Below are 204,398 nucleotides of genomic sequence, written 5' to 3' on the forward strand. Positions count from 1 at the left end.
ATCCAGTAAAGTGTCCTGTACACAAAACCCTCCATTCATGGTGCTTTCAGAACAAAGGAAAAGAGGTAACGACACCTGTCAGATGGAAACCCTTGGAGAGTCCTGGTAGAAACACAGGAAGGCATGTACCTCCCAAAGGATGTGGAATAGGAACTGAGCCATAATAATTAGACACAAATCAAAAGGGTGACCCCAAAGGGCACCCCTTGAGGTCATTTGGGTGCACACACATAACCTTTCTTCCTTTGAGTTCCCGCAGAAACTTGAGCCTCTGTTGGGGGGTTCTTATGTATAAAATGACATGCTGTGCCCCCACTCTAGCTAGATAAGAACTGAATCCCCAAGTAGGGACTGTCATTTTTCTTTTTCTCCCTGCCGAGATGGAGTCTTGCTCTGTTGCCCAGGCTGGAGTGCAATGGTGCAATCTTGGCTCACTGCAACCTCCGCCTCCTGGGTTCAAGCGGTTCTCCTGCCTCAGCCTCCAGAGTAGCTGGGATGACAGGCAGGCACCACCACCCCTAGCTAATTTTTGTATTTTTAGTAGAGACGAGGTTTCACTATGTTGGCCAGGCTGATCTTGAACTCTTGACCTCGTGATCCGCCCACCTCGGCTTCCCAAAGTGCTGGGATTACAGGCATGAGCCACCGCATCCAGTCCGGGGACTGCCATCTTAAGGCCCTCCTCCTGGGGTAGGCGCTGGGTGGGAGTGGGCCTGCCCCCTCCTCCCTGACTCCGTCTCTTGCCAGGATCCTGCCACCTAGCAGTGAGGAGCACTTGCTGTTTGCCAGCACTGTGGGAATGCATTGTCTCATTTCATCATACAACCACCCTGTTAGGTGCCTTTGTCCTTACTTCACAGAAGAGAAAGCTGAGGCTTAGAAGGAGTCAGTGAGTTCAAAGTCACTATCAAAGGATGGAGCTGAGATTTGGATTCAGGTCTGTTTGACTCTAAAGCCTGTTCTTTTAACTACTGCACAGATACCTCTGACTAGGAGCATGTTATGGCTGTTTCCTCCATTTTATTCACTCATTTAACATTATGAGCCTGGCACAGGGCATGGTGTGAGTCTTGAGCTGGATGAGTCTGAGTTCAAAACAGGCATCTGGAGAGGTTTAACTCAAGTAAATGGAAACAGGACCAGTAGTTGCCCAGTAGTAACCCCAAGGGAGAGAGCTGCAGAGAACCCAGTTTGGTCAGCCCTGTCCTCTGCTCTTCATGAGACATCCTGGCTCCTGAGTGGTCCTTAAGCTGCTGGGTCTCTCCCTGACCCCAGAATCCAAGGCCCGCTGAGGAAATACGAGGACAGCCCCACTGCAGCCAGCTTCTGGTTTGCCTGCCCTGCCCTAGGAGCGGGCCTTGGGTGAGATAAGAGGATGCACAGCCCCTGGGAGGAGCCTGAGCTGCCTGCAGGAAATCACCCCTTCCCTGGGGGCAGGAGGGGAATGAATGACTCAGGGCCAACTGGTGGGAGTTCTGTTTTTGTGGCCAGGATGGGTTGTAGGGAGGTTCCTCGGGTGAAGTACTCACTGGGTTCGCCTTTCCCAGCTGCCTCCTAATGAGGCTTTTCCTCTGGCATTTTCCATTCTATCCCTGGAAACAAGTTTGTGCTGCTGGGCTGGTCTTTTGCTCCAAGCCCCACCCAACCCAGGCCATCTCCTGTGAGAATATGGCTGTTGAGTGAAGCTGTGAGAACTGAGGCTGGAACAGGTGCAGGCAGACGAGGCTGAGCATTTAGGACTGTGCTCTGGACCTGCAGTTTGCTGACTTGCTTGTATTGGGGTTCTGGGTCTTCAGTGCTACAGTGGGAATGGGGAGACCTTCTGTTGGGGCAGGATATCTTTGGGGCCCACAACCTGGAACGTGGTGTGTGATTGATATATTTGTGGTGAATTTGGAAGTGTACTATACCCAAATCTGGCCCTTTCTACTGCCAGAGAAGCGGCATAGTACTGTGGCTAAGAGAGGGACTCTGGAGCCAGAATATCCAGGTTTAAATGTCAGCTCTTGGCCAGGTGCAGTGGCTCATGCCTGTAATCCCAGGACTTTTAGAGGCTCGAGGCAGGAGGGTCGCTCGAGCCCAGGAGTTTGAGACCAGCCTGGGTAACATAGGGAGACCCTCTCTCTACAAAAAAATTAAAAAAAAAATTAGCTGAGCATGGTGGTGCATGCCTGTAGTCCCATCTACTTGGGAGGCTGAGACAGGAGGATTGCTTGAGCCCAGGAGGTTGAGGCTGCAGTGAGCTATGATCGAATCACTGCACTCCAGCCTGGGAGACCAAGCGAGATCCTGTCTCAAAACAAGAACAACAGATTCAGCTCTGCCCCTTACTAGCTATCAGATTTTAGCCAAGTTACTAGCCTCTCTGGTCCTGTTCTCTGTAACATGACAATAATAATGGTACCTACTAATAGGGTTGTTGAAGACAGAATGAATTAATACATGCAAAATGCTTGGAATGGTGCCGGGTAATTAAGTACTATGTAAATATTAGCTGTTTTTATTCCTTTAGTGACTGGTATCACCACCCACCCATCATATGAACAGAAGCTTGGCAGTGATCCTAGACTCTTCTTTCAGTCCCGTATTCAACCCCTGTCTATTCTTTCTTCATGTTATTTCTTCCAGTTTGCTACCACCACACCATCATTTCACCCACACTACTATATATAGTGGTCTTTCACTGATCTCCTTGCCTTCACTTAAAAAAAATACCCAGCTTGGCCAGGCGCAGTGGCTCATGCCTGTAATCCCAGCACTTTGGGAGGCCGAGGTGGGCAGATCACAAGGTCAGGAGATCAAGACCATCCTAGCTAACATGGTGAAACCCTGTCTCTACTAAAAAAAAAAAAAAAAAAAAAAAAAAATTAGCCAGGCGTGGTGGTGGGCGCCTGAAGTCCCAGCTACTTGGGAGGCTGAGGCAGAATGGTGTGAACCCAGGAGGCAGAGCTTGCAGTGAGCCAAGATCACGCCACTGCACTCACTCCAGCCTGGATGACAAAGCAAGACTCCATCTCAAAAAAACAAACGAACAAACAGACAAAAAACAACCCAGCTTTATTGAGATATAATTCACACACCATACAACTCACCCATGTAAAGTGTACAAATCAGTGGTTTTTAGTATATTCACAGATACGTGCAACCACAGTCAAGTTTAGATCATTTTTATCACCTCAAAAAGAAATCCTGTACCTTTTTCACTCATCCTCATATCTCCCCAACTTCCTTCTAGTCCTAAGCAACCACTAATCTACTTTCTACCTCTATAGATTTGCCTAGTATGGAAATTTCATATAAATGGAATACGACTACCATATGTTGTCTTTTGTGACTGGCTTCTTTCACTTAGCATGGTATTTTCAATGTTCATTTACAATATAGCATGCATTAGTATTTCATTCACCACCCCCCACTCTTTGTTTTTTTGAGACTGGGTCTCACTCCATTGCCTAGGCTGGAGTACAGTGGCACGATCACAGCTCACTGAAGCCTTGACTTCCCAGGCTCAGGTGATCCACTCACCTGAGCTTCCCGAGTAGCTGAGACTACAGGCATGCACCACAACTCCTGGAAAATTTTTGTATTTTTTGTAGAGACAGGGTTTTGCCATGTTTCTCAGGCTGGTCTTGACCTCCTGGGCATAAGTGATCTGCCTGCCTCAGCCTCCTAAAGTGCTGGGGTTACAGGAACAAGCCATCATGCCCAGCCTTCATTCCCTTTTCTTGGCTGAATAATATTCCACTGTATGGATATACCACATACCATTTATCCATTCATCAGATGATGGACATTTGAGTTGTTTCTACTCTTTGGCTATTATGAATAATATTGCTATAAACATCCATATATGTGTGCACATACATTCTCATTTCTCTTGGTATATATGCCTAAGAGTGGAATTTCTGGGTCTTCTGAGAACTTTATGTGTAGAGTTTCCACATGTTTAAGGAACTGCCAGACTGGTTTCCAAAGAGGCTGCACAATTCTACATTCCCACCAACAGTGTATGATGGTTCATTTTCTTCCTTGCCAACACTTGTTATATTTTTGATTATAGCCATCTTAGTATGTATGAAGTAGTATCTCACACTGGTTTTGATTTGCATTTCCTGATGACTCATCCTGTTGAACATCTTTTCATGTGCTTATTGGCCATTTGTTTATCTTCTTTGGAGAAATGTCTATTCAGAGCCTTTGTCCATTAAAAGATACTGGGTTATCTGTCACTTTACTATTGAGTTATAAGACTTCTTTGTATTAATATATTCTAGATACAAGTCTCTTATAGGATATGTGACTTGCAAGTATTTTCTTCTATTCTGTGGTTTTCACCTTCCTGATAGTGTCCTTTGATGCACAAAAGTTTTCAATTTTGATGAATTCTAACTTATGTATTTTTGATTTTGTTACCCATACCTTTGCTGTCATATCTAAAAATCCACTGCCAAATCTGAGGTAATTATGATTTACTTCTATGCTTTCTTTAAGGGCTTTATAATTTTGGTTCTAATATTTAGGTATTTGACCCACTTTGAGTTAATTTTTGTATGTGGTGTTTGGGTAGGAGTCCAAATTCATTCTTTTGCATGTGGCTATCCAGTTGTCCCAGCACCATTTGTTGAAGACTATTCTTTCCCCATTAAATGGCCTTGGCACCTCTGTTGAAAATCAGTTGACCATACTGGATTCTCAATTCTGTTCGATTGATCTCATATGTCTCTCCTTATGCCAGTACCACACCGTCTTGATTTTTGTTGCTTTGTAGTAACTTTTGAAATCTGGCAATGTGAGTCCTCCAACTTAATTCCTCTGTTTCAGGATTGTTTTGGCTATTTTGGCTGGGTCTCTTGCAATGCCATACGAATTTAAAATGTTTGCCAATTTCGGCTGGGCGTGATGGCTCACACCTGTAATCCCGGCCGAGGCAGGTGGATCACGAGGTCAGGAGATCGAGACCATCCTGGCTAACATGGTGAAACCCCATCTCTATTAAAAAAAATACAAAAAATTAGCCAGCGTGGTGGCAGGTGCCTGTAGTCCCAGCTACTTGGGAGGCTGTGGCAGAAAAATGGCGTGAACCCGGGAGATGGAGCTTGCAGTGAGCTGAGATCATGCCACTACACTCCAGCCTGGGCAACAGAGCGAGACTCCATCTCAAAAAAAAAAAAAGTTTGCCAATTTCTTTTCTTTTTTTTTTTTTTTTGAGACAGAGTCTCACTCTGTCGCCAGGCTAGCGTGCAGTGGCACAACCTAGGCTCACCGCAACCTCCGCCTCCCAGGTTCAAGCCACACCCCTGCCTCAGCCTCCTAAGTAGCTGGGACCACAGGCACCTGTCACCACGCCCAGCTAATTTTTGTATTTTTAGTTGAGATGGAGTTTCACCATGTTGGCCAGGATGGTCTTGATCTCTTGACCTCATGATCCACCTACCTCGGCCTCCCAAAGTGCTGGAATTACAGGCATGAGCCACCGCGCCCAGTCAATGTTTGCCAATTTCTACAAAGAAGCCAGCTGAGATTCTGATAGGGACTGCATTGAATCTATAGCCCAATTTGGGAAGTATTATCATCTTACCAATATTAAGCCTTCCAATTCATGGACATGAGATGCTTCATTTTCTGTTTATTTAGATTTTTAATTTCTTTCAATGATGTTTTATAGTTTTCAGAGTATAAGTATTTGATAATTTTATTATTCTCTTTAAGGCAATCATAAATGGAATTGTTTTATTTTCATTTTTAGATTGTTTATTGCAAGTATATAGAAGAAAGTTGCTTTTTTCATTTTGATCTTGTATCTTGCAACTGTTCTGAACTCATTTATTCGTTTTTTAGTGGATTCCTTAGGATTTTCTATATATACTATCATGTTATCTGCAAATAGAGTTTTATTTCTTCCTTTCCAGTCTGGATGTTGTTTATTTCTTTTTCTTGCTCAACTGTTCTGGCTAGGACCTCCAGTATGATGTTGAAAAAAAGTGAGGAGAGCACGTATCCTTGTCTTATTCCTGATCTTAGGGAGAAAGCATTCAGTCTTTTACTATTAAATATGATGCTAACTGTATTTTTTTTGGTAAACATCTTTTACCAGATTAACAAAGATTCCATTTACAATTTGTTAAAGCTTTTTTTTTTTTAATCACAAAGGGTGTTATATTTTGTCACATGCTTTTTCTGTGTCTGCTGAAATGATCATGTAGTTTTTGTTTTTTAGTCTATTGATATAGTGTATGGATTTTCAGATGTTAAACCAACCTTGCATTCTTGGGATAAATTCCACTTTATTATGATGTATAATCTTTTTTTTATGTTTCTGGATTCTTCCTACTAGTGTTTTGTTGAGAATTTTTGCATCCATATTCATAAGAGATATTGGTCTGTAGTTTTCTTTTCTTGTGCAATCTTTGTCTGTTCTGGGTATCAGGGTAATACTGGCCTCACAGAATAAATTGGGAAGCCTTCTCTCGTTTTTTATTTTTTGGAAAAGTTTGTATAGAGTTTTTGTATTTATTCTTTAAATGTTTGGTAAAATTCACCATTGAAGCATTTGGGCCTGGGCTTTTTCTTTGTGGGTTGTTTTTTTTTTTAAATTATTATTATTAATTCAATCTCTTTATTTGTTTAAGTCTATTTAGATTGGTGAATTCCTTCTGGAGTCAGTTTCAGTAGTTTGTGTATTTTTAGGAATTTATTCATCTCATCTAAGGTTTCTAATTTATAGCCATGCTCCTCACCTTTACTGTTTTTCCTATATAATCTGTTCTCCACAGGGTAGCCAGAGTGACTTTAAAAAAATGCAAATCTCATTATGACTCACCCCTGCTTATAGCTCTTCTGTGGCTCCTCTGCTCTTAGGATAAAGATTCATATCCTATAAGGCTCAGCATAGCCTGGCATCCGTCACCTCTCTGGGTTCATTACCCTGTTTTCCCTTTGCTCCAGCCACAGAGAACTATTTGCAGCTCCTGAACATGCCACATATCACAGGTGTTGTTTCCTGTGCCAGGGTCTCTTCTTTTGGTGAAACCCTGCTTCCTCTTCATGGTCCAGATTAAAACATCACTTTCTCTGGGAAACTGTTCTGACTCCAGTTCCTGTTTAAGCCTTCCCCAGCTTCCCCCGCTCTCTTAGAGCACACACCGCTGTATTTTGTTGCTTGTTAACATAGCTGTCACTTCACAGAGGCATCCTTGTTTACATATTGGTCTCCATCAAAGACAATGGTTTAATCTCCACAGCCTGGACCTGGCAATATCCCTGCAGTGAATGTGGATCTGAAATGAAGTTTTATTCTAGCAGTTCCCATCTCCCTCATCCTACGTAGCCTCCCATTTAAATTCATCCTCCTCCAACCATCCAAGTATTTTCAGAATACAGATCCTAATCATTACCTCCCTGCAGCTTCCTGCATTTGTATATAATGATATCAGCTGACACTGTGTACTTACTATGGCCCAGGCCCAGTGCTGTGAAAGATGGGCCTGTGTGGTCTCATTTAACACAAACAACGAGGTAGCTATTACTAACTCCATTAATTAGATGAGAAAACTGAAGCTCAGAGACTTGACCAAGGCCACACAGATGATAAGTGACATAGCAGGGACTTGAACACAGGTCGGTGTGATCCTAGAACCTGTGCTCTTCATCACAGTGCCACACCATGTTATGCCTTCTTTGATGTCTTCTGATTCACTGAAAAAATGTGTAAAACACAATCAATCTTGTTTCTTAAGGACCAATAGGAGAGAAATCTAAGGCCAGCCATGAGCAATCCAAACAGTAGGCAAGCCCAGAGGCTGCACAGCATGGAGTAGTGTGGGACTCACTTTCAGGACCAGGAGAGAAGCACCTCTCACAGCACTATGAGACCCTGAAGATGGCAAAGGAATCCTACCATGGCTGGCTGAAGTTGGGAGTGGCCTCTGCCCTCCTCCTTTTGGGCTCATACATTGGGCAGTGAAGTGGCTACCAAGCCAGGGAAGGCTGCCTGGAGGCATGAGGAAAAGAAGAAGGCACCTAAGGAAACTCTAGACAGGCCAGGATCCGTCTGGCGCTGAGATGCCAGGCAGAGTTGAGGCTGGCTATAGGTGATCCTGCCATGGACTATTTGGACAGAGCAAAGAATCCTAGGCTGGCTGCTACCTAGAGATCCACAGGGAGACACGTTAGTGATGGAAGCTGGAGAGCAGGGAAGGGACCAGGGGAAAACTGGCCTTCTGATCAGGACAGAGGTAGGGGCTGGTGGTGTTTGTGTAAAATGGGTCTTCCAGAGCACCTCCTATCCTGGACAGGCAACCTCAACAGAGGGTTGAGGCCTCAGACAGTGTTTCTTTTCCTAGAAAGCCCAGTTTCTGTCTCTTTTTTTTTTGAGACGGAGTCTCGCTCTGTCGCCCAGGCTGGAGTGCAGTGGTGCGATCTTGGCTCACTGCAAGCTCCGCCTCCCAGGTTCAGGCCATTCTCCTGCCTCAGCCTCCCGAGTAGCTGGGACTACAGATGCCCGCCACCACTTCCAGCTAATTTTTTGCATTTTTAGTAGAGACGGGGTTTCACCATGTTCGCCAGGATGGTCTCGAGCTCCTGACCTCATGATCCGCCCGCCTCGGCCTCCCAAAGTGCTGGGATTACAGGAGTGAGCCACCACGCCCAGCCAGTTTCTGTCTCTTGGGTTTAACTACGCCCCTCACCCCAAGATTGACCAGCAGTAAAAGGTAGACATTGAATGGAGCTTATTAGAACATTTATTTTTTTCTGAATGACAGGCCGGGAGTGGGAGTAGCTGAACAGGGCATGTTAGTGGTGTGAGTGCTGGCTTAAGCGAAGGAGCTGGAGTGGGGGTTTGTGTTGGGGGAGCAGCGGGATGGGAAACACACCTGTGGGGCAGCTGAACTAGAAAGAAGGATGCCCAGGATAGCTATGAGACACCTACAAAGCATGGGAACCCAGTTCCCCTAAGCCCACCCCATCCCCAGATCCCTTTTTTTCTCCCTTAAGTTAAAAAAATTCCTTGAGGCAGCTTAAGTCAGAGGCTGTAAGGGTCAGACTGGTCACAGGTTAGACAGCAGAGTTTGCTCCGGCCAGCAGAGCCACATTCTGGCTGGATGGCAGCTCAGGCCTCCTCAGCTGTGGCATCAATGCCCGCGTAAGTGAAGTTCTCAAACAGCGACATGTTCACATAGGCCTGGGGGCAGAGCAAGCTTTAGTGGGGGCCAGGAATGGGGGTGCATCTGGCCTCAAGCTCCTGGACTTCCATGTGGTGGGGGCATTTGAACTGACACTGATTTGTTCTGGAGACCTAAGATGGCCCCATGGCCAAGAGTGGCCTTTACCAGCCCAGGGCAGTGAAGGCATCAGGCCACAGCTGGGGCCTCAGGTGAGAGGCTCTCAATGCCATTGTGAGAGGAGGGTTTTTACATGCACTCTTTCAATGAATTCTTGGCTTATGCATTCATTCATTCAGTAACTTATCTGTTCAAAAGCCATTTTAGACGACTCATCCATTTATATGGTTATTTGATCATTCCTTCATTCTTAAGATGGTTATTTAATCATTAATTTACTTGAAGAACTCTTCATATTTACTAATTTTGATATATTTTTCATTATATTTATTTGATAATTCACTTATTCACATGGTTAGTAGATTCAGTTATTGAATTACATGTTCATATGATTATTGTATCATCTATCCACTAATTCCATTCATTCATTCATACAGTTACTGTATCACTCATTCACCCATCCATCCATCTGGTTAGTGACCATTCATGCACTCTGCTCTGGCTCTGGCAGGTGGGGAGAGGTGTCCCAGATGAGGATGGGCTGATGGCCTCAGCAGAGGACAGGCAAGCAGTCTGGGACTTGGGGCTTAAGGGAGGGATTTGTTGTTGGGGCTAAGCAGTGGCCTTGGAAGAGTTTTGGAAGGGCCTGGTGTCTAAACCAGTGAGGGCTGGAAAGGCAGGCTGCATCCTGGGGCCCAGCCTAGCCGTGGTGACAGCCCCCACTGAGGGAGTTTGGGCAGGCAGTGTGGTTGGGACAGGGGTCATGGCACCTCTGAGAGGGCACTCTGGAGCACTCTGTGAGCCCAGCCCGCCACCTCAGCCCCAGTCTCCTCACCTTCCTGGCTTCCAGCATGCGGCCTAGCTGTAGCGCAATCTGGGCAAAGGGGGGTCGCTCATAGGGACGGTCCCGCCAGCACTGACGCATCAGCTCGTACCTGCGAGGGGGCATTGCTGAGATAAGGAGTCAGGCCAGCTGGGGTGATGGGGTCACAGGGATCAAAGCTGAGGTCACTCATCACAGAGATAGGATCATGGAGCTCAAGGATGGGGTGACTCACACTTCATCGTCACAGTTTCGAGGCTGCTCCATGCGGTAGCCCTGGGGCAGCTTTTCATAGAGCTCGGCACAGGTCATGCCACAGTAGGGTGTACCTCCTGCAGGAGGGGACAAAGTGCTCTCGGTCCAGGGCTCCACGTGGGGTAAGGTGGGGCACTCTGGGGGACGGGGATCAGGAACTCACCAAGGCTCACTATCTCCCAGAGAAGGACTCCAAAGGACCAGCTGAAATAAGAAGGATGCACTTAGTTACCTTCTAGGCCCTGGCCCCTAGCAGTTTAGCTTCTACCTGCCCAAGATGTGCAGCGCCTCCCAGCCCCACTGTATGTGTCTACTCTGTAAGTATCTGGCCTTGGCCAGCTGTTGTCTCTGTGCCAATGAAGCTCCTTCATACTGCCCCCATCCCTGGGCTCAGCACAATTAGAGCTCTTTTTTTTTTTTTTTTGAGACAGGGTCTCACTGTCACCCAGGCTGGAGTGCAGTGGCTTACTGCAGCCTCAACCTCCCAGAATCAGGTGGTCCTCCCACCTCAGTCTCCCTTGTAGCTGGTGTGTGCCACCATGCTCAGCTAATGTTTTGTATTTTTATTTATTTATTTATTTATTTATTTATTTATTTATTTTTTGAGACAGAGTCTCGCTCTGTCGCCTAGGCTGGAGTGCAGTGGAGAGATCTTGGCTCACTGCAAGCTCTGCCTCCCGGGTTCACGCCATTCTCCTGCCTCAGCCTCCCAAGTAGCTGGGACTACAGGTGCCCGCCACCATGCCCGGCTAATTTCTTTTTGTATTTTTAGTAGAGATGGGGTTTCACTGTGTTAGCCAGGATGGTCTCAATCTCCTGACCTTGTGATCTGCCCGCCTCGGCCTCCCAAAGTGCTGGGATTACAGGCGTGAGCCACCACGCCCGGCCATGTTTTGTATTTTTAGTAGAGACAGGGTCTTGCCATCTTGCCCAGGCTGGTCTCAAACTCCTGGTCTCCAGTGATTTGCCTGCCTGGCCTCCCAAAGTGCTGGGATTACACATGTGGGCCACCACAGCCAGCCGAGCTAACATTTTTATTGAGCACTTACTGTGGTCCAGGGACTGGTCATTTAACAGACATGTTAATTCATTTAACCCTCACACCAACCCTATGATACAGGTTCTATTAGTCTTGCCATTTTACAGATGAAGACACTGAGGCACTGAGAGGTTAGCTAGATTGCCCAAGGCCATACAGCTAGTTAGCGGCAGAGCAAGCGTTCAAACTCAGGCAGTCTGGCTCCAAAGCTCTTACTCTTGACTGCATCTCACACTTTAACAGCCTCTGTGTAGTGTGCATCAGCCCTGAGACCAGGGGAGAGAGTTCAAAGGGGTGGAGGGAATCTAGGGAGTGTTGGGGCAGAAGCAGGAAGTAGGCATGTAGTGGTCAGAGGAGTGATCAGTGTGGTAAGCAGTGAGCCATGCAGGCAAGGCCAAAGGGCTTGGGGCAAGGGGTAGGTTCAGATCAAGATGGACATCCCTGGAGAGACAGGAGGAGTGTGCCAAGAGGGCTGTCTGCAGGGGAGGGGGCACAGAGAGGGAGTCTTGGGGGTCATGCTCTGGTAAGATCCTCAGGTGGGCATGACCTTGCCCTTCAGGGAGGAAGATGAGAGCAATTCCTGAGTGGCCTCTCCACCTACCTCAGGAAGCATCCGCCAGCATTCCCAAACCTCTCCAAGGCATCCCCCGTCACTTACACAAACATAATCCGAAACTACCTTTACCCCAGTCCTATTCCTGAAACACCTTCCAAGACTCCTTCCAGCAAGCCCCACCTTGGCTGGGTACTTTATACCCAAGACACACCTGTGTCACACCTGGAACACAGCCCAGGTCATGCCTTAGACCACCTATGACATTTCTGAGATATGTCTAGGTCAGGCCTGGGTGATTCTTGGGGGCCAAGCCCTCCTGTGCCCTCTCATCTCACACTCACACATCACTCTTGGTGGTATAGACACTGTAGTTCAGGGACTCAATGGCCATCCAGCGCACAGGGAGACGCCCCTAGGAGAGAATGGGTTTGAGGGGCTGAGTGTGGAGGAAGGGCCTGTTTGAGGCTCCTGTGGGGCAGGGCCAGGCACAAGCCCTAAGGGTGAGGGTTGAATGAGACTCACCATCGTCTTCTTCACATAAACCTCCTCTCCCCGAGAAAGGCCGAAGTCTGCAATCTTGGAGGCCAGGTTCTCTCCGACCAGCACATTCCGGGCAGCCAGGTCCCTGTGGATGAACTGTAGGCAGGGTCAGAAGTCAGGAGAGACTGGGGATGAGGGAGCCCAGGACAGTCAGGCCAGTAAGGAGTCAGTCTTCGTGGGTACCCTTGTTACCTTCAATACCCCATACTCCTACCCTCCTGGCTGCAATCTCGTCAGCTGACTCATATCTGAGAAAGATCAGTGTTGGCTCTCACCCGCTCGTTCCTGGGCCCTGGCCAAGTTCAGGCTGGATCCCTTTTCCTGAGACAGTGGTGGCCATACTGCACCTTCTCCTCTTTCCATGCTTCTCCCCCTCCCTCTTCCCATCCCCTGGGTTCCAGTTTCTCTCCCTTAGCCCTCCAGCTTCCCGAGAGACCTCTCTCCACCAGCCCCTCCCTCTGCACTGGCCCCTTTCCCTGCCCCTCTGTTTTCAAACATACTCAAAACTTTACTATCTTTAAAATGCTGGACAGGTGCAGTGGCTCATGCCTGTAATCCCAGCACTTTGGGAGGCTGAGGCGGGTGGATCACTCGAGGACAGGAGTTCGAGACCAGCCTGGCCAGCATGGTGAAACCTCGTCTCTACTAAAAATACAAAAATTAGCTGGGTGTGGTGGTGCATGCCTGTAATCCCAGCTACTCAGGAGGCTGAGGCAGGAGAATTGCTTGAACCCAGGAGGCAGAGGTTGTAGTGAGCCGAAATCGCACCACTGCACTCCAGCCTGGGCAAAAAAGTGAGACTCAGTCTCAAAAAAAAAAAAGATAAAATGCCTTCCCTCAGTCTCACATTCCCCTGGACGGTCATCCCCCTGTCCTTTCATTCAGGCCTGAGTTGACTTGGGCTTGGATCTCTGCCCTTCCCCCTCTCCGGCAGATCACACCAGGCCCATTGCCATTAGGCACCATCTGTGGGGTGACAGCTCACACACAGATGCTGTCTCCAGCCTGGGCCTCTCTCCTGAGTTCCAGGCTAGCATCTAGACCTGCTCACTCAACACCTGCACCCTCCATACTGGAAGTCCCCACCTCCTCCAGACCTGCCCCTTGGCCCTGCCTCCTCGCTGTGCTTGCACCCACCCACCCACTTGGGCCAGGAACCTCAATCCCCACATACAATCAGGGCCGGCTGACTTCTTCCCCTGACACCGGCCCAGTGGCTTCCCCCTCTGGCCTCCACCCGCCCCCACTCACACACACCTGCTTCTCACTCAGGTACTGCATGCCATTGGCCGCATCACTGGCGAAACGCAGCAGCTGCCGGGAGCTGAGGGTAGAGGCTGTCCCATGCTCTCGAGCAAAAGCTGGGTCAGTCTCTAGGACCCGGCTTTTCCGCAGAAAATCTAGCAGGTTCCCGTAGGGGGCATATTCAATAGCGATATACAAGTAACCTGAGAGGCAAAGAGACAAGACAGTGGTGATTTAGACACAGGCAACCTAGGGTGGGAGCAGGCACCCGATGGTAACAGACAGGGATGAAGGAGGATCAAGGGTGATGCACAGGTCACCAGCAGCCCCTGGCAAGCTACTCATGTGGTGGAGGTGATGGCTGAGGATGGGGGTTTGGAAGAAGGGGTAGGTGATGAGCTGGGGGCTCACCTCGGTTCTTACAGGCCCCCAGGAGGTTGATGATGTTGGGGTGATGCCCCAATTTGCACAGAACTTCCAGTTCTCCCGCAAAGTCACGATGGTCATTTTCAGAGGCATACTCTGTGTAAAGAATCCAATATTACTTTTGCCAGAAATAACTCTGGAGAGAGGGCTGGCAAGGGCTGGGGTCAATTGCTGGAGGAAGCCAGGTGGGGCCTGGGATTTGTGGGACAAAGGAGAGCATCAGGGCTGGGCCAGGGGTCGCCTCAGTGGACCTTTCAGCATTTTGATGGCTGCGTTCATCTTCAGCCCGTCCTTCTTGATCATGGCCCGGATGACCTGGCCGAAGTTCCCCTCCCCGATGAGGTCCTCAAAGGTGATGTCCTCCCACTCCAGCACTGGGTAGCTCAGGGGCTCGGGCTGCAGTTTTGGCCGCCGGGTAAGTGTCAAGGTCCCTGAGCTGAACTGCAGGATGGTCTCCTCGCCCTTCACAGGATGAGACAACAGGGTAGACGGTCCACGCAAGAGTCAAAGGGGGCAGAAGGAGGCACAGACAGGCACACGAGGAGGTTTCAGCGTCAGACAAGTGGGCAGAGACCCAGATGGAGGGCACCCTGGTGGTCAGGGTTACCTCGAGCTTTTGGGCACAAGCAATCCTCCCACCTCAGCCTCCCGAGTAGTTGGGCCCGCAGGTGCATACCTCCACACCCATCTAATTTTCATATCTTCTTTTATTGTAGAGATGGGGTTTTGCCATGTTGCCCAGGCTGGGGGGATATATCTTGATATGTAGTATGACACCATGTATGTTAAAGACTGCTTTCCCACCTCCTGCCCTCGACATCTGTACCCATTACCCTCCCCCACCACAGCAGTGAGGGCTTTCTGTGTGCACTGACCTCAGAGGAAGAGCCAACACAGCTTGGAACAAAGAAGCCAATTGAATCTCTGAATGGATTTTTTTTTTTTTTGAGATGGAGTCTCACTCACTCTGTCATCCAGGCTGGAGTGCAGTGGCGTGATATTGGCTCACTGCAACCTCTGCCATCCGGGTTCAAGCAGTTCTCCTGCCTCAGCCTCCCTAGTAGCTGGGATTACAGGCTCCTGCCACTGTGCCTGGCTAATTTTTGTAGCTTTAGTAGAGATGGGGTTTCACCAACTGGGCAGGCTGGTCTTGAACTCCTGACCTCATGATCCACCCGCCTCAGCCTCCCAAAGTGCTGGGATTACAGGCATGAGCCACCACGCCCAGCCTCTGAATGGATTTTTTTAAAGGCATAGCAGAGACACTAGGCTTTCTATCACAAGGATCAGCCCTTGAGAGAGAAGAGGGTTTTCTTTCTTTTTTTATTTTTTATTTGAAATGCCAAAGCTTAGCTCTAAATATCAAGAGTCCAGGCCTGGAAGGCCAAGGACAGAGTTCAGATCCTAAGTGACGACAATGAAGAAGCCCTCAGAGGAGACAGGACCTGCGGATGGGTGGCTAGAATGTGACAGGATAAAGTGACAGTGGGTCCCCTCCCACACCCCACCTCTAAGCAGGGGCCTGAGGGACAGAAGGGTGTGGGCTACAGGAGGACAGACAACTCAGGCAGGATTACAGGGAAGCCAGGAGGAGTGGAGGTTTGTGCTTCCTCTTTCAAGGAGCGATGGGTGAGGTTGCAGGCCAGCACAATTCTAGAGTGGTAGAAACAGTTGTCTAAGTGGGAAGGGGTTGTGGCAGTGGTCTGAGGGCCACAGAATATGCCTCCTTCCATAAGGTATAAGGAAGCCCCTACAGTTCTTTAGTTCTGTTTTTTTTTCTTTTTTAATTTTTTGAGACAGGGTCTTGCTCTATTGCCCAGGCTGGAGTGCAGTGGCAACATCTCGGCTCACTGCAACCTCTGCCTCCTGGGTTTAAGCGATTCTCCTGCCTCAGCCTCCCGAGTAGCTGGGATCACAGGCATGCACCACCATGCCTGGCTAATTTTTGTATTTTTAGTAGAGACAAGGTTTCACCATGTTGGCCAGGCTGGTCTCAAACTCCTGACCTCAGGCGATCCACCCGCCTCAGCCTCCCAAAATGCTAGGATTACAGGTGCAAGTCACTGTGCCCAGCCCCTTTCTTAAGTCTCCAAAAGGAGGCCCTGGGATTTGCAAGAATGAAGGTTAGGATGAGGAGCTCACAGCATGACTGGCCTACTGGCAGGTGGCCACAGCAGGGCTAAGGACATCAGCCAAAGATGTGTGCAGACAGAGGCTGGCTCCCGAGCCCAGGAAGGCCTGCAAGGACAAAGGCCAGCATGAACCCCAAGTGCCCTTCCATTTGATCACCTTGCTCTCTAGGCCTAGATAACCGCTGGGGAGAAATAAAAGAGGGGAGAGGAAAATCTCCAATTGACGGAGCCCAAAACTGGAATGTCCATTGTGAAATATGGTCATCACGGAATTCTTTTGAAATGGGAATATTAAATATTTCACCACTAATATAAATGGGCTCATGAGCTGAGTTCAGTTTTAGAGAAATAAAGAAAATTATATTTTGTACCCTTGAACATTGTTGAGTGTAATCTTATACCTGCAACATAAACACACGCACACACACACAAGGTGTACAAGGTCTTGTGTGTACACAGGTAGAAACATAAACACGGGCTGCGAGCATGCACCCGGGGGCGGGGCAGGTCACTGACCGAGCCTGACTGGTAGGTGAAGGTGCGTCTCCGATGCAGGCAGCTTCTGCGGATGCACACCAGGGTTAAAAGGGCGGCCAGGATGGTGAGGCAGGTGGCAGACACGGAGCCCACCACCGCCAGGATCAGCTGCTGATCCAGGCCCTCTTCAGCTGCCCGGCTCTCTTGGACTGGGCCCTCAGCCTGCAGCCCTGGACACAGTGAGAGGGGCAGATTGTGGGGACACCTGGGTCAGGGAACCCAGAGGCCACCATGGGGTTACACAGAGGGAGAGGTGAAAGATCCCAGTGCCAGGACTGTCAGGAAATCACTTGGGCCACATGAAGGAAGGGATGAGGGGTGTCAGAGGGGCGACATGATTTTCCCAGCCCTGGGACAGTGGATCATGAGAAGGGAAGGCTGAGTCCCCAGGACCGGGGCTGGCTCTTTGTCAGGAGGGGCCTGGGATGCCCTAGCTCCACAGTAGGGGGTGATGTGGAAGGAGAGCGTGCTGAGCTCTCCCCGCTCAGAGCCCGGGGGGTCCTGTGGGCCCTGCCCTCTCACCGTTACCCAGGGTGGACTCTTCTACTGTGTTGCTCCAGTCCCCGAGCCCCTGAATGCTGGCCCGCACGCGGAAGAGGTAGCGCGTGCTGGCGTTGAGGCCACGGATGATGGTGCTTGTCTCCTCAGGCCTGTCCACGTCTATCCACAGTGGGTCTCCTGCACCCCCAGCCACCTGCACCTCCACAATGTACTTGGATATCGGCCCAGGCAGAGCCTCCGGGTGCTGCCATGTCAGCTGGATCTCGGAGTCTGAGAGGGCCTGGGCGTGGAGGTGTCGGGGGGCTGGAGGCCCTGGGGAGATGGTGGGGGGAAGGCAAGGCTCAGATAGGACCGGGCTATGTAGCTGTGGAGCTGGACACATCTGCTCTAGCTGTGCTCCCTCCTCTGTGGGTCCAAGCACAGGAGCCACCCTGCCAACTTCCTCCTCCCCACCAGACTGAATTCCTCTCCATTCCCCCAGGCCACTTTCACCCTCAAGCTTCTGCTTCTCCTTGTACTTCTTGTATCCCAAGTCCTCTCCACATCCGCCCATGCCCTGTGTTCCCCAAGTCTCATGCCCTCCCATGACCCTGGTTCTCGCCATGAACCCTGACCTCCCCATGCTCTCCCCACATGCTCCTGGTGATCTGTGTCCTCCTGGTACCCTGGATCTTCCCCAAGTCCCATGTCCCTGCTGGGGTCACGTCTGCCTAATACCCTATGTGTGTCCTGTGTCCTCTCCATGTCCATTAATCTCCTACAGCCTCCCGTGTCTCCTAGGTCTCATGTGTCCCTGTGTCCCACGTCCTCCCCCAACCCCCAGCTATCCTTGTGCCTTGCACATACCACTGGGGGGCAGAAGCACATGTGCAGGGGGCGAGGCCGGGCCCAGGAGGGTGCAGTGGTAGAGCTGCACATCCAGCTGGTAGTGGGTGCCAGGCGTGAGTCCCGTCAGGAGGGCGGTGCGGGCCTGGGGGGATGAGACATTCTCCCGCCGCTCCTGCCCCCGTGCCCCGTCCCACAGGCGCAGCAGGAAACCGTCGCCCACCAGTGGCCCGGGCACCAAGGGCAAGGACCAGCTCACTCGCAGCCGGTCAGGGCCTTCCACATGCCAGCCCTCCAACCACGGCTGCAACAAAGGCTCTGGGGCCAGAGGTCAGGGGTCAGAACTGTCCAGTAGGTACTTGGGGCTGGACAGGACAATGATCCCCAGTGAACAAGGAAGACCAGTGAACAAGGAAGAACAACCTCCAGTGGGAAAGGCAGGGGTCCCTGGGGTCGACAGGAAAGTAACCCTTGGGGGGACAGGAAGGGATGACTCTTGGCCTCTCACCAGGACAGTCTGTGGTCATGAGGGTGGGAGGCCCCCAGGCCCCCTCTCCTCCTTCCCCTGGCCGGCTCAGCTGCACACGAACACTGTATCCTGTCTTTGGCCTCAGGTTCATTAACGTCACGTTCTCACTGGGGTCCACTGGGCATGGGGTGTAAAGCACACATTATTCAGCCCCCACCTCTTCTAGAAGCTGCCATGCTCCCTTCAGCCCCCTTGCACCATTTGCCCTCCCTCTCCTGCTCACTGTATCCCTTCACTATTACCCAACACCTCTGTCCTGCCCCAGCTCTCTCCCTACTCACCCACAATGGTCGACCAGTCCATGGTACTGTCCTGGGGCCGGTAGTGCAGGCGGACAGTGGAGATGGGTCCATCCCCAGAGAACGAGACCAGAGGGGAGACCACAAGCTGGCGGCTCTGCTTGGTCAGGAGCCGAGGTGCAGCCAGGGGCACGGGGGGCACTGCCAGGAGACTCAGGGTAAGGCATGGGCACACAGCCTATCCAGTCCACTTCTGCATCTTTGTTTCGAGCTGGGGACCCTCTGGGCTTGAGGGACACCAAGTTCAACAGATGACCATAGTGGCCAGGGCCCAGGGAGGACAGAGTTCAGGCCCCTGGGTAGCTTGGGGCACAAGGATTAAGCAATAAAGGCATTAGGGTGTCCCAAAAGATGGTAGATGAGGAAGTGACATGGCCAGACATGGTTTGGGGGTGCACTCTTCCCATGCAGTGTGGGGGTAGACAGAAGGGGCCGAAACCCAGGTCGGGGAGACTACCTGGGCATCATCCTGCTCTCTGCCCCTGCCCTCATTCACCACTCTCTTATTAAAAAAAAAATGGCACTGGCACTGAAGCACCTGCTCCCCGCCACATGCTTCATAGCATGACCTCTAATTCTCACAGCCACCTTTCTGTCAGGGCTCATTACCCTGCATTATGAAAACACTGAGACTCAGAGACACCGAATAACTTGCCTAAGGACACACAACTAGGAGGAGATACAGCCATGTGTTGAACTAGGTCTGTCTGCGCAGGCCGCCTCAGATCTATCCATTCTACTCCAAAACAGCCTTCTTGTTCCTGCTCCACTTCCTCACCCCATGATCGCTGCTCCTATTCTGGCCTCAACTTTTTCTCTCCAGATTATTGCATTAGTGCTTTTAACAGGTTCCCTTGACTCTTACAAATGTTTACCAGATTGGCTTTTTGAGAGGAAAGGAAGGAAGGAAAGAGGGAGGGAGCGAGGGAGGAAAAGGATGCCGCGCTGTAAGCTGAGGGAGTGTCAGGCAGCAATGAGCATGTCAGGAGGGCGGTGCTGATTTGCGGGGAGATGAAGGTCCATTTTGGGTGCGGAGAAGCCCTTGGTGCCTTTGGCTCACGCAGGGGATTAGATGTCCAGGAAGTGGCTGGATATAAAATGGGCCTCTGAATCATACAGCAGCTACTTTCCACACCAACTTCAAAACCAGACTTTCAGAGAAGATGCCCCACTTCATGGAGTCCCCACCAAATGATCTGGAGTCAGAAGAGGGGTCCTGGCTGCAGATCATATGTGAGAGCTGCCAGAGAACTATCAAAATCTAGTGACTAGGTGACATTTTAAATAATAACAATAATTATCGACATACATTGAGCACACACCCTGTATCGGGCACTGTGCTAAATGCTTAAATACATCATCTAATTTAATCTTCGTAACAACCCCATCAAGTGCTAACTATCCCCATTTCACAAAGAGAGAAACAAAGTAAGAGAGGTTAGGTAGTTTGCTTAAGGTGATGGGGCAAGGAATTTGTGGAGAGAGGATTCAAGCCCAGGTTGTCGGGCTCCTAAGCCTGGGCACAGTGAGAAGAGAAAGGCGGAAGGTGAGGCTTGATGGCAGAGAGGCATGCATAGTCACGGGATGGGGAGATGGCGAGGACCTGGGAGGCAGAGTGTGGCAACGAGAAAGCAGAAGGTGAGAGAGGGGGCTTACATGGGGTGGCAGGAGCAGAGGGACAGCAGGGTCAGGGGGTGGCAGGGGTGTGAATGGTTAAGACTTAGGGTGCTGGAGAAGCTGGAGAAGGCGAAGGAGGCCTTAGAGCAGGTGGGGGTGCTCTGGTCTGAGTAATCTTGGGCACTGGGAGGTCCCTCCTTATTTACCTGGAAGATTTCTAGGCATGCACCACTTCTAGGAAGCCAAGCTGGTCACCCTCTGAGCTCCACAGCCCCATATGCTCCCCTGGGCTAGCACCGAGTGTCTGTGGGGTGACTCAGAGACGGGAGGCAGCATCCCAGAGCAGAGTTAAAGGTATACTTGTCTGTGTGTGGTGGTTGGTGGGGGACAGCATGGCTGGGCAGGAGGAAGGGCGGGGCTGGAGAGTGTCCCCAGTTTCTGGGGCACGGGATGTCCTTTCCAGATGGGTCTAAGCTATACTCCAGCCTTGACACTGCCCAGCCCGGACCTCTGGTTGACCACAACCCCCCTTTTTGTCTGGTGCTAGGCTATGACCTTAGATGTCCTTGTCCTTCCTGCTAGTATCTCCAGCCTGAGCAGCATCATCTAGAGCCTACTCTGCTCACCGTCCATCCCCTGTGGACCTAGGACATCACTGACCTTTCACATTGACCTTGAAGCGCCGGCTGTCTTGGCCGCCAGATGTGGACACACGGCACTCCCAGAACCCACTGTCCGCAAGAACCAAGCGGGGCACCTCGAACTCAGCTGTGGTCTTCTCTGGCTCCACAATGGCCTTGGTGGACTAAAAGAGATGGGGGAAGGGGACAGGTCACAGGGAATGAGCACCTCTGTGGCAGGCACCCAGGTGTCCGTCTGGACTGATGGCAGGACAGAGGCCCAGTGGCAGCCCCTCACCAATCAGCCTGACCTCGTGTGAGCAATGGTCAGGCCAATGGGTGGGCCCTGCAGAAAGTTCTGAGGGACTAGGGGGTCTTAGGGATCAGCTGTGAAGCAGGCGGCCTGCGGGGCTGGTGGGTTGGGGTGATTGGGGCTGACCAGGAGCACAGTGCCGTCTGGCTTGCGTAGCTCTATGCTGCCCCGCACTGGGAAGGGGTTCCCTGCAGCTGCACAGTTGATCCGGGGCATCGTCTCTAAGTTGAACTCCAGTTCTGAGGCCATGTTGAGGATCTGGGGGATCCGGTCTGGGGAGAAAGGACACTCATCCTGGAGCTCCCACAGGGGCAGACAAGTGACCACCAAAGCGCCCCTCATCCGTGTTCTGTTTCTCAGTGGAGGTATCTACCCAGTCCCTCCAGCCTGAAAACCAGCAAAGGCCCGCATGACTCCTCCAGCGTCCCAGCCCCACATCCCATCAGCTGCAAAGTCTACTTCCTAACCACCTCCCCACTTCCCGATACCGTCTAATACCTGCCAGCAGGCCCCTCACCATCCTCCCAGCCAGCACACTAGCTCAGGCCTCATCATTTCTGGTCCCTAGGTACAGAGTCCTCAAGGGTCTCCTGCTCCCGCTCCCTGGCCAGCAGCTAGGGGTCCTTTCTCCAACACAGATCTGACTACCTTGTTCCTTTTTAACAATTCCCTCTTGCCCCATCATATGAAGTGCAAACTCTTTGGCCTTCATTCAAAGGCCCCATGATTTGACCTCTTCTGACCATTTCCCCAATCCCCCACTCCACTGTCCTGGTACCCAAACCTGAGTCCCCAATCCCTGGGTCCCCTACCCCACTGTCCTGGCACCCAAACCTGAGTCCCCAATCCCTGGGTCCCCTACTCCACTGTCCTGGCACCCAAACCTGAGTCCCCAATCCCTGGGTCTTTGCTCTTGTTCTTTCCTCAGTTATCTCTCTTTTGTCCTTCATATCTAATCTCAGATCACACCTGCTTCCAGACCCTTCTCTGACCTGCTCAGTCTGCCCAGGGGCATCCTCTGGGCTCCCACATTCTCTGGGCTGCTGCCCTTTCCGCTATGGCTGGCTGGCAGTGAGCTCCCTGATGGACTGGCTCCCTGCTGGACTGACTCCCTACCAGACTGACTCCCTGCCAGAGCTCCCTGTCCACCAGACTCTAAGCTCCCTGAGGGCAGGACTTGGACCCTCGTAGGGAAAGGAGGGACTAGTCTCTTCCACCAGGGAGATGTGTTTGGTAAAGGCCGACTTATCTTGGGGGGCTCTCAGAGGTCATAGTGCTTATACCTGACTTCTCACAGTGCACTCCATGCCACCCAGAGGGGCAGACACAACCACTGAACCGGTCACAAGTGCCACCATTCTGACACTGGCACTGGAGTCGGCAATCAGCCCCAAAATGACCAGGGGCACAAGCTGGGAATAGAGGAGGTATGATTAGAGGGGCACGGGACAGGGGGCAATGAGGGCACAGATGAGGGCGCAGATGGGGCACAGGTTATACAACAGGCTGAGGGTAGAAGGACTGGTCAAGTGAGCAGGAGGGCTTGCTGCGTAAGTCAGAGGCAGAGTGGAGGGTCCGGGTCAAGCTCCTGGCCAGCTGTCTTGGTCAGGGACCATGAGGGTAGGTTAGGCATACCTTCTTGGCACTGGCTTCCTCTCCAGCCAGATCCACAAGAGCAGCCATAGGGGTCTGGGAGGCAGAAGGTGAGGCCCCGGCAGCCTGATATGCCTGGGCACTGCTCCTGGCAGCTCTGCCCAAAACGGCCCTCTCTGCAGGCTAGAAAGAGAGTGTGTGGGGTGTATGGGCCTCTGTGGGCCCCTGGGCCCAGGACCTGCCTGTCGCCCTCACCCTCCAAGCTCCACCCACATGGTTCTAGGGTCTTCTCCCAGTCAGGGATCCTCTCCTGCCTGGGTCCTAGCTCCCCTCCTCCTTACCCTGTTCACAGCGGGTGCCAGTGAAGCCAGGGGGGCATACACATTCACCGTCATGGTCGTGGCAGACACCTCCATGTAGGCAACCTGGGCACTCCTTGGTACAGCCTGGCCCCCAGCGCCCAGCCCCACAACCTGGAGGAAGGTGTCTTCAGCAGCTGACCCTCACCCACCTGACCACTGAGGACTGGAGATCCAGGGGCTCCAGGGGACCCACAGGAAGTACCCATAGGGCTCCCAGCCTCCCACCCTACCCACAACCTCTGCCCTCTGCCTCTGACCCCGCACGATGAGCCGAAAGAAGGCGCTGCCCAGGGGGCTGGCTTCCAGGTAAGTGGCACTGTAGATGCCGCTCGATGGTGGCTGCACATTTGGGAGCTGCAGCAGGAACCGCCCATCCTGGGCTTCATGCCAGTCCAGGGTGTAGAAGTAGGATCCTGGGGGACATGAATGGGTCAGGGGCCTCAGCACTACATGAGGGCTGTGTCACCTCTCTCTGTCCACCTCTGCTCAGCTCACATCAATGGGCCCCATGCACAGTGATGAGACCTGGGGCCGGCACCACGAGAGCCTACGCCCACGCCAGAAAGCTCAGAAGTGCCCTCTTCTTCATGCTCCATCAACCACCCAGTAAATCACCAGGTCCTGCTCAGTCCATCTCCTCCTCATCCCCTAACCCAGTCCGCTTCTCCCCACACCCACTGCCACTGCCCTGGTCCTAGCCTCCAGGGGCCTCACAAGGCTCCTCTGCCTCCAGCGTCACCCTTCCTTGTCCCTCCTCCATCCAGCAGCCAGGGTGATTTTTTACAACAGACTCCTCTCTAACTCCTCTGCTGAAACTCTCCTGGTTCTCCAGTGACCTCAGGACAAAAATCCAGCTCCTTAGACATCATTTTCACCAACTTGGCCGTGGCCAAGCCATCCAGCCCCATTCGTCTTCACACCCTTCTTGACTCCTAACATTCCTGAATTCCTGAATGGATTGTTTCTCTTCTAGAAACACCCTTGTGTTTCAGACCCTACTGCTCTTCTCAGTCCCTCCTCCTGGAATGCCCTTCCTTCCTTTTCTGCCTTCTTTGTCTTCCCACTTCTCCTCTGAGCACAATTCAAGTGCCATCTACTCTAGGGTCTCTCCCCTGAGCCTCTCCCTCTTAGAAGAGTGCCCCAGTCGCTGCCCCACCCGCTTCTTGCCTCTTTGCTCAGGGCTGAACAGAGAGCCTAGAGACCCAGGTCTGCCTGTGCCTCTTCACATCTCCTGTCAATTCACGGGGTCCAGAGCTCAGGAGGCAGCCCCCTTGGCCAAAGGGAAGGGTCTTCCTCCCTCAGGAGCCCAGGTATGCAAGAGTCAGCCAAGGGGTTGTGAATCTGAGGACTGAGGCAGGAATCTTGGGGCCACATAGGAAAACAGCTTCCTTCTATGGGGTGGCCAAAGGGTCAGGGTGGAGGACAGGCCTGGGACTGAGATCCCACGGGTCTACCCAGGCCTCAGCATGAGGCTGTCTTGGGCATCAAGGATCTGGGCTGGACAGATCTTTGGGAGAGGCTAGACTCTGCCCTGCCTGTGTTGGGCATGATGTTACCAGTTCTCTTCTTCCTCAGGGGGACTGATGCGGTCCGCCAGGTGGGCTATGTGACAGCACCTGCTAACTCCCAGGGGAGAGATGAGGGTTTAACATCGTGCTCATTTGGGGCTAAGAGGGAAGGGGCAGCTGACCACAGGCTCCTGGCCCTCTGTGTACAGTAGGAGGGCAGCTCAGAACTACAGATAAGATGGGTGCAGGCACATCCCATGGGACCTGGTCCACTACAGAGGAGAGGCCCTGGAGGTCGGGTGTGTCAGGGGCCAAAGCTGAGGGTTCCATGGGTGATGAAAGTGTTGGGGCCTCCGAACGATGGGTCTACCCTCCCCACCAGTTCAAATGCCCCTCTTACCGTTGCTCTTCCAGATCACGTCTGTCTGCTTCTCCTTGTGCACACGTGCAGAAAGTACAGCGGTGTCACCTTTGTTCACAGTGTGTGTGACCTTGTCTGGAAGTAGGTGGGCTGTGGGGTGGAAGGTGGGTCAGCGGCCTGGTTTTCCCCGCGCCATCCCCCCGCCTGCCAGACTCACCTCCAGGGCTGTTGTGCACGTAGATGACGCGCGTGCGCCGCGCCCCAGCACCGCCCATGCAGGAGAAGACGCCCACGAGGTCCGAGGGCTTGGAGAAGCCGCGAAGCGTGACCTGGTGCGAACCGTTGCGCGCCAGGCGCAGGGGTGGCCCGGGCGGGGTGCGCACGATACGGTCGTCCTTCTCCAGCAGCAGGGGCGGGCCCCAGGCGTCCGAGCCCCTCCCCGCCCCGGCCTCCCCAGACACGCAAGTCAGGAAGAAGCGCTGGGGGTCCGTGAGCCGCAGGTTGGCCAGCAGCGTCAGGTCCACCGCCGCGCCTGGGGCCAGGACACCAGTGACTCTATTGTAGTCCCAGCCAACCCTAGTGCCCCAGAGCCCCCAGCCCCAGCCCTCTGGTCTTACTGATCCACCGTCCACTCAGAAGAGGGTCTCCAACCTTCACCCCTCTTCCTTCCCCTGCCCGGTTCTTCAGACCCCACAGGCCTCACTTTATCAGGCATTCCCATCCCCCTCCTTTCCCCTTCCATGCGCACTGGCCTCTTTCCCTCAAGTCTCTTCATTCTAAAAGAACAAAAACAAAACCACGAATCCTTCTCTGGCCGTGTCCCCTCCCTTCTCCTGCCAGATGGCTTCCCTTTCGCCCCAGCTTTCGGAAAGAATGATCTATGCTCCCTGTCTCCGTTTCCTCACTTTATTTCTATCAGTCCTGTTTCCCCACTCGTCTCTAAAACTGCCCTGCAAAGGTTGCTGTGAGCCACTTCTCCCTGCCTCCACCACGAGAGTGCAGGCCAGGAGAGCCAGCCAGAACAGAAGTGTCCCGTGGGTCCCCCTCTCTGTCACTATGGAGATCTGGAAATGTCTGGTGGGCTGGGATTTGAGGTGGGAGAGGCTGAGTTTTGCAGCCAGAAGGTTGTGGCGCAGAAATGGAGCTAGGGCTGGGTGCGGTGGCTCACACCTGGAATCCCAGCACTTAAGGAGGCAGAGGTGGGAGGATCCTTTGAGCACAGGAGTTTGAGATCAGCCAGGGCAACATAGCAAGACCCCATTCTCCAGAAAAAGAAAAACAAAAAGAAATGGAGCTAAGCTTGGGCCTGGGCCCAGAGCCAGGGAGGGCAGCCCCAGGGCAAGGCCTGGAGCCCAGACAGACACAGACACGAGGTGGATCTTGGTCTTTGGTTGCCTTCCAAAGAGCTCACACCCTAGTTGGAGGAACAGGCATGAACACAGCTGCCAAATGTAGGGCGCTGTGCTTTTGAGCACAGAGAAGGGACCCCTGATCCAGCCTGGGGGAGCTCAGGGAGATGAAGAGATGCTTCCTGGGAGGTACAGTTGGAGCAGGGCACATTGGCGTGAGGACAATGCGGAGGGAGAGAAGTCAGGGGCAGGGAGAGGGCATCCTAGACAGAGGGAACAGCCTGGACAAAGGCCTGCAGTGGCAATATTATGGCAGGTGGAGGGGGCTCTCCAGGTTCGTGTGACTGGAGTACAAAATGTGAGGCTGAGGCAGGAGAGATCAGGTGGAGTCACAGTCCAGGCTGGACGGTGGAGAGCCTGCGAGCCTGCCTTAGCTGCAGGACCCAGGACCCCTCCACCAGCCAAGCCCTTCCTTCTCTGTCTCTGCTAGCTGACCGTCAAGCAGTTCATTAGTTTAAATGCCACCTAGCTTATCAGTGTTTGAAAGGCTACCATGAGCAAACGAAGCTGGCATTTACTGACCGCCCACCACATACCAAGTCCCCATTTTCCACTGGATCCTCACAACCAGTGAAGTGGATATTCTTTCCAGTTACAGAGGAGGATCATGGTAATTATTCTACTGGCTTCTTTGAGCAAGCTCGCCCACTCCCCCGGTTTTAACCATCACCTCTGAGTCAGTAACTCGGGAACGGTCTTTCAGCTTGGACCTGCATTTCCATCAGCTTTTCCCAAACCTGCTCCTCTCCAGTGCTCCCTGACTCACTGGACAGCACCCGCCACTTGAGACACAAATTATGGAGTCATCTCTACCCCCATTGTCATAATAATGAATGTTTATTGGCTGCCAGTTATGCACCAGGCACTTTACTGATGTTGTTTCATTTTACCATCCCAGCTATCCTGGGAGATGGATGTTATTATCCCTGTTTTATAGCCAGGAAAGGGAGGCTCAGAGAAGTTAAGTAACTTGCCCAAGGTCATACAATTAGTGAGTGGCAGGGCCAGGTTGTCTGATTCTAAAGTCCACATCTCTGAGCACTGTGCTGCCTGCCCCATCAGTCATAGAATTCTGCACATTGTTTCCTGAACGCTTCTTGACTTCATCCCCACCCCCCCAGCCTGCCTTTGTTCAGCCCTCATCCTTACTCACCTAGACCATCCCAACAGCCACAGCCCCTCCTTCTGCAACTCATCCTCCACAGTGATCTAAGACCAAACCTGACCTTGTGACTTTCTTGCCTGTGACCTCCCATGGCTCCCTATTGCCCTCAGGATAATGTTCGTGCTCCTAAGCCCCGTGATGCTCCCACGCTATCCCTCCTGTTGTGTTCCTAACAGGCACCTTCTCTCCCATGCACCTCCATGCCTCTGAGACTTGCATTTTTTATGTTCTGGCTGCCTGGAATGAAGACCACCCCTCTTAGTGAAATCTTCCTTGATTCCCTTTTTGTCTCCTACCTGAGGCAGTGTAAGCTGAACTCCTCCTCAGTGCTCCTCTAGAGCTCCTGTGTCTGTCCCTGTTTAGCCCTCTTCCCCTGTCCTGTGTTCTGCACTCGACCATGAACCACTCAAAGGCAGCCTCTGTGTTCTAATCCTCTGACCAGCAGACTGAAGGAATCAGCTGCCACCTACTCAGAAATCCTTACCAAGCACAGTGCACTGTGCCAACTGCTCTGCATCATTTTCTCATTTAAACCCCATAACAACCATACGAGGCTGGCATCATTTAATCTCATTGTACAGACTAGGTGTTGCCAGCCTCTCAACTAATGGCCCAGCACTTAGCACAACTCCTGGAATATTGTTGGTGCTCAATAAATGTTTGTCCAGTGAACAATTGAATGAATCCAACACAATTACCCTATGAACACCCCCTGAAAATGGCCCTCCACAGATCCTCAGATCCAACACAGTCGGCAGCTACTCCTCACTCCTCCCCTGATCCCAGGTTGCAGTGATTTCTGGCACTTGCCTGTGTTTTCCTGGCCTTGATCTCACTTTCTAGCGGATCAAAGTGATGGCAGTGATGATAGGGCTTGTTTTCCAAAGTTTTTTGTTGTGGTGAAATGCATATAAAATAAATTTTACCATCTTTTTTTTTTTTTTAGATGAGTCTTGCTCTGTCGCCCAGGCTGGAGTGCAGTGGCACGATCTCAGCTCACTGCAACCTCTGCCTCCCAGATTCAAGCGATTCTCTTGCCTCAGCCTCCCAAGTAGCTGGGATTACAGGCTCCTGCCACCACGCCCGACCAATTTTTGTATTTTTAGTAGAGATGGGGTTTCACCATGTTTGCCAGGCTGGTCTCGATCTCCTGACCCCGTGATCCACCCGCTCGGCCTCCCAAAGTGCCGGGATTACAGGCATGAGCCACCACACCCGGCAAATTTTGCCATCTTAACCATTTGTAAGCAGCATATAACCCAATGTGATTAAATACATTCCTAGTGTTGTCCCACCATCACCACCATCCATCCTTTTTTTTTTTGAAAAAGACAAAAGTTTAAACAAAATGGAGATGGGGTCTCACTATGTTGACCAGTCTGGTCTTGAACTCCTGGCCTCAATTGATCCTCCCATCTCAGCCATCCAAAGTGCTGGGATTACAGGTATGAGCCACCGCACCTGGCCCCATCTTTATAACTCTTTTAATCTTGTAAAACCGAGTAAAAATCTTGTAAAAACTCTGTACCTTTTAAACAAAACTCCCCATTTCTTCCTCCCTGCAGCCCATGGCAACCACCATCCTACTTTTTGTCTCTACGATGAAATAGGGTTTCTTGGGTAGAAATCAGGGCCTCGGGGCCTAGAAATGGGGTGAGGGACTCAGGGGAGACTTACCCACATGAGAAGCCAAGAAGAGGATGGGGAGCAAGAAAGGGGGCACCCGCCAGACCATACTCCAGAGGCCGACCCAGGCCAGCCAGGACGAGCTGGGCCTGGGGTCAGATGCTGTGGGCCTGACTGCTCAGCCTGTGTTGGTCAGTGTGGGTTGGTGCTGGGGAGGAAGAGGAAATGAGGTGGCTTGGGTGGGAGGGGTGGCAGGGTAGGGGGTGGGAGGACTTATTCTGCCTTTGAGCCTCTAGGCCCCCCAGTCTGGCCCCTACAAGGCTGGGGATGGGTGTGGCCTGGGAGGAGTCACTTGAGGTGGGGGGAAGGTTATGGTAAGGGCAGACCTGGGGACAGTTGGACTGATTTTTCCCATCCCCTGTCTCCCTCCAATCCTCAGTCTTGCTGGCACAAAGGAGGCAGGAGGCAGGAAAGGGAGGAAGCCAGTGGCTTCCGCCTATTGAGGAGGGGGGTGGGGTGGGGGACATTGTTCTGGGGTCTCCCCTCCCCCCAGCACAAACACACAATACGGCCCACATGAGTCCTCATGTGTGTGCCCCAGGACACAGACAGTTACATGGGTTTCCTAGAGAGCAGCTCACATACGAAACACAAAGGACCTCTGTGGGCCTGAGAAGCACATACACTCAAAGGAACACAGGGCTCCGGCAACAAAGAGCCTTCGAGTCTACCTTGTGTACCTCTCTCATTGTACAGACGGGAAAACTGAGGCTTGCTGTGCTTGAGGGCACCCTGAGGCTGTGGCAAGGCTGGGACTTGAACTTCTGACTTAGTCCTTGCTTTCTTGGTGCCAATCGCTCCACAAGGGCTCACATTAAGCAGTCCCGGGGAGCATACAGGAGTTATCGGTTGCATAGATAGTCCTCAGCTTAAGCTGCTAATGAAAGCTTCAGCTTATTGTCTGCCAGGTGTCATTCATTTTGCAGCAAACCCCTGCCTATCCCTGGGCACTGGGGCAGCAGAAGTCTGCCCAGGGAGGTACACTCACTCTTGACGGCTGACAACAACCTGGGAGCAGTCCCACTGCCTTGGCAAAGTCTCTAAAGCCCCATGGATCTTGCCTCTGCTTCCCTCCCAGACTCACCTCTCCCTGCCCTGGCACCTGTTGCTCCACCTCTTGCCACCACTGGCAGTTCCCAGAACGGAACAAGTCCTGTAGGTACACAATGCCCACGAGGAGGCCCTTCAGGGAGCAGAGGGAGCAACCGTCGGATGGGCAGTCTTGCTGGTTAAATCGATGACCCCTCTGACCCAGAATGGAATGGTTGGTATGGATGAGACTTGGTGTCAGTTTAGGTGACTTAGGTCTGGAAGTACAAACCCTCCCCCTGGGCCTGGGACATCTTCCCAGAGTGTGTTCTGGGTGAAGGCTTCACTCTCCTCTGAATGCACCGGGCTCACATTCACTTTTCTCAGGAGGCTGGGTCCCTGCGGCTTGGTTGAGCTGGTTTAGGCCCAGGGCTCTTCTGAAGTGCCCTGAAAAGTCCCAGGAGACGCTTTGACTCCTGGAGTAGCATAGAAAAGGATCGGGAAAGACCTCCCCACCGATGTGTGACCCACAGAGACTCCCATTCCTGGGCCTGAGGCTGGGAGGAGCTTTCTCTGGACAAGGCTTTGGGTGGGATGGGAGTAGGAGCAGGGGGAGAGTGGTGGATGCCTTAGACTTCAGCTCATCCTGGTGCCAGACCTTTGAATCTGGAACGAAAAAGGAGCTGGAAAGTGCTGGGACTGTTTGTGTGGCAGGATTCACTTTTGTGGAACTTTTCCTTTGGTTCTTGGAAGACCTGGGGGGCCTGATGTCATTTTGCAAATGTGTGGAGAGCACTTAGGCAGCATTCATTCTTGTTGGAAGTGACACAGATATTGGCACAGGTATTTGCTTTGAATGGAAAAGTTTGAGACTGCAGGATGCTGGCACATGCAAAGACTCTGAGGCCATCTGCCCTCCCCACTCTCAACTGGGAAACAAAAACTGGTAATAATGATCTGTACATAAATAAAATGTTAATGGAGTTTGTACACAAGAATTTGTATCATAAAACAATATCCTACAAGTGTAAAAGTATTTTTACATGTGTTGAGATTATGCTGCAAGTAATTTAAATAGCATCAGTTTACAAACAATATGTCCCAAATGAAATATTACTGCACAAACAAATTTTGAGTGGGTTGTGTATACATCTGCTGTTGCAGATGTATGAGAAGACTTAAGCCATAATGCACATCTTGAAGTCTCAGTCACTGGAAAGTTATAGGCCAAAAATAATGCAAATATGAAGTTCTACACGTTGGAGGGTTAACCTCCAAACCCAAAACAAACTGAATTGATAATGATAGAGTTAAACTCAAGGTAATTTATTTTTTAACAGCCGGGCTCAGTGGCTCACACCTGTAATCCCAGCACTTTGGGAGGCCGAGGCGGGCATATCACTTGAGGCCAGGAGTTCGAGACCAGCCTGACCAATGTGGTGAAACCCCGTCTCTACCAAAAATACAAAAATTAGCCGGGCGTGGTGGCACTTGCCTGTAATCCCAGCTACTCAGAAGGCTGAGGTAAGAGAATCACCTGAACCCAGGAGGTGGAAGTTGCAGTGGAGCCGAGATCGCGCCACTGCACTCCAGCCTGGGTGACAGAGCTAGACTCCCTCTCAAAAATAAAAATAAAAATAAAAAAACTCTTCCTCACTACCATACTCACCTATCAGTCTGGCAGAAGTCTGGGAGTTTTATAACACACTGTCTTGGCAAGGTTGTGGGGAAATAGGCATGCTCTATACAGGCATGTTGATGTAACTCTGATGGAGGGCAGCTTGGGAATATCTGTCAAATTCATGAACACATGTATCCTTGACTCACAATTGCATTCTTGGGAATTTATCCTGCAGATATACTCCCACAGTACAAAATGTCATGGTTATTAATTGTAGCGTTATATGTAATGGCAGAAGATTAGGACCAATTCCTGTGTCAATCAATGGGGAAATGGTTAAATAAATTTTGATGTAGCTATACAGTAAAATATAACAGCTGTGAAATTAGTTGAAGAAACTCTCCAAGTCTATGTACTGGTTTTTAAAAGCTCTCTAAGACATACTAATTAGTAAGTGATAAAAAGAAGGTACAGAAGTGTATATTGTATGTTAGCGTTTGCCTAAAAAAGAAAAAAATAGGAATATATATTCATACTGCATGTACAGGTTGAGTATCCCTTATCCAAAATGCTAGGGACAAGAAGTGTTCAGATTTCAGATTTTCTGAATTTTGGGATATTTTCATATACATAATGAAATATCTTGGGGATAAGACCCAAGTCTAAATATGAAATTCATTTATGTTTCATGCATACCTTATACACATAGCCTGAAGGTAATTTTAAACAATATTTCATATGATATATATGACCCATCACATGAGGTCAGGTGTGGATTTTTCACTTGTGGCATCACAAAGTGTTCAAAAAGTTTCAAATTTGGGAGCATTTCGGATTTCACATTTTTGGATTGGGGTGCTCAACCTGTATTTGCACAGGGTGAATATCTGTTGTGGTATTAAGTTCCACTTTGGAGGGAGTGCTCATTTGGAAACCATTCAAAGAATTTTTAAAAATTTTTTCTGTTATGTTAGTAAAGGTCCATCCCCTGTGGCCACCCCAGCGGGTTGGACTCACTATTCTCCAAGTGACCGTCATGATCAAGAGGGACAGGAAAGCCTGACTCTCCAAGTTCCACTCATTTCCCTTAACAGGTGGCTCAGACAACAAACTGCTTTATGCCCCTTAGAACATTCATTTGGGTCTTTTGTGTGGCTTCTTACAATGCCCTTAGGGTTTTAGACCACATGTAAATACACGTGGAAACATTTGACAGACTCTTAAAAATGTCTATGAATTTGATTTAATTTTCTCTATAGACAAACTCCATAGTCTTCTTGCAGAAATGATGCTCAGTTGAGATCCATTTGGGTGAAATTGTTATGCAAATTATGCATTAAAAAGCTGGTGAAATTTGGGACTGGATCAACAGAGGATGAGTCGGGGGGAAAGAATGAACCTCTCTAAGTTGCTCCCCAAAAATGAAGTCAGGGCTATCTGAATTAAAGTGTCAAATTGGTACTCTTCTAAGTAACAGAGACCTCTCCCAATTAAACTTGCCAGACTGGGGTGGGTTACATGGGTGACCATGCAATTATTTTTCAAAATAGTGAGAGGCCCGGCACGGTGGCTTATGCCTGTAATCCCAGCACTTTGGGAGGTCGAGGCAGGCAGATCGCCTGAGGCCAGGAGTTCAAGACCACCCTGGCCAACATAGTGAAACCCCATGTCTACTAAAAATACAAAAAGATTAACCGGATGTGGTAGCACGCGCCTGTAGTCCCAGCTACTTGGGAGGCTGAGGCGCAAGAATTGCTTGAACCCAGGAGGCAGAGGTTGCAGTGAGCTGAGATCATGCCACTGCACTCCAGCCTGGGTGACAGAGTAAGACTTTGTCTCAAAAAATAAAAAAGAATAAATAAAAAATAAACAGTGAGAGTCCCATCTTTGCTTCTTAAAGTCAAACTATTATATATAAACTATGTAAAGTCAGTATGTGAAGTAGAATGCTGCTTTGTTTTGCTCAGTGATTTTAAAGGGAAGGGGTAGTTGCAATTTTCCTCCCAAATTACATTCCTGTGTTCTCCTGAAGCATGCCCTTGTGTCTTGGCTCCTAGAATATTTTGAAAAGTATTTAAGATATTTCTTTGTTATGCGCAACTCCAAACGCTGGCATCTTTTTATATGCCATAAGTGCCTTAACTCTCTGTACTGTTTGTCACAATTGCTTTTCGAAGAACCAAGTAAATGCTGCCCAAACAAATTAGAAAGTTTTCTTTTGGTTGAAATAAGCAACACTTTCACCCAATTCCTAAGTTCTGCCTTTGCCTGAAATTGACTTTACTGATAAATCATTCTTCATACTGATCAGCAAAGAGAGGAAAAATATCTTGTTGTTGTTGTTGTTGTCCAAAAAAAAGAAAAGAAAAAGAAAGTAATTCTTTTAAGATTTTGTTTAGGTTAATAGTAACAATGGTTGGTACTTTCACTTAACTTCAGCAGCAACTAAAGCCATATTGTCAATTCAAAAACAATTTTTGTTGTTCTTCCAGGAAATAACTCTGTAGTGAGAGGAAGTTTGCAGTAAATGCTTTTGGAGCATCAGGCTGAGGCTGTGTCCCTGAAGCTAGTGTGTGTGTGTGTGTGTGTGTGTGTGTGTGTGTTTTCACTCTAGTCAGAAAAGACATGCCAGGTGTTTGTGACAAGCTGTGATGAGGACTGGCGATTACTTGGAATCCATTGTGTTCTTTTCCTTGTTGGAAAAAGAAAGCTTCTAAAAACAAGCCCTTATTTAAAGGAAGCCCCAGTTAATTCAACAAGGCTCTGAAAGAAGTCCCTTTTATAGAAACTGCTTGACAAAGGCCATTTGGCCCAGAGGAGTCCTGTGAGGTCAGAAACTGAAATCAACCCCCACATAGGGTTCAGGCAGTTAGAAGCTCAGAGTGTACTTAGTAAAGCATAACAAACTTTTACCCACTTTGGTCAGAATGGAATTTACCCAGCAATGCAGAGTCTTATGCTAGAACACCAACAAACCTCAATTATAATGGCTAACAGTTGCTACAGGTTTACAGGTGCTGGGAAAAGGTGATGGCTATACCTCATGGACTCTCAGCCTTTTGAGATGGGTGTCACTATTATTATTATTATTATTATTATTATTATTATTTTGAAATGGAGTCTCGCTCTGTCACCCAGGCTGGAGTGCAGTGGCACAATCTCGGCTCACTGCAACCACCACCTCCTGGGTCCAAGCCATTCTCCTGCATCAGCCTCCTGAGTAGCTGGGATTACAGGCTAATTTTGTATTTTTTTTAGTAGATATGGGGTTTCTCCATGTTGGTCGGGCTCAGGCTCGTCTCAAACTCCCGACCTCAGGTGATCCGCCCTCCTTGGCCTCCCAAAGTGCTGGGATGACAGGCGTGAGCCACCGCACCCAGCTGGGTGTCATTATTATTATCCCCATTTTGCAGATGAGGAAACAGATGCATCCTCAGGTTAGTTAAGTGATGGTGTTCAGCTTTGACCCCAGACAGTTTGATCCACAGCCAGAGAGCTTAACTATGCCCAAGGCCTGTTAGACTATACTACCTAGACAGGAAGAAGGCCAGCACACCCAGGGAGGCTGCTTTCATCTGCATGTCATCCCTCAAACTCTTAAAAATGATTGAAGAAAAACAGTTCTTTTGTAACCAGCATGCATCTGAAATTTTATTCTGGAAAACAATGAGCTCAACTCTGTGCTGTGTGATGATGGAGTGGTGCCCTTTAAAAGGCAAGGGCTGACCAGGAGATATGGGCAGGCATGAATTTTAAGGATGTCTTGCCTTTAAGTTCCATCAGGTCCTTGCTTTACCTCAGGTCACTCTGAAATCCTAGAAGAATAGCACACCCAATAGCACATGACACAAGTGACTCATTGTCCTTCTGCCTCAAACAACAGCAGCCTACTTAGCATACAAAACACATTTTATGAGACAAAGCTGGCTCGGGCCACAGCCACGCATTCTTTGCAGGAGCCACACATGGGGGCTGCTTTCTGGTTGTTCAATCTTACTTTGTTTATTTATTATTATTGTTATTACTATTACTTTAGAGACAGAGTCTCGCTCTATTACCCAGGCTGGAGTGCAGTGGCGCAATCATAGCTCACTGCAGCCTCGAACTCCTGGGCTCAAGCAATGCTCCCACCTCAGCTTCCTGAGTAGCTGGGACTATAGGTGTGTGCTACCACCCCTGGCTTCAATCTTACTTTGAGGATAAGAGGTAGTGACAACACAAGTCCATTAGCACTCATGATGCATGATTTATTTCGTGGTGACACAGGGATGATGAGGAAAGGCTTGAAGGCAGTGTCTCAACTCCTCTTTCCCTAGCCCTTTCTCCCTGAAGGCATACTGGTGCTTTGCCAGCTCCACCCTTGCCCTCACCCTAAGGAAGGGACACTGGCTCCCACTGGGGAGTTGGAGTGAACTATGGCACCAGCACACAGGTGTGGGCTTCCTGCTCCCCTGGGGAGAGACCTCTCCTACAGGCTTAAGTGGTGCCTGCCCCCAGAGGATTTCTCTATGGGAACTGCTCCAACACCTCTGGAGTCTCAGAGCTGGGGGTCTCAGGTGGGCACCAGCTTTCCTCCCTTCCCGTTTCTAACAGGGCCCCCATGAGAAAGCAAGAATGTGGCAGAGATGACTGTTGGTATTGCTGGGGCCCAGGGAGGCAGGGCTGGGAGGGGCAGCGTGGTGGGGCAGCTCTGTCCAGTGGGTCTACGGCCTCTGGCCAGCTGCATGGACACGACATCCTCAGGAGAGGGTGTGGTAGTCCCTGGCAGGCCTGCTGAGCTCTGTTCTTGCGAGACCTGGCTACCCCAGAGATAATAACCAAGGGGATTCATAGACTGCCATCGTTACACCATGCATGTGTGATATCTAATTATCTTCCTAGGTCAGATGTGGTGAGGTGGAGCTGGTGGCTTGGGAAGAAATTGTCCCATGAACCTGAGGTTAGATCCCATGTGGCAGCTCCATGACATAATCACACTGGAGTTTCAGGGTGGTGTGGTTGGTGACCCATGAGGCTTGGTGAGCTCTCGCCCTCAGGGTTTCATGGCATACATGGCCCTGGATAGGCTGGTCTCCTCCTGAAGAAGTGAGGAAAACTTAGAAGTTGTGTCTCAAAACATTTCTTAGTCTCAGTCTCCTGGGAAGCTCCACTGAGGATAGATCCTTTGAGCTGACTCAGGGAACTGTGACTTGTTAGGGATAACTGGGTCAGAGGGCTCGTTTTCACCAAGCTTCAAGCACAGCCCTCAGTGGGACTTCCAATGCCAGGGCATGTCTAGGAGGTCAGGGAGGGCAGACTAGGAATAGGGAAAGGCAGCCTTCTGGGAAGGTGGAGTTTGAATGAAGGAGGAAGAGTGTGGTGTCCCTAAGGACAGTCCTAAGTCCCAAGAAGGGGCTAATTCCTCTCTGGGAGGCTGGGGCTGGAAGAGGCCGGAAGCCTGGGAAATGGGCAGCCTTCCTCCAGAGGCTTACAAAGAGAAGGAAGGTGTCCTCTACCGATTCAAAAGGGGCATCTGCTTACAACAGAACAGAGGTCCCTGTACACAGAGTGGAAAGTGTCAACACCAGTTCCTTTTTTTTTTTTTGAGACAAAGTCTCATTTCCAGGCTGGAGTGCAGTGGTGCGATCACAGCTCACTGCAGCCTCGACCTCCAAGGCTCAAGCGATCCTCCTACCTCACTCCCTTGATAGCTGGGACTACAGGCACATATTACCATGCCTGGCTAATTTTTTTAAAAATTTTTTATTTTTGTAGATACGGGGTTTTGCCATGTTATCCAGGCTGATCTCCAGCTCCTGAGCTCAAGTGATTGGCCTGCCTCAACCCCTCAAAGTGCTAGGATTACAGGCGTGTGTCACCACGCCCAGCCCATAACACCGGTTCTTAATCTGGAGCGAGCAAGTGAGTTGCCTGGAATTCTAACCATTCATTCATCCAATAAGTTTTTATGGAGCATCTTATTAGCATCCGGCCTGTGAGCATATCTGTGATTGGGTGCACACATGCATTTTCCTGCATTCATCGGCTTCTCAGAAGGGCTCTGCAGCTACCCTAAGGAGAAGGCCCTCAGGCTAGAAGTCCCATCTGCTGCAGGGAGGGCTTGTGTCTGATGCAGAAGGGAGCAGGTGTGGGGAGGGGCTAGGGCGCCTCAGTTTTTTGCTTGCTCAGCACCCATTCCCTGATCTTCTGGTGGCAGCATCCTGAGTTTTCTTAGGAAATATAATCACATTTTTCTTAAAGGAAGTGATTGCGATCTGTCACTCCAAAGATTTTGAGGAGTCCAACACCTGGATGATCAGTTTTACTCATAGGAGCAGAGGAACTTAGCTGCTGTACCACTGAAAAGGTGCGGGACTGAGAGTCAGAAGCCCGAGTTTGGATTCTAGCTCTGCCACTGATTAACAGAGTTTTTCAGATATTATCTATAGACCTCTGATTTTGAAGGTTGAGTTAATCGTGTGCTTTGGATAAGAGCAAAACCATCACTGGTCTGTAGACTGCACCTTGGGACCACTCCATCGTTCATATCCTAGGACTTGTCTTTGTCAACAACTGCATGCAGCCAGGCGCAGTGACTCAGGCCTGTAATCCCAGCACTTTGGGAGGCTGAGGTGAGAGGATAGCTTGAGGCCAGGAGATCATCCTGGGCAATAAAGCGAGACCCTGTCTCCAAAAAATAAAATAATTAGCTGGGCGTGGTGGCACATGCCTGTAGTCCCAGCTACCCGGAAGGATCGCCTGGGCCCAGGAGACAGAGGCTGCAGTAAGCTATGATCGTGCCACTGCACTCTAGCCTGGGATAAGGTGAGACTCGGTCTCTTAAATCAAACAAACAAACAAACAAAACCTGCAGGCCAGGCACAGTGGCTCATGCCTGTAATCTCAGCACTTTGGAGGCCGAGGTGGGTGGATCACGAGGTCAGGAGATAGAGACCATCCTGGCCAACATGGTGAAACATGGTCTCTATTAAAAATACAAAAATTAGCTGGGCATGGTGGCACGTGTCTGTAATCCCAGCTACTCAGGAAGCTGAGGCAGGAGAATCACTTGAACCAGGGAGTCGGAGGTTGCAGTGAGCCAAGATCACGCCATTGCACTCCAGCCTGGTGACAGAGTGAGACTCTGTTTCAAAAAAAAAAAAAAAAAAAACACCCAAAAACAAAACAAAACTGCATCCCTCATGTAACTTCAATTTCCTTCTGCCGCCATCTGCCCACCACCTCCTGTTTATCTATTTTTTTCTACTCACTCTCTCTAGTACACCAGCAACCCATCCTAAAATCCATCGATCCTACCACCTTTTTGGGTTCTCTGCACCCCTCTGTACCCACTTCCCCCTTTAACCTGACCAGATACTGTGGACCATCATTACAACCACTCCCTTGCCTACAGCTCAGCTCCCTTGCCCACTCCCTTCTTGCTTTATCATATTTGCCCAGCAAATCCCTAATCTTGATGAAACCCCTCTTTCCATCTTCTCCCCACCTGCACTTGGAGGGACTAGAAAAGGAAAAAACTCAGACACCCTAACTGACCATGCCCATCTACCTTAAAGGAGGCCTGAGGCTGTCTGGCAAGCCCATTACACGCCTGGGCCCATTCTCTCTGCCATGCTCTGGGGTGATGAATTCACACCTTCTCTTCTCTTCTTCAGCCTCAGCACCTCCTTCCTGCTGTTCACTCAGCTGAGGACACTGCTTCTTATTTCTCGGGAAAAACAGAAGCCATCAGGGGAAAGCTTCCTAAGGCTCCCATCACAGATCTAGTGCATTTTACCTGTCTAAGCCACCTTCCTCCTTTGACTCAGAGGGACTCTGCTGCTCCTGTCCAAGGCCGACCCTCCCCATGCACTTGACCCCACCCTCTCGATTCCTCAGGGACTCCACACTTGCCTTGTCCCTTCTTTTCCTTCTGCATCATCAATTTCCAGTCTCTCTTGGCTTATTCTGGCCAGCATTACACACATGGTCTAACAGCTCCTCCCCTTAAAGCAAAATCCTCCCTTACTCCCACACCCCTCTCCAGTGTCAGTCCCATGTCTCTGCTCCTTTTATAGCAAAATTCCTTGGAGGTGTGGTCTCCACTTCCTCTGGTCCCATACTTATGCTTCACTCCAATCAGGCAGTTGTCCCCAGAACACTCTCTTGTCTCTTAAAACTGCTCTTGACTGGGTGCGGTGGCTCACACCTGTAATCCAAGCACTCTGGGAGGCTGAGATGGGTGGATCACGAAGTCAGGAGATCAAGACCATCCTGGCTAACATGGTGAAACCCCGTCTCTACTAAAAATACAAAAAAATTAGCCGGGCATGGTGGTGGGCGCCTGTAGTCCCAGCTACTTGGGAGGCTGAGGCAGGAGAATGGTGTGAACCCGGGAGGCAGAGCTTGCTGTGAGCTGAGATCATGCCACTGCACTCCAGCCTGGGCAACAGAGCAAGACTCCATCTCAAAAACAAAAACAAAAACAAAACAAAACAAAAAAAACCTGCTCTCATTGCTAGGCACGGTGGCTCGCGCCTATAATACCAGCACTTTGGGAGGTCGAGGTAGGCGGATTGCTTGAGGTCAGGAGTTCAAGACCAGCCTGGCCAACATGGTGAAAACCCGTCTCTTCTACAGAAATTAGCCAGGTGTAGCGGCACATGCCTGTACTCCCAGCTACTTGGGAGTCTGAGACAGAAGAATCGCTTGAACCTGGGAGGCAGAGGTTGCAGTGAACTGAGATCATGCCACTGCACTCCAGCCTGGGCTACAGAGCAAGACTCCATCTCAAAAAACAAAAACAAAAACAAAAACAAAAACAAAAAAACCTCTACTCTTGTCAAGGTCACTGGTGATCTCCACTTTGCCAATTTCAAAGGTCAATTCTCACTCCTTATCTTCACAAACCTTCCTGCAGCATTTGACTAACCAAGCTAGCTAAGCCCTTGCCCTTGAAATGCTTTCTTCCCTGGCCAGGACTGTCCTGTATTTGCCTCCTACCACGTGGGCCCCCCCCCTCCCGGTCTCCTTTCCTGCTTTTCCTCCCTACCCTGACCCCTACTCCTGGCACATCCCAGGGCTCTTCTCTCTCTATACTTGTCCTTGAGGATCTCATCCAGATGCCTGGCTTTGAAAATCATCTACATTTTGTTGGTTCCTAAGTATATGTTTCTAGTCCCCACCGCCTGTTGCATCCAGGCCACTTGATGCTACACTCTACTTAGGATGCTACCGGACAGCTCACAGGCATCCTACGTGTCCAAAACTGAAGTCCTAGTTTCCCTCCCAAAGCTTCCCTCCCAGACTCCTCCCACTTCATTAGACGACAGCTCCAGTCTTCCAGCTGCTCAGGCCAAAACTTTGGAGTTATTCTTGAATCCTTTCTTTTTCTCAGGCCCCACATTTAATCAGCCAGTCATGTCAACTTTACCTTCAAAATATATCTGGAGTCTGAACACTTGTCCCCACCTCCACCAGACTTCCTGGCTGCCAATGTCCTTTCCCCTAGATGATTGCAACAGCCTCCTAACTGGCCTCCTGCTTCTACCCTGGCCTCCCCTGGTCCGTACTTCATGCAGAAGACAGACAGGTTCCTTTACAACGCAAACAGCACTCCTCTGCTCAAACCCCCAGTGGCTTCCCATCTCCCGGAGAGATCCGATGAGGCCCCTCAGGAATAGCTCCTGATATGCTCCTAGTGTAGACCCTTGGATCTGCACCCCTCTTTCTGCACTCCATCAAGCGGCCGCCTTGTTGCAGCTGAACAAGCCAGCTGTGCTCCCGCATCTCAGCATTTGTGCTGGCGGTTCCCTTTGCCTGGAATGCTCTGCCCCCAGATATTGGCACAATCGCTGTCTCACTCTTAGCCAGATCTCAGCTCAAACGTGCCCTCTTCAGTGAGTCCCCTCTTCTGACTATCTAAAGTAGCACCCGCCTCTCATGTTCACATGGAGCTATCATGAAGCTGTTTTCTTCCCAACATTTACTGTTATCTGAAATAATCTTATTTATTTCTTTGTGTATTGTTCGTCTTATCCACCAGAATGGAAGCTTTATGGCGGCACAAATTGTCCCAGAAGCTAGCACAGAGCCTCTGCATGGTTGTCAGGGCTGCCACAAAAGGTTGTAAAGGTTGTTCACTGCATCAGAGCTCCTGGCTGAGGAGCCGCGGGTGCTGACACCCAGTCTGCCCTCTGTTCTCCATGATGTGGGGCCATTCAGCAGATAGCCATCTGCTATTTAGCAATGTGTGACATATGGGCTGGCTGTGACTCTGGTGGCCATTCAAAAAATATTCATTGAATAAATTACTGAATGATGGATGAGCAGACCCTCCGCTTGTTTTCCTCTGCAGGACTTCATACCAATTACCTTCTCACAGCCTCATTTTCCTTTTCTGTTAAGGGGACAGTTAACATCTATCTCATAGCATGGCTACAAGGATTGAGTGAAATCGTTCATTAAAAAGCTGGCACAAATATGATTCCATTTATATGAAATATCCAGAACAGGCAAATCCATAGAGACTGAAAGCAAAGTAGTGGTCGTGAAAGGCCAGGGGGAAAGGGACATGGGGAATACTGCTTAACTGGTCAGGGGTATCCCTTTGGGGTAATGAAGATGTATTAGCACTAGAGTGATGGTTGCATGACATTATGAATGTGCTAACCACTACTGAATCGTGTGCCTGGAAATGGCTAACATGGGGAATTTTAGGTTATATGAATTAGGTTATGGTATATGAGCACCTTAATTTAAGAAAACCTGGCACAGTGTCTAGGACGCGGTAGGTGCTCAATGAATATCAGTTGAATCTCATGATTTCCTTGCTTCAAAAATAAAGTAAAACCCTAAGCCCTCCTTGGCACCTCATTGCCCCATCCAGGATAATCTTTTCTTTCCTCAAATTTGTTTCAGAAGGGTATACTGTTGCCATTTTAGATATGGGGGATATGATGGAAACAAGACAGATGCAGAGTCCATTCCCAGAGTTTACAGGTTGGCAGGGAAACTAAAGAGAAAATCACACCCCACCTGTTCAGGGATATAGGGGAGAAGGGCCACCATCTGCAGGGGTGCAGTGGAGAGTGGGGAAGGCAGGAGTCCCAGGAGAAGGGAGCAGAGCCTGCAGAGCCAGGGAGATGAGAGGGCATGGTGAGTTCTGGGAATAGAAAAGTTTGGTGGCCGGGTGCAGTGGCTCATGCCTGTAATCCCAGCACTTTGGGAGGCCAAGGCGGGCAGATTGCTTGAGGTCAGGAGTTCGAGACCAGCCTGGCCAACATGGCGAAAACCCGTCTCTACTAAGAATACAAAAATTAGCTGGGTGTGGTGGCACATGCCTGTAATCTAGCTACTCGGGAGGCTGAGGCAGGAGAATCGCTTGAACCCAGGGGCTGGAGGTTGGAGTGAGCTGAGATTGCACCACTGTACTCCAGCCTGGGTGACACAGTGACTCTGTCTCAAAAAAAAAAAAAAAAAAAGAAAATAGTTTGGTGTACCTGCAGCAGAGGAGGCAGGAAAGGTGGGAAGGGATGGCCCTGAGGGTTCAGATTTCATCCTAAGATCTTCAGGGCCAAGTGTGAACTGGCCCCCACCTTCCAGCCACAGTTCTACCATGCCTTGTTTGCATCCCCTCTCTGTACGCCCCTTTTATTCTTTTGAGACAGGGTCTTGCTCTGTCGCCCAGGCTGGAGTGTGATGGCGCAATCATGGCTCACTATAGCCTAAAACTCCTGGGCTCAGGCAGTCCTACCCCCTCAGCTTCCCCAGTAGCTAGGACTACAGGTGAGCATTACCATGCCCAGCTAATTTTTGTGTTTCTAGTAGAGATGGGGTCTCCCTATGTTGCCCAGGCTGATCTCCACTCATGGGCTCAAGCAATCAACCCGCTTCGGCCTCCCAAAGTGCTGGGATTACAGGCGTGAGCCACCATACTTGGCCTCTCTGCAGCCCTTGCTCCCACTGTGCCCGGCCTGTCCTTGCGAATTCGGGGCCTCCAGGCCTTGGCGCGTGTGGTCCTTCCTCCCTTAGGTAGTTACGGGGAGCCTGCCCTGGGTCAGTACTGTGCTGGGAGCCACAGGCTGTCAAAGCCTGGACCCACCCCAGGAGAGCGAATAATCACAAGATAATGAGGAATGCTGTGACAGTGGGTACTCTGGGCATGGAAGAGTGGGGACTTGCAGGGTAGAGGGAGGGCTCAGGGAAGGTGATTCCTGAACTGGAGCTTGAAGAACAGGGGGCACCAGGCCCAGAGACGAGGAGTAAAGCTAAAGGGAATCAGAGAGCACCTGGGAGAGGTTCAGAGCCTGGCTTGTGGGGTCACAGGATCCTGAGATCCAGATGAAGGCTGAGCCCCCATCCAGATCCACCCCTCACCCCCTACACAGTTACACACACATTTGTAGGCAATTTGGGAGTGTTCTTGGTCCTCCTGGCTTTGCCTGGAAAGAATGCCCTCCCCACCCGCTCTGGTTCCAGCCCACCACCCTTACAGGCCTGCAAAGCTCCCTCTTCAACTCTGGACTTTGTACCAGTCACCGGACGTTCAGTTGTTTATCAGCCTGAGCACCTGCCTGCTGAGGTGTCTGCCCCTCTAGGGCCCGCTGGACGCTTCTCTGGATCCCAGCTGTACAAACCCCCAGCATTGGGGGGTGAGGGTGAGGTCTACACCCATAAAGTTCTTGGCAAAAGCTTGGGGGAGAGGTAGAATGATCCCTCCCCACTGGAGGCGCTGCCGCAGCCCGCCCTCTGCCCGACCTGCAGCTTCAGCCCCGCCCACTGCCTCCGCAGGTGAGTCAAGCTCTGCCTTGACCCGCCCACCTGTCCAGGTTCTGCCGGCCCCAGCCGGAAGCTTACTCCGCGGATTGTGCACAGTTCTTGAAGGTGGGAACAGAAGAGAAGGCCCGGGGGGGCCGGGGAGGGGGTACCCAGGCTCTGCACAGTACCCAAGGGGCTCCTGGCAGCAGGAAGGAAGCTACACATCAGAGTTGGGGTAGGTGTCTGTGCATGTCAGAGGGGGTGTTTGTTGGTGGAGGAAAGTGTGACCTGGGGGGAGGGGCTGTGCGTATGGGGGATGGGCAGGTCAGTGTGGGCTGTGAGTTCAGAGGCCTGTTGGGGAGTGTATATGCACCCTTGGAAGGTTAGTGTGTGTGTGTCTTCTTGGGAAGAATTCACAGGGCAGGGAGGAAAGGAATAGGAATACAACCTTAGAAACGTCAGATTGAATTCAGTTCATTCCAGTGTAACACATTCTCATGTTTTGCGGACCTAGTACTAGGATGAGGCCCACAGCAGGCTGAGGAATGAACGAGCAGCTGACCTCTCCTTCCCAGGACGTCTCTCCCGCTCCCACCTGTATATTCACTCTCACGCTCCCCTCGTTAATTTCACAAGCACCACACGGAGGGGCTGAACGCCCAGCTCCCTGCAGCGCCAGGGTACAGATCCTTCTGCCAGCCGTTGCCCACGGGGAGCTGCCCGCCTAGCAATGACTGGTTCTGACTGGTGGTTGACTGGGCAGGATGGTGACAGGTCACCCAGCGTAGGTCCAGGGACAACCTCACAGGCAGGTATGGTCTGATTTGGCCTTGACAGACTGGCGCCCCAAAAACTGAGGAGGGCGTGGCCAGGGAGCAGGAGGGTGGGTGAGTGGGAGGAGGGCATGTGTGTCTGTCTGAAGTGCTGGGGAGGGAACTGTGGAGAAGAGGAAGAAGAGTTTGGCTTGAGGGCCGTGTGCTGGATTGCAAGGCACTGTGGGGCATGGGGAGCTTTTGAAGGGATTTTAACCAGGCTAGTGATGGAGTCAGATTTGGGTTGTAGGCCCATCACTCTGTGGAAGAGACCAGAGGTGGGGAGCCCAGTTAGGAGATTATGGCTAGAGTACAAGAGGAAGGTGGCTTGGACTCAGCTGTGGCAGTGGGGTGGAGAAGAGGGTATTGTCATTCCAGAGATGTTTAGTGGAAGACATGATGGGGCTTGATGCCAGGTTGGACGTGAGGAGGTGGGGGGGGGTGGTTTGAAGGCACTTGTATCAAAGAATATACTGGGGTACTCCCCTCAACTTCTCTCCTAAGTACTTCCCTAGCCCGGCTACTCTGCCCCCAAGGACTCCCCTGGTTCAGGTGCTCCATTGGCAGATATGCTCCTGCCCTAGCTGTTCGTCTGCCAGGTACTTCTTTCATGCTCCTCCTCTAGATACTCCCCAGATTCAGGTGCGCCTCCTCCAGACACTCCTTTGATCCAGGTGCTCCTCCTACAGGTGTTTCCATGCCTGGATGATCTTCCTCCAGCTACTCCCCTAATTGAAGTGTTCCTCCTCTAGGTGTCCCCAGCCCTGGGTGATAATTTCCTGATTCAGGTGATCCTCATTTGGATACTCCCTGGCTTGAGCCTCCCTGTGGGGGCAGAGTGTGGGCCTCCTGTGAGTAGAGGTGAAAGGACAGGGGTTTGCTTGAAGGGCTGAGGGTAGAGGTGGGCAGCAGCGGCTTTCAACTTAGAAGGGCCAGGGCTGCTCTGGCTGTGTCCAGGGCCCCTGTCCTCAGTAGCAACTTGCATCACCCTCCCCATATGTGGTCTCCGCTTTGGCTGGGTAGCTACAAGCAATTGCTGTTTTCTGACCTTCGGGAGCCAGGACCCACCTCTGCCCCTGTCTCCCATCCTCAGCTTACCAAGCAGTGCAACAGACTGGGCTCTGGGTTCGAATCTGAAGACTTTAGTTGAGTCAGTTCACCTTTTTCAGCCTCAGAGCCCTCATCTATAAAGTGGGGATAATGTTTATACTTACCTTACTGGGTTTTGTGAGCATGATGCCTGGTGCTTGAATTATAAGGAATGCTCAGTAAGTTCTACAATTTATTTTTTTTTTAGCAGCTTCCAGAGCCAAACCCTGTGATGGTCCCTTACAAATAGCCAGTTTCTGTAGGCTCAGCTTGTTTCTCTTCTGTGGAACGCTGGTGTGGTCAGTTGTCCAGTCCCCAGAGTTTGTGCAGGGCTACCATGGCTGTGAGTGTGACCTGGAAAGTGCACCCTGTGGCCATCCCTGACACCCATACCTATGTTATTTTCTAGGACTTGTGCCCTGGGGCTGCCTGGCATCTGGGGGCCTCCTCAGAGCCAGGGCTCTTTCTGGTTGAGGCTGAGACTCACTGGTGTCATCAGGCCCCTCCATGAATGAGACAAACAAAAGTGAGTGACAGTGGGAGGATGATGGGGGTGGGGGGCTTCCCCTTAGATGCTGGGGTTGGGGGAAGGACCCTACCGGCACTGCTCTTGGTTTCTCCAGGGAGCCCCCTCTGGGGCCCACCTATAATGCTGTCCCTTTCTCTGCAGCACTTGTGGGGCCCTCGGAGCTCCCCACAGCGTCTGCTGTGGCCCCTGGCCCAGGCACTGGGGCTCGGGCATGGCCTGTGCTGGTAGGATTTGTGCTGGGGGCTGTGGTCCTCTCGCTCCTCATTGCACTTGCTGCCAAATGCCACCTCTGCCGCCGATACCATGCCAGCTACCGGCACCGCCCACTGCCTGAGACAGGAAGGGGAGGCCGCCCACAGGTGGCTGAAGATGAGGATGATGATGGCTTCATCGAGGACAATTACATTCAGCCTGGGACTGGCGAGCTGGGGACAGACGGTAGCAGGGACCACTTCTCCCTCTGAGCTCCCATCTTTGGACCCTCCCCACTCCCTCCATGCCTGACAGCTTAGGGACAGTGGTTATGACATGGGGGCCTCGAACCTCAGGGACAGAGGTGGCTGGGGCTTAAAGGCTGGCCAGGGATGGAGTAAACCCCACTTCCCTGACACTAGCCAGCAAAGTGACAATGACCCTCTCTTGCTTAATAACTCTCAACTGTTCCCTGCTGTTCTCAGGATAAAGCCAAACAAAGGCTTGAGTGTGGACATAAGGCCCTCTGTGATCATGCCTCTTGGCCTCTTGGTTTCTTTTCTTGCCTTCCCCTACTTTACTCTCGAAATAAATGTTATTCTCCCTCCCACCACTTCACACAGTTTCCCCAGGCACCTTTGCTCACATTGGTCCCCCTGCCTACGCTACTCTTCTCCTAAATCCTCTATGACTGTGATGGCCTGCCTACCTGCCAGCATTTCAAATATGCCCAGATGGTAACATTTGTGCAGGTGAAAACCACTGCCAAGCTTCTTTTTTTTTTTTTTTTTCCTGAGACAGAGTCTCACTCTGTTGCCCAGGCTGGAGTACAATGGCACATCTTGGCTCACTGCAACCTCTGCCTCCTGGGTTCAAGCGATTCTCCTGCCTCAGCCTCCTGAGTAGCTGGGATTACAGGCATCCGCCACCACGCCCGGCTAATTTTTATATTTTTAGTAGAGACGAGGTTTCGCCATGTTGGCCAGGATGGTCTCGAACTCTTGACCTCAGGTAGTCCGCCTGCCTCGGCCTCCCAAAGTGCTGGGATTACAGGCGTGAGCCACCATGCCCGGCCAGCTTCTTAATGAAATATTTTCCTATAAATAAAGTGGGTAATCCGGTTATAATATGTTTTTCACAGGAATTAATAAATCTATTTTCATTTTGAATAAAAATAAAAAGCTGTCACTCACTTTTATTTTTCTTGAGCTGGGCTTTATCACTCAGAGCTAGAAGACACTGCTCAGATGCTCCCCCCTCCAAGACACCTTCCATGAGCCCTTCTCTAGTATTGTCCTGCCTGCATTTTGTTTTCATCTTTTTGTTTGTTTTGAGGCGGAGTCTTGCTCTTGTTGCCCAGGCTGGAGTGCAATGGCGCAATCTCAGCTCACTGCAAACTCCGCCTCCCGGGTTCAAACAATTCTCCTACCTCAGCCTCCTGAGCAGCTGGGATTACAGACACCCACCACCACACCCAGCTAATTTTTGTATTTTTAGTAGAGATGGGGTTTTGCCATACTGGCCAGGCTAGTCTCAAACTGCTGACCTCAGGTGATCCACCCTCCTCAGCCTCCCAAAGTGCTAGGATTACAGGTGTCAGCCACCACACCCGGCCATCTTTTTTTTTTTTTTTTTGACACAGGGTCTCTCTCTGTCACCCAAGCTGCAGTATGGTGGGGCTATCACAGCTCATTTTAGCCTCGATCTCCTGTGCTTAAGTGATCCCCCCATCTCAGCCTCCCAAGTAGCTGGGAATACATGCATGTGCCACTGCGCATGGCTAATTATTTTTTGTAGAGATGGGGTCTCACTATATCACCCAGGCTTGTCTCGAACTCCTAGACTTTAGTGATCCTCCCACCTCTGCCTCCCAAAGTGCTGGGATTTACAGGCTTATTTTAATCTTTATGATGGTTCGTACTTACCTCTTACTATGCCTGCCCCCATAGCTAAACTGGGAGCTCCCTGAGGCCCCAGATTGTGTCTTATTGTGTATCCTCAGATTCTTGCACAAGGGAGCTAGTTTTAAGATGGAAAAGACTTGAGTTAAGCTGTTTTTAATTGCAAGCAATAGAAAGGAGTTTGGGGGAGAGTCCTGGCTGTTGCATAGAATCAAAGGGACAGCAGGAAGCAGGCGGTCCCAGCAGCCAGAGGTCAGGCATTTCACCTCTAGCATCCTGTCGTTTAGGGGCACTGATGGGACTCTCTATAACCAGGACTTCCAAACTCTCAATTCTAAGTTTCAAGTGCTCAGACAAGAGAATCAATTCGGCCCAGTTTGGGTCAAGTATACACAGGCTTAAAGCACAATCTGCTATGAGTGGGGGCATGGTTTGGGGAGCCTATCTGTTTGTTCCAGATCATTCTCAGACAAGGGGCAGTTCTCATGAGCCAGGCAGCCACCCCCATGTGTTCCCCAAGTACAGTGTCAGCCTTTGAGGAATGAGCTGGTACAGAAGGAAAGTGAGGCATTGGCAAATGTAGTGAGGTGCTTGGGAAAGAGGCAGGAGATTGAAAAGGACTTGAGTGTCGTATCTGAGGGGTGCCCATGGCAGTGAGGAAGCCCAAGAGTGGACTGGATCTGTTAGGGCCTTGGATGCCAAGCTCACACTTCAACCTGAGAGCAATGGAAGCTCATCTGTGGACTTTTTTTGTGCAAGGGCATGACATAATCATGATAGAAAAGTCATTCTGGCTGCTGTGCAGAGATGGATTGGAGGGGAGACACTGAGAGAAGGTAATAAGACCTGACTAAGGTGTGACATAGGAACAGACTTTGAGACAAGAGGGAGGAAGAGCTGATAGGACCTGTTGACTTTGGATATGGGGAGTAGGTAGGTATCAGAAAAAAGCACCCTGGCTTCTGGCTTGGTTACTGGGTACAATGACAAAGAGCAGGTTGGGGCAATGGGGATTCAATGTTGGATACAGGATTTCCAGGGGAGATGCCTCGGGGCTGCTGGGTTCACAGGGAGAAGTCTAGTCTGCAGACACGGGCTTGGGAACACTTGGCACCAGGGTCACTGACAGCAGGAATGGATGAGATCGCCAGAGAGAAGCGGAGTGGGAAACACATCTCAAGACTGTCAGCGGACCAAGCCCTGGCAGGGGAGTTGGAGGAAGCAGAGAGGAGGGAAGCCCAGCTCACGGTGACCCCCAACCTGGCCATGGTTCCTGAGTCCAGAGATGGTCTGCCCCTCACAGGCCTGGGGAGAGCAGAGGCTGCCCCAGCCTGAGACCCTGGAGGAGGACCCCAGAGGCTGACCTAAGGGGCATGTCCTGGCCTACCAGGAAAAGCTGCTGCCCAGGCAGCTGGGCCTGCCCCCTGCCCCTGGGCTCCTTCAAGTCCCACCACAGAGGAGCTGCCCTGCATGCAGTTCTATGCTTGGCTGTCTCTGTTCTCCTGTACTCTTTGGGGCCTCAGTCAGAACCTCTGATGGACCCAGGAGAAGAAGGTAAGGGCCTGATCCCAGACTCGCAGTTGATTTTGCTGAGCCTATGCCCCACAGGGTGCCCGAGCTGGGGCTTCCCCTCAGAACCAGCTGTGGGTGGCAAGCCTGGCTGAGCAGGGCCCTGTAGTCACAAGAACTTTGGACCCTGTCCTTCAAGGCCTTGATTCCTTGGAGGAATTTCTTCCCACTGTGATTTGCATGCCTGGCCCCAAGTGCAAAGAGGGAGCATGACCTGAGCCCACAGCCGCAAAGGGCTGGGGGTGTTGGGAGCTTGGGATTCAGCCAGGCCCTCTCTGGTTTGGCCTCTTCTGGCTTCGGGTCCTGGCCCCGCCTGCCTCTGCCCCCGGCCCTGCACCTTGTCCTCCACTCCTTGGCAGCTGCCACTACCTACTCTGCCTTGGGAATCCCAACCCAGCTACCCACTGTCTCATCCTGCTGCCTCAAAGGCAAGGCCACATCCCTTGCACTGTGTGGAGGCCAAAGATGGAGTCACACAAAGCCACCAACATGACGTTTAAGAAACTCCAGCAGTAAGCCGGGTGAAGTGGCTCACGCCTGTAATCGCAGCACTTTGGGAGGCCGAGGCGGGTGGATCACGAGGTCAGGAGATCGAGACCATCCTGGCTAACACGGTGAAACCCTGTCTCTACTGAAAATACAAAAAATTAGCCGGGCATGGTGGTGGGTGCCTGTAGTCCCAGCTACTCAGGAGGCTGAGGCAGGAGAATGGCGTGAACCCGGGAGGTGGAGCTTGCAGTGAGCCGAGATCACACCACTGTACTCCAGCCTGGGCGACAGAGCAAGACTCAGTCTCAAAAAAAAAAAAAAAACAACACCACCAAAAAAAAAAACTCCAGCAGTATCCTAGCAGACTGGCAAGGTGAGTTGAGGGCACATGTTACCAGAATTTAAATCCTGGCTTGGCCATGTATGCTGGGAGACCTTGGGCAAGTTACTTAGCCTCTCAGTGACCCAACTTCTCAGTGAAATGGGGATTATAACAGTACTTACCTCATAAGGTTGTTAGCAGGATTAAATGAGTCTATGCCAAGTGGAACGGAGCAAGTGCTCTGCAGTGTTAGTGATATCCTTGTGGGCACCCCGAGGGCAACAGCTCCTCATAAGAGGTAACCTGTGTTCATTCTGAGGGAGGCGCTTGCCCCATCTCCTTCCTCCTCATTCCCTTCCCGCTGGGGATTTGACTGTCTCTTTCTCAGGACTTAGGTTGGAAGATCTGGTCAGGACAGCAAAGGGTTTGAAATAGAATCTCTGATGCTGTAGAATAATAGTACTGATGTTGTTCTAGCACTTTTATTTTGAGACGGAGGTCTTGTTCTGTCACCCAGGCTGCACTGCAATGGTGCGATCTCGGCTCACTGCAACCTCCACACCTCCTGGATTCAAGTGATTCTCCTGCCTCAGCCTCCTGAGTAGCTGGGACTACAGGCATGTGCCATCACGCCCAGCTAAGGTTTTTGTATTTTTAGTAGAGACGGGGTTTCACCATGTTGGCCAGGCTGGTCTTGACCTTCTGACCTCAAGTGATCCGCCCACCTCAACCTCCCAAAGTGCTGGGATTACAGGCGTGAGCCATCACACCAGGCTGTTCTAGCATTTTCTTACAACAGCCCTGCTTAATCCATGTTATAGATTGAGAAGATGAGGCTCAAACAAGTTCACTGCAATTTGCCCACCTCACTCCGCAATAACACCATTATGTCACCTTGAAGTAACGATGAAATAGACTCAGAGAAGGACCGTCTCGGCTGTTGGACTCTCATCTTGCCTGGGCTGGGTCCTCCCACCTTTACCCTCTACAGTGAATAGGGGCTGAGAAGTCTCAGGGTACAAGGTCCAGTTTTGGGAGACCAGGTCATGAGGGTAGAGCTGGTGTGTCCCGTCTCTGGCCGGGCCTGGCCCTCAGCTTCTATTGCCCTCCAGGTATCTGGGGTGGCTGCCAGGGCTATGCCCAGGGGAGTCTCACAGGTCCCCTGCAAAAGGCAGGAAGGCAGCCCCTGTCCTTGTGCTCCTGCATGAGCTGAGTATGACGGGGCATGTGCAGGTCCCTTGGGGCCTGGAGGAAGCTCCTCCAAGGTCTGAGACCTGAGTGTCCAGAGGCCCGAGGTCTCCTGTGAGATGTGACTGGATGTGATGTGAGGACCACCTGGACTGGACCAGATTTGGCAGTTTCTAGAGCATATTCTTCCAGTCTCAGATATGAAGGGACATGGCTGAGAACCTAGAGTTTGAATGTTAAACCCAGGAGGGACATGTGTCAAGCTCCTCTCTCCACCTCACTGCCACCGATGGGAGCCTCTAGGTCCAGAGAAGGCTGTGCTGTCTCTCCCTCAGCCCTTGTTTTGGATTTTTCCTTCATCCAATGCCAGTTTAGATTTCCAGGTCTGGACTCTCCTTTGTGCTATTCCTTCTTTCTGGGATACTCTTCCTAACCTCTCTAGCTGGGCCAGCTGCTTCTCGTCCCTCAGTGGCCAGCCGAGATGGGCTGTTTGGCCATTTCTTCTCATTCTTTTTCTTCTAAGGCCAATCCCTGGCTCCACATCGCAGCCAGCAAGTCCCAAATCCTATTCTGGCCACAGTACCCTACTCCCCTGGCAAAAGTCTTTCCATGTTTTCCAGTGTCCTGAGGACAAAGTCCAAATTCCTCTGCTGGGCTGCCAAGGCCATTGGACAAGTAGGAGTAAGTGAGGATAGATTTGGTGGGGGCCGTGGTGAGGGGCTCCTGTCACGGGCTCTCGCCTTCTCATGAAGAGAGGAGGCTGTCTTCTGCTGAGAGTGGTATTGGGGGTGGGAGGATGTGGGGGTTGGGGGTGGTGAAGAGGGTGGAGAGAACTTCAGAGTCACAGTAGGAGCAGGAGCCAACCAGGAAAAGGCAGTGTCACTGAGGAGCCGCAGTGGAGATTCAGCTGAGAACTTTTCTTTTTTGTATTTTTGGTAGAGACGGGGTTTTTGCCATGTTACCCAGGCTGGTCTTGAGCTCCTGGGCTCAAGCAATCCACCCGCCTCAGCTTCCAAAAGTGCGGGGATTACAGGCGTGAGCCACCGTGCCTGGCCTCAGCTGAGAACTTGATAGAGAAGTTCGCAGTGACAGCAGGCTGTCTGGCTGTACAGATTTCTCTAATGGCCACTCACAGTGGGGCGGGCGCATCCAAGGCAGATGGATGGATTTGTCTATGGAGGGGGTTTGGCTGGGAGGGTGGGACCCAAGGGCAGAGGGCTAAGGACTTGACAAGTCCCTCAAAGAGCAGGTGAAATGATGGCCACAGAACCTTAACTAGATGGTTAGGGGGTGGGCAGGAGGGGGCAGTGAAGTCAGGGGGCAGCAGCTTTACAGAGGGAGAATGGAGATGCCAGTGGGCTTCTGGTTGCAATGGAGGCAAAGAAAGTATTCAGTGAAATGATTTGAGCAGGCTGCAGGCAAGAGGTTTTGGGAAGCCTACTTTAGTGATTGAGGAGGTAGACACATTTCTTCCCTGCCCATGCTTTACCTAGCTGGTACCATCACCTGTCTCCTATTACAGTTGGGTGTCCATTACCCTATGGGATCAGTGCTCTGGGGCCATGAGCCCTAGTCTCCATCTCCCGTCCTTCCCAGGAGAGCCTGGTGCTGGACTCACCCACGGCAGCTGCTCAGTCAGATGCTTATGCCAGGTAACCCTCTCTTTCCCCATTTTCTAAGCCTCTGGGCTTCTGTTTTTCCTTTAGTTTCTTAAAAGAAATATTGTAAATAGCCGGGCAAGGTGGCATGTGCCTGTAGTCCCAGCTACTCGGGAGGGTGAGGCATGAGAATCGCTTGAACCTGCGAGGCAGAGGTTGCAGTGAGCAGAGATTACGCCACTGCACTCCAGCCTGGGTGACAGAGTGAGACTTGATCTCAAAAGAAAAGAAATAATGTTAGAATTGCAAAAGAGTCTAACCCTGTCTCAGATGAAAGGACAGGGTATTTCTCCCCATATTACAGGAAAGCAGGACATTCTGTAGCCCCATATCAGGCCAGGAGTGGGTCATAGTGATAGATTGCTCTTGGGAACTCAGGAAGAGTGAGAACTGCGGTAGAGAGCAGGGGGCTTTGGGAGGGACAGATTCAGGGCCAACAGGGGCAGTGGCCTACCTTCCCTATCCCCTCCCAGCTATAGGTGGGTCTCTCCTTGCTCCTTGCACACTCACTGCCATCTGGCCATGCCGGAGTCCTTCATCCATCCAATAAAGAACCTACTCTATGTCGGCTGGGTGCGGTGGCTCACGCCTATAATCCCAGCACTTGGGAAGGCTGAGGTACGGGCAGCCACAGACAGGCTCTGAGGCAGATTTTCGTTTTAGCTTTAGGATGATCACTCTGGCTCAAGGGATGTGTGTGTGCATGGCAGGGGGAAGGGGAATGAAGAGAAAAGAGCAGAAGCAGGGAGAGAGGAGGAGGCTGATGTGCCACTCAGGCAGGAATGAAGAGGGTCCCTTCTGGGCAGTGAGCATGAAGATATGGATTGTCAGACAAATCTGTGTGAGGGAAACCAGAGGAGTTGGTGATTTGTCAGTGGACTTGGTTGAGGAGACAGTGACGGTGCCAACTAGCACTGCACCGAGTCTCTACCCTAGATGCCCCCTGAGCGTGGCACCTCCGGGTGAGAGAGAGGAGCTCATTCAAGATGAGAGGAGCAGGGTCAGTTTTGAATATGGTGGGTATGAGGCACCCTTGGAGCACCCAGGGGAGCCATTTCTGTTGTCCTTGGTGTTCTGGGACACGCCTTGTCTTTCTCTCCCAGGTCTGTTCACGCTGTTCCCTCCCTCCATTGGCAACACTCTTCCCCTCATCTGTCAGCCCCGTGTTTTCTCCAGGAGACATCCTTGACCTTTTCTGCTGAAAGCCAACTTTTTGTTGTCAGAGCCTCTGTAGTTCTACCGTAACGTTTCTTTGGAGACAGGTCTCATTTCCCTGCTTTTCTGGGCATCTTCCACGGGCTTCATGCAGTCTGCACCTCGAGAAGCAGGAAGTGATGAAACACTTGAGTGCTGCTTCCCGTGGCTCTCCATCACCCAGGAAATGGCACTGCATGCTACAGAGGGGAGATCCTCCCAGGGCTGACTCCAAGCAGGAAGTGACTCTCACCACCCTAGGGGATTTGAAACACCTCTCCCATGCCCAGGAACCTAGAGCAGGCCAGCTGGTGCAGCCACTGCCCAGACACGGGATGTTCTGGTTTCAGAGGTGGGGCAGGGAGCTGTAGCCTCCCAACCACCCTCAGGGAATCCGCTGAAGAGGCACAACCGAAGGGAGGTGCAGTTGCCAGACAAACCAGCTGATAACACCAAACACTTAAGGCCTCATATTGAACTAGCATGTGAGCAAATGCGAAGGACTCAGGTCCCTCACCTCTCCCTGGGACTGGAAACCGACCACCTTCCCAAGGCTGGCATCCACTCCGTCCTCTCCCTACCTAAGAGGAGAAACCACAGGCTTTTCTGAGGAGACCCTCAAGGCATGGTTTATGAGGCTGAGATAGGAGTGAGGAGTTTGCTTTGGATGGGGCAGGGCTTGGGGTAGGGGAGGAAGGGTCTCTGAGGTGAGATCCTGAGATGGAGACAATCACAACGGCAGCCGCCATTTTATTGCCAATCAGCCATGAGCCCCGCCTTCCATACACAATGACATTTCATCCCCACAATCGATTAACACAACCATGATAGCCATGAACTCCCAACTCCTCCAGCTGCTAGTGCTCAACGGGAGAGTCCCCTCCAGGTCTGTCTCATTGCAGAGCCCATATTCTTTCTGCCTGGCCAGCAGTTACTCTCCTCAATGAGCAGGCACTGGTGCGGTCTTGCGTGGGCACCAGTCACCCCTATGGAAATCCTTGATGGATGTTACAGGACAGGATTGGATGTGAGGGGTTTTGGAAATGGGGCTCAAGAATCTTCATCATGAGGCGTTTCTGCACCTACTGACCTGAGATATAGAGAGGAAGTTCCATGGACTCCAACACCCAGTTCCAAGGAGGCACACATTAACCTTCCCATGATGTGGATGTGTGGGAACACATGGGCTCTTAATCACACGCCATGCAATCCACAGAAGAGCTGACCCAGCCTGGGGGCATACACGCACTCATGTGTACTCAACGTTCACATGCACTCACACCCTGGCTCGGCTCTGGGGACGCTGAGGCTGGTGTGGGAAGAAGGGCGGCTCTGGCTCCGTCAGATGAGGCTGGCGATGCTGGATGTGGTCTCGTGACGCCGGCCAGCAGACAACTGTCCTGAGATGCTGAAGATGCTGCCATGGCCGCCATGGCCACTGTGGGTGGAGGGAGTGGCCATACAGATGGAGGGGCAGTGTCCGCTCACACCCACTTGATACAGCAGCAGGCCCAGCAGCAAAAGCGAGCCCAAGGCAGCCAGAGCAATGCCCACAGACAGCATGGCGGCAAGCGGCCGAGCAGGGGCAGGGGCGGCGGCCAGCCCGGCCAGGGTCAGGCCGGTGACCAGCAGCACGAGGCCACTGAGCAGCACCACGAGGGCGTCGGCCCCTCCGCCACTGCGCAGCAGGGCCACATGGTGGGCCTGGCGGATGCAGTTCATGTCCTGCACAGCCGAGCTCATCAGCTGTTTCACCAGAACCAGCAGAGCCAGCAAACAGAGCACAGTGCCCGTTGCTAGCCGCCATTCACCTGAGCGGCTGCTGGTGGTTGACAGCAGTGCCACGCCGCCCGCGCCACAGCCTGCCACGAGGCCCACGGCCACGACGAAGCAGAGCGCCGAGCGCCGCGGCTGCTGGGACCACCACAGCTCCACCTGCTCTGCCAGCATGTCCGGGGGCAGCCCCCGGCCCCCTGGGGCTTGAGCCTCCTGTTCAGACATGGCTTGGTCAGGCAGGGGTCAGGGTAGGAGGTCAATGTCAGGAGTCAGAGGGTGCAGATCACAGCCTGGAGCACCTGCCACCTGCTTGGCAGCTACAGGCCCAGAGTCCCATTCCTCTCACAGTCCAGGATATGGTCACCCTCACCTGTAGGGGAAGGATCACAGTCTTACCTTCCCAGCCCACCTGTCCCCCACGGTCCCACCTGGGAGCCTTGGGGATGATCCCTGAGAATCCACCCCAGTGTTCCCCCGAACCTCCCCTGGGATAGCCCCCTCTGCAGTACTGTCCCTTGGGAATGGCTCTCCAATGACCCCAGGGGAGTACCCTGCCCATAGGGTACCCCCTAAAACCCTCCAGGGAATCCCCTCACCCAGGCCCTGACCTCTCTGCCTCTGGCTCTCTCAGTCGCTGGTCCCATCCCGGCTGGCTGAGGGAGCTGGTGCCACGGTGGACGATGGGACGAACAGCCAGAGATAAAGCCTCATTCAGGATCCTACTCACATGGCCTCAGCTGTCACCACTGGTTCCTCGGGAGGAGCTGTGGGGATGGAGGGGGCACTTATGACTTAACCCTTCTGGAACCAGAAGCCTGACTGACCTTGACACTTCTCTTTTAGGGCTGTGTCTCCTCCTTCTCTGTGGGTTAGGACCAGACCCATAACACCCTCCCTCCCCTAATATCCCATCCAATCTCACAGCCATGAGTTTGGTAATATAAGCTGCCAGTTCCCAAATTCCTCTCTCCAACCTACATCTCCGTCCTGAGTCAATTGTCACCTTGATGTCCCTGTGATGCAACAGGTCCCAACCCAAGCTCGTTGTCTTACTCTAACCTGTTCCTTCTGCGTTCCTCACTTCAGGCATGGCATCACTGCCCTCTCAGCCAGCTCCTCCTCCCTCTGCTGTATCTAATCCACCTCCTGTCCCTGGGGCTCCACCTCTAAACATTTCTCTAGCCAGTTCCCTGCTCTCGTATCCTTGGCTCCCGCCTCCACCTCCTCACTGGTCTTTCTGCTCCCCTTGCTCTTCTCCACACTCGCCATTCCCCCATGCCATCCTCCTCCACGATTTCTCTAAAGTGGAGCAAAGGAAAAAGGAGGGCTCTGGATTTGAACCCCAGCTCCAGTCCTTCCCACCGGTAGGAACATGGCCAGGCACCTAACAGTGGCTGCTGATTTAACCTGTCCTCCAGAGGAAAGCATGTCTCACATTGGGCAAAAATAAAGCACATGAGGTCCCTGCCCTCAAGGAGCCCCAGTCTGCAGCAGAAGACAGAGACAGAAGCAAGCAGGCCAGTGCCTGTGCTAAGTGTGGGTGTGGGTTAGTCAGCCCAGAGCCCTGCAGAGCCCAGGAGAGGGGTCTGGGGGAGGGGCCAGGAAGCCTGAATGGTTCGTCTCTTAGAGCCTCAGTCTCCTTGTCTGAAAAGTGAAGACAATAACATTTATCTTGAGGGGTGGGGATGAGTCACCTGACATCTTCGTTTCAGAATTCCAGTGGGGCCTAGAGCCTGCATAGATGCTCAAAGGGTGCTTTTTTGAATACACGAAAACGATGTTACCCCTCCAAGGCAGGACAGGGCAGAAGACGTAGGTCCTGGGTCATTCTGGGAATATTACTATGTGGCCGTGCACAGGTTACATCCTGACGAGGTATCTGTCCTCCCGGAGACTCCTTTGCAGAGGCTGACCCCTACCCGCCAGGTGGGCGGGGGCTGGTGCCGATGCTCTCAAGGAAGTAGGGGAGGTGGGCGTGGCCGTGGAGTCAGTCCCAGCATTCCCCTGGGCTGTGACTTCGTTGGTCTGAAAGTGCTTGCACAGGTGTGCTGAGACAACGGGTGCCAGGCTGGGGGCGGGGTGGAGGTTCTCAGGGGAGAAGCGAGTGGGAGAACATGGGGGCGGTGGGGCGTTGGGGGACAATGGGGGAACTCACGAGAAGCCTGGATGTGCTGGATCCGATCCGAGAAGGCAGGGCCGAGCAGGTGGGGCACTCTAGCTTGGTTTCCGGGGAGACACTTCACCTGCCTAACCTGCACTCAGGTGAGCCTGCCGGGAGGAGGATGAACAGGTGTCGTTTCCAGGGCAGGGCCTGAGCCGATTGGCTGACGTGGCACTGCTCCTTCTGCTGGGCTGAGGCATTCCTGTGAAGGGAGGGGCTTCTGTCCGCTGCAGTTAGGGCTCGGAACACAATTCGCAGACCTGGGCAGCAGGAGGAATGTCGTCTATCTGCCCCAGAGCCTGGGCGCCAACCCATTCCACAGCTCCGACCCCGATTTAGCTTTAGCTCCAGCTTCAAAACCAACCCCTAACTCTAGCTGCAGCTGCAAACCCTAGCTAGAACTCCCAGCTTCCACCCCTGCCCCAGCTCCTGCGTCACATCTCAGCCCCAACCCCCAGCCCCATTTCCAAATTCAATTCCAGTCCCAACTCCAAATCCAACCCCTAATCTGGCTAGAAACCTCAGCTCCCAACTCCTAACTCCAACTCAAATTCTGGACTAAGGTCCTAGATCCCAATCTCACGCTCAGCCCGAACCTCGACTCCTGTTCCTGAATCCAGCCCCCAAACCCAACACCAACCTCAAACCCAGCTTTAGCCCCAAATTCCAACATCAGCGGACCCCCAAACACAGTCCCAGTACCTCCATCCCTTGGCCCTAGGCTGCAGCCTCCAAAAGCCCCGTGCTCATTCTCCCTCAAATGCCTGGCTTGCCCCACAGACTGGATCTTACTGGGGAAGCAGGATTTGAGTGAACAGGGAGGAGGGGTGAAGGCCTTTCAGGCAGGAGACAGGAACTCCCAGAATAAACACTTCAGAAGAAATGCCACACTCCTTCACAAGGCTCATAAAGCCCCTGCCATATACACCAGGCCAGTCATTTGCCACTGGCACCCTGCCCTCCTCTCTGCCCTTCCAGTTTTTGAACTCAAGAGTTCTCCCTTGCCTGGGATATTTGCCACTCCCCAGCCTCAGTCTGGGCAACTTGCATTCTTCAACTGAGATGCCACCTCCTCCAGGAAGCCTTCCCTGACTTGCAGGCTGGTTTAGAGGTGCCTCTTTGGTGCACCCATGGCCCCTGTGCTTCCCCAACAACTACTCTTACTGCAATATGCTTAATTGCCTATTATGTATTTACCTGTCATTCCCTGCTAGATGTGTGGTCCCCAGCAAGCAGACGGACAGTGCCTCTTTTGCTAATCATCATGACCTCAGTAGCTAGTATGTAGGACGTAATCAATACATATTTGTTGAATGATTGATTAGCAGACTAAACGATAGCATGAACTGACAGCTGTGGGGGTTTTGAGCAGGAAGCATGTGAGAGGAAGCTGGAAAGACAAGTTTGGCTCAGGCTGTTCAGGGTCTTGAAGGCCCATAGTGAGGCACTTGGGCTGTGTAAGGGGCCCATGGAGGGTTCTAAAGTTTAATAGGGACACGGTGGGAGCTTCTAATAGGCAAATCTGGCACCACGCACACACCACCCTCTGGACTGGTGAAGGGCAGGCTGGCTGGAGCTGTTGTAGGCTGTCCCTCATCTCCTGGATCAGCCCCTGTGATGTCTCTTGCTTTCTCCTCCTGATGTGTATGAACTAGAAAAGAAAAACAAGATCACCCTTATCTTGTTATTATCAGTTGACAAAATAATGGTGCTCGACCTGCTTTCGCATCTCTTTGCTTTGTTCTGCGGAGATGACTGGAGGCCAGTCATAATTCTAGAACAGCCCTGTCCGCTAGAAATATAGCCTGAGCCGCCGGGCATGGTGGCTCACACCTGTAATCCCAGCACTTTGGGAGGCTGAGGTGGGCGGATCACGAGGTCAGGAGTTCAAGACCAGCCTGGCCAACATGGTGAAACCTCGTCTCTACTAAAAATACAAAAATTAGCCAGGCATGGTGGCAGGCCCCTGTAATCCCAGCTACTCAGGAGGCTGAGGCAGGAAAATTGCTTGAACTTGGAGGTGAGGTTCAGTGAGGCGAGATTGTGCCATCGCACTCCAACCTGGGTGACAGAGCAAGGCTCCGTCTGGGGGCCGGGGGGTGGGGCACGGGGAAGAAAAAAGAAATATAGCCTGAGCTACATATATAATTTAAACTTTTCTAATAGCTGCATTCAAAAAGGAAAAAGAAACCCATGAGATTAATACATTTAAATTAATACATTTTAATTCCAAAACACATTTTTATATATGTTATTGATGAGCTATTTTACAGTTTTATTTTGTACAAGGTATTTTATTTTTATTTTTAAAAATAGAGATGGGGGTCTCGCTATGTTGTCCAGGCTGTTCTCAAACTCCTGGGTTTAAGCGATCCTCCTGCCTTGGCTTCCCAAAGTGCTGAGATTACAGGCGTGAACCAAAAGTCTTGAAAATTTGGTAGGTATTATTTTATACTTACAGAGCATCTCATTTATCCCAGCCACACTGCAAATGCCCAGGTACCACATCTGTCATGTGGCTGTGTCCTTACTGGATGGCATGGCTTTAGATGTCCTTTCCCTCAGAAAAAGGTCAGTGCAGGCTGGATCAGGAGGATGGTTGGGCGGAGTGGGGTGGGGAGACAGTGGTGTGGCATTGCAGGTGTTCATCCTGCCAATTTGCAAAGCATTATAAAGGTAGCCCCTTTATAATAAAGGGGCGTGACTCAGAGGAGCAGGGGAGCCAGGGGCCCAACAGGGCTTGCTGGCTGCAGATTCCTCTTGCACACATCTGACATTTATTTACCCACCCTGGTCCCCAGGTCCAGTCCCAGCCAGACCCATGGGCCAGCTGTCCCAGGCAGAGCTGCAGCGGGGGACCCATGAAATTTTCCGTCCTTTACCCCTTCCCTTAGGGGTTTGAAGGGAACTTTTTGGATGGGAGAAACAACACCTAAAAGCTTCGTTGGTTTAAACATTGATTGGGCAAGTCTCTATTCTAGTTCTGGGTCTTATCAAGTAACTTGGAGTCAAGTGGAAAGGCAGGCTCTTCACAGGGCTGTTGAACTCTGTCCCCAAAGCAGAGGTTGTTGGGGTAATTCAGATTGGTGACGGTGAAGGTCAGGAGGAGGAGGTGGCCGCGGGCACAAAGCGGAAGGTGCGGACGAACCACCCGCAGATCCACAAGAAGGTGGTGAATGGGAGTGAACACAGAGGCTGTGGGGCTGTCTCCCAGCTTCTGCCATGTTCCCACCACAGGCTGTTCTCAACCCAGTGGCCCGAGTGATTCAGTTAGGAGGTGCAGAGTCCCTCCAGCGGCCCGCCTTCCTCAGAGGAACAGAGTCCTCCCACCGCCATAAGGCCCTCTCTGGCTTCATTCCTATTGCCTCAGAGCCTCTGCACCAGCAGCTCCATCTGCCTGGAATGCTTCTGACCCACATGGCTCCCTCCCTCCCTCCCTCCTTCAGGAATGTTCTCAAATGGCATCTTCTCAGGGAGACCTCTTGGCCACCTCTTCTCAAATTGCAACCTCCCAGTACTTCCTATCCCCTGCCCTTGTGTTTTATTTCCTTATGTTTCTCCTCAGCACTATCACTCTGACATGCTATATATCTGTCTTATCAATCTGAAATGTTGTCTCCTAGATTGTAAGCTTCATGAAGGAAAGATTTGTGTGTGTTTACTGTCCTATCCCTACCTCCTGGAATAGGACTGGCATAGAGTAAGTGCTCAATAAACGTTTGTTGAATGAATAAATGAATAGTGGAAAGAACACTGGATTTGGAGCTAGATTGATCTTGAAGGTTCAAGCCCCAGCTCTAGCTGTGTAACCGGAGAAAAATTGCTTAACCTCCTTGTGTCTCAGTCTCTTTCATTTGTAAGATGGGGATGACAGAACTTAGTTTATATAGTTGTAAGGGGATTAACTAATATAATTAGGCCGGGCACGGTGGCTCACAGCTATAATCCCAGCACTTTGGGAGGCTGAGGTGGGCAGATCACTTGAGGTCAGGAGTTCAAGACCAGCCCGGACAACATGGTGAAACCTCATCTCTAATAAAAATATAAAAAATTTGCCAGGTGTGGTGGCACATGCCTGTAATCCCAGCTACTCAGGCGGCTGAGACGGGATAATCACTTGAACCCAGGAGGTGGAGGTTGCAGTAAACTGAGATCGAGCCACTGCACTCCAGCCTGGGCAACAGAGCAAGACTACGTCTCAAAAAAACAAACAAAAAAAAGAATGAATCCACTCAGCATCCACTGATCGTATCCCTCCTGTGGACCAGGTGTTGTGGGGGTGCTGGAGATATAGTGTTAAGTGGAGAGGCACTGTTCTTGCCGTCCTGAGGACAGTCTCAGGGAACAATGGGCATAAGGCATAGCACCTACAGGCTTCCAGTGCCTCCAGGCACCCACTCCCTTCTCAGTGACTGATAGTTCCCTGAGATAGACATCTTTTGGAGTATTGGTCCCATTCACCATGACCATCCTCACTGCAAGGAAGAATCCCAACAACCAGATTATGTTTTCTGACCCACCACTGCAGCTATAGTTGATTAGACAGAGCCTCTGACTCAAGCTAGGCACCTAGATAGGTGAGTGTCCTTTGTGGGTCCAGACAGCAGGATCTGCTCCTCTCAATCTGGGAAATTTTTAAAGGAATTTCCATTTGTAGACGGAACAAGCCCAACTGACCGAGAGGGAAGCACCATGACTGTTTCAGTATGGACACTCTTGGGGACTTGTTTGTACTTGTGTGTTATGTCCCGGCAAGTGAGTGTCTTTTCTGGGTAGCAGATGGCGGGGTCAGCTCCTCTCAATTTGGGAAATTCCTTAAGGAATTCCCATTTGCTGGTTGATCAAGCCCAAACACAGAAGAGAGAGGAAGCACCCTGACTTTTCAGTTTGGACACTAAGGGCTTGTCTGTTGCTGCAGTAGTTGGATAGTGTTCTGGTGATTGTGTGTATTTGATATAGGCATGAGGAATTAGAATTTAATTTGGTAATCTTTTGCAATACTCTTTGGCCCCAAAATTGTTTGGAATCTGGAGTTTGCTGTTGAATGGGAACGTGGGATGGAGTTGCATGTATCCAGGCTTTTGTTCTGCTGTTTTAAGCAGAGTCGGGCCTAGTTAATATGTAATGTTTTCCTTTGGTGCTGTTTAGCCCCAGTGTTCTTTGGAGTCTGGGGAGGTTTGGCCCTTAAAAATCAAACTGCCATGAAAACTGCTTTACCCAAAATTTTGGCTCATAGCCTTTGTTGGATTACCTATCAGGGCAAACAAAGTGTAACCATGTAAAGCTGGTGAGTTTGTATTGCTATGGCATGGGTAAAGTTCCAAGGTAAAAGCTATTGGATTTTCGCTTGTATATGTGTCTACATACCTAGATGTGTTTATTTGTATGTACACTTACTGTTATATGTTGTGTTGGCTTATAAGAGCACTCATAAATTAAGCAAATAAGTCTAAGCAATTTTCAAGTTCACATGACTTAAGTAAATCTTTACTAAACACACTGGTTTTAAAATTATTGGTAAAATGAAAATATAAATGTCTTCAGAATTGTCAGCATACATTTCTGTCTGGATTTTATATTTGTCTCTGTTACATAGTTTGAGGCGTCAGAGTTTGGCATAGAAGGTTATAAAACTATAAACCCAGCCCAAACCAAATGATCTTTGTGCAAATTTTTTGATAACTAAGACTAATGAATGTTGTTGGTTTAATGAAAACAGCTGAATTTCTGAGTTATTAGTTAAAATACCTATGTTTTTAACTTGGAGGCTCTTTTTTTTTTTTTTTTTTTGAGACAGAGTCTCGCTCTGTCGCCCAGGCTGGAGTGCAGTGGCGTGATCTCGGCTCACTGCAAGCTCTGCCTCCTGGGTTCACACCATTCTCCTGCCTCAGCCTCCCGAGTAGCTGGGATCACAGGCGCCCACCACCACGCTCGGCTAATTTTTTGTATTTTTAGTAGAGATGGAGTTTCACTGTGTTAGCCAGGATGGTCTTGATTTCCTGATCTCGTGATCCACCCGCCTCGGACTCCCAAAGTGCTGGGATTACAGGCGTGAGCCACCGTGCCCGGCCCTTAACTTGGAGGCTCTTAAGTGAGCACCTGAAGTTCACTGGCTATGAAAAAACTGGTTAGGCCAGGTGTGGTGGCTCATGCCTGTAATCCCAGCACTTTGGGAGGCTGAAGCAGGCAGATCACTTGAGGTCAGGAGTTTGAGACCAGCCTGGCCAATGTGGTGAAATCCCATCTCTACTAAAAATACAAATTAGCTGGGTGCGCTGGTGCATGTCTGTAATCCCAGCTACTTGGGAAGCTGAGGCAGGAGAATTGCTTGAACCCAGGAGGCAGAGGTTGCAGTGAGTTGAGACTGCACCACTGCACTCCAGCCTGGGTGACAGGGTGAGACTCCATCTCAAACAAACAAACAAACAAACAAACAAAAAAAAAAAAAAGGAAGAAAAAGAAAAAAGAAAAAAACTGGTTAACAAGGAAATAACCAACTTTAAATGATGGTGTTTAATAACTGTTTTCAGAAGTAATCTAGATAAACTGTTAAAAATGAAAGAATTGAGTACATGTAAATGGGATAAATGTTTTAGGTAAACTTTTTGTGTAATTTTAAATCTTAAAATTATTTTTGATGCTCATTGACATCTGGGTCATTTCCAGTTAAGAAAGGGTTATGATATGGGGAAATATGTTTCTAGAAATTGTGGAATGGTTCTCAGCTATAAAATGCTCATATCTGATAGTTCAGGATTTATTGCTTCCTAGGGTTTCACTAAAATTTAAGGTTACCAAGGATAAGAATTATAGTTAATATATAATTATGTCTATAAAATGTGCCACAAATGTGCTATTAGTGAGAAAAAGAATAATTATGTCTAATTCAGAAGTTATCTAAAAGTAAAGTTAATTCAAATTATGGACTTGAAAATGATTATTTATGAAACAAAGTAGTAAGGAACCAGTAAGTAAGGGAGAGAGGTGTGAATAAAGTCATGGATATGAAGATGTATTTTTGGCAAAGAAGATTGTAAAGAAAAGATAATAATTTTGTATGAGAAAGGATCTTGTGTGGTGAATTTTTTGTGTTGGAGTAAAATGACTGGTTATTTAAAGTAAAAACAAGAAGAAAAAAATCTGGGACTGGATGGAAAGCCCAGGCATGTTGTGCATAGTCTGTGTAAGTTGTATGTAGTTTTTCTTGTTTCTCTGCACATGCAGAGAAAAATAGAAAGTTGAAAAAGTTTTGGCTGGGTGCAGTGGCTCATGCCTGTAATCCCAGTTCTTTGGGAGGCTGACATGGGTGGATCACCTGAGGTTAGGAGTTTGAGACCAGCCTGGCCAGCATGGTGAAACCCTGTCTCTACTAAAAATACAAAAATTAGCCAGGCGTGGTGGTGAGTGCCTGTAATCCCAGCTACTCAGGAGGCTGAGGCAGGAGAATTGCTTGAACCCGGGAGGTGGAGGTTGCAGTGAGCTGATATTGCACCATTGCACTCCAGCCTGGGTGACAAGAGTGAGACTCTCTCTCTCAAAAAAAAAAATAATAAAAATAAGTTGAAGAAATTTAGATAATAAAATGTTCTTTAAAACCTGGTAGAGAATTGGAGAAAATTAACATTTTCATAGTACTTAACATTTTCATAGTTAAAGCTCTTCATCTTGATGAAGGTAAAATAATAAATATTGCACAGAAATACATTAGCAGTTTGGCAATTCTTTTTTAATACAGTTAAGCATGAAGCCAGATTTAGTGTTGCACCAAATCTCACATACCTGCCTGCATTGCTTCACACTAGGTTTGCTGTTTTGCATGAATAGTGCTGGTGCTAGAGTACTTACTGGTCATGTGCCTAGAGTGAATTTCTTGATTTCATAGGATGTATGGTGATATTGGTGGACTTAAGGATATTGAATTGTGTATGAGGAATAAAATATTCATCACGTGTTTTTTTTTTTGGGCTCTGGATAGCATGGTAGCCTCCAGGGTAGACTAAGTTGAGGAAAGGTTGGGGTTGGTTTCCTGTTTGTTTTTGCTTCTAATTTTCATTTGTTTGCTGTTTGTTCTGCTTTGGGTTTTGCTTGTGTATGTATATATATATAAAACAATGTATGGTTTTTAGTTTCTAGTGGAAGGCTTTTATTTTGTTCTGTGAATAGTTATTTTGTTTTCTGTGCATTTCTAGGAAGTCATCATTTGTTCTGTTTATCTGGAATTCCTAGGCTACCTTTGTTGGGCCTGCAGGAATTGATGGAGCACACCAGCCATTTGGAATTTGGTTGGTTTTGCTTGCCTCTGATGATCTAGACCTAAAAAACAAAATACTTATTTTTTTAAGTTCTGAACAGAAATAGTACATTATATATTTTGTTGTTTGGAGAGGTGATAAGAGTGGAACTGTTTGCATGGTGTTTGTTTCCAGGGTGAGTCAACTGAATCAATAGTTTGGGTTGATTTCAGATCATTTCCTTTAATGAAGAAAAACTGTGATATGGATACAAAGTTTTAATGTTCAGGAAAGATTGGCCTTGTCCTTAAGGAAATTATATTGATTAGAATTTCTCTCAAATGAATTTAAACTGACATTCACTTGGATTAAGTAGTAATAAAAAAAGGTGATATTTTCTAGTGATTTTTTTTTTATCTCAAGTAGTTTATCACTGATTGACCTTCATGTGTGTAACTTGAAAACAAAATATGTGCAAGTGTTGCACTGGTTTGAAGATTTTGGCAGTAAAAGTTACCTAATCAGTTGTCAGTACTGTGTCTGGAAACTAGTCTTGGAAGTGGGATGATGTGCTTTTAAAATAGCTGAAAAGAAATTGTTTTGTACTTGTTCTTATTTTGTCCTTGTTTTGTTGTATAGTATTGTGTCCAGATCTGGTTCCTTCTGGTGGGTTCTTGGTCTCACTGACTTCAAGAATGAAGCCACGGACCCTTGTGGTGAGTGTTACAGTTCTGTTTTTTTTTTTTTTTTTTTTTTTTTTTGATAGAATCTTGCTCTGTTGCCCAGGCTGGAGTGCAGTGGTGCAATCTCAGCTCACCACAAGCTCTGCCTCCCGGGTTCACGCCATTCTCCTGCCTCAGCCTCCCGAGCAGCTGGGACCACAGGCACCCACCATCACGCCTGGCTAATTTCTTGTATTTTTAGTAGAGATGGAGTTTCACTGTGTTAGCCAGGATGGTCTCAATCTCCTGACCTCATGATCCGCCTGCCTTGGCCTCCCAAAGTGCTGGTATTACAGGCATGAGCCACCACACCTGGCCTACAGTTCTTAAAGATGGTGTGTCTGGAGTTTGTTCCTTCCAATATTCAGATGTGTCCAGAGTTTCTTTCTTCTGGTGGGTTCGTGTTCTCGCTTGACTTCAGGAGTGAAGCTGCAGACCTTCGCAGTGAGCATTACACCTCTTAAAGGTGGCATTTCCAGAGTTGTTTATTCCTTCTGGTGGGTTTGTCATCTCGCTGACTTCAGGAGTGAAGCCGCAGACCTTTGCAGTGAGTGTTACAGCTCTTAAAGGTGGTACGTCTGGAGTTGTTTGTTCCTCCCAGTGGGTTGGTGATCTCCCTGACTTCAGGAGTGAAGCGGCAGACCTTTGCAGTGAGTGTTACAGTGCTTAAAGGTAGTGCGGACCCAAAGAGTGAGCAGCAGCAATTTATTGTGAAGAGTGAAAGAACATAGTTTCCACAGTGCAGAACGGGACCCAAGCAGGTTGCCACTGCTGGCTCGGGTGGCCAGCATTTATTCTCTTATTTGGCCCCGCCCACATCCTGCTGATCGGTCCATTTTACAGAGCACTGATTGGTCCATTTTTACAGAGTGCTGATTGGTGCATTTACAAACCTTTAGCTAGACACAAACACTGATTGGTGTGTTTTGACAGAGTGCTGATTGGTACATTTTTACAGAGTGCTGATGGGTGCATTTACAAACCTTTAGCTAGACACAGAGCGCTGATTGGTGTGTTTACAATCCTCTAGCTAGACAGAAAAGTTCTCCAAGTCCCCACCCGACCCAGAAGCCCAGCCAGCTTCACCTCTCAGTATTTAAGTGAAAGGAGATTATTTCTCATATTGAATTTCCAAAACTGATATTTGCATTTACCATATTTCAGTGATAGAGGAAAAAGTTGTCTTAGTTTGATAAATTTGGCATAGGGCTTATCACATTTTTGATACTTTGGGTCACAGTTCTGTCACTAGAATACTAGCAATTAGACATATGCAATGAGTAACCTAACTACTTTAATACCCTGGTTTGAAATACTGCAGGCAGTTATTCCTAAACACCAAATCACAGTGTTTTAATTTGTAACATGTTAGAGAAAACAACAGGACTTTCTGTAGTATAAATATCCTATTAATTAATGTTTGTGCTGTTAAGTTACAGGGCTTTGACTCTTGAGCCTCAAGAAGGCACCAACCCAATACATTTTCAGCACTGATTCCAGTCAAATCCTCAGGACAGTGATGCAAGGCCAGCGTCTGGGCCCATGTTTTGGAATGACAGGGTTGTCTTGGAGTATTGATCTGCTCTTTAATAGAAAATTGGGACCAGGCATGGGGGCTCATGCCTGTAATCTCAGCACTTTGGGAGACTGAAGTAGTGGATCACTTGAGGCCAGGAGTTCAAGACCACACTGGCCAACATGGCGAAACCCTGTCTCTACTAAAAATACAAAAATTAGGTGGGTGTGGTGTTGTATGCCTCCCAGCTACTTGGGAGGCTGAGACATGAGAATCTCTTGAACCCAGGAGGTGGAGGTTGCAGTGAGCCAAGATGGTGCCACACTGCACTCTTGAAAGCAGGTTTCTGATAACTTTGGAGATTGTGCCATTGGATTAGAGAGAAAACTTTCAGGGCCCTTATTGAAAGGCTAATGTGTTCATATCCCAATATGAGGCAGAGCAGGAGTTGATTGCATGGACTGAACTAATAAGGGACTGAAATAATTTTTTAATGGCTTTTGTTGTTTGAAATATTGCCAATTCCTTTTGTTTTTCAGAGTCTGGAGAATTTTTTTCTTTTGAGCTATTTATATCCTTGAAATATACTTTAAGTGTATTGAGTATACTTTTGTAAGCAGAATTTGAAACATGTTTCTCTCGCTGCCTAATTTCTCCAGAATATGGAAACTATTTGTGAATATTCTTTTTTTTTTTTTGTCCTTGAGATGGAGTCTTGCTCTGTTGCCCAGGCTGGAGTGCAGTGGCACGATCTCGGCTCACTGCAAGCTCTGCCTCCTGGGTTCACACCATTCTCCTGCCTCAGCCTCCCAAGTAGCTGGGACTACAGGGGCCCACCACCATGCCCGGCTGATTTTTTTTTTTTAATTTTTAGTAGAGATGGGGTTTCACCATGTTAGCCAGGATGGTCTCGATCTCCTGACCTCATGATCCACCTGCCTCTGCCTCCCAAAGTGCTGGGACTACAGGCGTGAGCCACCGTGCTCGGCTTTCTTTGTACTTTTTTTTTTTTTTTTTTTAGACAGAGTCTCACTCTGTCACCCAGGCTGGACTGCAGTGGCGTGATCTTGGCTCACTGCAAGCTCTGCCTCCTGGGTTCATGCCATTCTCCTGCCTCAGCCTCCTGAGTAGCTGGGACTACAGGCGCCTGCCACCACACCCAGCTAATTTTTTTGTATTTTTAGTAGAGACAGGGTTTCACCGTGTTAGCCAGAATGGTCTCGATCTCCTGACCTCGTCATCTGCCTGCCTTGGCCTCCCAAAGTGCCAGGATTACAGGCATGAGCCACTGTGCCCAGCCGAATATTCTTAATTCATGGCAATGTGTTTGTTTTCATACATTTAATAAGAACCTGTTTTCTTTTGTAATGGGACACACTTGGAGGAACTGGTTATTTTTCCAGTGCTTTGACTGAAATGGCCTTATGATAGGTTCCAGCAAAGCCAATTTTGGAGAGCTTATGTTGGCAATGATTCTTGCTGCACTTTGTGTAGATAATCAGGTCAAGCATATGGGACCGAAGCCTATTTTGCAGGTAGATTGGTCCTGCTGTGATTCGTCTTTGGTGGAAGTGGCAGACTGGAGACAGAAAGATTGTGTTTCAGAAGAAAACTCTATATTAGCTTAATCTTTGATTCCTCAGTGGCCACATGGTCACTCATGGTATGGAGCTGCCTATGACACCCCTCCTCAGCATGAAGCAGCCAGAAAGATCGACAGCCAGATTCCTCATGATTGAGCAATTGACAAATAGAAAGTGAGCACAGAAACTGGCCCAAGACTCCCACAGACTGTTCTTTTGGAAGAACATAGAAATTGATCCTTCTGCTGTTAAAGCTTGAAACTTGTATTAGTTTTATCTGAGTTCCTTCCTCAGGAAAGGACCTTTTAAAAAAGTATCAGAGAACTGAAACTCACCAGATCACTGCACCAGATGCCTCCTTGCCCCTCTGTAGTCCTTGTTTTCTTACACATTGTTACATTTCTTCCCTGGTAACATAAACCCCTAGTTTTAGTCAGGGAGATAGATTTGAGGCTGAGCTCTCATCTCCTTGGCTGCAGCACCTGATTAAAGCCTTCTTCCTTGGCAATACTTGTCCTCTCAGTGATTGGCTTTCTGTGTGGTGAGCAGCAGGACCTGGACCAAACCTAACCTCGGGTGTTTCCCTAACATTCTCATAGTTCCACTTATAATACACTTAATATATTAATACATGCAGTAGGTGGCTAGCACTAATTCCTATTTGTAGCCCCTGCCAAATCCCACCATGTGACACATAGCAGATGAGCAACATATACAAATTCTTGTATTCTACTGGTCATCGTAGGTGATTAGTCATGCTAGTCCCTCCTGCTTCCAGGTGCACAGGGCAGGCTTATTTTCTTGGAAATCTGCTCCCCAGCCTACCTCAGCTCAGGGCAGTCTGGGCACATCTTAGACATGCTTGAAGCCTAAGTAGGCCCTTGAACCCCAGTGGTCTAGGAGAGCTCACCCCATGGGAGTTCAGAAAGAGTGAACCCCCGTTCCTGGCCCTAAGATGCCTTCCCTTTCACTTCTCACTCCGAATCCAGAGGAATGATTATAAGGGGGTCCTGCCTGGGCACACAGATGTTCCCAGGCCCTCAGGTACCTCCTGGGACCAGCAATGGCTGGCCATATTTTGTATAAGAAGCAGGACAGTGATGCTAGAACCTTCTGTAGGGCAGGCTTTTCAGCGTTGAGATAGCAGGACACCAGGGGAGTCTCAGCTAGGTAGCCCACACTGCTTGGCCACAGCTGATGCCAAAACTCTAGAAGGTGAGAGGGCCCAGTGAGGAATTCTGGAGGCTATTATACCAAAGAGGCACAGCACTCCCCAAAGGCACCAGTCATCACACCAGAATTGAATGAGTACCTAGAGCTCAATGATGGACTGCAACCGGGAGAGCAAGAGTGGAGTCTGTGTGCCAATGCCTAGTCACTTGAGTGACCAGCAGGGGCCCTAAGGCTGCTTACAGGAGGAGGTGACTGCTAGGCCCACTCCAGCACTGTCGGGGCTGAAGCAATAAACTGGATGAAGAGACTCGTGAAGGAAAAGGGGGCACCAATGGGGTGAATGCCTTCAGTTTCCCCACGGAGTCTGGATAGACAAAGTAGCGGGAGGTCTCAGATGCTAGAGAACCAATGCCTCCCGATGGGTGGATTAGGAGCAAGCACTGAAGACAGAACATGGAGACATAAGCAAGATTGAACCTCTGGCCCTACATTTACTAACAAGAAGCTGTGTGCACCCCTGTGCAGCCAAGAAAAGACCTTGTTGACCTGCTGGCCAAGGTGCCAGGTTCTGCTAGGGTGGGGCCCTCCCTTGGCCCATACTTCCTCCTCACCAGCTGGACAGCATCCAGGTTTAGGTTAGGCTTAGGTTAGCTTAGCCTGGGAGTTTCCACTCCTTTAACTTCTGATTTAGACTCTCAGGGTTTCAAGTTCCTATAACCTTCACTTGGCCTACAGTGTTTTGTTTGGGCATCTCTCCAGTGCAGTGCATAAGAGCAGCACCTTTGGAGTCACTGGGCCGACTGGCCTGCAGCCCCACCCCTGCCTGTGTGACTACGTGCCAGTCACTTTACTCCTCTTTGGTTTGGATTTCCTTGTCTGAGAACCAAGGTCCATCTTGTACGTGGAATGTGACATCTCGATTCTAAGACATTTTGCAGTTAAAAAATCTATCACTTGAATATTGATATGTCCTAGCCATTAAGAATTTCCTTCTGGTCTTCAGGAAAGCTCCAGTCTCTAGTGCATTTTTCTTCTTCCCAGGCCCCTGCTCCATGCACCTTGGTTTGGCTAACCCTCACCAGTCCTTAAGTCCGAAGAGTTCACGTGTCTTCCTCCCCACTGCCATCATCCTGGTCCAAGCCACTGTCCTGTTTCACCTGGGCAACCACAACATCCCTTGTGTCCACTACTGCATCCCTTACCCTGTAGAACTCTCCTAGCAGGACAGACAGATATTAAGCAACTAGACAGACATGTTACCGTGATGATTATGAAGAAAAACGATGCGGTGGGTGCAGTTTAGATGGGAGGGAGTCAAGGACTGCCTTTCTGAGGAAGTGACCTTTAAGGTGAGATCTAAAGGATAAATAGAAGTTCACAAAGTGAGGTGTGGGGGCAAGAGCAGAGGGGGCAGAGGAAACTGTATGTGGAAAGAGCTGAAGGCAGGAAAGACCTCGGCCTCTTGTACAAACTGAAAGGATGCCAATGTGGCAAGAGCTTGGTGAGCAGTGGCGGTGACTCCCAGCGGCTTAGCATTGGCCTCTGGGTGGCCCACAGCTTCTGTGTGCCTTCAAGGTCCTGCACAATCTGCCCCTGCTGGCCCCTCATCCCCAGTCTCATTTCAAGTCCGTTTCTTCTTCAAAGGTGAAGCCAGCATGCTAGTGGAGGAATCTGGGTCCTGGAAGATCCCACCTACCCATCATAATAATGTAATGGGCTGTCATCTTTGCAGCTGAACCTCTCTGGGGGCGCCTGGATCCTTCCCTGCTCTCTGGATCTGGCTTCCCAGTGGGGCGAGTACATGTGAAGAACATGCCAGCAGGGGGGAAGGGGCTGGCTGCTGTGACAGGGTGCAGGCTGGGTGGGGGTTGTTGCTCAGCAGACAGAGTCTCCTGCAGACCCTGTGGAACCCTTTGCTCCAAGGCCTTTGCCTGCATGCTCCTTCTGCTACCCCAGCCTTTGGGAGACCTTGCCAAATGTGACTGCCAAGCCTCAGCTCTCTGTGAAAGTCAACCCATGAGCAGTGCCCAGAGTTTCAGTAAAGTGATTAGGGAAAGATGGGACAATGCCAGGTTTAAGACAGCCAGAGGTGACCAGCAGGGACCAGCAGGGACTGTGGGCTTAAATATTTCTTATTTGGGTATTAGAGGGGCATCTGGCTTCTGCAGGTGGGAGAAGAGAGGGACATTGGATTATATTCTTTTGCTCTTTAATGCATAAAGAACTATCTCTCCTGGTACCTGTGTGTGGCTGGGTCTCCCAGGATGGCGCCTGAGAGGAATAACCAGAGGGAGAAGTGCATCCTCTCTCACCCCAGAAATGGAGGAGCAGAGCAGGACCCTGCAGAACAAAGATGACAAGTCTAGAATGACATGGAGGCAAGGGAAATGAGGGCAGGGCTCTACTTACAGTTCCAAGAACAGGGTCAGCAGATAATGTAAGACTTTGGGGAATTTTTCCAACACTTCCATGTCTTTTATTTTACTGTCATCTTTTCCTTCTTTTTTACACAGATTAAAAAAAAAAAAACCCTCAGAGGCTGGGCATGGTGGCTCACGCCTGTAATGCCAGCACTTTGGGAGGCCAAGGCAGGTGGATCACTTGAGGTCAGGAGTTCGAGACTAACCTAGCCAACATGGTGAAACCCCGTCTCCACTAAAAATACAAAAATTAGCTGAGCGTGGCTAGGTGCGGTGGCTCACACCTGTAATCCCAGCGGATCACGAGGTCAGGAGATGGAGACCATCCTGGCTAACATGGTGAAACCCCGTCTCCACTAAAAATACAAAAAATTAGCCGAGTGTGGTGGTGGGCGCCTGTAGTCACAGCTACTCAGGAGGCTGAGGCAGGAGAATGGCGTGAACCTGGGAGGTGGAGCTTGCAGTGAGCCGAGACTGCGCTATTGCACTCCAGCCTGGGCGACAGAGTGAGACTCGTCTCAAAAAAAAAAAAAAAAAAAAAAGTCCTTAGAAAGCCTCGCTGCATTTCCTGAAGGAGATAGGAATGAACAGGCTTTGGTCCTGCCTGAGCTGGCAGAGGAGAGAGCCCAAGTCCAGTGTGATCTCTCAGTGCCAGGCAGTCCTGTGCCCAGAAAGGGACAAGCAGAGGTGGCTTCAGATGAGCTGGAGCCCCCCAGTCCTCAGCCTCCCCTCTTTCCCTCTTCTGGCCTTGGCCCCCCAGCTAAGCAGAAGTTAGACAAGGTGTGGGCAAACACCTTTATTCTGTGTCCCAAATTCCCCAGGGCAAGAGAAAGAGGTTGCTGGGGTCAGTGCTGCAGGGACCATACAGACTCCAACTGCAAGTCTGGCTTGGGGACAGACATGCTGTGTTTCTTCTGGCTGTGGCTGGAGATGGCTCACCAGAGGGGGTCAGTTGGTCTTCACCTCTAAGTCTACCTCGGAGTTGGAGAGGGAAGGAAGCCGAACTCCAGCGAGGGTGTGAAACCCTGTGACCTGCTCTTGCTCTTGGATCTGGTCTCTGAGGCGCTGGATTTCTAGGCGCTGCATTTCAATGATCCTCCCAGTTTCTTCTTGCTCATTCAACCTTGCGGCGGGAGCTGTGCTGAGCATGTCCCTGCTGGGTTCTGTAAGAGACAACAGGACTCATGTGGGCCTGTCCATTGCACTGCTGCAGAGCCGATCCTCCCCTCCTCCCTCCCTGCTTTCTCAAACATTTATTGGGCACCTACTGTGGAGCACTCAATCCCAGATGCTGGAGGTACAGTGATAAGCCATTTTGCTGTCTCGCAGAGAGATGGAGAAGTGAAGCAGCATACTTCAGAGTGATGAGGTGAATACTAAGAACCACCCCAGCCCAGCCCCTCTCCTGAGCCCCCAGATCCGCCTGCACAGAGGCCCCCACCCATGGAGGCTGCCCCTTCTCCCATTCTCCACATCCTAGCAGGATGGCACTCTTCTCCTGACCTATGTTGGCTTCTGAACTGCCAGTCTTTCTCCTTGTGCAAAACCCCTGCTCCTGGAGACAGACCCCTTCGTGCCTCTCCAGGTGTGTCCACTCATACCTTGTTCCTTGAGAACTTTCTCCCCTGAGTCATCCTCCCTGTCTCAGGTGCTGGCATCATCCTGGGCAATGGCAGTGTCCACCAGGGTCCACGGCTCACCCCTGCCCCGCAAGGCTGAACTTGCAGCATTAGTGACCTTGGCCTCCATGCCATGCCAGCACCCACTCCTGTGGCTTCCCCTGATGCCATGCTTTAGGTCTTTGACTCTAGCACTGTTCTCTGACCACAACTGCTGTAACTGCTCTATGCATGACACACATGATCTTGGACTGAACTGAGAACCCCCTCTTCCTGGACAACTCAATTTCTTGCCTAACAAATTGCCTCCTTTTAGATTTACTCCCTTTTCTGGCCAGCTAGACCCCAGTGAGTTTCTTCCTCCATCTTCCCAACAGCACCCTCAGTGTTCTAGTTGCCCTGTCCTCCTGTCCCATGCGCCCTGCTTGGGATCCACTGGGCTTCCTGGATTTGATGATTGGCATCTTTCATCAGTTCTGGAAAAACTCTTGGCTGTGCCTTATTGTAATGTTGCCTCTCCTCATTCTTTCTTTCTCAAACTTCAATTAGACATACATTGCATTATCCCACTCTCTCCTCTTTGTCTTTTACTATATCTTTATCTCTCTGGGCTGCAATCTGGGCAATTTATTCTTTTAGCTCACAAATTCCCCCTTCAGATATGTCTAATCTACTGTTCAATCTGTCCATTGAGCTTCTAATTATAATAGTTTTCATTTCTAGAAGCATTATTTGGTTCCTTTTCAAATCTGCCTATGCAATTTTGGAAGACTTTTGCTTTTTTATCTTATTTTCAAATTCCTTTTTTATTTTTTCAGACATGAAATTTTCTTATTTTAATAATCATACTAGCTATGAGTCTTTGTTGGTTTTATTCTGTAGTTTTTTTGTTGTTGTTGATTTTCACTTCTGGTGGTTTATTTTTTCAAGTATTTAATGACTTCTGATTGTGAGCTCAGGTTCCTCAGAACACTATTTATGGGAATTCTTTGAAGCCTATATTTAAAAGGTACTCCTCCAGAGAAAATTTGCATTTGCTTCTGCTTGGGGCCTAGGGACACTACTACGGTGGGGTCCTTTTAAGGTAAATTTTCAGCCAAGATCGCCTTGAGCCACAAATTGAATGCAAATTCTAGACTAAAACTTGTCTGAGTAGGGACTTTGGGTTAGAAATTGTCATGCAGAGACCTTGTCTGAAGTTTTTTCTTTCCTTCATCCAGAGCCAAGATTGACACAAACAGTTTCTCACCCATCTTCTTATGCAAGATAAGTTTTCTCCTCTAGTCAACCTTTAGTTTCTTAATTCGTTCTATTTTGCTTTGACTCTTTCTTTTCTTTTCTTTGTTTTTAAAACAGATATCCTTGTCAGTTTTCCCATATGCATAAGGGGAGAAAAATAAAAATGTGCCTGCAATAGTAAACTGGAAGGAAAGCAAGGTTTTCCTAATATTTTATTAATTTATTTATGAAAGTTATATATGCTCATGGTCGAATAACTCTATAAGGCTTATTACAAATAACAGTATCTCTTATTCTACATTCCATTCAATTTCTCAATCCTCAGAGGCAACAATTTCAATTAGTTTAGCTAATTCCTTTATATCTACTTCCATACTCTGCTTTGATTAATGTACTTACGTTGCTTCTTTGACTTATCATTTTTAGGCATTCTCTATTGACTTCTCTCTATGAAAGACGAGGATTTAGCTTTCCTTCAGCACCTTCCCCTGCCCCTGCAAATTCCCGTCCTTTCATCCTCCTAATTTTGAGTAGATCAATAGTCAGAATTTAATGATGATTTATATAACTGCTGGTCACAGTTGAGCCATGTAGTATACAATGATTCATTTCTCTTTTCCATACAATAATTTGTGTTTCCTAAAGTTAATAATTGCTTTGTTTTTTTCATTTGTGAAATTTTATATGTCCATATTGCTAATGAAACTGTCTCAATAGTTCCATAGACAGTTGTTTTTGAATAAACATAGAAATTTACCCTTCTTCTCTTAAAGCCTGAAACCTGTATTTGTTTTATCTGAGTTCGTTCTTCAGGAAAGGACCTTCAGGCTCCTTAAAAAGGAAATGTCAAAGAACTGAAACTCACCAGATCACTGCACCGGGTGGCCCTTGGCCCCTCCCTAGTTCTTGTTTTCTTACCCATGTAACATTTCTTCCCTGGTATATAAATCCTCCCCGTTTTAGTCAGTTAGAGATATGGATTTGAGACTGAGCTCCCATCTCCTTGGCTGCAGCACCTGATTAAAGCCTTCTTCCTTGGTAATACTTGTCCTCCCAGTGATTGGCTTTCTATGCTGTAAGCACCAGGACCTTGACCAAACTCCTGGTGTTTCAGCAATATATTTTGTTTCCTTGACCGGGAATGTCTTGCTCATGGCAGCTCGGTTGCTGTGGGCTGGGAGTCTCAGAAGCCCTCCTAAGCAGCTGCCCACCTAATTTTGGCTGGAGGTGAATTTCCGTCTCTCTCTGGCCCTGCCACAGCCAGCCCCAACTTTGTTCCTGATTGCCTTGGAAGAACTGCCTTTGAAATTTGACATCTGTACACAGATAGGTGAGCAGCATCTGCTCCTCTCAATTTGGGAAAATTTTAAAGGAATTTCCATTTGTAGGTGGAACAAGACCAACTGACTGAGAGCGAAGCACCCTGACTGTTTCAGTATGGACACTCTTGAGGACTTGTTTGTAATTGTGTGTTGTGTCCCGGCAAGTGAGTGTCTCTTTTGGGTACCAGACAGTGGGATCAGCTCCTCTCAATTTGGGAAATTCTTTATGGAATTTCCATTTGCAAGTCGATCAAGCCCAGCCAGTAGAGAAAGGGTGCACCCTGGCTGTTTCAGTTTGGACACTAGGGGCTTGTTTGTTGCTGCAGCAGTTGGATAGTGTTTTGGTGATTGTGTGTGTTTGATATAGTCATGGGAAATCAGAATTTAGCCAACTTGATATTCTTTTGCAATACTATTTGGCCCCAATCTTGTTTGGAATCTGGACTTTGCTGCTGAATGGAAAAGTGGGATGGAGTTGCATGGATCCAGGCTTTTGTGCTGCTGTTCTAAGCAGAGTTGGGCCTGGTTAATATGTGATGTTTTCCTTCGGTGCTGTTTAGCCCCAGTGTTCTTTGGAGTCCGGGGAAGTCTGGCCTTTAAAAATCAAACTGCCATGGACACTGCTTTACCCAAAATTTTGGTTCACATTCTTCACTGGATTAACTATTGGGGCAAACAACGTATAACCATGTAAAACCAGTACGCTTGTATTGGCATTTCATGGCTAGAGTTCTAAGGTAAAATTATTGGATTTTCGTTTGTGTGTGTGTCTACTTGTATGTGTCTATTTGTATGTACACTTATTGTTACATGTTGTGTCTACCAAATTGGCTTATAAGTAAAAGAGCACTCATACGTTAAGTGAAAAAGTCCAAGCAATTTTCAAGTTCACGTGACTTATGTAAATCTTTACTAAACAAACCGGCTTTAAAATTATTGGTAGAATGAAATTGTCAGCATACATTTTTGTTTGGGTTTTATATATGTCTCTGCTAGATATTTTGAGGTTTCAGTGTTTGGCATAGAAGGTTATAAAGCTGTTAATCTAGCCAAAACAAAATGATTTTGGTATGCCTTCTTTGACAGATGAGACTAATTTAATGTTGTTAGGTGAATCTTCTGAGTTATTGGCAAAAATATCTATGTATTTAACTTTGAGCCTCTTATTTAGGTGAGCACCTGATGTTCACTGGCTATTAAGAAAATGGTTGGGCCAGGCGCAGTGGCTCACACCTGTAATCCCCACACTTTGGGAGGCCGAGGTGGGCAGATTGGCTGAGCTCAGGAGTTCGAGACCAGTCTGGGCAAACACGGTGAAACCCCATTTCTACTAAAATACAAAAAAAAAAAAAAAAAGTTAGCTGGGTGTGGTGGCGTGCGCCTGTAGTCCCAGCTACTCGGGAGGCTGAGGCAGGAGAATTGCTTGAACCCGGAAGGCACAGGTTGCAGTGAGCCAAGATTGCGCCACTGCACTCCAGCCTGGGTGACAGAGCAAGACTCCATCTCAAAAAAAAAAAAAAAAAAAGAAATGGTTAACAAGGAAATAACTAACTTTGTATAATTGTGTCTAATATCTCAGTTTTCAGAAGTAATCTAGATAAACTGTTAAAAATGAAGAAACCAAATACATGTCAATGGGATAAATGTTTTAGGTAAACTTTTTGTGTAACTTAAAATCTTAAAATTATTTTTGATGCTCATTGGCTATCTGGGTATCTGGGTCATTTCCAATTAAGAAAGGGTTACGGGCTGGGCATGGTGGCTCACGCCTATAATCCCAGCACTTTGGGAGGCCGAGGCCGAGGGGGGTGGATCACAAGGTCAGGAGATCGAGACCATCCTGGCTAACATGGTGAAACCTCGTCTCTACTAAAAATACAAAAAAAAAAAAAAAAAAAAAAAAATTAGCTGGGAGTGGTGGTGGGTGCCTGTAGTCCCAGCTGCTCGGGAGGCTGAGGCAGGAGAATGGCATGAACCCAGGAGGCGGAACTTGCAGTGAGCCGAGATCACGCCACTGCACTCCAGCCTGGGTGACAGAGTGAGACTCCATCTCAAAAAATAAAATTAAAAAAAAGGTTATGATATGGAGAAATATGTTTCTAAAAGTTGTGGAATTGTTCTCATGTATAAAATGCTCATATCTGATAGTTCAGGATTTCTTGCTTTTTAGGGTTTCACTAAAATTTAAGGTTATTAAGGATAATAATTATAGTTAATATATAATTCTGTATATGAAATGGGCCAAAAGATGTTATTAGTGGGAAAAAAATAATTTTGTCTAATTTAGAAGTTATTAAAAGTTAATTCAAATTATGGACATGAAAATTTTTTTATGGCTGGGTACAGTGGCTCACGTCTGTAATCCCAGCACTTTGGGAGGCTGAGGCAGGCAGATTACGAAGTCAGGAGATCAAGACCATCCTGGATAACACGGTGAAACCCCATCTCTACTAAAAATACAAAAAAAATTAGCCAGGTCTGGTGGCACGTGCCTGTAGTACCAGCTACTTGGGAGGCTGAGGCAGGAGAATGGTGTCAACCCGGGAGGCGGGGCTTGCAGTGAGCCGAGATTGCGCCACTGCACTCCAGCCTGGGCGACAGAGCGAGACTCTGTCTCAAAAAAAAAAAAAAAAAAAAAAAAATTTTTTTATGAAACAAGGTAGGGGAGAGAGATGTGAAGAAAGTTATGGATATGAAGATATATTTTTTGGTAAGGAAGGTTATAAAGAAGATAGTAAGTTTGTATGAGAAAGAATTTTGTATGATGAATTTTTGTCCTGGAGCAAAATAACTGGTTCTTTTTTTTTTTTTTTCTTTGAGACAGAGTCTTGCTCTGTCACCCAGGCTGGAGTGCAGCAGTGCAATCTTGGCTCACTGCAAGCTCTGCCTCCTGGGTTCACGCCATTCTCCTGCTTCAGTAGCTGAGTGGCTACCTCCCGAGTAGCTGGGACTACAGGCGCCTGCCACCACGCCTGGCTAATTTCTTGTATTTTTAGTAGAGACAGGGTTTCACCATGTTAGCCAGGATGGTCTCGATCTCCTGACCTCGTGATCCACCCACCTTGGCCTCCCAAAGTGCTGGGATTACAGGCATGAGCCACCGCACCTGGCCAAATGACTGGTTCTTTAAAGAAAAATGAAGAAGAATAAAATCTGGGACTGGATGGAAAGCTTAGGCATGTCACGCATGGTCTGTGTAAGTCACATGTAGTTTTTTTTTGTTTGTTTCTTTGCACATACAGAGAAATTAGAAAGTTTAGATAATAAAATATTCTTTAAAACCTTATAAAGAATTGGAGACATCTGGATAATTAACACTTTCATAGTTAAAATTCTTAGTCTTGATGAAGGCAAAATAAGAAATATTTTAAACAAATGTATTGGCAGTTTGACAATTCTTTTTTAATACAGTTAAGCATGAAGCCAGATTTAGTGTGAAGCCAAATCTCACATACATGCCTGTATTGCTTCACACTATGTTTGCTGTTTTGCATGAATAGTGCTGGCACTGGAGTACTTACTAATAGGTCATGTACCTAGAGTGAATTTCTTGATTGCACAGGATGTATGGTGATATTGGTGGACTTAAGGATATTGAATTGTGTATGAAGAATAAAATATTCATCATGTGGTTTTTTGGGCTCTGGGTAACATGGTAGTCTCCAGGGTAGACTGAGTGGGGAAATGTTGGGGTTGGTTTCCTGTTTGTTTTGCTTCTAATTTTTATTTGTTTGCTGTTTGTTCTCTTTTGTGTTTTGCTTGTGTATGCATATGTATAAAATCATCCATGTTCTTTAGTTTCTAGTGGAAGGCTTTTATAAGTTCTGAACAGAAATAGTACATTATATATTGTTGTTTGGAGAGGTGGATGAAAGTGGAACTGTTTGAGTGGTGTTTGTTTCTAGTGTGAGTCACTTGAATCAATAGTTTGTGTTGGTTTTAGATCTTTTCCTTTAATGAAGAAGAACTGTGATATGGGTACAAAGTTTTAATGTTCAGGAAACATTGGCCTTGTCCTTAAGGAAATTATATTGATTAGAATTTCTCTCAAACTAATTTAAAGTGACATTCACTTGGATTAAGCAGTAATAAAAAAGGTGAGACTTTCTAGTAATTTTTAATCTCAAGCTGTTTATCACTGATGGGCCTTCATGTGTGTACTCGAAAACAAAATATGTTCAGGTTTTTAATACAATTAAGCATGATGCCAGATTTAGTATGGAGCCAAATCTCACATACATGCCTGCATTGCTTACATTGCTGCAAATCTCACAAACAACTTATCTATTTTTTATTTTGTTGCCTGTGCTTTTTGTGTCATTTGCCAAATAAATAATTGCCAAATCCAATGTTATGAAGCTTTTCCTCTATGCTTTCTTCTAAGAGTTTTATAGTTTTAGCTCTTCTGTTTAGATCTTTGATTCATTTTGAGTTAATTGTCGTATATGGTGTAAGGTAAGTGTCTACCTTAATTCTTTTGTATGTGTATATCCAGTTTTCCCAACATTACTTGTTGAGAAGACTGTCCTTTCCCTACTAAATGATCTTGGTACCCTTGTTGACAATCACTTGACCATTTATTTGAGGGTTTATATCTGGCCTCTATATTCTATTTCATTGGTCTGTATGTCTGTTTTTATGCCAGTATCACACTGTTTTGATTGCTATAGCTTTGTTGCAGGTTGTGAAATCAGAAAGTATGAGACCTCCAACCTTGTTCTTCTTTTTCAAGATTGTTTTGGCTATTCAGGGTACCTTGATATTCCATATGAATTTTGGAATGGATTTTTCTGTTTCTGCAAAAATGTCATTGAGGTTTTTATAGGGATTGCAGTGAATCTGCAGATCACATTGGGTAGTACTGACATCTTAACAAGTCTTCCAATCCACCACTTACTGGTATTTAATTTCTTTCAGCAATGTTTTGTAGTGTTCAGTCTTTTGCTTCTTCAGTTAAATTTATTCCCAAGTATTTTATTCTTTTTGATGCAATTGTAAATGCAATTGTTTTCTTAATTTCCGTTTTGGATAGTACATTGTTAGTATATAAAAATTGCAACATTTTTGTGTGCATTGATTTTGTATCCTGTAATTGTGATTTTTGATCCTTTGTATAAAAATTTTCCTTAACTCCTTTAGAAGTCTGGAGGAGTTCTTTCCTCATACTCTGGTGTTCTGAAATTTCAAGATGATGGACTTGATGTAGGTCTGTTTTTAGCCACTGTGTTGGATAGTAGGTGGATCTAACAGCTTCTTAAACAGATTTTTTTCTGTTTTCAGCCCTACCTTCACTTCCACCTCCAGAGATATCTGCTTCTGATCATTCCTGAGCCTTTTGAGGGTTTTGTGGCATACATTGGATTTCTTCTAGGTTCACCACTCTGGCTTCTGGGTCGGGGTGGGGGTATGTTGATGAATCACAAGTGACAGGAGTTGATATTTGTTGGAAGTAGGGGACTGGGGTCCCAGGAATTCATTAGACTTCTCTCTCAATTTTTGTATATGTCTGGAAATCTCCAAGATAGTAATATGAAGACTCTGGCTATATCACATGGCATCCTGAGGAGGTCTCAAATGAATATTTGTTAGGATACTTGGACATATTTAAAACTTTTTTTTTTTTTTTTTTTTGAGACAGGGTCTTGCTCTGTCACCTAGACTGGAGTGTAGTGGCGTGATCATGGCTCACAGCAGCCTTGAACCTCTGAGGTTCAGGTGATCAATTTTACTCTAAAATCCTCACACCTCAACCTCCTGAGTAGCTGGGACTACAGGCATATGCCATCATGCCCGGCTAATTTTTGTATTTTTTGTAGAGATGTGGTTTCGCCATCTTGCCCAGGCTAGTCTTGAACCCTGGGCACAAGCGTTCTGCTCGCCTTGGCCTCCCAAAGTGCTGGGATTACAGATGTGAGCCACGGCGCCTGGCCTGAAACATTTTTTAAGAGAAGTTTTGCAATTGTTCACATCTGTGCTTTATTTTCAAGAGAAGATGGTTTCACCTCTGAGAAGTCAAGTATGTCAGGTTTTTTTGTTTTTTTGTTTTTTGTTTTTTGAGATGGAGTCTCACTCTGTTGTCCAGGCTGGAGTGCGGTAGTGCAATCTGAGCTCACTGCAACCTCTGCCTCCCAGGTTCAAGTGATTCTCCTGCCTCAGCCTCCCGAGTAGCTGGGACTACAGGCCCGCGCCACCACGCCCAGCTAATTTTTGTATTTTTAGTAGAGACGGGGTTTCACAGTGTTGGCCAGGATGGTCTCGATCTCTTGACCTTGTGATCTGCCTGCCTCGGCCTCCCAAAGTGCTGGGATTACAGATGTGAGCCACTGCACCTGGCCCCAAGTATCTCAGTCTTTATGACACACGCTGCTCTCACATCAACCCTGTAGGCCTGGTATTGCCACTTCAGGTACTACTCAGGGTTTACTCTTGTTTCAACTTCAACCCTAGCCAAAAGTGCACAAGACAACAAATATATATATACATATATATATAATATATATACATATAATATAATATACATATATATAAAATCTTATATATGTATTTAATTTTGTAATTAAATGTATATAGTTATATAGTTGAAGACTAACAATAAGTTGCAAAAATAGTACAAGGTTCCTGTGTACCTTTCAGCCACTTTTCCCCATCATAATCTTATGTGACCATGGGACAAGAGACAACTGACACTTCAGAGACCCAATCCATAGCTATGGGATGTTTCAGTTCAAGCCTCTAATCTTTATTCCTTAATGTAAACCACCAGAAAACAAAAACTTGAACCATGTTGGCTTAATTTGCCATAGAGATGCCTTAATCTCTTGGTTTTTATCGATTGTCCAGATAAGGAGTGGATACTTGAAAAATGCTTCTTTGGGGCCTGAAAGCGGCATATGTAATTAAAGGCTGTTCATTGTTACTCCACATTCCTTTTGTAAGGATCCATGTGGTAAGTTTCTCAGAGAATTTATTGCCAGGGAAACGTTTGTTTCTCCAGAAAAAAGCTCCCTTTTGCCATACAATGAGCATGATATAAACGATCATATTTCTTTGTTTCTCTTTTTGCCTTGGCCGTCAGAAATTCAGAGGAACTTTAGGATATAATTGCAGTAACTGACTCATTTAATATTTATGTAATTATTTCCCCTCTTCCTTTAAATAGCTCCTCATCTTGCTTTTTGTCTTCATTTTAATTGTACAGGTTCACAATCCCTTATTCACTATTCTAAAATGCAAGAAGATCTAAAAACAGAGTGCTTTTTTAAATTCAGGAAGCTTAGTGTGAATATTCATATGTCACTACAGAAATACTAAAGTGTTTGATTTTAGGGCACTGCCCCAGACCCCTCTGGGAATGTTATATAAAGTATTCGCTTTCTAAAATCTGAAAGAGTCTGCATTCTGAACGGTAGCTAACCTCAAGGATGTCAGCCAGGGGACTGTGGACCTGTGTGTGTCTGAGTGTGGGAAGGCCCTCATGGATTCCTCAAAGAGCAGGCGTGTGCCCCGGACAGGATCCCAGAAGGCCATGTGTAGATGGGACCTGATACAGAAGGAAGCCAAAGGGAGACCTGCCTGCAGCTGCCATCAATCCCTTCGTCCCAGTGCCCATCTCCCCTGGCCACTGGTGATATTACCTGTCTCTGAAACTTCTTGTGGTCGGACTTTCTTGGTCAGTTTCAGAGCTGCTTCAAGGTCATAGACTTGGGACCGAGTGAACTTCAGCTCCCTGCGGAGCTCATTAATTTCCTTGATCAGAGAGACATTTTCCTGCAGAAAAGGGGGAAGAGAGAGGGAGGGTGGATGGATGAGTGGTCAGTGGGCACAAGGCATACCCTCCTGGGCTGAGTGTATGGGGAATGGGCAGGGTTAGGTCTGGATCCAGAACTCTGGATCCTCTACTGGGGCCTGAGCCTTTATTCCAGCCTATTGCTCAGCCTGTTAAGGAACCAGCTAACTTACTTTCGGGTAGACTCAGCACCATTCACATCCACCCATGCTTGTTGCAACGTCAACAGCAGCAACAATGCTTTTCCATGCACTTTTTATATGAGTTGAAATGCATCATAATAACCCTATGGCTATTATCATAATCACAATTATTGGCTATTATATGGCTATTATATTATATATATAATTATATGGCTATTATTATAATCACAAAAACAATTATAAATTGTTATTATAATCACAATTTTACAGAAGAGAAAAGTGAGGCACAGAGAGGTATATGACTTGCTCAGTTACACAGCTAGCAAGTGGTAGAGTCAGGATTCCAACCCCAACAGTCTGGCTCCAGAGTTCGTAAGCACTGTGCTATACTTCATTCATTTTTCATTCATTTGCTGAACCCACATTTATAGGCTATCTGGTAAGTCCATAAAGTGCAAACAGAAATAGGATATGGTCTGCCCTTAGCAGCATGCTATTTAGTGAGTAAAACAGAAAAATAAATGGATAATTAACATCTGCTGCATCCATTGGAAGCTCACTTCTCTTATATGTGTTTGACAAATATCCATCCATCCATCCATCCATCCATCCATCCATCCATCCATCCAACCAACCATTCATCTAATAAATGTTTATTGAGTACCTATAATGTAGTCATCCAATATTATGGAGATACTATGTTAATCCTTGAGTATAGAGAGTGTAAATCTTAGCTTCTGCTCTTGAGGAGTTTACAGTTTAGTGGGGGGTGTGGGTACAGTTTAGCATGGCGGCCACCTTGCTGTGATGGAGGAGTGGGCCTAAAGGAAAGATGCTTCCTTCTGCCTGAATGACTAGGGTGGATTCCTAGGAATTGACCCCTGGGCTGAGGCTTGAAGGAGTCACCAAGGAGAGGGTAAAGGGTGTCCCAGACAACTAGAACAGCAGAAGCAAAGGCACAGAATGTGACACAGCTGATGGGGGTGGGGGAGACCTGCAACAGTCCTGCATCACTGGAATGCAGAGTGAAAGGAGGGGAGTCGACAGGAGTGAGGACGAAGCTTGCTGGGGGCCAGGTGGTGCAGGCTCTGCACCCTGGGACCAAACAGTCTCTTTCCTCTTTTCCCACACCTCAAATCTCTGCCTTCCATTTCACGCCCAGCACAAGTACCCCAAGGAGGAGCCCCATCCCCAAGGGCCCAAAGAGACTGGCCACTTTGCTCTTAGAGCCCACAGCCACAGTAGTCAGCTTGTCTACAGCAGTTCCTCGTGTATGACCATACAAATACATCACCTGACCACCTTGTTAGATGCCCCTCTGACTCATAGGTCTGGAATGGGCCCTGAAATCCTGCACTGGGCTTCCAAGAGATGCTGCTGCTGGTCTGCAGGCCAGACCACACTTTCAGTTGCAAAGCACCTGAGGGTCTGCATGCCGGAAAAGGCAGTTGCAGGCCAAATCTACATAAAATGGACCTGTGCCAGGAACAAACTGTGCTTCTACTTGGGACATTATCTCACGAGGGGTGGCTACGGAGTCAGAGCCCAGAGAACAGGATGGTCTTAAGCACTGTTCTCCCTGAGCTGTGACAAACGGTCCTCTGCTGTGGGGAGGTAACTGTGGAGCCCAGAAGGGAGCAGGGGTCGGGCTAGAGACACCGCAATGATTCTTTTCCTCCAGAAATGCTTCATCTAAAGCACAGATCTACACCTTTAGACTTCCAGTATATTACTTAATTTCAGTATTCCTTACAATATAGTTTGGATGTTTGTCTCCTCGAAATCTCCTGTTGAAAATTGATCCCCAGTGTTGGAGGTGGGGCCTAGAGGGAGGTATTTGGGTCATGGGAGCAGATTCCTCATGAAGGGCTTGGTGCCATCCTCGCAGTAATGAGTGAGTGCTTGTTCTATTCGTTCCTGCAAGAACTAGTTGTTTTAAAAGAACCTGGCCTCGGCTGGGCACGGTGGCTCACACCTGTAATCCCAGCACTTTGGGAGGCCGAGGCAGGTGGATCACGAGGTCAGGAGATCAAGACCATCCTGGCTAACATGGTGAAACCCCGTCTATGCTAAAAATACAATTAGCCGGGCGTGGTGGCGGGTGCCTGTAGTCCCAGCTACTCGGGAGGCTGAGGCAGGAGAATGGCATGAACCCAGGAGGCGGAGCTTGCAGTGAGTCGAGATCGTGCCACTGCACTCCAGCCTGGGCGACAGAGCGAGACTGGCCCCTTCTCCTCTCCTACTCTCTCTTTCGCCATGTGACACGCCTGCTCCTCTTTTGCCTTCCATCATGAGTGAAAGCTTCCTGAGGTCTTGACCAGAAGCAATGCTGGTGCCATGCTTCCTGTACAGCCCTCAGAACTGTGAGCCAAATAAACCTCTCTTCTTTATAAATTACCCAGCCTCAGGTATTCCTTTATAGTAATGAAATCTCTCTGCCTCGGATGAAATGCCCAGTCCTCATTGTCAACCCCTCATTCTTCATGCTAGGATTTGTACTTGTGTTTCTGAATCAGATGTTTTCTCCATCGAATGCTTTACCCTTTTAACCAACCCAGGCCTTGTTGACTGTAGTGTGATGGGTCCCCCACCAGGTTACTTAAGGGTGTATGTTCACTGTCTGAACCCTCAAGGCCAGGCAGTTAGTCAAGGCCATGGTGCCCAGCTGTGGAGCAGGTGTCCCTGAGAATCCAAACATCCTAGAAGATATCTGAAAACCTACTAAGGAAAACAGTCCCATGGCACATACACAGTAGGTGAAGAGCCAGAAAATTAGCTTAAAAGCAGCTTAGAGATGTGAGGCAAAGCAGGTCTCTAGAGCTGTCCTCCTGCTGCCCAGGAGTGCCCCACAAGGAAGACCTAAATAAACTCATCTACTCACCAAGCTGGACTTGTCATTCTTCGGTCTCCCCAGTTTGGGAGGGAGGGTGGGGAACATTACAGTTCCAAATTGTCTCATAACAGTGATAGGTTTCCCACATTTCCTTTCCAGATGCTGCCTGGTAAAACTCTGCTAGATCCTCCCATGGACCTTCTCCTTGCAGACTTTATATCATGACATGATCAATTCAATACATATTTATTGGGTTATGGACCTTGGACCCTGCCTTGCATGTTAGAGGTGCTCATTAAATATTTGTGAAATGGATGAGAAAATGAATAACTAATGCAGCAGATACCAAACCGAATAAGATGAGATTCTTACTAATAAGGAAGTTACAGACCAAGGGATAAGGGACAGGTGAAAGAGACCAGAACAGAAGGGAAGGTCTTAGAGCCACAGGGGGAAGCTTGCTCGCTTGAGGTCTCTCTTCATTTCTCCCTTCAGTAGGCCTCGCTAAGCTTCACTTCTCCTGATCCTCATTAAATAACTCAATAACAATCATCAGAATAAGCACTAGAGACTGAAAGCACAATTCGAGTTCTCTCACAGTTTGCATCTTTAGCTGCTTCCTCTTTTTGGTCATCTCCATCCATTCTGTCACTGAGTCCTATTGATTTTGTGTCTGAGTTGATTCTGATGTTCATCCTTCCTGCTGGTTTGTCACCAGCTCTCAGTGTTCTCCCTTGTTCTGCTGTAAAGGCCCCCCGGCAAGTGGAGCCCTGCCCTGGTTTCTCCCCAACCCCTCCACCCTCTACAGCCCTGTCACTGTGATTGGGATTTCTGGCTCCTGGTACCTGTTGGTGTGAATGCCTGTTCCTGACCCCCCTGCCAACCTCTGACATCTTCATGATGCTCCCTTACCTAAATGGGTCTCCAGGGCTTGATCCTTTTTGGAGTATGATTGAGGCCCACCACTCAGTGCAGCCTGACTCTCTTGTTCTGTTCATTCATTCATTCATTCATTCATTCATTCACGTATTCATTTAAGAAAAGTAATCTAAGAACCAGTTCCTGAAAGCTTACACTGGTCACTGTGCCAGGCGTGGGAGGTCCTGCTTGGCTCCACTGCAGAGCTGCCATGAGAGGCTGAAGCATGGTTGGGCCCCTGCCCAACCCAGTGTGACAGTGTGTCACCCCAGGGGAGACAGAGAAGAGTGTTCCAGGCCCAGAGCCAGGAGGCGGCAAGCAGAACCTAAGGCAGGAAGAGCTTGATGATAACGATAATAAGAGTAACCACAATTGCAAGGGTTGATTGGATCACTGCAAATGTATCAAACAGCATGCATACAGTCCCTCAGTTCATCCTTACACCAACCTTGTGAGGAAACTGAGGCCGTATCTCAGTGGTAGAGCTGGTGTCTGAACCCTGTCGTGCCTCCATCCAGAGAGCCCTGCTCCTCCGTGACTACTGCTTTCCAGGCTCTGCTGTCCCCCCTCACATTTATGTCACCTCCATTCCAATATCTCACATAGTATGATGGCCAAGGACACTCCCAATAAGTATAAGTTGGGCTACCTGCAAAATGTTTTCTGGGATGGCCTGTGTTCTGAGGGGGCCCGAGGTCACATTGAGGTAGACCGTTTTTGCTTTGGATGGCTTTGTGGATTAAAAATGTGAATGCAATGGGTTTGCTGAGCCTTCTCTTCCTGATCTCTCCCTTGTCAGTTTGACCTCCAAAATCCCCTCCAATCCTCCAGACCCCCACCCAGGTCTACACAGCTGCAGAGGAAATCTGACCTGGGGTCCACCAACGTGCCAAGTCTTGGGGGATGTGAAACTGTTTATGTAAAAAAGCTTTCTAAGCAAAGGGGCTCTGCCAAGCTGTCCAGGACTGCCTTTGGCCTTTGGAACTGACTGATGACCCTGGCAGGTCTTTCCGACCTCCGTATTGAGCAGAGAAGAGAAGGGAATGCCTACAGCACCCCCTAATGGCATGGCCTGAGTCGATGCCTTTAGAATATGGCAGTACCTCACAGCCTGGAAAAAGCAGGCAACAGATTTATTCCATGGACTTGGAATCCTTGCATCAGTGACATCTTTCTGGAACCCACAGTCAGTGGGCTCACCATCTGCCTAACTGCACAAATGAGCCATCCTGGAATCTTTCTCCGTTCTTTCAACCTTCCTCCCATGTCTAACCTGACATTTCTATTTGTCATTTCTACTCTGAAATGCCTTTTGACACCACAACTTTCCCCTTTCCAAGTACTTCTCATCTACCCTTAACATGACAGTCATTTCCTAATGGGTTTTTCTGCCACCTGCCTCTTTCCCCACCAGTCTTCCCACCTTGCCAATGGAGTGTTTTGTCTTTTCAAAACAAAGACACCCCTACTTAAGAAACCTTGGGTGGAGCCTGTTTACAGGACAAACTGTACTTTTTGGCATGGCATGGACGCCCTTTCCAACATGACCCTCAGCCACCAACCATTTCAGTGGGTTCTTCTCCACTTGGACTCTCTTCTCGTGGACTCTTGGGTCTCCAAGCACCTCACAGGCCTCACTCTTCTCTGCTTTTTCTCAGGTTGTTCCTACAGCCTGGAAGTCTCTTCCCTGACTTGTTCCACGATCAACCTCTACTCACCCTTCAAGGCTCAGCTCAAATGCCCCTTGCCCCAGAAACCTTCCACAAGTCCTGAAGGCATCACTGAACCCCATTTCCAGGATGAGCCCACAGCACTGCATACAATGAGTTGAGCAGTAATTATTTGTATCTGGTCCAGGTTCCCAATGATTAACTCCTTGAGAGTAGGAACACTATCACGTTCATCTTGGAATCCTCAGTGACTGACACAGAGCTTGCTGTACAAGAAGCCCTCAAAAAATGTGTATTGAATGAATAAAATGCATGTCCTAGATGTTTGTATCTCATAGCAACTCTTATTTTCATATCTGCCAGTGTGCTGAGGAATGAAGTGGGGAGGCTGAGCTCCTGTCTGAATATACAAATGAGACAGTGACCTCATTTTCTGTTATTTTCTAATGAGTTACTCTTAGATGCCATGTTTGCTGTGGCCTTCCTCAGCCTTTTTGGATTGAAGTGCCAGGGCCATGGCAACTGAAGATGAGGTCCAGCTGGCTCCTGACCAGCACACACCAAGGCCACCAACTGAGGGTCTGGAATCAGTTGTGCCATCCACCCTCCACCCTCCACCCCTGCCACCTGCAGTCCACAGGCACCCGTGGCCCATCCTGTGATGGGCTTCTAGGCTTTCCCACTGGATTTCTACCTTGGTTCTTGGATAGGTCCTTTGCTTGGATGAAGAGGATGGAAATTGCCTTTTTTTTTTTTTTTTTGGGATGGAGTCTCGCTCTGTCGCCCAGGCTGGAGTGCAGTGGTGCGATCTTGGCTCACTGCAAGCTCTGCCTCCCACGTTCATGCCATTCTCCTGCCTCAGCCTCCAGAGTAGCTGGGACTACAGGTGCCCACCACACGCCCGGCTAATTTTTTGTATTTTTAGTAGATATGGGGTTTCACCGTGTTAGCCAGGATGATCTCGATCTCCTGACCTCATGATCCACCCGCCTTGGCCTCCCAAAGTGCTGGGATTACAGGCGTGAGCCACTGTGCCTGGCTGGAAATTGCCTTTTTTTTTTTTTTTTTTTTAGCACTTATTCTGTACCAGGCCAGTGCCTAGTGCCTTATATGGTTGTCCCATTCAATCTTGCAGGAACCCCCCACTCTCAGGTTGGTGTTTTCTTCCCTGTTTTACATATAGGCAAGGTGGCTCCTTGAGTTAAGGAATTTACCCAAGGTCTCCTGGCAGAGGAGTGGTGGAGCAGGGTAAACCAGGGTCGGCACAGTGGTTTTGAAAACTTTTCTTTTTTTTAAATCTTCCAGACTTTTTTCCAACAAAAAGAGCTCCACTGTTAGCAGCAAGCAGTCTCTTTCTGGTTGAAGGGGTAGGGACCCGGAGACCCGCACCCCCTGCCACACACCCCCCACCCTGGGCCCCTTCTTACTCCCTGCAGTTGCTGGAGTTACTTATTTGGATCCACAGGACTCCCTAGCACATAGGTTACAATGCTGCTGGAGAAAATGTTCTTCCCGGGACTTCATTTGTTGATGGCTCCCTCTGCCAGCCATCAGGGAGTGGCAGGGCTGGGCAGGAGGCCCGCTTGGGTCTCCTCTGCTTTCTACCCCACCCTGGCCCAGCACCCTCCGGGGCATGGGGAAGCAGAAGAGGACAGGATGCCCGCCCCAGCAGCCTCATGCTGACGCTCACACCCTCTGGCTAGCCTGTGATCTTCCTCCTCCTACATCGATGTTTGCTTTGGCTGCTTGGCATGGAGAGAGGGACCCAGTTCCTCAGGCCTGTACTCTGGTGACAGGGCACAGAGGGTGCTCGGTGATGTCAGCAGCTGACAACTGCTCCTGCTGTCATCCTGGTTTCCCTTCCCTGCTCACTGCACTCCAGAGCCCCAGGGGGCTCTCCATGCTCTAGGCACTCCACGCCCTAAGCAGTGGCTCAGTGTGCGGCTGCTGGTGTCTCAGGGCTCCACCAGCTGGAGGCACTTCTATCTCTGGGCCTCCGATGGCTTTCATGGCCAAGGAGTAGGGCAAAGGGTAGATGGACTGGGCTGCTTTTCAGCAGGGACTGGTCGTAAGATGACATGAGACCAGCCCTGCCTGGGTCTGGCCTGAATCACAGTGCGCTCTGCCCAGCTGTGTATGAACTGGCCAAGCTGGGAACTGGTTTGTTTCAATCTAACTGCAACCTGTTCTCATTCCAGTATTTTAATTATGGCATTAAAGAAATGTGAGCATAAAAAGGTACGTGCTTTATAAATGTGATTCTGATGTTCCCTTTTGATACTAATTCACATTAATTGCCTCAGACGATACTGATACCCAAACAGAAATCTGGCAGAAGAATCCCGACTGGCAGTCCTGATAACGTGCCTGTGTGGAGGCGGCAGTAATGGGGTCAGGCTCTCTGAACAGCCTATGAAGGATCCAGGGAGGTGGGTGTGAGGCGCTTATTAAACCAGAGTGAGGCCAGCTCTGGGAGGGTGTGGCTAACTTGGGACACAAGAGATAAGGGTAGGGACCTGAGGCACCAGAAAAATCAGATGAGGCGTGGCCACGAGATATGGGTAGCAGAATACAAAGGAGCAAAACAAAGTCAGGTGAAATGAGAGTTGGGAATGGAAGAGAGAAGGGAAAGTGGCTCAGGAGAGGTAAGATGATGCGGATGAAGGTCTAGAGGGCCAAGGGGCTGATGAGAGGAGTGAGGCAGGACACAGGTGTGCTCTGGATAAAGATGGGGTAGAAAAGAGGAATCGGGTATGTGGAGAAGGGAGGTGGGCATTGGGTGGGGTGGAGGCCGGGGTGCAGCATGGAAGTGCCTAGAAAACCTCCTAGGTGAGCTCTCAGCCACAGTCACAGCCAAGACGAGCTCAGAGGAGAGGAGCCAAAATAAGACTTTAGGGGGAGCTACTGGGCCCCCAGACACCTGGGGAGCCCTGAAGACAGGTGGTCTCAGAGGGACCCTTGATGGGATCTCTCATCTTGGATGGCTTGGCCTCCACAGGGGCCGAGGGGAGCGTGCAGGTACCTGCATGATGCGGATGTAGTCTGTGCGGTGCAGCTCGCCCTCCTTGACCACCTTCTTCTTGAGAGTGGCCAGGTTCCTCTCCAGGTGCTCCCGCTGCCGGGCGTACTCCTGCTGCAGGTCTGTGTTCAGCCCTGCGATCTCCACCTGACGGGGCCCAGGAGATTCTCAGCGAGGGAGAGGAGACCCCGGAGGTCAGTGCATGGCAGCAGGGGAGGCTGAGCTTACCATGTCTGCTCGCTGCACGTACTTCTCAAAGAGACCTCGAACCTTCTCCTTCAGCAGCCGCGGTTCCTGAATATAGGCTACGCAGTTGTGGAGGTCTGTTTTAAACCTTTTGACCAGCGCTTCCAAGTCTCGCTCCTGCAATCAGAGACATTTCCTTCTGGTGCTGTAGGGTGCTCTCGGTGGAGGGGCGGGGGCTGCAGGCAGAGGTTAATGGCACAGAAAGGGAAAAGAGATGCCTCATCTGGGACTTACAGCTGACTGCCAGGGGCCACACTGGGCATAGAAACTTAGACGGGCACACAGCCAACAGGTGGAGGCACGAAAAGTCTTGTGCACCTGCCCTCGGCTGGGAACCCAGCCTGAACAGCCTACATGGGGCTTCATCCTTAAGAGGCCACACAGATGGGCTCCTTTATTGACTCTGATTCCCTTTCAGGACCACAGGCCTTAAAAGATGAAAGGAAGCTCATGTGGTCACCCATATCCCTTTAGAGCCAAGATAGATGGCATCATTTCTCTCTTGCAGATTCCTGGCCAGGGCTTCCACGTCCCCCGTGTTAGCTCATCCAGTGCTTACCCTTCCCGATAGTCAGGAGCGCTGCTGTGAGTGGGCAGGTTGGTTCATCTACACAGTTGGGCTAGTGTCCCCTCTTCATCATGCTTTTACCTGTCTTCCCCAACCCTGACCTGGAGAAAGTCATTTCTCCTTGCTCCCATGGCCCTTTCTACATGTTCTATCGTTTTCTACCTCTCAATATAACTATTATGCACATGCCACAAATCCCCAGTCATCCTCTTCAGCATGGAAATGGCAGGACCTGTATCAGTTCACGTTTATAGCTCTGCAGCTGCTGGTGTTACCTAGTGCAGAGTTAGTTAATGCTTACTGCAAAAGATGGAAATTTCCAATCTTTTTTTTTTTTTTTTTTAGACGGAGTCTTGCTCTGTCACCCAGGCTGGAGTGCAGTGGTGCAATCTTGGCTCACTGCAACCTCTGCCTCCCAGGTTCAAGCAATTCTCCTGCCTCAGTCTCCCAGTTAGCTAGGACTACAGGCGTGTGCCGCCATGCCTGGCTAATTTTTGTATTTTTAGTAGAGACGGGGTTTCACTATGTTGGCCAGGCTGGTCTCGAACTCCTGACCTCGTGATCCACCTGCCTCGGCCTCCCAAAGTGCTGGGATTACAGGCATGAGTCACTGTGCCTGGACGGAAAGTTCCAATCTTATTCAACAAATGTTAAGGAGTGGCCTGTGCTAGGGAGGAGGGCACAACTGTGTCCTGGCCCACATCCAGAAAACCTAGATTCCATTATTAGCTCTGTGTGTACTACCTAGCTGTGGGTGCTGGGTGAAGTTTCTTAACCTCCCAATTTTTTGGGCCTAATTTTTCTTATTTATAACATGGAGAAATGGGAATCGATGACCTTTGAGGTTCCCCTGGCCTTGACAATTTTTCGGTCATCAAAGCCTTAAACCAGCGGTGACAAATTGCCTCTCTGAGCACGTACTTTCCTCCTCCAAAGAAGCCAAATGCTACAAATATTCCTGCCATGCTGGCTTCCCACCTCCTTGATCACTTACCCAAAGTCATTTTATAGTCTCAGATGAGTTCAGTGATGTAAATCTACATGGGCCTGAAATCAGGCAGGGCTGGGAGCAAGTAAAGAATGTGAGTTAAAATGGGAAACATATCCTCGCAGTGGGCTGGCTCTGCCTCTTGGAAGCCAGCTGCCCATTGCAGATAGGTGCCAGATCCCGAATCCAAGAACTTGCCAGACTCTGAAACCCTCACACCTTCTGTCTCTCTCTGCGCATCTCCTGATCGGTGGCTCTCAGTTTCTGCCACAATTCTGTGATGTTCAGCTCCAGTTGAGTGTTCTGCTTATGGAAATTCTCCAGTTCAGCTTCCATCTGTAGAGAACAAGGGAGAAGAGTCAAGAAGAAGAAAGTTAGATAATGAAAACTGTATTTGAGAACTGTAGTCTTTCAGTGGGGACGCCACCCCTGACACCCGGGCATTTCTTTTCTCATCCCCTTCTGTGTCCTCTGGATCAAAACCTTTCTTCTACTTGCTTTCCTAACAGCTCCCCACCCCTAGACTGATATGCTAAACCAGCATCACATGTTTCCACAGCCAGGCTGGGAAGTTTTCCCTCTGAGTCACTTTCCCTTTCCTTCAACCATGCTGATTATTTTATTTTCTTGAATTCCTTATAAATTGGTGACACCCAAGCACTAGAACCTCAACTCTCACCTGAGGCAGGGTTCCCCAGAGAAGCACCTTCCTCACCTGCTTTCTGAAGTTGTATAAGTGAATCTCGACCCTCTGGGGCCACTTTAGAATGGGGTCATTCTAAAGCAGAAAGTTTGGAGGGACCAACATGTGGGCACCACCCATCTAAGGCATAAAACAGGAAAGGGGAAGCTGAGAAGGGGCCTCAGCCTCATCATTCTGTTGAAAGGTCTTAAAAAGTACAACTGAGAAGTGTCCTGTCTTCACAAGAAAAATAAGAAACCACCAGTGAACTTCTGAAATACATTTTTTTTAGATGGAGTCTTGCTCTGCTGCCGAGGCTGGAGTGCAGTGGTGCGATCTCTATCTTGGCTCACTGCAACCTCCGCCTCCGGGTTTAAGCAATTTTCTAGCCTCAGCCTCCCGAGTAGCTGGGATTACAGGCAATTGCCACCATGCCCAACTAATTTTTTTTTTTTTTTTTTTTTTTTGTATTTTTAGGAGAGACAGGGTTTCACCATGTTGTCCAGGCTGGTCTTGAACTCCTGACCTCAAGTGATCTGCCCACCTCGCCTTCCCAAAGTGCTGGGATTACAGGCATGAGCCACCGCGCCCGGGCTGAAAGATTTTTTAAAAATTCATTTTTGCATTTATATTAACCAAAGTCATGGGAATGACAACTGGAGTGTCCAATTAGGATGAGACTAGCCGTGCATGAGCTTTCATTGACCTAATTCCTAATGACTTATGGACTATATCTGGTGGACACTAGTATTTCTGATAAGAGGGAGGTTTGCTGACTGTTTTGGGAGAATGGGATCATTCACTGGATTTTTTCACGGCTAGGTAGAGTAGACCCTCCCCCTCTAGTCTATCCCAGGCCCTTTGGTCAAATTTCAAGGCTCTTGGTAACCTTCTGGGGGGTGCCAGGAGGCCCTAATGAACACATCCATGTTCTAGACACAAAGGAGCAGCTTTCAGAAGAAGGTTTTCCTCATTATTGGAAGCATTTTGTATAGACAGAATAGCCCTCTGACCCAAAGCCTGGCATAAAGGTGGCACTCAAATATTTGATGAATGAACGAATAATGGCAAGTGTGGTGGGCAAAGGAGAGCAATAGTGAGGGACACGAAAAGAGCCTGAAACACCCTGCTTCTGGAAGAGGAATGACAAGATAAGAAGGCAGTGTTGGCAGAGTTATATAGAACCACCTTGTAGGGGACACACATTGAGTGTGGGTATTTGCACAGCTAAAGAATGTGCCTATTAGAAAGGGCCGCCCAGCTTGTTGTAGACTTAGAGATCTAAGGCTGATTAAGAAGTAGTTTCTGCCTTCAAGAGGCCTCAGGTCTGCAAGGATAAGAAAGAAGTAAATCAGAAATTCAGGTGGAGTAGGATAAACGCTGCAGTCAAGGCAGAAAGCACTGTGTGTACACAGAGGAGGTGAGCAGGCAGCACCCAAAAAGATGGGATGCGTCCACTGGATTTGGGAGGAAGAATAAGTATTAGAGGACAAAAGGGGAAAGAATTCCAGGCAGACAGAACAGCCTGCACACAGAGAGGACCAGAGGCATGGGCAGCCTGGCGCATCTCTGCAGGCTACAAGTGGCTTAGGGTGGCTGCAGGAGCAGGGATTTGAAGAAGGGGGAGAGGGGAGGGAGAAGAGGCTGGCTGAGCTAGGTCATGCAGGATCCAAGGGCAGAGGCTCAAATGGTGAGAAGTTTGCCTTTATCCTGAAAGCTTGGAGAGCCACTGAAGGCTTAGACCAGGAGTGGAATGATGTAATTTGCATCTTAGAGGGCCTGATGCAGAGGTTCTGCTGAAAAGAGCAAGACGGGGGCCAGGCAGACCAGTCAGGAGGCTGCCAGTTTGGCTGAGGAGGCAGATGATAGCGTCCTAGGCCAAGGCAATGGCAGCTGGAAGAGAGAAAGGGGGCTTCTGTTTGCGGGGCTCCCGAAGATCATGTCTGAGTGCCTCATCCTCTAAATCTCAGGCCAGCAGTGACAGATGAGGTTAGCAGGGAGGGCATACAGGAGTATATTGTTCACTTCTGTTCATTTTTTCCCCCAGGCAAAGACTCATACTACTCTGAGAATAAAAATAATCTGTTTATAGAAAAATTGGGAAATAGGTCAAATTTGAGTAGCTGGCTGGACAGCCAGAAGCCTAGCCCCTTATGTGGAAACAAGCATCTTTTCCCAGTGTGGAAGTTCCATCTACTTTTCCATGTGTTTTTCATCACACTCAGAGATTCTCAATGGGGCTCAGGCAGGAGGATAGAAAGCATTTTGCACCCCCCAGGGGACCTCTGGCAAGGTCTGAAGGCATTTTTTAGTTTTAACACCCTGGATAGGGGGTGCTTTTGGGATCTAGCAGGTAGGGACCAGGGACGCTGCTAAACATCCTACAATATACAGGACAGACCCTCCACGACAGAGAATTACCTACCTCAAAATAGTAGTAGTGCTGAGCTTGAGAAACCCTGCCCTAGTAAATGAGTGTAAACTAAAACGACAAGCCTTGGGAAACCTCTCCCCTAGGCAGGGCAAAGGGACCCTTGGATCATCAGAGCCAAGTTGGAAAAAGAGTATGTGAGGGCGGGTACCTGAATCAGGAAGTGTTATTAGAAGTTGCAGCTCTACAAATGAGCCAAGGGCTTGAGGCTTCCTTCCTGGGAGAAAAAGACCTTTACAGGAGATCCACAGTGCATGAACCAAAGGTGTCTATGACCCCCAGAGGGAAGCCCCAAGGTCAGAGGCTCCCAGAAGCACCCAGGCCCAGATATCAGTCCTGACAGCAACTGGCACCAGCAAAAGGAGGTAGGAGGGATCCTGCTGGAATCACTCCCAAGGTGCGAGTGTATTCCCTGCTGAGCATCAAGGCCACGGTTGGCCCCTGTTACTGCCAGAGAAGGTGAATGGTCCCCCCAGGTGTGCTGGTGGGGAAAGTAAGCTGACCATTAGCAAACAACGGACCCGACCTGAAATGCAGCTGACAAATGTGTCAAATGAGGAGGGAGAAAGGGGGCAGTGATTTCCAGGGGCCTGTGGTGTGCTGGCCCTCCAGGTGGGTGGGGCCTCTGCTCTTCCTCTCATCTTCTCAGGCTGCTATGGTCTGATGAACGTTGGTGCCCTCCACCCCAAATTCCAATGGTGAAACCTAACCCCCAAAGTGATGGGATTAGGAGGTCAGGTCTTTGGGAGGTGATCAGGTCACGAGGGCAGAGCCCTCACAAATGGGATTTGTGCCCTTGTACGAGAGGCTGGAGGGAGCTTGTTTGCCCCCTTTTGCCCTCCCATCACATGAGGACACATAGCAGGTGCCATCTATGAGGAACAGGCCTGGACACCAAATCTGCTGGAGCCTTGGTCTTAGACTTTCCAGCTTCCAGTACTTTCAGCAATACATTTCTGTTGGCCATAAATTACCCCTTCTAAAGTATTTTGTTATAGCACCCCGAATGGACTGACAGCTGCCATTTTGGGGCCCTGAAAGCACTCAAGAATGGTAGGAGGCCCAGCGGAGGCAGGTCTGTGGTCAGCTGGGGGCATCCTTTCTCATCCCAGAAGCCAGGGAAAAAGTCACTGTCACAAGGACATACCCTGTCTGGGTCCCCTGGCCCTGGACTGATCTCCACCTGGCTCTTTACTGGGCTTACCAGAGTACAGGCGTCACCGGGCAGACTGGCACCCCCATGGCTCTGGCACTTCTAGTTGGGTCATCAGTGCTCTCTGACACCCTTGTATCTGTTATCCCGGCTCAGCACAAACAATTAGAGAAGATGGAGGGGGAGTAGAAGCCTATTTTGTCTAGGGCGGTCAGGGAAGGCATATAGGCTGAGACCTGAAAGATGCAAAGAAGCCAGCCATGTGGCGATCTGGGGGAAGAGCCTTCCAGGCAGAGGCAGCAGCACTGCAGAGGTCCTGAGATGGAAAAGCGTGACTTACAGGAACTGTCAGAAAGTCAGTAGGCTGGAGCAGGGAGGGGGAGCTGTGAGAGGAGGCTGGAGAGGCAGGGAGAGGCTGGATCATGCAGGACCTTGTGGGCCTGACTGGGACTTTGGATTTTATTGTAGGTGGGATGGGACCCCACTGGGGAGTTCACTCAGGCCTCTATGTGGAGACCAGATTGGAGGCTGGAGTCCAGTCCAGATAAGAGATGGTGGCTGCTTGTACCAGGGTGATAGCAGCAGCGGGAAAGGAGGGTTTGATGTGAGATATGTTTTGGAAATTGATCAGATAGATGTTGGTGATGATTTGGATAAGGAGTTAAGAGAAGTGAAGAATCAAGAAAGACTTCTGCATTTCTGCATTAAGTAACTGGGTGGATCATAGACCACTAACTGAGAAAGGGAAAATTGGAGGAAGGGGGAGAGAAAAATCAAGAATTCGGTTTTAGATCAACATGGACGCCACTGTCAGCCCAGCAGGGGAGGCTGATGGGGAAACACACGTTGCAGGGAAAGGTGGCGTGTGGTGGGGGGCATGGGGGACCTCACAGGATTCTCAGAAACCCTTGTCCAGTTGATCTTGCTTCTAATCTCACCTCCCTACCTTCATCCTGTTTGCTTCCCAGAACATATTCTTAATTATGCCACTCTTCTGCTCAAGAGCCTCTGATGACTCTCATTCCTTATCAGATGAAGTCCAAACACCATGGCCTCACCTGGGGTCTCAACCAACATTTCCAGTTTGAGAAAAAAATGTTGAACTAGAAGGATAGCCTGTTGGCTGAGTACACACTGCCCTCTGGTGGCCAAATGCCCAATAGCTGCATCTCCCTTAGGAGGGCACAGTACACCGCACACTGAGGCACGGGTAGGGCCAAAGCCCATCTCCAGGTCCCGCGGCAAGTTAACTCCCAGGCGATTTGCTTTCGGACAGCTGAGCCTGCAGCGGGGCCACGGCCTTCCCTGTTGCACCCCTGTGGACTGGAGGCTGCACACACCTTGGGAGCAGAGAGGACTGTGAGGAGAGCTTCTCCTCAGTCCCTGAGGCCAGCTAGCCAATTGTGGAAGAAGAGACAGAGGGTCTGAGAGGCCAGAGTGTTGCAAATGACTTCTTACCTCCTGAATCTGTTCCTTCATCACCCTGATCTCATTCTCTCGAGGTTCTATTTGCTTCTTCAGCTCCTTTATTTTGTAGTCAAGCACAAACTTGAATTTCCCTAGTTCTTGATTTTTCTTTTTCAGATCATAAATTCGCTTCTCCTGGGGGTGAGATGAGAGAGAAGTGAGAGATATTGTAAGGCCCTGGTATACTGCAGCCCTTTAGGGCAAAAGAACACGAAGCCTGTGACTCTCCTGGTTGAAGAGGTCAACCAGGAGACTCCTCTCCTCCCTTCGTCAGTACAGAGGCTGGCACTCCCCCCATGGGGCTACAGCACAGACCCCTCAGCCTCTGTACCAGGACTCTCATGCATTCACTCACTCATTCATATTAGGTTGTGAACAGTGGTATTTTCCAACGATGGCCCCCACAGCATCTCCCGCCCCACACTCCAGCTGTTCTACAGCGTGACCTTGCTGCTTCTCCATCAGGAGGTGGAAGCGAATCCCCTTCCCTTGCATTTGCCTTGACTTGTGACTTGTTCGTAACCCAAATAATGCAGCAGAAGGGAGACTGTGTGGCTTCCAAGGCTAGGCCAAAAAAGGCCAAGCAGCTTTTATCTGGCTCTCTTGGGACACCTGCATTGGGGGAGGGCATCTGCTATGTAAGAAGTCCAACTACACTGAGACATCCAGGCTGGTGGGCACATTAGGGGCTCTGATCAAAAGATCCAGCTGAGCCTAGCCTCCCAGACACCCCTGCCAAGGTGCCAGACATGTGACTGAAGAAGCCACATTGGATGTTGATCTTCCAGCCTCCAGCTGTTTTGAGTCACCCCCAGTATTCCCAGCTGAGGCCCCAGACATCGGGGACAGAGATAAGCCATCCTTTTGTACCCTGTCCAGATTCCAGATCTGTAGCACCTGTAAGCAGAATAAAATAGTTGCTTTCAATCACTTAGTTTTTCTTTTTGAGACGGGTCTCACTTTGTCACCCAGGCTAGAGCGCAGTGGCACGATCTTGGCTCACTGCAACCTCTGCTTCTCAAGTTCAAGCAATTCTCCTGCCTCAGCCTCCAGAGTAGCTGGGATTACAGGCATGTGCCACCATTCCCGGCTAATTTTTATATTTTTAGTAGAGATGGGGTTTCACCATGTTGGCCAGGCTGGTCTCGAACTCCTGACCTCAAGTGATCCACCTGCCTCTGCCTCCCAAAGTGCTGGGATTACAGGCGTGAGCCACCGCACCTGGCCTCAATCAGTAAGTTTTAAGGTTAATTTGTTGCATGGCGATAGTAATCAGAACATAAGTATATCCATCCATCAAACATTTACTGAATGAAGATCTTTTGTCAAGTACTGGGTTTCCAAATATAAATACAACACAGTCCCTTGCCCTTAAAAGAAAACACTAGTTGGGAAAGAAGACACAGAAGCAAATCTAAGCCTAAAATGTGATAAATGTTGTAAAGCACAGAAGGCAAAGTATATATTGAGGGTGCTGAGAATGACTGGCTTGAGAGCCAAGCGGTGGTTCATGGGGGAAGTGAGAGGTGAGGCTGGGGAAATAGAGGAGGGAGGTGAGGGTCTTCATGTTGGGGGAAAGAGTTCAGAATTTATCTCCTAGGCCAGGGGTTGGCAAACTCCAGCCTGTGGGCCACACTGGGCCTGCCGTCTACTTCTGTAAAACTTTACTGGAACACAGCCAAGTTAATTGACTAATGTTTTGTTTATGGGTGGTTTCACACTACAGCAGCGGTGTTGATTCCTTGAGACAGACCACATGGCCTCCAAAGCCAAAAATATTTACTACCTAGGTCTTTACAGAAAGAGCATGCTGACCCCTGCTGTAGCAATGGGGAGCTGTGAGGGCTTTGAGCAGGAGAGTGGCAGCATTGCACCTGTACCCTGCCAGTCCATGGTGGTGGGAGATGGGAAGTGAGGCCATTAGACTGCTTAGGAGGCTGTTGCCACTTTCTAGGTGAGGAGGCCTTTGTCTCTTTCTTGTCAAAGCCCCCTTTGAGAATCTGAACAGAGCTTTGGATCTTCCCTAAAAACAAACAAACAAACAAACAAACAAACAAACAAAACCCTGGATATATACACCGACACTCACATGCAGAAATGACATCCAGGCATGATCCCATGATCCTATGCGATCCTTACAAGACCCCTTGAGGTGGTTATCATCCCCATTTTATAGGTGAGAAAATGAAGGCTTAGAGAAGTTGCTCGAGGTGCAATGGTCAGTAAATGGAACCTGTGCCAGACCTAGTTCCCTAACACTGAAGCCCACGTCCTTGGCCCTTGGAGAATTCCACCTGCCTTGGGCCGTAGTGGCAGGGGAGATGGAGAGGAGGGCATGGAATCTGGATGTGCTCAGGAGGATGATACTACATACTGGGTATTGAGGTGTCTGCCCCACAGAATGTGATGTCTCTGTCGTCTGAGTGTTTTGTAAGAAAGGCATCCCAAAAGTGGAAGCAGCCTCCTGGACAGGGTCAATCCCAGGAGAGTCCCTCTGCGACAGGGGGACCATGTGGGCAGTGCGGCAAGTGAGCTGTCCCCAGCCCATGGGGAAGCGCCTCCAAGGATGCCTGGAGCAGTGGAGTCAGCTGACTCAGGTTATTGCAGCCTGTCACCTATTGAAGTGTGTGACCCTGGGCAAGATACCCAGCCTCTTGGAGTTCAGCTTCCCGAACCATAACACTGGGTTCTCAGGCCCCCTGGGTTGTTGGCAGAACTGAATGTGATGTGTTGACAGCGATTAGCCCAGTGCCAAGCACACAACAGGCACTTCACTGACGGCTGGTTCCCCCATCAAGTCAAAGAAATGCGTCCTGAGAAGCTAGGGACCCTCTCTCCCCTGAGCTTTGCCTTCCTCGCCTTGGCCCATCTGGCCGTAACTGAGGGAGGACAGAAGGAGAGCTGTCACCTTGTCTTGAATAGTCTCGTCTCTTTCCTGGATCTCTCGCTTGAGGCCTTGGATGTCCTTCTCCAGAGACTTAATGACTCCTTGCAGCTTCATCTGCTCTCCTTTTAGGGTCTCGATGTCATTGGTTCGTTCTTCAATCTCCTTCTGTAGGCTGCTGAACTAGAAAAGCGAACAGCAACAACAAAGACCACTAAAGTCAGAACTCATCTCCATCCCTCCCACTGTCTCAATGTAAGGGGCTCCCCACCACTGGCCACCTTCTGTGGACTGAAAACACTTAGCATTCAACATTTCTGGGATTTTAGGAGTGAATATCTGGAGCATTTGGGATGGTTCAGGAATTTCCCAGGCCAAATGAATGATGTAGTATTCTGTCCCATAACATCCAGGCCCATTCCCCATATGAGAGGACTGACTGTCTTCACAAGAGGTTCCAGAGACCAGTACACCAAGTGGACCAGAGACTTCTATGACCACACTGATCTTGAAAAGCTGGGATCCACACTGCATCAAGGTCACAGAAAGTGGGCCCTAACTGATGAGCCATCTTAGCCATGACCAAGAAGGGAAGACTGATTGTTCCCTGGATTTACTAGTGTGCTTTCTAATAGGAAGAAACTTCAGCTTGCTTTGAACTTAGCTTTTTCAGGGCTAAATGTTTTGGGGAAACTGAGTTGAATCCTCCCTCACCCCTGATGGTGAGTGAACTAAAAACATCTTCCCCACTTTGTAAACTAAGCATCCTACACCCCCATTCCCTCTCCCACCTGTGGTGCTGAACAGAAGCCGCCCATGACTCCCTGGACCAAGAGCCCGAGGATGCCTCCTGGCCAAGACTTCATCTATCTCATCCCCAGAAGACCTTATTTCCATTTCCATTTCCATCGGAGGGTTATCTCAGAAAACATTAACTGAATCCTACTTGCCAGTAAGTGAAAACTAGAAAGCCTCTCTCTGCACACAGGGAACCCCAATATCCTGTGAAAAGGAGAGCAGGGAAGCCCGTGCAGCTGCCTTTCCGAGGACGAGGTGGGGAGGGTCCGTCTGCGTGAGGGTGCACTGGCTGGTGCTCTTCTCCCAGCCTGCTCGCTGAAGATGGGGACAGGCTGGACCCTGGCCAGCACCCCCAGGCCGGTCAGTCCACCCACCCCAGCTTTCTCTGCAACACCCTCGCCCACCCCAGGTCTCTTGGAGAACAGCCTGCTACCTTCTTCCTCATGATGCCTGTTTCCCCCTTGAGCCGCAGGTTTGATTCCTTTTCATCCCGAAGCTTTTTCTCATACTTGGTTTTGATATCTTGGATTTCTCGGTCTTCATCTTCCTCAATCTGCTTCTTGGTCTCTTCAAACTCCCGCAGCTGCTGCCTGACGTCTTCCTGTGCCTGGCTCAGAGAGAGTGGGCGTGTGGTCAGGGGAGAAGGGACTCACACACCTTTGTGCCAACAGGGCTTGAGGTGAGATGAGCATGGGGACCTGTCCCAGGGAGTCGGAGGCGAGTGTCATTCCAGAAACGGAGACCATGGCCACAGGGCCCTTGACCTGTCCACCTTCTTCCCGTCTGTCCTGTCTTCCTGCCTCCCCTCTTTTCCTACCAAATCAGGCCTCATGCTCCACCACTTCAACCCCAATCTTACCAACACCCCATCCCTGTTCTCCTTTGGTCTTGTTCACTGGACACCCAGCCTTCCTATATTTTTCTCTCACAGAACTTGTGACAGTCATAATGTTATATTTATTTGCGATGTTATTTGGCTGTCTCTCCCATTAGATATAAGTTCCTTGGGGGTAGAAACCATGTCTGACCCAGTGTATAACACATCCTGGCATACAGTGGCTATGCCATGGAGATCTGAGTGAATGGGTGGCTTTTCTCTGTGAAAGGGAGGCACAGCATGGCTTCCTGCGAGTACCTCTTCCAGAAGGGTGGTTTTCTCCTGCAGTTTTGCCTCGTAAAACTCAGTCAGCTCCTCCAGGGCCTGGCTCTTGGTCTCTTCGTTATCCCGGAGCTGTTTTTCATACTCTTCCTGCATCCTCTGGGACTTGAGCTGCAGCTCCTGGTACTTCTCATATTCTAGAAGCAACTTTTGGTTGTTGCAACATTCTGGAGAGAAGCAAGGATGGTATTTAAGGTGGGAGAGCAGCACTTGCTTCAGGGACACCCAGGAGCCTTGGGCGCTCTCCCATCCCTTCCAGCACCAGCTGGAGCAGCTGCCTCCAGAGCCAAGATTCAAATGCCTGCCTGGCTTCCTTGCTGCCAGCCCCTCATCCCATCATCTCATCAGGTAGCCAAACTCCCTGCCTACCTGCTCTGGGAAGAAAAGTTTCCAGGAAAGCACAGAGTGGTATTTGGGGACTCAGGGCCAAGAAGAATATCCTGAGTGTGAAAAATAAGTATTAGGACTCCTGCTTTATAGCAAAGTGAGGCTCGGTAAGGTTAGGTGACTCCCCAGAGCACCTGGCAAGTACGTGGTGAGCCTGGGACCCAAGGCAAGACTATCAGGTTCCAAACTTGACCTTTTCTGTGCCTCCTACTTTCATGCAATAGGTGTTTAATGTGCTTAGTGAATGAGTAAAAACACAGAAGTGAAAACCACAGTGAGTTCCAGGGTATACATGTAGCCTGTTTTTAGACAGAGCCATATTCCCTGAGACTTCTACTGTGTCTGGGGGACTCCTGAGTGTTTCCCCATAACCTAGCTCTTCCAACCCTAACCAACGAGGCCTCTACTTGTGGGCTCACCCATGTCTTGCAGTTCCCGGCTTTGCTTGTCTAGGAGGTCTTCTATGTGCTCATGGTGATAAACATCCTGCTTCTCTTTTTCTGTTCTTAAGACCTAAAACAGAGTCACATTTCCTCATTTACACACATCTGCTGAAAGCACTACTAGGGCAAGAACTGATTTTACAAGTAACACCCTCCTTCACTCACAAACATTTCTCAAGCCCTTATTTTGCACCAAGCACTGTTCTATGAAGCAGCAACCACATTGTCACTTTTCATTTATGTTATATTCTGCTCTAAAAGCTCTATACTGTTCCTATTTCTATTCTTGCTACTAAATGGGTTTGTCAATGATGAGTTCAGTTTTGGACACGTGTCAAAAGGACTTCTGGGTGAAAAAGTAGGGATTCATTTGAATCCTCTGTTGCCAGCACATTGCTGTCAACAAAATCCTTGGGTGTGCTCATGGGTAAGCTTCTGAGGAAGTGTTTTCTTTAACTGAGCAGGAAAGCTTTCAGGCTTGGGGGGTGAGTTGGAGGTGGTGTGCCATCTTCAGGACCTAACTTTGCGCCTGGCTTATATAGAGCACCAAATAAATGTTTGTTGGCTAAATGAATAAAATTATAAAGTGAATTAATTAATACAATTAATAGCCAAGGTTTTTCTTGCTTTTTTTTTTTTTTAGCCAAACTTTATGACCCATAGACATTAAAGAAACAAATATCCCTCAAGGACATAATTGGGAATTTTTTTCCCAATTTGGGTGAGGGACATTAATTGGGTGAGGGACAGGACCTCGCTCTGTCATCCAAGCTGGAGTGCAGTGCAGAGATCATGACTCACTACAGTCCCCACCTCCCAGGCTCCAGCAGTCCTCCCATCCCAGCCTCCCAAGTAGCTAGAACTACAGGCAGATGCCACCATGGCAGACTCATTTTTTATTTTACATAGAGACAGGGTCTCACTATGTTGCCCATGCTGGTCTCAAGCTCTTGGATACAAGCGATCCTCCTGCCTAGGCCTTCCAAAGTGTTAGGATTATAGGGGTGAGCCACCTTGCCCAGTGGGAATTTTAGATAGGAGTCCAGATTTGTGTAGAACAAAGAAAAGAATCTGGGAGAGTCCCGGACCAAATCTAACTATGTAAAGGCCATGTAGACTAATTTTATTTAACTTCCTGACAATCCAGGAATCAGTATTCTGCTAGTTATTCTCCATCTATGCTTTGATTTTCTTATCTTTTTGCTTTGTTTTTCTTATCTTTTCATTTTGTTTTTAAATAAGTTTCTCCTAATCATAATTCTCATTGTAGAGAATTTGGAAATTACAAAAAGTATGAAAAACAAAATTTAAATTATCTGTAATCTCAACTTCCAGAGATAATTATACTGTTATCTATTTTCTATATGTATTTTACTACTATAGATCAGATTAATTAATCTGTTAATACCACTAATACCGATTAATACCATTCACCGTAAAGTGGTTTATATTCTGCTTTTTTTTCACTTAGCAATTGATTATAAGCATTTATTTTTATTTATTTATTTATTTATTTTTAGACAGAGTCTCTGTTGCCCAGGTTGGAGTGCTGTGGAGCGATCTCAGCTCACTGCAACCTCCACTTCCCAGGTTCAGATGATTCTCATGCCTCAACCTCCCGAGTAGCTGGGACTATGGGCACGCACCACCATGCCTGGCTAGAGATGGGATTTCACTACGTTGGCCAGACTGGTCTTGAACTCCTGACCTCAAGTGGTCTGCCCGCCTTGCCCTCCCAAAGTGCTGGGATTACAGGCATGAGCCACTGTGCCTGGCCAGTTGTAAGCATTTCTGATATCAACGACTATGCTTTAAAATTGGACATTTTCACATATCTTACTGTTTGAGCATAGCTTGGGCAGTATATGCCAGTCCTGTCTTGAAAGTGGAAATTTCTTGTTATTTGTGCTTGTTGGTCAGTCTCTTAAACAGACCTGGTTTTTTGTTTTCAAGGACTCCATTTCCTGGATGAACTTGTCTGTTAGCTCCTTAATCTTCTCAGAATAGTTCATGTCCTTTAGTCGGAGTTGATACTCATTCTCCATTTTTAATTCCTCCACACGAGTCTTTAGCTCCAACATAACCTGAGCCTTTGGGAGAAGGACAGAAAATCAAGAACACTGACAGTGAGGGTGACTCATAATATTTAAACCTGCGGCCTTGACCTGAGACCTGCAGCTCTGCCTAGCTTCAAACTCAATGTGTCTCAACTAGAACTTGTCATCTTTTCCCCAGAAGGCACATCAGCTAAAAATGAGGAGACATATGAGCTTCCTCCTCTATCCTCAAAAAATCTTTACTACATTATGCTAGTCATGCGCTCATCTCATTCAAGTCGGCTTAAGCATCTCCTGCTTGACGAGGCTGACTTGGACCACACTGTTTAATTCTGCAACCCCTTCCCATTCCCAGGACCCATCACCTCTCTTACTCTGCTCTACTTCTTATTTCCTTAGATCTTGCACTTTCTACAATTTACTTAGTATTTTGTTTATTGTTTTTATTCTTCTTTCCCCATCAGAACTTAAGCTCCACATAGACCAGAATCTTTGTAGGGTTTGTTTGCTGATATATCCCAAGTACGGGAACAATGTCTAACACAGAGTAAGATCTCAGAAGATACTTATTGAAGCATGATGGCTGTCCCCATGTAAGTTAGAGTCTACTGAGGCAGCCAGACAAACACATTATTACAAATTGTGGTAAGTGCCCAAAGCTGGGTGGTTCTCAGTACTGCCAATCTGTCCCTCTTGATGTCTTCTTAGACTCACTTTTAGTACTTTAATATAGGTCCTAACTCTTCTGTCTTGCTGGTTTTTATGCCTAGTATCTTCTTATTCTTCCTTTTTTTCTCTTTTTTTTTTTTTGAGACATGGTTTCACTCTGTCACCCAGGCTGGAGTGCGGTGGTGTGATCATGGGTCACTGTAGCCTTGACCTCCTGGGCTCAAGTGATCCTCCCACCTCAGCCTGCCAAGTAGCTGGGACTACAGGCATGCCCCACCACACCTGGCTAATTTTTATATTTTATATTTTTTGTAGAGATGGGGATCTCACTATGTTGCCCAGGCTGGTCTCGAACTCTTGGGCTCAAGTGGTCCTCCTGCCTCAGCCTCCCAAAGTACTGGGATTACAGACTGAGCCACTGCACCCGGCGTAGTGTCTTCTCCCATCGTACTCAACGATGCCAAAGTTTTCTAAAAATACTATAATACACACACCCTTCATTTCCTTAAAAAGTTAATGTTGATGACAGAGTGGGTCAGAATGCAGTGTTTTCTTCTTGCTTACCTATGGGGACACCCCGTGCATCCCTATCTCATCATTTCTGGTCTGTCTCCTCTACCACCTGTGAACGACTTGACATCAAGGAATGGATTACGCACATTTCTGCATTCCTGGCCAGCAGACTAGTGAGGATCTGGTGCACAGGAAGTACTGAGATGAAGGATAAGCACAAATTGCACGTGCAAAGTCAGAGAGGATGGAGCAGGAATGCCTGGCCAGGGCACTCACTGCATGTGATATGGCACAGGTTGGATGTATAGGAAGGGGCAGCCAAGACTGCGTCAGACCATCAGGGGCCCGGTAGACCATGCTGGGAAGTTTGGATTTTATCTTAGAGGGCTTCCAAAGGTCCTCATCGAACCCGATCAGGCTGACTTTGGTGTTATAAAGATCTCTCCAACGGTGGTACGCAGCACGGACTAGATTAAGGAAGGACCAAAGGCAGGATGATGAGTTGCTGGGGTGGGTGGGGGGCAACTGCATAGACCAGGTGAGAGACAGACAGGGTTTGGACTGAGGTGGGGAGGGGACCAGAGAAGAATGGAGAGGTTGGAGAGAGTGAGTTTAGAGAGGATAGTGCCTGATTGGGTGTGGGGTGGAGAGGTAAGGATCATGGATGAAGGCTGTCTCCTAGGTAGAAGGACCGGTACCTGAGGGTGGGGCTTGGCCTGTCTTGCTTCTCTGCTTTATCCCCAGAACCTAGCATAAAACTAGCAGCATGGTCAGCACTGAATGAATACTTATCAATGATCCCAGGGGTCTGCCCTGGCTAGTGGGATATATTTATCCATGGGAATGACCCGGCCTTTGACATGCTGTGTTTGAGGTCCTTGTTCAGTGTCCTTCCTCCATCTATTCTTCACATTGCTGCAGATTAATCTCTCCGAGATGTGAATCATATTAAGTCATTCCCCAGCTTAAATTTATGAATGGTCCTTATGAACAATGTCCAGCCTAATGCAGGGTGTAAAAGGCCCCCCTGACCTGTTTCTCTCCAGCTTCATCTTCAGCCCTTCTCTCTGGCACAACCTAACTAGGAGCAGCTTTGCAGACCACCACTCCCTCATCCCTCTGCACACACTCACTGCTCATTGCTCACTGGCCCTTGTCCATTTGTTCTGGAAGGATCGAGCAAGGCTCATGTCCTCTGGCACCACCTGGCCTGAGCCAAGTTCCTTCCCCTGTGCTCCCACAGCATCATTCTTTCATGACACTTCATTCCACTGCACGTTTAATTCCCTTCTTTGTGATACTCTGCCCTCTTCCCAGGCTATCAGCTAAAGGATGCTTTATGTCTTTTATCTCTGTAATCCCAGACCTTAGTATAGTGTCAGGTACACAGCAGACCCCTCTGTAAATCCTAGGCAGAGAAGGTAAATCATGGCCTGAGAGTTACTTAGACTATAATGGAATATAAAGAGAGTTGGGAATTCTGGGAACATGCTTTTTAAGGGACAGGCGGAGGAAGAGCCAGGACAGAAGTGGGGAGGAGGAGTCAGAAAGGTTTACAGGGAACAGAGTGTGGTCACAAGGATGGTAAGACAGAAGGGAGTTTCAAGAAGGAGCGGTATATGCACAAGTCATTTCCAGCCTGGCAGCGGTACTGTCAGGCCCATCTGGGGGCTGTGGTCAGAAGCCAGCTTGGGCACCTTCAGGCCTTTGGCTCAGCCTGCTGTCTCCTATTTGGCCTCTTCCCCTACCCTCTGGGAAGAACAGAAAAGATAACAGAGAAAAGGAAATGTTCCTGCTGCAGCAGGTCAGGCCCCCACTCTCACGGGGCCCTCCCTCATCCTCTTCTCCCTCTTTGCTTTTCCTGCAGAAAATTCTAGGGAGCTCTGGAAGGGATCTCCAGCGAATGCCAGGGGCTTGTCACCGTGCTTTGTGGCAGTGTTGTATTGCTGCTCTGATGGCTTTACTTGTTTCTATCCCTCACTTGACTGTAAGCTTCCTGGTCATGTCACAGGGCCCACAACTGTCTTTTCACATGTGCATCCCCAGTGCCTAGCAAATGGTAGGTGTTCAATAAACACACTTAAGATTCTGGACAAACAGCAATGACTGTGTAGCTCTGCGATCCTCCATGAGCCTTGTGTGTTTATCATCCATTCAGCTTCTCCCTTAGGAAGCATAACACAGAGCTATGCACTCATATCTCTGCAAAACACACCTTTATGGAATGTTTACTGCATCAACAGGAAGGAAGGAAGGGATGTCCCTTTGGTATAGTGATTAAGGGAGGGGGCTCTGGATTAAAGCTGGATTAGAACTCTAGTCCTATTAATTATTAGCACACTGACTTTGAACACATCCCTCAAGCTCTCCTAACTTGTTTTTTGAAACATAGGGAGAATGACAGTATCTTCTTCATAGAGATGTTGTGAGATTTAAATGAGAACATACTTTACTTTTGTAAATATTTATTGATTGTCTTCCATGTGCCCAGCATGTGCTAGGAACTATTGGTCATAAGAGAACTGTATGTTTCATTATTCTTGGTTTCAAAGAGTAGGAAGAGAAAACCAGATCACAGAATAAAAGCAAAGCACAGTGTAAGTCAAGATGATCACATGGCAGAAAGACAGGCAGAGTCGGGTGGACAGTGGCAGTGAGGAGGAGAGCTTGGTTGTGTGGACAGCGGATGTGCAGGGAGCCGTGGGGGTCTGCACTGGGCATAGGGTGTAGCCAGGCTGTAGAGGGCCCCAGTGCTGGACCCGCATCTGAATGCAGTCTGGTAAGGAATTCCATATCCCTCTTCATTAGATCCAGTTCTTACCTTTTCTTCCATGTCTGTTTTAGTCACAAGCACCTCTTCAGCAAAGCCCACCTCCCTCTCTCGCTTGATTCCCCGGCCATCCTTATCAAAGACCTTCCAGGTGAACAGGCAGCCATCCTCAGCAGCAGTCAGCAGGAACTGATCATCAAAGGTAAGCAACATCTGAAGAGAAAAAGGGTCATGGCCAGGAAGCTTTCAAGGCCACAGATGACCAGGGCTGAGCCAGCTGTTGTGCAAGGCTTCCCCCCATGCAGTCCTGGGCACAGCCTCACAGGGAGGTAAACTTGATCCCAGGTAAGAATGAGAAAGGAGCCCTCACAGGCATCTGTTAATGAATAGAAGAAGTAAGGTTATGTCTACATTCCCTGTGGATTTGGAATCTGAAGAGTCAGCTATTATCTAGAACGTACAAGAAACTCTCAAAACTCAACAGTAAAAAAGCCAAACAATCCAATCAGAAAGTAGACAAAAGATGCGGAGACATTTCACCAGGGAAAATATACAGATGGCAAGTAAGCACATGAAGAGATGCTCCACATTATTAGCCATTTAGGAAAATGCAAAATTAGGACCATGATGAGATATCACTACACACTCATTAGAACAGCTAAAATAAAAAACAGTGACAACACCAAGTGCTGGCAATGATGCAGAGAAACTGGGTCTCATACATTCTTGGTAGGAATGTAAAATGGTACAGCCACTCTGGAAAATAGCTTGGCAGTTTAAAAAAAAAAACCTGAATATACACTTACCATATGATTCAGCAATTATACTCCTGGGCATTTATCCCAGAGAAATGAAAACTTATTTCCACACAAAAGCCTGTATATGATTGGTCACAGCAGCTTTATTTATAATAGCCGAAAACTGGAAAAAATTAAAAATATCCTATAATAGGTGAATGGCTATACAAACTGTGATTTGTTTTTCATGGAATACTACTCAGAAATAAAAGGGAATAAACTATGATTGATACACAACACAACTTGGATGGATTTGAAGATTAAGCTGAGTGGAAAAAGCCACAATCAGGACATTAAGCTAAAAAGCTTCTGCACAGCAAAGGAAACAATCAACAGACTGAAGAGACAACCTGTCGAATGGGAGAAAATATTTGCAAACTATTGCTCTGACAAAAGGCCAATATCCAGAATACACAAAGAACTCAAACAATTCAACATTAAACAAACAAAAAAATCTAAAAATCTCATTAAAAAGTGGGCTAAGGGGCGGGCGTGGTGGCCTACACCTGTAATCCCAGCACATTGGGAGGCTGAGGAGGGTGGATCACCTGAGGTCAGGAGTTTGAGACCGGCCTGGACAACATGGTGAAACCTCATCCCTACTAAAAATACAAAAATTAGCTGGGCGTGGTGGCAGGCACGGTAATCCCAGCTACTTGGGAGGCTGAGGCAGGAGAATCTCTTGAACCCGGGAGGGGGAGGTTGCAGTGAGCCGAGATTGAGCCATTGCACTCCATCCTGGGTGACAAGAGCAAAACTCTATCTCAAAAAAAAAAAAAAAAAAAGTGGGCTAAGGACATGAATAGACATTTCTCAAAAGAAGACATACAAATGGCCAACAGGTATATGAAAAAATGCTCAACATCACTAATCATCAGGGAAATGCAAATCAAAACCACCATGAGATACCATCTTACCCCAATTAGAGTAGGTATTATCAAAAAGACAACAAATAACAGATTCTGGCAAGAATGTGGAGAAGAGAGAACTCTTATACACTGTTGGTGGGAAGGTAAATTAGTACAACCACTATGGAAAACAGTATGTAGACTTCTCAAAAAAACTAAAAATAGAACTACCGTACAATCCTGCAATCTCATTACTGGATATTTTTCTAAAGGAAAGGAAATCAGCAGATTGAAAGGATACCTGCGCTCCACCCCCCCATATTTATTGTACCACCAATAGTAAAGATATGGAATCAACCTAAGTGTCCATCAGTGGATGAATGAAGAAAGAAAATGTGGTATATATACCCACTGGAATACTATTTGGCCGTAAAAATGAATGAAATCATGTTTTTGCAGCAACATGGATGGAACTGGAGGTCGTGAAGTTAAGTGAAATATGTCAGGTACAGAAAAACAAATATTGTGTGTTCTCATTCATATGTGAGAGCTAAAAAATGTTGACCCTAGTCGGGCATGATGGCATGTGCCTGTAATCCCAGCTACTTGGGAGGCTGAGGTGGAAGAATCGCTTGAACCCAGGAGGCGGTGGTTGCAGTGAGCGGAGATCATGCCATTGCACTCAAGCCTGGGCGACAGAGTGAGACTCTATCTCAAAAAAAAGAAAAAAAAGTTGACCTCATGGAAGTAGAGAGTGGCATGATAGATACTAGGGAAGAGTGTATGGGTTGGTGGGGTGCTAAAGAGAGATTGGTTAACAGATACAAACATTAGATAGAAGAAATCAGTTTTCTTTTCTTTCTTTCTTTCTTTTTTTTTGAGATAGAGTCTGCTATGTTGCCCAGGCTAAGAGTGCAGTGGCACGATCTCCCGGCTCACTGAAATCTCTGCTTCTCAGGTTCAAGCAATTCTCCTGCCTCAGCCTCTCGAGTAGCTGGGATTACAGGCGTGCACCACCATGCCTGGCTAATTTTTGTATTTTTAGTAGAGACGGGGGTTTCATCATGTTGGCCAGGCTGGTCTCAAACTCCTGACCTCAAGTGATCTGGCTGCTTCAGCCTCCCAAAGTGTTGGGATCACAGGCATGACCCACGTGCCAGGTCAAAGAAGAAATAAGTTCTAATGTTTGATAGCAGAGTAAGGTGACTATAGTTAACAACAATGTATTGTATATTTTTAAACTGCTGGAAGACAGGACTTGAAATGCTCCCAACACACAGAAATCATAAATACGTGAGATGGATGGAAACCCTAAATATCCTGACCTGATCATTACATGCTCTATGACTGTAACAAAATATCACAGGTACTTCATAATATGTACAAATACTATGTATCAATAAAAAAGCCATTTTCAGAAGGCCACATACAGTATAATTCCATATACAGTTCTCAAAATGACAAAAGTTATGGAAATAAGAACAAATTAGTGGTAGGCAGGGATTCGGGATGATAGTGGGGAGGAGTGGTAGGACTCTGAAGGGCAGATGGAGATCTTTGTGGGGATGGAACGGTTCTATATTGTGATTGTAGTGGCGGTTACACAGACTGTACATGTGAGAAATAATTCAGAACTACATACACTGTGGACCATGTCAATGTTCTGGTTTGATATTTTGCTACAGTTCTAGAAGATGTAATTACTGGGGGAAACTGATTGAGGGATACATGGGAACTCTGTGCCATCTTTAAAATTTCCTCTAAACCTATAAGTATTTCAAGATAAAAAGTTAAAACAAAAGGATTAACTGTGAAAAATGTCTTCTCACAATCAGCAGTATGGGTCAAGAATCTTGAGAATGGCAATACTCTTGAATTCAGGAATTCTCTCTCTAGGAATTTAGTCTTAGGAGAGAATCAGAGATGCGCATATAAATTTGTAAACTGGGCTGTTCACTATAGATCATAAGATAATTTAAATGCCTAATTGCAAGAGAAGAGTTAGTAAGTTACAGTCCATCGTAGGATAGGATATTTGTGTAGCTACTAAAATCATGCTTCTGAGGAATATTTAATTGTATGGACAAACGCTTACAGTAGTGTGAAGTTAAAAACTAGCAGGCCACGAGACTGGCCTCACAGTATGATCTTAATTTTATTTAAAACACACACACATGGAAATATAGAAGGAAATGCATCAAAGAAATGATACCATTATGAGGATTTTTTTTTTTTTTTTTTTTTTGAGACAGAATCTCGCTCTGTTGCCCAGGCTGGAGTGTAGTGGTGCGATCTCGGCTCACTGAAACCTCCGCCTCCCAGGTTCAAGTGATTCTCCTGCCTCAGTCTCCCGAGTATCTGGGACTACAGGTACGTGCCACCACGCCCGGCTAATTTTTTGTATTTTTGTTAGAGACAGGGTTTCACCATGTTAGCCAGGATGGTCTCTATCTCCTGACCTCATGATCTGCCCGCCTTGGGCTTCCAAAGTGCTAGGATTACAGGCGTGAGCCACTGCGCCTGGCAGGGATTTTTATTTTTAAAATAAATATGCATTGCTTCTATAATCAGAAAAATAAATATGTTATCCACAAAACTTAGCAGATCTGAAGGGAAGAGGTGGAATATGTTGTAGTAATTTACTTTGGACCCAAGGCCCAGGCTTGGTACAGAAATGTTCTGTTTTATAATGAGAAATCTTTTCTTAATACAGCTAGTGGTGCAGGTAAGCCACTAAGGAGTTTGGGACATAATTCAAAACCTCAGGTGCTGTGTCATTCAATCTGCAGAAAGAGAGAGTAAGGAAGAAGAGACACATACCTTCCCAGTGCCTGTTTTTTGGGGGGTCCAGTGTAGGTATAGACATTACTTTTTTTTTTTTTTGCACTATGAATAACTTTTAATTCACTATTGGCTATGATTTCTTGGCAACCATTTCGAGTGCAAGATAATTCTTTTTTATTTCATTTTAAAAATTGTGGTAAAATACATATTCTGTAAAATTTGCTATCTTAACCATTTTCAAGTGTACAGTTCGTGTTATTAAATACATTTGTAATGTTGTGCAGCCATTGCCACCAACTACCCCCATAACCCTTTTGTCTTGTAAAACCAAAACTCTATACCTATGAAACAATCATTCCTCATTCCCCCTTCCTGCAGCCCCTGCCAACCACCACTCTGTCTTTGTGATTCTGACTGCTCTAAGTATCTCCTAAAAGTGGAATCACACTGTACTTATCTTTTTGTGGTTGGCCTTATTTAATTTAGCCTAACATCCTCAAGGTTCATCCATGTGGTAGCACATTGCAGAATTCCCTTCCTTTTTAGGCAGGATATTGTTCCATTGTATAGATATACCATCTTTTGCTTATGCATTCGTCTGTCGATGGACGCTTGGTTGCTTCCACATTTTGACTGTTGAACATAGATACTACTTTATGAGAAGGGTGAATGGAAGGACAATTTACAAATGTGTACTCATGGTATTGCCCCTGGGGTGGCCTTTTGTACCCTCAGGGAGAGGTAGGGGCCAATCTTCAGGGCTATGGCTCCTTTCAGTCTGGGGCATTCTCTGGAGGAGGAGGCAGCTGTGGTCAAGTGCAGCCCACACTCACAGCAGCTACGGCATCCACCAAACGGCCCCTTATTATGCATAATATTATGGTGAAAACGTACATACATTTTTAGGTGTATCTCTGATGATTTCCTAGGCTCAATTCCTGGAAGTAGTTTAAACAAAGAGTATATTCATAGTCAATAGATGGTGATTCAATGAATGATGGATGAATAAACAAGAGAGAAGAAGGAGAGAGAAAAGACATTGGGAGGTTGAAGGGATGAACAAGCACGTAGCAGGCAGGTGTGGGACTGGGTTCCTGGGGAGAGGGCCCTGCTCACCTTGGTGATAGGACCGGCATGGGCCTGGTACTCATTGAATTCCTTCTGCAGAGGCAGAGGGTACTTCATGGCACGAATGGTTCCCACTGAGGTGCCCACAAACATCATGCGTCCAGAATGCGAGATGACAATGGCGGTGTAGGTGACATCAAACGCCGATATCTCTCGAAGGATCTGGGACACAGGCAGCTCTGCTCAGTGTGAGGGGTCGAGCTGTGGCCCCCACGTCCCAGTGCCATACTCTCTCGCCCTCTGCTCTAACAGATCCCTAGGGGCTTGTCTTTAAAAAATGCTTTTTCTATCCCTTTTGGCATCTGGTATAGTGCCTAGCACAAAAAAAGGCGCAAACTAGATATTCCTTGTTGTGTTGCTGGTAAATAACCAGGTTCATGAGTTAGGAATAATACTAATAGAGAGAGATATTCATATAGCACTTACTATGTGCCAAGCACTGTTCTGTGCCTTCTCCATGTTGCAACTCATTCAATCCTCACGAAACCCTCTGAGGCAGTTACTGTTATCCCTAGTCTACGGATGACGGACCATCTGTGTGAAAGGCATTTGCTTCAACTCATGTACCTGGGCGGGCTCCAGTCTCTGCTTTGACTGCTATGCATGGGTGCATTTCAAAATGAGAATGGGCTATTGCTCATAAATGCATTCAGCAAGCATTTATTAATGCTCATTACATAAGCAAAACCATACATTAGTCTCCCCTTATCCTTGAGGTATATGTTCCAAGATCCCCAGTGGTGCCTGAAACCACAGATAGTACTGAACCCTATATATACTATGGTTTTCTCCTATACATACATAACTATGATATGGTTTAATTTATAAATTAGGTCCAGTAAGAGATAAATAATACCTAATAATAAAATAGAACGGTTATAAGAATACTGTATAAAAGCTGTGTGAATGTGGTTTCTCTCTCTCAAAATATCTTACTCACAGTATGGTACTCACCTGTTTTTGGACCTTGGTTGACCACAGGTAACTGAAACTGTGGGTAAGGTGGGACTACTGTACTATCAGAGCGCCCCTTCATTCCCTCACTCATTCATGCACTCATTCACCTACCCACCTACACACATTTTTTATTATTATTATTATTATACTTTAAGTTCTAGGGTACATGTGCACAACGTGCAGGTTTGTTACATATGTATACATGTGCCATGTTGGTGTGCTGCACCCATTAACTCGTCATTTACATTAGATATATCTCCTAATACTATCCCTCCCTGTTCCCCCCATCCCATGACAGGCCCTGTTGTGTGGTGTTCCCCACCCTGTGTCCAAGTGCTCTCATTGTTCAATGCCCACCTATGAGTGAGAATATGCGGTGTTTCGTTTTCTGTCCTTGCGATAGTTTGCTGAGAATGATGGTTTCCAGCTTCATCCAAGTCCCTACAAAGGACATGAACCCATCCTTTTTTATGGCTGTATAGTATTCCATGGTGTATATGCACCACATTTTCTTAATCCAGTCTATCATTGTTGGGCATTTGGGTTGGTTCCAAGTCTTTGCTATTGTGAATAGTGCCACAATAAACATACGTGTGCATGTGTCTTTATAGCAGCATAATTTATAATCCTTTGGGTATATACTCAGTAATTGGATGGCTGGGTCAAATGGTATTTCTAGTTCTAGATCCTTGAGGAATCACCACACTGTCTTCCACAATGGTTGAACTAGTTTACAGTCCCACCAACAGTGTAAAAGTATTCCTATTTCTCCACATCCTCTCCAGCACCTGTTGTTTCCTGACTTTTTAATGATTGCCATTCTAACTGGTGTGAGATGGTACCTCATTGTGGTTTTGATTTGCATTTCTCTGATGGCCAGTGATGATGAGCATTTTTTCATGCCTACACACACATTTATTGAATGCTGTGCACCACACAATGTGCCAGCTAGTAGGGCTGCCAAGAGGAGCAAAAGATGGCCCTGCCCTAAAGGGGCTTTATTCTGGCACAGCACTGATAGCTGCCATTGAATTAGGACCAGGCTACTCGGGGGTACACAGGAGAGTCACCATACTGTCAGCTGTGTTCCAGCCACGGGAGATCTGCCTTGGGCTAGCTTGCTGCCGTGGTATCTACGCACTTTCCCAGGCACCAGTCACAGGAAAAGTGGGAGGAGCCAGCTGGAGGAGCGCACAGCCCATGTTTGTATGACGCATCCTTGCTGAGCTCCTCTCTTTTCCCTTCACTATTTGGAGCCCAATGTAACTGTACGGTTTCAGAGTTTGGGGATTTCAAAAGAATACAGTGGCAAGCCTAGGTGAGAGCAGCTAACTGCACAGTCATGCATCGCTTGATATGGGATGCATGGTTAGGCTATTTTGTCACGCAAACATCACGGAGTGTATTTACACAAACCTAGCTGCGACAGCCTGCTATACACCTAGGCTGTGTGGTAGAGCCTACTGCTCCGAGGCTACAAACCTGAACAGCATGTGACTATGCTGAATACTGTAGGCAACTGTGACGCAATGGAAAATATCTGTGTATCTAAACAGAAAAGGTACAGTGAACATTTGGCATTATAATCTTAGGGCATTACAATCTTACAGTCCATGTGGTCCATCATTGGTGTTACTCAGTGCATACCGTAGTTAGATTTTTACCCCAGGAATGTAAGTGCAGACCAAGGGTAAGAGTACAGTTTAGAGATGACATGACCTCCATGCCTGGAAGGTGGGAGAGAAGTTACAGACAGCAAGTAAAAGGGAAATGAAAAAGAGCCCCGCAATTTACAATTTCACCCAGTCAGGAAGGAAACTAGGCAGGAAATTCAGGAAGTGACGATAACTGAGCTAATCTAAAAGGAATGAGGAGCCTGATGTTATCCTGGGAAGAAGGGGCCCTGTATGCAGAGGCCCTCATTCCGTGCATACTTTGTGCTGTAAGCACGGGAGGCTGTCCCTGCAGATCCGTGCACCAGCCCAGAGGCGGGGCAGGGGCAGACTCACCAAGGAATCTGCAATCTCCTTGAGGGTGTGGTCTGATCCAACAGCAAAGATAATTTTGGCATCGGGGGAGACAGTAACACAGTTGTAGCTGCAAGACTTGAGCACGCATTCTGTCTCTCTCTTTCCTGTGGACAGATTCCATTCATACACAGCACCATCTGTGCCACCAGAAATCAGTTTGCTATCATCTGCATTCCACACAATTGAGCGAATCTGCAGGAGAGGAAGACATATCCAGTGAAGAGTGTACACACACTTACACCCTAACACAGAAAAGGGTGCAAACTCCTTAGGTGCTCCACTAGACTGAGCAGAACGTCCTTTCCTGCTGTAGGCCCTTCTGTTAGCACAAAACATAGCTTCTTGTGAACGTTCACATTCTGTTTTCTATGACGCTTGCAAATTACAGAAGATGAAACACTCTCATTTCTTTTTCACTTTATGAACGTAAAGACTGAATCCTACAGGTTTCTTAAGGCTAGAACCAACCAATTATTGCTGTTTTTTCAAAACATTTTTGACATAATTATGTATTCACAGAAACTTGCAAAAATAGCACAGAGAGAGTGGACTTCTGGAATGGCACGGTAAGGACCTCAACTTGACCTTCTCTCTGACAATGTGGGTTAACTGGTAAATATGATAAAAATAATCATTTGAAGTCTTTAGAAGACTGGGTGCAGTGGATCACACCTGTAGTCCCAACACTTTGGGAGGCTGAGGTGGAAGGATCACTTGAGCCCAGCAGTTTGAGAATAGCCTGGGTAACATAGTGAAACCCTGTCTTTATAAAAATAAAAATAATAAGCTGGGCATGGTGGCATGTGCCTGAGGCAGGAAGATGGTTTGAACTGGGGAGGCTGAGGCTGCAGTGAGCTATGAGTGTACCTCTGCCCTCCGGCCTCAGTGACAGAGTGAGACCCTGTCTAAAATAAAATAAATAAAATGTCTCTGGAAATTGTCCTCAGGGAATACAGCAAATGGAAAAACACTTATTCAAGAAAATCTACTCAATCCCAGTAAGAACAGAGTCTGCTGCATTTAAGCCATGACTCGCTCTGTTACGGCCTCAGCTCCAGAAACTTCACTGCTGTGCACTCTGGGCAGGTGTGGCCAAGATAAGCGACTCCCTCTCCCCATAGCTCCTGGTCTTGGGCTATGGTTTCGGTCTGGAAAGGGAAACTGCTGGGATTCCTTATTCTTACCCCAGCACCATGTTGCAGAAGCTCTATTCCAAGCAGGTGTGGCCAAGAGGGCTCAGACTCTCTTCCCCTCGGCCCATTGTCACTTGTTGGAAGAAACTCCACTCTAAGCTCAGCATACTGAGAATAACTGTGCCCTAATGATTCCTGACCCAGTTTGCTTATAGAGTGAAAGTTCCAAGCCATGAAGGGCAAGGCAAAAAGACCAGGGGCTTACACACGTGCACACACACATACACACGTGTGTGCACACACATGCACACACCTCAAGTATCACTCACAGAAGTGAGGATGTTACTCCTGGAAAAGCAGGTCCCCGCCCCAGCTCTGGTGCAGTGGAGCAAAGGTTCTGTCTGTGGGAAAGTCAGGTGCTAAGACAGGGAGCTCTACAGCTCTGCTTGAGGGGGCTGACTTTATTTGGAATAGAACATGGAAAAGTCCATGCCTATGGGCATTGTCTAAAACAGTGGAGATCTTGGTGGAAAGTGATTAAGAGGAGGCTGATAACTCCCGGATGTAAGCAAAATGATATAGAGGAGTGGGATTTTGATAGAACAAGGGAAAGGGACAGTGAAGAAGAGTCCTTCAGGGATAACAGACAACTCTAGAGGCTGGAAGGTCTTGTGTACGTGTTAGACTGTACTGATTCAGGTGCAGTCAGAGTGGGATGTGAGGAAAACTTGAAAGCATCTCCTAAGCTACACAAAGACCCGTTAACATAGGGCAGAGTCTCACTGGCACAATGGGCCTACCAAACACAACAGTCTACCAAATGCTGAACATTAAGCTCTCCCGACCCAGGGGCATCTCCTAGGAAGCCAGGCTTAAAAATGAAATCATATTCATCCCTCGCAGCCTGGAAGACTCTGTGCATGCCCAAAGCTGTACCCTCTTATGAACAATCAGAGAGGGGTCATCCAAACTACCAGTCTCTGGCTGAACATGATGCAAAAGCCATCACTCTCTGAACTGTGATAGCATTTTCCAAGCCACACATAAATCTGGTAGTAAAAGGTAAAAACCTAATTGTCTAAGGGGGTTTATGCACAATCTGTAACTAATAAGCAGCTTAGGCAACTCATGGGCAACCCTAGGTAGCCAGGCTAAAAGAAAAGATGAAAAATAGATCTGAGTAGTGATATGAGACACTGCACACTACAGGGGAAACAGACTTTACAGAATTAGCTCAGCCAAGTCACGAAACAGATAATCAGCCAACCAACCAACAACAATGCCCTGGGGGGACCATATTCAGAACTGCTACAATATATTGTCTAAAATATTCAGCCAACAAAAAATTGAAATATAAACAAACAAACAAAAAGAGTGTAACCAACAAGAAAAAGCAAGCAAGCAAGCAAGCAAGCAAGCAAGCAAGCAAGCAAGCAAGCAAGCAAGCAAGCATTCAGGCAATAGAAATTGCCTTTGAAGGGGCCCAGATGGCAGATTTTGCAGACAAAGACTTCAAAGTAGCTAATACAAATAAGTTCAATTAACTAAAGGAAACTATGCTTAAATAATTAAAGGAAGGTAGGATGACAAGCCTCATCAAATAAAGAATATAATAAGAAAACAGAAATTAGTTTAAAAATCAAATGGAAATTCTGGAGTTGAAAAGTACAATAACCAAAACGAAAAATTCACTGGAAGGCTCAACAGCAGATTTGAGCTGGCAAACTTGAAATAGCTCAATAGAGATTGTACAATTGGAAGAACAGAGAGAAACACTAATCAAGAAAAATTAACATTAACAGAGTTTCAGAGAAATGTGGGCATCCATTAAATGCACCCACATATGTGTACTGTAATGAGAGCACTAGGAGAAGAGAGAAAAACAACAAATATTCAAATAAATAATGCTGAAAAATCTCAAATTTGTTGAAAAACATTAACCTACACATCCAAGAAGTACAATAAACTCCAAGTAGGATAAATGCAAAGAAATCTAGATCCAGACACATCAAAAACAAAATGTTGAAAGCCAAAGATAAGAAAATCTTGAAAGCTGGCCGGCCACGGTGGCTCACACCTGTAATCCCAGCACTTTGGGAGGCCGAGGCAGGTGGATCATGAGGTCAAGAGATCGAGACCATCCTGGCCAAAATGGTGAAACCCCGTCTCTACTAAAAATACAAAAATTAGCTGGGCATGGTGGCGCACACCTGTAGTCTCAGCTACTCAGGAGGCTGAGGCAGGAGAATCGTTTGAACCCAGGAGGCAGAGGTTGTAGTGAGCTGAGATGGTGCCACTGCACTCCAGCCTGGTGACACAGCAAGACTCCGTCTAAAATATATATATATATAAAATATATATAAATATATATAATATATATAAATATATATAATATATAAATATATATAATATATATAAATATATATAATATATAAATATATATAATATATATAAATATATAATATATAAATATATATAATATATATAAATATATAATATATAAATATATATAATATATATAAATATATATAATATATAAATATATATATAATATATATAAAGCCATAAGAGAAAAATGATTAATCACATAATATCTAACTTCTCTCTGAAACAAAGAAGGCCAGAAGCAGTAGGAGACACATGCAAAGTACTGAAAGTAAGAAAAAAACGTTACATCCAGCAAAACTGTATTTTTATATTTTAATTAAGAAGATAAACATGAACATAAAGATATTCTCAGATAAATAAAAACTTATAAATTTTTTTTTTACTAGAAGATCTGCCTTCCAGGAAATAGTAAAGAAAGTCCTTCATGCTGAAAGCAGATAACCACAAACAGTAATGTGAATTCATACGAAAAAGGAAAATCAAACAAACAAAAGCACTGGTAGAGGTAATTATGCAGGTAATCAAGAGATAGTATAACTGCATATTGTACCTTCTTTATTCTCTAAGCTGATTTAAAAAGCAACTTCATGTATATGCAAAAGTACTATATATATTTAGAGAGAGACTATTGTTTGGCTTATAACATGTAGAAATGTAATAAATAATGTATTTGACAATAACAGTACAAAGGTGATGAGTAGGAATAAAGCTTTATTGGGTTAAGAAAATGACATGGTAACTCAAATCCACAAGAAGAAATGAAAAGAACCAAAAGGGTAAATAAGAAGGTTTAGAAATGTATGCTTGCTCTCAGTCTTTTCTCTCAGCTTCTTTAAAAGACATAATAAGATTATATAAAGTAATAATTACAAACAATGTGTTGTTGGGCTTGTAACATATAAAGATGTAATGTGGATAACAACAGTACAACAAAGGGTAGGACTGAATGGAGCTATGTAAGAGTAAAGTTTCTATATTTCACTGGAACTAAGTCAGTAAATATTTGAAATCCATTTTCTTTCTTTCTTTCTTTTTTTTTTTTTGAGACGTAGTCTCACTCTGTCGCCCAGGCTGGAGTGCAGTGGTGCGATCTCAGCTCACTGCAACCTCCACCACCCAGGTTCAGGCAATTCTCCTGCCTCAGACTCTTGAGTAGCTGGGATTACAGGTGAGTGCCACCACACCTGGCTAATTTTTGTATTTTTAGTAGAGACAGGGTTTCACCATATTGGCCAGGCTGGTCTTGAACGCCCGACCTCGTGATCTGCCCACCTCAGCCTCCCAAAGTGCTGGGATTATAGGCTTTTGAAGTCAATTTTTTTGAAGTTGGTTTTTCTTCTTTAACCTGTTAATATAGTGGATTATAATAATTTTCAAATGACAAACCAGCCTTGGATTACTAGAATAAGCCCCATTTGGCAGTGATGTGTATTTATTTTCATATATTGCTGGATTCAGTATGTTAATACTTTGTTGAGGATCTTCAAGTCTATGTTTGTGAGGAATATTGATCTGTAGTTTTATTTTTTTGTACTGGTTTTGGTATCAGAGTCATACTGGCCACATAAAATGAGTTGGGATGTTTCCTCTTCCATTTTCTGGAAGAGTTTGTATAGCATTGGTTTTGATTCCTTTCTAAATATATGTGTATACACTACACCTATATCTATTTCTATATCTATCTCTATGTATCAAAAACCATAAATTCACATTGATACCTCCAATTTCAATTCAACCACAAGGTTCACTGTTGCCGCTGCCCCTTTCCATATTTGTAACTCCCTTCTCCAATTGTGAAAGACCTACCTCCCATTATCTTTGATATATTTGCTTATTTTTTCACTCTCCCTATAAATAACCAATCTCCCAACCCACTGGACACCTCTTTGTATATCTCCATGGCTCCTACTCTGTCAGCCATATCTTTAGCTCCTTTGTCAGCCCCATCCCCACCTCTTAAATGGCATTTTCTGATTGTTTATTATTATTCCATAAAAATGCACTTTAAAAAATATAGTGAACTTATTTCCAACAATATTCCTAGATTCCTAATTTTATTAGTTTATCTGAACATTCTTTGAATTTTCTGCATACCCAATAATGTTGTCTGTAATAGTTTTATTTCTTTCATTTCTAAACTTTATACCTTTTATTTCCTTTTCTTGCTTTATTGCACTGGTTAGGACTCAGTAAAAGGCTCACAGAAGGCATCATGCTTGTTTTTACCTCAGAGGGATCCTTTCATAATTTCATGATTAAGTATACTATTTGTTGTAGGTTTTCTGTAAATATCTCATATAAGATTTAGGAAGTTCCCCATTGTCTCTAATTTGTTAAATGCTTTTTAAAAACATCATGAATATGACTAGACTTTGTTCTTAAAAATTTTTTTAATTATGAATAAATGTTAAATTTTTGTCAATTTTTATTATGTCTGCATTTATAGAGGTAAGCATATGATTATTCTTCATTATTATGTTAATGTGGTAAAGTACATTAACTGACTTCAAAACTGAAAACAACTTTGCATTCCTGGAATAAGCCAAACTTGGTCATGTTGTATTATCTTTTTTAATATCTTGCTGGATTGGTCTGATAATATTTTGTTTAGGACTTTTCTATCTGTGTTCATGAAAAAGACTAGCTTATTTTTTTTTTCTTGTGGTGTCTTTGACAGATTTTGGTATCACAATTATTTTGGCCTCATAGAACATAGCTGGAAAGTATTCCTTCTTTTTCCAATTCTCTAGAAGAGTTTTTTTCAAGATTAGTGATAGTGTTATTTTTTTTTCCTTAAATGTTGATAAAATTCCCCAGTGATAAGATCTGGGCCTAGAGTTTTCTTTGTAGAAAGGTTTTAAGTTACAGATTCTTCTTGTTTTGTTTTGTTTTGAGACAGAGTCTCACTCTGTTGCCCAGGATAGACTGCAGTGGCATGATCTTGGCTCACTGCAACCTCCATCCCCCAGGTTCATGCCATTCTCCTGCCTCAGCCTCCCGAGTAGCTGGGACTACAGGTGCCCACCACCATGCTCGGCTAATATTTTGTATTTTTAGTAGAGACGGAGTTTCACTGTGTTATCCAGGATGATCTCCATCTCCTGACCTCGTGATCCGCGCACCTCAGCCTCCCACCTGGGATTACAGGTGTGAGCCACTGCGCCCGGCCTACAGATTCAATTTTTATAGGAATTTGTCAGTTTCATCTATATATTAAAATTTATTTGCATAAAGTTCATAATATTCTTTCAATTTTTTTTTCATTTTGTTTTTTTTTGAGGTAGAGTCTCACTGTGTCACCCAAGGTAGAGTGCAGTGGCGTAATCTCGGCTCACTGCAACCTCCGCCTCCGAGGTTCAAGCGATCCTCCTGTCTCAGCCTCCTGAGTAGCTAGGATTACAGGTGTGTGCCACCACACCCGGCTGATTTTTGTAGTTTTAGTAGAGATGAAGTTTCACCATGTTGGCCAGGCTGGTCTCGAACTCCCGATCTCAAGGGATCCGCCTGCCTCAGCCTCCCAAAGTACTGAGATTACAGGAGTGAGTGACTGCGCCCGGCCCCCTTTCAGATCTTTTTAATGTCTATAGGACCTTTAGTGATATCCCCTTTTTAATCCTCATATTGGTTGTTGGTATCTCCACACTCTTAATTTTTTCTTCATCAGTCATGCCAAGGGTTTGTCTATTTCGTGTTTTCAAAGAATCAAATTTTGGCTTTGATGATCTTTTGTCTGTTTTCTATTTTATTAACTTCTGCTCTTATCTTTATTTCCTGCCTTTTATTTGAATTTAATTTGCTGTTCTTTTTCTAACTTCTTGAGATGGATGCTTATGTATCTTTTTTCATTTCTAACACAGTATATGTATTTAAGGTTATACATTTCCCTGTATGCATAGCTTTAGCTGCATCCTATATCTGTATTTGTAAAAAATGTTACACATGTCATTCTAACATATATCCCTAATTAGAGACCAGTGTTTTAAGTACTTGTAAAGTGATGAAACAAATGGCTGTTTTCCTGGACTGGTGAGCTTGGGCATCAGAATCACTTTCTGTACTTTCATCTGCATCTCCACAGTCACTTGAAGACTAATTATATTGCTGAAGCTGAGGAGGCTCAGCAGCTCTCATTAATAATGTCCGTGGGCCAGGCGCGGTGGCTCACGCCTGTAATCCCAGGACTTTGGGAGGCCGAGGTGGGCGGATCACCTGAGGTCAGTAGTTCAAGACCAGCCTGACCAACATGGAGAAACCCCGTCTCTATTAAAAATACAAAATTACCCGGGTGTGGTGGTGCATGCCTGTAATCCCAGCTACTCAGGAGGCTGAGGCAGGAGAATCGCTTGAACCCGGGAGACGGAGGTTGCGGTGAGCTGAGATTGTGCCATTGCACTCCAGCCTGGGCAACGAGAGTGAAACTCTGTCTCAAAAAAAGAATTTGTGTTACTTGGGAGGCTGAGGCAGGAGAATCGCTTGAACTCAGGAGGTGGAGGTTGCAGTGAGCCGAGATCACGCCTCTGCACTCCAGCCTGGGTGACAGAGTGAGATTCCGTCTCAAAAACAAACAAAAATGCTTGTGTTTACATAGCACTTTCACTTTCCACACATTTTTACTTTTCCTTCCAATGATCTGTTATTTGCTAAAGTCAACGGTCAGTTTTGGACTTTACATGACCTCCCTCTGACATCTAGTACCACTGACCACTTCAACCTTTCAGAAATTGTTTAGTTCCTTGGCTTCTTTGAGATAATTATCTGATTCCAAGTTCTCTTTGTATCTTTATTTTCAGTCTTTCATCGGCTCCTCTTCTTTCACCAGTCTCTTAAATGTTGGTCTTCCCTCTGCTGTCCAATATTCTTCTCAGATTCTACATAGGCCCTTGGTGATCTAATCTATGCCTCTGACTTCCTCTACTTTCTAATTCCCCGAATCTTCATACTCAGCCCTGACTTCTCTCCTGACCTCCACACACATACATCACACTTCTGGGCACGTCAAATATCACATGGCCAAAATGGAACTTCATCTCTTTCTTCTCTCTGCCTCCGCTACTAAAGTCATGGTTTAGTTCCTAACCCAGCTTTCACCTTCACATCCTAACTGCTCTCCATCACTCCAATTTCCTTCCACTCTAATCCTTCCTCAATACTGTTCAGAGAGTTACCTTTCTGATCCCATTACTTTCTTGCTTAAATCCTTTCCGTTGTTTCTCGTCACCTACAGACTAAAGTCCAATTCCTTGGCATGGCATACACTACCTTCTACGATGCAGCCAACCTTTCCTACTCCCTCTATCATTGCTCAAATGTGTCCAGTGTTCCAGCCATATGAACCAACGAGCACTGTCCTATTTCATACCTCCATTTCATCATCTCCAACAAGTCCTTCTGCCTAGAATGCCTTTCTTTTTCAATGGCCTCTTCTCTCCAAATTCATCTGCTGACTTCTTACCCTTTCTATGCCTCTCCCTCTTAATCATGCCTCACATCTAATCTACTACTCTAGGACCTAGTGATTTTACTTTCTTTTTTTCTTTTCCTTTTCTTTCTTTCTTTCTTTCTTTTTTTTTTTTTTTTCAGACAGGGTCTTACTCTTGTCACCCAGGCTGGAGTGCAGTGGTGTGATCATGGCTTATTGCAGCCTTGACCTCCTGGGCCCAAGTGATCCTCCCACCGCAGCCTCCCAAGTAACTGGGACCACAGGTGTGTGCCACCACACCTGACTAATATTTTTTACTTTTTGTAGAAACAGGGTCTCCTTATGTTGCCCAGGCTAGTCTCGAACTCCTGAGTGCAAGCGATCCTCCTACATCAGCTTCCCAAAGTGCTTAGATTATAGGCATAAGCCACCACGACTTTACTTTCTAAAATCATTTGAATCCATCCACTTCTCCCTAACTGTATCACCACCACTATTATCTATGGTGTAGATATCCACAATAGCCTCCTCACCATTTCTACCCTCGCTCCCTTCAATAGTCTTCACTCTGCTGCCAAAGTAATCCTTCAAAAGGCAAATCCGGTCATATTCTCTGCCCTGAAAGTCTTCCATGATTTCAAGGAATAAGAAGGATAAATCCTTACAAGGCCTACAAGTTTCCATGCATTTGGGCCCCTGTGACCTCTCCAATCTCAGCCCATCTTTACCCCATGGTTTATCCTGGCACCACATTCCAGGCCCACAGACTTTCACGTTCTCTGACACCCTATGATTCTCCCATCTCTGGCCTTTGGATCCGTATCTGCAATGATTATCCCCACCAGTTGTGTCTGATTAACTCCTACTCACTCTTATAGGACCAAGCCTTTGCAAATACAGCCACCTAAATTATGCCGCCCCCTTCATTATTTCTCTCACAACAACACCATGTTTTTCGTTCAGTGGAACTGCAATTAGTAACTACATTTGTCTGTGCATTTGTTTTATTGTCTCTTTCCCCAAGTAGACAGTGAACCCATGAGGAAAGGAACCATCTCTCTTTTGTTCACCTGTATCCCACTGGCTGGCGGCATACTTGGCTCCGTGCCCCTTGTTTCCCCGGAGACTGATCACTCACTTACCTTCCCTGTGTGTCCTTTCAGGCTTGAGATGTTCTCTAGGCTCGTGGCGGTGTAAACGTGAATCACATTTCCATTGACTGCAGCAAACAGGTGACCTCCGTTGCTAAAGGAACACTATAGGGAAAGACACCAAGAGAGCAAGCAAGCAGGAAGTGAGCAGTCTAATTAGAGGTTACAGTCAAGAGGTGCTTTTCCCAACGAGTTCAGACTGAAACTACGTGTGAGGGTGGGAGTGGGGTGAAGGTGCAAATGAGACTGAGGAGTGGCTGACATTTTCAGACACTTTCATTATTCCTGTAACTCATAGTGGCCAGATGCTGACACTGTCAGGCCCACAAATCATTAAGCCGTTGGGACCACAAGCAATCATTTTGCCTGTAGAGGCACGTTTCAGAGCCGGGGAAGTAATTCCTGAAATCATTGCCTTGTTTCTGCAAGTCACCTCAGGGAAAGCTGATGCGCTCTTTATTACCTCTCACCATGGATGCTTATTTTTCCCTGGCTCCTCCGTCTCCAACCTCACCTTCTTAGCTGTGACTCTGATTCTGAGATTACTTTTCTTTTAAAATATTTGTTAATATTCCACAATTACAGACAGGACTTATCATAGCGGGGATCTCACAAGGTTTTAGGTTCAATGAAATAGTCTGGTGGACATAAGAAAATGGGGATGGAACCATATACTCAATAAGGTTGCTGGGAAAATAACTGGATTTCCTCCTTCCCCCTTTTTTTAAGCCACTGTAGTTCTCCAAGACAGATTTTGGTCCCACCTCCCCAGACCATGTTAGTTCCTGATATTTCAGCCGTGGCTTTCTAAGAAACTGGACTTTTGTTTTCAGCAGTTTTTTTTTACCTCTCCGCATCCTCTAACAGAGTATTCTTTGAAAGAACGTATATCATCAATGAGTAGATTCATGAGGCGTAGTTTGTCAGCAAACCCTACTACAATGAAGTGTCCAGATGGATGAAGGCTGATGGAATATGCCTCTTCTTGGTATTCCTTAAATAGTTCCAGGGTGCTGTGAAAAAGATGAATTACTGAATTGTAAGCCTAGCTCACTAAATCCTTCCAGTCATCTACTGTATCTGATATATATTGTTATCATCGTATTTGAGACACACTATTGTTTGCAATTGTTGGTTCCTCTCTTTTCTAGATCTTGGTTATTAGGGGATAATGTCCAGCGTGGAGCATGGTAGATAGGGAGACTGGTCAAGGTGTGGTCTAGCGATGCTGAAGACATAGCTCTGTTTATATTCCAAAATTCATGAGTATTGTCCAAGTATTTTTTCCCCAGAAGCCCCAGAAGTTGTACATAAGAACAAAGAAAACAGTAGGGGGTGGGGGTCCACCTAGGGTTGGAGCTTCCCAGGGAAGCTGTGCTGGAAGGTAAAGTCAGGAGGGAGTTGGGGGTTGTTGAGATAGTGATGTCCTGGGAGAAAGATGAGGAAGAAAGGGTCTGGAGAGCTCCCTGAAGCAAAGAGCAGTTCCTGGGGGAAACAAGGAGATAGGAGAGCTGGAGGGACCCAGGAGTTTATGTAAGAAGGTGACAGACTGAGGTGTTGTCTTCATCTCTTCATGTCCCCAGTGTCTAGCATGTGGTAAGCATCAAATAAACCACAAAGTAGTTTTCTAGCCCACGCAAGAGTGAGAAACAGGTAGGTTGACTGACTTGATTTTTTAAAAATCTTTTCCAACTGAAAGCTTCTAAATAATTAAAGTTTGGAACACTGTAATTAAAATAATTCACATAAATTCACAACTGGGGTCTTGCATAATAAAGTAGGCAAGCCTTTCATTCCTTACTTTGTTTCATAATTCCAAAGGCGGATGGATCGATCCAGAGAACAGGTGGCTATAAGGGGTTTGCGGATGCAGGTAGCTAGACCGGTGATGGGTGCTGAGTGCAATGGATACATCAAATACTCAAAGTGAGCAGGCTCCCCCTAGAGAAATCATACAGAACAAGATCCCGCAGAGTAAGCAAAAGGCTGGCTGTACATGTCAGCTCTAATTAGTTCCCATGAACATTAATTAGCCTGGGTGCACAGAAATCAGGCTGTGGCTAAACTGTTTGAATATTATGCATATTTTCCTGAGCCAATATTATTATTATTATTTATTTTATTTTATTTTATGTTTGAGATGGAGTCTCACTCTGTCCCCCAGGCTGGAGTGCAGTGGCGCAATCTCATCTCACTGCAAGCTCCGCCTCCCAGGTTCACGCCATTCTCCTGCCTCAGCCTCCCGAGTAGCTGGGACTGCAGGCGCCTGCCACCATGCCTGGCTAATTTTTTTTTGTATTTTTAGTAGAGACGGGGTTTCACTGTGTTAGCCCAGGATGGTCTCGATCTCCTGATCTCATGATCCGCCCACCTTGGCCTCCCAAAGTGCTGGGATTACAGGCATGAGCCACCACGCTTGGCTGAGCCAATATTATTTTTAAACATTATTTTAATGGCAATAAAATATTTTCTTCAATGGATATCTTAGAATTTAATTTAACCCTTCCTCTGCTGTAGGAACATTTAAGTGGCTTCCAATTTTTGTTATTTATTATAGGAATAACACTAGACTAAATATCCTTGCACAAGTCTTTGTATCTCTCTGATTATTTCCTTAGTATACATTTCTAGAAGTGGAATACTGGGAAAAATTGTATGAATGATTTTTAAGGATCTGGATAAATAATGCCAAGTTTCTCTCTGGAGAGACTGCACTAATTATCACCAGTAGCAAATGAGAGTTGGATGGATGATTTTAAATTGAAATGCATCCTACTGCACTGGTTATGTAGGTTACAGATGTCTGTCATCAGAGGCATTGTTTCTGGAACACCTGAATGAGGAGTGATCGTTGGGAAATTTAATGAGATGTACATATTTAGGTCTGTTCACAAGCCAAGACAAAGGCTGAAATGGATTTTTTTTTTTCAAATTCTGCCCCTCTGCCACTTATAAATTTATCTGCATCCACTCTATCCTACGCTAGTATCTCCCATCCAAGATACTAACCAGGCCTGACCCCGCTTAGCTTCTGAGATCAGACAAGATCAGGTGCATTCAGGGTGTTATGGCTGTAGACCCTACTATCTCAGAGAAAGAGATGCTATGCTGGGTAGGCAGGCACAGGTTATTGTTATTCTTCTCCATCTGTTATGCTTTCTTTCTCCAATATCTTTAACCTGCCTGTCTCTATGAGCACATTCCTATTAGCTTTTACACACTCAAATCTCTCTTGTCTTAAAAACAAAAGCAATGCTCTCTTCCCCCTCTGCCTGAGGAGTCATGCAATGATGGGGAATCACACAAGTGGGCTTACCGGTTTCACTGCAAATGCATGACCACAAACCTCCAGTGGGCATTTAACCCTGCCTGGTAACTCTACCATATTTTTCAATAAATTCACATTCTAAATATCCAAGATAAGTATTTCATACTGTTTATTCTCCTTTTCAAACATTCCAACCTTTTTCTTCCAATTCTAAATCTCATCTGATGACATTATCTCATATTTCCTTGCTTTCTGTGTCTTTGTTTTCATTTTGTATCTCAGAAGCAGACTTGCAGAGATTCATCATAAATTCATATAAGACAAATTTTATTTTATTTCGCTCCTTTCTTTCTCAATTTTTACTTCTGTTCCTCCCTATGATAAGTAGGCACCAACAAAAGGATTTCATGTATGTCACTGACTATATACATATGTGTTTTATATTTCTATAAATGATATTGTGCTTCAGATCTCTTTCTGTACTTTTACTTTTTTCTCAACACGAAATTTTTAAGGAATCATCTATGTTGCAGTATGTATAATTTGCTTCTAACTGATGTTTGATATTCTACAGTGTGCATCTAGCTACTTTACTTCTTCATTACCACTAGGAATGAACATGTGGATTGTCTTCAACTGTCCATTGCTACAAACACTATGGTGAATAACTTTGTCCATGTTTTTTTTTTCTTTTTTTCTTTTGAGATGGAGTCTTGCTCTGATGCCAGGCTGGAGTACAGTGGCGTGATCTCGGCTCACTGCAACTCCGCCTCCCAGGTTCAAGCGATTCTCCTGCCTCAACCTCCCTAGTAGCTGGGACTGCAGGCACATGCCACCATGCCCAGCTAATTTTTGTATTTTTAGTAGAGACGGGGTTTCACCACGTTGGCCAGGATGGTCTCGATCTCTTGACCTTGTGATCCACCCGCCTCAGCCTCCCAAAGTGCTGGGATTATAGGCGTGAGCAACCACACCTGGCCTGTCCATGTTCTTTAATGGCTCTGTAGGGTCAAATTCCTGGTATGTATCCAGTGCAGACTACTGGATAACAAGGTACATGCACTCTCTATTTGACCAAGAATTATCGGATTCCTTGCTAGAATGGCTGTATCAGTTTACACTCCCATCATCACCATATTAGGGTTATCATTCTCCCCTGTCCTCAGAAATCTCTGGTAATAAGTGGATTTTTAATTGTTGACAATATAGTAATGAAACTTCTTATAAAGAAGCATCTCAGAGTTGTATTAATTTGCATTTTTCTGTTCACAGGCAACAAAATTCCCTACGGCAGCACCCAAAGGCTTGAAATTAGCCATTCCAAGTGTGTCCAAAAAACTAAAGGAATCCATGATTAAACAAGTAAAGGTAGAAATGATATGCATCAAATAGAGAAGAACAAAAGGATCCCATCAATATAGGGATAGAACTGTAAGAAAATAGAAATTCTAGAGTTAAAAAGTACAATAACTGAAATGAAAAATCCACTAGAGGTGCTCAAGAATAGATCTGAACTGGCAGAAGAATTAGTGAACTTTATAGATCAAAAAAGATTAGCAATTTGAAGAACAGAGAGGAAAAAGAATTAGAAATTTACAGAGCCTCAGAAAAATGTGGGACACCATTAAGCACACCAACTAATGCATAAGGTGAATGCTAGAAGGAGAGGAGAAAGAGAAAGGAACAGAAAAAACATTTTCATAAATAATTGCTGAAAATATTATAAATTTATTGGGAAACATCAGTGTACACATATAGGAAGCTCAATGAACTCCAAGTAGGAAAAACACAAAGAGTTCCACAAACAGACACATTTTGGTAAAAATAATGAAAGCTAAAGATGAGAAGAAAATTTTGAAAGCATCAATAGAAAAATGACTGATCACTTACAAAAGAGCCCCAATAAGATTAATAGCAGATATCTCAGCAACAACAACGGAAGCCAGAAGAGAATGGGATAACATGTTCAAAGTGCTTAAAGAAAAAGCTGTCAAACAAAAATCCAGCAAAGCTATCTTGTAGAACTAAAGGTGAAAAAAAATTACCAAAAAAACTGAAAAAATATGTTGCTAGCAGATATGACTTACAGAAAATACTAAAGGAAATCCTTTAGGTTGAAAGCAAGTTACTCCAGATAGTAATTCAAATCCACACAAAACAAAGAGCACTGGTAAAGGTACTTATAAAAGACAATATAAATATATATTTCATCATCTTTTAGCTGATTTAAAAAGCAATTGTATGAAACAATATGCATATAATATACTGTTGTTGCTATAACATATAGAAATGTAATATATTTCCCAGTAATAGCACACAAATGGTGGGCGGGAACAAATGTGTACCGGATTAAAGAAATGACTTCAGTGGGAACTCAAACTCAAGGAACAAATGAAGAGAACCAGAAATGATAGTAAAGGTTAACATAAAAAGACTATAAATATATAATTGCTTCCCATTCTAACCTCAGCTTCTTTAAAATGTATAAAATTATATAAGGTAATAATTATAAGAATATGTTATTGGGGTTTGTAACACTCATAGATGTAATATGTATAACAATATTACCATTAAAAAGGGGAAAGGGAAGGTAGCTATGTGGCAATCACATTTCTATATGTTACTAGCATTAAGTTAGTATGAAATTGAATCAAACTAAATCTGATTATAATGAGTTAAAGTGTGTATGGTAAGCCCTAAGAAATAATTAAAAGTATATACGGAAAAATAATTAAAGATATTAAAACACTACCTTAAAATTTTACTTAATGTGAAAGAAGGCATGGAGAGGAACAGAAGAACAAAAACCCCATGATAACACACACACAAAAAGGTAAAATGGTAGATATAAATTCAACTATACCGGTAATAACATTAAATGTGAACTGATTAAACAATCCAATCAAAAGAGATTGTCAGACTGGATAAAAAAAGATTAAATTATATGATGTGTATAAAAGACACAGTTTGGAATCAAAGATACAAATATATTGAGAGTAAAAGGATGAAAAAAGATATACCATAAAACAGCAACAACAAAAATGCTGGTGTGGTTATAGTAAGATCAGGCAAAATAGGCTTCAATATAGAAAATGTTACTAGAAATAGAGACATATTTTATAATGCAAAATGGTCAACCCATCAGGAAAATATATTAATTGTAAAGATATGTGCACCTAAAAATAGAGCACCCAAATGTATAAAGTAAAAATTGTCAAGAATGAAGGGGAAAATAGACAGCTCAACAATAGGAGTTGAAGATTGCAATATACCACTTTCTTTCTTTTTATTTTTTTTTTTTGAGATGGAGTTTTCACTCTTGTTGCCCAGGCTGGAGTACAATGGCATGATCTCGGCTCACCGCAACCTCCACCTCCCGGGTTCTAGCAATTCTCCTGCCTCAGCCTCCCGAGTAGCTGGGATTACAGGCATGTGCCACCACGCCCAGCTAATTTTTTTGTATTTTTAATAGAGACTGGGTTTCGCCATGTTGGTCAGGCTGGTCTTGACCTCTCGACCTTAGATGATCCACCCACCTCGGCCTCCCAAAGTGCTAGGATTACAGGTGTGAGCCACCACACCTGGCTTTTTTATTTATTTTTTTTTTTGAGATGGAGTTTCACTCTTATTGCCCAGGCTGGAGTGCAATGGCACAATCTTGGCTCACCACAACCTCTCCCTCCTGGGTTCAAGCGATTCTCCTGCCTCAGCCTCCCGAGTAGCTGGGATTATAGGCATGCGCCACCATGCCTGGCTAATTTTGTATTTTTTTAGTAGACACGGGGTTTCTCCATGTTGATCAGGCTGGTCATGAACTCCTGACCTCAGGTGATCTACCCACCTTGGCCTCCCGAAGTGCTGGGATTACAGGCGTGAGGCACCACACCAGGCCATGCAATACACCACTTTCAAAAACAATCAAGACAAGCAGGCAGAAGATGACAAGAAACAGAAGATCTGAACAACATTAAAAACCAACCAGACCTAACAGACATATATAGAACACCCAACTCAGTAATAACAGAATATACATTCTTCTCAAGTGCATATAGAGCAGTCTCCAGAATAGATTATACGCCAGGCCAAAAACAAACCTTAATAAATTTAAAAGAATAGAAATAATACAAAATATATTCTCTAAGCACAGTGTAATTAAATTAATAATTAATAACAAACAGAACGAAACTGGAAAACTCACAAATAAGCAGAAATTTAACAACACACTCCTAAAACCAATGGGTCAAAAAGAAATCAAAAGAGAAATTCCAAAATATTTGAGATTAATGAAAATAAAGACATAACATAGCAAAATTTATGGTAAGCAATATTAAGAGGAGTTTTTTTCTGGCTGCAAATACCTACATTTTCAAAAAAGAAAGATCTTAAATGAATAACCTAATCTTCTACCTTAAGACACTGGAAAAAAAAAAAAAAAGAGCAACCTAAACCTAAAGCAAGCCAAAGGAAGGAAACAGTAAAGATTAGAGTGAACATTAATGAAATAGAGAATAGCAAAGCAATAGAGAAAAATCAATGAAACCGAAAGCTGATTCTTTAAAGAGATAAAAAAAATGGGGGGAGGAGGAAAATCATATTAATACAATCATAAATGAAGGAGGGAATATTACTTTTTTTTTTTTTTTTTTTTTTTTTTTTGAGACGGAGTCTTGCTCTGTCACCCATGCTGGAGTGCAGTGGCACGATCTTGGCTCACTGCAAGCCCTGCCTCCCGGGTTCATGCCATTCTCCTGCCTCAGCCTCCCGAGTAGCTGGGACCACAGGCGCCCACCACCACGCCTGGCTAATTTTTTGTATTTTTAGTAGAGACGGGGTTTCACTGTGTTAGCCAGGATGGTCTCGATCTCCTGAGCTCGTGATCTGCCCGGCTCGGCCTCCCAAAGTGCTGGGATTACAGGCGTGAGCCACCGTGCCCGGCCAAAAGAGGGAATATTACTATTAAGCTTACAGAAATAAAAAGGATCATAAAGGAATACCATGAACAATTGCATGCCACTATATTAGACAAATAGACAAATTCCTAGAATGACACAAAAACTGAAACTGGCTCAAGAAGAAATAGACAATCTAAATAGATGAAAATAGGTAAAGAGATTAATTAGAAAAAGAAACTTTCCACAAAGAAAAGCCCAGGCCCAGATGACTTCACTGGTGAATTCTACCAAACACTTAAAGAAGAATTAATACCAATTCTTCACAAACCTTCAAAAAATTAGAAGAGGCTGGAACACTTCCCAACTCATTCTATGAGGCCCTGATGCAAAAGCAGTCAAAGACATCACAAGAAAACTACAGATCACTATTTCTTATAAATATAGATACAAAAATCCTCAACAAAATACTAGTAAATTGAATATATTAATATGAAAATGATTATATACTATGGCCAAGTGGATTTTATCCCAAGAATGCAAGGGTGGTTTAACATCTGAAAATCACTTAGTATAATATACTATATTAATAAAGTAAAAACAAAAACTCACACAATCATTTCAATAGACACAGAAAGAAAAATTTGACAAAATCCAACAGCCGTTCATGATAAAAACATTCAACAAACTAGAAGGGAACTTTTTCAGCCTGATAAACAGTATCTTCAAAAAAACCTATAGACAGCATCAAACTTAATCGTTAAAGACTGGATGCAGCCGGGCACGGTGACTCACGCCTGTAATCCCAGCACTTTAGGAGGCCAAGGCAGGCGGATCACAAGATCAGGAGATCGAGACCATCCTGGCTAACATGGTGAAACCCCGTCTCTACTAAAAATACAAAAAATTAGCCAGGCGTGGTGGCGGGCGCCTGTAGCTCCAGCTACTCGGGAGTCTGAGGCAGGAGAATGGCGTGAACCCGGGAGGCGGAGCTTGCAGTGAGCCAAGATTGCGCCACTGCACTCCAGCCTGGATGACAGAGTGAGACTCCGTCTCAAAAAAAAAAAAAAAAAAAGACTGGATGCTTTCTCCCTAAGATTAGGAACAAGACAAGGATCTGCTCTCATCACTGATATTCGACATGATACTAGAGGTTCTAGCCATGGCAACTAGGCAAGGAAAATAAGTAACAGGCATTCACAGATTGGAAAGGAAGTCTAAAACTACCTCTATTGCAGATGTCATGATCTTATATATAGAAAATCCTAAGGAATTCACTAAAAACGCTGATAAAATTTGGATATTTGTCTCCTCCAAATCTCATGTTGAAATGTAACCCCAGTGTTGAAGGTGGGACCTGGTGGGAGGTGCTTGGATCATTGGGGGCATATCCCTCATGAATGGTTTAGTGACATCCCCTTGGTGATGAGTGAGTTCATGAGCGATCTGGTTGTTTAACAGTGTGTGGCATCTCTCACCTCCCTCTCTTGCTCCTGCTCTCACCATGTGATGTGCATACTACCCCTTCATCTTCCACCATGATTGTAAGCTTCCTGAACCCTTACCAGAAGCAGATGCCAGCACCATGCTTCCTGTACACCCTGCAGAACCATGAGCCAATTAAACTTCCTTTCTTTATAAATTACTCAGTCTCAGGTACTCGTTTATAGCAATGCCAGAATAACCTAACACAAAAACTACTGGAACTAATAAATGAGTTTGGTAAGGTTGCAGGAGACAAGGTCAGTATGCAAAAATTAATTGTATTTCTATACACTTAGAATGAACAATCCAAAAATGAAATTAGGAAGATAATTCAATTTACAATAGCATCACGAAGAAAAATTTTCAGAATATATTTAACAAAAGAAGTGCAAAAGTTATACTCTGAAAACTACAAAACATTCTTGAAACAAATTAAAGACAATCTAAATAAATGGAAAATATCTCATGCTCAAGAATTGGAAGGCTTAATATTGTTAAGATGGCAACAGTCCCCACATTGATCTATAAATTCAATGCAATCCCGGTGAGGATCCCAGATGGCTTCTTGTAGAAATTGAAAAGCTGACTGCAAAATCCATATGGAATTGCAAGGGACACAGACTACCCAAAACAATCTTGATAAAGTAGACTAAATTTGCAAGATTCACAATTCCCAATTACTGCTGCTACAAAGCAGCAGTAATCAAGACAGTGTGGTACTGGCATAAAGATAGACAGATCAATGGAACAGAATTGGAAGTCCTGAAACAAACCCATGTGTCAACTGATTTCCAACAAGATGCCACGACTACTCAATGGAGAAAGACTAGCCTTTTCAACAAATGATGCTGTGACGACTGGATATCTACATGCCAAAGAATGAAGTTGGACCCCTATACCATCCCATATACTCAAATGAATTCAAAATGGATTAAAGACCTAGACGTAAGAGCTAGCACTATGAAACTCTTAGAAGAAATACAGAGGTAAATCTTCATGGCCTCAGGCATTGGCTTCTTAAATATAACACGGAAAGCACAACCAACAAAAGAAAAATAGATAAATTCAATTTCATCAAAATTGAAAACTGTTCATCAAAAGACAACATCAAAAAAGTGAAAAGACAACCCACAGAATGGGACATAGTATTTGCAAATCACATATCTGATAAAGGACTTATATCTAGAATTATAAATAACTGTTACAACTCAATAATAAAAAGACATATGACTCAATTTTTTAAATGGGCAAAAAATCTGAATAGACATTTCTTCAAAGAAGAATCAGAAATTCTTGAAAAGACGTTCATCATTAATCACCAGGTAAATGCAAATCAAAACCACAATGAGATACCACTTCTTACCCACTAAGATGGCTATAATAAAAAAGATAATAGCAAGTTTTGGCAAGAATATAGAGAAATCAGAATGCTCATATACTGCTTATGGGAATATAAAATGGTCCAGCAACTTTGGAAAACAGTATGGCAGTTCCTCAAATAATTGAACATGAAGTTACCATGTGACTCAGCAATTCCACTTCTAGGAAGAGAAATGAAAACCCATCCACATAAAAACTAGTTGCATTATTCATAAAAGCCAAAAGGTAGAAAAAACCCAAATATACAAATTTGGTGAATAAAATATAGTATATCCATATAATTAAATATTATTTGGCCATAAAAAAGGAATGAAGTACTGATACCTGCTACAACATGGATGAACATTGAGAACATGCTGGCCAGGTGTGGTGGCTCACGCTTGTAATCCCAACACTTTGGGAGGACGAGGCTGGTGGACTGCTTGAGCTCAGGAACTCAAGACCAGCCTGGGAAACATGGCAAAACCCTGTCTCTACTAAAAATACAAAAGCTAGCTGGGTGTGGTGGCGTGCACCTGTAGTCCTAACTACTTGGGAAGCTGAGGTGGGAAGATTGCTGGAGCCCAGGAGGTCAAGGCTGCAGTGAGCCATGATCGCACCACTGCACTCCCACCTGGGTGACAGAGCAAGACCCTGTCTCAAAACAACAACAAAACCCATTATGCTAAGTCAAAGAAGCCAGTCATAAAAGTCCACACGTTTTATGATTCCATTTGAATGAAATGTCCAGAATAGGCAAATCTATATATAGAGACATGAAGTAGGTAAGCAGTGGCCTAGGGCTGGGGTGGGGAGGGGTGATAATTGGGAGGATGGAGGAATAATAATAGCTAAAGGGTATGGGCTTTTTTTTTTTTTTGAGGTGATAAAAATGTCCTAAGGCTGTCTATGATAAATGGTTGCATAACTCTTTGAATATACTAAAGACCACTGAATTGTATACTTTGAATAGGCAATTTGTATGTGAATCATAACTCAATTAAGTTGTTATTAAAAAAAGGACCATTACTGAGAAAGATATGTTAAATCTTCTACTATGATTGTAGATGGTCTATTTTCCTTGTTGTTCTGCCCAGATTTGCTTTATATATTTTGAATCTATGGTATTAGGTACATGCAGACTTAAAATTGTAATATCTTATTGGTACTGAGCCATTTTAAGTACAATATGATCTCTATCTTTAATAGTGCTTGTTGTAATGTCTGCAGTGTATTTATACTAGCTTTCTTTGTTATTCCAAAACAGCAAAAAGGAAAAAGAAACATTTTTATATATACATATTTGTGTACATGAGCAAATATAGCAATAGATTAAGTGCCTTAAAATGCAATTTCTGGGTAAAAGGATATGTGAGATTTAAATTTGATGGACAATGCCAATACGTCTGTCCTCCAAAGTTACTGTAGCAATCACAGTCCCACTGAGTCTATCAGCATGCTTCTATGTGAATATCTTAAAATTAGAATTTTGTTTTGCTCTGTATTAAGGGGATGCATGAGTTTATGCTAACTTATTTGGATTAAAATTTGCCCACATGGTGACTAGTCCCCCAGCAGGCAGATGGGTCCTGGTCTGGAAGGACCATGGCTGGAAAGACTCACCTTGCTGATCTCTGTCAGGGACATGGTGATGCTGTAGAGTTGGTTCTTACTGGTGCTGGCAACCAGAGTTTCCTCTGAGGGGCTGAAGCACAGGCAGAGAACGTCCTGTTTGTCAGGCTGACTTGGATCATTGCTCTGCGGGTCCACAGGAATCTGCCCAAGATGCAAAACAGCTATCAGTAATGTCCCCACGTTGTCAGTGTGGCCTTAGGCTTTCAGAGTTTTCTTTTTTTTTTTTTTTTTTTTTTTGAAACGGAATCTCGCTCTTTTGCCCAGGCCAGAGTGCAGTGGCGCTATCTCAGCTCACTGCAAGCTCCGCCTCCCAGGTTCACGCCATTCTCCTGCCTCATCCTCCTGAGTAGCTGGGACAACAGGCGCCCACCACCGCGCTTGGCTAATTTTTTGTATTTTTAGTAGAGACGGGGTTTCACCACATTAGCCAGGATGGTCTTGATCTCCTGACCTCATGATCTGCCCGCCTCGGCCTTCCAAAGTGCTGGGATTACAGGCGTGAGCAACTGCGCCCGGCCTAGGCTTTCAGAGTTTTCTTGGATAACTTTAGCTTACAGACTCCCAGACCAGGCTGCTTCCTGGGATCCTCCTATTCTTCGTTTTTTTTGAGAGAGGGTCTGGCTCTGTCACCCAGACTGGAATACAGTGGCACGATCTTGGCTCAATGCAACTTCCACCTGCCAGGCTCAAGCCATCCTCTCACCTCAGCCTCTCAAGTAACTGGGACTACAGGTGCACACCACCACACCTGGCTAATTTTTTTTTTTTTTTTTTTTTTGAGACAGAGTCTTGCTCTGTCACCCAGGCTGGAGTGCAGTGGTGTGATCTTGGCTTTCTACAACCTCTGCAGCCCGGGTTCAAGCAATTCTAGCTGGGATTACAGACACCTGCCACCATACCTGGCTACTTTTTGTATTTTGTATTTCTTTTCTTTTTTTGAGACAGAGTCTCGATCTGTCGCCCAGGCTGGAGTGCAGTGGAGCGATCTTGGCTCACTGCAACCTCTGCTTCCTGGGTTCAAGCTATTCTCCTGCCTCAGCCTCTCAAGTAGCTGGGACTACAGGCACACACTGCCATGCTTGGCTAATTTTTGTATTTTTAGTACAGACGGGGTTTCACCATGTTGGCCAGGCTGGTCTAGAACTCCTGACCTCATCTTTTTTTTTTTTTTTTTTGTAGAGATGGGGTTTCACCATGTTGCCCAGGCTGGTCTAGAACTCCTGAGTTCAAGAGACCCACCCACCTTGGCCTCCCAAAGTGCTGGGATTACAGGCATAAGCCAATATGCTGGTCGATTTTCCTATTTTTAAACTCTAATTCTGTTCACCTCATCCTAAAACCTCTCTCAGGACAGACATCTCGAGTCACCATTTCACCATTTCTGCTCAGCAGTCCTGCCCTATCCCTCCCCATCAGATGCCTTCTCAGAGAACTGCTGCTGGGGAACAAATGCCAATAGGACCCCCATTTTGCTTCTTTTTTTTCTTCCCTCCTTACCCTGATTTCTCTGCTCTCACGGTAAAAATCCTTTTCTTCCATCTTCTCAAACAGCAGAACTCTCCCTGGCCCAGCAGAACAGGCAAATCCCTTTGAATAGGCTGCAATGGCAAACACCTGGGGCATGGACATCTGGCTGTGGCTACTGGCCGCCACCATCTGTTCATAGGAAGGGAGTGGAGAACTGACTGGTGGAAATTCAATCAGGCTGGAAACAAAAAAACAGCATACATAATTTATAGAGACAATCTTGAGGAGATGAATTCTGCTGGGGAGGAGAAAGAAGGCTGTCACTGGGTGTGACAGAAACCACCCAATGATCCCCTTTTCCACAGCCAAATACTACCCTTTGGCTTGGGAACCGTACACAAACTGCACATGGCCAAGCCTAGAAGCAAGAGAGTGCTTGGGGCGTGTGGAGTAGACAGAGGCGAGAGCTGTGGAGGAAAACAGTCGCAGGTATGCTTGTGCCAAACCAAGGAGTCTGGGCTTTGTTCTGGGAGGCCTGGACCCCAGAGCTGAAGGACTGTGAACACAGCTCCTGGAGAAGGTTATAGAGACTTTTCAGGAAGCTCCTACATACTCACAAAAAAAAAAAAAAAAGGATATGCCATTGGCATGGGGGGATGGTAGTGAAAATGGGTGGATTGAAGGTTACTGAGGAAGAAGAATCTACAGGATGTCATTGGGGTTGAGGGCCCAGGCTCTGGCATCAGAGAGATCTGGGTTTGAATCCTGAGCCTGCCACTTATCAGCGGAATGATCTTGGGTAGTTCACTTACCTCTTTGATCCTCAGTTTCCTTGTCTACAGAATGGGCATGATAATAGTATGAACTATACAGGGTAAGAATCAAATTGGGAATATTTATAAAATGTTTAAAGCAGTGTCTGGTGCATGTAACGGTACATTCCAATACACAGAAGATATGATTTTTACTGGTTGTCATAGAGATAATGTGGCATCTCTATTATAATGGTCAATAACCACTCCTTCCTGAGACTGCACTTTACCCCTATCCTCTGTCAGATTTACCTAAAACATTTCCTTGCACTTGTTGGTCTGTCGCCTCCTGCTGAATTATAAGTTCCTTGAGGACTTGTGTCCCCAGCATCTAGCAAGAGATGCCTTTTGTATACTACAAGGGCTTGGTGGACATGAATCAATTCATTAAATTAGCCACTGGAAAATATATTTTCTAAAAACTATAGTTTTGAAGACCAGTAATACTATAATGTTTATAAAATGAGGTTAGGTATAAAAAATAAAAAGAATTGTATCTAGTCTATGGTTATAACTGTTAAATCTGTGCTTAAATATAGATGAAAACTAGAGAGGAAGAGGGAAAATGGGCATAGTTGACTTTTATGGTAGAGGGGTTATGAGTAGTTTCTAAAGAGTGCTGTCTTCTGTATAATACTGTCAGTACAATGAATGTGGGAGCACCAGCCCAGGAAGCACCATTACCTCTCTGATTCCTGGATGACATCCAGGCTCTTTGAGCCATCGGTAGGTTCCTTGACCATTATGCTGGTCTCCCAACGCTGATCTCCAGATTCAAAGAGGAAGAGTTTGCCTGTGTCAGTGCCAACGACAATCTTGTCATCAGCCACCCAGGTATGGGCTAGATAGTTTTGGGGTTCTCCCCTCTGAAAGTTGGTTTGCTTCAGGGTTCCCTCAGCAAAACGGAGAAGCTTAAACATCCCATTTCCAGTGACACACACCTGAGTGTTATCCTGTGGACTGAAGCTCACCTGTAAAATGTGAGAGAATTGAAGAAAAAAATTTATGAAACTATTCTTGATGGAATTATTTCCCATTTTACAAATTAATATTTATTTCAGGCTGCTCAGAATATCTCCTAAACATCACAAAATCATGTAATTTTATGCTGCATTTGATAAGGGCACACATCTATAATCCATTATATTTATAGGGATATGAGTCCAACTAGGAGTCAAACTAGGAAATCTACAAAGGCCGAAGAGCAGAATTAGCAGCTTTTGACAAGAGCCACACCCAGTGCCAACAAAATGGAATAAAGCTCAGCTGGAAACACAGAAAAAGAGGGTCTGATAGGTTTACATAGCCCTGTCCAAGAGGAAAGAAACCACATGTCAGGGGATGCTATGTGGTCTCCTACCAATTGAACATCCTTCAATCACAGCTCTTATTCCAATGTACACCTGCTCCTCTACTTACAATGGGATCATGTCCTGATAAACCCATCATAAGTTGAAAACACCATAAGTTGAAAACGGGCAAAGCCATGTGGCCACACAACACCACACTGTAGAGTATCTTGGTTGTTACCCTCGTGATTGAGCGGCTGACCGGGGGCTATGGCTGCAGCTGCTGCCCTGCATCATGAAAGCATATTACTTGGTCTCTTTCTCCTGAGTGCATATCACTCTTGTACCATTGTAAAGACGAATATTTTAAGTTGAACCATAGTAAGTTGGGGACTACCTGTACAGTAATAGGCAGTCAACCTGCTGTCCTGACTATATAGTGAGCAACTTGAGGGGCTGTGACTTTTTCATCTCTGTTTTCCCAGTGCTGGATTCATCATGGGCATCCAATAAATGGTTGCTGAATCTACTTAGTCAGAGCAGGAGGTGCTTCATCAGGCCTCACTGTGGCCTGGTTGAAATACCCTTCTGGTTCTACCTGCCTTTGGTCTGATTCTGGAATAATCACCCAGCAGCCTTCTGATTACTATTATAATTTCACCTCTTAACTTCTCTATTACTAGGAAGGGAATACACTGGATAAATGATGTGAGCATTCTGGTTGTGATATGCTGGTTTACACATCAGTATCTTGTGAGTTGAATAATTGAGTCTATGCCGGAGACACTGATTAGCTAGAATCTCTGAACATGAACACAACTGAGTCGTTGAACTTGTGGAATTGAGTGCTAGATCCTAGACTAGGGTGAGTGAACCAAGATCAAACCTCCTTGGGACCCCCTGCCTAAGCCATCAATCAGGTTCCTGAGGGGTCTTCTTCCTTTTGCCCTCGAGACACAATAGAAGGTTCTGTTCCTTACATAACTACAACTTCAGCAACAGCTTCCTAAAGACCTACCATGTTACATCACATTTCGGAAATCTTCCTACTGCCCGGCAATGCTGCTGGAAAAAGAGGCTAGGACCAGGGAGAGAAAGCAAGTTTTATTAATCCACTTCTGGGCCAAACCTGTGACCAGAAAGCAGTTCTGGGCCAGAGTAAAGAAGACAGGAGCTGGAGTTGGGGAACTCCTAGCTCTGCTGTTCACTACCTCTGTGATCTTGAGTGAGTTACTTAACCTCTTGGAGCCTCAGTTCTCTCATCTGTAAAATGGGGATAATGATTGTGCATACCTTATACGGTTGTTGTAAGAATAAATTTTAAAATGCATGGAGGAAATTAGAACTGTGGTACACAGAAAACATTCAATAAAAAGTAGTTCTATTTTTTATAATTTTCACGATACTTGTCACACTACTAGGTACCTGGTAGACAGGGTTGTTCTGAGTGTCGATTCTAACAATGGCCATTACTTTCTGTTTTTCCCACAGCCAGTAGACAAGATTTGACTCTGGAGGTGACGTCTGAGCCAATAGGTATTTGGAGTCTGGGGAAAAGGCCATGCTAATAAATTTCTGAACTTGGAAGTCAAAATTATTAAGAACTTTGCGCTTCCGGCAAGGGATGGATGACAATTCATAAATGGTGATGGCAGGTTTTTCTTGCACAGTCTCAGAGATAGCGAGGTACCGCCGATTGGGACTGATGGACAAGGCCAACATGCCCTGACTCTTCTCTGAGCCTGCAAACAGAGGAAAAAGGAAATAATCAGGGTAGATCACACTTTCACCAGGGTTCAACAGGAACCAGGCACCGTAGTGGGCACTGGAGTGGACAGTGGTGGACACAAAGAAGAAAGGCGGCCTTGGCACAGCTGCGTTTGGGTATTATGAAAATGACTAGGGGCCAGGCGTGGTGGCTCATGCCTGTAATCCCGGCACTTCAGGGGGCCGAGGTGGGCAGATGACTTGAAATGGGGAGTTCAAGACCAGCCTGGCCAACATGGTGAAACCCTGTCTCTACTAAAAATAAAAAAATTAGCCGGGTGTGGTGGCAGGCACCTGTAATCCCAGCTACTTGGGAGGCGAAGGCAGGAGAATCACTTGAACCTGGGAGGTGGAGATTGCAGTGAGCTGAGATCATGCCACTGTACTCCAGCCCGGGAGACAGAACGAGACTGTCCCCAAAAGAAAATGACTAGGGCAGGCACCTTGGAGGATGAGGTGGGAGAAGAAGTCAGGGAAACCTTCCTGAAGGAGGGCAGGGGGTGAGGTGAGATGGGGGCTGGATGGTAGTAGCAGGAAGAGCTTGAGCCATGGGGTGGATGTGACAAAGGATACAGCATAGTGCGAGAACTGCAAGCAGTGGGTGTTGCTGGAGCATTGCATGTGAGATGGGGTGACCAAAGATGGGCCTAAAGGGGTGGAATAGGGTCAGACCATAGAGGTCTTTATTCCCTGAGTGGCTAGCTCATCACTCCTCCTCTACTCCAGAGGTTGGGATGCCAACTACTGGATTCCTCAGCCTCCCTTGCACTCACCCTTCCTAAAATTTTTCAGCAGCCTCCCAGGTGAAGTCCAAACTTTTGTGCAAGGCTCTCAGTGACCTAGAACCTGGGATCTTCTCTGAGCCACAGCTACTCTCTGCATCCCTTCCAGAGAATTCCCATGGGCTGGGCATGCACGCCTGCTGAGCAACTTGCTGCATCTCTCCTTGGCATGTTGTGAAGCAGCAGCATGAGGGCCCAACACATGGGGACCCGTCACATCACTCTCTAGCTCATCCTCCCTTGCCTCACTCACGCTCCCTGCCCTGGGCCTGTATCCACCATCCACTTATCCACTAGACAGTGCCCAGGACCCACAATACTTTTGAGGACCTAGGAAAATGTTTTAGTATTTATTTGAAAATCAGAAAAAACATGAATATATAATAGTGAATCCAGCCTAGATTATATTCCTCTTCATACCAATACAGTCATAAAGTATATTACTGCATATATTTTAAAATAATATGTGTGTGTGTATATATATTATATATATGTATATATATAAAATATATATTTTTTGAGATAGAGTTTCACTCTTGTCGCCCAGGCTGGAGTGCAATGGCTCAATCTCAGCTCACCACAACCTCCACCTCCCAGGTTCAAGTGATTCTCCTGCCTCAGCCTCCCGAGTAGTGGGGATTACAGGCATGTGCCACCATGCCCGGCTAATTTTGTATTTTTAGTAAAGACAGGGTTTCTCCATGTTGGTCAGGCTGGTCTCGAACTCCCAACTTCAGGTGATCCGCCCTCCTCGGCCTCCCAGAGTGTTGGGATTACAGGCATGAGCCACCACGCCCGGCCTATAAATACATTTTTAAACATTTTTTAATGAAGGAGGGGGCCATGAAATCAAAAGTACCTAGAGCCCTCGAAAACCATAATGTGACCCTGATTGCATTTCCCAAAGAGAGGGAGAAGAAAGGAAAAGATAAACTCAATCTCAGATATATTGTGTGTGAGGTACACTCTGTGGAACAGTTGGGTATGGAGGTCCAGCAGTTGGACGTGGTTCTAAAGCTGGCGGGAGGGGTTGAGGCTGAAAATACAGATTTGAGGTAAAAAGCATAAGGGAAAGTTAAAACTAGGAGTATGTAATAGCCTAGATGAGGCAAAGGAACACTGCTCACTCCCTCCTATTGTGCTTTTGTGCCAGGTTCCTACCTGGTATAGCATCTGTCCAGCTCATTTGCACAGTCCTACTCATTTGAATTACACAACCTGCCTCCACTACAATACTGAGAGCTCCTGGAGGGCAGAGGCCATTCTTGCTCATTCATTCATTCATTCAATCACCAGTGTCTGGAACTTAGTATGTTCTTGATATATGTTGACTGGTTTTAGAGTTTGTAAAATGCTTTTGCATTGTTTCGACCCAGCTGATGCCTCGCCTCTCCTCCTTAAAACATTTTCGCCTCTCACATAGATATCCTTTTTTTTATTATTATTAAAGTTCTAGGGTACATGTGCACAATGTACAGGTTTGTTACATATGTATACATGTGCCATGTTGGTGTGCTGCACCCATTAACGCGTCATTTACATTAGGTATATCTCCTAATGCTATCCCTCCCCCTCCCCGCACCCCACAACAGGCCCCTGTGTGTGATGTTCCCTTTCCTGTGTCCAAGTGTTCTCATTGTTCAATTCTCACCTATGAGTGAGAACATGCGGTGTTTGGTTTTTTGTCCTTGCGATAGTTTGCTCAGAATGATGGTTTCCAGCTTCATCCGTATCCCTATAAAGGGCATGAACTCATCCTTTTTTATGGCTGCATAGTATTCCATGGTGTATATGTGCCACATTTTCTTAATCCAGTCTATCGTTGATGGACATTTGGGTTGGTTCCAAGTCTTTGCTATTGTGAACAGTGCCACAATAAACATACGTGTGCATGTGTCTTTATAGCAGCATGATTTATAATCCTTTGGGTATATACCATGTAATGGCATGGCTGGGTCAAATGGTATTTCTAGTTCTAGATCCCTGAGGAATCACCACACTGTCTTCCACAATGGTTGAACTAGTTTACAGTCCCACCAACAATGTAAAAGTGTTCTTATTTCTCTACATCCTCTCCAGTACCTGTTGTTTCCTGACTTTTTAATGATCGCCATTCTAACTGGTGTGAGATGGTATCTCATTGTGGTTTTGATTTGCATTTCTCTGATGGCCAGTAATGATGAGCATTTTTTCATGTGTCGGTTGGCTGCATAAATGTCTTCTTTTGAGAAGTGTCTGTTCATATCCTTTGCCCACTTTTTGATGGGGTTGTTTTTTTCTTGTAAATTTGTTTAAGTTCTTTGTAGATTCTGGATATTAGCCCTTTGTCAGATGAGTAGATTGCAAAAATTTTCTCCCATTCTGTAGGTTGCCTGTTCACTCTGATGGTAGTTTCTTTTGCTGTGCAGAAGCTCTTTAGTTTAATTAGATCCCATTTGTCAATTTTGGCTTTTGTCGCCATTGCTTTTGGTGTTTTAGACATGAAGTCCTTGCCCATGCCTATATCCTGAATGGTATTGCCTAGGTTTTCTTCTAGGGTTTTTATGGTTTCAGGTCTAACACTTAAGTCTTTAATCCATCTTGAATTAATTTTTGTATAAGGTGTAAGGAAGGGATCTGGTTTCAGCTTTCTACATATGGCTAGCCAGTTTTCCCAGCACCATTTATTAAATAGGGAATCCTTCACCTCTCACATAGATATCCTGTGATCTTTTTGGCCACTCCTCCAAAGCCTCTTTTGCTGGTTCTTCCCCATTTCCCCAGCACTAAATGCAGGAGTGCTCAGAGCTCACTCTTTCAGCTGCTTCTCTTTTGTAAATATATTCATGCCCTAGGGCAGGGGTCCCCAACCCACGGTGCTGGGCTACACAGCAGGAGGTGAGCAAGCATTACCGCCTGAGCTCAGATCAGTGGCGGCATTAGATTCTCATAGCAGCACAAACCCTGTTGTGAACTGTGCATGCGAGGGATCTAGATTGTGTGCTCTCTGTGAGAATCTTAACTAATGCCTGATGATCTGGGGCAGAACAGTTTCATCCTGAAACCATCCCCCATACCCTCTCCATCCTGTCCATGGAAAAACTGTTTTTCATGAAACCTACGCCGATGCCAGAAAGGTTGGGGACCACTGCCCTAGGGAAGTCTCATCTACTCTAAGGGCTTTACATTTCACCTCTAGGCTGATGACCCTCAAATTCCTTTCCTAGCCTGGACTTCCCTCCCTTAAATCCAGACCTGAAATCAACCTGCTTACTGAGCATCTCCATGAAAATATCTAGCAGGCACATCAATCTTAACAGGTCCAAAACCAACCTGCTCCTTCTTTAGCCCTTTCTATCACAATCAACAGCAACTCCACGCTTTCCATGCTCAGGCCCAAAACCTTGCTTCTTCCTGCTTCCACCCCACATGGTGTCTATGAAGAAATCTGTCAAAGCATATCCATTATTGATCTCTTCACACCACCCTGTCGCCTGCCTCTACCTGCTCCAAGTGCCATTATCTCTCACCTGAATTACAGCAATCATCCCTCAGCTGTTCTCCCTGCTTCCTTTCTTTCTCCTCCTTAAATCTGTCCTCTGTACAGCAGCCAGAATGAACCTGAGGAAACACAGATCATGTTGCCACTCAGAACGCACCCCTTTATGGCTTCTCATTTGACTCTGAGTAAGAGCTCATGAACTGCAAGCCCCTCTGTGGTGTTGCTCCCCATTCTTTCTTTGCCTCCCCTCTTGCTCCTCACCCCCCGGTTCTTACCACTCCAGCCACACTGGCCTCCCAGCTATTCCTCCAACACAATAAGCACCCTCCTAACTCTGAGCCTTTGCTAGTCTCTCGGCTACTCCCCCTGCCCTCCCACATCAGCACAGCCAGCTCCTTCCTTTCCTTCAGTCTTCACTCGAAAATCACTGCTCAGTGAGCCCTCCCCAGCCTCCCTATCTACAACTTCTTACTCCCCCAATGGCTTCACTTTCCATACTTCGTTTGTTCTTATTAGCATCTATCACTATCTAGCATGTAGACTGTACTTCTTTTTATTTTGTTTGTCACTCTCCCCTCCTAGAATGGAAGCACTGTGAGGACAGCATTTTATGTGCATATGTGCGTGTCTATTTTGTGCCTGGAACACAGGGGGTACTTAATACATTTTTGTTGAGTGAACAAATGAATATGTTGAGCCTCATCATGACTCTGAGCTGAACAAGCTGAGCATCATCTGCATCTTACAGATGAGGAGACTGAGGCTCTGTGAGCCTATAAAATGGGGAGCCAGATCAAAGCCAGGTCTCCCAATGTCATGACCTTTATATTTTTCCCTTCACCAGTAATACCCTTAGACTTGGTCAGTGGAGATCCTCCCTTGGGCCTCAAATTTTAGAGCATCCCGGAGTCTTTCTCTGGCTGTACCCCTTACCATTAAGTGGGATACAGTGGCTGCCTGGAGTTTGTCCTGCCTCTTCTAGATCATGTTGCAGGTACACAGGACTCTGGAGTTCCCTGCTCAGATAGTCTTGAGCCTGCTGACAAGACCAACATTGGGGGTTTCTTCCCAGGCTGTCTCTACTCAACCTGGGCCTGAAGGATGGGCACAGGGTGGTTGCTTATAGAATATATGGGTAGAATTTGAACATATGGGCTGCAAGGATCCACCCACATGTGTACAAGGCCCCTGGTGATATAAGATGGAGTTAGGAGCAGAAGAGAAGTGATACAGTAAGAAGTGTAAGAATATAAGCACAATAACTGAAATTAAAATCTCAATGCATACATTAAACATTAAGTTAGATGCAGCAGAAAAGAGAAGCAATGAACTACGAGATACATCTAAAGTAATTATCTGAATGCAACACAGAGAGAGTAAGATATAAAAAATCCAAATAAGAGTTAAAAAAAAAAAAACCCAAAAACATGAACGTCAGGTGTGGTGGCTTGCACCTGTAATCCCAGCTACTTGGAAGGCTGAGGTGGGAGGAAGAGTTGAGTTCAGGAGTTCAAGACCAGCCTTGGCAACATAGCCAGACCCCATCTCCATAAAAACAATTAGCTGGTCAAGGTGGTGCATGCCTGTATTCCCAGCTATTCAGGAGGTTAAGGTGGGGAGGATGGCTTGAGCCCAGGAGTTTGAGACTGCTGTGAGCTATGATTGTGCCAGTGCACTCCAGCCTGGGCAACAGAGTGAGACCTGGTTTCTTAAAAAATAAATAAATAAAATAAAATAAAATAAAATAAAAAACTGTGAAGGATGGAGTTGAGATGGTTTGGAGTTCCAGAAGGAGATAACAGAACAAAAAAGATACCTGTCCTTAGATCCAGGAATCTCAAAGAATCCCTAGGAGGATAAAAAATGAAAATAAAAACTATACTGATGTGTGTGTGTATATCTATATGTATGTGTATATATATATATACACATATGTATATATACATGTATATACATGTACATATAGTATATGGTGTGTGTATATATGGTGTGTATTTTATATGTATATATGTATATGGTGTATGTGTATAGATACATACACACACACACCATAGACAGAGAAGATATTAAACATCCAGAAAAAAAAGATCATCTACAGAAAGACGATGCTGATAGCTAATTTCTTAACCACAGCAACAAAACAGAAGCCAAAAAAACACAATGGAATATGATCTATAATATGCTGATAAAAATTTCACACCTGTTGAAACTATCTTTCAGAAATGAGGATAAAATAAAGTCATTTTCAGACAAAAACTGGGAGAATTTATTAATACATTATCAGTAAATGCAGAAGGAAAATGATCCCAGCTGGAATATCTGATTTGTAAAGAGTAACGGTGGGAAAAAGTTTGGTAAGTATGAGAGCAAATATAAATTAATGTTGTCTGTATAAAACCATAATTTAATTAATATTGGAAAGTCATATGATCTTTTTTATTTTTGTTTTTGAGACAGGGTCTTGCTTGGTTTCCCAGGCTGGAGTGCAGTGGCGCGATCTTGGCTCACCACAACCTCTGCCTCCCGGGTTCAAGCAATTCTCCTGCTTCAGCCTCCCGAGTAGCTGGGACTACAGGCACGTGCCACCATGCCCAGCTGATTTTTGTATTTTTAGTAGAGACGGGGTTTCACTATGTTGGCGAGGATGGTCTTGATCTCTTGACCTCGTGATCTGCCCACCTCGGCCTCCCAAAGTGCTGGAATTACAGGCATAAGCCACCGCACCCGGCCAGATGTCCATTTTTATTGCCCCTAATCAACACTGTCTGGAGGTGCTTACCAGCACAGGTAACACAAGAAAAAGGAAGAAAGTCATCGTTATTTGTAGATAACACGATAGTCTGTGTAGAAATCTCTGCATAATCTATAGACAAATCATTAGAATTAATAATAATTTAGCAAATATGCTAGAAATAAACATCAATAAATGAAAGTCAACTGTATTTAATACAGCTTATTCCAACAGAATATTATGTGGTTGATAAATTTGACTTTATTAAAACTAATAATTTTTGTCCATCAAAAGATACTTGTAAGATGGGAGAAAAATGTCCCAAACTGAAAGAAATTATTTGCAAGACATATATATATATCTGACAAATTATTGATATACAGTATAAATTGTGCATGTAAATCAATAAAATTGCCCAAAAATATCCTGCACAACAAACTGTAAAAAACAAGTAAAAGACTTGAACAAGGCATTTAACATACAAGTAAATAGGAATAGCCCATAAACAGATACTCATCATCATTAATGATAGCAAAATGCAAACGAAAACCACAATTCCTTTTCTCAACCATTGGGTTAGCAAAAAATTACGAAGTTGGACAATACCAAGGGTTGGCAGGGTTGCTGAGGAATAAGAACTTTCATGCACTTCTAGTGGGAGTGTAAATTGGTACTATCATATTGCTCAGTAATTTTAGTCCTGGCTGTGTGCCCTAGAGAATCTGCACAAATAGATGAATGTATACGCATGCAAGAATGTTTATAGTAGTATAGTTTGTAATAGCAAATGATTGTTATTTCCCAAATGTCCCTCAATACTAGAGTGAATACATATATTTGAGACATTATATTCATATGATGGAACAGACTACATAGCAATAAAATGAACTTGGCTATATGTATCGAGATGCGTGAATCTCAAAAGCATGACATTGAACTGATGCAGCAAGACACAGAATACAGGGAGAAGCACTAGAACTGTTAATATTCTGTTTCCTATGCTGGGTGGCTGGGTTCACAGATCTACATTCTATTGTAATTCTTTAAATATGACATATATGTAGGGTACATTCTTTTGTATGTATATGTCACAATAAAAGGTGTCAATGCAACAAAGAATGGGAAAATGGATTCGGTTGTTGAAATAATGAATATCATTAACAGGACCACTGTGAACAAAAATAAGGGCTGTAATGCTATACAAATGGTTATTTGCGACTTGGGATAAAGTTTACAGTGTCTTCATCATACTTGGATTCAAACGGTGATATAATGAAGGTGGTGTGCTCAGGAAAACTGTTAGACAACTCAAAAAGTGGCTCTGGTGATGACAAAGGCAGTGATATTGAAGACACCAAAAGAGGGATTCTTAACATATTTTCATGAAATTACAGTGAAAAAAGTACTTTTAAATTAACATTTTATATGTGATTTTAACTACATATGCGTGACTGATTAATCTAGTTTCATAATACAAGTCGCCATTTATTTCCTCTACATTTATAATACTGCATATATATTCAAATTGGCCAAAATCTTTCTTTCCAATCATCATGCTGGGATTATGGGGTTATATGTGGCACATACCATTCCTGTATATGTCAGGATGGAAAAAGTTTTACCTGGAATGAATTTTTGCCATTTCTGATCCACATTGTACTTCACACAGTGATTTCCTGAAGGAAATATAATGATCTGTTCATCGAAGTAGAAGATATTGTTGGCCACGTGGGATCGAAGACCAAAAACATGCAGCGTCTGAGCTACCACGGCTGACATGATCTCCCGCCAAAGAGTTCTGCTGAAAACCAAGACAGCGCTTCAGAGTGGAGAGCACCGCCCCGCTCCGACCCCGCCCCCGGCCCGGACACGCCCCGCCCGGCATCCAGGACACGCCCTCCCCGCCCTTTGCTCCTCCCCTTGTCCCTCCCCTTTCCCCTCCCCCGGGGTCGTCCTCCGCGCCACCCCACCCCCGCGGCTCCTTTTTCTGCCTTTTCCTTTGTACCCTCACTGCTACCAGCTCCTTCTGGCGACCCCCAGGTACCCCCTCCCACCTTTCGTTTCTCTCTGGGTCAGCAGACCACGTATGTATCCAGAGGCGCTACCTGAAGGGAGCCTAAGCAACCCGGGCACTTTCAAACGCCGTAGCGGTTCCTATAGCAACGACAAACCGGAAGTATGGTTTGCCGCCGGAAGCGGAAGTCCCAATCAAAAGTTGAGCAGTAGCTGTGAGTTGCTGGCGCTGGAGCTATTTGGTGGCACGTGGAGCCACGGCGTGGGAGTAGGGGGCTGAAGGCAGGCAGCAGCGGCCAGGGCCGCCCTCTGCTAGCCGCTTGGGTCTCGGGATACCGCGTTTCTTCCTGTAGGTGTGGGACGTGCGTGCGGCGAGATGGACACTCCCCCGCTCTCGGATTCGGAGTCGGAATCCGACGAATCCCTTGTCACAGACAGAGAGGTAGGTGTCAGCCGAGCTCGTGGGGTTGGGCGTGGGAGAGGGGGCCTTACACCCCTGGGAGTGACGGTGATTGTGTCCTGCAGTTGCAGGATGCGTTTTCCCGAGGGCTTCTGAAGCCAGGCCTCAATGTCGTGCTAGAGGGGCCGAAGAAGGCCGTGAACGACGTGGTGAGCGCGGGCACAGGATCGGGGGTACTCGGACATGGGATGCGCATCAGGCGCTGTTGGGAGACCGATTCTTGTCCCAGGAAAGATGCACCCTGCGCCTTGCCAAGAGGGTCAATTACCTGTCTGGGTATTGGGGATTAGCACTTTGTCCCTTCGCCTAACAGCCTGTGCTTGGGAAAGACAAACTCAGAGTTCCCTTCTTGTGAGCTCAGTGTCTGGATTTCCTAGAATGGCCTGAAGCAATGTTTGGCAGAATTCAAGCGGGATCTGGAATGGGTTGAAAGGCTCGATGTGACACTGGGTCCGGTACCGGAGATCGGTGGATCTGAGGCGCCAGCACCTCAGAACAAGGACCAGAAAGCTGTTGATCCAGAAGACGACTTCCAGCGAGAGATGAGCTTGTATGTTTGTTTTCAAATGTTGGAGAAGTTGAGGATCCTTGTGCAGGAGAGTGGGAAAGAGGGGAAATTAGTAAGTCTGCACTCAGAATAAGCCTAGGAGTAGGGAGAGCGGCTTCTTTTGACTAAGAATAGCTAGGAGATTCTTCCTGTTTGAGAGAAGAGCTCCTTGGTCCACGGTCACGATCCAAAATCCACTTTATGGGCTAATTTGAAATATTCATGTTAAAACTTTTTGTGCATGCTTCAGTTATTAGGAAAACAAACAAACAAACATTGCTTATGGGATGTTCTTGTGTGGAATTGCTTTAGTAATTACATAAGAATCCATAATCGACATTCGTTTGTGTTAATGGGTACCTTTAGAGTAGTCATTCTCTTAAACTATTTTTAGCAACACCCCTCCCCTTTTTAAAAACTAGTATACGGCTACATTTCTTTTAGATACTAAATCAGTGAGACAGTTTTTGTTTGTTTGTTCTTGCTAATGGAGGTCAGATTTTGAGAGTCCTTCTGAGCTTGGATAACTCATGATTGGCGGTGAAAAGGAACGTAAGGCCTCTTTCCTTCACCTCATTACACATTTTGTCCTACGATTCTCAGCTATCGCCAAGCCCAGGCCGCAGTGCTTGCAGTCTTACCCCGCCTCCATCAGCTCAAAGTCCCTACCAAGAGACCCACTGATTATTTTGCGGAAATGGCCAAATCTGATCTGCAGATGCAGAAGGTAAGAAATATAAGTTTTCCTCTGGAAAGTCAAAACTTTGTACTTAAGCATATTCAGCTGGCTTAGAAAGATAGCTATGAGCCCAATAATGGGGAGCCAGTTGTCAGAGGACAATGATTACCTCTTCCATAGATTGGCTACTTCAGAGTCATGCCAGTTACCACCAATTAGATGCATATAAAAATGACGTTTTTTCTAAAATCAGCAATTAAAGAGAGGAACAGTGCTGTGTGAAGTGTGGTCCCCGAGGTGAAGATGGCCCAGTGCATTTCCTAGCTGGCATGGTCATGACATGGTGTGCAGAGAGGACAGCATTCTTGTGCCCTTGCCACTGTCAGTGCTAGAACTTGTAGACAATTACTTTTCTCTGGGCCTCAGTTTTCTCCTCTGTAAAATGAGGGATTCTTAGATGGTTCAGATATAGTACAATTTAGAGTTGGTTAGAACTTGGACCTCATTTAACTTTGGAAGAGAGGATTGCCAGCATGTAATCCAACATATATTCAGCCCTCCATAGCCATGGGTTCAGCATCTGTGGCTTCAACCAACCTCGGATCAAAAATATTGGGGAAAAAAATTTGAAAATGTTGCAAAAGGAAAACTGAATTTTCCATGTGCCGAGAACTACATTGAATCCATGAGAATGAGGTGATGCATAGCATTGTATTCGGTATTATAAGTAATCTAGAGACTATTTAAAGAAGCGGTCTGGCACTAGAGACTAGTTTCGTGGATGACAATTTTTTCATGAACTTGGGGAGGGGGTAGTTTTGGGATGAAACCGTTCCACCTCAGATCATCAGGCATTAGATTCTCATAAGGAGCACACAACCTAGATCCTTTGCATGCATAGTTCACAGTAGAGTTCACACTCCTATGAGAATTTAACGCCGCCACCAATCTGACAGGAGGTGGAGCCCAGGTGGTAATGCTTGCTTGCCTGTCACTCACTTCCTGCTGTGCGGCCTGGTTCCTAACAGGCCACAGATTCATAGTGGGTTTGTAGCGGTCTGTGGCCTGGGAGTTGAGGTCCCCTGACTTTAAAGTATACTGGAGGCGAGTGTAGGTTATATGCAAATGCTACACCATTTTTATATAAAGGACTTGAGCATCTGTGGATTTTGATATCTGTAGTGAGTCCTAGAACTAATCCTCTATGGATACTGAGGGATGAGTATATTTAAATAGTACCGTGGGGTCTCAAGCTGGATTTTAGGGAGCTTTTGTCGTGGTAGTAGTTCACCTTCTCACTGTGAACTCTGTACAAGTTCTCACTGACAACGTCTCATCCTTTAACTAAAATGTGTGTGTTTGACTGAAAAGGCTAGGCACCTGGTATCTGCCTGGGTTTTTATTGTGTATGTGGTATACTAGAAAAGGACACTGAGGCTGCATACTGGTTTCTAGCCTCAGTCTACTGACAGTAGAAATGGGGAGAAGTTTGTCTTCTTTCCTGGGCTTCAAATAGGCAGTTTGTATAATGAAACAGACAGCAAACTGGGAGTGGGAAGGTGACTTTCAATCTCTGGCTTCACTCTGACACTTTTGGTAAAGTGCTCAGCCTGTGGGCCCCATTGTCCTCAGGGGTTGGAATTGATGATTTATAAGTTCCACAGTTTAAAGAACAGGGAATATCTGTTCCCTGCTCTAGTGCATCCTAAGTAGTGGTCATTCCATATTCAAATGACATGAACTGACAGCATTTTGTGTTGTAGATTCGACAGAAGCTGCAGACTAAACAGGCTGCCATGGAGAGGTCTGAAAAGGCTAAGCAACTGCGAGCACTTAGGAAATACGGGAAGAAGGTGAGAAGGAAAGTGTGCAGGGAACAGGAAGAGGCGGAGTGTGTGTTAGATGAGATTGCCATGGTCTGACTTGGTCCCCTGAACTGAACGGAACTGTGTGTTGATCATGTATTTACTGTCTCTCAGTGTATGTACTGGTATTCATGAGCACAATCTTGCCTGGACGTGAGTGGTTCCCCAGGAGTAGTATGGTGACTGCAGGTGAGCCAATCACCTCTCTGGGCGTTAGTTTTCACATCTGTACACTGGGTCCAGATGAGTGGTTTCCAAACCTGACCTTATAGCAAAATCACCAGGGGAAATTTTTCAAAACAGAATTTTAGACTTCAGAATCCCCGGGAATCTGTGCCTGTTTTCCCCTCTTCCCCAAAAGCTTTCCAGGTGATTCTGAAATGCATCCTGGTTTGGGATTCACTGACCTATGTGATAATCACGTTCCTGAAGAAATTATCGTGATGATTGTCATCCAGTCTGAAAGATTGCCTGCGTGTTGGAACTTTGAATGTCTGAGTTCTAATGTAACACCAGATCAGGCATACCCTAAAACTTTTCTTGGTTTTCCTTTTTTATTTCATGGTCATCTAAGAAAGAAGATGACAGATTTTAAAGTTAGGATTGTGGGAAGAAATGAATGTGAGGAAGATTGGCGTGGGTGTTAAGACTTCGTCAACATTTGAACATAAGCACTTGTGATCTGGGCTGCAGAACTCTCATCCACATTTGGGGTCATTTCACTGATACATTCTCAGCAAAGTAGGAATAGGCTGGGATCTTGTCCTCTACAAAAGGCCTGCTGCAGATTTATTATTTCTTTGATCTGGAGGTGGATGGCTGAGATTCTCTCAAAGACACCAGTAATTAATTTAACATAACCAAAGTTACCAAAAGCAAAGACAAACTCACTTGGGCCTATTAGTTCACTGTTCCTAGTTTAAGGAAACATTGGAGAAGAGGTTGTTAACTGGGGGTGAATTTGCTCCCCAAGAGTTTTCTGTGACTGCCTGGAGATATTTTTAGTTGTCAAATTTGGGAGGGAGGGTACTACTGGCACCTAGTAGGTAGAGGGCAGGGGTGCTGTTAAATATCCTACAGTGTAGGACAGGCCCCTACACCCCAGCAAAGAATTATTCTCTCCACACTGTAGCAGTATCAAGATTGAGAAACCCTCTGTTAGAGTATTATAAAGTGTCTCCTTTTATCCTTCAAACTTTTTTCTTTTCTTTACCTGGGGACATTGTTTTTTTCTCTTCCTTTTGGTACTTTCATCCCTAGTAACAGTGAGTTAGATAATTAATCTGTCCAAATGTGATGCGAAAAATCGATGTAGTCTTAAACATGATTTACTTCAGTTTTGTAGGCAGGATTGTATAATAGGGTGAGTGCTGGCTTTGGAGTCAAACAGCCTGGGTCATCTCAGTTGTGCACTTTTTCACTGTGCGACTTGGGCAAGTTAACTTCCCTGTGCTTCAGTTTAGGGGATAACACAAATTTCAACTTCACTGGATTGTTATGAGACAGATATATCTTCATCTGTGAAGAATAGACCTAGATCTGAGAATATACTTAGAGTCCCTAACACAGTTTTTGGCACATAGTAAATGTCAAAGGGTAGCGGTATTAATCAGGGTGTTGCTATTAAGACAATGTAGACACTGGAGTAATGGTATGGAATGGCTGTAACGGTCCTTGTGTTCATATCACAGGTGCAAACGGAGGTTCTTCAGAAGAGGCAGCAGGAGAAAGCACATATGATGAATGCTATTAAGAAATATCAGAAAGGTCGGTACATCTCTCTGCTAGGGGAACGAGGGTAGCAGGTACTTTAGAGTTGATTTGAACACTTACTGCTTTGGAGCCTTCCTGGTTGATGTGGACCTGTCGGATCAAAGTTTTGGGAATGGTGTTGGAGAGCAGGATGTGACTCTTAAAATCAGTGTAGCAAATAACAGCCTCATATGGTGGTTTAAACTTTTATTCTTAAAATACAGTGGTGCTGATCAAAACTACTTCTTCACTTACAGGCTTCTCTGATAAACTGGATTTCCTTGAGGGAGATCAGAAACCTCTGGCACAGCGCAAGAAGGCAGGAGCCAAAGGCCAGCAGATGAGGAAGGGGTGAGAAGGGTTTTGGCATGGTTTCTTTGGTTCTGTGAGGTGCGATGGGGCTACAGGTCACGAGGATGGCAGACATAGCACCTCCACTGGCGCAGCCATAGAGTCCAGAGAGTGCAGCTGCTGCCTGGGGCCAGGACCCCTAGCACTGTGTGATGGGCCCTTTTAGCCATGTCAGTCTTTGAAGAGTAAAAGAAGGCACTTTTTAAACTTCTTTTTTTTTTTTTTTGGACAGTCTCATTCTATCACTCAGGCTACAGTGCAGTGGTACAGTCTTGGCTCACTGCAACCTCTGCCACCTGGGCTCAAGTAATTCTGTGCCTCAGCCTCCTGAGTAGCTGGAACTACAGGTGCCTGCCACCACACCCAGCTAATTTTTGTATTTGTAGTAGAGACAGGGTTTCACCACGTTGGCCAGGCTGGTCGTGAACTCCTGGCCTCAAGTGATTCACTCACCTCAGCCTCCCAAAGTGCTGGGATTATAGGTGTGAACCACTGCACCCATCCTAAGAAGGTACTTTTAAGTATGTGGCACCCTTTAAGTGAATGCTGAGTAAAAGTTAATTCCCCATCACATAGTGCAATGGTTGAGAGTTCAGACCTAGGGTTCAGATCCCGACTCTACCACTCAGTAGGAGGGCAGTTTTGAACGAGTTACCATGCCTTTCTAAATGCTAATTGCATCATCTGCTAAGTTGAGGAAATAGTGTCTGCCTCATAGTATGAAGACTGAAAGAGAGAATGTGGGCTCTCATTGTTTTTTCTAGTCTGCTTTTTTGCATACCTGGATACCAGGCCTAGGGGAAATGATAATTTCCATGTAAGATAGTAAGTGCTATGATAGAGGCATTTGGGGATTAGTACTGAGTCAGCTTTTATAAATACCTGACAGGGTCTGGGGTGGATTTCTGGAGGAGTGTTTGACTTGAGCATTGCTTGAAGCATGAGTAGGAATTAACCACGAGAATAGAAGAGAAGCTGGGTTTGGGAAGAAGTAAGAGCTTGAATGAGCAAAGCCATCGAGATGTGAAACCTCAGGGTTTTGTGAGGAACAGTAAGCCCTTGGTGTCACTGGGAATACAGTGCAAAGCAAGGAGTGGTGCGACGTGGTTGGGGGGACCTGGGCTCTGGGTTTGCCTTGTTGAGGAGCTTGGGCTTTGTCCAGAAGGCAGTGGAGAGACTAGGTTGTAGGTTGTACTAACAATAATGAGCAGGTTATATTCATGTTTTTAAAAAGATCACAGTGGATTTTGTATAAGTGACAGACTTGAGGGAAGCTGGGAAATTGACAAGGGTACTATTGCAAAAGTCGAGATAAGCAATGATAATAACCTGAAAGTGGCAACTGAGGGAGAAGAGAAGATGAATTGAAGAAACATTTAAGAGGTGAAATGAGCAGGACTCAGTAATTGAATTGGGTATAAAGAGTGAGAGAAGAACCAAGGCTGACTCCCACATGTTTAGCCTGTGTGTCTGGGTTGGTGGGAGCAGCGACAGCCTCAAGTGAGCGCATATGTACAGGAAGCAGAGCCAGTCCAGGAGATGATGTGAATTTGGAGATGCTGAATTCAAGATTCCTATTGGATGACCAGTTTTACATTTGAATGTTATTCCATTTGAATGTTATTTGCCTATAATTACATTTGAATGTTTACATTTGAACGTATTCATTACATTACATTTGAATGTTACAAATGTAACATATTACATTTGGATGTTAACTGCATGTATTTACCCTTGAGAGGAATAGACACAACTGAGGGTGATTTAATAAGATTTGGTTAAAATAGAAAGCTTTCTAAAGACAGCAGGAAGCCATGTAATATATGTAGAGCCTTCCCTGCTTCTTGCTTTATTTTCCTGCCCTGGTGGTCAAAACTGTAAATAGGTGAGCTAGATGAGTTTGTCTAGAGAGGCTGTAGCATAGGATTGTGGGGCCAAGGATGAGATTCTGGGTTACAGACGTGCCTAAGGGGCTTTGCTTATAGAAAGGAAACTGAGAGCATTGCTGGGCCATCAGGTTCATCAGGCTTTACAGTGCTGTGGTGATGTCTAGGACCATTCTTTTCCAGGCCCAGTGCTAAACGACGGTATAAAAACCAGAAGTTTGGTTTTGGTGGAAAGAAGAAAGGCTCGAAGTGGAACACTCGGGAGAGCTATGATGATGTATCTAGCTTCCGGGCCAAGACAGCTCATGGCAGAGGCCTCAAGAGGCCTGGCAAGAAAGGATCAAATGTAAGTGAGCCCAGGTGCCCGGGTGAGGAGCAGGCTCAGGACTCCCCTCCCACTCCCAACCCTGCCCTCTCCCTTCAGTTCTGTTCATCCTCACCCTGGGGCAGAAGGCAAGCTGCTATGTGACCAGATGTGGTATGTCTTTTTCTGTAGAAGAGACCTGGAAAACGAACAAGAGATAAGATGAAGAACAGAACACACTAAACAGCATCTTTGAATACAAAGAACCAAGAAAAAGGAATGAAGACTCGCAATTTCACGACACACTTTGATCCCTTCTGTTGGTGTCATGTTGTAAACATTTCTTTCAATAAACTAAAGAAAAATTATTAAAGGAACACATACCTTTGGTTAGTCTAGACTAAAAGATTGAGAAGTTACTTTCCGTTGCTATCTATTGATAATTTAGACATTGAGTTCAAATTGCCTTCATTTTATGATAAATAATGATTTAACTGACACCTTCCTCATTTCCTTTGTCTCATCCTTCTAAATAGTTATATTACGATCAATCCCTGTAAAGCTCAATGCCCATATTTTACAGGTGTGAGCCACCATGATTTTCTTTGTGGTACAGCTTTTGGTTTTTCCTCCAGTTAACCTTCACCTTACATTCTTCTGCTTGCCTAATTTTCCTTCTATATTCTTAGTTCTTTCCAGATGCTTTGTCATTTTACCCACTTTATAATTTTTCTCCTACAACCTAGTTATGCCACACAACTGTCACCTTTTTTCTAGACCGTTTAAGTTGGCACCATTATTTCCAGAATCCCATGTTTTCCCATCTTAGCATATGCCTTCTTTTGCTGTGTACCATTTTTTGGTATCTTACTAAGAAAGGGAAGATGAGAGGTAAACTTTTTATCTCCTTGCATTTCTGAAATTGCCTTTAATTTGGGCTGATAGGAATTTCCTCCTTAGAATTTTAGAATTTCGCAGGCACTGTTTTTAAGTTTTATTTCTATTCTACTTTTGGGGGGAGATATATCTTTGTTTTTTAAAATCTTTTTTTTTTTTTTTTTTTTTTTGAGACATAGTCTCACTCCATCGCCCAGGCTGGAGTGCAGTGACACAATCTTGGCTCACTGCAACCTCCTCTTCCCAGGTTCAAGTGATTCTGCCTAAGCCTCCTGAGTAGCTAGGATTACAGGCGTGCGCCACCACACCCAGCTAATTTTTGTATTTTTAGTAGAGACAGGGTTTCACCACATTGGCCAGGCTGGTCTCAAACTCCTGACATCAAGTGATCCACCTGCCTCTTCCTCCCAAAGTGCTGGGATTACAGGCGTGAGCCACCATGCCTGGCCTAAAATCATTTTATTGAATATGAAGTTTAGCTTTCATTTCATTTATCCCCCAAGAGTTTCTTATTCTCTATTTGGTCTTTTTTCATATCATTTTACTCTTATCCTCTAGATGCAGTATCTTATATCTCTCAGAATGTGATTATAGTTTTAATTTTTTTGATAAAGTTTCCCTCTGTTCCCTTCATTCTGTTTCTGCAGCCCATGCATTTTGATCTCCTCTTTCCCGTGTTTGAGCAGTAGAGTATTGTAGAAGCTAAGAAGCGTGGATTCTGGGACCTGGCTGTGTTGCTTACTTGCTGTTTGACCGTAGGGAATTTAATTTTTATTTGCCTTGTCATCTCTAGCATAATGTAGATGTATCTACCTCATTGGGTTCCTGTCAGTATTCGGTTAATCAATGTAAAACACTTAGAACATTATCCTAATATAATCCGATAATCTGATAATCCTCTCATATTCCTTTGATTAGGATTGTTTTGCTGGGGTTTCTTTCCTTAATATCTGGCAAGCCTTGGTTGTTCATACATAGGCGGAAGCTCTGCGTAGGTGGTACGTTGAGTAAGCAGGCCACATTAATTGTTGGGCTTTACTCTGTGTTGATAGGGTGGTAAACCATTTTACCTGCCCCTTCTCTCTCCATTCCAGTTTAGAAATCATACTTTATTTTTAAAGAAGTTAGAAATGCCTGAGAGCTATATAGTATCTTTAGCAGAAAGAATAATTTATTTTCACATTTTCTTGTAGCATTATTGGCACATGAAAAGGATATTTCTGGATTCATATAATACTAAGATTGTAATGTAGAACAAAGAGAATTTAGTTTTTGTAAGCTAATTTCAACTAACAAAACTGGTCACACAGGTCATATCAAGAAGACAAAAATATTTACTCTGTCTTTCATAATTCATGCCATATTATTGAATGGGGATAATGTGTAACAGGCTCAGAAGCAGTTTGAGACTTTGAATTATGCAAGTAAATATTGAGAGTTTCGCAAAAGAAAGCACAGGTTAACAACATTTCACATTGATAAAGCCAAAAGTAAGTTTTTAATACAACATACTTCTAAAGGCTTTGAAAACTATGTCCCCCTTCTTTTACTTCTTGTTTTTTTCTCTTTTTTATTACAGAGCAAAGATTTACATATGGACTCACTTTCCTTAGTTTTAGAAATATCCTCTGTAGAACTCATTTACATCACTTCTATCATTCCAACTCTCAAAATAAAGGGTGATCAAGGTGCAGGTAGCATTATGCCTTCTTTTTCTTTTTGTATAGACAGGGTCTCACTCTATTGCCCATGCTGGATTACAGTGATGTGATCATAGCTCACTGTATCCTCAAACTCCTTGGCTCAAGCAGTCCTCCTGCCTCAGCCTCCCAAGTAGCTGGGACTACAAGTGCATGCCACTATGCCTGGCTAGGTGTTTTTATTTATTTATTTATTTATTTATTGTAGGGACAGGGTCTTGCTCTATTGCCTAGGCTGGTCTCAAACTTCTGGGCTTAAGCAATCCTGCCTTGGCCTCACAAAGTGCTGGGACTACAGGTATGAGCCACTGCACTCAGCCTCCTTCATATTGCTTTAAAATAAATACAATCCCATCAATTGAAAAATAAGTAGGAACCTAGGAGTCCCCAATACAGATTCTAATATGCATGAATTCAGTTATCATGATGTAATTAAATAAGTTTCTCAACAATGTTCACATTTCAGTTACCAAAGTAATAACTGTGAGTAGATGCGTAAAGTAGAAACAGTCGCTGCTAGCTCTTTAGTCCACAAATCACTCCATAAATGACAGATGCACGAAGACTAGTGACCATCACTTCTTTCAAAGTCTGTCCAAGATCAGTTACTGCATCAGTTTTTCATTTCACACACACACACAGCAAAGTGTGTAGTTGTGTTGCCTCTTTGTCTTTAGCAATAAACTCATGCATTTTATAGAAGTAGATACCTGAGAGGGAATTGACCACCAAGGATTAATGTACACCAAAGAAACAAAAAGTGATAGGGCACGGTGACTTACGCCTGTAATCCCAGCACTTTGGGAGGCCGAGGTGGGCGGATCACGAGGTCAGGAGATCGAGACCATCCCGGCTAACACGGTGAAACCCTGTCTCTACTAAAAATACAAAAAATTAGCCGGGTGTGGTGGCGGGCGCCTGTAGTCCCAGCTACTCGGGAGGCTGACGCAGGAGAATGGCATGAACCCAGGAGGCGGAGCTTGCAGTAAGCCGAGATCATGCCACTGCACTCCAGCCTGGGTGACAGAGCGAGACTCCATCTCAAAAAAAAATAAAAATTTTTTTAGATTGGCCAGGTATTGGTGGTATGCACTTGTCCCAGCTACTGAGGAGGCTGAGGTGGGAGAATCTCTTGAGCCTGGGAGTTTGAGGCTGCAGTGAGCTATGTTTGTGCCACTGCACACCAGCCTGGGTGATAGAGTGAGAACCTGTCTCAAAAGAAAAAAAAAATTTTTTTTAAATGGTGAGGCTGGAAGTAAAATTTGAGTGCAATGCAAATGGAAAAGGCTCTTTTTAGCCTAACAAAAATTTTAAAAGAACGTTGAAAACTAGCAGAGTGGATACATAAGAAATATGCAAACAGACGTGTAGAGGAAAACGAACCTGTTCTATTCTGATATAAAAACGATGCACAGTATTTCATTTGCATTTTACAAAACAGAACCGAGATTATATGCAGCATTTACAAGTATCTTACCTTGTATCACAATGCAGGATTCCACTGCTCCCCATCAATGTACTCTGAATTTCTGTATATGAGCTTCTGTGATATAAAATGGGGCGAATCTGCTGAGATATATTGGAGGGTCCATGGCCTTCTTCTCAAAACAAATAATTAAAATAAAAATCAAGATCCTAAGACAAAATATACCTAGCTCTTTTTAAATAATGAGCAATGATTTCTTGTCATTAGATGCATTCCCCCTCACTCAGGAATAAGAGATCTTTAACAGTTTCTTCTTTATCCGCTTAGGCCAAAGAAAAAGCCAAAGTGATCACTATATATTAAAATTTAGGTATTAATTTTATTTTCTCGAAGTTTTTATACTTCCTAGTTTTAAAAAAATGCCAAAATGCTCATGTTCTGGTTTTCTATGGTTTAAATAGCAACATAGGATGGCAACATTGGCTTCTGCGGTTTTACAAAGACAACTCCCTTGGCGTACAGAATGGTCAACAAAGGCTCTAGCTTGATGGCAGCTGGGAACAAGTCTAACTTTCTGGAACTCATCATTTGAGGCTTCAGCGGCAGCACGCTTTTCTTTTCTTTTTTTTTTTTTTTTGAGATGAAGTCTTGCTCTGTCGCCCAGGCTGGAGTGCAGTGGCCCCATCTCAGCTCACTGCAAGGTCCGCCTCCCAGGTTCACGCCATTCTCCTGCCTCAGCCTCCCGAGTAGCTGGGACTACAGGTGCCCACTGTCACACCCGGCTAATTTTTTGTATTTTTAGTAGAGACGGGGTTTCACCATGTTAGCCAGGATGGTCTCGATCTCCTGACCTCGTGATCCGCCTGCCTTGGCCTCCCAAAGTGCTGGGATTACAGGCGTGAGCCACCGCCCGGCCTCAGCACACTTCTTTTCATTTGCCTGCTCCATTATCTCGTGAGTTGCCTCTTTGATTTCATTTCTCCTTTTTTTTTTTTTTTTTTGAGCCTCAGTGCCTGGCTCAATGACATCTTTATGATCAGTTCCTAGATTACTTTCCTTACCTGCTGGCCCTTTTGTAAAGATTCCTTTGACTTCCTTCCTTCCGCCCCCTCCCTTCCTTGGCATCCTCTTTAAGAAGCTAAGGCCCCATGAGGAAGAGATGGTATTGGATCCCTTGTGCCCTCCACCCTTTCCTTAGGGACGTGCAGCACCTAGGGGTGCAGGAGACCAGATTTCTGCTAATACAGCCGCCACCCAGTCATTTGCTCACTCTGCAGAGATCCGTGGCCTACGTGGTCATGCAGAGGTGGCACACTGGCTGCAGAGGCTGAGCAGAAGCTGAGATGGCTGCAACTCTGAAGCAGGTGCTAGTTCAACAGGATGAGGTCCAGGAGGAATGGTTTGTAGCAGGAAGGGGAAATGTAAACTGACTTCCCTGGTTCTTTCCTTAAAGGTCTCTCAAACAGTACTATGTGGGGGTCTCTAGAGAAGTTTCATTATTTTTCCAGAGGGGAACACTCCATCTTCAAACCTAGGGTAAAAATGTAGTATATGTGTGGGTGGGCACCTGGGCTAGGGGTTCAGCCTTCTTGTTGTAGATTTTCACAGATTATTTTCAGCTCCATGCCTGGCTCGTGCCTTGTGTTTTAGTATCCTTGAGCCCTGGGGTTCTCCTCTTCCCCCAAGAATAAACCCCCAGCCTTCAGCGTGGGGGAGATGTTATAAACCTGGCTTCTGGTGTAGGGGTGGGATTACCCCTACCCACATCCAATTTCAGTTTTCTGCTTCACACCTCACTCTGTCTCAGAGTCCTGAACCTCTATCTAGAGTTCTGGAAACCCTGTGCTCAGAGGCATTCCATCAGCTTGCATTTTGTAGTTCCTGCCACCCTCCTCCATCAGCTTTCTATCTCCTGAACACACTTCCAGTTTTTTTCTATTGGTAACATTTTCCTTCCATTCTCTCAGTGGTGGGTTTTGTATCCCTTTGTGATCCTTTATTACTATTAGGAAGGCAGAGCAGATGATTGTATGCAATTAGCCCACCATCTTTATCTGATTTCTCACATTGCTTTACCACACAAGGATTTCAACCAGTGGACTTGACCAGAAATGAGAAAAGTGAAACTTCGTTTTAAAGTAGTATTTTATTTCTCTGGGCTGTGCACACTTAGGGCATTAGATCCACAGATGGGCTCATCCGCTGGGATGCTACTTGTGGTGATCATCTCCTAAGCCCCACGTTTTAGCCTTGTACAGAGTGATGTCACTGCAGACCCTGAAGTGATTCAGCCTGTGGTCATGGCGTTCTGGGTTGATCTAGAAAGGAGGATGCAGAATCAGAAAGAAGCCTGTGAGGATGCAGGAGGACCTGGGTTTGGGGTCAATGGGCCTGGCTTATATCAGGCTCCACCCTCCCAACCTGTGGCTGCATTGCGGAATGGAGATGACCACATGTACATCAAAAAGGTTGTGAGGTCAGAGGAGAATAACCTACGCACAGTCGTGGTTCTCCCTGTCACACTGCCTGACTGGGAGGCCACAGTATCCTCAGCACCTAGAGCAAGACCCAGCGCATGCTAGGTATTCAATGCATATTTGCTGAAAGAATGAATTTGTTGAAAGAGTCACATAGAATCTAAGTAAAAGTCGGCACTCTGACACATCGATCTTACAGAAGTTACACCGTGCAAATAATTTAAAAAATATATTTCCAGAAAATGTTACCAGGAGATGAGAGGCTGAATGATGGTCATTGAGTCTGGCTTTGCCAGTGTCCCAGTACTGAGACTGGAGGTATCTTATCTATCCAAGGTGAGGCTCTGCCAGGGGGCAGGGAGCTTCAGGTTGCAGCTGATCAAGCCTCTTCTGGCCCAGCTACTTCATTCTGAAGCTCCAACTTAATTACCTCTTCTGGTTGCACAACACCTGCATCTCATGGTTTTGGGGGTATACTTTCTTACTATGCTAGCAGTGCTCTTGTGATGGCATTGTCCCCAGGTTTATATGATGAACAGCATGGAATATTTGCAGACCCTTTGCAACTCCAGAGTGCTCACTGATCTGGAGACACATGCACTCTGTGATCTGTAGAGCCTACGAAGGTCTGAGCAGGGCAGGCCACACTTGTCCTTCCTGTCATCGTAAGCCTGCATGAGATGTCCTGGAGGGTCAAAGATGCAACATCTCCACATGCACACTTTGTACTTGTGTGAGCCAGGTCTTTACTCTTTAACAAAATGAAGAATGGTGAATTAATTTACTTGTGCATCGTACTATTCTTCTAAGTTGCTTCATGATCTATCTTGGCTGATTTCTATCTTCACACGAACACCCCATCCTTCACAACCTTTCTTCTCCCCGGCAAAGATCCTTTCCTTGAATGAACTCTACTCAGGAACCCTGAATTACTTTCCAACTAGGTCTGATTTTGGGATTTCCATTTCCTCTGCATTGTCCAATTCTAGCAAAAATCCTGCTAAGGTGATTTAACCAGAACCCCCCCACCCACCTTTAATATCTGATCACCCTTGATATCTGATTGGGTTCCTCATCCTCCACCACTCTCCAGGTGATGTCTGATCCTGCTAGCCTGCCTTCAGCAAGCACCCTGTTAGGTGGAAATTAGCCAGAATCTGCCCTTATCCCTGATGTTTCCTCCTAGTATTTTTCCGTCACTCACCCCCACCTCATTCCTTGGCTACACAGTCGCACTTGCCCATGCTGTAATCAGAGTTGAGGCCAGGCTCTTTCCCTCCCTTACTGCAAAACCCCATAGTGGTGCCTATGCTCTTCACAGTAGTTTCCCCACTTGGAAAAGTCTTCTTTCTGGTTTTTAAATTTTAAATTTATTTTTTTCCACTAGCACTTCCAGTACCATTCCTTCTGGTTTTTAACAGTCATTGAATATTGACCCATTATTCATATTTATATTCAATAACTGTCATCGAATACATATTTTAACACTTTTCTCTTATTCATGATGTTACCTCCCCACCTCCTCTTTCTCTTTGAGTGGTTATCTTCTCCAGCTCTCTAACCATACCTGTCCCTTTGTACCAAGTCCCTCCTTGTAGGTGCGTATATATGTATACATATATGTGTGTGTATATGTACATATATATGTACATATTTTGTATGTATATATATAAAAAGAGAGAATATATATAAATAATTTTTATTTATATGTAATTTTATTTTATATATTTTTATTTTATATAATAATTTTATGTAAAATTTTATTTAATATTTTATATAATTTTTATATAAAAATTTATATAATTTTATATATAATTTTATTTATATATTTACATATATATAAATAAAAAGAGAGAATATAAAAAGAGAGAATATATATAAAAAGGGATAATATATTTTTATATATAGAGAGAGTATATATATATATATATATATACACACATATATAAAGAGAGAAGAAGAAGTAAGAAAAAAAGTTAGAGAAAAATATAGAATAGTTGCTTGGTAATGTAGGTGTTGACGGTTTTCCTAAGCAAGGCACAAAACCCAGAAACCATAATGAGAATTGGTGGCATATTTGATGACTTAAAAATGAAAACCTTCTGCATGACCAAAGACATAAGCAGATTTAAAGACTCGTGTGGCAGAAATTTCTTTGACTTGCCTATTCCATATTGCACATTTCTCCCTTAAAAACAGAAGCGCTGTATTCCTTGGGGTGATTGTGTGCTAAAGTGGCTAATTGTGCCCTTCCAATCAAACAAGGAGAGGACCCTTACTCACATGTCCATTTTTAAAGTTTTTTTGTTTTAATTTTTAAAATTTTTATTTTTTTAATTTAAAAAAATGTTATTTATTTATATATTTTTAAAATTAATATTTTTTTTGAGACAGAGTCTCACTCTGTCACCCAAGCTGGAGTGCAATGGCGTGATCTCGGCCCACTGCAACCTCCGCCTCCTGGGTTCAAGTGATTCTCCTGCCTCAGCCTCCCCAGTAGCTGGGACTATAAGCTCGCGACACCATGCCCAGCTAATTTTTGTATTTTTAGTATAGATGGGGTTTCACCATGTTGGCCAGGCTGGTCTCAAACTCCTGACCTCAGGTGATCTGCCTGCCTTGGCTTCCCAAAGTGCTGGGATGCCAGGTGTGAGCCACTATGCTCAGCCACATGTCCATTTTTTATGGATAAGGAAGCAGAACTCAGAGATATTGAGTGGCACACCCAAGACCACCTTGCTGATAGCTGATGGAGCTGACTCAGGTATCTGTTGTCAGTACCTTTATTTAAACACACAGTGTTTACCATGTGCCAGGCACTGTTCCAGGTACTGCACAAATATCACCTCGTTTCATCCTCATAACAAGCTTATGAGATAGGTACAGTATTAGCTCCATTTTACAACAATTAAACTGAGTCATAAGAGAGCTTAGTAACTTACCCAGCTGGTAAGAGGTAGCCAGGTTCAAGCCCAGGCATGTCTGGCCCCCTGCTCTATTCTATGGTCACCACCTACATTGCTGCTGTGTTTCCTCGTGTTTCCTGAGGAAGGAGCCACGCTTACCAAGGGCTCTAAGTCCCATCCAACTTCCTGGTTTTCAGTCTGTGTCTCTGGGTACTTCTTCCTTGGTCCCTGGGCAGCATGGTGAATGAGATTCAGAAACCTGGCTGGGAGACGAGGTATGAGTTATGAAGGAGTCAGGCTTTGGGACCAGAGGTTGGTCCTGTGCCCTTTCCTGCGTCCACATTGTTCCTTTCAGGCAGAGCATCTGTGCCTTGGAGGTTTGCCTCAGCCTCAAGACCAGCGTGTCTGGTCTCTCCGCTCATCTTTCAACAAATATGTGGTGAGCTCAAACTCTGTGCCAGACATGCTTCCGGGCGCTGGGCATAGAGTGCTGAGTGACAGCATGGTCCCTGCTCTCCTAGAGCTCACACTCTAGATGAGGCAGAGGACACAGTATTCAGGTTTACAAAATGACGTGATGGTGGCAGACAGGGATACATGCTGTGAAGAAAGGAATAGGTGAAGGGTCATGTGCAGGCAAGGGCAGCTGCTGTAGATGGGGCGGCGAGAGAAGGCCTCTCTGGTTGCCAAGCAGGAGCCAGCCCTGGGAAGAGGCAGAGGAAGAGCACACCACAGGCAGCAAGAGCAAAGGTCCCGAGGCATGAGCGAGTTTGGCCAGTGTAGCACAACAGAGAGTGAGGAGCAAGGTTGTAAGAAGTGAGGTCAAATCTTTGTGTATTGAAATAAGTATGGCTGCCGACAACAGATGGATTTGCAGCTCCATAGTTCTGCCCTATCAAGTCTCCACCGGAGAGAGGCAGGCGGACAATGGAATGAACCTGGGCTTTGGAGTCAGTGCTACTACCAGCTTGTTGGGTGGCATCACTTCTCTGGGCCACACTTTACTCATCTGTGAAATGGGAGGAAAATGTCTATCTCAGCAAGATGGCTGGGAATGAAATGAAGGAAGGTGATTCAAGGGACTGACACTGGGCTGGCACATCCTTAATATAAGAGAGAGAGCAGCTAACTCCTGCCTGGCTTTCAGGACCCTCATTTCCTGTTCTATTCCTTATTGCTACAGGTTCCCAGCTTGCATCCTTTACCCTAGTCAGGAGAGTGCACTATAGATAACACCTTATTGCCTGTGATGATGCCCTCTCTATTAGTCTATTGACTTATCTGCCTCCTTCATAATGCTCTGAGAGCCTCTGCCCCCCTACTTCCCATCCCAGCCACGGTCATCTGTCCTTCACCAAATTTTGCTCATGGAAGGTAGAGGGGAAGAAGGAAAGCTTTCCAAGAGGGATCAGGTTTTCCACCAAATATCTCTCCTCCCTCACTCCCAAATAGGGCCCTTTCTCCACCTGTATGTTGTGGCCATGCCAAACTACTTGTAGTCATGATTCTCATTTCTGTAACTGTCTATAGAACTCGGAATGTCCTTCCACAATCTTCTCCACCTCACCCTGTGGTCGCCTCCTCCAAGAGGTCTTCCCAGAACTCCACTGCCTGATGGGGGCACCTGTTGTTTCCTATGCTGTTCTCACATCAGTCATGGTCCCTCTTTACTTGTCTACTTAGTTCCAAGTCTACTTCTCTTCTTCTTCATTATGCTATGAGATCCCTCCACCCAGCCCCACCATAGAGATTACCTAATAAAGAAAATAATCATGGGACTAATATTTCCTGAGGACCATGTACCAGCTACTGTTCTATGCACTGGTATTGTTTTGTTTAATCCTCACATCAATCCTGAGAAATAGGCTAAAAGAGGTAAAAAACCTGCCCAATGTTACAGTTAATGAGTAGCAGAACCAGGATTTGAACTGAGTTAGTACAGCTTCAGAACTTGTGCTTATAACATCTACATGTTTGATGAATGAACGAAGGCAATGTTAAGTCAGTAGGAACATTAGTTGGCTTGACAGTTATAATTGAGTATGTCCATCTTTTAAAAATTTTATTTAAAACATTTTTTATTTTTTTTATTCTATCTACCACAGACTGTCTGAGTATCCGTCTTTTTTGAGCTTGGTTAGTATGAGTCCCATTTCCAGGATCAAAGCAGAGGACTCTGATGCTTGCTCCAAGATATCACGACCCTGAGAGGTCTCTCCAGCCAGCCTGCCTCTCTGAGCTCTATCTCAATGGCATTTCAAAGCCCAGGACTTACCATCTGCAGGTTCCTCCAGGTTATCATGCCAAGACATGGGCTTCCTGGTGACTGTATGAACTAGAAAAAAAGAAAACAGCTTCACAAGTTCAGATTAAAATATGAGTTCCCTGCCCTCTCTAAGGTCCACCTTAAACAGGGCACCCATTTGGCACTCACTGAGTATCTGGTACATGCCAGGTATTACCCTGGGTGCTAGGATAATGCACGATTGGATAAGGCCCTCAAGAACCTCACAATCTAGAGTGGCACTGCCCAGAATGGTGGTCATCAGCCACATGTGGCTCCTTGAATTTGAATAACTAAAATTAATTACAATGAACACTTCAGTTCCTTAGCCACGTTAGTCACACTTGAAGTGCTCAATAGCTGCAGGTGGTTAATGGCTACAGTTTTGACTACAGCCAAGACAGAGAACATTTTCATCACTGATGAATTCTCTTGGACAGTGCTGGCCTATGGGGAAGGCCAAAGAGGTTTGCCAGGCAGTGATCTATGCCCAGGAGGGCACATGGTAACAGAGGAGCAGCACCCACATTCATCCACTCAGCTCATAATTACTGTGCACTGAAGAACAGGCTGTAAACAAGACAGAGCTGGCTCTTGTGTCCCCTGAGCTTTTACTCTATTTGTGGTGACAGGCAATAAACATACATATATCACCCGGCAAATGTAAGTGTGATAGAGAACAGTAAAGCAGGTTACGTGGATGGAGAGTTGGTGTTGGGGCTGGGGTGTGGGTGATGTATCTCTAGGGAGATACATATGAGCAGAGTTTTGAATGAAGTGAGGGAATGTGCTGTGTGTGTGGGAAGCATATAAGCGTGAGCCTGGGGAGTTTGAGAAACGTCAAGAGAGCCAGAGTGGCTCCAGTGGAGTGAGCTGGATGGAGAGTAGTGGGAAATGAGCAGACACCAGTAGAAACCAGTGGTCTCCAAGCTGCTTGTCTCAAACTCCTATCAGTAAAAGAACTTTAGAGCATGCGCCCTTAAAATATGTATAATTATATAGTTTTTATGGACTATTATCAGTATATTAGCAAATAAAATTTCTATCTTTATAAATAAAAGTAATCAATACAAGTTGTAATATTTTCTCTACTTTATTCCAATGGCTCACATGCTCAGGGGACATGAGCTGGGAGGCAGCATTTTCCCTAGAGAGCATGAAGGTTGCCTGAAGAGATTATTTCCATTATTTGGAATGGACCGAGTTTGAACGGCTTTGGACACTAATTTGCTTTCCTGAAACTAGTGGTTGGGGACTCCAGAAGAAAACCAAGTTAGTTAGAAGGAAAGTGAAGACAGTACATTTTCTCTATAGAGCCAGGCAACAAAGTGGACTTTACATATTAGGCACAGAGTTGGGAGAGGCATTCAGGAAGAAGCAACAATGTTTATGCAGGTAAAGTGGGAAATGACATGATGCATTTAGGAAATCCATGTATTTAGAAATGGCAGGGGGAAAAGGAGTGTGTGTGGGATTCGTCAGCAATGGCTGGTGCAGAGTAGGCACCAAAGTATTTCTTAAAGGAGCAGGGTAAAGTGGGGGAGAGGACTATGGGATGAAGCTGGCAGGAACCAGAGCCAGATCCAATGCGCCTTATGTCGTGATTGATTTAAACTTTACCTCAGAGGCTATGAGAAGGATTTTAGGTGGGATTGATGTGATCTAATTGTCCTCCTAGCATAGTGCTAAGCTAGCAAAGGTGTAGGGGTTTGGTCGGAGGGGCCAGCTTGGAGGGAAAGAGAATAAGGAGTTGGGAGCCCATCAGACTAATCCAGGCGGCAAGGACTAGGGCCCTGCAGAGGCTTCAGGAGTGAGGAGGCTGTTTGAGGTGCTACTTAGAGCATGAAAGTACCTGAGCAGAGGCAGAGAGGAATCCATATGCATGATGGTGTCTTTCACTGAAGCAGGAACAAGTGGGTCAGGGGAGAGGAATGTTAATAAACAGGACTTGTGCCTTTTTTTAAGTGTGTGGAGGGAGAGAAACCTTGAGGAGGACTCCGAGGCTTCTAATGATCACGAGATCATTAGATGATGAGAGTGAATGATTCTGATCATGACAGTGAATCATCCGGGGGCCTTTTGCAGAGACAGGATATTCTGGAGCAGCAGAGAGTGGGGAAGGTGGGAATGAGCCTGGCTTTCCTCCTGCTGGGTGTGAGGTGCCTGTGGGTTGTCCAGGGAGGGGAGCTGTGAGGTGGTTGGGCGCGTGGATCTGAAGCTCCATTTCAGGCCCAGTGGCATTCAGGGGAAGCTGGTGTGACAGGACAGAACAAACCGCCCAAGGAGAGTGCTCAGTGACAAGAGTGGAGGGTAGGGATGTTTTATCAGGGGGCACCTCAGAACTTTCCGAAGGGCAATATCAGAAGCCTGAAGAAAAACCTTTCACTTGTTAAAAACAACCCAAAATACAAACAAAAACAAAACACAAACAGCCTGCAAAATATAATTATTTCAAAAGTAAAATAATAAAAAGCCCTACAACTTTTTTTTTTCTACAACGAAAAGATTTAATCGTGTTGCGCATGAACTCTAATACAGCGAATACATCTGATATGATGTGGCCTCTCCAAAGTCATGGTTCCTGAAATCTAGGAAAGGGGGCGGGTGCTGGGGAAAGAGTTTTTGCTGGGACCGCGTTCCCACCCCGCAACCCGGAGGGCTCCTCCTTCCCCGGCGCCCTCCCGCTCTCGCCCTTCCCCGACCCCGCCGTGCCTCTCACTCTTGCGGAGGGGATTCACGTGATACTGCGTGTAGAGTTTCTGGGTTCGTAGCTCCTTGAGGTACAGTTCCCGCAAGATCTGGTTCTGATGGACCTCATCTGGAATCACCTTCTCTTTTGGGTGTCCTGCCATGGCCTTGGGCTGCCACGCGCCCTCTTGCCTGGGCCTTCCACAGTCTCCAGGCAACGCGTCCCCGCTGTCTCCAGGCAACGGCGTCACGCGGTCTCCAGGCAACAGCGCTCGGGTAGTGCTGCCCGGTCGGGGCGGGTCTCACTCGGCCAGCCCCTTACCCTGCCTGCATCGCCCCGCCCCGCGCCCGCCGGTCGGGATCTTATTTCGCGCCCCGCCCTTTTCTGGCACTGTACTCACCTGCCCCAGCTTCTCAGGCCCGGCTGGTTACTAGAAGGTCCCCTGGATACCGCCAGGAAAGGGCTTCCCGGCAAGGGGCAGACCCAGGAGGTAAGGGACAGATGATTGGACCTCACCTTGGCCAATCATTTCCTAAAAAAGCTTTTGGAAGGAGTCAGAAACCTCTCCCACCTTAAAGCAGATGCCCAGAATCAAAACCTCACAAAAAAACCGGAGGTTTCCTCTCTGAGAAAACGTTCTGGCCAGTGTGACCAAGATTACCAATGTGATAATATTGACAGAATAAACCTTTCCTAATTAAGGAACTTGTTGACTTTACAGTTTATTTTTAATGTTTGTGTTTAAAATGCACGTAATATAATTTTACCATCTTAGCCATTTTTAAGTATTACAGTACAGTAGTATTAAGTATATTCAAACTATGTGAAACCAATCTCCAGAACTTTTTCACACCCATTAAACAACAAGTTTCCCTTTTCCCTTCTCTCCAGCCCCTGGCATTTCACTTTTTGTTTCTATGAATTTGAGTCTGCTAGATACCTTAAATAATGTAGTTTATTTTAAAAGAATCGCCGAGCACGGTGGCTCACGCCTGTAATCCCAGCACTTTGGGAGGCTGAGGCAGGTGGATCACCTGAGGTCAGGAGTTCGAGACCAGCTTGACCAACATGGTGAAACCCCATCTCTACCAAAAATACAAAATTAGCCAGGCGTGATGGCATATGCCTGTAATCCCAGCTACTCGGGAGGCTGAGGCAGGAGAATCACTTGAACCCGGGAGGCGGAGGTTGCAGTGAGCCAAGATTGCGCCACTGCACTCCAGCCTGGGGGACAGAGCGAGACTCCTTCTAAAAAACAAAAAATAAATAAAAAGTAGGTCTAGCATAAAGAAAGAAGCCACCCCTACTTTTAGTAAGCACCTAAATACTGTCTGAAGACTGTGCTCTTCCCCACTCAGTATTTCATTCATTCATCCATCCATTTATTCGCTCAGGACACAACGTGAATTGCAGAATGGGTTTAGTCTGGGACACAGTGTTGAACAAAATTTTTAATTGGATTGTTTATCAATTTGTTGGAGTTCTTAATATATTATTTTGAGGGCTGTACATGCTGCAAATTTATTTTCCCTCTGTGTGGCTTGCCATTTTAGTCTCTTAATGGTGTCTTCCGGACACCAAAAGTTAAACGTAGTCAAATATATTAGTCTTTTCCTTTATGATTATTGCTTCTTAATTTTCATTTAAGACATCTTTTTCTAATTTGATGACCTGAGGTTATTTTTATGTTACTTTTTAGAGCAGTGCTGTTCAATAAAAGTATGAGCTGAGCCACTCATGTAGTTTAAAACATTCTAGTATCTGCATTAAGAGAGCAAGAATTAGATAAAACTAATTTTAATAATGTGATATTTAACTCAGTATATCCAATTTGTCAATGATTCAATGTTTGAATATAAAAATTATTGAGATATTTTACATTGTTTTGTCCTACTAATGTTTAAAATCCAGTGCAGATTTTACACTTCATAACACATCTCAAGAGCTCCATGGCCATCTGTGGGCAGAACTATTAATATTTAAGAGGATTTGTTGTTTTACCCTTTCTCAGTGAGATCTGTATTCCACCTGAAATTGGTTTTCGAGTGCAGTGTGAGGTAGGAATCCAGCTTAATTTTTTCTTTCCAAAGGAGTATCCAGTTGACCCACCAGCAAATTATTGAAGAGATAGTCCTTCCTCACTGGTCTGCTATGCTACTGTGGCCATAAAAAAAGTGTCCCCATTTGTGCAAGTCCATTTCTGGACTCTATTCTGTGCCATTGGTCTATTTGTCTAAGCTTGCAACGGCACTACACTATCTTAACTACCATAATTTATGTAACACATTCCAATATCTGGTAGGGAAGGATGTCTTCTCAAGAGAGTCTTGCCGCTTCTTGGCCCTTTGTATGTCCATATAAATTATAATGAGCTTGTCAAGTTCCCTAAAAACATCTTTTGGGATTTTTATTGAGATTATATTGAATCTAGACCTCAGTTTGAGGAGAGCACTTCTTAATGTCATGTGTTCATGTGATGCTATCATCTGCTCAGGATCTGGACACATTCTTGCCTTCTAGACTGCTACCTTTCCCATTCTGAAGTAGAAGTGCTGACTGAGCAAGAGGCTCACCCTCAGAGCTTTGATGAGAGCACAATGGAGGGACCCTCCCCTTTTTGCAGGAGACATTTCTCAAGGGCAGAACGTCCTTGGGATGGTCCTGGAATCCTAGGATGAAGAAAATAGAGTCTGGGAGGAACCAGACCAAAGGAAACAGAAACAAACCTAAGCCCCCATCTATCTACAGCAGGGACCTTGTGCCCTATGTGTGATTCTCAGGGGTTGCACTCACTTGAATGCAGGGCAGATCGACAAGACTTACCCTCCAGAGAACACATTAGATGTGTTCCACTCTTCACTGTCCTCTTCATTCTCTGTCACTGGCCCTGCAGTTTGCTCTGTGGCTACAGACCAAGTTCCATGGAGAAGCCAGTCTCAAACGTAGAGAACCTCATGCAGGCTGGCTGACCAGGCATGAGAGGAAAGGAGCAAACAGTCAAAAAAAAAGGAAATCTCTGGCATCTGAAGAGGATTTCCCAGATGGGAATGGAGACAAAATAGAAATAGTAGCAAGGTAACCAGGATCTGGTCATGGAAAAGGGGTCCTGTCACTTACCAAGGCTGAAGGTGGGTTTGCTGTTGTCTTGCATTCCGTGTGTCCACCAGGCCAAGCTGCTGGGAATCCACAGTCCTGGCAATTCTGAACTGCCCCAGAACTGTCCCAGCATGAGGGAAACCATCTCTCCAGGATGAGAGCTGTGAATTGTCATGGTTGGTTGGGGGTGGCTCAATTGGGAGTGGGAGCTAGAGTACAGGGGATTAGAAACAAGGGCTAGGAGGAGGAGCAGGGGGAAAGGCAGGGGTGTAATGGAAATTGGGACCCTGATGAACATGGTGGCAGCAGATGCACGGTTTAAAACCCACAGAGGAAGAGCTGGGCAGATCCTTACAGTAGGGTAGTGGGCGGGGCTGACATTATTCGGAGAGGGGTAACAGATAGGGCAGAACCCCGAAAAAGTGGGATGGCACAGAAGACTAGGGTGCAGGCTTGAAAACTGAGGAAAAACAGCAGAAAGGAGGGCTGGATGATGAGAGCATTAAGGAACAGAAAAGGTGAAGTCATGGGTTGAGAAAGAGAAATTTGAGGTAGCTTGCTTGTCATTCTTTCAAATGGGAGCTCTAGTTACTTGTCCAAAGGAGTCCAAATGAGTCATTGGGATGTGGCCAGACCAACTCCAGGATTTATCTCACACACAGCCCTCACATCATCCCCTAACTGAATGCCCATTATGAAATGTACATACACACCCCTTTTGGTCTAGTGAGCAGGTCCCACCAATCAGGGAAATGGTACCAGTTTCTAGGTTTAAGAGTTGTCACGGGAAATGGCAAAGAGAAGAAATGGGGCTGTAGTATTAATCCTTGTTTTTGGGATACTATGTAATTTTGCCCTCAGTAGGCAAAGATCGACCAAAGGGCTAGGATGGATTTAGAGGGCTGGAGCCTAGGTGAGCGGTGCTGAAGCAGGAATTGGGAAAATGGGAAGAAATCAGTGCCTCAGTCTCCTTCCCTGACAACAGTGTTCAAAGCCCTTTTCACTGCATTTACATCACTGGATAGATATGTGTGATTAGAGATGTCACGTCCATTTTACCATGAGGACGGTGAAGACCAGAGAAGGAAGTCCCTTAGGTGGGCAGGGGGTGACAAAGCAGATGGGACTAGAACTTGGGCCAAAAGAGGAGGGCAGGTAGGAGGGAGCACAGAATGGCGCAAAGCGCAGACCAGCAGCTTTGCCTCCTCCTGCGTCTCGGAACAGGATCCTGTAGGGGGCGCTTCAGAGCAGAACTGAACTTTTTGGAGCGTACCATCTTGGTTCCTGTGTTCCCTTGGTTTGATGACTTACTCTTAACTGGAACCATAAACGTAGGGCTGAGACTGGCAGGATGATTGCCCACTCCTGAGTGCCTAACGACTAGATTTGGACTTCCTTGCTCACTACCAGAGATGCCTGTCTCCATGTCAGATAACTAAGGAGAGTGCACCCTCCCCCTTTCTTTAGTCTGATGAAGCAACCCCCTCTGCTGACCATTCCTGGTTTCTTTGATCATCATCCAAATCATAAGTCCCTTTGCTCACCTATTCTCTCTGGTATTTTTATCACCATAATATTCTGATTGTTCTTTCTTGACCCAGCACCCTTTTCCTCCCTTACTTTCAGTTGTACTCTATGGAAGTTCAGCTGCATGATTAGTAAAGTTCCCTGTTTCCTTAGACTGCTTCTTTATGGACAGTTCCTTGCTTCTCCTGGCTTTAAATGTAACTTGGATTTCCCTTGAGGACATTGCTTCCTGTGTATTTCAGGTAGAGACTCTACTTATTCTCTGAAACTCTAAGTACTTCAGGGTGGGAATGTGGTGTATAGGTTCTCTTTGTTCCTTTTGATTCCTTTCAAACCATTATTCCTCTCTTCTTACTAAAAATCTCTTGCTCCTACATGTGTACTTGACGGTCGTGAGAGGAGAGAGAGGATTGAAAAACTACCTATGGTGTACTATACTTATTAGCTGGGTGGCAAATCATCAGTACACTAAACCCCTGTGACATGCAGTTTACCTATATAACAAACCTGCACATGCACTCCAGAGCCTAAAAGTTAAAAAAAAAAATTACACACATTATGTGTATATGTACATATGTATTTGTAATATAGACTTTATTTATTAAATGTATAATATTTTAGAGTCAGTTGTATTGATATTTGTATAAATGATGCAACTATATATGATGAATAAATATAATATGCATATTTACATATAAATAGACTTGAATTGCTGGTATAAGGTATGTTGTTAAACTTAGATAAATTCAACATGAACACTGAAAACCAGCAATGGTGCCCCAGCCCATGACCACTTCCCCACTACAGTGCCCAAGGGTTATAAAGCTCAGGACCCTTCCTCATGTCTCTGCTGAGCCAAGCAGTGACCTGCCCAATGCTGAGGATGCTGAGTGACCTGAGGGGCCTGTGGGGGAACACAGAGCAGCAGGTGCTAGGGAGATAGATGGGCAGTGGGTCTGAACTCCCAGTGGAGGGATGTTTAAAGAAAAAAAAAGAAAACCTCTTGCTCCTTAAAGCTTGTGCTATACATCACCATTTCCCTGCACTGTCCCCTAACATCTCCTGGACACTCTCTTTCTCTCTTTTCCTATTAACATTGTTAGAATTGTCTCAAAGTCCTATTCTTGAGTTCATCACACTGAGTGACTTCAGTGTCCATTTAGATGGCCTGATTCAATTCTCTGGCCTCTATTTGTGTGTGTGTGTGTGTGTTTTACTTATAACACATTCTGTATTTTGTAAAAGTTTGATTTTTGACACATAAGAATTGCACATATTTATGGGGTACAGTGTGATATTTTAATACTTGTGTACATTGTGTAATGATCAAATCAGTATATGTAACAAATACATCACCTCACTTATTTCTTCTTGGTGCAAATATCGAAAAGACTCTTTTAGGTGTCTTGAAATATACAATAGTCCCTCTAATGTGAAATAGAACACCACAACTTATTTCTCCTATCTGTAATTTTGTACTCTTTCACTAATCTCTCCCCATTTCTCCTCTAGCAACCACTATTCTGTTCTGTACTTTTATGAGATTGACTTTTTTTAGAGCCCACAAATGAGTGAGATCATGTGGTATTTGTCTTTCTGTTCCTGGCTTTTTCACTTAATGTGATGTCCTCTAAGTTCACTTAACGTAATGCCCTATAGGTTCATCTACATTGCTACAAATAACAAGGTGTCATGCTTTTTTTATGACTAAATTTTATTCTATTGTGCATATGTACTACCTTTTCTTTATTCATTCATGCATTGATGGACTTTTAGGATAATTTCATAGCTTGGCTATTGTGAATAAGGCTCCAGGAAACATGGGAGTGCAGATTTCCCTTTGACATATTGATTTTCTTTGGATCAGTACCCAGTAGTGGGATTTCTGAATGATATGATACTTCTACTTTTAATTCATTTGTGGAAACTCTATACTGTCTTCCATAATGGTTGTACTAGTTTACACTCCCACCAAAACAGTGCGTAAGGGTTCCGTTTTCTCCATATCCACACAAGCATTTGTCATTTTCGCCTTTTTGATAATACTCATTCTATTTGGGGTGAGGTGATATCACACTGTAGTTTTGATTCACATTTCCGTGATGATTAGTGATGTTGAGCATTTTTTTCATATACCTGTTGGCCATATATATGTGTTCTTTTGAGAAATGTCTATTTTGGTCTTTTGCCCACTTTTAAATTATTTGGTGTTTGTTTTGTTTTGTTGCTATTGAGTTGTTTGATTTCCTTGTATATTTTGGATATAACCCCTTGTCAGATGCATGGTTTGCAAATTTTCACCAAAATTCACCACTTGCCTTCTACTTCAGCCACTTATGGGCATATCTGGTCCTTCTCGTTACTGAAGAATTGTCCCACTTCTGAAACCACATATTCAGATATACTGTTCTCTGACCATGACTTCCTGTCCTTACAGTGTAGTCACTCTATTCCTCCCAATTCACTTGGCCTCCAGCCCACCATCCTTTCTTTCTCTATATCTAGTAACTCTAATTCCCATGCTGTCTTTACTTCCCTCCTTACATAGTTCAGAGTCAACAGTGGCCCTGAATAGCTGGGTGCGCTATTCTGGTAGCGGCCTGGAATATCTAGGCGCGCTGATATTTATTGCATGCAAGACAAGGGGTAGGGTAAGGAGGGTGAGTAGCCCAGGTGATTGATAAGGTCAAGCAAGTCACGTGATTGACCTTATCAATTTTATAATTTCAATGACTTTTTGAAAACCAATATTATCAATTATCTTGTGGTATTATATTTTTTAATCTCACTTTCCTGGAAAGAAAAACTCAACCTGGCTGATCCCAGCCATTTGCCTTTCATATGGTGCTGAATGCTGTTGAAAAAAACCTGAGAGATTGATACTAAATACTCTATCCTAAACAATACCCACAATCCTCAATTCATAGAAGTTGTTGGAATAAAAACATTGAAAGCAATCTAAATAATTACAAATAAAAATAGGTAAATTATGATAGAGCCACACCATACAATGTAAAAAGAAAATCCACAAATATACAAAGGGATCTTATCAGTAATATATAAAAGAACTCCTATAAATAAATAAAAAAATACACACTCCAGTAGAAAAATAGTAAGAGACTTGAAAAGTCACTTCATGAAAGAGGAGAGCAAAATGACCAATCATATATAAAAAGGTGCTCAACCTCATAGATGTTCAGGAAAATACACATTAAAGCCACAATGAGTTAATACTACAGACCCATCAGAATAGCTAAAATTAAAAAGATGGTCTATACCAAATACTGGCAAGATTATGGAGCAACTGGAGCTCTTATACCCTGATGCTGGGTACGTAGATTGGTAGAACCACTTTGGAAAATGTTTGACATTATGTACTAAAGAAGAGTATGCATGTATTGTATAATCCAGTAACTTCCTGCCTATCTATATGTATTAAATAAATGGTTACACAAGTATAATTAAAGATATGAAAGAGGTTCATGGCAGCATTATTTGTAATAAACCCAAACTGGAAACAACCCAATATTCAATGACAGTGTAATGGATAAATAAATTATGGCATATTCATACACTGGAATATTATACAGCAATACAAATGTATGAACAATACAGCTACATACAATAATATGGGTAAATCTGGCATACATAGTGTTGAATGAATGCAGGCACAATAATGCATCCTGTGTAATTCCATTTATAAAACGTTTAAAGCTAAGCAAAACTAATCTATGGTGTAGGGTCCAGCCCTACGGGGCTTTGAGGGTGTTCTCCCCGTGTGCGGAGACGAGAGATTGTAAGAAATAAAGACACAAGACAAAGAGATAAAGAGAAAACAGCTGGGCCCGGGGGACCGCTACCACCAAGACGTGGAGACCGGTAGTGGCCCCAAATAGCTGGGTGTGCTGATATTTATTGCATACAAGACAAGGAGGCAGGGTAAGGCAGGTGAGTCGTCCAGGTGATTGATAAGGTCAAGCAAGTCACGTGATCATGGGACAGGGGGCCCTTTGCTTTTAGGTAGCCGAAGCAGAGAGGGAAGGCAGTATATGTCAGCATTTTCTTCTATGCATTTATAAGAAAGATCAAAGATTTTAAGACTTTCACTATTTCTTCTGCCACTATCTACTAAGAACTTCAAAGAGGAACCAGGAGTGCGGGAGGAACATGAAAGTGGACAAGGAGCATGACTACTGAAGCACAGCACCACAGGCAGGGGTTTGGGCCTCTGGATGACTGCGGGCAGGCCTGGATAATATCCAGCCTCCCACAAGAAGCTGGTGGAGCAGAGTGTTCCCTGACTCCTCCAAGGAAAGGGAGACTCCCTTTCACGGTCTGCTAAGTAACGGGTGCCTTCCCAGGCACTGGCATTACTGCTTGACCAAGGAACCCTCAAGCGGCCCTTACGCAGGTGTGACAGAGGGCTCACCTCTTGCTTTCTAGGTCACTTCTCACAATGTCCCGTTGGCACCTGACCCTATATCCGCTGGTTATTCCTTGGTTATATTAGTAATACAACAAAGAGTAATATTAAAAGCTAATGATTAATAATGTTTATACTAATGATTGATAATGTCTATGATTATCTCTATATTTAATTTGTATTATAACTATTCTTATTCTAACTATTTTCCTTATTATACTGCAACAGTTTGTGCCTTCAGTCTCTTGCCTCAGCACCTGGGTAATCCTTCGCCCACACTATGGCATTTTAAGTCAGGGTAAGGCTTTTCTTTGGAAAAGATGGAGGAGGTAGTGACTGGAAGGAGGTTTTGGGCAGGAGGTTTTGCTACGCTAGCAGTGTTAGAGATGCCCACATGATTTTTGAAACATTTAATTATTTCTGATTAAACTCTTCAGTAACCTAAGAATATAATTACATTTTCTTAACATAATAATTACTATCTAACTGCCAATAATATCTCTGTTAAAGGATTAGCAAAAATCCAAGGGTGTTCCAGAATGTCTATACTAGCAGAATCCAGCTCAAATTAATTCTAACTGTACTTATCTGGTATAGACTGGTTCAAGTAGATTAAACCATTGCCAATTTCTCCATGTAACTTCAAACTGATCCAAATAATTTAAAATTAACCCAGACTATCTCTTAACACAACTAATATCTGACTGTTAAAGTTGAGGTTATCATTGCCTTTTTTACAGAGAAAGACAGACTCAGCGAGACAATATAGAATAGAAAAAAGAGAGGAGCGTAGCGAAAGTTTTGGCATCAGACTGCCTAACTCTCTCACTTACTATGAACTCAAGTATATGACTTAACATCTCTAAACCTCTTATCTAAAAAGGGTAAAATAATAGTACCTATCAGACAGAATAATTATTAAGACTAACTAAGGTATTATATGTAAAGTATTTAGCCCAATGACTAGGCATTCAAATCAGGAAGCGCTCAATGAATATTTGCTACTATTGTTATGATCCATTTCATCAGTCAGTAGAGGACAAGCTCTACCATGGTAGCAGATAACCCCTGCACATCAGTGGCTTAACACAACCAAGCTTTGTTTTTTGCTTCTATTTGGGGCTCAGAGGAGTCAGCGAGCTTTTCTTGGCAGCTGTCCTATAGTGATCACTTGGGGATGTCAGCTGGTTCTTTCTTGCCAATCTGTCGTCTCAGAGGTTTCTAGCTTCCAACCACACAATGTAAGAATACATGGAGAATTTACACCATCTCTTTACTGCCTCACATTGCCATCAGCAAATCTCTGTCACATGGTTTTTGCCAATCAATGCTAACCCTACGGGGCCGGGAAATGCCTGGGAAGAACCTATGGGATGAACACATAACATTGTCTCTGTCTTCATACCGAGGTTCATGCTGAGGGAGGCAGCAGGGGTGTTGCTTGAGCAAGATTTCTGATCCAGCCTAATAGACACGGCCTCCTACGCAGTTCTGGACAGTTGTTTTAGTGTGGAAACTTGGGCCCATCACCTAATTCTTCAAGAGAAGCCAGAAATCTTGATATTTAATTTAATTTTTTTTTTTTGTATTTTTAGTAGAGACGGTGTTTCACTGTGTTTCGATCTCCTGACCTCGTGATCTGCCCACCTCGGCCTGCCAAAGTGCTGGGATCACAGGCGTGAGCCATCGCGCCCCACTCCGAAATCTTGATATTTAAATGTTGACAGCCAATCCTATTTGAGAGAGTGAGAGTGAGAAGGACAGTGACTGTGCTGGCCAAATTAAATAGAATTCATGTGTTGAATATCAGGTAACAACTCTGATTTCATCCCACTCTTCCATCAGATAAATAGGGACGCTAAAGCCCAAGGGGAAAAGTAATTGGCAAAACCACAATAAACACTGACAGACTCATCAGTGCCCAAACCCCAGTCTGTGCTCTTTGCTCTGAAACATGGCTATAGCAAGCCCATGCTTTCCCTCCCACTCTTGATGCTCCCAGACTCAGCAGCCTCACTTCAAAAAGAGCCATTCTTGGCAGTGACAGGTATGAGAACTGCACCAGTGGAAAGCCTGGCCCAGTCAGGCTGTTGGTGCAGGTACGGTGAGCAGGAAGTCCCAGGGCCATTGCCTATTTATTGGTGATTTGTGTATCCTTTTGTACTAAGTGCCTGTTTCTATCTCTAAATTATTTTCTACTAGCTTGCCTGTCTTGCTGATTTGTAAGAGTTCTGTATGTATTCTGAATAACTGTTCCTTGAAAAGCTTGTATGTGTTGCACATATTTTAAGACCTTGCTCTTAAGGTCCTCTGAGTGCATTCACTCCAGGAGAAACAAATCATGGGGAACAGAGGGGCTGGAGAGGATGGAAGCAGTATAGCACTCCAACACTTAATGCTTGCAACAGTCACCTTCACTGTCCACTCCCCCACCCCAAGGCTGCTGAAAGAATCTGGTGGTCAAGGGCAATCTGGTAGTGACGCTTGGACACCTGAGGTACCTGAGTCACAGGTTCTATCTGACCTTCAGACACGAGATGGCTCACAGCATTTGGAGAAGCTGGAGGAGTTTCATCATAACAAATGGTGTACAACAGCTAAATTTCTCCTAGACACCAGATTATTGATGTTTTCTTATGGCTTTCGTTTATTTATTTGTTCTTGTTAATGGGGGGCTCAGATATTGAGAGTGCTTTTGTCAGAGACGTTTGAATCAGAGCAACTCCATCTTGTCTAGGGGATGGGGAAAATAAGGCTGAGACCTGCTGGGCTGCATTCCCAGGAGGTTAAGGCATTCTTAGTCACAGGATGAGACAGGAGGTCAGCACAAGGCATGGGTCATAAAGACCTTGCTGATAAAACAGGTTGCAGTAAAGAAACCGGCTAAAACCCACCAACACCAGGATGGCAATGGTAGTGACCTCTGGTCGTCCTCACTACTACACTCCCACCAGTGCCATGACAGTTAACAAATGCCATGGCAACGACAGGAAGTTACCCAATATGGTCTAAAAAAGGCAGGCCAGAATTATTTACCCCTTGTTTAGCATATAATCAAGAAATAACCATAAAAATGGGCAACCAGCAACCTGCTGGGCTGCTCTGTCTGTGGAGGAGCAGCCATCCTTCTATTCCTTCACTTTCATTACAGACTTACTTTCACTTTACTCTACGGACTCACCCTGAATTCTTTTTTTGCATGAGATCCAAGAACCCTCTCTTGGGGTCTGGATCCGGTCCCCTTTCTGGTAACACTTCTGGGCTTGGATAACTTGTGAGAGGCAGTGAGAAGAAATGTAAGGCCTCTCTCCCTCGCCTTACCTCACCAGAAGGTAAGAAAGGTGAGAAACAAGGAGGTTTTCCTTTGCAAAGCCAAAGGGAAGAGAGTGGGTCAAGGGGCGGGGAGTTGCACAGCCCTCCAACAGTAAATGCCGTCAATAGTCACCCTGACTTCCTCCTCTCCCAGCCCAAGGCTGCTGGAAGAATTTGGTGGCCATGAGCAGTCTGGTAGTGACAAGGGGACACCTGAAGCACTGACTTACAAGTCCTACCTCTCTCTCAGAAAGGAGGCAGCTCATAGCACTGGAGGAGCTAGAGGAGTTCCATCTGCCTTACCCTGCCAAACTTCAGGGTGGAGTGGAAACTTGAGCCTACAGTCTTACTTTTCCTCATAGATGGATTCAGGTCTGGCCCTACACCCCCTCCTGCCCTACAACCACACACACCAGTCTGGGCTGGAAGCAGCACCTGTTGGAGGAGGGGGAGGAGCCTCTTTCTCACCCTGATCATTCCTGTGTCTCCATCTTCCCAACACTTGCCCCAGTCTGGTTGTCTGCGAGACACAGAGTAAGGGTGGTTGGAAGTGTACAAGGAGTTAGGCAGGTGGTCCCAGAGTTTCCCTAATCACATGCACACAATGGGTCCCCCGTATGCCAACTACTGACACTGTTGTTGACCTTGGGGTAGGGGTGGATGGGCTGGTGGTGAGATTACTCTTGGAGGGGCTCAGGAAGACCATGCTGGTGAGTAGGGGCTTCAAAATACATGAAGCAAAAATGGAGAAATCTCCAAAGAGAAGTAGATAAATCCAGAATTATAGGCAGATATATCAATACCTTTCTCTCAATAATCACTAGAACAAATGGAAGATCCACAGAGATATAGAAGACATCAAGACTATCAACCAACTTGATGTAACTGAGATTTATAGAACATGCCATTCAACAACAGCAGAATACACATTTCTTTCCAGTATATAGAAAACATCTGGCCAAAATAGTCCATACTCTGGATTATAAAGCATGTCTTCAATTGAAAAGTATTCAAGTGATACAGAGTGTACACCAAAGAAAATCACTGAGGCGAGTCTCAATCAATTTAAAAGTTTATTTTTCCAAGGTTGAGGATGTGCCTCAGAAAAAGAGACACAAGCCACAGTAGGACTGTAGGATCTGTGACCTGTGCTTTTTTCCAAATAGGATTTTGAAGGATTCAATATTTAAATGTGGAAAAGTGGGCAGGAGGGGAAAGCGGAAAAAGGAAAAAAAAGAGGGAGGGTATGGTTACATTCTTTCAAGGCTTTGATTAGGCTCACTGAATCCACATGTTGCACTACAAAAGGAGGGGTAGAGGGAATAGTCAATTATGTATTTGTCTTCTGCTCAGTAAATCTGCACTTTACATAAAATGAACATAGAGTAGAGGAAGCAGTCAAACATGCATTCCTGGGGTAGGTGGGAGATGATTTCTTTTTGTCCCTTGCCTGTGAAGATAAGCTGTTAATTTACATTGTCGGGGTGAGGGAGGCTCCCACGTGTGGCCTTCTAGCTGTAGCTATCAGTTTAGGAACAAAAGAAAAAGCAAGCGTTTTGCTTTTTTTCATGACTCAGCTTCCAAGGTTAATTTTTCCCTTTTGGCATAGTGAATTTGAGGTGCCAAGATTTTATTTTCCTTTCAGAAGAGTATGTTCTCTGACTGCAAATTAAATTGGGAATCAATAACAAAGACTAATAGGAATCCCCAAATATTTGGAAACTAAATAACAGACTTCTAAAAAGTAGAAAATTAGAAAGTATTTTGAGCTGAATAAAAATTGAAAACATAACATATCAAAATTTGTGGAATGTTGCTCAAGCAGTACTTAAGTAACATTCTTAACCACTTTAAGAAACTGGAAAAAGAAGAGCAGATGAAATGAAAAATAAGCAGAAGAAATGAAATAATGAAAATTAGAGTGCAAATCAATAAAGCAGTAAACAGTAAACAAGGAAAAAAGATCAATGAATAGTTCTCAAAGAACCAATGTTCACTCAAGAAGAAATAGATAACTTGAATAGTTCTTTATTTATTAAATAAATTAAATTTTTAAAGAGACCTTCTCACAAAGAAAACTCCAGCCCAGATAGCTTCACTGGTGAATTCTACCAAACATTTAATGAGAAAACAATTTCAGTTCTACACAGACTGTTCCAGAATATTGAAGAGAATACTTCTTTACTCATTCTACAAGGCTAGCATTACCCTGATAGCAAAACCAAACAGACGTTACAAGAAGAGAAAACTATAGACCAGCGTTCCTTAAGAACATAGATGCACAAATTCTTTAAAAATCAGCAAATCAAATGTAACAATATATTTTTAAAATAATACATCATGACCAAGTAGGATGTATTGCAGGAACACAAAGTTCATTTGACATCCCCAAATCAATCACTGTATTTCACCATATTAACAAACTAAAAACCATGTGATTGATCTCAATAGATGAAGGAGAAGCATTGACAAAATCCAACAACCATTCCTGATAAAAACTCTCAGCTAAGAGGGAATAGAAGGAACTTCCTGAACCTGATAAAGAGTATCTATGAAAACTCTACAGCTAAAATTACATTTAATGGTGAGAGGCATGAATGATTTTGTCCTAAGCTCAAGAACAAGACCAGAATATCTGCATTTTTATTCAATGTTGTGCTGGAGAATCTAGCCAGTTCTATAAGGCAAGAAAAAGAAAAAAGAGGCATCTGTTGGGGAAAAAAGGAGTCTATTCTTTGATTACATGATAGTCTATGTGGACATTTGATGGAAGTATTCGATGTGTGTTACGTAGCTTTGAAATGATTTCAAACACTTACATAGTTTGCTACATGAGTGATATATGTTTTATGCGGTAAGAACTTGGGGTGTACTTCCCTTCCCTCTGAGAATGTTACATAACACATCACACCTATGAGACCTCATAGGTGAGTTACAGACTTCAACCGCTGGGTTCCAAAGTACATATAACCTAAGAGTTTGACAGACACTTTGAGAATTTAGGCCGTGGCAGGGCTACACTCTGTCGGCTGCTTCTGCAAAGACCTACAGCTCAGGCTGCAAAAGGGCTGAACCATGTTAGCCTTTGAGTCAACCTCTGAAGCCTCACCAGTCAACACTGGCACTGCCCTCTCATGTCTAGGGAATATAAATGTTGTCACAGATTTCCACTGTGTTGCTCAAGCCATATAAAGGCACTCCCTAAACTTCAATTAGACTTTTCTTTCCACAGAAGCCTGTTGTCATCCTAACTGACAACTAGACTTTAATAATACGACTGTAACAAAATTGGAACTCATTCACTATGTGGTTAATGTACTTCATCTGTCCAGTGTATTCCCAGTGAAATTTGTTCTAATTATTCTCCCCATCTTTAAGCGTTGTGAACAAAGGAAATTTCTGTATGGCAATATACTATGTGCTTCATACTTTGATCATCCTTTTATTTTAACCACACAAAATAGTGTGCTGGAATTTCTGGGCTTTTCTAAGCTTCAGCAGAGGAAGGCTTCAGAGTCCTGTTACTAGAAGCAGTGAGAATGGATGTTGGCTAGCAAAATCAGTTGCCCAGCAAAATCAGTTGCCCAACATAGTCTATAACATCAGTTTTAGAAATCACCCCTTAGGAATTAGTACAAAAATGGAAAATCCTACATCTGCGAAGAAGTTCATTTCAGTATTGATTACAAAATAAAGTTTTGTGAAACCATGCATCATATTATGCATCCATTTAAGATACACGTATTCAGCATGGAGTAACTTGGAGCAATGCATGTGATGTAAAATGAAGTGGAGAAAAGCAGTACTTGATAAAACAGTGGAAGAAAATACACTGAAAAGAAAAAGCCATTGGTTTTAGGGAAGTGGAATCGTGGTTGATCCCCTTTTCATATTCCTATCTTCCAGTCTTTCAGGAATATGATCACAACAGGATGTTGACTGGGACTTTTCCTGTTATCTCAAAAGATCTTTACATCTTTACTTTTTAAAAGAGCCTCAACACGTTGCTAGACACAAACCAATCTTGTGACCATCACTCCATTATCACATACCTATAGACTACAAGAAAAGACTTGAAATGTGAAAGGGAGGTTCTTTAAACAGGAAAATGTAGTCTTTATTGTAGGGGGAGAGTAATGTGGCTTTTTCCCTCCTGGGCTGTCCTCTAGGTCTCCTCCCCACCTTTGCCCCATGAAGACGTTGGACAGTTCACCGGGAGGGCTTGGGACGTTTTGATGTGTCCCTTGGAATTTTGGGGATAAATGAGGCTGATGTCTCCCGCACACCTGGAGAATTCTTAAGGCAAAGGCTGACTGGAGAGGCCCGTGAAAGAAGAAAGAGGAGAAAGGGCAACAGCGGACAGCCAGCAGTGGAACTTCCCGATTTGGTGTTGCAAGGATGTGTGTGTTTAATATGGGATTTGGCAGTGTGTGCCCTGCTTGGAAACTTAACTTGGCTCCTTGGTCCCTACCCTTGTGGAGGTTATACTCTGAGTGGGAGGCAGATAGTAATCAAAGAGTCCTATAAATAAACATAAACCTACTTGTCAGAAGTACTGAAGTAGAAAGGTGCATGGTGCTACACGAGCGTATAGTAGGTATGCTTAGCCTCGTTAGAGAGGTCTGGGAGGGTTTCCTTGTGGAAGTGTTGTATGAGATCCTAAAATAAGAGTTAACCAGAGGAAATTTGTGGGGGAGGATGAGAGCATTCCTGGGGGGAGGCAACAACATATGCCAAGTTCCTGTGCTAGAAGGAGCATGCCTGTGCAAGGAACAGAAAGAAGGTCCAGTCGGGCAGAAAGCAAGGGAGAGCAGGTGCAGAAGTGCAAGGCCAACCATGGGCCTTGTGGGCCATGTAGGGATTTAGTCCTTTATATTAACAGCTCTGGAAAGAGATTAAAGCATTTGAACCTGGGAATGATGTTCTAAGACTTGTGATTTGAATGGATCATTCTAGCGGAAGTGTGGTTAAGAGATTATCAGAAAAGAATGCATGCAGGTGTAGATCTTTTTACTAATTTTGCTTGGAATATAGTGGGGCATTTCGATCTTCAGAGTATTTCTTTGGAAATTCAGAAAGTGTTTTCCTATATATTATACCCCTGGATCCACTTACTCTGACCTTCTGATCCATCTACTGTTTTCTTTAGACATTCTTTAATACTTACAGGTTGGGTCTATGTAACTCATCCTCCATTCTGTAATTATCAGAATTTTCCTTCTTTTCTCTTGCATTCTGAGAAGATTTTAATGTTTATGCAAGGTCCATTTTTCTGTTTATTCTCTCCAGTTTAGGTTATATTTTGACCATTGTGTCAAATTTTATTTTATTGTATTTCTTCATTTAATTTCTTATCTCAGTCTATTACCTTCTTACTCTTGCACCTGATTGAAATAAGAGAAAAACTTATTTAAAAATACTTTTGTTGTCTGCCTTTCAAATAAGGGCTTTTTCTTAGAATCTTCAGGATGTTTTTCTGTTCTCATGAACTACAGACGTATATTATGGTTGTGGCCATGGGAATGGTGAAATGGTGCAGCTGAATGATGGCGTTTGCAATGATAATGGGGGTGATTATAATACTGATGGTGATAATAATGGTTAAATGATGAGTTGGTGATAACACTGAGAATGATAATGTAATAGGAAAAGGATGATAGTTCTGGGATGACGGTGAATCAAAGCGATGATGAGAATACTGATGGGTGATGAGGTTGTAACGATACATGATGAAAATAACAGAGTGATAGTGGTGGGGAAAGTGAAGGTGTCTTGGGTATGTGCTTCGTAGCTAGTGTACACACTTGGGATAGAATTAGGTAAAAGTTAAAACAAGTTTTTTTGGATGCCTCTGAGGGACATTGAGTCACTTACACTTTTTCTGCTTTGCAGCTGGTGTTGGCCCAGTTGCCTATTAAACTGAAGTTCTTAATGATGTTCCTTCCATTTCCTGAAGCACTGAACTTAACAAGCCTCCCAGGAATTCTCACTTCTGAGCAACTCAACTGTGGCTTAATTGGGCCACAGCCAGGAGGGAAGGCTTCTGAGGCAGAGGGACCCAGGAGCAGCCCCCAGTAACTGGGGAATAAACTTGGAGCCTCATAGCAGGAGGAGGAAAGAGAGAGAGTGGAGACTGTCAAGATATTACAGAGCGTAGCTCTCTGTATAATTGGCAGTTCTTATATCCTCCTGGGAAGTGTCAGCCTAATGCAGAGCTTGTGCGAGATTCTCAGCAGCTCAAAGCTTGGGGCCTGTGATTATGACTGCAAAGTGTCATACACAATTCTAAGGCAGGTCCCTGAATTCAGGTGATTATGTATCTGCCTGAGAAGTTTTTAATCTACCTTCAGCTATCCTTGACATGCAAACCAGTCACTGAAGATCAGTGCTATCAGGAGCCTTCAAGGTTGGCTTTGCTGGTTCTTAAGTGACAGTGCAAGGGCTAGTACATCCTGGCTGCATCAGAAACCTCTCAAGTTTTAATTGCTATTATTTGTGATTTTTTTATTTTTTTTCTAATTATACGAGTAGCCATTAATATGCTCATTATAAACGTTCAAATACAAATAAGTAAAGGTTCTCTTCGATCCTCTCTTCAACACTAGTCCTCATACCAGAGGTTAAGTCTGCTTCCACGCTTTAAAAAAATATGCTTTAACATTACGTGTGTGAATATAAAGAAATATGATTTTTTCTGTTTCTTTTTTCTAAGGTAGAGGATATAATGACATCATAACATAACAATAATACAAATTTTTATTGCTAGGTCAAACATATATATATGTGTGTATATATATGTGTGTGTATATATATGTGTGTGTATATATGTGTGTGTGTGTGTATGTATATATATATATATATATATATACTAACTTTTAATGGATGCTTCCAAAAGGGCACTATTCAATTTAAAGTCCCATCAAAAATGGTCATTAGAGGCCAGGCACGGTAGTTCACACCTATAATCCCAGCACTTTGGGAGGCTGAGACAGGAGGATCACGAGGTCAGGAGATTGAGACCAGCCTGGCTAAAACAGTGCAACTCTATCTCTACTAAAAATACAAAAAATTAGCCGGGCGTGGTGGCGGGTGCCTGTAGTCCCAGCTACTCAGTAGGCTGAGGCAGGAGAATGGCGTGAACCTGGGAGGCGGAGCTTGCAGTGAGCGGAGATTGTGCCACTGCACTCCAGCCTGGGCGACAGAGGGAGACTCCGTCTCAACAAAAAAAAAAAAAAAAAAAAAGAATGGTCATTACAGAAATGCAAATCAAAACCACAATGAGATACCATCTCATGCCAGTTAGAATGGCAATCATTAAAAAGTCAGGAAACAAGAGACGCTGGAGAGGATGTGGAGAAATAGGAAAGCCTTTACACTGTTGGTGGGACTGTAAATTAGTTCAACCATTGTGGAAGACAGTGTGGCAATTCCTCAAGGATCTAGAACTAGAAATACCATTTGACCCAGCAATCCCATTACTGGGTATACACCCAAAGGATTACAAATCATGCTACTATAAAGACACATGCACACGTATGTTTATTGCAACACTATTTACAATAGCAAAGACTTGGAAACAACCCAAATGCCCATTAGCGATAGACTGGATAAAGAAAATGTGGCACATATACACCATGGAATACTATGCAGCCATAAAAAAGGATGATTTCATGTCCTTTGCAGGGACATGGATGAAATTGGAAACCATCATTCTCAGCAAAGTAACACAAGAAGAGAAAACCAAACACTGCAAGTTCTCATTCATAAGTGGGAGGTGAACAATGAGAACACACGGACACAGGGCGGGGAACATCACACACTGGTGTCTGTTGGGGGGTGGGGGAGGGATAGCATTAGGAGAAATACTTAATATAAATGATGAGTTGATGGGTGCAGCAAACCAACATGTCACATGTATACCTATGTAACAAACCTACATGTTGTGCACATGTACCCCAGAACATAAAGTATAATTTTAAAAAACTATGAAAATATTCATTTTCTCATATCACTAGATCAGATTTTTCGCTTTACTTAATTTAGAAATGATAATCACAGACCTTAGAAACTTCACATCATTTCTCAGGAGAATAAATTCTTCTAATATATAATTTTATGATTTCATCTTTTATTTCAGATTCAAGGGGTACATGTGCTTGTTTGTTAGGTGGGTATATTACATGATACTGAGGTTTGGGTTATGAATGACCCCATTACCCAGGTACTGAGCATAGTACCTAATATGTAGATTTTCAGCCCTTTCCCCCTTCCTCTCTGCCCCTTCTACTAGTCTCCAGCCTCTATTGTTGCCATCTTTATGTCCACGTGTACCCAATACTTGGCATTTACTTATAAGTGAGAACATGTGATGTTTGCTTTTCTGTTCCTATGTTAATTTGCTTAAGATAATGGCCTTCTGTTGCATCCATGTTGCTGCAAAGGATATAACTTTATTCCTTTTATGGCTGTGTAGTATTCCATGGTGTATATGTACCACATTTTCTTTACCCAGTCCACCATTGATGAGAATCTAGGTTGATTCCATGTCTTTACTATTGTGAATAGTGATGCAATGAACGTAACAGTGCATGTGTCTTTTGGGTAGAACTCATTTTCCTTTGAGTATATACACAATAATGGTACTGCTAAGTTCAATGGTAGTTCTGTTTTATGTTCTTTTTTTTATATATATACTTTAAGTTCTAGGGTACATGTGCACAAAGTGCAGGTTTGTTACATAGGTATACACGTGCCATGTTGGTTTGCTGCACCCATCAACTCATCATTTACCTTAGGTATTTCTCCTAATGCTATCCCTCCCCCAGCCCCCAACCCCCAACAGGCCCCAGTGTGTGATGTTCCCCCCCCATGTCCAAGTGTTCTCATTGTTCAGTTCCCACCTATA

At 45.9% G+C, this 204,398-nt stretch overlaps 6 protein-coding genes across 17 annotated transcripts; 2 read left to right on the plus strand and 4 right to left on the minus strand.

The window, feature by feature from the left end:
* Positions 1-8,723: 8,723 nt before the first annotated feature.
* Positions 8,724-29,780, minus strand: TIE1 (tyrosine kinase with immunoglobulin like and EGF like domains 1). Of its 2 annotated transcripts, XM_004025600.5 has the most exons (23): positions 29,614-29,780; positions 25,580-25,894; positions 25,402-25,512; positions 23,751-23,906; positions 23,473-23,604; positions 23,174-23,314; positions 22,822-22,950; positions 21,665-21,810; positions 21,266-21,410; positions 18,971-19,129; positions 18,669-18,806; positions 18,182-18,478; positions 17,357-17,647; positions 16,814-17,004; positions 14,417-14,627; positions 14,151-14,261; positions 13,752-13,942; positions 12,477-12,590; positions 12,296-12,366; positions 10,523-10,563; positions 10,340-10,436; positions 10,117-10,216; positions 8,724-9,181 (listed from the first exon to the last, which is right to left on the minus strand). In XM_004025600.5, exons 1-23 carry the CDS (start codon positions 29,669-29,671, stop codon positions 9,110-9,112), a joined length of 3,417 nt encoding a protein of 1,138 aa, XP_004025649.5. In that variant the 5' UTR covers positions 29,672-29,780; the 3' UTR covers positions 8,724-9,109. The 2 variants fall into 2 exon arrangements, with proteins under 2 accessions (XP_004025649.5, XP_055202562.2); XM_055346587.2 differs by lacking the exon at positions 22,822-22,950 and having other exon boundaries at positions 8,730-9,181.
* Positions 29,781-45,071: 15,291 nt separating this feature from the next.
* C1H1orf210 (chromosome 1 C1orf210 homolog) lies at positions 45,072-48,812 on the plus strand. Its single transcript, XM_004025598.4, has 3 exons — positions 45,072-45,245; positions 47,321-47,437; positions 47,582-48,812. The coding sequence occupies exons 2-3, from the start codon at positions 47,419-47,421 to the stop codon at positions 47,902-47,904; spliced, it is 342 nt and encodes a 113-aa protein (XP_004025647.1). The 5' UTR covers positions 45,072-45,245; positions 47,321-47,418; the 3' UTR covers positions 47,905-48,812.
* A 7,873-nt stretch (positions 48,813-56,685) lies between these two features.
* Positions 56,686-59,994, minus strand: TMEM125 (transmembrane protein 125). 2 transcript variants are annotated; one of them, XM_019029040.4, is made up of 3 exons: positions 59,885-59,994; positions 58,338-58,493; positions 56,686-58,099 (listed from the first exon to the last, which is right to left on the minus strand). In XM_019029040.4, exon 3 carries the CDS (start codon positions 57,952-57,954, stop codon positions 57,295-57,297), a length of 660 nt encoding a protein of 219 aa, XP_018884585.1. In that variant the 5' UTR covers positions 57,955-58,099; positions 58,338-58,493; positions 59,885-59,994; the 3' UTR covers positions 56,686-57,294. The 2 variants fall into 2 exon arrangements, with proteins under 2 accessions (XP_018884585.1, XP_055202527.1); XM_055346552.2 differs by lacking the exon at positions 59,885-59,994 and adding an exon at positions 59,424-59,633.
* Positions 59,995-76,316: 16,322 nt separating this feature from the next.
* Positions 76,317-161,077, minus strand: CFAP57 (cilia and flagella associated protein 57). Of its 9 annotated transcripts, none has more exons than XM_055346474.2 (23): positions 161,005-161,077; positions 160,522-160,697; positions 151,564-151,880; positions 149,534-149,820; positions 148,068-148,275; positions 146,559-146,711; positions 135,736-135,875; positions 134,782-134,947; positions 133,926-134,039; positions 123,823-124,035; positions 120,845-121,018; positions 115,351-115,512; positions 111,225-111,380; positions 109,267-109,360; positions 108,437-108,627; positions 107,735-107,908; positions 106,528-106,686; positions 103,611-103,754; positions 98,106-98,222; positions 96,313-96,447; positions 96,088-96,231; positions 87,350-87,482; positions 76,317-76,698 (listed from the first exon to the last, which is right to left on the minus strand). In XM_055346474.2, exons 2-23 carry the CDS (start codon positions 160,676-160,678, stop codon positions 76,484-76,486), a joined length of 3,753 nt encoding a protein of 1,250 aa, XP_055202449.2. In that variant the 5' UTR covers positions 160,679-160,697; positions 161,005-161,077; the 3' UTR covers positions 76,317-76,483. The 9 variants fall into 9 exon arrangements, with proteins under 9 accessions (XP_055202449.2, XP_018872337.4, XP_018872330.4 ...); XM_019016792.4 differs by having other exon boundaries at positions 160,522-160,700; positions 160,954-161,077; XM_019016785.4 differs by having other exon boundaries at positions 160,954-161,071.
* EBNA1BP2 (EBNA1 binding protein 2) lies at positions 160,677-169,133 on the plus strand. The gene is made up of 10 exons (XM_004025594.5): positions 160,677-161,127; positions 161,266-161,354; positions 161,438-161,521; positions 161,750-161,922; positions 162,523-162,646; positions 164,362-164,451; positions 166,155-166,230; positions 166,473-166,566; positions 168,636-168,798; positions 168,949-169,133. The coding sequence occupies exons 1-10, from the start codon at positions 160,677-160,679 to the stop codon at positions 168,997-168,999; spliced, it is 1,395 nt and encodes a 464-aa protein (XP_004025643.4). The 3' UTR covers positions 169,000-169,133.
* Positions 169,134-174,906: 5,773 nt separating this feature from the next.
* On the minus strand, positions 174,907-183,457 carry CFAP144 (cilia and flagella associated protein 144). Of its 2 annotated transcripts, XM_004025595.4 has the most exons (4): positions 183,166-183,457; positions 180,438-180,497; positions 178,322-178,425; positions 174,907-175,097 (listed from the first exon to the last, which is right to left on the minus strand). In XM_004025595.4, exons 1-4 carry the CDS (start codon positions 183,296-183,298, stop codon positions 174,990-174,992), a joined length of 405 nt encoding a protein of 134 aa, XP_004025644.1. In that variant the 5' UTR covers positions 183,299-183,457; the 3' UTR covers positions 174,907-174,989. The 2 variants fall into 2 exon arrangements, 1 of the variants encoding a protein (XP_004025644.1); XR_010133756.1 differs by lacking the exon at positions 178,322-178,425 and having other exon boundaries at positions 183,166-183,254.
* Positions 183,458-204,398: the final 20,941 nt, after the last annotated feature.

This window comes from Gorilla gorilla, chromosome 1 (assembly GCF_029281585.2).
Source record: "Gorilla gorilla gorilla isolate KB3781 chromosome 1, NHGRI_mGorGor1-v2.1_pri, whole genome shotgun sequence".
NCBI classification, from domain to species: domain Eukaryota; kingdom Metazoa; phylum Chordata; class Mammalia; order Primates; family Hominidae; genus Gorilla; species Gorilla gorilla.

Excerpts from the sequence above, each read along its gene's own strand:
- TIE1 (XM_004025600.5), bottom strand. The coding sequence starts at position 29,671 with ATGGTCTGGCGGGTGCCCCCTTTCTTGCTCCCCATCCTCTTCTTGGCT. Across the intron at positions 14,628-16,813 it reads TCACCTACCAGTCAGGCTCG|GGCGAGGAGACCATCCTGCA; the intron begins GTCAGTGACCTG and ends CATCCTGTGAAG. Across the intron at positions 10,437-10,522 it reads CTGGGAGATAGTGAGCCTTG|GAGGTACACCCTACTGTGGC; the intron begins GTGAGTTCCTGA and ends CCCCTCCTGCAG.
- TMEM125 (XM_019029040.4), bottom strand. The coding sequence starts at position 57,954 with ATGTCTGAACAGGAGGCTCAAGCCCCAGGGGGCCGGGGGCTGCCCCCG.
- EBNA1BP2 (XM_004025594.5), top strand. The coding sequence starts at position 160,677 with ATGATCTCCCGCCAAAGAGTTCTGCTGAAAACCAAGACAGCGCTTCAG. Across the intron at positions 161,355-161,437 it reads CCCTTGTCACAGACAGAGAG|TTGCAGGATGCGTTTTCCCG; the intron begins GTAGGTGTCAGC and ends TGTGTCCTGCAG. Across the intron at positions 162,647-164,361 it reads CTGATCTGCAGATGCAGAAG|ATTCGACAGAAGCTGCAGAC; the intron begins GTAAGAAATATA and ends TTTGTGTTGTAG.
- CFAP57 (XM_055346474.2), bottom strand. The coding sequence starts at position 160,678 with ATGTCAGCCGTGGTAGCTCAGACGCTGCATGTTTTTGGTCTTCGATCC. Across the intron at positions 124,036-133,925 it reads TGAAAGGACACACAGGGAAG|ATTCGCTCAATTGTGTGGAA; the intron begins GTAAGTGAGTGA and ends CCTCTCCTGCAG. Across the intron at positions 108,628-109,266 it reads CCGGGAACTGCAAGACATGG|AATGTTGCAACAACCAAAAG; the intron begins GTGAGCCCACAA and ends GCTTCTCTCCAG.
- CFAP144 (XM_004025595.4), bottom strand. The coding sequence starts at position 183,298 with ATGGCAGGACACCCAAAAGAGAAGGTGATTCCAGATGAGGTCCATCAG. Across the intron at positions 180,498-183,165 it reads CGTGAATCCCCTCCGCAAGA|TTCATACAGTCACCAGGAAG; the intron begins GTGAGAGGCACG and ends CTTTTTTTCTAG. Across the intron at positions 178,426-180,437 it reads CCTGGAGGAACCTGCAGATG|CCAGGTTTCTGAATCTCATT; the intron begins GTAAGTCCTGGG and ends CTCGTCTCCCAG.